General features: G+C 38.5%; 1 protein-coding gene and 1 non-coding gene across 5 annotated transcripts; one reads left to right on the forward strand and one right to left on the reverse strand.

Moving 5' to 3' along the window:
* Window positions 1-915: 915 nt before the first annotated feature.
* Window positions 916-219,823, reverse strand: GSK3B (glycogen synthase kinase 3 beta). Of its 4 annotated transcripts, XM_066241849.1 has the most exons (13): window positions 219,683-219,812; window positions 176,157-176,207; window positions 139,504-139,697; window positions 115,024-115,107; window positions 85,919-86,029; window positions 77,715-77,845; window positions 73,538-73,644; window positions 69,348-69,445; window positions 43,436-43,531; window positions 33,073-33,111; window positions 30,279-30,465; window positions 16,590-16,688; window positions 916-4,427 (listed from the first exon to the last, which is right to left on the reverse strand). In XM_066241849.1, the coding sequence occupies exons 1-13, from the start codon at window positions 219,768-219,770 to the stop codon at window positions 4,360-4,362; spliced, it is 1,353 nt and encodes a 450-aa protein (XP_066097946.1). In that variant the 5' UTR covers window positions 219,771-219,812; the 3' UTR covers window positions 916-4,359. The 4 variants fall into 4 exon arrangements, with proteins under 4 accessions (XP_066097946.1, XP_066097948.1, XP_066097947.1 ...); XM_066241851.1 differs by lacking the exon at window positions 176,157-176,207 and having other exon boundaries at window positions 219,683-219,823; XM_066241850.1 differs by lacking the exon at window positions 33,073-33,111.
* LOC136312353 (U6 spliceosomal RNA) lies at window positions 131,613-131,722 on the forward strand. Its single transcript, XR_010726950.1, has one exon. It is a non-coding gene; the product is annotated as a U6 spliceosomal RNA (small nuclear RNA).
* Window positions 219,824-288,358: the final 68,535 nt, after the last annotated feature.

A 288,358-nucleotide genomic window follows, 5' to 3' on the forward strand; every position in this document is an offset into this window, starting at 1 on the left:
TTTACAGGCAAGCACATTTCATACATCTGAATCTGCCTGTAGACAGATATATTAAGAAAAAAACAAAAATTAACACAAGGAAGTCTACTTTGTCAAGTTTACCCCTTATGTACTGGTTGTCATTTTGTTTTTATTGCAGAGGTGCAAAACGGAGCAAGAAACTTGAATAAAATGTTCTAACCCTTGTGGAAATAATCCAAACCCCAGGGATTACTTTCAAAGCCTCTCAAAAGTAGACCTTAGTCTGGGACTCCACTCTGCTTCTATTTGTCTCTTACTTTCAGTGGCTCAGGCTTCCATCATAAAAGACAGATTTTATTGTAAAGCATGCTTAGTTTATTTTTCTACATAGGGGAGAACGTGTTCGGCTCTGTGATTAGATGATCACTAACAAGAACAATAGGAATCAGATACAATTTTGGTTTAAAACAAAATGAAACAAAAAAACCCCCCAAACTCCTGGGGATCTGGCATTGGCCAAACTTCCTTTGGAAGATTCCAAAGTTAAAACCCTTAAAGAGAAAAGGGAAAAAGAAATAAAATGCCAGTGTCTTTATATCCACAGGGATAGAGAATACAACAGTCCTCGCAGAAACCTTTGCATTGGTGCAGACAAGATGACTGGTTAGGCAGGCTTTGTTAAAACACAAACCAAAGCTATGTATCTAAAAATTAGGAGGACTTTAAAAAAATGACACGTCACTGGAAAGAAGGTGCAGTCTTCTGCCTTGCTAGAATGAACACACGATGTTTCAAAAATAGGAACCTTTGGTTTGGTCAAGTTTTTTCTTCTACTCAAGACATCTTATATGGAGTACTTGGAGGCAAAATAAGTAATTTTGACTTTTTTTTTCTTTCAAAAGAGGCCTTTATGATGGGCACACAGTAAGAATTAAATTCATTTTTTAAGAAAAAAAATTAAAATGACATTTCACTGAAAGGGGTGGAGGCGACAGGGAGGTGGGACTAGGCTGAGCTCCCTTGTTCAAACAGTCCTCTCCTGGCAGGGCACCCGCACTGACTGCCAACTGCCGGTCATCGCACCGATTATCAAAACCTGACACCATGAGGAAACTCTGATTCATAAAAACCAATTCTCCTCTCTCATTTGTGAGGAAAGGCGATGAGGAGAGTGAGCATGGAGTCTGCTGTAAGACCCACGGTGAGGGTCTGGGGAACAGATGAGCCAATCTAACCGACAGATACCCTCCAGCCCTTGGGCTCCCCGGCACCCACCGAGTCCCTGGACGGCCGAACTATTAAATGAAATCGGTCACTGCTCCTGCGGAGGAAACATGTTTTAGAACCAAGACAAAGGCAGAGCTTGAGTCACATGAGATCATGGACAGTTTCCTCTTTCCACTCTTGAGCATGGTGTCACTGAAATTCACTATGAAGGGGCACAGACACTGTGCTATGAGATATTATTTCAAAGGGAAAAGGGTGGGGCAGGAAGACAATGGTAGATAGAGAAATCAATTAAAATTTTAAAAATGGAAAACAAAAAACAAACAAAAAAACCCCAGACACATGGAAGCGAAGGCACTCCAAACTATATAGATACACTATACATTGCTAGAGTTATTGTTACAATAATACAGGCCGGTACCTACTGTACAGAGTTAAAACTATATGGCTTTAAAAAGCTCGTCTACATTTTGTCTGATTATTAAACAGAATCACTGCCCTGAACAGTAACTTTTTGCTCATTAATAACAGTTCCTGGGTCCACATATTTACATACAAAACAATAAAACTTAAATTTAAAAACATTAAAAGAAAATATAATATACAAGCTTGAATTTGGTGAGGAGCTTTTTATTATTATTATTATTATTATTATTTACAAAAAGATATTCAGAGACCTGGATCTCACTTGTATAAAAGAGTTCTGTGATCCCGCCATGATCCTTGAGAAAGAAAAAAATCACACACTTCAGCCCTCACACACACACACAATAATGAGAGAAAAGCATCAGACTTTTCTCTTTTTTTCTCTCACCCCATTTATCGGGAGGGGGAGTATCTCATAAAACAAGCACAGATTTTTACAGATGCCAGCAAGTATATGAAACCAGAGTAGTGTCTGTGTCCAGATGTTCAGCCGGGCGGTTTGGTCTGAAAGCAAGTCAGTTTCTGTCACAGACCTGCTGTTCAGCCTCTTCATAAATCCTTTCTGAAAATGCTCTATCAAAGCCATTCCTTCAGGAATCATGTTGCCAAATACTTTGATTCAGATGTCTTTAAAATCTTAATTAGCTCTCAGAGGCTCATTATGAAAAGTAAAACTCAATTTGTTTGATTTGGTTTGACTGTTTTCTTTCTCATGAACTCTGCTATAACCAGAGGTTGAGAAACCTTTTCTTGTGGCCGAAGAGCTTAGCCAACAGTGAGTGAAAACTGAGATGGCTCACAGTTGCCTTTCTGCATATTTGTTCACTTCAGCAGGCAGTAGGCCTTTTGGAGAGTCACGCACACTCAGGTAAAAGAACCGTACAAGGTGTGGGGGTCTGCATGAGGGCTGTCAAGAGACTCTACTTCCAAATCACCTGGAGGGCGAGACCCTAACAGGACCAAGGGTGGCAAAGAGAAGGGGGAAGATGGGTTACACACGTTCTAAGGCTCGGCTGCCCTGCCGGTTCAGCTAACCTCGGATGGTGTGTGGGGAAGGAGGGAAGGAGGGACAGGCGGCCATCACTCAAGTGATCTTTAAATGTAAAGTACAACTGATTGTGCCTTAAAGATTCATAGGTCAAGTAATGGCCCATAAGCACCAAGGTGACTAAGGTTCATTTTAGAGTATATAAGGCCCACATAGATGTCAACCTTAAAAGTATAAAACAATCTAGTTGTGAAAATCTATTTTCTCACTGCAAACATAATCCTTCAATCCTCCTTGCTTTCCAAGGAATATTGCTTTTTCTTCAAAAACAGAGACTGGTTCTTACACTGTTCACTAATATACAAAGAAAATAAACAAAAACTCTTAACCAGGTGTGTGGGGGGAAACATTCTTCTTCTCACTCTTCAAGCAGTTAATTTTGATACTGTGGACAGAAAAAAAATACACACAAAAGGCAGTATTGAACCTATGTATATATAACACATATACACACATTTATATAATCTACTTTCCTATAAAGTCAGCAGGTACAAGTGACTGTTTATATCGTTTTGATGTGTAACTTTTAATATTCCTACCACCTAAAATCAAAATGGCCTATCTGACATGCATCAATAAATAAAATTTAAAAAGCATGAGGTTAAAAAAAGCTGAAATTAAATACAGATTCTAGATTTGGATTTAAAATTAGAACTATGTGCAGAATGTGATAATTTCTGCAAGCTCAATCTGTAATTAAAAAATAAGCCAGTAGACTGTTACAGTTCACATTATTTAACTATAATGTTCTCTCAAGTGTATCTTTCTAAGGGAAGCAACTTTAGAAAAAAGTATGGACTGAATCATTCACAGTGATGAGATCTGCCCCTGGCCTGTCCTCACCCTCCAGGTTCCTCAGCTTTGACCACTGCAGCCAGAGTGGCCGGCTCACACCCTGCCCATCCTTCTCCCTGGGTTACAGTTCAGAACCGTCCTTAGACTTGCAGAGAACCTTCGGCCAGGCAAAGATCCACATGTGGAGCATGTCCACTCCTCCTGACAGCTCCCTGCGTAAGTTTCTCCATCACTAGCATTGATTAAGAGCGGAACAAAACTTTTATCAATTAGGAATCTTTCCCTTACAGTTTCTAACTTTATTGACCTCCCTGGGTTATAAATGATACACATTTCCTTTTTTTGGTCTGCCACACCTGCCACCAACATGCCAAAGGCAAGTCTTCAAACACCCGAGGATATGGATTAATTTTACGAGTGACATTTAAGTCCCCATTGAGCTACACCTGCTAAGCTCCCAACCAATTTCAAGCTGTGCATTATACCAAAGTCTTACATTTGACTTTAAAAGAAAACAAAGTTCAAAAAAACTTCAGCACAGAACAAAGTTTTTTCTTTTCTGGAAGGGGCATGAAGCAGGAGTCCTGTTTTTAAAGTACACAACAGCAGACTTTGATAACAAGATTGTCCTGGGCGAGAAAGTGTGTGTTCTAGTGCTCCGCTTTCTCCTCCTCACAACCCCCACCCCCAATCTTCCTCAAAGTGAGAACACAATGAAACTGCTTTGTATTTATAGATATTTTACAAGGTTAAATAAGAACAACAATAATAAAAAAATTGAACACTAAAATGAACAAGTTTTTTTTCCTCTTTTTAATTTTCTTTCCAAACGTGACCAGTGTTGCTGAGTGACACTCAAGTAACTGGCGGTTTTTCCTGTGCATCCGGCTGCCCGGGAGTGTTCAGGTGGAGTTGGAAGCTGACGCAGAAGCGGCATTATTGGTCTGTCCGCGGTCTCCAGCATTAGCGTCTGCAAAGGAAAGTCCAAGAGAGAGCATGAGCAACATTGTGAGACTCAGAGAGAAAGGCATGCTGCCTCAGCTGCAGACTGTGGGCTATGTGGTCTCCACGCTGCATCTGAAATGTTGTTTTAAATATGGCCAATACTACGAAATCTGAAATTTTCTGCTTGGAGCTAAGTCCATGCTTTGGCCTGGTACAGTATGAGCCTGAGTGAGCAAGTTACAGATTCAGGTAGCCAGAGCCTGTTTTTATCAAAGCTCTTGTTCCAGCAGTTGGCATTAGCAATGTATGAATACTCCAGTTGGGAGTGTAGCTTACTTAAAAATGCACAGCGAGAAAAACCTGTGAAAAGTTCTGAACCGGCCTGACCTGTGGTGGCGCAGTGGATAAAGCGTCGACCTGGAATGCTGAGGTCGCCGGTTCAGAACCCTGGGCTTGCCTGGTCAAGGCACATATGGGAGTTGATGTGTCCTGCTCCTCCCCCTGTTCTCTCTCTATCTCTCCCTCCCCCCTCTCTCTAATAAAAATGAATAAATAAAATCTAAAAAAGTAAATAAAAAAAATTAAAAAAAAGTTCTGAACTGTGCCATCTGCCGAAGTGTGTAAAATGGGTGGAGGCAATAATACGGGTCAGCACTGACAGGCTGAAGTGCTACATGTACCGTATTTCCCCACGTGTAAGATGCTCCCATGTATAAGATGCACCTTAATTCTGGGGCCTAAAATTTGGAAAACAATGTATTACATAAAGTTATTGAACTCAAGTTTTGCTCATCATAAAATTTATACAACTCCTCATCACCGTCAAAACTCCCATCCATTAGCTTGTCCTCATCTGTCTCTGATGACGAATCACTGTCTTCATACATTGCCTCGTCCTCAGTTCCACCTATGGCATTTGAAATGCTACAACCACTGTATAAGATGCACCCAGTTTTTAGACCCCAAATTTTTTGGGGAAAGGTACGTCTTATACATGGGGAAATACAGTAACTCAAACTCAACCGCTTGCTTTCTTAGTCCATGTTCATTATTCATAGAAGTAGAAAATAGATAATCAGCAAAAAGAAATAGCCACTGTAGTACCAACTCGCTTAATTCAATAAAGCATCTTGTAGTCAAGTATCTTGGCACTGAGTTTAGTTTGATGCTTTGGAAATACGTTAACTTTATAACTAACTTTAACCCTCCTTCCCTCTTTTAAAGGTCCATTACTATTTCACAATATCCATTAACAGTTAAGTGGACCCTTGTGTCCAGATTAGCTCTACATTTCCGGCAGGCAATCTGCTATTTCAGTGTCCAGTGTTAGTTGCTTCCCTGTCATCTCATGCATGATTGGGAATATCCTGCTGTGCAAATTTTCTCCCAAATACCTCATGCTAGCTCTGAGCAACAGGAGAGGTAGCCTGACTGGGAGGAACATTTCCCTGGAAGTCACAGTCACCCCATCAGGCCATCAAGGCTGGTGACACCAAAAAAAGAGACCCAGAAGCTCTCTCTCTAGCAACTAGTTCTCCTATATCCTATGATGAAGAGAATAAACAATGTCATGGCTGAATGCAAAATTTGGTCTTTGATTTTTCTACTTTGAATTTCTAATTAGAGTGAGAGACTTCTAGAAGACCTCGAGGACACACAGGAACTCAAAGATTAGCTGCTCAGTTTATAACTTCAGTGGTCATTCTATAAAAAAACTACTTCTTTTCTAAATTCCTGATTTTCCTGCCCTCTAAACAATCTGCCCTTATATATATTTATATCCGACTTTGGGGAAGAAATGTTTATTTCTCTTAATGTGAATGGTTATGTTTAATTCATTTAATTTCCTCCAAAACAGCTATAGCTGCTTCTCATCCTGTTTTTATGCAAATAAATGCAGGCATTATGGCATTGGGGTCCATGCATTAGATTACTGTCACAGTGTAGATTCACAGTAACTCGCTGGTATGGCACATGAACAGGTATATGACAAAGAAGCTACTCTCCAAAGGCACGTAACAGCCTTTTCTCAAAGTCAGTAAGTAGCTATGTCTAATGCTTTATTCATGACTCCTGGTTTTTCTTGGATATGCCTTGCCTTACCACAAGTTTTACTCTCAATGATCTCACAAATTCCTGCATCAATCTGCAATGACCTAACATCAATTCCAACCAGGCCACAGGTTTCTGGAAGTCTTTTCAAGAAAAACACTCATTTTCAAAATTTAGGCATAAGCTGCAATTAAACAATCCAGAGAAAGCCTGAAAGGTCACTGAGCTATTTCAGAATTAATAATGTTTCTCACAAATCCAAGCTTATTGCAGCCTTTCTCATACTTTGGATGACATTCGGTATTTATGCATGATCATCATCAAACAGCATCTCTCTCTCATCTTCTGTGTGTGAACATGACAGGTCAAACTATCATATTCTGATTTGCCCCAGGATTTAAGAGATTCACTAATCATCAGGAATTTATCTGCTTGATCACAGTGTCAGCACACAGATGAGCACACTTAGCATCTCTGGAGCCACACCTCTAAGACTTAACACATGGTCATCCAGCCCATGCTAATATGCTCTTTGGTAAAATCTTATTTAGCTACTAGTAGGCAAATACCCTTTCACTAGCTACTACCTGTGAATTTATGACATTCCCAAAACTATTTCCACCATCTTTGGATGAATTCAAAGGCTGCTTGTATAATCATAATGAAAAGAACAAGCTCTTTAAGTGGGCATATAATCAAAAATGAATTCACCTTCTGAACAATAAAACTCGGAAAACACACTCACTTTGGAATTTAATGATACCATACTTTTTCTTTGAATTACTTCCAAATCATCTGATGAGTAAAATTTTAACAGCTAATTATTTTAGTTACAAATATCTTTGATACCTAAAGTCACAGCACTTTTCTCATTCATTAAAAAACAAACAAGCAAACAAAAATCACACCACCCTTTGCCTAGCACAATGAACTCCACTGAAAATCAAATAATTACTGTCTTTGCTGAGAAAAAGAACAAAATTCTCTTTTTTTTAAAGGGAGACAAAGTATAAGGAGCAGAAAAACAAAACAAAAATGTTAAATTCTACAAACTCAGTGATAGTTCCAATAGACCACTTGGCTTACTGACTGAACAAAACTACATTTCATAAATTTTTCTTAGTACATGCTTACTTTGTTCCCACTGACAATCCAGTAAACTTGTTTTACATAACTGAATTATTAAAATAATGCTCATTAATTTAAAATTCTGATAAATTGTCACTGGATTTGGTTGTCTATGATAATTTCTGTAACTTTTCTTCTCAAGCATTTAAACAGAAACTCTTGAACAGCAGCAAAGCTTATTTTGCTTCTCCAGCATTCCCTTCCCTTTACATTTGTACTGGTAAAGCGATACCACGTGGCATTACGGCTTAGGGTGGGCTAAGACCTTTTGACTGCAAAACATCCAATCCAACCATGAATCGCCGAACACTGAGTGTATGTTTTTGTGTTTTTAGTCTTGAGAGATGTTCACCTGATGAACTCACACTGACAATCTTAAACCTAATTCAATTTCACTAGGAAATCTAGTTGTACAATTTAGTAGCTATGTGATTTTGGAACAAGTTACTTAACCTCTCTACCCCCCAACATCATCATCTGTATTATGGTGACAATACTACCTATTAATGAAATAAGGCCTATGAAATGCGTAAGTACCTGGCTTACAGTAATTGTTTAATAAATGGAAAGGTAAAAGAGACATCTAAAAATAGTTTAGTGTGACTTCAATAACGGCCACCACTACCGCAACAAATATCAGTGGCAGTAGTTAACATCTGAGTGCTTACCAATGTGCCAGATATCATAAGTACATGTTGCAGGCAGGTCATTTAGCTCACACGGCAACCCCAAGAAATAGGCACAATTATTGCCCCTATTTTAAATGTAGCAAAATGGAAGCACAAAGAGATTAAGTAACATGCCTAATGCTGTTGGGCTAACAAGTGGGAGAGCTGAGCACAGAGGGAGCAGAGGAAGAGAATGATGACTTTTACGGGCAGCAGAAAGCAGCAAAAGAGATTTCCTAGCAAAGAGAGAAAATAACTTTATTCAGACCTAACCCCTACATAATCCACTATGATTTCTAGAAGCCTATTTTTATTATTTAAAAGGATTACACATTAAAACAGATCAGTGAATTTATGTTAAGAATTAAAGGTATAGTTACTTTATTTTCTAGATGGGGTATACAGAGATACAAGTGTTTTGGAAGAATTATAGAGCTGATAATTCACTGACATCCTAGCTTCTTAGATACCAATGCTCATTACCACCCTTTCTGATGTTGCAGTGGTCCCCAAACCCGGGCCGCGGACCGGTACTAGTGTGTGGGCCATTTGGTACCAGTCCACAGAGAAAGAATAAATAACTTACATTATTTCCATTTTATTTATATTTAAGTCTGAATGATGTTTTATTTTTAAAAAATGACCAGATTCCCTCTGTTACATTCGTCTAAGACTCACTCTTGACGCTTGTCTCGGTCACGTGATACATTTATCCGTCCCACCCTAAAGGCTGGTCCGTGAAAATATTTTCTGACATTAAATGGTCCATGGCCCAAAAAAGGTTGAGGACCACTGTGCTATAGTACAAACAAACAAACAAAACAAAACATAACAAAAAGACAAAGGATAGCCTTGAGAGGGAACAGACAGAACAATTAGCTTTGGGGGAGAAAAGTACAGTGTTCTTGTTCATTGTGGTAGTCCTTGGTGTTTATGCCCTAATGTAGTCTGCTCCCCCAGTGGCAAGTGTTGGCCTGTTAATAGAAGATTGCACAAATAATAATGTGTGATTTCCAAGGTTAGGGCATAAAAAACATTGTGGTTTCCACCTTGTCCTCCTCCTTGGATCACTTGAGTTAGAAGAAGCCAGCTGCCATAATGGGAGACACTCAAGTAGCACTGCAGAGACATCCACATGGTGAGGGACTGAGCCCCCTGCATACAGCCAGCACAGACTCACCAACCAAACAAACAAGCCATCCTGCAGGTACATCTTCCAGCCCCAAGCAAGCCTTCAGGTATCTGCAGCCTGGCTGACATTCTGACTACAACCGCATGAGAGACCCTGACCTAGAACCATACAGCTAGGCTGCTTCTGAATTCTGACCCTCAGAAACTATGGGAGATAATATGTTTCCTCTTGCTGTAAGCTGCTAAATTTTAACGTATCTTGATAGATAACAAGTACACACATATATACATATATGTCAAAGAACTTAAATGCCAGTTAGGGTTTATGCTCCAAGAGACTGATTTTATTTTAGAGTAAATTTTTATATGCAAAATTCATATATGATACACATACATTTTTCTAGGAGAGGATCCAGTTTCCCCCCCGATCCTCAGAGATTTGTAAGAGTCCCGAGATAATCAAGTCATGGATCTAATGTGCAGCACTTTCAACACTGAGGAAACTGCCCAGGTCATAAACCAAAAGTTCTCACTCTGATTCTCGACCACCCACCCCACCCCATCTAACACATCCCTTCAAAAGTGTCTGACCAAATGTGCAAATGGGGAAGGGAAGAGGAATAAATGAAAGGCCCATACTTATGAACTGTAGCCAAAGGGCTTAAGTAAAAAGAGTAGAAAGCAAGGAAACAGGTTGGGAAGAAAGGACAAAAAGATAAACATAGGAGCTGGGGTGCCAAAAGCTCTCTGCACCAGGCATGAGCATTCTAAAACCATGGGTCACAGCACTTACAGCCTCTGACACAACAGTTCATCGTCTGGCCCAGTAGTACCACTGAAGAGACTAAAAATTATACCCTAAGCTTACATTTAGGTTGAAATCATAATCTACACTAAAGAAATCAAACTATCTCCTATTAGGAGAACTCGATTTTTATTTTTCTCTTTATAATGTCTACTATGGTTTTGACAATTTTGCCTGTGAACAATGAAAAGGAGGAGAATTCTCAGCAAAGCATCATCATTTCCCTTTTCATATAATTCTGAGAAAAAGCTGTGTACGAGGACACCAAGTTGGCTTTAGTCATTTCAAAAATAGCACCAAAATTCAGACACCAGTGAATCAACCCATCCACCAACTAACCTGAGGGTTTGTGAATAAGACTTTAATTTGATCTGCCAGCAGCACAGGGGTCTTACTTTCTCTGAGCTCAGGGGCAGAGCACATTTTAGTTAAGAGGCTTAGTTGTTCAGGATAGGAAACTGCAGGCTATCAGAACACAGAAAACATTTTCAACTTTTATGTTGAAAAAACACCCAATTTAGGAATAAAGAATAAGAAAAGGCATATTAATATAAGCAGGTGACTTCAGGCAAGGAACCAAGAACACTTGCATCTGAAAGATCTGACAGGACTCTCAGCAACTTAAAAATATTTTAATTACTTTTGGAGGAGGGAAAAATCCATTTAAAATTGTTGACTTAATAGGAGAAAACATGTTTTGTATAAAAAGAAACAATTTCCTAGAAATGATACTTAGCACTGCACTGGTGAAAAAAATGACTGGCTTAACTTTAGATATCTATACCAGGAGTGGGGGTACAAAAGTAGGTCTAGTCTGACCAGGAGGTGGCGCAGTGGGTAAAGCATAGGACTGGGATGTGGGGGACTCAGGTTTGAAACCCTGAGGTCCCAGGCTTGAGCACAGGCTCATCGAGCTTGAGAGAGGGATCGCCGGCGTGAGTGTGGGATCATAGACATGAGCCCAAAGGTCGTTGGCTTGAGCAAGGGGTTACTTGCTCTGATGTGCCGTCAAGGCACATATGAGAAAGCTATCACTGAACAAATAAGGAGCTGCAGTGAAGAATTGATGCTTCCCATCTCTCTCCCTTCCTGTCTGTCCCTATCTGTTCCTGCCCCTATCCAAAAAAAAAAAAAAAAGGTAAGTCTATAGCTGTTCGTATGGAAAAATAATACAATAACAAGTAAAAATATAAAAAGAAAGCCTGTGTTTCATGTACTCACAACCATAAACCTACTTTTGCCCCACCCTGTATATTAACTCACCAAGGGAACTTGAAACCCTAACACAGGATAGACACAATCTCCTTGGTATCAGTTAAACAGGCATTATGTGGATGGAAATCTTATTTCAAACACAAAGCCAACCGAGGAAATGGGTTTTTAAAATACTGTATCTAGAAAAGACAATGGTGTTCTTCAGCTATCAGGTTGGTAACACCTAAAAATAAGCATGTGCATCCTGTACTTCCCACCCCCATTCTGAGCTGGCTAAGGTTAAGGCAATGAAGAAATGGGCAGTGTTAACTTACACAAGCTTTCTTGAAGGAAGTCTTATAATATGTATCAAATTCTTCATACCCTTTGACTTAACAATTCTACTTCTAAAAACAGGAACACAACCCAAATGTCTAAAAATAATAAGTTAGTTAAATAAATCATGATATATGTTTAGAACACCAGTTGAATATTATATAGTCATATACCCCCATAACCTAAATAACATAAGCTCATTTTAAAAGAGCATGTCTCTGTATCTATTCATATAGACTAAAATATAAAACAATGCTCCCTTTTGATCATCTATAGAAATGAGAATATGAGAGATTCCTCTGCCCTAAAATTAGTAGAGAAAAATCTGTGTGTGTATGTATGTGTTTTAAAGCTGTATACTTTTATGAAATCCATATACATTTAGGTTAAGGTAAACAGAAAGCAGAAAGGACTGGGTCAGAAAGAGAAACACCTGAGTGCATACACTATAGAGTCTACAACTAAACAGAATATGGATACAGTTTTCCCACTGCACACTGTAAAAGTGGCACAGAAAAAGAGTACCTGGGGAGTGGAAGAAGGGTGAAAATGGGGTAAGCTTTATAATAGAGTGATATAAAGATGGATTGCGCCCCTTCTTGCAGTAATGAGCTTCCAATTAGTTCTCAGCAGATAAGGAAAGGTGATCTAAAATCAGTTGTTTTCAAATTATTTTTAAACTTTTTATTGCTTTTTTAAGAGAGAGAGAGAGAGAGAGAGAGAGAGAGAAGCAGAAAGGGAGATGAGAAGCATTAACTCATAGTTGCGGTACTCATAGTTTGGTTCACTGTGTGCTCAAGCCAAACCAGTGACATGGGACATGTTGATGATCCTGCACTCAAGTTGGTGACCCCGCACTCCAGCCAGTGGCCTCAGGGTTTTGAACCAGAGACTTCAGCATCCCAGGTCAACACTCTATCCACTGTGCTACCACTGGTCAGGCCAAATTAGTTTTAATAACAGAACTACTGCACTGAAAAAAACCTTACCAGGAAGACTGATATACAAAACAAAGAGACAAATCTAGTTGAAATTCCTTACCACACCTCACATTTAACTATTCTGGAACTGGATCAGGCAATCTGTAAAGTAGTTCATATCTGATTAGTAAAACTACAGTTTCTCCAGATTTATTTCTGTAGATGGTCTAATCAGTGCTTGCCAACAGCTGGTCTGCAGACTGGTCAGCCAGAAATTGAATACTGGTTTGTTAACCACCCTGATGTATGAAGATTACACATCTTGGTTAAATTCATTTATGCTTAGCGTGATTTTTGCCTTAGTGGTCCCCGAAGTAATTCTCCTATTTTCACCGGTACCCAAGTGTAAAAAGGTTGGAAACCACTGGTCTCAATAATGAATGGTCTCACAAATGGAGTGAATGAGAGGATATGTGGAGGTATGGAGAAAATAGAACTTGTCATGTCAGAGCCAAGAGCAACTATAATGCTCCCAGAAACTGAGGTAGTTTGACTATATATTTTTTAAGTGGAAAACTTTTTGAGAAAAAAAATCAACACTCACATCCACTAATTTAAACATAACTTTTAATTTTCGTATATTTCTATCTAGTCTCTAGTCATATGCAAACACACATTTTGGGAGTTATCAATATGATACATAAGATTTTTTTAGATTTTCTCCACATAAATAAACATGACTGTTTCCACATGTCTATAACCTTCATAACAATTTTATGGTTATGTAAAAATTGAGACTCATATCTATTAAAACAATTTCCTGTTGACCATTCAAATCAGATTGGCTCTCATTTTTGTTATTATATAATTAGTCCTATTCCTATCTCTCTACATGATAGCTTTTTCCTTGATATTGATATTAGATGTATCCTGAGGATAAGATCCCTGAAGTGGTAGTAGTGAACTAAAAAGTATGAACTTTAATGGTTCTTGTTATACAGTCATGCTTCACCATGGGTCTTAATCAGTTCACCTGTAGTCACTATATAAACCTTGAACAAAATACTAGCTAAGCGCTCTGTATGTTATATACTGTGTCTTACTTCTCATAATATTATGCAGTGGGTAATTACTATTCCTGTCTTATGACCAAAGAAACTGAAGCTAAAGAAGGCAAAAGAGCATACATATATCAAAGTCTTATTAAAAATATAATCCACACTGCCAAATTATTTAAAAAATATATACATATACATATATATTTATTTAAATACAGGCAGCCATTAATATCACACAGTTAATCCATTCGTCTAGGTAGGCATCTCCTGAGGTTTGATAACATACTTGGCTCTCACTACCTTGGTCCCAGAGAAAACTGTTTTCCTTTGGTTTACACTGAGGGACCCTTAAAAAGTATCTATATGAAACTCACTATTACATTTATCATTAAAATGGTGATGAGAATTTCATTTACTGTATCTCTTACAATACTAAATCCAAGTCCCTTAGGGAGTACTTTTCAAACAGCAGGGCCAGAAACACTTTGCTTCTCCTAAGCCACCAGTGTAATTTTTATCTAATGAATAATGGAAGATTTTAACAGATAACATTTATTTACTTTAGCCACTAGGAATCTCAGAGCAATATCTGAAATCCTCTTCAGTAACTATTAAGATATTTAAAGCATGTATTTCTCTAAACTAATTTAGCTCTGTATTCTTCTATTAAACTAATTTAGCTTCTGTATTCCATATCTATATGGAAATCTGACTTTAAGAGCAGATTGAAGAGACAAACTCATAGACAGATAGCAAGCTGATAGCTGTGGAAGGGGGCAGAATATGTGTGTGTGTGTGGGGAGAATTGAGCAAAAAAGAAAATAAAAACACCCATGACCATGAACAACAGTATAGTGTTTGTGGGGCAGGGGGCAGGGAGAGATGAAGGGTGTATGGGGGAGATAATGGTGATGGAAGGAGACTTGATGTGGGGTGGGGTGAACACACAATACAGTGCACAGATGATGTGCTGTGGAATTGAGCACCTGAAACCTGTATAATGCTATTAATCAGTGTCACCCCAATAAATTCAATAAAAAGGAAAAAAATAGCTATAAGAATGTGTGTGTGTAATGTGTATATATAAAGCAATGAAATATCTTTTTGGTAAGTACTATAACCGAAATCAAAGCAACCTAAAAATCAGCTTACACTAGGCTCCTACTGGGCAGCCTAAAAACCTAGTTTACTTAGTTTAGTATCTCACATTTAAGAAAATCATTTAAAATTACTCAAAACTTATTAGTCATAATTCTTATTTTTATTCATAGTCTAAAGCAACTCCAATAAAACTCCTGGAAACTACCTCAACAAGCAAATGCATTTAGTTCAGGGTTAGGGTCTATTTCAAGTTTTGAACAATCAATGTAATCTTACCTGTGATTTAGTAAGTTTATTAATAGCTCATCTAAGCAATCTGTCTTCCTTCTAAATAAATAGGTCATATATATATATTTTAAATCTTATATTATACATTTAAAAAATTTAAAGCGCATTTCCGTATAATTTTGTTTTTACAAAATCATTGCCACTCATTTTACAGAAATGAGAAAACTAGTAAGACAATATTAAAACTAATAAAGGTCAAATGACTTTCTCAAGATACCATGTGTTGACAGAACTACACATAGAAAAGAGATTTTTCTTTCCAGACTTCTGGAACAAAGGTAGGGCATGGAAAAGTATGAAATGTTTTTAATCTTCACCAGCAATGTTCCAAAATATTCAGATTGGACAGAAACAAATCTGTGTCAGACAACAGATGGAGTTCGACTCTGCTGCTGAATGCAGGGAATTAATAATGAAAGTTTTTATTTCCTGTAGCCCTTAGGCAAAATGGGTCTGAGCCAACTTAGTCCCATGTAATAAATGATTTAATGAAAATAAAGTTAGCTCCTGTATTTTGTAAGGAAAAAGGGGATACAAAATTCTGAGCCTGATGGTGCTATCTAGTATATTTCTAACCTCATTTACCAGCCACTCTTCGAGGACCTTCAGTTCATTCAAGGGTTTGGTTATTTTCAGAGTATCTGTAATGATGAATGATAGGTACTAAATCAGGCCCCAACATTCACTGGCTAAGGGATCAACAGTATATATATTAAGCTGTACCCAGGGAAAGGGAAAGATAAAAAAGAAGAGGGAGAGAGAAAGGGAGAGAGAGAGAGAGAGAGAAAAGTACCAACTTGTTGCTCTAATTAGTTGTGTGCTGATTGTTTCTCATATATGCCTTGACCAGGGATCGAACCAGTGAACCATGCTCAAGCCAGTGACCTCAGGGTCGAGCCGGTGACCCTGGACTCAAGCCAGAGACATCAGGTTTTGAACCAGTGACCTTGGCGTTCTGGGTTGACACTCTATCCACTGCGCCACCATCAGTCAGGCAAAGAGAAATACAGCTATCAAAATCTTTTTTTTTTTTAATTTAAATCTTAGTTAAATGTATCTGCATTGCCGTTTTAGCCTGTTGAAAGATTAAACTCACCAATCTATACCTTATCCTTCTTAAATATTTGCCTCTCCAGTATACTAATATAATTTACATTCAGGTGTTGGAACAAAAGTGAATTATCTTCAATAACATTGTATTTGTACATATTGCTTTCTGCTTTCGGCATCTCATTTGATATATGTATTAAGAAATTATATGGAAAGCATAGCTTTAAAAAATTAACATTATAAAAAGATATTTATACCTATATAAAAAGTATTATGGAATCTCCTTTTGTGCTTTTTGAAAATATAGCATTTTTTATACACATTTATTCATTTGGCTTTGCTGTTATTGATACTTAGAAGGTATTAAATGTTTACATGAATAAAAAAAATAAAATGGAGGTAATCACATCTTTTAAAGGAAAACAGTATTTTTAGAAAAGACGTATGTGTTCTCACCTGAGGCTGCTGTGGCATTTGTAGGGGTTGAAGCAGCTGCTTGAATCCGAGCATGAGGAGGAATAAGGATGGTAGCTAGAGGTGGATTACTTGACAATTCTAGAGAAAAGGTAAGACATATGTTAGAGCTCAGTTTTAACTTTGTACATGAAACTACTTAATTGGTAACAATAAAGATACCACAATAAAACACTGGTAGAACAGCGAGGAAAAAAAGATGTCATAAACCTACATCTGAAACTAAGTCAATAAACTACTTGGAAAGTACACAGGAATGTTGTGAAACATACTCAAGGCACTATCTGCTAAAATTAGAGTATGTCTGAGAACTAAAGCTATCTGGCAGAAAGCTATTGGCCAAAAGTTTAAGAATTAAGCATATTAATAAGATCAATTTCCATCACTCATTAATTTAAATATACTAGGTTTTTCCAAACTACTCTGATAATATTTGACTACAGGAATTGAGGGTGATGGTGTCAAAGAAAAAGAATATGACTACAGTGTGTGTCTACATGTGTATACACACACACCTGCACACGCAGAACTATCTGCTCAGTTGCTTACGAGCCGATGGCTGATAACCCTTACGCAAATGCTGGTGGACACAGGATTTAACAAGCATCTTTTTAAAGTCTCACTGCTTTTACTAAAAATAATGTCTTCATTCAATTCTATTTTGCTTAAAACTCAGGAAGACTGTAACTTTTTATAAGTTTGAAATAGGTTTTATACCTGTGGAAAGTTTTCCTCTGTCAACTGTATATAGGCTGGCTTTTTAAAAAGAATCAAGTTCTGTATATGAACCTTAAAAAATAATTTTAAGATAACATTATATCTAAGGATGTAGACCAGGGGTCCCCAAACTGCGGCCCCCTGAGGCCATTTATCCAGCCCCCGCCGCACTTCCAGAAGGGGCACCTCTTTCATTGGTGGTCAGTAAGAGGAGCATAGTTCCCATTGAAATACTGGTCAGTTTGTTGATTTAAATTTACTTGTTCTTTATTTTAAATATTGTATTTGTTCCCGTTTTTTTTTTTTACTTTAAAATAAGATATGTGCAGTGTGCATAAGGATTTGTTCATAGTTTTTTTTACAGTCCGGCCCTCCAACGGTCTGAGGGACAGTGAACTGGCCCCCTGTGTAAAAAGTTTGGGGACCCCTGATGTAGACAGATAGCAAGGAATGGTGGTAAGCTTGTACATCTATCTAAGTACCTGGTGTTAGAGCTTTAGGTAATATGATTGTTCTCCTAGCATTTAATCAGTGAATGTTCACTTTTACTTTAATAAATGTAGCAATTTAATTACATGACTATACTAGCTACAGAAGGACATTATATTCTAAGCTACAGCATGCATTTTGACAATTCACAGATATGACACAGAATTTTAAAAGTTAGGTAACAGTTTTTTTTAATTAAAATAAAATTCACATAAAGTTGACATTTTAAAGTGTAAATTTAGTGGTATTTAGTACATTCACAATCTTGTACAACCATCACCTCTATCTAGTTTCAAAACACTTTCATCAACCCAAATTAAACCCCTCAGCAGTCACTTCCCACCTGTCACTTCCTCCAGCCAGGAAAATAATGCTTTAATGCATTAGTTTAAAACTGTTTTCTGGTGCAAAGACCCTGTTATATACTGACTTACTCAATTTAGTACCTAAATATCTAAATTTTGTGCTAAGTTAGAATACTAACTGGTATCTGCTTCAACAAGAAACAATAAACTGATTCCAATATTTATAAAAAATTAACAGGTGGAGGCCCTGGCCAGTTGGCTCAGTGGTAGAGCATCGGCCCGGTGTGTGGATGTCCCAGGTTCGATTCTTGGCCAGGGCACACAGAATAAGTACCCATCTGCTTCTCCACCCATCCCTCTCTTTCTCTCTACATCTCTCTTCCCCTCCCACAGCCAAGGCTTCATTGGAGTAAAGTTGATCCAGGCACTGAGGATGGCTCCATGGCCTCTGCCTCAGGCACTAGAATATCTCTGGTTGCAATGGAGCAACGCCCCAGATGGCAGAGCATCGCCCCCTAGTGGGCGTGCCGAGTGGAACCTGGTGTAGGGTGCATGTGGTAGTCTGTCTCTCTGCTTCCTCACTTCTCACTTCAGAAAAATACAAAATAATAACAACAGGTAGAAAAGCTTAAAACTGAGAGAAAATTCTTATTGTTTGCCTCTTCTATAAGAAGACTTAGATCAGCTCATCAAATTAACCATCTTCCCTGGGAAGACAGCTGGAAAACCACTGCTCTAATGATCAATTTTGAGAAGATGCTGTTTTCTCATAATCAGCTATAGCTGTTTTGGTTCTAAGGAACCAGAAAATCCTATGCTGTTTTATTTCAAGGCAGTTCAATTTTAATCACAATTTTATACCTATATGAAGCAAGAAAATTCCAGTTGCCATGGCTAATGACTTTATGATTCCAGGAATAAAAATTAATACAGGATGTGGTAGTTATTCTCAGTAACCTGAAATATTTACCATCCCAACTAAAATAAAAATCTGTTAAAATAGGCTTCTTCAAAATACCTCCATCTATTGAATAATACTGAACATGAAATGGTGTGATAGGTTGCAGGACAGAGAGAGAAAATGTTAATAACTGTCTTTGATCAATAGAAATAGAACATGGAAAGACAACTAGACAAATAAGCTGGCAAGTAAGGCATTCAACCCAACTGATTCAGGATACAGGCATTTTTCAATTAAAAGATCGCTATGACCAAGTGCCCAACATCTACAGGCGTCCCCAAACTACGGCCCGCGGGCCGCAATGCGGCCCCCTGAGGCCATTTATTCAGCCCCCACTGCACTTCTGGAAGGGGCACCTCTTTCATTGGTGGTCAGTGAGAGGACCACTGTATTTGGCAGCCCTCCAATGGTCTGAGGGACAGTGAACTGGCCCCCTGTGTAAAAAGTTTGGAGACCCCTGATAAAGAAAACCAAAGAGATGACCACAGATTTTAATATAAGACTTTTTTACAAAGCTATTTTTGTGTGCATGTGCGTGTGTGACAAAGACAGAGAGACAGAGAGAGAGCTACTTTTTAAGATAATCTTTAAAATAAATTGAACATCAGGGTTTGTGGTCACTTTACTTTACTTATGGCCCGTGCTTCATTTGCTTCCATTTGTTTACTCTTTTATCAGATCACCTATCTCTCTGAGTATGGCCTAGTTGAGGGGCCATGGTTTTGTGTATTGTTCTGGGTAACAGTATGTACATTTTGTAAGTACACATACACACACAGAATGAGAGAAAGAAAGGGAAGAGAGAGAGAGAGATAGAGAGAGAAAGAGAAATATGTGTGTATATGGGGCTTAAAAAGAGCAATCCTGCCTGACCTGTGGTGGCACAGCGGATAACGCATCAACCTGGAAATGCTGAGGTCGCCGGTTCGAAACCCTGGGCTTGCCTGGTCAAGGCACATATGGGAGTTGATGCTTCCAGCTCCTCCCCCTTCTCTCTCTCTCCCTCTCTCTCTCCTCTTTAAAAAATGAATAAAGAAAAAAAAAAAAAGAAAAAAAAAAAAGAGCAATCCTCTTTTCCTCTAGGGAGTAGACATTCATTTTGGTCTTTGGTAGGGAAAGAGTAGCAACTAATGAAGGCAAAGAAGGGGAAAAAATGAAGGAAGTAAGAGGCAAAAAAAGGAGAAGCTATGAAATCCTGGAGGCTTTGCCACACACAAAACCACAGGGGAACAGTTTAAGTCCACAAAACGATGAAAAAGACTAGGTTTTTAACCTAGAGTTGCCAGTAGATGGCCTTTGGGAGGAGCACACACTTCAGTGAACTTCTTTGAGTCAGACACCCTAAAAGTCAAGGAATTCTAAACTCAACAATCACTTATAGTTCTTCTATATCCCTCTAACCTCTACTCCACTATCCTCTTCTTTATCTTAATTATAGGCATTCCTTATATTCCATCACTTTCTATCTATTAGCTCTTCTCTACTTCAGAAAGCCTGTTAACTATCATAGCTTTGTCTCCTTGTACTCTTCTTACAGTCCTGTTCTTTATACTACGATGGTGTGCTCACTTCATTTGTATACTTTTTTGAGCAGTAACTCAAATGCACCACCTTTATCTCACACATTACTAAATTCTAATGTTGCTTATTTGTTGGGTTTTTTTTAAAGATAAAAAAGTAACCTCCTTATAACTGCTTCTCTCCTCTCCTAACAACTTCAAAACGCCTAAGAAATCCCTGACCAAGTTCCAGTCGCTTACTATATAGCCCATATTCATTTGGAAAATTAAATACTAATAAAATCAGACAAATAGTAAACAATTACAAGGCTTACTCCTGTTGCTTAGTGATACCGGTGATATTTCGTGTGAAAACAAAACGTTATCTGTAAAACCCATGACTACTTTGACTTGGAACTGCCCAAGAAGGAGCATCATAACTTATAACAGTTACCCAAAAATGTCTTAATATATTTAGTGTACTGTCTTAATATGTTTAGCGCACATCTACAGTGCTGATATGTTTTAGAAGTTATATCTGGCAAAATGTTAATACTTAAAAATTCTAATGATTAAGAAAATTAAGCTTTATATTCTAAAATTTTTATACTTAGAATTCCATTTTCTTAATTTTTTTTTTTTTTTTTTTTAACCAAGAGACAGAGAGAGAGGGACAGATAGGGACAGACAGATAGGAAGAGAGATGAGCAGCCATCAATTCTTTGTTGCAGCACCTTAGTTGTTCACTGATTTCTTTCTCACATATGCCTTGACGGGGCGGGGGGGGGGATGCCTACAGCTGAGCCAGTGACCCCTTGCTCAAGCCAGAGACCTTGGGCTTCAAGCAAGAGAACTTTGGGCTCAAGCTGGATGAGCCTACGCTCAAGCCGGCAACCTTAGGGTTTCAAGCCTGAGTCCTCTGTGTTCCAGGCTGATGCTCTATCCATTGAGCCACTACCTGGTCAGGCTACATTCAGAATCCATTTTTGATGCAGCTGAATAAATACAGCACTACTATGATTCTTTTATCCAACTAACAGTAACTTTGAGCACTTAAAAATAAAATTGCTAATATTTTGAATTCTGGGAAAATCTGTCTATGTTTTCACGTATCCATTCATAGCATGATTTTATGTACCTAGCCCTAGCATGGTTTATGTTTTTAGCTTTATTTCTTATTTTCCTTGTCCTGGAGTCAATTCTTTTTATAATCAGAATTTTGGAGCTGGCAGCACTGAATATTCTTTGCTCCTACTACCTTTAATTATTTAAATGTAAAAACTTAGAGATAATTCCTTGACCAAGATCTACAATTACATAGCAAGAGATGGGGAACTGACTTTAGGTTTGACTTCTTTTTGTATGCAGTAGTTGGCAGGGAAGGTCATCAAGAAGACATGACCACAGGTTGGACCTAAGCAACTGGAGGCCCCCCCCATGCTTTAGAATGTGCGCTGCATTTACTTTCCCTGCTCCCAGAAGCTGCTCCAAAGATCCATACAGCCTTGAGACAGAAATGTGGTGTGGCTATCAGGACTGACTATATGACTGACTTGAGGTAAGGCCTCCTCGGTACACGACTAAATCTAGTTAGGGCCTCTATAAAACGTTTTAAGGTTTGGAGGGTGGGTGAGGAGCTCTCTCTACCTGTCTTGCCACCTAAGACAAGCCTGGTAATTAACTCCCCTTGCTTATTTAACCTACCACCTACCAATCTAGAGTGGTCTACCTTTTCCTTTGGTCTTTTTCTGCCCTCTATGTATGGGAGCCGGTTTCAGATTATATTTGGAAAGAGGTTGCAACCCAATAAATACTGGGTATTTTTATTGCCTTGGTTATTTACCATATACCAGTAATGTTCTGGTCCTCCTGGAATTGTATGTCTAAACTACACACAGAACTTTAAGTCAAGATATTAGTTTTTAATAGTTTCTGTATCATTCTACATACTTCTTCTCAGTAGCATGGCCAGAGCAGCAGAGTAGATCAAATAATTTGATGAAAAATGACAATTTTCATAAAGAATAGTAATTTAGATCTTAAAATCTTGAGTAAGTCAACACTGTCATTAGTACTCAAGTTGCCTGAACTAACACTTACCTATACTCCTTTTAGTGCACTCATGAATTTCACAAGCTTTCCAATACCTAGAAAAATACAGCTTGCTTACCTAAAAAATTTACCCTTCTAGATTATTCATTAAATATTAAATAATTCTGAAAATTCCTTTAGGACAGGGATCAGGAACCTATGGCTCGCGAGCCAAATGTGGCTTTTAATGGCTGCATCTGGCTTGCAGACAAATCTTTAATAAAAAAAATAATGTTAAAAATATAAAACATTCTCATGTATTACAATCCATTTATTTCCTACCACTCACGTTCATGGTTGCGGGTGGCTGGAGCCAATCACAGCTGTCCTCTGGGACAACACCTAATTTTTATTGGATAATGCATAATGTACACAGGTCATTGTATGGCTCTCATGGAATTACATTTTAAAATATGTGGCGTTCATGGCTTTCTCAGCCAAAAAGGTTCCTGACCCCTGCTTTAAGAAGTATGAACAGCTCCACCCCTTACTTATTTACAAAATAATTCATTTATTTATATACAAATCTTCTCAAGTTCATTCTTATAAAAAGACCTTTTATAAAGATTTTTACTCAAAAGAACACAAACAGAAAACAGGCATAGTCACATAAAAGATTTACAGTTCAGTTTTTTAAAAAATGGAGGGGCACCTGACCTGTGGTGGTACAGTAGATAAAGCATCAAACTGGAACGCTGAGATTGCCAGTTCAAAACCCCAGGTTTGCCTGGTCAAGGCACACACAAGAAGAAACTGCCAAAAGTCGATGCTTACTGTTCTTCCCTACCCTTTATCTAAAGTCAATAAATACGTTTTTAAAGAATGGAGGGGCACTGAGCAGTTTACAAGTTTAATTTTATGATTTGATTCATGTTCTACATATAAATCAAGAGTTCTTATTTATACAAATATATCCTTGATATTTTAAATTATTATAGTCTAAAAACCAAAAAATCAAGGTTTATAGCAATGTGAGGATAATATTCGAAGATACTTCCTCACTTCATGTGGCTGAATTGCTGTGCCTGCTCTGTGTCTCGGAATAAAGCAGCCTAGAGGAAAGGCCCAGGACACAGAAAGGCAGGTAAGCAGATGACTGATCATATTTGTATGTATCACTATTTTATAACAAGAAAATGAGTTTAAAATTCACTGGTACAAAGATCATAGAACCTGCTGATCACTATAAATAATGATATACATATGTTTTATAAATAAGTAGTGTACAGCTTTCAAATAAAACAAATATAACAAACACTTTGATGAGCTGGGCTTCTAAAACACTTGCTTTTGTTGCCTATCCCCAACTTGTCCTCAGTATTGTCTGCATCCCTTTTTATTGTGACACATTCCTACATGCTGTTAAAAATCTTTCTCTAGCCCTGGCCGGTTGGCTCAGTGGTAGACCGTCGGCCTGGCGTGCAGGAGTCCCAGGTTCGATTCCCGGCCAGGGCACACAGGAGAAGCGCCCATCTGCTTCTCCGCCCCTCCCCCTCTCCTTCCCCTCCCGCAGCCGAGGCTCCATTGGAGCAAAGATGGCCCGGGCGCTGGGGATGGCTCTGTGGTCTCTGCCTCAGGCGCTAGAATGGCTCTGGATGCAACAGAGCGACGCCCCAGAGGGGCAGAACATCGCCCCCTGGTGGGCGTGCCGAATGGATCCCAGTCGGGCGCATGCGGGAGTCTGTCTGACTGCCTCCCCGTTTCCGGCTTTGGAAAAATGAAAAAAAAAAACACAAATCTTTCTCTGATCCTTTTGTGCTCCTTACTCTTCCTTTTACTGTCCTTTTTTTCACTTGTTTCTGAATCCCCTTTTCTATCTCACTGTCCACTTTCCTCACATCTAGATACTCTTGCCCCTGCACTCCAAGACACCCACATCTGCGTTAGTTTGCTTATTGCTCTCTGGCTGCCCTAAATATTCTATTTTTATTCTCATTTAAGCAGTTCTCCCTTCTCCTGGCCTAGCCAATAATCCACTACTGCTCTTTATCTCCCCACAAAACTACTTTTCTCTCAAATAACCCAGCTAAGTGGTAAAGCAGTAAATTCTTCAAACTAAATAATACGGATATAAATAGATGATAATTTTTACTCACCCATGCCCAATCCTTGTATTCTGCCCTATGCCCACAGTGCTTGTTAAAATAATTTCACTTGTTAAAATTTCATACCAATTGGGTAGAAAATTGGAATCAGAAATGTTTGTGGTGGGGTTAATTGGGAGACTCATCTTTAAAACACACAAAACAAACTATATCCCAATATATTTCAGCATTGGAATAGGCAAGGAACTGGTGAATAAAAAAAAATATCGATCCCTGTTGGGATTTCCTGATTCCACCTGCTTTCTAAAGCTTGCTTCAGTCATGTCCAAACTTTGAAATCCAATGACTGGAGTAAAGGAGGTGTGCCAAAGGCACGGCCTGGTTTCCAATGTCTGGATGCAGATAATATCGTCAATCAAGGGGTCCTAGAACACTGAAGCCCAGTGCCAGAAAAATGACAGGTCTGATAGTTTCCTGAGTTGTAAATCCAAGATGTCAGAGGTGCTCAAAGTTTTCTGTCTCTCATCTGTTCATCTTTCTTCTTACTCCAGCTGATCACAGAAATACTTCTTTTGATATATAAAAGTAATACTAATTACCATTTATGGCTAATTACTCGTGGCACAGTAACAAACATCAAATTGCAGTCAGTGCTATTCTAAGCTTTACTTTAATATAACATTATATTTTATTTAAGTGTTTACTCTTCATAGCTCTGTTCATGGTGGCAGGTTTATCTTACTAACTAAAAGAAGTCAGATATAAAAGGTAACATATATGACTCCACTTATATGAAAGTGACTAATAAATCAAATGTAATTAGAGTGGTCCTCTCTTATCCACAGAGTGAGACCCCCAAGTGGATGCCTAAAACTGAGGATAGTTCTGAACCCTATACATACTATCTTTTTTCCCTATACATACATACCTATGACAAAGTATAATTTAAAAATTAGGCACAGTAAGAGATTAACAACAATAGTTATTAGTTAATAATAATCTAGAACTATAACAATATATTGTAACAAAAGTTACTGTGAAGGTGGTCTCTTTCTCTTTCAAATAGCTTATTGTACTGTACCTACCCTCTTGTGATATAAGATGATACACTGCCTATATGATGAGAGGAAGTGACTGTGGTTGACCATGGGTGACTGAAACCGTGGAAAGCAAAACTGTGGAAAAGGGGGACCCAGTGTATTTCAAAAATGGTGTATGTGAACAGTGAAAATTAATCCAGAATTTTTTAATTTATTTTTTGTATTTTTTCGAAGTTGGAAGCGGGGAGGCAATCAGACAGACTTCTGCATGCGCCCAACTGGGATCCACCCGGCATGCCCACCAGGGGGCGATGCTCCGCCCATCTGGGGCATTGCTCTGCTGCAATCAGAGCCATTCTAGCGCCAGAGGCAGAGGCCACAGAGCCATCCTCAGCGCCCGGGCCAACTTTGCTCCAATGGAGCCCTAGCTGCGGGAGGGGAAGAGAGAGAGAGGAAGGAGAAGGGGAGGGGTGGAGAAGCAGATGGGTGCTTCTCCTGTGTGCCCTGGCCGGGAATCGAACCCGGGACTCCTGAACGCCAGGCCGACGCTCTACCACTGAGCCGACCGGCCAGGGCTTAATCCAGAATTTTAAAATTTGGTCAAACAGTTTAAGTAATATATTAGTTTTGATCAACACACAAAGTACACATACACACTGAAAAGTATGTACCATGTGTGTCTGACGATAAGGGGAATTATTCTCCAAAGGTACCCATCATTAATACTATGTTGTATTTGGTTTTCTACCAAGGTGCTCATTGACAGGGACTTTCTTTCTTTGGTGAGAGAGAAAGAGACAATCAGTAAGGAAGAGAGATGAGGAGCATCAACTGGTAGCTGCGGCACTTTAATTGTTGTTCATTGATTGCTTCTCATATGTGCCTTGATCGGTGGGCTCCAGGTAAACCAGCGACCTGACCTCTTGTGCAACTCAGCAACCTTGGGGTTTCGAACCTGAAACATCAGTGTCCCAGGTCAACGCTCCATTCACTGTGTCACCACCTGTCAGGCAACAGGGGCTTTCCTCAGTTGTGTATTATGAGAAACAAAGTATTCATTGGAGGAGACATTTAGTATGAAAAAAATCTCAATCAATGTTGGTCTTGGAAACTTCAAGGTCACCTGACAAAGGTAAAAAAAGGAGGCAAAGCAATTTAACACCAACTTAAGTTTCTGATGCCAAGACTCCACTGTAATAAGTATTGGATGTCATTACATGCAAAAGCCTTTTAGAGACCATATTAAAAGCAATCCAGCCTGACCAGGCGGTGGTGCAGTGGATAGAGCGTTGGATTGGGATGCGGAGGACCCAGGTTCGAGACCTCGAGGTCACCAGCTTGAGCGCGGGCTCATCTGGTTTGAGCAAAACTTGGACCCAAAATCTCTGGCTTGAGCAAGGGGTTACTCGGTCTGCTGAAGGCCAATGGTCAAGGCACATATGAGAAAGCAATCAATGAACAACTAAGGTGTCGCAACGAAAAACTAACGATTGATTCTTCTCATCTCTCTCCGCTGTCCCTGTCTATCCCTCTCTCTGACTCTCTGTCTCTGGGGGGAAAAAAAAGCAATCCAGTAAATAGTTATATAATACAGATAATAAACATATACCTACAGTACAAAAGAAAACAAAATTTGTGTAAACGGGTGCTGGTAGAATTTCCAATGCTGGCCTCACATAGATTCAAAAAGTATTTCCTATCAAAAAAATTTAGGTAATGTAAACTAAAGATCTATGATAGATGGTTCAAAAAGCAGCTCTGTTTGATTACAAAGACACATATGTCAAAGATGTATATAAAGAACTTTAAAAAACTGTTTCATTTGAGATATAAAAAAGTAAAATTCTTTTTTTTTTAAATTTTTATTTTTTATTTATTCATTTTAGAAAGGAGAGGGAGAGACAGAGAGAGAAAGAGAGAGAGAGAGAGAGAGAGGAGAGACAGAGAGAGAGAAGGGGGGGAGGAGCTGGAAGCATCAACTCCCATATGTGCCTTGACCAGGCAAGCCCAGGGTTTCGAACCGGCGACCTCAGCATTTCCAGGTCGATGCTTTATCCACTGCGCCACCACAGGTCAGGCGTTAAATTCTTAAATTAATATTAACTTTATATAATATATAAATTGAAATACATTTGTGTTAAAAAATTCTTTTGAAATCTTAATGGGAAAACTGATTATCACTTTAGAGTCAAGGATTTATCAGTATACACGTTAGAAAAAAGATAAAAAATAGATCCACCATGAAACCTATAGTGATTATTTTGAATGCTAAAGTGGTATTTTGGGAGTATTTTAATTTTCTCTATACTTTTTGTATTTTCAGCATTTTAATAAATCTACATGTATTATTTTCCTTTTTTTTTTTTAATGCTTACTTAATGATTTTAAAGAGAGAGGGAGAGCGAAAGAGAGAGACAGAAACATCAATCTCATCAATCTGTTCCTGTATGTGCCCTGACCGGGGACTGAACTGACCACCTCTGTGCTTTGGATGATGCTCTAACCAACTGAGCTATCTGGTCAGGGTTTAAATTTACACGTATTATTCTTTTTTTTTTTTTTAATTATTTTTATTTATTTATTCATTTTAGAGGGGAGAGAGAGAGAGAGAGAGAGAGAGAGAGAGAGAGAAGGGGGGAGGAGCAGGAAGCATCAACTCCCATATGTGCCTTGACCAGGCAAGCCCAGGGTTTTGAACCGGCAACCTCAGCATTCCAGGTCGACGCTTTTATCCACTGCGCCACCACAGGTCAGGCCATATTATTCTTGATTAAAACAAAAGCACTAAGAATTAAAAATAAAAATTACCTTCTTAATCATTCTAAAACTTATGACATGAAATCACAGAATCTTTACAAGAAACCAAGAAGAGTCTCCCAATCTATCCTCTCTAATCTAACCTCCATCCAAACTGAAGTAATCCTATCTACATTATTTGACACTATTCAACTTTTTCCCAAAGCCGAGATCAATATTTTGAAAACAACTTATTCTATTGTTAAACAACTGAAAACTTCATCATTCTTTAAAACTTTATTCAGTCTCTATTTGTGCCAGGAACTGAAGTTGTCTCTATAGTAAGCCCAAATATATACTGTAAATTTTTTGCTATTTTCAACTTTGCAATCTGGAGGGAAAAGTATGTTTACTCCCTTCATTAGAAAACAGTTGTTGAGGGATTTTTAGACAGCTTTCAAGAGTCCCTTAATTCTTCACTTTTCCAGGCTCTATATTCATTTCTGCCTATTTGTATCTCCTATCTGCTATACATTAATATTTTTTTTTAAATGGCATAGCCGGGACCTAAAATAACATTCCAAATGATTTCTGATCAGCCTTAAATCTAAATAGAGTTAACAGTCTCAGACTATCTGAACAGTTTTCTTTTATGAATATACTTTAAGACTATTTAGTAGCTATATCAGATTGACAGCTAAAGATTAGAGAAAACAGAATCATCCAAGTCTATTTTACTAGCAACTCATGTCTTCAAAATCTGTTGCTTAAGCAATGCATTTGTCCACATTCAACTTAAATAAGGGTTAAAAATTCACCTTAGAATAAAAAAAATATATCTGTTTCCTGGTCACAGAAAGCTCTCCATCTCCCCTGTACATTTTTTGCTTGACTAAGCTAACTAATCAGCCAATCAACTATTTACTGCACATTTTATCTATAAGAAATTGTACTCTTTTAATGTTCAGTTTTGAAAATAATCACATTGTTTGAGGCAGTGTGGCTAATTAAATAAATCACTTAATGTCTTTTTTTTCATTTTTTAAATTTAGAAATTAAGTTTAATGGGGTGACAATAAGAATAGTTAGGTTTCCGGTAAACATCTCTATAGCATCTGAACTGCTGACTGCATTGTGTGCCCATCACCAAAAGTCAAACGACAGTGTCCTATCAGAGAAAAAGAAAAGTGAGCACAGAAGTGGTGAGGAAATAATGACCACCCCTGCATCTTTCAGATACTAGCAATGCACAAACTCAGTTTTCCTTTTATTGTTTTCACAGCAGCAGCAATGACACCAAGCCCCAGAGAAGATGAGAATTTTGTTGTATCACTTATATAAGTTTTAAAAAAGAGAGCCTTCTAGTTCTCCATTTGTATGATATCTGAATTTATATAAATACAGCCATTAATTTATTTCTAGGTTTAAAAAACTTGACATAAATAAAGCCTTGGGAAACAAGAAATGTAGCATGTTCTAAATTTCAGATACAAACCTGAAGGTTAAACCGTACATTAGTCATATTAGTGAAATATCTGTAACTTCTCATATGCCAAAATTTATTATAATAAAATCTGCTAAAAATTAGAGAAGCTATACCTATTTGGAAATTTTTATCTGCCACTATTTTGTTCAAAACCATACAAGTAGTGGCCAAGTAAGCGGTCAGAAAGGATCTTTGCCATTTGCATGTTCATTCTTGTCCTACAGACTTTAATCCCCCGAGTGTCTCTTCATAGCCATATGCAGCTTTCTCAGACAGTAAAAGAGCTAAGTGTCTAAAATTACCTTGAGTGGTGAAGTTGAAGAGTGCAGGTGTATCTCGCCCATTTGGTAGTTTGACATTTGGGTCCCGTAACTCATCAAAAAATGAATGTGCACAAGCTTCCAGTGGTGTCAGTCGGGCAGTTGGCGTATACTCCAGCAGACGGCTACACAGTGCAATTGCCTCTGGTGGAGTTCGGGGTCGGAAGACCTGCAGTACAAAAGAAGGAAAATAACAATTAATGTTTTTTAATAGTATTAGCAATTTATCCTCTGAGAACTGAGTTAATTCCCACCACGTACAAAAACATGGTTGCATTTGTGAAAGAACCTTCTAGAATAAAAAGAGTTAACTGTATATGATTCACCACACTGGGGTGAACTGCTAATTAAAGACTACAGGAGAAAAGCTCAGAGAAAAAGCTAGGGGAAGTGATAGAAACTCTATATATGCTAGTCATAAAGCAGAACAATCAAACATGCACACAAAGTATGACAGGCACAAGAGAAAGGGTGGTTCTGGAATATTAAAAATATTTAAAGTTTATATGAGTATGGTAGCAGGTAAAAACTTTGCCTCTTTGTGATTTTTAAAAGCAGGACAATAGCTGATAATGGACAGCACTGTTTGAATTTGGCAATCACTGTCTTTTAAAAAAGAAAAACTATTTACTCTAAGTCTATAAATGTAAATGATTTGGTATTATCTCTTCAATAAACAGTACCTATCATTATTTGAAGAAATTCTTGAATACCCAGAATTTGACATGAACATGGCCAAATTATGCTCATTTGTTTGCATACTCTAGTGTTTTAATCAGGAAGAGAGAAATGTAGTGTTCATTAACAGCCATTAACTCATAGAAAAAGTCAACTGAAAGCTATACTGAAGCAAAATGCAAACAAATTATTCTGCTTAAAGGAATAAAAAGCTTTCTACTTATCTATGTTTTAAAACACCTAACAATATATAAAGCTATGAAAATATATACTTTGTTTCAAATTATGAATATTTAAAGAATAAAAGCAGAAGGAGAAAAGAAATAAACATAAGTGAGTAGACAGAAAGCCTGTGAAACAAACAAAAAATGAAACATATATCTTGATAGGAAGAACACAGAATCAAAGAGAAGGTGTGATAGTGGCAGTGGTAAAGGTAAACAGATATATTAAAAGAACACAAGTGTATAAATGAAAGGAAATAGACTCACAAGTGAGGAGAAGACATGTAGATTGTGACAAGGCATGGAGAAGCCTGGGAGGCTAAGGTTTCCTAATGGGAATGGCTCAGGTAAATCTGGGTATTCACTAAAGGTAGGAGAACTAGTTACTATTACAGGGTTCATTAAGAGACTATAAGAGTAGTTTCTATAGAGAAAACTTGTTTTCCCTTTTGTTTTTATACAAAGTTTGATATTAATAAAGATATTTTCCATGGAAACTGAGAAAATGATTTAAGTAGGATCTCAAATTTATTTAAGAATATTGAAGGTCTTGTCAATTTATTCGGCTATGATTAAAAACCCTCTGTAAGGTTAAAAACTATTCTTTTATTCTTTTGAGTGATCTGACTTGCCTCAGTCAAGAAAACCTAACTATTGTATTATTTGAAATGTTTAGATTTTCTACTGCTCTTGGCCATTTGTTCCTCTTGTGCTCCCTACTCAAGTCCATAATCAAATTCATATGTAAAAAGAAACAGTAGGAAACCTCAGAAAATATTCTATAAAAATATTAAGCACTACTCACATATTTTATCCCTGAGTACAGCTTGCATTTATTGGACAGCATATACATTTAGTTTGCTGGCTGGTATAATAAAAAAAAGTGCTTCTGCACTAATATGGGAGGCACATAAGTAGAATTAAAAGAAAAAATATCTCCTGTTAACATTCAAATATAGGATAGCTGAACAGTGAGTGTATTTCAAATTTTAAAATTTCATGTTATATTAATAAAGGTTTTGTGTTAAAGCTACTAATAAATCAGTATTATAATCTTATTTCTGATTATTAAAATAAAAGTCATCCACATCTTTTTTGTTATCTTACAGGTTACAAGTGATCACCCATGTTAGTAACTAAGACACATAGTAGTCTATTTTGCCAGGAAACCCTGCCTCATGGAATCAAAGAGTCAAAGACAATTTTAAAAAATTCATTTTAACAGCCTACATTAAAAACAAGACTTAACCTAACTTTTAAAAATGTATCTATTATTACTTTAAGCCCTTTGAAAGATTCCTGATGAGAAAAGCTTTGGTTCAGTACTTTAGATAAAGGTTTAAGCAGAAACTTATGTGAAGTCAAATATCTCCTAAAGTTCAGATTTCTGACCATGAAACAGGGTCTGGTAGCAGGCAACTTCCCAAAAGTATATGCCAAACTAGGAAATAGCTCTTCTGAATTATCTTTTTGTCTAAAGAAAAGAAAACCAATAACTACTGAAATCTGACTTTTAATAAAGAAGTTTCTGCTGCTGCATCTGTTCTTTACTCATTTTAATTGCTTAACTAACATTCAGAATCTTTGGTTCCATGGACCTCCATCAATATTTATTCTTGTAAAAACAATGTTCAAACCCGAGGATTCCTAAAACTGCAGCAGATGTCAATAAATCACTCAGAAAACTGACAATCTAAATATACCATAAGCAAAATCTGTATCATACAGTGAATGAAAACAGAAATCAGAGCTACCTACATTGTTTTTACTGTTACATTTCAAGAATGAATAACTGTTAGACCTTTTAAAAAAGTTTTCCCCCTAGTTTTATAGACCTGCCCTGAAATTTTGGGAAAAAAAAATTAAGTACATACCCGTACTCCTGAGGTGAAATGTCCTGTTCCTGATGAATCCTAAAGATGATAATGCAGTGAAATAATCCAAACAGGGGAAGTCAATCCAAAAGAGAATAGTCCAGCAAGGAAAAATATATCCAATGTTATAAGAAATCCATGGTGTGGGGGGGGGACATAGAAAATGTTTATACAGTTATAAACTTTAAACATCAGTCTCCACAGTAGCAAGTCCAAGTTTTAAAAATTATTTCACTACAGTGTATGCAAAAAATTTTTTGATTGCGCAATGGTGAGGCACAGTAAAGAAACATTTTAATTTTAGTTTATTATGTTCCAATGCCAGTGCATTTATTAAAAAAATACAAAACCAAAAAAAGTTAAAATTAAAATGAAATCTAGAAGTAAAGTTCCCAAAGTAAAGTGTTGGTCTTCTATGACCTGGATTCATCGTCCATTGACATGGCTGGGAGGGGGCATTTAAGACTTCTTTTAAAGATATGAGTTCCAGTATGCTAATTTTTCTCTAGCAACGTATTCCAGTTAGACAGTATAAACATTTTTTTTTTGCTAAATTATTAGTGATGAGAGGAAAGTAATAAATATATTTAATTTATATTACTATAAATTTCAAGCCAGATATTTTCAATTTGTGTGAGCTAAGAAGGATCAGGCCACCGCGGATTATTCTCCATTTTGGATTGACTTCCCTGCTAAAAGATATTTGCTGACGTTCTCATTATCTTAGGACTCTTCAGGAAATAAGACATATCTATCACCTCAGGAGTGCGGGTATAAACTTACATTTTCTATTGTGGGCTTTGCCCCCTCATACCCTTGCACCCATTATTTAGGAAAAATAAATATAAAACATTCTTTCTTTCTTGGAAAAAAATCACTGAAAAAAAAATCCTACATCTTTGAGCACTACAAATTCAACACAGTTCCATCTGCAAATATGCCCAATTCACCCACCAAAAGCTAAACAAAAATATATACAATAAACAATACAACTAAGGGACAGTCACAGTTATAGGTGACATGCAGAGTAATGTACACCAACACCTAGGCACAACGGAGCCAAATATGCAAGAGAGGTAGTAGGGTCTATTATGTCTAGGTATTGAGAACAAACAATGGCAGAATTCACCAGTAGCTGTGAATTCCCTTGGCTATTCTAAGAGAATTTAACATTCTTTTAGGATAGTTTCCAGTGGGGGAATTAAATATTTTGCAAAAATAAATAATCCGCGGATTACTTTTAGTCTGCAGACTAAAATTTAGTACACAGATTAAAATCCGGCCCATCAGAATAAAAATCTCTCATGAACTAAAACACAACCAGGTGACAAAAGTAGAAAACCAGACTAAAAAACAGAGCACAAAGTAAGACTCAACTGGGCCAACTAACAATTAGTGCACAGACTAAAGATGGCCAGCCAAGTACGTCAGCAAGGCCATGAAGAGCCCAAATCACCCCTGTAAGAACTAAAAACAGAAGTAAATAAATAAAACAAAACAGAACAAAGTAAATATATTAATAACTGAAAGAAAGAAAAGAAAAAGAAAAATATTGAAAAGAATCAAAACACTGACATGAACTTTCAAGTGATTCAAATACTACCTCACCTGTGCAGCAACACATTTTCTTAAATTGAGATAAACTCTCATCACAAATTCTAGTCCATAGAAGAAACTAACAGAAAAAATTAAGTGTTTCAAAAAGAAAGAATCTATGATATTGAACAAATGCAAAAAAAGTCCTTAAATAAAGAATTATTCAAAGTAAATTTGCATTTGAATAACTCAAAAATGGTCAAGGCAATATTCCCTTAGATGTCCTAGAATAGACTTTTGCCATCAAATAATATCAAATTTTGACCTGAAGCTAATTATTATGACTGAATCTTTAGTCGTTTAAAATTACTATTTATAAACAATCATGTATACCATGCAAAGGCCTATGGTTGATTCTCAGACAGCTCTCAATAATTCTACTGCATTAAACAACCAACCAGAGCAATGTAAAAATGCCTATGGACAATGATAGTTAATCTAAGTAGAATAGACAAGGGCCATGCCTATTACAAACAGCTATTCCTCCCTGGTTTTTATTGTAATAAATGTGTAACACAGACACTGTTCTCTGGTTATACACAAAATATACAAGTCCCCAATGTTAAAGACTGATCAACCTTAAACATTCCAAAGAGCCACCCCAGTACTGACTACGCTCAAGTAATCTATTAATCACTTAAATTTATTTGTAATTTGTAAACCTAAATCTAGAATTAAAAGAGGATGCCATGGATTTCTGATTATGATGATTAAGTTAATTAACCAAGAAAAAAACTTTAGTCTACTTAAGTGTTCACATATAGTACATAATTCATAAGAAACACAAGCCCCTTTTCCTTAGCCACAACAAAGCTAGCATTCAATAAATTTCATCTGCACTAATTAAAAGACTTATTGACTTTTCCTGCGTTTCACTACATGTAAGAAATTGTATGTATGTTTTTTTTTTTTCTTTCTTTTTTTTTTTTTTCCATTTTTCTGAAGCTGGAAACAGGGAGAGACAGTCAGACAGACTCCCGCATGCGCCCAACCGGGATCCACCCGGCACGCCCACCAGGGGCGATGCTCTGCCCATCCTGGGCGTCGCCATGTTGCGACCAGAGCCACTCTAGCGCCTGGGGCAGAGGCCAAGGAGCCATCCCCAGCGCCCGGGCCATCTTTGCTCCAATGGAGCCTTGGCTGCGGGAGGGGAAGAGAGAGACAGAGAGGAAAGCGCGGCGGAGGGGTGGAGAAGCAAATGGGCGCTTCTCCTGTGTGCCCTGGCCGGGAATCGAACCCGGGTCCTCCGCACGCTAGGCCGACGCTCTACCACTGAGCCAACCGGCCAGGGCGTGTATGTATGTTTTGATATCAGCATTTAACCTAACTATGCAATCTAATTTCTCCCTCTAACATCATTGCTAAAATAGTATTACACAGAATTGTGATTTACCAAATGTCCACACATCCAATTTAATCTTTCATCATTCATGAAATAGTTATTGTAGTCAGGCTGACCTTTCTAAGAATACAAGAATATTTCCTTTTCATTCCTACTTCCCCATCTTAAGGGACAGTCCCCTAGGCTACAACAATTCTCACACACATATACCTAAGGAAATCCAAATCCTCCTTCAGGATCCCCTCCAACCCAGGGCCCTTCTATCACTTTTTAAAGAGGCTTCCATTTTCCCTCCACCACCGTCACTGTAGATCTGTCTTATAATACTTATAGCATATTAAACACCTTTGAACACCTATAGCAATCACATAAATGCTTATATATTAGTATATATTATTCTATAACTGAGTCAGTTGTATCACCTGTAAGCTTTTCAAAGACAAGGACTGTATTTTACTTCTTTTGCATCCTTTGCAGCACTGGTTATTTGGGTTTTAAAGAAAAAATGATAAAAAGTATTCTTTATGTTTTATATTATTCTTCTCATATATGGATTATCCACCTTAGTAAGCCTAGTTTCTAGCAAAAAATGGGAGTCTAGTTAGTATAAACTGAAAGTCTAATCACATAGAAAACAATGTTAGAAAAGAAAAACTGATTATTCTAGCATTAATAAAGATGTTGTGAGGAAATGCAATAGAGAACACAATGTATTCATAAGAAAAGTTATAAAGGATAGTAGAATGTTCAGGGCAGAGGGGTTTAAATAATAATATAGAAACTGATTCACTTAAGCAATAAAACAAAACAGATTAAGTGCCAACCTTAGAAACCAACAGAAATCCCCAATACAGTTTTATCCTTTCTGCATACATGTGAGCAAAATGAATGAGACCAGGAAAGCTAAATAAATGCAAGAAAATGATTAAAGACAATTTTTGTATTGTGTTCTCCATGTCCCCCTGAAGGCATTTTTTTTTTTTTTTTGTATTTTTCTGAAGCTGGAAACGGGGAGAGACAGTCAGACAGACTCCCGCATGCGCCCGACTGGTATCTACCCAGCACGCCCACCAGGGGCGATGCTCTGCCCACCAGGGGGCGATGCTCTGCCCCTCCGGGGCGTCGCTCTGCCAGGACCAGAGCCACTCTAGCGCCTGGGGCAGAGGCCAAGGAGCCATCCCCAGTGCCCGGGCCATCTTTGCTCCAATGGAGCCTTGGCTGCGGGGGGTGGAGAAGCAAATGGGCGCTTCTCCTATGTGCCCTGGCCGGGAATCAAACCCAGGTCCCCCGCACGCCAGGCCGACGCTCTACCGCTGAGCCAACTGGCCAGGGCCTGAAGGCATTTTTTGATAACGTGTTAAACTACAGTTAAAATGGGTAAGCTAAGTGAAAAATCTTACACTGAAAGGCTCAAAAAATTGTAAGATGATCAAGTCTTTAAAAAATAATTGTTGGCCCTGGCCAGTTTGCTCAGTGCATAGAGCGTTGGCCCGGCGTGTGAATGTCCTGGGTTCGGTTTCTGGTCAGGGCACACATGAGAAATGACCATCTGCTTCTCTTCTCCTCCCTCTCCCCCTTCTCCTCTCACAGCCAGTGGCTCAATTGGTTCGAGTGTCAGCACCAGATGCTGAGAATGGCAAGGTTGGTCTGAGCATCGGTCCTAGATAGGGGTTGCCAGGTGGATCCCCGTCCAGGGGCATGCAGGAGTCTATCTCCCCTCCTCTAACTTAAAAATGATGATGATGATGATAGTAATAATTGTTTAGCTTTAAGCATAGGAAATACAATTTTTCAATCAAGTCTGATTCCATGGATAGCTGAAATGACAGAACTCAATTTTTTGCTTACTCTGTTTGAAACACATAGACAATGTTCTAAGAAATCAAGATTGTAAGAATTGATTTTGTGGATAATGCATTCTGGGATACTTAACAAAAATGATCTATGGTCCCACATATTCTATAAACACTTAACTATTAGGTAAGCTATCATGTTTGCCAAAAACCTAGCAGCAAACATTTTTAGGCAATAGGTATCTACTTATTCCAATTATGGAAAGACATTAGAAACTGCTATAATACATATAGTATGACTTGGTAGGTACTTACAGGAATTATGTGGTGGGAATAATCATGGAAACTTGGATAACCAGAAAATATTTCATGGGAGAAGTGAGCCTAAAGCCATCGGAAAATAAATATTTATTTTAAATAAAATATGTATTTCCGATGGCTTTAGGCGACCTCTGTGTTTTGGTCATTCGACCCCCGCTGGGGTCGCGACCCACAGGTTGAGAACCGCTGCTGACTAAACAATCATATTACTTATGAATTTCATTGATCTGAAAGAATATACAGATATCTGTGTTACCTAACTGACTCCATAGGATAATTTTCTACTGGAACAAAGGTGGAATACTTGTCTTAAATAACTTGAGACAAAAGGTTAGCAGAATTGGGAACTCAAAAAGGGGGGGCACATATCTATTACAATATAACCTTACTAGAAATCCCTAACTAAATAGTTTTTACGTGATTGACTTTAGAGAGTCAGAGAGAAGAAGGGGAAAAAGGAGAAGAGGGGGGAAGAGGGGAGGGAAGGAGGGAGAGGAAGGGAGGAAAGGAGGGAGGGAGAGGGGGAGGGGGAGGGAGAGGGAGAGGGAGAGGGAGAGGGAGAGGGAGAGGGAGAGGGAGAGGGATGGGGAAGGGGGAGGGGGAGGGGAAGAGGGAGAGGGAGAGGGAGAGGCAGGGAGAGGGGGAGGGGGAGAGGGAGAGGGAGAGGGAGAGGGAGAGGGAGAGGGAGAGGGAGAGGGAGGCATTCATTTATTGTTCCACTTAGTTGTGCATTCACCAGTGTCACTTCCCATTATGTGCCCTAACAGGGATCAAACCTGAAGCGCTGGTGTTTCAGGATGATGCTCTAACTGACTAAGTGAACTAGCCAGGGCCTAAACGTTAACTTTAAAATGAATTGCCTACCTCTATGCATTTAAGGGTGGAGGAGCTGGAGAATTGTGAAAGAGACTGTGTTCTGTCAACTTGATGCTTCAGGGAATGTTACAAGCAGGACAAGAACTAAATTATCTTATTTTTTGGAAAGGAAAGGTAGAAATGATGAGGAACAGAGTAAATGTATACAAGTCATCCAAACTGGAACATTTGAGAGTGAAGGGGCATGCAAAATAATTACATCAGACAAGCATAAATTGGGATATATAATCACTCTTGTCATTATATGCATGTCAAATTTTCCTAAAGGCAATGAAGAATCAGAGAAGAATTTTAAGATTTTTTTTTCTTTATTTTTATTTAGTGAGAGGAGGGGAGGCAGAGACAGACTCCCGCATGAACCGTGACCAAGATCCACCTGGCAAGTCCACTAGGGGGCGATGTTCTGACCATCTGGGGCCCTTGCTCGTTGCAACTGGGGCCATTTCAGAGAAGAATTTTAAATAGGAGTGACAGCATAGTACATTTGCTTTTAAGAAAGCTAACTCTGACAGCAAGGAAAATGTTAAATATGTGAAACTGAAGGAGGAAAATCAGTTAGTAGGAGGTAGGAGGTTGTTTTAATAGTTCTATGATGGCCTAAATTAAAGTTAGAGAAGTGGAGATAGAAAAAAAATCACAAAACTACACTGAAGGTAGAATATTTATTTAGAAATAAAATGAAATAATCCTTTATATGCATACTTTATGTTTTCAAAAGAATTCAGAGAAAAAATACAACAGCTAATTGTTATTTTAACAAAAGAATAAACTCAAGGCCCAAACAGTAGGAGCACTGCTTAAACTAGCTTCATAGCTGATAGACTACTGTTTAATCATACTTCCATATTCTAAATGCAGAATTTAAGCTTCCTCTCTGTTTCCAACTAATTTCCATTTCTACCGAATTCTCAATCTACTTTTGCATCTGGCTTTTATTCTTTGAAGTATACAGCATATATACCAACGCAGAGGGATTTATCTTGCTCATCCCCACTCAAAACATTAGCTAGCATTGATTTCTTTTCCTACTTCCTACTTAAACCACATGTGCTTTATCAATGACTTAGGCTGCTCTGGCTATTAGGTCATAGTCAAGGGCAACCTACTGGATTTCTAAATTCTCCAGATTCTTGCCCTGTACCACACTGGGATCATCTTCATGGTCTTGTGTTTCTGTTTGCTATCTTTCCTGCACAGTGAATCCCTCACCTCAATGTTTCCCTGGACCTCGGGTGCTATATAGCTGTCCTATACACAGCACAGGAAACCAGGATGCCCACAGCTTCAGGAAATGGGGTAAAATGCATTCTAACAGAAGGCTGAATAAAGGCACAGCAGCTTTTGTTTCCAGATTGTTTACCTGCCCTCTAAGGGCAAGGAGCTCTTCTCTTTAGAAAACAACATTTATGTATTAAAACAAACAAACAAAAAACCTGCCTGCCTGCCTAGCCTAAAAAAACACTTCTCAAGTTAGTGTCCATTATCATAATGGGAGGTAAAGGGAACTGACTTCACTCTAGAAAATTTCATATTGATAACCTATTTTTAAAAATCAATATAAGCACATCCTGGATCATCTAGATTCATGACAGAGCAGTGTCATAAAATTTGTTTCTGAATTTGATTTTGTATTTACAACCACTATAACACCAACCTAGTTGGGTACTAATGAGAAATTAACATAAGTGTCCTTATGACATAATAAAAGCATTTGTACCAAGTGAAACCAATAAAGACTTCACAGTAGTTTTAACATAGTAAGTAGGAGAATTGAACCATTATTCTACACATGATATAGGAATGGAAACCTACATAAAACAAAATAAAAGGGTTTTTATATAGATTATTCAAGTTTGAAAAACATTAGTGTGAAATACAGAAATATCAGGAACCCAAAAGAACAAAGGAAGGTGCAAAGAATACAAATTTACTATAAGTTTCCTGAAGGCTGCATTTTAATTATAATCTATCATTCCTCACATTCCATTCTGGCTAATACCTGAATTGGAAAGATACAATCCAGGGAAAAAAGTGTTGAAGATGACACACACCAATATTGGTGGAGGTCTTGATTTAAAAAAATAAGGATGGGACTGATAAATAAGGTTTCATAACCTCAATTTCAGCATATCACTAGAAACCCTATATTAAGAGTACTGTGTGGGCCCTGGCTGGTTGGCTCAGCAGTAGAGCAATGGCCTGGTGTGTGGGAGTCTTGGGTTCGATTCCCAGCGAGGGCACACAGGAAAAGTGCTCATCTGCTTCTCCACCCTTCCCCTTCTCCTTCCTCTCTCTCTCTCCCCCTCCCGTAGCCAAGTCTCCATTGGAGTAAAGTTGGCCCGGATGCTGAGGACAGTTCCATGGCCTCCACTTCAGGTGCTAGAATGGCTCCCACGGCAGCGGAGCAACGCCCCAGATGGGCAGAGCATCACCCCCTGGTGGGCATGCTGGGTGGTTCCCGGTCAGGTGCATGCAGGAGTCTGTCTGACTGTATCCCCACTTCTAACTTCAAAAAATACACACACAAAAAAAATGCTGTGTGAACTTTTCTTTCTTCTTAAAAATAACATATTAAAGAAAATACAAAAAAATAAAATAAAAATGCAGAACAAAGAAAAAATTACTCATACTCTTTTCATTTAAACTACTATTTCCATTCTGGAATATGCCCCTGTATTTACTCAATAGACAGAAAATTCTCTGAGTTTTTTTTTCTTTAACATGGTTGAAATGATAGTACACTACAATCCACTAACAAACACTTTAACTTGGAATAACTTTATTGGATTCAACTCAGCCTGTAACTTCAAATAGACCACCTGGGATTCTCTGAGTTTGGAGCCAGGTGAGAGACCCTAAATATTACTGAGATAAATTCATAATAAACTTTAAGTACAAAAACCAAAGAATGGTTTATCTTAGAATATTTAGTATTTGTTATAAATTTAATAACTGGGGAGTGGACATCTTGGTCAGTGGAAGTTGCAACCTATAATTCTGGCACTAAAATACTACTGAGGTATTTGATTCTAAGCACTATATAAATAATTAGTAACAAGAAGATTTTTTGAGTGAAGAGAGGTAATACAATTGTGAGAACTTGAAGGAAAGTAATTGGTGTTATAAAACAACTTAGAGAGAAAGACACATATTTTGAATCTGGGGATGTAAATTATTTCAACTGTAGCCCTAAATGCCTTCATCTCATTATAAAAGACCTAGAATCCATTAGATGAACTTACCAATGTTCAAAACAAATTGTTATATGTACATTTTTAAATATAGAACACTTACCTGAAATGATTTTGAGGTTTTTTTTTAGACCTCCATTTGACTTATGAGATTAAGTATGCAGAGGAAAAAATATATCTCATTAGGGTTTATAGTTAGAATAAATCTCTGCTTGAAATATACACATTAAAAAGTTGAACATTTCTAACTCACAAAAATATATAATAATATATAAGTAAATGGGGGGTACAAGGCACATAACTAGAAGTTTAAAAGAGCTGGCATTAAATACACATATGCACACAAATAGAAGTGCGTTGACTTTTTAACAGCCACCCATTTAATCTTGGATAAGTCACTTGGTATCTTTGGCCAGAGTTTCTGAATCTGTAAAATGAGCAAACTAGAGGTCCGCTCTAGCTATAAACCTTATTAAAATATATATGTAATTTTTTCTCTGCACACTTAATCTCATAAACTAACACAGTTTATCTAAACTGTTTAAAAAAACCCATTTTCAATAAAATCTCTCTTAAAATCATTTCAATTAAGTGTCAAAGCAAAAATATTAAAAGTTTTCTGGTATATTAGCACCTATGTTCTTAAGAATTGGCTCCATCTAATGTTGAGGTTAGATTTTCAATGACTAGTGACATCCTGTAACTGCTTTCAATGTACACCCCTAGCAAGATCAAATCTGCTTTTTATTCTTGCTCCCAAAACATCAATAGTAATGTAAACAAAAGAAAAACACTACTATTGTCCAAGTCTAGTTAGGTCTATATAGGTATAAATAGTTTAAACAAAGAATGAACATATAAAATGTATGTTTTCATTGGCTGCATGATACTGAATGAATACACACCTCTATGTCAAGAAGTTAACTCCTGAATTGTAAGTAGTCAAAACTTATATGTGAGTTTTGCTCCTAATAAAATTCTATATTTTAATAATATAGCTCTGCTATCCTTACCCCAAAAATAAAAAAACCAGGCTGAAACTGTTCACAAGAAATCAATGGGCACAAACTATACAGTCAGTGAAACACCGAAGTACAACTACCCAACTATCTTTACACGTACAACTTCTGTGTACTTTGTACTCAGGCAGCTATCTAGTTTCAAAATAGTTTAAGAACAATGAAACACTCAAGCTTTAGTTAACTATTGGTTATGAGCTTTTATAAAAACTCTATTTGACTCACCTTTGTCCAAGGATGTGCCTTAATTTGAGGAAATTTGAATTCTGTATAGTTTGGGTTCATTTCTCTAATTTGTTCCCTTGTTGGTGTCCCCAGGACCTAGACAGAGAAAGCAAGTTATTGCCATATATTTCTGTATACTTAACAAAAACAGTACTTATGTTTTGATGTACTTGGTTTCATTGAAAAATAATTGCAAAGTTATAAAATACACAACTTGTTAAACAGTAGACCTTTGTGAAAGACGTTTAATTTTTAATTGACTACAGACCCATGCTATAGTACCCTACACAAACTTTTACCATAATTATACTGTTATACCAGGGTTGTAAAAAAAAAGATCACTCAAAAATAATCAAGTAAAAACCAGACATCTTTATTCTACTAGAAAACAATCAATTGAAATGATGGCATCTGAAATGAGAATACTTCTTATTCATTTAGTAATGTATGGTCAAAAGTTTTCTTTTCTTTTTTTTTTGTATTTTTTCTGAAGCTGGAAACGGGGAGAGACAGTCAGACAGACTCCCGCATGCGCCCGATCGGGATCCACCCAGCACGCCCACCAGGGGCGACGCTCTGCCCACCAGGGGACGATGCTCTGCTCCTCCAGGGCGTCGCTCTGCCGTGACCAGAGCCACTCTAGCGCCTGGGGCAGAGGCCAAGGAGCCATCCCCAGCGCCGGGCCATCTTTGCTCCAATGGAGCCTTGGCTGTGGGAGGGGAAGAGACAGAGAAGAAGAAGGGGGTGGGGGTGGAGAAGCAAATGGGTGCTTCTCCTATGTGCCCTGGCCGGGAATCGAACCCGGGTGCCCCGCACGCCAGGCCGACGCTCTACCGCTGAGCCAACCGGCCAGGGCAAAAGTTTTCTAATCAATAAGTTAATCAGGAAAACCATACTCAAACATGGTCATCAATAATTCCATTTGGCCTTGGCTGGTTGGCTCAGTGGTAGAGTGTCGGCCTGGCGTGCAGGAGTCCTGGGTTCAATTCCCGGCCAGGGCACATAGGAGAAGCGCCCATCTGCTTCTCCACCCCTCCCCCTCTCCTTCCTCTCCATCTCTCTCTTCCCCTCCCGCAGCCGAGGCTCCACTGGAGCAGAGATGGCCCGGGCGCTGAGGATGGCTCTGTGGCCTCTGCCTCAGACGCTAGAATGGCTCTGGATGCGACAGGGCGACGCCCCGGAGGGGCAGAGCATTGCCCCCTGGTGGGCATGCCAGGTGGACCCCGGTTGGGCGCATGCGGGAGTCTGCCTGACTGCCTCCTCGTTTCCAGCTTTGGAAAACTGCAAAAAACAAAAAACAAAACAAAACAAAAAAATAATAATAATTCCATTCAATCACTGAATATTTAGTGATTGTTCCCTGTATACAAAGAACTATGCTATGATATATGGAAGATACAAAAAAATAGATTCCCTATTATGATACACTTACATATCTGTATGTAGAGAAAGCACAACTATAAGAAAAAAAATATACTGAGCACTTCACTGCCTCTAGAGCTGCAGTAGGCAGTGAACAAAGGAAAGTGTATGGATCTAGGTGTACAAGACAGATGCCAGGAAGAAACACTGAATATTAAAAATGAGCACTCTGAAAAAAAATGGCATCTAGTATTCACCTAGACTCTAGAGTACAAAACAAGTTTGTTGAAATAAAATATTCCATTTACAATTCAAGGACAGTTGCAAAGAATGAGTGGGCTGTAATGATACATACTTGATTTGTGGTGGCAACTAGTGAATAATAGGGCAAAGTAAGAAATTCAGTATTTTATTGTTGTTGCTAATTCTCTAGACCTCATTAAAACTTTCAGGCCTTAATCAAAATCTTAAAGAGTGTTGTTATTTTTTATTCTTTTTAAATTTTTAAAATTCATTTTTAGAGAGAGGAGAGAGAGAAAGAGGAAGAAAAGGGGGAGGAGCTGGAGCATCAACTCCCATATGCGCCTTGACCAGACAAGCCCAGGGTTTCCAACTGGAGACCTCAGCATTCCAGGAAGTATTGTTCTTCAAAAGACACTTTTAAGAAAACAAAAGTCAAGCTACAGACTGAAAGAAAAGATCTGAAAAACATATATTCTACAAAGACCTTGTATCTAGAATATACAAAGAACGTGTAATTTAAAAAAAAGAAGAGACCATCTAAAATGGCAAAAGTAGGAAGAAGCTACACTTACTTCCTCCCAGGACCAAGCTGAACTTACAACTAAATTATAGAACAATCAAACTGAGTAACAGGCTGAAGATGAGCTGAAAAGAAGTCTTATAACCAAGAATTTACTGAAAAAAACAACAACAAAAAAAACCGCATCGAGACTGGTAGGAAGGGCGGAGATGCAAAGGGGCTGGCTGAGCTCCCACTAGTGGCAGCTGAGACTCTAGAGGGCTACGAAGGTTCCCTGTGAGAAGCTTGTGGTCCAACACTCCAAGCTGGGCTCCCCAGGCCGGAGTGCCAGACTGGGAAGAGGGGTCCGCATAACATCTGGCTGTGAAAATCAGCAGGGTTTGGTCTACCAAGGAGAGGCAGGGTCTGCTAGAGACATAGGTTCCTTCTTAAAGGGCCAATGCACAAAATCTCATTCACAGACACTCAGCCTAGGCTCTGGTGGAGGGAGGGTGGAGCAGACTAGAGTCCTATGAGGACAGAATGGGGTTTGTGGCCACCGGGATCCCTGTGCTGGGTCATTCTCCCACACTGCAGATGCCATCTTTCTTAGGTGGAACACTCCCCTCCAAAGGCTATCAGCCTGGGAGAAAGCAACAGCCACACTCTCTGGACCCCCCTCTCCTCATCCTGTGGAGTTCATGTCCTGCTGAGGAGTTAGGTAGCTGGGCCAAGGGCACTCAAGGGGAATCAGAGATTAAGTTGTGTGGCTTCTGGGCAGGGGTCATGAACCCAACTTTTACTTCACTGGTACATCCCCCTCAACAAGAGATCTGCTAGCTGGTGGCCCCATCCTACTGAGATCTGGCTATAGAGAGAATCTGGGAAAGACTGAGTTGTGTGGCTCTAGAACCAGGGACATTTTCCCCTTACACACATGACCAGAGCAGAGCCCTCTCTTCACACAGCCAAATGTTGCCTGTTTGGGCCTCATAAACCCTGCTGGCCTCACCCTAATAACACGAGATCCTGCCCCACCACAAAGGTGTGCAAGCACGCAGGGAATGACAGCTGAACTTGGTACACCTGGGGACACTTGCTGAGTAGCCTCAGACCTAGCACTGACACAAGGATTTAATTTTCATTAATTTGGTGAATACAACTTGCTGCTACCTAATAACTCACTGAAAACCTACCTCATGCAACTAGAATACTGCCAGTGGCTCTTTCTGTGACTGAGCACAACAGGCAACCAGCAGGTAGACGCAGGCAGTGGAAGATGTCGAGGTGCCTTGGGACTTTTGCTGACCTGTCCCAGCGCTTGGTGCCAATAAAAGCCAGCCTTGGTGTATAGCCTGGTCCTTCCTGTGGGTAGGCCCAGCAGAGACAGCCACAAACTGTGGATCACTTTGTAGATAGCTCCAAATTGGTTGCCCAGGGCCAGTCACAGGCAGCATCTGACAGTGGCCTACACCAAGGTCCCTCCCAAGAGGCCCCAGAAACAACACATCCAGTGGCCAGCTTCAGGCAAAATTAGAGGAACTAATTAGTTTCACAAGCAGCATATAAAAAGGGAGATCCTGGTAGGCGTCACAACCAGCTGAAGCAAATTTCTTCTTTTGTGGTAAGCACCTGCACAACAGCTCATACACTGTGGTTGGGATCGATCTTTATAGTCAGCAAGGCTGAGGGTCAACACAATACACAAACAGGCCAATAGTAATCAAGACTCAATTACAACAGTAGGACCCACATAACCCACGTGAGGGTCACGTCTAGAGCACCCAGTGCAGGTGATCAAGGAGACTCCAGCACTGGGTCCCACAGGACACCTACTAACTAAGCTGGGAGTATTAGCAGATCTACCTAATACATAAAACACAAAGAGGCAGCCAAAATGGGGAAACAAAGAAACTTGCTCCAAATGAAAGGAGAAATCTCCCCCCCCAAAAGTTAAATGAAATGGAAGCAAGCAATTTATCATATAAAGAGTTCAGAAAAATGGTCATAAGGCTGCTTAAGTAACTTAGTGAAAACAACAGCAGCATGAAAATGGACATAGAAGCCCTGGACAGTTGGCGCAGTGGATAGAGCACTGGCTCGGTGTATGAAGGTCCCAGGTTCAATTCCTGGTCAGGGTATACAAGAGAAGCAACCATCTGCTTCTTTCCCCCATCTCCCCCATCCGCAGCCAGTGGCTTGATTGGTTAGAGCGTTGGACCTGAGTGCTGAGGACAGCTCGGTTGGTCTAATCATCAGTCTCAAGTGCTAAAAACAGCTCAGTTTACTCAGGAATCAGCCCCAGATGGGGGTTACTGGGTGGATCTTGGTCCTAGCACATGTGGGGCTCTGTCTCACTATCCCCCCTCCTCTCACTTAAAAAAATAAATAAAATAAATAAAAAATAAAATAAACATAGAAACCATAAAAAACAGTCAGAAATGAAAAGCACAGTATCAGAAATGAAGAATACACTAAAAGGAATAGTAGGCTGAACTAAGCAAAGAACTGAATAAGTGATTTGGAAGATAAGGTAGAAAAAACACCCAATCAAAGCAGCTGAAAGGAAAAAGAATTTTTAAAATGTAGGATAGTTTAAGGGACCTTTGTGACAACATGAAATGTTAACATCTGTATCATACTGGTACCAGAAAGACAAAGGAGAGAGAAAGAGATCAAGAAACTATTTGAAGAAATGACAGGAAACTCCCTAACCTGCCAAAAGAAAAAAACACACAAGTCCAGAAAAAGCCCCAAACCAAGACATATCATAATTAAAATGGCAAAGGCTAAAAAGAAAGACAGAATCTTAAAAGCTGTAAGAGAGGCCCTGGCCGGTTGGCTCAGTGGTAGAGCGTCGGCCTGGCGTTCGGGGTCCCGGGTTTGATTCCCGGCCAGGGCACACAGGAGAAGCGCCCATCTGCTTCTCCACCCCTCCCCCTCTCCTTCTTCTCTGTCTCTCTCTTCCCCTCCCGCAGCCAAGGCTCCATTGGAGCAAGGATGGCCCAGGCGCTGGGGATGGCTCCTTGGCCTCTGCCCCAGGCGCTAGAGTGGCTCTGGTCGTGACAGAGCGATGCCCTGGAGGGGCAGAGCATCTCCCCTGGTGGGCAGAGTGTCGCCCCTGGTGGGTGTGCCGGGTGGATCCCGGTCAGGCGCATGCAGGAGTCTGTCTGACTATCTCTCCCCGTTTCCAGCTTCAGAAAAATGCAAAAAAAAAAAAAAAAAAAAGGCTGTAAGAGAAAGGCAAGTAATTACCTATAAGGGAGCTCCAATTAGACTTAGCTGATTTTTCAACAGAAACATTACAGGTCAGAAGAGACTGGCATAAAATATTAAAAATGATGAGATCCTACTACCAACACTCCTTTACCCAGCAAGGCTATCATTTAAAATTCAAGGAGAAATAAAGAACTCTCTATACAAGAAAAAGCTGAAGGAGTCTGTTAACACCAAACGAATATTACAGAAATGTTAAAGGACAAAGAAGGAAAAGGGAGAAGAGAAAAAGGAGAAAAATGAAGGGAGAAGGGGAGAGAAGAGAGAAGAAAGAAACAGAGAAAATGAGGGAGAAGAAAGGAGGAGGGAGGGGGATTAGGGGGAAGGAAGAGAAAGAGGAGAAAAAAGGAACATTGTTATAAACAATAAAATGGCAATAAATATGTACCTAACAATAAACACTTTGAATGTAAATACCTTAAATCAGGGGTCTCAAACTCAACTCAGCATGTGGGCCGCAGAGCAAGATCACAGCCGTTCGGCAAATACAAGTAGGCCCCTAGGCTTACTTAATTTTATCCAAAATATTTTGAACTTCGTGGATTAGTCTGCGGGCTGCACAAAATTGTTCAGCGGGCCGCGAGTTTGAGACCCCTGCCTTAAATGCTCCAATCAAAAGAGAAAGGGTAGCTGAATGGATAAGAAAACAAAACCCATTTATACGTTGATAACAAAAGACCCTCCACAGAATAAAAAATACACACAGTCTAAAAGTAAAGGGATGGAAAAAGATAGTTCATGCAAATGGAAAGGAAAAGAAAATGCTGGGGTAGCAATCTGATAAAATCAGCTTTAAAACTGAGGCTACAGTAAGAGACAATAAAGGACACTACATAATGAAAAACGGAGTAACCCAACAAGAGGATTTAACCCTTGTAAACATGTATGCACCCAACATGGGGTACTAAATATGTAAAACAAATCTTGATGGACATAAAGGGAAAGACTGAGAGTAATACATAGGAGGGGATTTTTAACACCCCACTGACAACAATGGATAAATCTTCCAGACAGAAAATCAACAAGAAAATGGTGGCATTAAATGACACACTAGCTCAGATGAATTTAATAGATATCTTCATAGCATTTCACCACAAAGCAGCAAAATATATTCTTTTCAAGTGCACATGGAACATTTTCTAGGATAGATCACATATTAGGACACAAAACAAGTCCCAATAAATTTAAGAAGACTGAAATCATATCAAGCACCTTCTCAGACCACAATGGCATAAAACTAGAAATGAATAACAAGAAAAAAACCCAAATAACACACAAAGACAAGAAGGCTAAATAACATGTTACTAAACAATGAGATCACAGAAGAAATAGAAAGCTACCTTGAGACAAATAAAAATGAAAACACACAAAAAACAAAATCCATGGGACACAGCAAAAGCAGTCCTAAGATGAAAATTTATAGCATTACAGGCCTATTTCAAGAAACAAGAAAACTGTCAAATAATCTAATCTTACACTTAAAAGACTGAAAAAAAGAACAACAAAGCCCAAAGTGAGTAGAAAAAAACATTAAAGATTAGAGCAGAAATAAATAAAATACAATTTAAAAAAATACAAAAGATTAATGAAACCAAGCGCTGGTTCTTTGAAAGGACAAAAGATTGAAAAACTTTTAACCAGACTAATGAAGAAAAAGAGGGAAAGGACCCAAATAAATAAAATCAGAAATGAAAAAGAAGTAATAACTGATAACAAAGAAGTATAAAGGATTTTAAGAACGTATTACAAACAATTATATGCCAAAAGATTGGACAATTTAGATGAAATGAATAAATTCCTAGACACATACAATCTTAAACACTGAATCAGGAAAAAGAAAGAGAAACTGAATAAAGAGATTATAAATAATGAAACTGAAGCAGTAATCAAAAAAACAACAAACAAAAGTCCTGGACCAAATGGCTTCACAGGTAATTTTACCAAATACTCGCAAAGAACTAACTACCAACTCTCTTCAAACTATTTCAAAAAATTCAAGAGGAGGAAAAACTTTCAAGCTCATTTTATGAGACTAGCATTATCTTAATTCCAAAACCCCATAAAAACACTTCAAAGAAAGAAAATCACAGGCCAATATCCCTGATGAACATAGATGATAAAATCTTCAACAAAGTTTCAGCAAACCTGATCCAGCAATACATTAAAAAGATCATATATCATGATCAAGTGGGATTTATTCCAGGGATGCAAGGTTGGTACAATATCTGCAAATCAATAAATGTGATATACCATATAAACAAAATGAAGGATAAAAACCACATGATCATGTCAATAGATGTAGAAAAAGCATTTCATGAAATCCAGCACCCATTTATTTATGATAAAAACTCTCAGCAAAGTGGGAATACAGGAAACATACCTCACCATAACATAGGCCATATGTGAAAAAAATCATACTCAATGGACAAAAACTAAAAGGATTTCCCTTAAGATCGGGAACAAGATAAGGATGTCTGTATTCACCATTCTCATTTAACACAGCACTGGAAGTCCTAGCTACAGCAATCAAATAAGAAGAAATAAAAGGTATCCAAATTGGGCCGAAGTAAAATTGCCATGATTTGCAGATGACATGATACCCTAAAGATTACACCAAAAAACTACAAGAACTGATAAATAAATTCAGTAAAGTAGCCAGATACAAAATAAATATCCAGAAATAAGCTGCATTTTTATACACCAATAATGAACTACCAGAACAGTAAACTGAGAAAATAATCCTATTCACAACTGCTTCAAAAATAATAAAATACTTAGGAATAAATTTAATTAATATGTAAAAGACCTGTAGTTTAACTAGGCGCTATATATCAATTGGAATTGTCAGGTCATTTAAAACCCACTTAAAAAAATTTTTTATTGACTTTATTGGGGTGACAGTGGTTAGTAAAATTATATTGGTTTCAAGTGTCCAATTCTGTAATACATCATCTGTATATCAGTATACTGTATTGTGTGTTCACCACCCCAAGTCAAGTCTCCTTCCATGACCATTTATTTATCCCTTTTACTTTCTTCTACCTCTGCCCACACCCCTTTCTTACAATTTTCTGAATGCAGGTCTTTTACATCCTTGGTTAAATCTATTCCTAGGTATTGATTATTTTTGAATCAATTGTGAATGGGACTTTTTTTTAGTTTCTCTTTCTGCGAGTTCACTATATGGTGACCCGTGGTGGTACACTGGATAAGCACTGACCTGGAATGCTGGGGTTGCTGTTCTGAAACCCTGGGCTTGCCTGGTCAAGGCACATAGGGGAGTTGATGCTTCCCGCATCTCCCCCTTGACTGTCTTTCTTTCCTCTCTAAAAAATAATATATAAAATCATTTTTAAAAATGCAATTGATTTCTGAATGTTTATTTTGTATCTGGCTACTTTACTGAATCCCATTTATCAGTTCTAGTAGTATTTTGGTTAAATCTTTAGAGTTCTCTATATAGAGTATCATGTCATATGCCTATCATAACAGTTTTAGTTCTCTTTTTCCTAATTTGGATGCATTTTCTTTCTTCTTATCTAATTGTTGTGACTAGGACTTCTAATACTATGTTGAATAAGAATAGTGAACGCAGACATCCTTAGCTTGTTTCGATTTTCAAGAGAAATGCTTTTAGTTTTTGCCCACTGAGTATGATGTTGGCTGTGGGTTTGTCACATATGGCCTGTGTTACAGCAAGGTATATTCCCTCTATTGTCACTTTGCTTAGTTTTATGATTTTATCTAAGTATTTTTTACATACTTAGAATCCTCCTTCAATATACACCAGTGCATACATGTGGAAAATCTTTTATCACCATGGGAAATTATCTTCTTTTTATGAATAGTGATGATATAAAACAATTTTTTTTTGACAGAGACAGAGAGAGAGAGTCACAGAGAAGGAGAGCTAGGGACAGACAGACAGGAGTTAAGAAAGATAAACAGCAGCAATTCTTTGTTGTGGCTCTTTGCTATAACTCCTTAGTTGTTAATTGATTGCTTTTTCATATGTGCCTTGACCGGAGGCTACAGCAGAGCGAGTGGCCCCTTGCTCAAGCCAGTGACCTTTGGGCTCAAGCCAACGACCCTGAGTTCAAGCTGGTGAGGCCGCATTCGAGCCGTTGTGCGATCTCAGAGTTTCAAACCTGGGTCCTCTCCGTCCCAGTCCGACGCTCTATCCACTTTGTCACTGCCTGGTTAGGCTAAAAGGATTCTTTATACTTTTAATTTGTGGTCAGAGTTTAACTGTTCTTCACTTTCAAAGTATAAATACTTGTGGATTAATAAGCTCAATTACTAATATATTCACTAACAGTTATTTAAAAGCAATTTAACCAAATTAAATTAGTTTGTCACCACAAAGTGGCATTGGAGATTTTTATTCCTTTGTTCTGGAATTATTAAGGCTATTAGATGGAGAAAGAGAGATTCTAGCATTATAATTTGTTTTATGTTTAATGTCTCTTGCCAAATAGTCAACTACTGTGTAATCATTTTCTTCCATTCTTTTTCTTCTTATTTTTAAATCCTAAAACTAGGTTCTTTCCCCAGGCTTGGTAACAGAGATGAAAACCAGTGGGAACATCCTCTGTTCCAGGGATCAGCAAAAGTTTTTTGTAAAGCGCCAGAGAGTAATTAATTTAGGCTTTGTGGATCACAAAGCCTCTGTTACTACTCAACTCTGCCATTGTAGTAAAATGCAGTCATAAAGAAAATTTTATTTATAAAAATAGGCTGTAGACTGTATTTGGCTCCTGGGCCCTAGTTGCAAATATCTGACCTACTCCAATCCTCTTCAGAGATCAGAAAACCTGAGGCCCAGAAGGAGTAACTTTTCAGAGGTCAGTACTACAGGTAGAGGTAGCATATATTTAAATCTTATTAGTGACAAACCAATTTTAGGAGATACTGTACTATCAAAGAATCTGTTTATTGGATGTGGTTGAAGGACAAAAATATCAGTTTCTAATTTTGGTAGTTGTGAAAAATGTTGTTGCTATTAAGCAGGAAGGATAGACTTGGAAGAGAAAATAATACTAAGACACTCAATAAAACCTGGAGGAGTTCTCCACCAAGTGGTGGATGTAGGTATAACATCTAGAAGAGAGTTTTAAGCTAGAAAAGACAGGTTTGGTAGTTCCTTATATATGTACAGGTGCTAGGTGGCTGTGACACAGAGTATAAAAGGCAAAGTAGGCTGAAGGAGAAGAGGGTTAATGATGTGAACCAAGGGACACAGAAAAATAAAAATTTAAAGACAAGGCTAAGACAGTTGTCCAAGAAATTGGAAGAGTCCCTACAGATAATACTATGTTATAATGAGGGAAAGAGAGTATTTAAAGGACAGAGGTGGGTATCTTATGACAAAATGAGCCCACGTAAAATAAAGACAAAAAGGTATTCACTGTAACTAGCCATGTAGACTTTCTTTCTGACACCGATGAGACTAGTCATGAGAAGAACAAGTAGAACCATAATCACCTAAACTGAGTAAGTGAAGACAGTGTATGTAAGTTCTTCTTTCAAAAGGTACATCAGTGAGGGAAAGAAGAGGACAATAAGAAGACACATATATTGAGCACTCAGTATGCAAAAACTTTGTTATGTATAACAATTTTCTTTTCTCATTTAAACTTTATAGACACTCTATAACCCCATTTTACATTTAAAGAAAGCCAGATTTTGATGAAAGAAAATTGACTTCTCAAAGTTATAGTCTGTCAGTGGTAAAAATGGGAAAATGCAGGCATAGCTGACTCTCTAAAATGGTCTACCTAATATGAATGAAAGAAACAAAAATGTTTTTAAAAGTAGTTTTTAAAAAAATCACTTCCTTAAACTCCACTGATTATGCCATAAAATGAAACATGAATCCTTTTGAGTTGTGCAGATTATATATATATAAGATCATGAGGCTATAATTTTAAGTTAAAAAAGTAAATTCCATGCTTACTCATGCTTAAGTATATTTACAATACCAAACATACAAGTTTAGTACTTTTGTCTGTTAGTGATTATTTCACAGGTGTAGAATTCTGATTGGAATGTAAATGGTGGGCAAGTACTATAAATGTGCACATTACAAGTAATGCAAGAAATTTTAATACTGAGACCTAAATCATTGAAATTATTGTTACTGAATTGCTTTGAGTATAAACATTGTGCATATCTAACAGGGAGCCATATAACTGATTTCATGTGATCAAATGTAAACTATAAGCTTTATATAAAATAGTGTAATTTTGTGTAACTTTGCCTCAATAGTTCAAAAAATTTAGAATGCCATATAAGGCTTGAAATTAAAATAAAAGAGAAAGAAAGACTATAATGAACATCTGCTTCCTGTCACGAAATAACTGAAAGCAGAATTGCCCTCCAGGTGAACAACTAGAAAACTGACAAACAAAATGCTCTTTAAAAATAAAAAGTATGATTCAGAAGCAAAAGGGAAAATAAAATCAGTTGACACAGATCCCAAAATGAAAGAGTTGACAGAATTAGAAAATAAGGACTTTAAAACAGTGATAAAGAGATGAAAAAGAACCCAAATTGTAACTGTGCACTTGAAAAATACTATGTGAAATGGAAACTACTAGAAGTTGAACCACAGATAAAAGATAATTAGTGAACTTGTAAAAAAAAAATAGAGGGCAAGACAAACCTCAAAGCTGAAGCATAGAGTTAAAAAAAAAGACTAGAAAAAGCTAGAAGAACCTAAGTTCAGGGGGTCCTCAAGTTAGACAGTCTCAACATATGATGTTTCAAGTTTACGATGCTCATTCTCATAAAAACTTTAAAAAAATCGAGATCTGAGTGTTTTGGGTTATGCTGTTAGCGTCGTACCTATGTACTACATGGGCAAAGTAGTTTGGTTGCACATGGCGGAAAAAAACATAGTAATGCAGAACATGAGTGAGGGTTGGTGTCCCCAGTATGCTTACCTACACCATTTTGAACTGTTAAAAGCGCAAGTGCTCTGTTTGTGTTAGGCTAGGGTGTGTTTTGACTCACATCAAAATTTGGGTTATGCCACTGTCATAGGCACAAAACTGTGTCATGACCCAAGGACCCCCTGTACATGTGACTGAAGTCTGAAAGGGAAGAAAATTGGGGGAACAAATGCATAAAAACTATCTGATGAAAATTCAATAAAAGTTTCAATGAACCCCCAGCAGTATAACTTTAAAAATACCACATCAAATCACAATCAATTAATAAAAGCGACCAATAGATAGAAAATCTTTCTCTATACAAAGAGACAAATTATATACAGGTATATTGTAACAATAAAAATGACAGCTGAGCCTGACCAGGCGGTGGTGCAGTGGATAGAGCGTCAGACTGGGATGCGGAAGACCCAGGTTCGAGACCCCAAGGTTGCCAGCTTCAGCACGGGCTCATTTGGCTTGAGCAAAAGCTCACTTGCTTGAGCCCAAGGTTGCTGGCTCAAGCAAGGGATTACTTGGTCTGCTGAAGGCCCGCGGTCAAGGCATATATGACAAAGCAATTAATGAACAACTAAGGTGTTGCAACGCACAACAAAAAACGAATGACTGATACTTCTCATCTCTCCGTTCCTGTCTGTCCCCGTCTATCCCTCTCTCTGACTCTCTGTCTTTTGTGTAAAAAAAAAAGACAGCTGACTTCTCATCAGAAACAATGCAAACCAAGAAAAAAAAAACAAAAAACAAAACTAGACACCTTTCTAAAGAATAAAAGAAAAGCTGGAAACCAAGGAATCCTATATCCAGTGAAAAGCCCTTCAAAAGACATTAGACAAAGTAGAGCTAAGAGTTTGTCACCAGGAGCTTTGTACCACAAGAAAAGTACTTCAGGATGAAAGAAAAGGATTCCAAACGGACATTCATTTCTACACAAAGGTATAAAGAAAACCAAAAATGGTAAATATGTGGCTAAATATGTGACATTTCCCCTCACTTTAAAATTTCTTAGAAGAAATTATTTAAAGTATTGTAGAAGTAAAATATGACAATAGCACAAGGGACAGTAGGAGGAAAGAGAACTTTACTGTTGTAAGGTTCTTACTCTCTACATGGAGTATTATTATTTGAAGACTATGATAAAGTAATAATACCAATTTTCAATCCTAGGACAACCTCGAATAAATGCAAGGAGGTACAGCTTTAAAAGGCCAATAGGAAAATAAAAAAAATACTCATTATATCCATAAGATGGCAGTAAAAGAGGGGAAAAACGGAATGAAAAGAAAAATTTCAAGGTGGAATACTTAAACCCAACCATATCGATAATTATAATGAATGTAAATGGCCCAAGCGCTCCAATTAAAAGGCAGAAATTGTCAAAAAGAAAAAGACAAGTATACACTGCCATAAGAAATGAACTTTAAATATAAAGACTCAGGTAAGGATACAGAAAGATATACCATACAAACACTAATCATAAGAAAGATGGGAGTACCTACACTAGTATCAGAAAATGCAGACTTCAGGATAAGGGAATTAAACAAAAATAAAAAGAAATATTCTGTAATGATAAAAGTAATTTTAAGACTAAACTTAAAATTATTGTGGATACCATGTGTTGATGAGAACTTAGAACACTGGAACTTTCTATTTTGTTGGTGGGAGTGAAAAATAGTAAAACTGCTTTGGAGAACAGTTTGGTAATTTCTTATATAGCCAAAAACCAAAAACAAGTCAAATGTCCACCCATAGGTGAATGGGTAAACAGAATGGTATATTCATATAAAGAGTACAACTCAGCAAAAATTGGATAAACAGTGACAAAAGCAACAACGGAGATGAATATAAAAAACATAATCTTGAACCAGAAAAAAAAGCCAGATACAAAAACCTATTATGTTATTCCATTCATATGAAATTCTAGAAAAGGAAAAACTAATCTGTAGTGACAGCAGATCTATGGTCTTCTGAGACAGAAGATTAGGGACTGACAGTAAAGGGCGTAAAAAGGTTGATCAAATATTCTGATTTACCTGGGAGTATCTTTGTAAATCCCTCAGTTCTGGCACACTGGGATGTTTGGTCACCAAGGCTGAACACAAATATTTTGGGAGTAATGAAAATGTTTTAAATCTTGACCAGGATGGTGGTTATATATGTTATATATATGCAAAGCTCATTAAACTGTACACTTAAAGCGGCTACATTTTATTGCATTCAAATGATATCTCTGAAATTAATTTAAAAAGGAAAACATCATTATGTAATTTGTGATGCCTAAATACAACCAGATGTTTATCCTTCTTTTCTTTTTTTAAATTAAGTGAGAGGTGGGGAGGCAGAGAGACAAACTCCCCACATTAGCCCTGACAGGGAGCCACCTGGCAAGCCCCCTACCCAGCAATGCTCTGCCCACCTGGGGTCACTGCTGCTTTGCTCAGCAACTGAGCTATTTTTGAGCCTGAGGCGAGGCCATAGAGCCATCCTCAGTAGCCCAGGACAACTTGCTCGAACCATGTGAGCCATGGCTATAGGAGAGGAATAGAGAGGAATAGAGAGAGAGATAGAGAGAGAGAGAGAGAGAGAGAGAGAGAAAAGGGGGAGGAATGGAGAAGTAGATGGATGCTTCTCCTGTGTGACCTGACCAGGAATCGAACCAGGGACTTCTATGCACTAAACTGATGCTCTACCACTGAGCTAGCTGGCCATGGCCAATCCTTCTTATTTTAAGGCTAGCATTAAAAGTAGCAGTCTATCAAACCCTAAAATCAGAATTATTTTATATACTATAGTTTTTGGGCAAGCAAAGATATGATCTAAGGTGCAAAAGAATGTAAGAATGCAAAGGTAAGACATAATTGAGAGGTATTTAAACCACTTTTTTTCAGCTTCTTAACTAATTCACTCATTCAAAACATTTATTGAGTTCCTATCTTCAAGGAGTTCTAGGGCAGGAAGACTTGTACAACAATCAACGACAATCAACCAAAATGAATACAACAAAATTAGCACAGGTTATATGTGAGGTGAAAGTGCTATATTGCACTGGAGTAAGGAAATGATTCAGGAAAGGGTTCTAGAAGGAAAGACAAGAGCTGATTTTATTTAAGGAATCTAGGAAGCAAATGAGTTAGAAGCACATTCTGTACACTAGGAATGAAGTGAGAAATAGCATGATTTGAATAACTATACCAGCTGAGTAGTAACAGAATAAAAAACTGGATAATATGTAGATGGATGGCAAGCTTAGAAAAAGGATTATAAAAAGGATTATTCAAAGATTCTGAAAGCATTAATACCACATAGACATTTAAACAAATAGGCTACCCTATTTCTATTTTTGAGTACACTTTTAGGTTTTACATTGTTGTTGTTTTTTTATTAGGCTCAGGGTACATTCCTACATGATTTGCTCCAGCTGAATTGTATACTGTATTTGGAACCTTTAAAACAGTATAACTATACTTTTCATTTTACAGACAAAAAAGTATGTTTGACATGGACCTCATCATTTCAAACACAAAACAAGTTTTAGGGTTCCCTTGAATTTTAAGAGATGGGAAATTAATTTTTCCCCAAAAACTCTTAAACTAAGGATATAAAAGAAATCCACAAAGCTCCCCACAAAAGAACCCTTATTTTGAGATTTCCTAAAAACTGAGTTCCTCCATGATTTAAAAGAAATAAAATTATACAAATGTTTTATGCACTTTTCTGTTAAATATACTATTGCATAAAAGTGGAAAAATAAATGGTCAGGGAGTCATCATACCATAGGTAAGAGTATGTATTCTTAATCACATATTACAATAAGACCTTTCTACTTATTGCAAAAAAAAAAAAAAAAGTACCTATTCTTTGGTCCACCATCCTAGATCATGCGGGTGAGTGGTGGGCGTGTGTGGAAAAACGCAAAAAATCAGAGGTCAGCCTGCATGTCTTTTTGGAAATGTTCATACCTTATGATTAATCATTTCATTTGTACCTGGTCCTAATCATGCTTGTTTTAACATTTTTTCATTCATTTAGTTACAAATTTACCAAGACACTGAATAATAACAAACCAGGAATTAAACCCAAATATCTGACAAATGCTATGAAATAAATATAAATATTTCTTTTTATAGCCTTGCTTTTGAAGAGCTCAACACCAGAGGTCGCCAAACTTCAGCAATTCAGCAGCATGCAGTCTTTAAAGTTAACCCTTAACCTCGAGTTCCTGGGTGAGCTTCAGAAAGCCCAAGATCACCTCACATCATATGCAAAATTTTGGCAGGTATCATTCTGGAGAGGAGTCTATGCTATAAATAGAGTTTCAAGGTGGTCCATAATTCAAAAGCTATTAAAAATTGTTTCTCTAGTCAGTAATAAACCAGGAAAGTTTTAAATAAGAATGAATTAAGCAATCAAATATTTTGTTCATATATTACATACATATGATATATATCACAAGTAAAAATCAGTACCACAATGTGTAATGGAGTATATATATATATATACACACATTCCAGAAGTGAAAAAATAGAAGTTTAGTATGTTGTCCTTGAAGTCTTAATAATACAAGAGGCTCTATAATATGACCAAGAAATGTTACCAGGTAACATATGATTAAATTCCAAATGCAAGTTAGCAAAGACACATCACTGATCTATTAAAAAACTTAGGAAAAAGTATTCCATACTTCTTAAATTCTAATTTAATTAATATCTTAAATCTCTCTCTGAGACTATCTGATAGTGAAAATGTAAGATGTAAGTACACACAGTGCTGAAAAGCTTGTATTCCACACAGGAGGAGTATATAACTGAGACTCATGGACACAGATGAAAGTAAAATGGTTAGCCAGAAGGAGGGGAATAAAGAGGGCCAAATACATGGTAATGGAAAATGATTTGACTTTGGGTGATGGGCACACAACGTAATCAACAGTTCAAATGCTATAGAGATGTTCACCTGAAACCTATGTACTCTTACTGATCAATGTCACCCCACTAAATTTAAAAAATTTATGTGTATGTAATAATATTTTGATTAAATTTTTAAATAAGGTAAGACTGATAAAAGTTTAAAATAAAACAATATTCTCTAAAGAAATGTTTTTTTAAAAGGAAGTACTACTGAGCAGTAGATGCTGCACCAAAGTGATCGCAGGGCCTTTATAAGTAAAATAAGCCAAACAAAATCCAACTTGCGGCCCTGGCCTGTTGGCTCAGTGGTAGAGCGTCGGTCTGGCATGCAGAAGTCCCGGGTTCGATTCCCCGCCAGGGCACACAGGAGAGGCGCCCATCTGCCTCTCCACCCTCCCCCTCTCTTTCCTCTCTGTCTCTCTCTACCCCTCCCACAGCCGAGGCTCCACTGGAGCAAAGATGGCCCTGGCACTGGGGATGGCTCCTTGGCCTCTGCCCCAGGCGCTAGAGTGGCTCTGGTCGTGGCAGAGCGACGCCCCGGAGGGGCAGAGCATCGCCCCCTGGTGGGCGTGCCGGGTGGACCCCGGTCGGGCGTATGCGGGAGTCTGGCTGGCTGGCTCTCCCCATTTCCAGCTTCAGAAAAATACAAAAAAAAAAAAAAAAAAAAAAAAAAAATCCAACTTGCATTTTTGAGACCCTGACAATATGTTAGAAAAGGTAATGATGACTGAGCCAATAAAATTTAAGTTTTAATGCACTGTGCTTGGATGGCATGAGCTTATAATGGATTTAGAGAATGCATTAATGGTGATATATTTTGCATGAATTCTGATTTAACCTAGCATGACAGTAGGGGGCAAGGTTAAGTTATGCCTTTCTATGCAATTGTGGCTATTTAAAATTATTGTATTTGTGACAATATGAATGGATTTTGAGAATAGCATGCTAAGTGAAATAAATGAAGACCGAAAAAGTTAGGAACTGTATGATTTCATGCACATGTGGAATATAAAACTGAAAGCAACAAATGAACAAACAAGAAACACAAAAACTCATAGATACAGACAACAGTATGGTGGTTACCAGAGAGAAGGGGGATATTAAGAAGGAATATTAAGGGTAAAGGATTTAAATATATGGTGACAGAACATTTGACTTTGGGTGGTGGGCACACAGTACAGTATACAGATGATGTATCACAGAATTGTAATTTGAAACCTACATAATTTTATTAACCAATGTCATCCCCCAATATTTAATTTTAAAAATAAATAATTTTTAAAACCATATATGAAAATAACTAAACATCTAAAACGTTTGCTAAACAAATATCAAGACAAGGTTGAACTGTACTTGAAAGCAAAGAAATCTGCCATTACAACCTTGATTGCGTTAGATGAAGCACAATTAAACTTAGTCTAGAAACATGTCAAACTGATTGATACAGAGGTGGGCAAAAGGAGGTTTACAGTTATAAGTACATAAAACAGTTTACTCTTGTATCATTATTAATTACTCTATTATTTATTTGCATTACAACTGTAAACCTACTTTCCCCAACCCCTGTACATTCGTTACAATAAGATTTAGGGGCTGGTTCCTTCAGTTTGTGGTCACTGTTTTAAAACAGCAACATTTAATACATGACTTAATGGGTATTGGCTATCAAGCTGACATTAAGGATCATATTGTTTTCTCCAGATATACAAAATTCCATGAACAGAGGACACCAATTTAGCTAAAGATGAATCAGAAAGGACCTTTCTACCACCCAAGCCCTCCCAAATGTAGTGGTGGTGGTGATCACAAGCATCATCCTAGGATTACTGTAAGGATTAGATGTGGTAATGTATGTAAAGTGCTTAGCCCACTAACCGGTACAGAGTAAGGTCTCACTATATGGCTGCTTTGTGATTAGCAGTAGTTTCCCAATATTTGAAAATGTAGACTTCTAAGAAGCCACGTAATCTCTGAACCCTTGGGTCTAAATTATACTGCAAACAGCTATCAATCAAACTGAAGATTAAGAAAACATTATTTAGACAAACATTTGTAACAAAAAGTGGCTCTCTTAACTTTAATAACAAAAGATTCTGGCACAAAACATTGAAAGCATCTATTTTTTCAGTTATTGTAATTGCAAAAAAAAAAAAGAAAGTCCTTTCTCCTTCTCCTCTCCTCTTGATCCCACTCTCCACTATTAAATCTTTTTCCTTCTAATTTTTTCCCTACTTACAGGCTTCATTAAAAATGACGGTTATCTATCCAACTGTAATAACAATCAAAAGATTATTTCCATCTTTTTTTTTTTTAACTTCCAATATCTTCAAGTTTCTGCTAGAGGTAAGGTTTTAGGAGCTCTTAGATATATAAGAGCTATGTATAAAATATATAAATTGAGTAATTATTGCTGAAAAAATTAAACAGTTTAGTAAAGGTGTTTTGTGAAAAAAAATCAACTTTAATTTACTTATAACAATTTTATTATTGCAAATAATTTAAGTAGCTCTATGTTTAATCCTCATGTTTCTCTAAGAGATATATCCAAATTTAAAAAGGCAGCTCCTCTTCCATCATAAAGCAATGGTCAAATTATTATTACTAAGCATAAGGAAATGTTTATGGAATAAATAAAATCATATCTCTAGAAATATTAATGCATTTAAAACTTGAAATCATCTACAAAATGATTGGTTTCCCCTAACTTCTATTAGTTTTGTGATATTTTAATCCAGAAATTGAACTCTGGACTGAAGCTTACCTTTCCTTACTTGAAATTTGTATTATAAAATTTGGAGGGGCAAAAGAAACTACTAATAAAATCTCCAGAATTCCCAGGTCCATAACTTCCTAGATTGCTTTAACTTCAAACCATCTGTAGAATATGGTGGGCATTTGTCACAGAAAAAAATTCATGATCAAATCTTTGAGAAGCTAAACACTGCAAATAATTTCTTTTCAAAAACAGTATGTATCACTTTACCTTCAAGATATTTTATTCTCAGAATCAATTGTGCAGTTCGAATATAATCATACAATAAAATCTATGCAGTCATTAAAAATCACCTAAAATATATTTCATGTGAGAAACATAACTAATCTAGTTTAAAAAGTACAAAACAGCATTTTGTTTAAACTTATGCCTAGAGCCTGATGAGGTGGTGGCACAGTGGATCGAGTGTCGGACTGGGATGCGGAGGACCCAGGTTTGAGACCCCGAGGTCATCAGCTTGAGCACAGGTTTATCTGGTTTGAGCAAAGCTCACCAGCTTGGACCCAAGGTCGCTGGCTTGAGCAAGGGGTTACTCAGTCTGCTGTAGACCTACGGTCAAGGCACATATGAGAAAGCAATCATTGAACAACTAAAGTGCCACAACGGAAAATTGATGCTTCTCATCTCTCTCCTTTCCTGTCTGTCTGTCCCTATCTATCCCTCTCTCTGTCTCTGTCAAATACATACATACATACATATAAACATATTTACAGAGGTTGTTTTTCATGATGTGCAGAACAGTAATACTTTTATTCTTCGTATTTGTGTTTTCTCAGTTTTCTGCATTGAGCATATAAAATTGTAATATATATAATTATTAAAAAAGTAATCATCATTAAAAAAATACACTTCTCCAAGCATTCAGAAGATTCTCTCTTCTAAGTAACCCTACTGGTGTAAATGATGGCAAAGTGCCAAAGGACAATGCTAGGTCACTAAACCTGTATTTGTGAAATTCCTGATAGAGGTTCTACCAAAATGTTTTATTTTTTTTCTAACGCAGCCCTTCTCAACCTGTGGGTCGCAACCCCAGTGGGCGACCCCTGTGTTTTGGTCATTCGACCCCTGCCGGGGTCGCGACCCACAAGGTTGAGAACCGCTGTTCTAACGGGTATCTGAAATCACATCAGATAATTCTTGAGATTATCTTAACCAATATGTTAAGAAAAAATTTGAGAAAAAGAAATCTGATTTTCTGAGAAATCCCTAATAGAACTTCATTTTTTTACAAATGCTTTTAAAAATCCAAGCACTTTTTGCGATATTCATAGGTTTTCAGCATAATAAAATGCTGATCTAACAATCCTATGAAATAAACCTTAGAAAAATGAAGTGCTCTTTATGCTTAGAAATAATCTTTCATGACTTTCAATTCTGTTCTATTTATATTTTTATTCTAAGTATTTTGCAAAAGCTTTCTTAATAGAGAGAGGGAGGGAAGAGATTTAAAAAGTTGGCTAGAATGAGGTAAAGTTAATTTAGTTTATAAAACTGTGTTACTCATGCTGTCAATAATGGTATGGACATATAAGCCAAAATAAAATGTAATGAACAACATATACAACAATCACACTAACTTTTCTTTTTTCGTTTTTTTCAAACTGAGTGGAGATTGGGAGAAAGTTCTTGATATTCTTTTTTATTTTTTATATACATTTCTAGATTTTATTCATTTTAGCCCAGAGTTTCGAACAGGCAACCTCAGCGTTCTAGGTCTATGCTTTATCCACTGTGCCACCACAGGTCAAGCAAAATCTTAACTTTCTTTTCTTTCTTTCTTATTTTATTTATTCATTTTAGAGAGAGGAGAGAGAGAGACAGAGAGAGAAGAAAGGGAGGAGCGGAAAGCATCAACTCCCATACTGCCTTGACCAAGCAAGCCCAGGGTTTCAAACCAGTGACCTCTGTGTTCCAGGTCGGTGCTTTAGTTACTGCGCCACCCCAGTTCAGGCAACTTTTCTTATTAATTCCCAGGTAACTCCAAATTCATGAGTGAACAGTGGTCTAGTAGCTTAATTCAATTTAAATCTTTATCAAAAACTATTTTAGTACCCTTGGATATTAAATCATAACAATAAAAGAGAGATCCTTACTCAGAAAGCTCATAACATAATAAGGCAAGTCTACCACATATAAAATTCATTACGTTTACTATGATTGTTCATTTTTTGTATAAACTCAATTTAGAGAGATTATCTATTTTAGTGAGGTATGTGGGGGGTAGCTACCCCTAGATACTCCAGAGGAATCTCCATGAGATTTTTCAAAGGAGAAATGGAAAGAAAGCAGAAAAAAAGATTAACAGGGATTTCTTAGTTACCATAAAGACCATGACTATTATCTCAAAAAAAAATGAAGAATTAAATTGGGGCCTATGAGACCACCTTTCATGAAAAATTGAAATCAATTCTTAAAGCACTGATTAGAAGTAATGACAATATGTTTAAAAAACAAAATTTCTGGCCTGACCTGTGGTGGTGCAGTGGATAAAACATCGACTTGGAATGCTGAGGTTGCCAGCAGCTCGAAACCCTGGGCTTGCCCGATCAAGGCACATATGGGAGTTGATGCTTCCTGCTCCTCCCTGCACCTTGTTCTCCTCTCCAAAATGAATAAATTTTTTTTTAAAGGTTAAAAAAAATACCCCAGCCCTGGCCGGTTGGCTCAGTGGTAGAGCGTCGGTCAGCCTGGTGTGCAGGAGTCTCGGGTTCGATTCCCAGCCAGGGCACACAGGAGAAGTGCCCATCTGCTTCTCCACCCCTCCCCCTCTCCTTCCTCTCTCTCTCTCTCTCTCTCACCCCCTCCTGCAGCCAAGACTCCACTGGAGCAAAGTTGGCCCGGGTGCTGAGGATGGCTCTGTGGCCTCTGCCTCAGGTGCTAGAATGGCTCTGGTTGCAACAGAGCAATGCCCTAGATGGGCAGAGCATCGCCCCCTGGTGGGCATGCCGGGTGGATCCCAGTAGGGCGCATGTGGGAATCTGACTGCCTCCCCGTTTCCAACCTCAGAAAAATACAAAAACAAAAACAAAACAAAAAACCCCAAACTATCTAATATTTAACTTTGAAAGCTAACCTGCATAATTTCTCTTTTCTGATTTATGACTTAAATCAGGAAAACTGGAACAGTTAGACCATAATTGGTTATGAGTTTTATTTCCAAGAAACAACATAGTCAATATTTAAGACAAATATAGAGAATCAACAAGATTTCAAGCTACATTAAACACACACACACACAGAAACCCTACAATATTTACTGACCTCTACATAACATACACACACATCACAACACAATGTCTATTAACCTCTATGTAATGTATAACTTCAAGTCAGCAAATGGATGGTAAACTAGTTTTGACATTTCATCTGTCCTATAGACTCATGTTTAGGACTGTAAAAGGGAACCAGAAGCTGAATATTCCAGTGTTCAGGGGTGCTAATTCCATTAATTCTTATCATTTTCAAAATATTTATAGACATTGACTTGGAACTGCAGCACGGTGATGATTATATTCCTTAGGTATAAATGCAAAATGGCAAGAAAACACATAAATGAAAGAGTGTTTTGGCCCTAGCCGAGGGGGCTCAGTGGATAAAGCGTGAACCAGATGCACCAGAGACGGCAGGTTCGACGCCCCCATCAGGACACTTAGGGAGAAGCAATCAATGAATACACAACTGAATGCAATAACTAAGTGAAACAATGAGTTGATGCTTTTATTTCTGTTTCCTCTCCCCTCCCTCAAATCAATAGAAAAGTTAAAAAAGAAAGAGAGAGAGAGAAAAAAAAGGAAGGAAGGAGCAGAGAAAAGAGAGTGTTGTGTTTTTGAGTTGACCTACTGCTTCAAATTGATCATGGACCAACCTGCAACAAATAAGCCCTAAATGCAGATAAAGTCTTAAATCATCAATAACAAACTGACAGTTTCTACTAAAATCTATTAAATAAGCATAAACTGAATTACAAGGACTGGACAAAAAGTGGTAAAAATCTCTGGACATAAAGGTAAGACAGGATGGCAAGCATAAGATATGGACTTATCACAGATGTGCACTTGTCTTCCTGAGCAATTTCATTTATATCATGTATGAACTGATTAAAATTAATAACAATTCTTAACTATAATCAGTAGAGAAATCATACAATTCTAATAAGCTAAACATAGATGACAAATAGAATAGCAACAGGCCCAGAGATTTGTACATCAGTTCAATAAGTGAAAGCCTGGGAATACAAAAAATGCTAAATGGTTGCACTAAAGCATGGGTCAGCAAACTGTGGCCCAATCTCTGCTTTGTTAGGGCCCATGAACTAAAAAACTGACTTTACAGATAACCATTTGCAATCAATTTGATGATAGTGAACACTAACTTGAACACCAATTAAATGTTGTAGGCCCCCAAAGAAACTCTACTCTACTAATTAGTAGACTGTCTTACAAAAAAAATGGTATATTATTAACTTTGAATTTCATCAATAAAACATTTGTGCACATTTATTTTCTTTTGTTATATATCTCTCTGATTTGCATTTTAGTTCACAAAGCCCTAAATACTTTATTTAGCCCTTTACAGGAAAAGTTTGCCAACCCCTATATGAGTTCAATGATGGGAAATACATAGGCTTTTGGGAAACAAAACGATCGAAATATCTGAATTTAGATCTGAGCATAGTGTGGGAATCAGGAAAGAAATAACTCTGCTGAATAAAGGTTAAAGGTTCAACTTGAAACTCATTACAAAAAAAAAAAACTCTTACAAAAAAGAAAAAAACAAAACAGTGAAAATACCACAGTGGTCTCAGGTGCAAATGATAGGAATTATATGGCTAGCATGGAAGATTCTTCAATATACACTGATCTTTTCAACCACATTTGCATAACTGATATCTAACAAAATCACCTTATCATCAAAAGTGACAAATTTATACACAGAACGAAGTACAAGGATTTAAAAATAATCACAGTCCAGTGTATACGACTGGTAAAAGCTACCAATGAGTTATGGCTCAATACAATAAAACTGAATTCAAGATGTGCAGAGACAGAACAGGCTGCATCATCTCAAAGCAGTGATCTGAGGACTGGAACTAGCACTGGAAACTGTCTGTCAGTAAGGTGACTGAGAATATCCTTGCCTTGGATGGAGGATTGGACTATCCAACCTCTATAGAGATTTTAAATTTTTCACTTCTATGAAACATTTGGAAAATCAAAAATAAAGTCCAAAACACGGGAGTCATTGCTTTGGCCAAACTATAACCTCAGAATGAACTCATCTAGTGGTCTACATATATAGATTTTAGATTTTTTTAAAAGGGATGGGAAATTCCTTAAGAGCTTGAATATCAAAACCTTTTAAAAATTACATTTAGAAACCCAATTATAATCTTACCTCTACTATTCTAAGACAATATTAATTCCAAGATAATAGACCTAATAAATAAAATTGTATCAAACCTATGAGTCAAAATTCTGCTTCTATTAGTGGTCTACTCATACATGTAGATATTCACTCTTCCATTTTATAAATATTTACATACTGAATAAGTAGCATCTTCTATGTGTTCAGCAGAGAATACATGGTTAAAAAAAACACATAGCCTGTGCTTTTTCTCACTTTATATACAATTTAGTTATCCTATAGCTCTTAAGTATTTTAAGTAACAAATATATCCCATTTTTTGCATCAGATATCCAAAATGGCTTTTCCAGGATCATAGAACAGAATAATTCAGTTAGAATCTGAAAGGTTATGTCCGTATACTTCCTCTATACCTGAACTTGCTATATGACCTTGGATCACTTTCTCCATTTTTTAAGTTTTTCATGGACGTATATGATATGCATTCTTAGAATAGTAACAAAATTCCTACCAGTTCAAAATTGCAATTCAACCCTCTCACCTTGATTATTTCCACCAACTGATCCACACCACTGTCCCCTGGAAATATTGGTTGTCCTAGCAACAGCTCAGCCAGCACACAGCCTGCAGACCATACATCTGAAGCAAAAAGACAACAAAGTCTTATCAATACTGTAGCTTAAGATGAGTTGAAAAATATTTTTACACATTTTCTAATTTTACTTTGGTCACAGAAAAAATATGACAAGCAAAGATTACAAATCTAGAACAGAGAATAAAAATCATCAAACTATTCCTAATGCATTTTAAAATTAAGTATTAAAATTACTAAAGAGGAATCAAGGCCAATAATAATATTCCAATGAAAGATAGTCTATTATCAAATGTCATGTGTTCAAGTCTCTAAAATACAAAATAATTCATCTCAGAAGGTCAGAGAAATTGCAGTTTCATTATAAAGAATATGAAACACTTTCTTTAGCAAGATTCAAGCTACAAATAGGGGAGATAAAGAGTAAAAAACCATTAAGGAATAGTATTGTATAGTGGTTGTTGTCATAGAAGATTAAATCAAAAGATTCAAGTGGCAATTATACTAATGATCTTTAATACATGTTAACTCAAGCAAATTACTAAAGCCAAGATATTTTATCGTTCACTTTCTGGCAGACACCAAAATCTCTTCCATTCTTACTTCACATAACAAATGGATGATGTTCTCGGAACAGAATAGAACAGCACTAAACAGAAAGCACAAAAAAATAAGTGCTTTGGCACACTCAATTTTCTGGTTATTTGGAATTTAAGCCAAAATAGTATTGTTTCATACTTTAATTCATGGCAAAAGCAACCTTTCAAGACCATTTAGTTTAACAAACTTACTTCACAGATAAGGGAATTAAGGCACAATAAAATTCAATGACTTGTCCATGGTAAAGACTTTACTGAAGAGCAGAGGTAGGCCTGGATCCCAATTTCAATCCCCGATCAAGATACCACTGTCTTGAATAACTGCCTCGCTATCATCATAGAACAATTAACTGTTTCTTCAAGGGTCTGTAAGCTCAATTACTTATCTGAAAGAAACCATTTGTTCTCATTCTACCATTTCTTTGTAAGAAAATTATAATCAGAGCCAATGGTTATGTCCAAATATGACAACAGTCTAGCCAGAACCAGCTACTCTTTCACTTCAAATATCACTGTTTAAAATATTTCTAAAATGTCTCTGTATTCGTGCATTTCTAAATACCTTTTTGTTTTCTTCTGTTTACAAATCTTCCAGAGTGTTATAAGGCAAGTATCCTAAGTATAAAAAGGAAGGCCAAACCTAGGCTTGTTAGAATTTTAGAAGGCCCCAGAGTAAAATTGGTGGCATATGGTGAGTCCTAAGCCTAGAAAGTCAGAATGTGACGTTAGCCATGCAATAGAGGCTACAGAAAAACTGGTACTCTAAACGTCCAGATAATTAGTTGCTAATAGAGAAAACAGACTACACTGTCGTTTTCTGGAGGGGTGTAAGAAAATTCCAAAGAATTGCTAGGCACATGAACATTTATAGAAGTAATGCATGCTTAAGAGGATCAGACGTTTATAAAAACATGCTTCGAAGTGTCAGATGATGTGGTCTTAGTTTTTTTAAAGAAGCAAATTGCATTTACTGAGGCACAACTCATTCCAATTATCTGGTATGCAGATGATCAGTAACATATATATTTTTTATTTTTATTTTTATTTTTTTACAGAGACAGAGTGAGTCAGAGAGAGGGATAGACAGACAGGAACGAAGAGATGAGAAGCATCAATCATTAGTTTTTTGTTGCGCATTGCAACACCTTAGTTGTTCATTGACTGCTTTCTCATACATGCCTTGACTGCGGGCCTTCAGCAGACCAAGTAACCCTTTGCTCGAGCCAGCGACCTTGGGTCCAAGCTGGTGAGCTTTTGCTCAAACCAGATGAGCCCTGGCTCAAGCTGGCGACCTCAGGGTCTCGAATCTGGGTCTTCCTCATCCCAGTCCGACACTCTATCCACTGCGCCACCACCCGGTCAGGCAGTAACATATTTTATAGTACATAAAATATAAAGTGGCTACAAGGCCTGACTTGCAGTGGCGCAGTGGATAAAGCGTCAACCTGGAATGCTGAGGTTGCCGGTTCAAAACCCTGGGCTTGCCTGGTCAAGGCAAATATGGGAGTTGATGCTTCCTACTCCTCCCCCCATTCTCTCTCTATCTCTCTCTCTGTCTTCTCTCTAAAATGAATAAAGTCTTAAATAGAGAGAGAGAGAGAGAGAGAAAGAGAGAGAGAAGGAGATGGGGGGCTACAAAAATCCAATGACATCTCCAAAGATAAAGGCTGCAATTTACTCTTGGGGAGAGTCAAGTCAATAAATACCACAAAATGAATACTTCCTTACATTTCTATAGTCCTTTCACTTCGTTTCTATAGTCCTAACATTTTATTTAAAGTTAAGCAGAACTATTAGTAATCTCCACTTTACAGTTTAGCTAAATAGCAATAAACCTCAAATCTAGTTCTATTCCATCCAAAATATACTTTTCACTATTTCTCATATGCCCCTTAACATGTTATATAATGTAGCCATAAGAAACTCTGAGCAACAGACACACAGACACACACACACACACACACACACAGACACACACACACACACTCACTCCCTCTCTCTCTCCCTCTCTCCTCCTTATCCTTCACAGGTCTCAGGTAGGGTCTACAGAGTTCTATTCCCCTTGGTCCTTTTCCCAATTCCTGAAAGGCCAAGCTATTTTCTTAAGAATACTAAGATGTTATCTGCCTTTTTCACTATGTTTACATTTGCAATAGTGGTACAAAAGAAATGTGGGTAAAACTGCTGGCCCCTTGGCATTTTTCCCTTTGGCATTATAAAACTGGTAGTGCATTTCTGTTTAGTGGCCTTTGTTTATATCAGAGAACTACTTGCATCAAAAGAGAAAACTGAAGCCCTAGTGGGTTGGCTCAGTGGTAGAGCATCAGCCTGGCCTGTGGATGTCCCTGGTTCAATTCCTATCAGGGCACACAGGAGAAGTGACCATCTGCTTCTCCACCCTTCCTTTTCTCCCTCTCTCTCTTCCCCTCTCGCAGCCAAGGCTCCACTGGAGCAAGCTGGCCCGGGTGCTGAGGATGGCTCCATGGCCTCCACCTCAGGTGCTAAGAAGAGCTGGGTTGCTGAGCAATTGAGCAGCAGCCTCAGATGGGCAGACTCGTAGTGGGCTTGCAGGGTGAATCCTGGTTGGCTGCAAGCGGGAGCCTGTCTCTCTGCCTCCTCTCTTCTCACTTAAAAACAATACGAGAGAGAGAGAGAGAGAGAGAGAGAGAGAGAGAGAGAGAGAGAGAGAAAATTGTCCCAACTTCTGATTTTTCTTACTTTTTTGTTACCGAAACTTTGTGGTCTTTTGTTGGCTTGTTTGTCTGCTTGGAATTTGTATGCTTCTGTTTCTGGACTAAGGAATGCTCTTCAAAAACAATATATAATAAAATAATTTTGACCTCCACTTGACCTAACCTAAGGTTGAATCTCCTTTCTTAGCTTTCTATTCATTTCTAGTTAATCATACTGACTATGCTCACTCTGTGTTACTAGGCAAAAATGGGGCAGAAGAGAAGATAAATGAAGACTGAAACAAATTGTCTCTATTCAATTCCTTCTGCTACTAACGATCTTTCATGAAGACTTCTACAGAATTAATGCATTTAGCCAAACTACTAATAAAAATGTCAAAAGTGTTTTTATTAATCTGAATTAAATTAAGTAACTAATTGAGACAGCATAGTAGGCAAGTCAACAATATGGACATTCCATTACTTTCATCATAAACTTAATGGCTGCAAAATCTCTACCTGTTGATCAAGCTCAGAAATGAGTATTTCAGGGGAATTAAAAAAAAAAGCATACTTAGGATTAATTTGAAAGTTAAAGCTAAAAACAGATGTAATCATAAAGAAATCATGCAATCATAAAAAAACTTTATTTGAAAAATCTAAAAGTAGATTAGTAAATAATTTTAAATTCTAAAAATTAAATTTTAAATATTATACAAATTTTTGCCTATCAATCTTTAAGGAAAAAAACCCTACATTTTAGGACATATCCATCTTTGTATTTAAGTGATAGATTAGTAATACTAAATTACTAAAAACAAGATTCAATAAATAGTTACACGCCATTATATTCAGATTCAGTACTTACCTATACTAGAGGTATAATCAGTGGCTCCAAAGATCAACTCTGGTGCCCTATAGTACCGAGAACAGATATACGAAACATTGGGTTCTCCTCGGACCAGCTGCTTTGCACTAACAAAAATATAAAGCAGAAAAATTTTAAAATAAATCTAAATCTTTAAAGAACCTAAACTACTGTCATTCACAAAACTAAATATTTATCTAAGATTGTAATCCAAATCATGTAACATATAAAAATGGAAATATAAACCATAACTATCCCTGACAAAACAATTTAACATGGCACTAACATTTTTAAAAAATCACAGTAATTTTTAAAGACTACATTTGTCAGCTGTCACCTAGCAAAAAAAAGATGACAAGTCACAGAAACAAATTCTGAATTTCTTCTGATCCTCTGTTCCCTAGCAAAAAGCATGGTAATAGATTATAATGTAAGAATGCTTTTACCCAATGTTTTCTAAGGGTTAGAAATTGGCCACTCTTTTATAATTTGACTACTGATTCAGAGTGACTATTCAAAGACTTACAGACCCAATCTATTTTTCTACCATCTTAATCAATTTATTAACTGTCTAAACATCCAATACCCAATAAAAAGACAGGCTCACTCCTTTAGAGAAGAAAGGATTCACAGCCTATTAATTCTAATTGCTGTCCTGTGTTTAATTGCATGCTCTCTTAATCCAATTTGCCTTCCCAAAGTTTGTGGCATGTATTTTAAACATTAAAGGAAATTAAAATTAGATTCTTTTGAGATGTCTAAGGTAACTTGAAAATACAATGAAATAAAATGTAGAAGCGAACTATTTTGACATAATAATAAGGATAAATACAGGAAATGAATACAAACAAAATAAAAATTAATGAGCAACAAGGTAAGAAATTTTTGAGGTAAAGGTACAGAAAAGTCAGAATAGAGATAGATGAAAGCAGTCATAAGGGTTTCAAAGTTTGAGCTTTCTTTTCTTCCATTTATTTTTGGTCTATGATAACTTTGACCTTAACCCAGGGGTCCCCAAACTACGGCCCCCTGAGGCCATTTATCCGGCCCCCGCCGCACTTCTGGAAGGGCACCTCTTTCATTGGTGGTCAGTGAGAGGAGCATAGTTCCCATTGAAATACTGGTCAGTTTGTTGATTTAAATTTACTTGTTCTTTATTTTAAATATTGTATTTGTTCCCGTTTTGTTTTTTTACTTTAAAATAAGATATGTGCAGTGTGCACAGGGATTTGTTCATAGTTTTTTTTATAGTCCGGCCCTCTAACGGTCTGAGGGACAGTGAACTGGCCCCCTGTGTAAAAGTTTGGGGACCCCTGCCTTAACCTATTCATCCTTCGGCATACATTTTGGAGGTGGGTGGCAGCTTATTTTTTAACATTCTCCAAAAGTAACACACAGCAACCACTTTATAGATTAACAAATATTATAATCCCTGTTTTTAGGATGCATGAAACTATACTTTCAGCATTAACTGATAAAATCTTTCTACCTTCTGAAGAATTTTTTTATTAGAAAGACAGATTCTAGTTATATAGTCATAAGTTTAATGTAAGATAAAGAAGGAAATACTGAAAACTCCCCAGCCTGTAGTTTCTTCACTACTTGATGGAGTTACCTTCTTTCTCTTCAGGTAAGGCTAGCTGTAACTTCCTGCCATTTGAGGGTTGACAGCATCCAATATAGTAGTCACATAAAGTCTTAAGAAAGCCCAACTAGCCCTTCCCTTATTTCCAGGCCCTATTTTATCCAGTAAAAAATTATTAACAAGAGAGGCATACTGTTTTGTTCAAGTCACCACCAACCTGGCACTAAAGCTCTAAAGTATATCCTAAACTACTTGCCAAAACCAAATGTTAAAAACAAAAAAGCCAGGTCTGTTATCAGAGCTATTAAAAATGACCTATTACCATATAGGTGAAAACCCTATTCTAAATATATTGAAACAAAGCAGTTTCTATGCCCCAATGGAATGATCAATATCAAGTGTTGACACTACAGTAAGAAGAGAACCTCTACTAAATATGATGTCTTATAGTCTTTTTTAAGTGAGAGGAGGGCAGATAGACTCTCACAGGAGCCCCAACCGGGGTCCACCCAACAATCCCCCCATCTAGGGTTGATGCTGAATCAACCAAGCTATCCTCAACACTCGAGGCCGACACCTGGACCAAAACCAAGCTATCCTCAATGCCTGGGACTGATGTCCAGACCAAACGAGTTATCCTTAGCACCCAGGGCCAATGCTTGAACCAATTAAGCCACTGGCTGCAAGAGAAGGGGAAGGGGAAGAGAAGCAGATGGTCCTTTCTCATGTGTGCCCTGACCAGGGATTGAACCCAGGAAGTCCACACGCCAGGTCAATGCTCTATTACACTGAGCCAACAGGCTAGGGCCTCATAAGTCTTTTTACAGTCCATAACAATCAGTGACTCTCAGGGGAGATGACATCACATAAAAATAAAATGCATATGATTTGGGCAGCTTGTCCTATAGATAATAGCAGTGATTTGTTTCATGCATCAAATGAGTTCATTTGATATCCTTCACCCTTTCTGATAGTTGAAGGAACAGAGCTTGACCTACAAAATGAGTTGGATCCTGTAATAGGTGTCTGAAATTAGAAAACTATAAAAAAGGAAATGCTCTGAAAGAAGGACACCCTGTGAAACAAAGAAGAATTCACTCACAGCAAAGCAGATGTGTTTGTTAAGACTCTTGGAAGAGACAGCTTGAGGAAAATATATCCTATATTAAAACTAAACTTTAAACTGTGGGTTGACATAAAAGTATCACAAAGAGGTAGGAATACAGGTATTAACAGGTGTGGGTCAATGTCTATAAAGAGATGAGTTAAAAAGCAAATATTTGTGAGAATGAAAAGAAGTGTCGATTCCAGATTATATGGAGACATCTTAGGGACTAAGAATGTGATTAGGCAGAAGGATGATTGCCTACAGTTACATGGGGATACAGGCTTGACTTCATACTGAAAGGTTAGATCAGAGAGGAACAAGATGCTGAGTATTATGGAGATAGAAAGGATGAAGTCTTATCACACAGTATTATTACACCAAGGAATAAGTTTAAGAAAACAAAAAGTATACTGAAATTTGCAGAAAAGGGAGAGTAAGAGACTAAATTATAGATGGAAGGAAACAAAATGCAGCTACTAGACCTTTTACTTCATCTTTAATTTGAGGTTAACTCTGAAGTTAAAAAGACATATAATAATACATAATAATCTTTTTAAAAATTAATTCGTACTAAAAAAGACTATATAGCTTGACCAGGCAGTGGCGCAGCAGAGCGTCGGACTGGGATGCGGAGGACCCAGGTTTGAGACCCCGAAGTCGTCAGCTTGAGCGTGGGCTCATCTGGTTTGAGCAAGGCTCACCAGCTTGAGCCCAAGGTCGCTGGCTCGAGCAAGGGGTCACTCAGTCTGCTGTAGCCCCCTGGTCAAGGCACATATGAGAAATCAATCAATGAACAACAACTAAGGAGCCGCAATGAAGAATTGATGTTTGTCATCTCTCTCCCTTCCTGTCTGTCTGTCCCTATCTGTCCCTCTCTCTGACTCTATCTCTGCCACAAAAAAAGACTATATAGACTATATACAAATAATAAAAATTTAAACAATACAAAAGTACAATCAGTGAAAAAATTTCCTAATCAATGCCATAGGTTTATTATATATCATTCTAGAAGTAAACCATGTATGTATCTGTATGCATATGACTACACTGTGTTTTTAAAACAAAAAAGGAAGTATACTATATATATACAGTCTTGACCCTACTTTTTAAATTTAAATTTTCTTAGAGATCATTACTTTTCAATTCAGAGTCATCTCATGTCATAATTAATCTGGTCATTTTTCTACTAACAGACATTTATAAACAATGTTATGATAAAAATCTCTATATATAACACTATATTTTTAAAATGTGTATTTCTAAGGGAGTAATTCCTAGGAGTTAAATTGCTCGATAAAAGAACATTACAATTCTGACAAAATTTACCAAAACTCACACAGAGCTGAACTAGTTTATATTCCCTGAATTAGGATGACTGTATTTTTAGACTGATATTATAAAAGAAGTAAAATTTTAAAAAGCATATGGAGTAGAAGGGTGAGGCAGGAGAGGAGGAATGGGAGAAGGAAGGAAAGTTAGCTTACCTTCCAAAGTCACAGAGTTTTAAGACAGCTGTATCAGGGTCCAACAAGAGATTCTGTGGTTTAATATCCCGATGGCAGATTCCAAAGGAATGAATATAGGCTAAACTTCGGAACAACTGGTACATATACAACTGGAATAAATAGTAAAAATCAATTAAACACCTTCTATCCCAAACAATTAGAATCTTTAAGCAATAAATAAAGTAACAGATTTTCAGAACAGAAGAACAAGTAAAATGCCAGGGATTATTAGCACTCCATCTTCCTATAACAAGTTTTATGTCATTTCTACATTAGTTAGCTAATTAAAGTTTCATTAACCATATATTACATTTACACCATTCTTTAATAACTTAAAAAACAATATTTTACAACATGCCTTGTAAATTTTTATTTTACTACCAATGCAGAACAAACCTAAGATTTTTTCCCCCAAAGAGATAAAAAGCTCATAGAGGTAATTCCAAATCATGTGACTAATAAATAACAAAGTTTAGACCAAAAGCTAAGTTTTCAATTTAAAAAAAAAAATTTTTTTTTATAGGGACAGAGAGAGAGTCAGAGAGAGGGCTAGACAGGGACAGACAGACAGGAACGGAGAGAGAGAGATGAGACGCTTCAATCATCAATTTCTCATTGCAGCACCTTAGTTGTTCATTGATTGCTTTCTCATATGTGCCTTGACCACAGGCCTTCAGCAGACCAAGTAACTCCTTGCTCAAGCCAGCGACCTTGGGTCCAAGCTGGTGAGCTTTGCTCAAGCCAGATGAACTCGCACTCAAGCTGGCGACCTCGGGGTCTCAAACCTGGGTCCTCCTCATCCCAGTCTGACGCTCTATCCACTGCGCCACTGCCTGGTCAGGCAGTTTTCAATTTTTAAGTTCATCATTCTTTAAAAGTATTTGCAGTTTCATCTCTGGAATAATAGTTTTCTAAGATGTCAGCCCCAGGGGTTATTGACACAGAAGCCTGGCAAAATTCACATGTGAACTGAGAAAATCCATCAAGATATCAGTAAACCTGTTAATAGCATCACTATACTTCCTATTAATATCCTTCAGAATTAAGTAAACTTTAAAATGCCATTTAAAAACAGATCCTAGCTGACTACTGATATCAACTTAAAAGAACATTTATTTCAATTAGGAAAAAAGCACAAAGAAACTGGGTCTGCATGGAAGAAAGAATCAGACTCTTGATGGGAGAAAAGAGGAACTTTATGAAGAAATCTGAATACAGTTGACCCATGAATAACACAGGTTTGAACTGCATAGGTCCACTTATATGTGGATTTTTTTCAACAAATATACTGGACAAATTTTTTGAGGTTTCCTTACAACTATGAAGCAATCACATTGATTATACTAGGCTACCATAAAGCTATCATATTGCTCCTTTTTTGTCATCAGTACATAAATCATTACAACTCTAAATAGAGTTTGTTTTTCAAATTATTTTTTCAATATTTATGTCTAGTGTTCGTAATACATAAAATACAGTGTTTTGGATCATACAAGACAATAATGATTTAGGTACTGAAAGAATTTATCAGATGATTAATCTTACATAAACAGATAATGTAAACTTACAGTATCAATAATACAGTATAGTACTACAAATGTATTTTCCTTTTGATTTCCTTACTAACATTTTCTTCTCTCCAGCTTATTTATTGTAAGAATACTGCATGTAATACAGTGTGTCCGTAAAGTCATGGTGCACTTTTGACCGGCAACGGGAAAGCAACAAAAGACGATAGAAATGTGAAATCTGCACCAAATAAAAGGAAAACCTTCCCAGTTTCTGTAGGATGATGTGGCAGCATGTGTGCATGCGCAGATGATGATGTAACACCGTGTATACAGCGGAGCAGCCCACGGCCATGCCAGTCGAGATGTGGACGGTACAGAGGAAAGTTCAGTGTGTTCTGTGGCTCGCTAAATTCAAATCCGTGACCAAAGTGCAACGTGAATATAGGCGTGTTTATAACGAAGCGCCACCACATAGGAATAACATTACTCAGTGGGATAAGCAGTTGAAGGAAACCGGCAGTTTGGTGGAGAAATCCCGTTCTGGTAGGCCATCAGTCAGTGACGAGTCTGTAGAGGCTATACGGGATAGCTACTTAAGGAGCCCTAAAAAAACCTGTGCGTGAGCCAGCATTGAACTGCACTGAATAGGTATGAAACTGGGAGGGTTTTCCTTTTATTTGGTGCAGATTTCACATTTCCATCGTCTTTTTTTGCTTTCCTGTGACCGGTCAAAAGTGCACCATGACTTTACGGACACACTGTATATAACATAAAAAATATATATTAATTGACTGTTTATTTTATCAGTAGGGCTTCCAGTCAAACCAACTACGAATATGTTAAACCTTCTGTTTATCCCAAGGTCTATATCCTGGTTCACTTTAAATTTTTCTGTCTACTAACCTTCTGACCTCTATCGCCAAGTTATATACCATGGAAAGACTTTTTGAAATGAATCAAACCAAAAATACCAGTGACTTGGTAAAAAACAGCAAACAAATAACCAAAGGTCAGATAAAGTACTGTCAAAGGCACCGTATTTAGAGATTATTGTTAAGACTTAGTTAATTAAAGTTAACAGGAAATCTACTTTCCCTCAAACAGGCATGATAAAAACTGCAGACAGGTTAATTTAAGTGTATTCTTTTTTAAAATTTTTAAAATTCATTTTAGAGAGGAGAGGGAGAGAGAGGAGAGAGAGAGAGAGAGAAGGGGGGGAGGAGCTGGAAGCATCAACTCCCATATGTGCCTTGACCAGGCAAGCCCAGGGTTTCGAACCGGCGACCTCAGCATTTCCAGGTCGACGCTTTATCCACTGTGCCACCACAGGTCAGGCAATTTAAGTGTATTCTTAACATTTTATTGAACTAAAGCTGGAAAAGTTTAAGCCTTCTTTAAAATGAAGCATGATGTAAAATGTATAGATAATATCTTCAATTAGGTCAGCACTTTGCCACCCAAGATAGAATTAAGAAATTTAAGTATCCATATAACTTTTTAAAAACTTCATAATTCTAATATTGTATCACTGTTCACAGAATCAATATCTAAGTCCTAAAGCTTACTCTCAGAGTTCTAAGAGTTTAATTTACTGCCACTAAGAAATTAAGTTCACATAAGAAACTGTGTTCATAAACATTAATTTACTAAAGGAGAGACTTTATTAACTCTGTCAAGACACTGATGTCTAGGTCAGCAAGAATCAGTAGGGAAAAATTTTTCTTTGCTAAAAATGTTTAAGAGTTTAGATGAGATTAAGGTGTCTTTTTACATATATTCATTCATCTGAGAGATCTATGCTATTTCCATTCTCTTCACTTTATCTTTTGAAAAGCAAAGATAAAGAATGAGATACACAGTTTTACCTTTTTGTTTAACTGTAAAAGTGTATTTATAACTGAGAGGCTAACTACACTGGAAAGACAGTAATAACAATAACAAGAAAAACAACTGATCATGTGCCAAGTACTATTCTAAGTGTTCTGCATGTATTATTTAATTTAACCCTTATATAATAGGTGCTACTATTATTTCTCTATTACATATAAAGTAACTGAGGCACACAGATTAAGCAATTTGCCCAGTATCACATTCTTAATATTCTGTATTGCCTCTTTTAATTACTATTTCTTTACTTCACTATATTCCTACTCTGTTAACTAAAAGTGCAAAACTGTAATTATTAAATAGCTTGATCACTAAGTAAAAGAGGAGAATGAGACTCTTACAAACTGACATATTTAGCACATTTTGAAATTTGAGATTTATTTAATATGTACTATCAAACCAAGCATGTTTCACCATTTGTTTAATAATCACACTCTGTGAGATATACATTTATCCCAATTTCTTTTTTGTTGTTGTTTTTTTTTTTTTAGAGTTTTTTTTTTTTAATTTATTTATTCATTTTTGAGAGGAGAGGGAGAGACAGACAGAGAGAGAGAGAGACAGAGACAGAGAGGAGAGACAGAGAGAGAGAAGAGGGGGAGGAGCAGGAAGCATCAACTCCCATATGTGCCTTGACCAGGCAAGCCCAGGGTTTCGAACCGGCGACCTCAGCATTTCCAGGTCGACGCTTTATCCACTGCGCCACCACAGGTCAGGCCATTTATCCCAATTTCTAAAAGAGAGATAATTGAGGCCCAATTCAGTTTGAACACAATTTAACCCAGTTACAAAGTTATTAAATCTAACTCAAGTCCATTGTTCTCTCTGTCCTCTGTACTATGAAACCTGTTTAACACATAAAATGGAATAACAATTTTTTTTAAGCGAGAGGAGGGGAGATAGAGACAAATTCCCGCATGTACTCTGATTGGGATCCACCCTGCAAACCCTGTCTGGGGCCAATGCATGAATCAATCAAGCTATCCTCAGCACCTGAGGCTGACACTCCCACAAACAGAGTTATCCTCTGCACCTGGGGCAAACACTTTAATCAATGGGAGCCACTGGCTGAGAGCGGGGAAGAAAGAGAGAAGGGAGAGAGGGGAAGGGAAGCAGGTGTTGCTTCTCATGTGTGCCCTGACCAGGGATCGAACCTGGGACATCTGCACACTGGCTGATGCTCTATCCACTGAGCAACCAGCCAGAGCTAGAATAACAATTTTGTTCATGATTCACAAAAATGTATCCAGCTCTCTAGTGTCCCCAGACTCTGTCCTTAAACAGGTCTTTTCAATTAAAAAAAAAAAAAGTCAAGATTACAATGATTTTCCAGGCATCTGTTTTAGAACTGTATTTTAAAACTGAGCTAATTATGAAAGACGTTCATCAGAAAAGCAAAGGGGCACAAAAAACTTAACTTATATATAACTATCATCAACTACATAGTGACTAAAAGGGGTGAAGAAAGAAGTTTGTAGCAATAAACTCACAGAACATACTCAATTCCCCCAGAAAAACGTGAGTCAGAGTCACCAAAAGCTGCAGTTGCATTTTGGTAACATGTATGCCTTCTGAGTTTTTATTAGTTGGTGAGGTCCACGAAAGCAGAAGTTACATGTATTTATAATTTTATTTCCATTTCCCAATCTAAGATTTTTCACAAAAAATATTTTCATAAAACTATGTAGAATAAATGAATAAGTGAATGAGATCAACTTATTCTTTTCAGAGAAGATTATCCTTTTATATCCTTAAACATAAGAATAAGCTTGTGTCCTCAAAGAATAATGTCCAAGGCCAATACCTCTAACTCCAGAAGGACTGTGGTTATATAAAAAACCACTCTTTTATCCACAAGCAGGAAAAGGGAGTAGTAGGTCTTTCTTTGCATGTCAACTTCAATATGCACAATTTTTTTAATAAAAAATATACAGATGACAAAAGATCTCATCCAAATACTTGCTGTCAAAAATAGAGAAAGATGAACACAAGGCTCTTCACTACATTATTTGTAACAGCAATTAAAAAACCATGAAGGAAAAAATAATTCGTCCATTAATAGGTGACCAGCTGAATAAATTAGGATACAGCCATGCAAAGGACTAACATATAGCCATAAAGAGGCAAAATAGCTATATGTTCACCTACCTACCTACCTACTAGTTACCTACAAAGAGATCTCCAGAGTGTATTTTAATTAAAAAAGCAAAGTAGAGAAAATATATACATTATGTAAACATCTACATAAAAATGAGATGGGCAGATAAAATAATTATATACATTTGCTAATCTAAAACAATTTAAGCCTGACCGGTGGTGGCACAGGGGATAGAGTGTTGACCTGGGATGCTGAGGTACCAGGTTTGAAACCCGGAGGTTGCCAGCTTGAGCACCGGCTCACCAACTTGAGTGTGGGATCACAGACAAATATGAGAAGCAATCAATGAACAGCTAAAGTGATGCAACTACAAGTTGATGCTTCTCATCTCTCTCCCTTCCTTTCTCTCTCAATTTCTCTCTCTCTCTAAAAATAAATAAATAATAATTTTAAAAAATAAATATTTAACTCTGGGGAAGGGAAGGAATTGGGTAGAGGAACCTTATTTTGTAAGTTTTACTTTGAACTATGTAACTATTATGTAAAATTTAAAGTAAAATTAACTTTTAAAAAATTTTAAAACACTATAAAAGTAAAACTAAATAAACAAAGCTTAGTAAGGCATAATTACAGAAAGAAATTACTCAATGTTTCTTTAATATAGAGAAATCTGTTGCCCTGGCCAGTTAGCTCGTTGGTTAGCACACAGTCCGTATACAGAGCTTGTGGGTTTGCTCCCTGGTCAGGGCACATACAGAAACAGACTGATGTTTCTGTGTCTCTCTCCTTTCTTCTCAATCTAAAATAAAAAAATAAACTAAAATAGAGATATCTGACTATTCATCCAAATGGAATATATCATGGGAATATAAAGAGCTGCAAAAAGACCTTATTTTCAGCTGGTACTGGTAGTGCTGATATTGTTATCCTACGGATACTGTATGCATAGTATGGGCTAGAACAAGTAAATAATTATACTGTCATTGAAAAATGGACTTTTTAATGTAAGAAAAAGGAAATGCAGAAAGAACTAAGTTAAGACCCTACCATTTAATTAAAAATATCAATATGAACTCATAGTATGTTTATCTTTGGGATTTAAAAAAAATGCATTAATCTTTGAAAAAGGTATCCACATATTTCCTAGCTGTCTACTAAAAACATCCAAAAACAGTAAACAATCCTATGGCAAGCAGCAACCCTAACATTCAGTCTGTGGTCTCTAAATACCATTCCCCACTAAAAGAGTAAGTTCTCCTTGAAGAAAAGTTTCATTCCAAGTCTGGGGAAGAAACGTGTAAGATAAACCTAGAGCACTGTCATGTTAGAAAGCAAGGAAGGTATCAAAGATTATTAACACTTGTCTAAGAAGTTTTAAAACAAACACAACAAAAAATAACTTATCGGTCACCTCTGGAGATGCTATGGAACCAACAAATTATCAAGTTTTGTAAATAAAGTAAAAGAATCAAATATATATCCTTTTTTATATAAACTGTACCTCAGGGTAATGAAATAGTTGGCATGGGAAAGTATTTATGGAACTATTCTAGCTTATAAATTAAGAAGGAATAACATTAAAATATCATTTTATAACCATTAATGAATTAATGGATTTGGGCAATTATCATCAATGACTACAAAAATGACAAAAGACATGTTCTTTCTTAGGAAAGGACTCAACACTATGTATGACATGAAGTAGTCTTGATTCCTACAAAAATTTATCTAATCACCAATTCATACGAAGTACAGAGAGCAACACATCAATATCATACTGCAGTAATCCAATCAGCAAAATCCAGACCGAAATGCTGTAGGTCAAACGACCCACTTTCTTTAATGACAAAGTTGAGAAAGAGAGAGAGAGAGAACTTAGAAATGAAAAGAAACATTAAGAAGCACATCTACCAATTATAATATATAAACCTTACTTGGATCCCAATTTTAACAAAGAAATTTTTAAAATATGTATGACATATTGGAAATATAAACAGTAACTGGATACTTAATCAGAATTATGCTGGATAAATTCCTAGCAACTATGTCACGAGTTCTATCAAATAAACAAGATGACACTGGTATTAGCAAAAGCTGAAACTTTAGCTATAGATACAATGTATGTATAAACAGCAATAAAACATTAAATTTGATCATACTTATAACTATATTTTATTATTGTATATGATATGCTTGCTCCTATTTCAGTCTCTGGCACAGTAAGTGTATCCGAAATTAAAAAGATGCTACACCTAGCAAAATTAAAGTCCATAATTGTCTGTCAAAAAATTCACTTGTCAGAAATATTACAAGTATCTTTAATACCTGAGTCACAAAAGTTTAAAAGATAAAGATTTTACATTTTAATACTGTACAAGAATTACTCTTGGACAGTTAACTCAGTCCGTTCAAGTGTTGTCCAGAAACACCAAGGTTGCGAGTTCGATAGCTGGTCAAGGCACATATGGAAGCAACCAATGAATGCACAACTAAGTGGAACAACAAATGAATGCTTCTCTCTCTCTCTCTCTCTCAAATCAATCAACTAAAACAAAAAATCTGTACAAGAATGTAATGAAGCTCTAGCAATACCTACTTTGCAGTAATATAATTACAACATACCTAGCCTTCTCCCTGGCTCACAGTAAGTACTTTATAAAATGGGAAATTGCTCCATTTTTACATACCTTGACATAGATCACAGGAAGTGTCTGTTTGGCTCGACTATAGTGTCTGGCAACTCTGTATACTGTTTCCGGAACATAGTCCAGCACCAGATTAAGATAGACCTCATCTTTCTGAAAAAGTTTATTAAAAACAAACAAACAAACAAACAAAAAAACAAGATTAGAAACTAGTCTTTAAATATTCAAGTTAGAGTAAATGCTCTATACATTCACTTATTCAGATTAAAAATTAACACATTCAAGTGTTCAATTCAGAATATAACCATAATAATAAAAGCAATCTGCCACAACTTTTCAATACTGTTAAGATTCCTAATAATATTCCAACTATTATTTATGTAAGATGATTTTTTTTTTAGGTTAGATGATTTTAAAGTATATCACCTATCACACAATTTCCTATTTTCTACTTTGAGAATCAATGCTCTCAGTTTCTATCAGGAAAGGTGCCACAGCAGTGAGTACTGAATTGGGAGTTAAACAGTCCGTTTCTAGCCCTGGCTCCACTGCTAAATTATGTGTGCAAGACACTTAAATCTCTCTAGGCTTCAGTGTCTTCAACTATAATATGAAAATTTGAACTAGATGTTCTTCAAATTCTCTCTAACATCTACAAAAAAGATTTTATGGTTATTTGATAAGTCTATAATTAGTAGAACCACTTGGTCTTCTATAATTAACTGAAAGAAAAAGAATAACTTATAAGGCAGCAAGTTACCATACTCACAGGTTTATTGCAGGCCACATGTTTAAATATCCATTTTCAGCAGCATAAAGACACCAATCCAAGATCATTGGAGAGAAAGAAGGGAATTCCAACTAAGTACCAAGTAGGAAAGAGGAACAGAGTGCTACCCTTACCCTGAACATGTGAATAATATCATAAGTAAACTAAAGCAGAAAACAACTGAGAATCACTGAGTGGGAAAATATGCAGGTAAATAAACTTTCACAACTTTCCCAATCTGAAATCATCTTACCTACCAAACAAGTAAAGAATTTCAATTTTCAGCATTTACTATTTTTAGTAGCCATTGCAGAGAAAGTAAGCGTGCAGGTATAAAAGAGATGCTATCTAAGCTGAGTATGAAAAAAGCATATTCAAGATGTGGGGTCAAAGAGTACAAGAGAGCTCAGAAAACGGTTAAGTGAGACAGCATACCACTGGCCCTACCACCTTTTCACTATCCTTACTCTTTCATGTCCTCCTCTCTTCTCTTTCATATCCAGCTTAAATTCCATGGTCTACCGCTACCCTCACTCTCTAACACAGGGGTCAGTAAATAAGTAAAGGCATGCTGCCTGTTTTTATAAAGTCTTGTAGGAACACAGTGATGCTCATTCACTTAAGTATGGTCTATGACTACTTCTGAGCTACAATGGCAGGCTTGAGTAGTTGTGACAGAGACTGTATAAGCTGCAAAACCAAAAGTATTTACTATATGGCCCTTTATGAAAAGTTTTCCCAGTTCATTCTAGTACACCATACTTGTTTGATAAAGTACAACCCTGGTTAAATCCACCTTTCCACACATTCCCTACCTGTACCCAAGAGATAAACATGGCTACAAACCTAAAGTTGTGCTGACTGAATTTCTTGAAGATGAATTTAATGTAAGACCAATCAGCCCAGTAACAACATCACATTTGCCTAGTTTATTCACCTTTTCAAACTACTTAATTTCTCCCCTTCAATCTCCAAAACCTCATCTTCCATTCTCACCTTCAGCTGATAACCTGGCTTGTACCACTGCATGTGCCCACCTACCAGCATCTATCCTCATATGCTTCTCTGGGAGAGAAGCTGACCAAGACCCTTTCTAAGGCAAACCCTGATACTTGTTTAAAAAAGAAAAAAGAAGATACTATTCTGTTTTTCCTATTTAGTCATTACTTCAGTAATTTTCCTGTCTTTTTCCATCAATTATTGTCTCTCTGTGGGAACACTACAATCAGTATACAAAATTGCTGTTATTTCTCCCATCATTAAAAAAGCCCCTAACTGTGCTTCCAAGATATCAGCAGCGGAGCCTGCTCTGCTGTTGGGCTGGCGGTGACACAGGGAGCCGCAAGCCAGCAGGTCCCAGGAGCGCCACTGGAGTGCTGGATGGAGGCTTTCTCTGTCTTCTCTGACATTTCCAATTTTAGACAATGCCTCTCTGCTTCCCCAGGACCCCAGAGAGCCTTCATGATCTGGAAGAAGACAGCCTGAACCTAGACTTCACAGTTCAGGATGCTGCAGAAGCTGTTGGAGTAGCCCTGCATGCTGGCCCTGCTCGTGGGCTCCCAACTGGACATCATGATGTACTTGTCACTGGGGGGGGGGGGGTGCTTCCAAAGCCTCAGTGCCCTATTTGGCCAAGAGCAGTCTATAGTAACCACAGTCACCTGTCTGCAGCCTCTGCTGTTGCTCCAGGTGGCCCTCTAGCTCCTCAAGGCCTGCACTACTATCCAGAAATATCTCCTCTCTTAGTGAGTCCCGTGTCTGTGTCCTTCAGCCCAGTGCCATCGCTGGCAGCTAGACTGTGGAGAGGAATCCCTGGGTGGAAGCGGGGGGCCAGTACCACCCTTAAGGGTGTGAGCCCACTCCTGAATAGCTATCATGGTGCCGCACTGAGCCTGGGAATATCGCCTGTGCCTGCTGCTCCACCACCTGCACCCCTTCCTATAGCACCAGCAGCTTGCTTATGGTATCTATGTCATCTATTAGAATGGAAATGGAACATTTAACAAAGCAAAGCTGCTGAATGTTGGAGTCTGGGAGGCCATGTGATAAAGAGTGGACTGCCCTCTTTGCATGATATGGACCTCCTGTCATATGATCACAATCTGTATGTGTGTGACACCCAGGGACCCTGGCATGTTGCTGTCACCATGAACAAGTTTTTTTGGTTTTGTTCTTGTTTTTTACAGGGTCAGAGAGAGAGAGAGAGTCAGAGAGAGGGACAGAAGGGACAGACAGGAACGCAGAGAGATGAGAAGCATCAATCAAAAGTTTTTCATTGCGAGACCTTAGTTGTTTATTGATTGTTTTCTCATATGTGCCTTGACCGTGGGCCTTCAGCAGACCGAGTAACCCCTTGCTCAAGCCAGCGACCTTGGCTCCAAGCTGGTGAGCTTTTGCTCAAACCAGATGAGCCCACGCTCAAGCTGGCAACCTCAGGGTCTCGAACCTGGGTCCTCTGCATCCCAGTTCGACGCTCCATCCACTGCGCCACTGCCTGGTCAGGCACCATGAACAAGTTTGGATACAGCCTACCATACCTCCAGTACTTTGGAGGGGTCTCGGTGCTCACTCCTGACCAGTATCTAAAGACAAATGGCTTCCCCTATGAATACTAGAGCTGGGGTGGTAAGACTGACAACACTGCTACCAGGGTACGGTTGCTTGGCATGAAGATCTCTTGCCCCTCCTCTGTGAGACATGATAGATGGTGAAACATCGAGGAGACAAGGGCAGCAAGGAAAACTCCCACAGATTTGACCTCCTAGTCTGTACCCAGAATTCCTAGACATAAAATGGGATGAACTCACTAACATACTGACCGCTGGCTTGAGAGCTAGGCTCTCCTACAGCAACATCACAGCAGACATTGGAACTGACCCTAGGAGACCCTAGATTCCCTCTAGTCCCCATTCCCTACATGGCTCCTCTGAGGCCTTCTGTCAAGAGATGCTGCAGCACAGGCCCCCAGCCAGGCTTGGCCTTCAGCCTACTACCAGCCAGAGCCCTCCTCGGTTCACACTGAATCCTCCTTCCTGCCTATTTTAACCATGAAACTGACCAGAGGGGTTGTATTTGCCTACCCTCAGCCCCTCACTGCTCTTAGAGGGGTGTGGGGGAACCAGTTAGTGCTGTGCTGGGGGCACAGGACTCCTCATTGCTGGACTGGAGCTGAGCTCCTCCAGACCTGGGGGATCTCTCTTTCTAGGGGCACTTTCCCGAGCTTATGACTGTGAATCCCTGATGTCATGATTTTATGAGATGACTCTTGGGAGTCCCCTGTCCCCTGAGTAGGAGCAGGGCTGGACCCCAAGGCCCTTCCTCTTCCATGGAGAGAAGAGTGATCTGGCTTCTCCCGGGACCTCTGAATATTTATTCTATTTATGGTTTCCAGGATGCATATTGCTGAAGTGAGCCTCTCTCTGGGCACTTTCCGCCGGTACTGAGTAGTTTCCTCTCCTGGACCTGGCTCAGGGGGCTGGGATTAATTACCACCTTATTTTCAGGACCTCTTTAAGAGCAAGATGCCTCAAGAGAGGTATCTACACTTACTTTCTCCAATACCTGTTATCATCTCATTCTCTCTAAAACTTACTCCACTGAATTTTTACCACCTCTGCTCCACCAGAATTGTAAATCAAGATCAATAATATCTCGTTGCTGAACCCAATGTCAATATTTAATCATCACCTCCCTTCTACTTGGCTTAGCTCTACCATTTGACATAGTTCATCATGTTCCCTTCTTTGAAATACCCGCTTCACAAAGGTTCTAGAACACTATACTCTTCTGGTTTTCATCCTACCTTATAGACTATTCTTCTTATTCTTCATTTCTGGTTCCTTCTATTTCTCTTATTTCCTAAGAAATGGAGGATCCCAGGATTCAGTTATCAGATCTCTGTTTTTGTATAAGTTCCCTCCCTGATGATTTCATCCAGTCTAATGGCTCAATACTACTGGTGATTCCCAATATTAAGGTGACTAACATATTTACAATGAAAAGGAGGACAAAAATAAATTAAGAAAACAATATCATAAATAAAAGACATTTTATTCATTGCAACAATACACTATAACAGGGGTCCCCAAACTTTTTACTCAAGGGGCCAGTTCACTGTCCCTCAGACTGTTGGAGGACGGACTATAAAAAAAACTATGAACAAATCCCTATGCACACTGCACATATCTTATTTTAAAGTAAAAAAACAAAATGGGAACAAATACAATATTTAAAATAAAGAACAAGTAAATTTCAATCAACAAACTGACCAGTATTTCAATGGGAACTATGCTCCTCTCACTGACCACCAATGAAAGAGGTGCCCCTTCCGGAAGTGCGGCAGGGGCCGGATAAATGGCCTCAGGGGGCCACATGCGGCCCGCGGGTCGTAGTTTGGGGACCCCTGAACTATAATATGATAAATGCATAATAAAAACATTTGTAATATTTTATATTGGAATTATGCTTACATGCCTATTAATTTTTAATAGTAATTGTAAGAAAAAAGTATTCATTTAGATACAAATACATCACATGCAATGGATGGACTCTGCATCGATCAAATATGGACGTTTAAAGATTCGTCTTCCAATATCAAAAAGGAGGACATGTAGGAAGACACTTTTCAAGGGAAGTCGGAACTTACAAAAGAAGTACTGTCCTCCCTAAAGGAGGACGACTGGTCACCTTACCAATATACCAGTGGTTCCACCTTTAAAATTTATCCCGATCCAACTACTTCTTTTCACTTTCAAGGCTACAACCCTGGTCTTAGTGACCAGGGTGATAACCTCTCACCTAAATTATTGCAACATATTCCTAATTTCCCTGTTTCTACCTTTCCTAGTATCAGCAAAATATAAATTATATTGTCTCTCCCATGCCACCTCATTAAGATTTATTCTTAAATGGTCTACAAGGTCTTACAGTTGCATTTCCTTATTTACCTGTCTACTTCTTTACTCCACTGCTCCCTCATTTCTAGCAACAATAGCTTTCTGCTGTTTTGGTTTTTTTTCTCTCTTTTTTTTTTTTTTTTGGTATTTTTCTGAAGCTGGAAACGGGGAGAGACAGTCAGACAGACTCCCACATGCACCCGACCGGGATCCACCCAGCACGCCCACCAGGGGGCGATGCTCTGCCCCTCTGGGGCGACGCTCTGCCAGGACCAGAGCCACTCCAGCACCTGGGGCAGGAGCCAAGGAGCCATCCCCAGCGCCCGGGCCATCTTTGCTCCAATGGAGCCTTGGCTGCGGGAGGGGAAGAGAGAGACAGAGAGGAAGGAGAGGGGGAGGGGTGGAGAAGCAGATGGGCACCTCTCTTGTGTGCCCTGGCCGGGAATCGAACCCGGGACTTTTGCACGCCAGGCCGACGCTCTACCACTGAGCAAACCGGCCAGGGTGCTGTTTTTTTTTTTTTTTAATACATCTGGCAGGGTTTCACATTCAGGGTCCTTGTACTGATTAGTCCTTCAGCCTGGAACGTTCTACCCTCAAGATATACATACCGCTTATTTGTCTCAAGTCCTTCAAATCTTTGTTCAAGTGTTAATTTCCCTAATCACACCATTTAAAATTGTAACCCTTTTGTCCACCCCCACATTCCCATCCAGCATTCTCCACTTCATGTCTTTCCCATTCTACTCAGCATTTTATAACCACATAGTTTACTTTTTATTGTCTGAGTCCCCTTACTAGACTAAGCTCTGTGAGGAAAAATATTTTTGTCTATCTGTTCACTGCTCTATCCCTACCGAGAACTGTGCCTAGCATATAACAGATACTCAGCAAATATTTGCTGAATAAATTTAAGTTCAGGGGCAATGGATATTATTAAAAAATTAGGATGACAGTTGTACAGATATATTTTAACTCAAAAAGAACTGTTTAAAAATGGGTATGAAGAGTGGGAATACTGGGAAGATGAGAATGAAAACTGAACAGCTGGAAACCTATATGAATCCGAGGCCTAGACCAGAGCAGAGGCAGTAAGAACTTCAAAAAAACGGAGGTGGGAGGAAGTGGGTATATTGGCTGATTAAACATGAGAACAAATTGAACCTGAGAAACAATTAAGTTGGGATTAATTGAACAGTCTCTAAATTTGGACAATTAGGCCAGTAATGAACATAGGGAGAGCATGGAGAACAAAAAATATGAGAGGAAAAGTCTGTTGAACATTTATTTAATGAATCTCAAAACATTTTAGGCTGCTATGTTCCACAGGGTGGTTGGAACCACAGTTAAGCCAAAACTTGTAAAATAAGAGGAGAATATACTTAAGAGATTTAGGCTATTGCCAAAACTATGAGAACAGACTCACTCACCTAAGAAGAGAGTGTACAATAGAGATTGGGGAAAAGACTTGAGCATAGAATCCTAAAAACATAATAAACTTAAGCAATAGATGGCATCAAGAGTATAACTCAGAGAAGACTACGAAAGAACTAAGAGGCATAAAAAAGCAAGGAAAAACTAGCATCAAGACACCCAAAGCTGAAATTTCAATGGCAAGGTGAATACGGACTGAAAAGACTGTTGGATCTGGTACATCACTGTCTATCTGATGGCAGGTGAGAAACAGGAGGCAGATAAAATTTAGTTTGTTCTTACAAACCTCCTCCCCCCTTGTAGTGAAAGTAAGAAAAGAGCTGAGAGCTAATATCTGGAGGGGAAGCAAAGTTAAAGAAAAATTGTTGATGTACTTTCTGTTTGTATTTTTTGATGGCTAAAAAAGACCCAGATTTATTTGTACGCTGAATGGATAAGAATCAAGTTATAAAAAAAAAAAGGATAATTGAGAAAGATTCTAGAACATCACAGGAAGAGGGGAACAAGAACATACAGTGTAGCGATTAAGAGGCAAAGTTAGTAGGTGTCCCAATTCTTCTATAAGTTACGTGACCACAAGCAAGTTACTTAAACTCTCTAAGCCTCAGTTTCCTGTAAAATAATGCTAATAATGGTATCTACTTGTACTTTAAAAGACTTCTTAGGATTATAAGAATCTATATATGCTGTACAATGTTCTTTAAGCATGTTATCTGGCACAATTAAAAACTCAAATTTTAACTATTATCATTTTTAGAAAGAAACAATACCACTTGATTTTTTTTATCTTCATGTACATCTAAAATAAGTGATTAGGTGCTAAGGAGAATTTTAAGTAAAATGAGTGAATGTCCGATAACCTTATTTTTTCTAAAGAGATGAGGTCATATGTAAAACTAAAGGTAGCGAGCACCTGACCAGGCAGTGGTGCAGTGGATAGAGCGTCGGACTAGGATGTGGAAGACCCAGGTTCGAGACCCCGAGGTCGCCAGCTTGAGCGTGGGCTCATCTGGTTTGAAAAAAGCTCACCAGCTTGGACCCAACCAAGATCCCTGGCTTAAGCAAGGGGTTACTCAGTCTGCTGAAGGCCCACAGTCAAAGCACATATGAGAAAGCAATCAATGAACAACTAAGTTGTCACAACAAAAAACTGGTGATTGATGCTTCTCATCTCTCTCCACTGTCCCTGTCTATCCCTCTCTCTGACTCTGTCTCTGTAAAACATAAACAACAACAAAAAAACACTAAAGGTAGCAATATTAAAGTTGAAGATTTGTCCTATAATTTCAGAGATCAAGATTTAGACAAAAATCTGTTTCAAGTGGAGCTGCAGTCCAATAAAGAAAATAAATAGAATGTTAAACAGGTGTCAAAGGATTGCTATGTTAAGTAGACTGCAAAGGATTGAATCTTAGCCTTTAGAAAAGTAATTAACACAGATGTTGAAGCTATCCTTGTAACTACTACTTGATTATAAGGTTTCTTGATTTTAACAAATCATTTGACAAAATTAACCATGATATATTTATGAATAACCCAGAGATGTGTACAACTGTACCACAATTTAATTCATTTGCTAAACAATCATAACAAAAGTGAAGAATAGAAAGATTTAAATAATGAATGCCATAGTCAAGGAAGGGTTCTAGTTGTAGGAATACAAGCTCTGTCCTTCACTTGTCCTAATCTATATTTTCATAAATGATTTCATTTATTAGGGGTTGCAAAAGTAAAAGTCTTCAATGGCTAAGCAATAAACAAATGTGTGAAACCAAATGTGTAAGGCAGTAAGGGACAGTGGTTTGTAAAGCAGACAGTTTAAGACTTAACTAAAACCATTTTAATTCAAAAATATATATTAACAGAATGTGCTATTCAAATAACACGTATCAGAGAGGAAATCAGGCAGTCAGTTTACAATTTCTGAATTCAACACAACTACCTAAGATTGACACAAACCTAAGTAAAAATGGCTTAAAATGTAAAAACAAGTAATTTAAAGAACTTTAATAGTCTGGAATGCTAAGCCAAACTCATAATATTGATATATAATTTAACAAAAATAAATATAAAACCCTACAATTAAAATCAAAGTATCAATTTATTACGTAGGATGATAGATTAAGACTTAATAGTAATTCATCTAGAAAATGATAGGTGTCTGACAAGGTGGTGGCACAGTGGATAGAGTGCTGGACTGGCACACAGAGGACCCAGCTTCGAAACCCTGATGTTGTCAGCTTAAGCACGAGATCATTCGACTTGGGCGCAGGGTCACTGGCTTGAGCATGAGATCATAGACATGACCCCATGGTCACTGGCTTGAGCCCAAAGGTCGCTCGCTTGAAGCCCAAGGTCGCTGGCTTGAACAAGGCATCACTCTGCTGCAGCCCCCACCTCACTCCCATCAAGGCACATATGAGAAAGCAATCAATGAACAACTAAGGTGCAGCAACAAAGAACTAATGCTTATCTCTCTCCCTTCCTGTCTGTCTGCCCCTATCTGTCCCTCTGTTTCTCTCTCACATACACACACAAAAAAGACAGGTATAACTGAACAGACCTCAAAAGAAATCAACACTGAGGTGCAGTAAATGAAAAACTTAATGCAATATTAGGTTCTAGTAGAAATACTGTGTTCATGTCAATAAAGACAATTCCACTCTACTTCATAAAGTTCAGGCTTCATTTGACACACTGATGGTATTCATCTTTAGGCAGGACCATATATTTTATTCATGATATTAACAAAGTGTAACACATCAAAGAAAGGTTAATGAAACCATGCCTACTATAGGTCGAATGTTCTAACTGACCACACTATGAGAAATATGGGGGTTCAAATTATATTTGGACTAGTATTTTGCAGATTAACATCAGCCTGTCTTTTTGTTCAAATAAATTTTGGCTATTCAAACCATTACTCATCAAAAACTTGCAATTTCTTTAGAATCATAAAAAAGGTCTGTCCATTTTGTAGACAAGGTGCAAATATAAATATCCCTTTGTCACTTAAAAGCTGTCATTTGTCTTATTTTCTGAGACACTGGTGGTGTCTCATTATACTTAAAGGCACTGTGAACTATCCTTCACTTCATGGTTTTGTGTTTTTATTTAAATCAAATCCACTTTTTTAAAAAAAATCTATTTGGATGGCGCTGGAGTAGGCGGACATACCAACATCCACCTCCCAGAACCAAAGTGGATTACAAACTAATTTTAAGAACTATCATCTGGAAAAACCAACTTTGGACTAAACTAAGAGGACTCTTCAACCAAGGAACACTGAAGAAGCCACACCGAGACTGGCAGAGGAGAACAGAAGCTCCATTTCCACACATGCTGCAGATGGCTTTTCCAGTCTTCCTGAATCATTACCAGCTAGAAGCAGCGGTCATTGGGACTTGGACGTGAGCTGCAAAGTATAGAATGGTGACAACAATTCCAGTGCCATGCGGACTTTTCCTGGATGTGAACTTTTCCTGGACTCCTGCTCCTTGTGACAGCTCCTAACAGACTGAACTGGGGTTGGGTTGCATTTTTCAGGGATTTGGCATGGTGTTGGGGCCAACTTGGACTTGGTGAACATGTTAAGGACAGTACTCTTTTATGGATTCTTGCTGTATTGGCCAAGAGTTTGCTTAAAGGCTTTAATCACTGTAAAAAAAATTAGAAGACTAGATAAAGAAGATGTGGCACATATACACCATGGTATACTATTCCGCCATAAGAAATGATGAGATCGGATCACTTACAACAAAATGGTGGGATCTTAATAACATTATACGGAGTGAAATAAGTAAATCAGAAAAAACCAAGAACTGCATGATTCCATACATTGGTGGGACATAAAAATGAAACTAAGAGACATGGACAAGAGTGTGGTGGTTACGGGGGGCCAGGGGAGGGAAGAAGGGAGGGGGGTGGGAGAGGGGCACAAAGAAAACTAGATAGAAGGTGACGGAGGACAATCTGACTTTGGGTGATGGGTATGCAACAGAATTGAATGACAAGATAATCTAGACATGTTTTCTTTGAATATATGTACCCTGATTTATTGATGTCACCCCATTAAAATAAAAATTTATTTATAAAAAAATCTATTTGGGTTCTAAAACCAAAATATAAAACCAACCAGTAATACTATCACCATTCCTGATTTGAAATAAATGGACTCCAACAACATTATGCTCTTAAAATGTTTTTGTTAAACTTACAGATGTTCTGCTGAAAATTAAACAGTCACAGGAATAACTGTGAGTGAAGAGTAACCACCCATCATCACAGCAGAGGAAATACTAACATTTTTACTTTCCTAAAGTAATTTTGTTTGTGGAGATTTGTGCAAAAGAAATTCATGAGACTGGGAAAGCTAATATTTCGAGATTAAAAAAGGACCAGGATTCAGCATTTCTATCACTTATAATTATCTGAAATATCTCAGGTCTGCTGTTTTCTTAATGTAATCTCTCTTTGGGTTACCAACAGAATGACTCAATACTCACATATTAGCTGTAGATTTTAAAAGTCAAATACAAAATATATAAAAGTATCATTTAAATAGGCATGCTGACAACAGTCTACTAAAGTAATAAGAAAATAGTAATTTCAAAGAACATTATTAGGCTACTAATAAATTTGCTAAGGAGTCAACTGCTACAAACCCTTTAAAAAGAATCCTTAGTATATAGTGTATCTTATTCAGAAATCTTAAAAAAATTACATGTTGTACAATTTAAGGAAGGTTTCTCTTACTGGTTCGATTTTCCTAGCTATCACTTTTATTAATAAACCACTCTCTAACTGCTGATAACCACTCCTCTATGAACTCCACTCTAAACCTTATTCACCTAGAATGAAATTTAAACAAAATTCTGATCACACCTAGCAACAAACTCAATGGATACCTCCCATCCTACATTTGAAAAACAGATCCTACTGCAATTTTAAATAGAATCACGCTATAATTCTCAAGATTTGATGGGATACAAAGCAGCGTTATCTGAGAACAGTAATAAGACACAAAATACCATGGCACTCAGTACTCCTCAGAATTGGGTTAGGGAACTTGGACTAGGCAAAAATACTTTAAAAATAAATGCCTTCTCTGATGGATGTACCAGGTTGGCTAGAGCTAGGAATAATATTAATACTAATAGTAAAGTGGGTGTGAATTAGGAAAAAGAACTATTTTTTTGCTTGGGAGAGTGGAGGAGGTACTAGGGGGAAAAGATGAGTACCTAGAATACACCTGATTATAGCAATCTTCATCCTTATCTCACAATCTCACACCTCAAACAAAATAAGTATCAAAATTTCTATAGTTTAAAAAAAACCTGTAAATGTACCAGACAAAAACATGAGTGTTTGCAAATCTTGGAGGACAAAATATCTAAGTTATTAAGGAAAACAATGTCAATTTGATAACATAAAAATGTAAAACCTTTGTACTACTTAAAAAAGAAAACAACAATAACAAAAAAAAACAAAGTTAGCCTCACCAGTAGTGGGGTAGTGGAGAGAGCACCAAACTGGGATGCTAAGGTCCCAGGTTCAAACCTCAATGTGACCAGCTTCAGCATGGGATCATCAACATGGATCCCATGGTCACTGGTTAGAAGCCCAAGGTCACTGGCTTGGCTTGAGTGCCCTGGTCAAGTACATATGAGCAGCAATCAATGAACAACTAAAGTGGCATAACTTAGTAGATGATTCTCATCTCTCTCTCCCCCCCAAAAAATTTAAGAATAAGTTGGCTAAAAAAAAATTATTTTTGCTTATATGACAAAGGGCTAATTTGTTTTGTTTAAAATACAAATAGCTTTTAGAAGACAATAAAAAAAAAGACTAACATTCCAATTAAAAAAATGAAAAGAGGCATGAGCAGATAGATGGTTATACAAATGGCTAACAAAAATGTCAAAAGATGATCAACTTCATTCATAATTAAAGAAATGTAAAAAACAATAAACCACAAATTCTCACCTATCAAATGGAAAAATAAAATTCAATCTGAGAAAAACTAAGTATTGGAACAGGGTCATGGTGCAATACGCACCATAACACATTTTTGGTGAAAGCCCAGACTGCAACATTGTGGAAAGTCAAAGGGCTAATATAGTCATCCTAAAGTGAAGACATACAGACACCTAATTTGACTCAACAATACCAGTTCTAGGATTAAATCTATAACAACAATTATCTGTATGTAAATGTGTGTGCACATGCACAAAGATGGTTGAAGATTTGTGAAGAATAAAAAGCTAAAAATAATCTACATGCAAGAAAGTAAAGACATACTCAAAAACAAAACAAGCCTGACCAGGCAGTAGAGCAGTGGATAGAGCATCAGACTGAAACACGAAGGACCCAGGTTCAAAACCCAGAGGTCGCTGGCTTGACTGTGGGTTCATCTGGTTTGAGCAAGGCTCACCAGCTTGAGCTCAAGGTTGCAGGCTTGAGCAAGGGGTCACTCAGTCTGCTGTAGCTCCCCTCCCCGTCAAGGCACATATGAGAAGGCAATCAATGAGAACTAAGGTGCCGCAACAAAGAATTAATGCTTCTCATCTCCCTTCCTGTCTGTCTGTCCTATCTGTGTCTCTCTCTGTCTCTCATACACACATAAAAAAGGTAATATTAATGGGGGTATGTCAAAGGGACACAGAAGCTAACTGAAAAGACCTCTCAATGGCCAAAGCTAGAACAGTGTAATCAATAAAATAAGATAGTGTTAGATTATAAACCAAAGCATAAAATAAACACACACAAGTCCAAACTAACATAAATGATTAAATAGATTAACAAACAAGGGAAAAGAAACAATCTCTCATGCAAAAGAAAAACAATTGATGTAGCCACTCTGCCCTTAAGAAGGAACATAACTCCTTCCTTCTCCAGTGTGAACTGTGCATAGTGACTATCTTCAAATGCAGCATGGAAAGGGGGTAAAAAAAAAGTAACTTTAGAGTAGAGAACACCTATAAATAATAGGTCAGAAAGATGATCAAGATTAATATAATGGTCACAAATCATGTTGATAGTGTGTACTTTGATACGATGTGATGAAAACAGACTCTGCAGTCCTTTTTCAAATAACCTAAAGCCCCAGTTTATTACAAGATAAGTGTCAGACAAAATTCCAATAGTGAGGCATCTACCTGGCATTCTTCAAAAAACTATCAAGGTCACTGAAAACAAACAAAGTCTGTAAAATCGCTACAGCCAAGATGAGCCTAAGAGACACAATAACATAACAATTGATAGCGCAAATTGGATCGTGAAAGAGAAAGAAGACATTAGGTAAAAACTAAGAAAATCTATATCAACTATGGGTTTTAGTTAATAATAATGTATCACTATTGGTTCACTAATTGTAATGTACCATATTAATATATGATGTTAACAATATGGAAAACTAGGTGCAGCGTCTATGCATATAAACATAAAAAGCCATATTGTTATATTATTGGGACAGAGGATGAGCATGTTCCAAAATAGTATTTGTTATTATATTGACATATATGTGGCTCATATATGCACAAAGGAAATTTATCTTTATGAAGGGATGTGGGGATTTAGGGGATAGAGTAAAAAATATTTTACATTTATCTATTGCCCTTCTGTGTTATTTCCATTTTTTTTACAATATGCATGCAATAATATTTGTTTCACAAAATATTAAAATAACATAAAAACAAAGTTGTTAACTGACATTCAAAAGAAAACTCCTAAATTCACATTTCCAAGCAGATTATAGTTAACGTCTATCTTATCTGCTATAACACTGATAATTTATAAAGAAGTCTTGATAATTCATTCACCTCAAGAGTTTTGCATGACCTATCCATTCACACTCCACTGAATATGTCAGCATTTCATCAGTAAAAATTCTATACAGATAATGAATATGCCACTTTAATAGAAATCAACCTAAAATTTTAAGGAAGACACAAAAATTGGGGTTATTTAGGCAACCTCTTTATTTCAGTGAATACAGTTCCCTGCTATCAGTGATTCCCTGCTATCAATTCCCTATCAGTAAAAGAGTGAGAGAGAAAAGGAAAAGGAGGAATTGAACTGTATTTTCTAAGCTTGAACATGTGCTGTAGTTCCCCCTTATCCATGCTTTCACTTTCTGTAGTTTTAGTCACCCAGGGTCAACTGTGGTCCAAAATATTAAATGGCAAATTCCAGAAATAAACAACTACAAGTTTTAAACTGCCTGTCGTTCTGAGTAACATGATGAAATCTTGTGCTGTCCTACTCGATCCTATCCAGGATGTAAGTAATCCCTTCTTTCCAGAGTATCCATGCTATATATGCTACCTGCCTGTTAGTCACTTAGTAGATTTCTCAGTTATTTGATCATTTGATCTACTGTCACAGTAGCCCAGTGCTTGTGTTAAAGCAGGGGTCCTCAAACTGCGGCCCCCTGAGGCCATTTATCCGGCCCCCACCGCACTTCCGGAAGGGGCACCTCTTTCATTGGTGGTCAGTGAGAGGAGCATAGTTCCCATTGAAATACTGGTCAGTTTGTTGATTGAAATTTACTTGTTCTTTATTTTAAATATTGTATTTGTTTCCTTTTTTTTTTTACTTTAAAATAAGATATGTGCAGTGTGCATAGGGATTTGTTCATAGGTTTTTTTATAGTCCGGCCCTCCAACAGTCTGAGGGACAGTGAACTGGCCCCCTGTGTAAAAAGTTTGGGGACCCCTGTGTTAAAGTAACCCTTATTTTACTTAATAGCTCCAAAGCACAAGAGTGGTGATGCTGGCAATTTGAATATGCCAAAGAGAAGCAGTACAGTGCCTCATTTAAATGAAAAGTTATGTATGCAGAGGGGAAAACACAGGAGTATACAGAGGTTTTGGTGGTATCTGCAGTTTCACACATTCAGTGGGGGTCTTGAAACAAATGCCTGCAGATAATGGGAAACTACTATGTCTAGTTAGCTATAATTTTGCATAGCATTTACACACACGCACCACACTTCTATAGCTTGAAGTTTAATTTAATTAAAAACATAAAGTATGCCTGACCTGTGGTGGCACAGTGGATAAAGCGTCGACCTGGAACGCTGACGTCACTGGTTCAAAACCCTGGGCTTGCCTAGTCAAGGCACATATGGGAGTTGAGGCTCCTGCTCCTCCCCCCCCTTCCTTTCTCTCTCTCTCTCTCTCTTTCTTTCCTATCTCTCTAAAAATGAATAAAATCTAAAAAAAAATTTTTTTAAACATAAAGTCCTTTTTATATAGGGAGGTTGACCTTCACCCAAATAATCACTTATGAACCCACTTCTAATTGCTCACCCTCAACTCCTACTACTGTCCCCACATTCTTACTTTATATATGAGAAATTCCAAAATACCTGTAACTCTTCCCAACAGACTATGCTGCTCAACTCCGCCAAGCCTTTCAAGCACCCTTTACTTTGAACTTGATACACACCTACGCTGTGCTATTTATCTAAATAATCTCTATTTAGCCTTTAAACCCCTAGATAAGCATCACCTTTATGTATTTCTCTATTGACCCACTGGGTAATTTATTACTCTTCTCTATACTACATCTGTTCATAGCACATAAAACTGTGACTCCATGTATCAATCTGTAATATATTTCTTTTCTTGTCCCTCTCAAACTCAAGTAGACTGACCTTACATTTTGTTTTTACTTAAAACACTACACAGTGCCTGTACACTGAAATTAACCTTAAGAATGAAGAAAAAACGATTGGAAAGAACCCAAACTTTATAGTTGAAGAATCTACATTTGAAAGTGGCTTCTGTGGTTACTAGTAAGACAACATTGAGCAAATTCTTTAATCATACCAGACTTCAATTTTCTCAATGGTAAAACTTACAAAATAATATTGCTTATGTTGTAGCACTGATGATTAAATGAGAAGAACACATAAAATACACAAAAAAAGCACTTTATAAATCACAAGATTTTAAAAGAAAATTAAATATTTTTATTCATAAGATATAATGTCTAGTTAATTAAAAGAATATCTAAGAATTTGAATATACAATTATTATATATAGCATATATTTTATGTTTTTAAATTATTTGTTTTAAAATATGTTAGGACAATGGTACTAATTTATTATGTGCATAACATTTTTAACTAATAAGGTATACAATCAAAAGACAGAAGACAATCAGCATATGCTCAATCATTACTATTTAGTCTATTCTTTTACAGCTCAGTATGCAGCCACTATAGTTAGAAGCCTCTGTTTTTACTCATCTTTTCTTTTCTACCTAGCAAAACAATTTTGATAAGCAGTCCATGAACAAAGTGTAGAAAATAGTAAGGGAGGAACAGGACTGGAATGACAGAGTAAGGAGCTCAGGAGATCTCCTCAGAAAAGCACAAGTTTAACTGGTGAATGATTTAACCGGTAAAAGTAACTGGAAACTGTTCCAAGGACATATACCAAATAAAGGAATTCATCTCAGTAAGTCTGTGGCATTTTAGCTAAGAACCACTTCCTTACCCTCCTACTCTACCTCCATGTTTGGGAAGCTCTACCCAACACCGTACTCCACACAGGTAAGGCCAAAGAGAGGGGTACAGCTCCTTCTCCCCTCTGTTCCCAGTCGGGGCCTATGGTTTCACCCCAGAAGGGGCAAACTGTGTCCCATATTGCAAAGATGTATTCCAGTTGGACAAAGCCAAGAGGACGGTGTCTCCCTTTCCCTACTCTGACCCTCTAGTAATCCACTCCAGGTACAGCAGCAGGCTGGGGCTTTGTGAGCCTTGTCCTCAACTTAGTCACAGGGCTGAGCTCCAACAATGGGAGGAGTGAGATGTGGAAACCAAAGAGTGCTACTGCCTCTTCTCTGGTGCTCACTCATAAATTGGGGGTGTTTCTCTGCAAAAATTCAGTCCTCACTCTCAGTTCTAATGAGGGGACACAGGGAGTCTGTCCAGAGGAAAAGGAAGGCTATGCGCTCTGCCAAAAGAGAATGACTACGGTCAGGAGAACTCCATGTCTATGGGCATTGTCTAAAAACAGGGGAGTACTTTGTGGAGAGCAAGTAAGAGAAGACTGTGCACCAGATGTTTAATTCAGAGAACCAAGGAAAAAGAAATAGCCAGAAAGAGCCTACTCTCATTCCCTAAATTGGCACATCAACACACAGCAGAAGCATCCCCAGAACAAAAGGTTTATAGCAAACTCTGACCACAGACCGAACAATAAACTAATCTGATTCATGAGTAGGTCCCAGGAAGTAAAGTCACATCCATCCGTGACAGACAGAAAGATTGTGAATGCCCAAAGCTGCAGCCCCTCAGAAGCAGTAAAATAGAAAACTCCAAGCTACTCGAGTCCCTGGTTCAGCATGCAGTAAATAAATATGAAACTCCCTAAACTTTGATAGCAGTATCAAAGCCACTGAGGACATCCAGTAGTAAAGGATAAAAATACAACTGGCTAAGAGAACTTGACACACAAGCTTTAACCAATAAGTGACATTAAAAAGAAGATCTCAAATCATAACCTCTACCTTAATATATTAGAGGGGGAAAAAGAGCAAAATAAACCCATAGCAAGCTGCAGAAAGGAAACAATAAAGACTAGAACAGAAATAAATAATAAAAAAGCAACTGGAGAAAAAATTGTCATTAAAACCAAAAGCTGGTTTATGAGGGTGGGGGGAGACAACTAACAAATCTTTAGGTAGACTGACCAAGAAAAGAAAAAAAAGACTCAAATTATTAAAACCAGGAATGAAAGAGGGATACATCACAACTGACCTTACAAGAATAAAAAGGATATGAAGGGAAAATGTATGATTAATTTTATGCCAGTAAATAAAATAACTTGGATAAAATTAACAAATTACCAAAATAGACAAAAGAAATAGAACATCTAAATACACCTATTACATACAAGTAAAGAAATTAAATTAGTAATTTTAAAACTTCCTAAAATAAGTGCCCACTGGAGAAATCTACCATACTTTTTCTTTTTTTTAATTATTATTTAATAAGAGGCGGAGAGGAAGAGACAGACTCCCGCATGCACCCCGACGGGGATCCACCCAGCAAGGTCCCTATGGGGTGATGCTCTGCCCAATTGAGTCACTGCTCCGTTGCTTAGCAACTGAGCCATTTCAGCACTTGAGGCGAGGCAATGGAATCATCCTCAGTGCCCAGGGTCAACTTGTACAACTAGTTTGAGGTATGGCAGCAGGAGGGGGAGAGGGAGAGGGAGAAAGAGAGGGAGAGGGGGAGAGAGGGAGAGGGGGAGAGAGGGAGAGAGGGAGAGGGGGAGAGAGAGGGAGAGGGGAGAGAGAGAGAGAGAGAGAGAGAGAGAGAGAGAGAGAGAGAGAGAGAGGAGACAGAGAGAGAAAGGGGGAGGGGTGGGGAAGCAAATGGTTGTTTCTCCTGTGTGTTCTGACCGGGAATAGAACCCAGGACTTCCACATGCTGGGGAGACACTCTATCACTGAGCTAACCAGCCAGGGCCCAAATTTTCAAAGAAATATTAACATCAGTTCTTAACATGACTTTAAAATCATGTAAGAGAAAACCATTACCCACCTCATTCTATGAGACCAGTATTACCCGGATATTAAAACCATACAAAGTCATTGGGGGTGGGCTGGGATGGGGAACACTACCAATTAATATCCCTTAAAAATACAGAAACAAAAATCCTCTAAAAGATACAGTCCAGCAACATATTAAAATTATTACAAACTATAACCAAAAGGGATTAATTTTAGAAATGCAAGCTAGGTACAGTATTAAAAAAAATTAATGTAAAATACTTTATTAACAAAAATCTTTAAAAAATCACGTGATCATTTCAACATATGGGCAAGAAAAGCAACGACAAAAATCCAACAACCTTTCATAATAAAAATGCTCAACAAACTAGAAATACGAGGAAACTTCCTTTCTATTGATAGGTAACACTGACAGATGATACTCCACAGCTAACATAATACTTAAAAATGAAAAACTAAATTATATCCCCTCCCTAAAATAAGAACAAGAAAAGGATGCCTGATTTAATCTCTTCTCAACATTGTGCTGAAGGTTCTAGCCAGGGTAGTAGAAATAAAAATAAAAGGCATCTAAGACATATTTTAATATAAGGATCGAGTCATCAGAAGGTATAACTGTTATGTATATACATATACTGTATGCACTAAACAAGAATCCCAGATATATGAAGAAAAATGGTAGGACTGAAGGATGAAACAGACATTACAATAATAGCTGGAGACTTTAGTACATCATTTTCAATAATGGACAGAATATTTAGATACTAGAGCAATAAAGAAACAGAGGACTTGAACAACATTATAAAGCAGTTAGACCTAGCAGAGAGAGAGGGAGGGAGGCCGGGAGGGAGGGAGGGAGGGAGGGAGGGAGGGAGAGAGAGAGATGTATAAAAAAAACACTCCACACCCAAACTAAAGAATACACATTCTTCTCAAGTGCACATGGGATATTATCCAAGATAGTCCATATTTAGGCCACAAAACAAATTTCAATAAATTTTAAAAGACTAAAATTATACAAAGTGTCTTCTCCAACCACAACAGAATGAAACCAGAAATAAGTAACAAAAAGAAAATAAAAAAATTTAGTAATAATCACAAATGTTTGGAATTAACACACTCTAAATAAACAGGTCAAAGAGGAAATTAAGCAATATACTTTTGAACAAAATAAAATTTAGAAAATACTTGAGAAAAATGAAAACAAAAATACAACATACCAAAACTTATAAGAGGCAGTACTCAAGAGGACAATCAACTGCTGTAAATACCTACATTAAGAAAGATCTCGGCCCTGGCCAGTTGGCTCAGTGGTAGAGCGTCGGTCTGGCGTGCAGGAGTCCCGGGTTCGATTCCCGGCCAGGGTACACAGGAGAAGCACCCATCTGCTTCTCCACCCCTCTCCCTCTCCTTCCTCTCTGTCTCTCTCTTCCCCTCCCACAGCCAAGGCTCCACTGGAGCAAGGTTGGCCCGGGCACTGAGGATGGCTCTGTGGTCTCTGCCTCAGGCGCTGGAATGGCTCTGGTTGCAACAGAGTGACGCCCCAGATGGGCAGAGCATTGCCCCCTGGTGGGCGTGCCGGGTGGATCGCAGTTGGGTGCATGCGGGAGTCTGTCTGACTGCCTCCCCATTTCCAACTTCAGAAAAATACAAAAAAAAAAAAAAAAAAAAAAGAAAGATCTCAGACCTTGGCTGGTTGGTTCAGTCGACAGAGCGTCGGCCTGGTGTATAGACATCCTGGGTTCAATTCCTGGTCAGGGCACACAAGAGAAGTAGACATATGATTCTCCCCCTTTACTCTTCCCGCAGCCAAGTGGTGGCTGCTCGATAGCATCGGCCCCTGGCATGGAGGATAACTGGGTTGGCCCCTGTGAATCAGTCTCAAATGCTTAAAATAGCTTGGTTGATTCAAGTGAGCATCTGCCCCAGATGGGGGTTGCTGAGGATCCTGGTTGGGGCACTTGCGGGAGTCCGTCCTACTATCTCTCATCCTCTCACTTAAAAAAAAAAAAGATAGCAAATCAATATCCTGACTTTACACCCTGAAGAACTAGAAAGAGAGGAATTGAAACCTAAAGTTAGCAGAGGAAGGAAATAATAACAATTAGACCAAAGATAAATAAAAGAACAGGAAAAAAAAAACAGATTTAAGAAAATAAAAAGTTGGTTCTTTGAAAAGATCAATGTATTCACAAACCTTTTACTAGACTAGCAAAGAAAAAAAAGAGAGAAGACACAAGTAACTAAAATCACAAATGAGTTAGGCTATTACTACTGAATATTCTGATATTACAGAAATAAAAAGAACAATAGCAGAATACTATAAACTACTGTGTGCCAACCAATTAGATAACCTAAAAGAAACTAATATATTCCTAAGAACTAACTTAAGGTGAAATGCAAAATCTCAGCAAACCTATAGAATAAGTAGAGATTGAATCAGTAATCAAAAATTTCACAGAAAGTAATATCCAGGACTAGATAGTTTCACTGGTAAATTCTAACATTTAAGATTGTTTTAACAACAATCCTCTTCAAGCTCTTCCAAAAAATAAAAATAATTCTAACAGGTATTTAGATTAATGCCTGACAATACAGGAAGTACCATGTAAGTGTTGGCTAGTATTATTACTGCTACTACTATACAGCACAAGGCTTAAAAGTTCAAGAAAGAACTGTACAATCTCCCCCTTGTTCAGCAGTCATTACTATGATATATATATATATATATATTTTTATTTTTCTAAAGCTGGAAATGGGGAGAGACAGTCAGACAGACTCCTGCATGCGCCCGACCGGGATCCACCCGGCACGCCCACCAGGGGCGAGGCTCTGCCCACCAGGGGGCGATGCTCTGCCCCTCGGGGCCTCACTCTGCCACAACCAGAGCCACTCTAGCGCCTGGGGCAGAGGCCAAGGAGCCATCCCCAGCGCCTGGGCCATCTTTGCTCCAATGGAGCCTTGGCTGCGGGAGGGGGAGAGAAAGACAAAGAGGAAGGAGGGGGTGGGGGTAGAGAAGCAAATGGGTGCTTCTCCTATGTGCCCTGGCCAGGAATCGAACCCGGGTCCCCCGCACGCCAGGCCAACGCTCTACCGCTGAGCAAACCGGCCAGGGCCTACTATGATATTTTTTAACACTTCATTTCTAACACACTGCTGCTGGAGAAATCTGCATTCTAGGCTAAAGAGTATTGCGTACTATACAGACTCTGGAGACAGTTTGCCTAGAGTTGACTCCTAACTTTGCCACTCAGTAGCTGTATGACTTAAAGTAACTTATTTAACTGTGATTGCCTCAGTTTCTTCTATAAAATAGGGATAACAGTACCTATTCTTCACTGAGTTGCTGTGAAATTTAAGTGAGTTATAAAGTACACATAAAGGGCTTAGAGTAATGTCTAACATACAGCAAGTACAATATATATTTCCTATTATTATACAATAATTTGTAAAATATGTAATAATTAATGTTTATAAGCATTAATTATATGCCAGGTGCTATGACAATAAACATTATTAATTTCTTCCTTACAAAATCTCTACGGCACAGATGAGAAAGGGTAAAAGATTTACAAAGGTATCTTGCCTAGTTATACTGCTATCAAGTGACAGAACTGGGATACAAACCCAAATATTTCTAGCTACAAAGTCAGCGTGCTTTACTTTTCAGAATATATTCACCCCAATCCTTTCCTTCCAGGAATGGTGGCAAATAGATATAATCAAGCACTGCACTCTTATCCCTGATCCCAGAGCAGTGATATAATCTTCCCCTTCTGCATATAGTCCTCCACACAGCTACCATCAATAAAACAAATTTGGCCCTGGCCGGTAGGCTCAGTGGTAGAGCGTCGGCCTGGCGTGCAGAGGTCCCGGGTTCGATTCCCGGCCATGGCACACAGGAGAGGCGCCCATCTGCCTCTCCATCCCTCCCCCTCTCCTTCCTCTCTGTCTGTCTCTTCCCCTCCCGCAGCCAAGGCTCCATGGAGCAAAGATGGCCCGGGCGCTGGGGATGGCTCCTTAGCCTCTGCCCCAGGCGCTAGAGTGGCTCTGGTTGCAACAGAGCGACGCCCCGGAGGGGCAGAGCATCGCCCCCTGGTGGGCGTGCCGGGTGGATCCCAGTCAGGCGCATGTGGGAGTCTGTCTGACTGTCTCTCCCGGTTTCCAGCTTCAGAAAAAACAAAAAACAAAACAAATTTGTATGAAAAATAAGCCATCCTTGCTATTTAAACTGCCTCATATAAGTAGAGGGAGAGTTTCATTTAAGGAAGGCTACCTCATTAATCAATTTATGATAAACGATAGGTAAAATATTACTATGTAAGGTACTTATAGAAGATTCTTAAATTTATTTATAGAAGTTTCTTAAAGAAGGCTATTAATTGATTTAAGTAAAATTTAAGGCTCCTATAAAGGCACAATGTGGTTTACATACTATGAGCAGCTTTCAGAGGCCTGGGGTTCTACAGAGGTGAGCAATTCAAGGAAAGCAAAGTCAGCTGGTCCCACACTCCAGTTTCACCAGAGCAACTTTGTTTTTAATCTGTTTTATTTATAAACATGTTTCTTTATATAATTTCATTAAGGGGGAAAGAGGTTTCTACTGCTACATATCAATATTAAAAAATATATACAATATTTAGAATTCATAAAAGTATTATAAACCCAGTCTTTCAAACATTCAAATATCCCATTTTTCTCTGATCAAGGTGAAAGTGTGCTACTAAATTAGAGTTAATAAGACCTATTGGGTAACTCAGAGTATACTAATTGACTACATGATGCTCTAGTTACTATAGCAAACATTAATGATTTCAATCAGAAGACTGGCTAAGACTAATTAGGTCACAGCTCTGTCTCTGTCCTGACTTAACTCCTCTTCTAGTTTTACTGGCTACTCCTTCCCCAAGTATAGGCTAAAAGCTGGTTATTCATAATCCCTAAGAAAAACAGTCTGTAAAATGGCAGGGTGGAGCACAATAAAGAAAAGATCACCAAAATAGACATAACCATTCAGTCAAACTGTGGTCAGTGGAAATATCTGCCAAATACTAGAGCAATCCTACTTTAACTTCACCCAGAGCTAAAAAGTATTTATGGACAGAAATTATGATAAGGTCCTGGAATAGTTTAGCTACAACTATAAATATTTAACAATGAGAGAGTAGTTAAGAGTATTAGGTACTTCATCAACTTAATGGCATATTGCAAAACCAATAAACTACAAAAATTAGGCAACAAGGGGAGGATTTTGAGATCTTGAATATTGAGTAAGATTATAAATAATTATTCCCACAACTATGTAGAACATGTATATATGCAATAAAATGTATGGAACTAAAGAAAAAAATCAGGAGAGTAAAATTTTTTCTTCTTTAAAAATTTCAAGCCCTGGCCAGTTGGCTCAGCGGTAGAGCGTCGGCCTAGCGTGCGGAGGACCCGGGTTCGATTGACGGCCAGGGCACACAGGAGAAGCGCCCATTTGCTTCTCCACCCCTCCGCTGCGCTTTCCTCTCTGTCTCTCTCTTCCCCTCCCGCAGCCAAGGCTCCATTGGAGCAAAGATGGCCCGGGCGCTAGGGATGGCTCTGTGGCCTCTGCCTCAGGCGCTAGAGTGGCTCTGGTCGCAACATGGCGATGCCCAGGATGGGCAGAGCGTTGCCCCATGGTGGGCGTGCTGGGTGGATCCCGGTCGGGCGCATGCGGGAGTCTGTCTGACTGTCTCTCCCTGTTTCCAGCTTCAGAAAAATGAAAAAAAAAAAAAAAAAAATCAAAACCGGCCTGACCTGTGGTGCCACAGTGGATAAAGCGTCAACCTGGAAACACTGAGGTTGCCGGTTCAAAACCCTGGGCTTGCCTGGTCAAGGCACATATGGGAGTTGATGCTTCCTGCTCCCCCCCCCTTCTCTCTCTCTCCTCTCTATAATGAATAAATAAAATCTTTAAAAAAAAATAAAGAGGCACTATTTAAAAAAATTTTTTTCAAAACCAAAAAAGTAGTAGAAGCTCAGAGAAAAAGACACTGAGAAAGAGCATAAGGCAGGCTCAGGACAAATGAGAACCCATATAAAGATTTAGAAAGGATTAGATATTCAGAGAAAGAGTAAGATGAGTAGAAACCTAATGGAAGAGAGGTACAGAAACTCAAAAAAGAGGTTGAGAGATACATATAGGACACAGCCAACAGAGAGCGAAGTGGAAGTGGGAGAGAGAGGGAGAGAAAGAGATAGAGCCAGGCAGCCATTACAACAGTGTTAAGGGGGGAGGGGAGATGTGTGAGGGGTGACACAGACCAAAAGGGAAGAATAGAAACCCAGAGACAGACACAGAGACCCAGAGTTGAAGGGACAAAACCCCAGAAAGTAGAGATATAAGAGAAAGGAGAGAAAAGGCTTAGAAAAAGAGGTAGAAAATGACAAAGTCAGATGATGATGTCTCTTCAAGTCTATCATCACTCTAATCCTGAAACACTGAGTTCTTCTTTTTCTCATCCTCACAATGCCCTCAGCTCAATCCCCTACATGCCTCCTCGAGACTTCTTTAGGCTCATATTCTTACCATTCATCTCCTACCCAGAGCTTCCCTTGAGCTTTCTGAAACCCCAAAAAGAAATTCTTCACGGAGTTTCTAACCCTGATCCCTTCATGGAGGATTTTTACTGCCTTGCCACTGATAAAACATGGATCCCACCCAAAGGTAGTGGCTTCCTTGCAGCTCTCCCAAATGAAGGCTGCCCTTACCCTTCAACATATTCTAGGACCAAAAGGCAATACTAGCAAACTGCTGGCTCTTCACCATCATGGCCTTAAACAACATCCTGTCTTCTTCCTCCTCAAACTCCTAAGAGTTCACACCCTATACAGCCAACCTTGTCAATGTCATCCCTTCATTTTGTGTCTCTATCATGGGTGAAGTCAAACATGTACCTGTCTACTACTGGGCATCAATCTCTATTTGCATGGTTCTGAGACATCTCAATTTATTATCCCCCCCCCAAAAAAAAAACTCTTCTAATATATAGTCACAGGACATAATGCTTCTGTTAGTAAAATGCCTACCTAATATAGGGTTGCCACATTCAGAAAGAAATCACCTTTAAGGATTTGTAAGAATTTCTTAAGACATCATATCCTTTTCTAAATAGCAGTTCTGAGTTCATTCTCAGTAACCTACTCTTGGAGAGTTAGAATAACAACAAACCTGAACTTTCAATCCTAGAGCAGAACCCATCTCATATAGCATGTATTAGTTTACTACCTGGTCTCTTGAGTGAGATGTTGGTCCTAACAAACCAAATCAGAAGAAAGGAAGTGGAGATCATGAGTGGGCCAAGAAGCTATCCTTTTTAATATAAGGAAGGATCATTATTTTCAGCAATAATCACAACTTTTCTTTCTGGTTTTTTTGTTTGTTTTTAATTGAGCTATCCAAAATTAAGAAATGTCTTTTTTTTTCACTTCGGAAACTTTATAATCATAATACTCAGAATAAGTTCTAAGATAAATAAAATATTAGAAAGTATATTTCTTTTTTATAATAATAGAGAGAGGTTCTGTGTCCTCTGGTTAATCTCCCTTAATGACTTCTCAATTGCTCTTTATCTGTAAAACTGCTTAAGATAAATAAGCAGCTCTGCACAGCAGCAGGGAGGAAAACCATCCTCTGGGATACACAGATAACAGTCCATTGTCACTCCCAAGGCAGGATTAAGTGACAGCTAGAACTGACGGAGGCTTCTACCAAACCAGAACCAGACAGGTAAACCTTTAGGTGCCATCACAAATAGAGCCTTCAAAAGTTCTGATATTCTCCCCTTTCTCTTTATCTTCACAAGAATTAAATGAGTTAATATTTGTAAAGCAGTCAAATAGTACCTGGCAAATAGGGAAAGCAATATAAATTAAGTAGTCAGGTGAAAATGTTTAGGGGCTTTGTAAGGAGAACTTGGCAAATTAATTTGCAAGCACTCCGGTGGTTCATGGAACAAATAATTCTGACCTTTACTTTCCTCCCTATGATATTATTATGTCTAGCATCTAATAGCAAAAAGTCATGGGGATGCAAAATTCCATTATTAAGAGTGCAGTGAACATAACAGATGCTCCATAATTTTATTTGGGAAGGGACAGGATAAAGTAAAGACATGCCAAAATTAAAGACAAGATAAAATTAGAGACATAATAGGCAGTTTGCTGGGTTAAAAAAAGAAAAAGAGAAAAAGCATGAATCAAGTCACTGGCTCTAGAAACAAAAGAGCTCAAATACTTATGAGGATTTATAGTCTCTAATATAAGCAGAGACAATCATTTCAACTTAAAGGCAGAGGTGCACCTGAAAAATAAGAATCGCTAAAGAACCAACTTGGTTGTTAAAATATTAGTATGCATTCTATCTCTTCCTCTTTCCCCCACCTTCCTCTCTACTTCTCCCCACCCCACACACCCACACATCAATTATATATCTGTAGGCAAGTATTAGCACAATGCTGGCTTAATATATAAGTACTCTCCCGTACTACAGGCTCTGTCATGATATAGAGAATTTCTGAGGAAATAATCTAAATAAAATTTAATAAAAAAATACTTTAACATGGAAAATAGGTATGTGAAATAAAGATACTACTATGCTAGAAATCAAGAGGCATTATGGATCTAAGGACTTTAGATAGTATATGCATGATATTTGAGGTCCAAAATATCAAATGACTTATCCAAAGTCATTTATTTAGCCAAAAAGATTAAGTGGTTACTTGTCCCGCCCCCTTACCTAAACCAGTGAAGAAAAAAATGTAAAACAACTGAATCTGGGAAGACACAGGACAGTAAAAAGACAGAAAGAAAAGCAGAAGAAAATGATTTTCTATGCTGCCAATTCCAGTGAGTGCAATACATTACTTATTATATCTTCTGAAGAGAAAGACCAAGGGAAAGTGGGAGGGGGAGAAAGATTTATAGTACAAAGTCTTCCTTAATTATCCTTTGCTTTCATGGAATTAAATGTGAGCATACAGAATTAAACATGATCATAAACAGTGACCACTTGCAACAAGCTCTGAAATATTATACATTTTCCAACTTTTCCCCCTACAAGGACAGATTAAACTTCCCTCTCAATGTTTAAGTCTTATTCTGGTCCTACCAAAGTCCCCTTCCTTCCCCTACAATTCTTCAACTTAACATGATGGCATAATTTTCCTCCTTCCAATAAACAGGTGAATTAACATGGGGCTCCAGAAGCACGTAAGGAACATAAAAGATTCAAAATATATACAAATTTGCTTCAGAACTGATGGCAGAAGGTTAAAAAAGGAAGAAAATTCTTAAAAAAATCATTTATTTCATTAACTTTTTCCTGATATAACTAATGATGATTAATGATCATATCTTGAACTCAGAATCACTAGGTCCTGTTTTGGAATTCTACCATTCAATTAGCAAAACGTTCATTTGGGAAAGGGGGGATTATTTCTATAAGAATAACAAGTCTATCAATATATTCAATCCACACTTTCTGCATGACCTACCTTCTCACCACTTGAGTAGAAGAAATATCGCAATCGGACTATGTTACAGTGATCTAGCTTTCTCATGATTTGGAGCTCTCGGTTCTGAAAAGAAAACACATAAAAAATATTTTTGAAAGGATAACTGCTATTCATCATATTGACTAATGTTTCTAAAATAATATCAAACATTACAAAAACCAGGCTGTATTACTAAAAAGAATGGTCTACAGAACAGTGTTCACCTATAAACTATTTGTTAGTTCATGAACTATTTACTACTGCTCTGCAAGTCAGATTGAAAATACATGTTTTGAATCTTTTATAGATAATTGACAGAATAATTTTATATTAATATCTTACATTATAAACTAGGGTCTACATTTTGTACTTCTTTAAATTTCACTTTTATAGTAATTCATTTGTATTTTACTAAAATATCAGTCCTCAATGAATTGGGAATTTTTAAAACTATACTTTACAAAAGAAAAAGAAACAATTTGAGAAGCGCAGGTCTCCAGTACATCTGAAATGAACATTACTTCTGTCATTTTTACAACTATAATAAAAATCAACACCACACCAAACAATTGAAAACTCTTACAAACCCTACTGTTTTCCAAGAAAGTGAAAATCTGAGAATTAACCCCATTAGAAGGGATTTGCTGCTAAATTTTTGAGAATTAAAATATGATATACTAGAAATTATACAGTCCTCATAAATTTATAGATAATACAAATAATTTTGCCTTTGGGAAGTTTCCAAGTTGTGCTCATTCTTCATGGAGAGAAAACATTAAATAATATGATGACCTAATACCATAAATTTTGCTAATAAATTTGAGGAGTATGTATTATAAGAGAAAATAAATAGCAACAGCATATTTGGGCTGTCAGAAATCAGTTAATAAAGTCATAAAATACAGTAAGGATGCCAAAGTACCAGCTATACAGACAAAAAACATAAAATTTCAGCTAAAAGAATGATTTAGAAGAGCTACAAAACAAAATATACAACTGGGAATATGGAAATATTTAGAAGAGAAAAAAAAAGAGTGAGGAATGCATGAAACAATAAGTCAAATAAGCAGAAGTATCCTAGAGCAGAATGAGCTCCAGTTCTTAGAAGATAGTAGCAGAAAGATTTGAATGTTCCTCTTCCTCTAGAAACATATAATATGTTCTAGTTTATTGTTTTTCAACTGCTGGTCTGCAGACAAGGTCCACCAGAAATTTCGTGCCAGCTTGCAAGAGTTAACCACCCTGATGTTGTATGAAAATTACAGACGCAATGATCTTAGTTGACTTCGCTTATGCTCAGGGTGGTTGCTGCCTTAGCAGCCCCTGAAAAAACTCTTCTTTTCACCTGTCCTCAAGTGTAAAAAAGTTGAAAACCACTGCTTTACTCTATGGTTGTTCTCTCAGGGAAATAGGAAATTCAAGAGGACTCTTCTTCTGTCCCTTTAAACTGACCATGAGAGCTGAGCTTATGTAGACAGTAATATTTTAAATTCTCTTATAAATCATCAATCATTCATTCTATTACTTGTCATAAAATGTTTATAGCTGAAGCAATAAACAAATGTTACAGTATAATTGCTTTAACAAATATAATGACTAAAGTCAGACTCTAAGTTTTAACTGTTACTGAGAACACAAAACTTGACCAATTTCAAAATTGTGTCAGTTTCCATTCCAAATTGAAGCTATTTCTGAAAGCATATCTATATTCTGCCAATTCACATCTAGGTAACTAGTTTTATGGGAGAACTGCTAGCAAGCTAAGACTCGCTCTTCTCTTGATACACAGATACTAAGATTGACTTTTTAAAAACACAGCCAAATATGTTAAACTATTTTTCCACAGTCATTAACCAAGGTAACAGAGGACTTTTAAATTTCGAGAAGTTGTGTATAAAAAATACGTAAGTGAAGCAAGTACGTGGACCTAAATATTCATCTACCCTTACTCTTCTTTTTAAAAGGGGGCTTAAATTTTCTCATTTTAAAATTCTCTAAAAGGTCCAAAACATAAATTTCATAGAACAATATTTTGTAACTATTAGGCAATATTAAGCAAAGTCCATGCCTGAAATGTATGTAAATAGATAATTATCTCAAGCCTTGCCATTTTTACTAAGTCATTCTTAATAGTTCACTAAGAACATACTAATTCTATAGAAAACACTAGTATGGCCCTGGCCAGTTGGCTCAGCAGTAGAGCATCAGCCTGGCATATGGAAGTCCTGGGTTTGATTCCTGGTCAGGGCACAAAGGAGAGGTGACCAGATCACCTGCTTCTCCCTTCTCCCCCTCCTCTCTCTCTTCCCCTCCTGCAGGCATGGTTTGTTTGGTTCTGGTTCAAGTGCATCATGACCCTGGGTGCTGAGGATGGTTCCACGGAGCCTCCACCTCAAATGCTAAAAATAGCTCAGTTTCAAGCATGGTCCCAAATGGGCAGAGCATCGGCCTGAGACACAGGATGTCACGTGGATCCCAATTTGGGTGCATGTGGGAGTTTGTCTATCTCCCCTCCTCTCACTTAAAAAAAATTACTGTTATTCTACAAATATAGTGAACCTATTCTATGCCAGGCATCATTCAAAATATTAAGGATGTGAACAAGACTAACAAAGTTCCTGCCCTCATCAAACCTGCAGTCTATGGATGACAGGGAGAAATGAACAATGTATTTTCACATAAAGAGGACAGAGCATGCCAAAAAGAAGGAAGTCAGAGCAGACCTCACAAAAGAGGTAAAATCTGTACACAAACCTAAAGATGAAAACCATGTGACGATATGGGGGAGAGTACTATGCTGCAATGATAGAAAACGTCAAATTTAAATGCCTAGAGATGGGCTTCGCATATGCAAGAAACAGCTTGAAGAATAATGTAGCATGCTAAGCGGAAAGAGAACGCTGGGAGGTAAGTTCAAAGAGATAGGCAGGGGGTATGTCATATAAACTCATAAATCATGGTAAGAAACTATAAATTTCACACTAAATGTAAAGAAAATTCAATGAGGTTCTGACCAGGAAAATGACACATCTGATCTACCTTTTTAAAAGATCATTCTAAAAATGGAAGAGAGTAAATTTGAGGAAAAGAGTGGATCAAGAGTTCTATTTTCTATCTCTTAACTTTGAAATCCGCCTGACCTGTAGTGGTACAGAGGGTAAGGCATTGACCTGAAATGCTGAGGTCGTCGGTTTGAGACCCAGGGCCTGCACAGTCAAGGCACATACAAAAAGCAACTAAGAATTGATGCTTCCCATTCCTCCCTCACCCCTGCCTTTCTCTCTCTGTCTCCACTCTCTAAAATCAATAAATAAAACCTTTAAAAGAAAAAATTTGAAATCCTTGTTAGACAGGCTAGATATATGCATCTGTTGTTCACCTGTACTTGAGACTTAAAGAGAACCCAACAGTGTATCTATCACCTAGGAAAGACGTTTAGACAGAAAAGAAAATCATAGGTATAAAAAGGAGTATATTACATGGTGTCAATGAAGTAAAATGAAAAACTGGAAAGAATGCTATCTCAGAAGCCAAGTAAAAACTTTTCAGAAAAAGGGAGCAACTATTTATGTCAAAAGCTGCTGATAGATTAAGATGAAAGCAGAAAACTGGTAAACAGAGATGGCAAATATAAGGTGATAATGACTCTTTACAGGAGTGATTTCACTAGAATGGTTGTGACAAAAGCCTGACTAGTATGAATTAAAGGGGGCTTGGGAGACAGGAGCGAAGGACTCAGAAGTTAGAAAGTTCAAAAACAGGTGAAAGTTCCATCTACAGAGGAATGAAGAGATCTCCCCCAAGCACCTATAAAATGGACTACATTGTACAAAACAACCGTTTTAGAGCTCTGGAAATCATCCAAATGCAACAAGTTGAGAAACATTTATTCATGAAATGAATAAGCTTTCATTTATTCAGAAATGAAAAGCTGCTAGATAGGAGTAAGGAAAGGGGTGGCCAGAGGCCTTCTAGTTAGGGAATGCTACCATTCCCACTGTCATCACCCAACTCAGTCAGGTGGTTTAACCAAGGCAGGGTTGGCCATGAAAACCAGAAATTCTGCTGCCAGAAGAGGCTACCATCACTTATAGCAGAGAACAGAACCCACGTCCATTGGCACTGGCAGAAAATAGAAAATATCCCAGGAAACAAAGAGCCCACAGCTCTGCTACCTTGAGGACTCAGTAGTTTTCAGTAAAATCAGAAGAACACATAGGGAGTAAGCCTTTTGACAACAGTCTAGGCCAGTGGTTCTCAAAGTGTGTGCCAGGGCACACTGGTGCACCCTAGAAGATTTCTAGGTGTGCCCTATGGTATTCCAGAGAAATATGTGCTTGATGAGGACCAAAAACCCAACAGAGTTGTGGGGAATTGGCTGACAGTCTGCCCAACCCCCCACATCACTTGCCTGATTAGGTTGCAAAAGGCTGTTAAGCTGTGGTGCTAGATTGTTTACACTACCCCCCATGTTCCCTGAAAAGACTGGAGGCAAGTTTCTTCTATACTTTGTTTGGTGTAAAGTTAAGATGATATGTATGGTGGGGGTTTTCTACACTTGGTAAAATTCTTGGGTTGCCTTGGAAACATGATCAAAGATATCATTGATTTGCTAATGGCCCACTTTGCCCTATAAATAAAGCAAGATGCAGTTTTTCGGCACACTTTGTTCTTGCCAGTAGCAATTACAGGGCCCTCCCGATCCCATATTTTCTTAATTCTGCATATTTTCTTAATTCTGCACCATTCCCACTTGAGACTTAGAATTACTAGCTGTGCTGGTTCGTGGCATGTGCCCAGATATAAACATAAATATAGTTATTCTATTATACCATTTCATTACAAAAATACCTCTCTTTTTGTCAACACATCATTATTATATTTATTATTAACATGTCATTATATTATTTTTAGGTAAATACACCCAAATAAAATGAATAGATTTCTCAAAAAGAAGCGTGATATTGAAGAATCCGATTCTGGAAGTGAACAAAATTTAAGTGTAAATAAAACAGGACTTGAAGGCTGACGGGCAGAATTTAATTTATAGCATTTTCCATCACAACACTGAACAATATGACTGGATTAGAAACCCATTCATGGAAGCTTCAAGTGATTTTGGTTTAACATTAACAGAAGAAGAACTGGCAGCTATATCTACTGATTGTGAATTGATGATTAAATATAAGGAATTGTCTCTTGAAGCCTTTTGGATTTCTGTAAAAGAAGACTAGGTGGTAGTATCTTAAAAAGCTTTGAACAATTTTACTACAATTTTCAACATTCTATTTATGTGAATTAGGATTTTCTACCCTCAACACAATTAAAAGTAAGAAGAGAGTAATTCTTCAATGTATTGATGAGGAAGTGAGAGTTTGCCTTTCAAATATATGCCCAAACATCGAAGAAATCGCTAGGACACATTAGGCTCGTGTTTCTAATAAACACAAAAATGAAAAAACTTAACACACTCGTGCCGGGACCTGCCGAATTTACTAAATCTTACTAAGAATGTATCTATATATATAAAAAGATAACTTTTTTGTCATTTTTTTATTTTTTAACTCCTCTTTTTTACTAATTATAAAAAGCATAACAAAAAATGTAACATAAAAATGTTTTTTAATGTCAGAATAAATTTAATTGTATTTATTTTGCTTAATTATCATAAAAGCATGCTTGGACTTTACATTTTTTCTTTAATATTTGACTTAATTATTATAACATATTTCTCAGAAATTGTATATAGTGCGCCTACAATTATTTGTAGGATTTTAAATGTGCCCCGACTTCAAAAAGTTTGAGAACCACTGGTCTAGGCAATGATTTTTTAGATGCCACACCAAAAACAAAGGTGTCAAAAATAATAAAGTGAGACAACGCAAATTAAAAAGCTTTTGCGGAGTGACGTCACGGAAATGGCGCCATGAGCAGCGCGTCTGACAGCTCTCCCCCAAATCACAACAAATTTATCAACTAGAAACAGAAAAATTTATCCTCGGAGCATTCCAGAGTTCCACACAAACTGATAGCGAAAGGACTGTTATCACTTGAATCTGAGAGAAGAGGGTGTGGAGGAATCTACCACAGGGACATTCTTTCAAACCGCAAGGAAGTGCGCCTGTGTGCTATCAACAAGACCACCCTCAGATGCCGATAAGAAAGAGGAAATCGAATATTATGGATACAAAAGAAAGAGAGGTAACACAAATAGATGTGGAAAAATCTATAGAGAAAAGACTTAACATATTGGAAGCCTTGGAGCTAAATGACAGAGAATTTAAAATAGAAATCTTAAAAATACTCAGAGATATACAAGAAAACACAGAAAGGCAATATAGGGAGATCAGAAAACAACTCAATGAACACAAAGAATATATTACCAAGGAAATTGAAACTATAAAAACAAATCAAACAGAAATGAAAAACTCAATTCACGAGCTAAAAAACGAGGTAACAAGCTTAGCTAACAGAACAGCCCGGATTGAAGATAGGATTAGTGAAATAGAAGACAAACAACTTGAGTCACAACAGAGAGAAGAAGAAAGAGACTCAAAAATAATAAAAAACGAGAAAGCCCTACAGGAATTGTCTGACTCCATCAGAAAGAATAACATAAGAATAATAGGTATATCAGAGGGAGAAGAGAAAGAAAATGGAATGGAGAATATACTCAAACAAATAATAGACGAGAACTTCCCAAGCCTGTGGAAGGAACTAAAGCCTCAAATTCAAGAAGCAAACAGAACACCAAGTTTTCTTAACCCCAACAAACCCACTCCAAGGCACATCATAATAAAGATGACACAAACCAATGACAAAGAAAAAATTCTCAAGGCAGCCAGGGAAAAGAAGAGTACAACATATAAAGGAAGGCCTATTAGATTATCATCAGATTTCTCAGCAGAAACTCTACAAGCTAGAAGAGAGTGGACCCCAATATTTAAAGCCCTGAAAGAGAGGAACTTTCAGCCAAGAATACTATACCCATCAAAGCTATCCTTCAAGTATGAAGGAGATATAAAAACATTCACAAATACAGAAAAGATGAGAGAATTTATCAACAGAAAGCCCCCACTCCAGGAAATACTAAAGGGGGTTTTCCAACCAGGTTCAAAGAACAAAAGAAAACAACACCACAAGTAACAGCTCCACCAAGAACACAATAAAACCAAACTTAAACTGTGACAACAAAGAAAAAAAAGGGGGGAGAGGATGGAGATTAACAGTAGCAAAGGACGATGAAGTGCAGAAATACTTATAAGATAGGGTACTACAATGAATATGGTAGGTACCCTTTTCATTACTTAATGGTAACCACCCTTGAAAAAACCACCACAAAAACACTTGACTTAAAAAAGGTAGCAACAGAGGAAAGAAGTATGGAACACAAACAAACAAAAACAAATGATAGAAAAACAAAAGAGAAGAATCAAACTAGATAAAAAACTAACAGAAAGCAATTTATAAAATGGCAGTAGGGAACCCACAAGTGTCAATAATTACACTAAATGTAAATGGATTAAACTTACCAATAAAAAGACACAGAGTAGCAGAATGGATTAAAAAAGAAAATCCAACTATATGCTGCCTACAAGAAACACATCTAAGCAACAAGGATAAAAACAAATTCAAAGTGAAAGGCTGGAAAACAATACTCCAAGCAAACAACACCCCAAAAAAAGCAGGCGTAGCAATACTCATATCTAATAATGCTGACTACAAGACAGAAAAAGTACTCAGAGACAAAAATGGTCATTTCATAATGATTAAGGGGAAGTTGAATCAAGAAGACATAACAATCCTTAATATATATGCACCAAACCAAGGAGCACCAAAATATATAAGACAGCTACTTATTGACCTTAAAACAAAAACTAACAAAAATACAATCATACTTGGAGACCTCAATACACCGCTGACAGCTCTAGATCGGTCATCCAAACAGAGAATCAATAAAGATATAGTGGTCTTAAACGAAATACTAGAACACCTGGATATGATAGACATCTACAGGACACTTCATCCCAAAGCGACAGAGTATACATTTTTCTCTAGTGTACATGGAACATTCTCAAGAATTGACCATATGTTGGGCCACAAAGACAATATCAGCAAATTTAGAAAAATTGAAATTGTACCAAGCATATTTTCTGATCATAAAGCCTTGAAACTAGAATTCAACTGCAAAAAAGAGGGGGAAAAACCCACAAAAATGTGGAAACTAAACAACATACTTCTAAAAAATGAATGGGTCAAAGAAGAAATAAGCGCAGAAATCAAAAGATATATACAGACAAATGAAAATGAAAATACGACATATCAGAATCTCTGGGATGCAGCAAAAGCAGTAATAAGAGGAAAGTTCATATCACTTCAGGCCTATATGAACAAACAAGAGAGAGCCGAAGTAAACCACTTAACTTCACACCTTAAGGAACTAGAAAAAGAAGAACAAAGACAACCCAAAACCAGCCGAAGAAAGGAGATAATAAAAATCAGAGCAGAAATAAATGAAATAGAGAACAGAAAAACTATAGAAAAAATCAATAAAACAAGGAGCTGGTTCTTTGAAAAGATCAACAAAATTGACAAACCCTTGGCAAGACTCACCAAGGAAAAAAGACACAGGACTCAAATAAATAAAATCCAAAATGAAAGAGGAGAGATCACCACAGACATCATAGATATACAAAGAATTATTGTAGAATACTATGAAAAATTATATGCCACCAAATACAACAATCTAGAAGAAATGGATAAATTCCTAGAACAATACAACCTTCCTAGACTGAGTCATGAAGAAGCAGAAAGCCTAAACAGACCAATCAGCAGGGAGGAAATAGAAAAAACTATTAAAAATCTCCCCAAAAATAAAAGTCCAGGCCCAGACGGTTATACTAGTGAATTCTATCAAACATTCAAAGAAGACTTGGTTCCTATTCTACTCAAAGTCTTCCAAAAAATTGAAGAAGAAGCAATACTTCCAAACACATTTTATGAGGCCAACATAACCCTCATACCAAAACCTGGCAAGGATGGCACAAAGAAAGAAAACTACAGACCAATATCTCTAATGAATACAGATGCTAAAATACTAAACAAAATACTGGCAAACCGAATACAACAACATATTAAAAAAATAATACATCATGATCAAGTGGGATTCATCCCAGAATCTCAAGGATGGTTCAACATACGCAAAACGGTTAACGTAATACACCATATCAACAAAACAAACAACAAAAACCACATGATCTTATCAATAGATGCAGAACTTTTGATAAAATACAACACAATTTTATGTTTAAGACTCTCAACAAAATGGGTATAGAAGGAAAATATCTCAACATGATAAAGGCCATATATGATAAACCATCAGCCAACATCCTATTAAACGGCATAAAACTGAGGACTTTCTACCTTAAATCAGGAACAAGACAGGGTTGTCCACTCTCTCCACTCTTATTCAACGTGGTGCTAGAAGTTCTGGCCAGAGCAATCAGACAAGACAAAGAAATAAAAGGCATCCATATCGGAAAAGAAGAAGTAAAGCTATCACTTTTTGCTGATGATATGACCCTATACATCGAAAACCCGAAGGACTCCACAAAAAGATTATTAGAAACAATAAACCAATACAGTAAGGTCGCAGGATACAAAATTAACATACAAAAGTCCATAGCCTTTCTATATGCCAACAATGAAATATTAGAAAACGAACTCAAAAAAATAATCCCCTTCACGATTGCAACAAAAAAAATAAAATACCTAGGAATAAACATAACAAAGAACGTAAAGGACCTATATAATGAAAATTACAAAGCATTGTTAAGGGAAATCGAAAAAGATACAATGAGATGGAAAAATATTCCTTGTTCTTGGATAGGAAGAATAAATATAATCAAAATGGCCATATTACCCAAAGCAATATACAAATTTAATGCAATTCCCATCAAAATCCCTATGAGATTTTTTAAAGAAATGGAACAAAAAATCATCAGATTTATATGGAACTATAAAAAACCCCGAATAGCCAAAACAATCCTAAGGAAAAAGAATGAAGCTGGGGGCATTACAATACCTGACTTTAAACTATATTATAGGGCCACGATAATCTAAACAGCATGGTATTGGCAGAAAAATAGACACTCAGACCAATGGAACAGAATAGAAAGCCCAGAAATAAAACCACATATATATGGTCAAATAATCTTTGATAAAGGGGCCAACAACACACAATGGAGAAAAGAAAGCCTCTTCAACAAATGGTGTTGGGAAAACTGGAAAGCCACATGCAAAAGAATGAAACTCGACTACAGCCTGTCCCCGTGTACTAAAATTAATTCAAAATGGATCAAAGACCTAAATATAAGACCTGAAACAATAAAGTACATAGAAGAAGACATAGGTACTAAAATCATGGACCTGGGTTTTAAAGAACATTTTATGAACTTGACTCCAATGGCAAGAGAAGTGAAGGCAAAGATAAATGAATGGGACTACATCAGAATTAAAAGTTTTTGCTCAGCAAGAGAAACTGATATCAAAATAAACAGACAGCCAACTATATGGGAACTGATATTTTCAAACGATAGCTCAGATAAGGGCCTAATATCCAAAATTTACAAAGAACTCATAAAACTCAACAACAAACAAACAAACAATCCAATAAATAAATGGGAAGAGGACATGAACAGACACTTCTCCCAGGAAGAGATACAAATGGCCAACAGATATATGAAAAGATGCTCAGCTTCATTAGTTATTAGAGAAATGCAAATCAAAACTACAATGAGATACCACCTCACTCCTGTTAGATTAGCTATTATCAACAAGACGGGTAATAGCAAATGTTGGAGAGGCTGTGGAGAAAAAGGAACCGGCATTCACTGTTGGTGGGACTGTAAAGTAGTACAACCATTATGGAGGAAAGTATGGTGGTTCCTCAAAAAACTGCAAATAGAACTACCTTATGACCCAGCAATCCCTCTACTGGGTATATACCCCAAAACCTCAGAAACATTGATACGTGAAGACACATGTAGCCCCATGTTCATTGCAGCACTGTTCACAGTGGCCAAGACATGGAAACAACCAAAAAGCCCTTCAATAGAAGACTGGATAAAGAAGATGTGGCACATATACACTATGGAATACTACTCAGCCATAAGAAATGATGACATCAGATCATTTACAGCAAAATGGTGGGATCTTGATAACATTATAAGGAGTAAAATAAGTAAATCAGAAAAAAACAAGAACTACATGATTCCATACATTGGTGGAACATAAAAATGAGACTAAGAGACATGGACAAGAGTGTGGTGGTTACCAAGGGTGGGGGGGGAGGGAGGACATGGGAGGGAGGGAGGGAGAGAGTTAGGGGGAGGGGGAGGGGCACAGAGAACTATATAGAGGGTGACGGAGTACAATCTGACTTTGGGCGAGGGGTTTGCAAAATAATTTGATGACAAAATAACCTAGACATGTTTTCTTTGAATATATGTACCCTGATTTATTAATGTCATCCCATTACCATTAATAAAAATTTATTAAAAAAAAAAAAAAAAAAAAGAAAAAGCTTTTGCACAGCAAAAAACATCATTAACAAAATGAAAAAGCAACCTACTGAATGGGAGAAAATATTTGCAAGTCATGTCTGATAAGGGGTTAATATGCAAAATATATAAAGAATTCATAAAACTCAATAGGAGAAAAAACACAAACAAGCCAATTAAAAAAATGGGCAAAAGATCTGAATAGACATTTTCCCAATGAACACACACACAAATGGCCAACAGGTACATGAAAAAGTACTCAACATCACTAATGATCAAAACCACAAAGAGATAGCACATCACACCTGTTAGAATGGCTATCATCAAAAAGACAAGAGATTACTATATTGATTGGCAAGAATGTAAAGAAAAGAGAACCTCTGTGTACTGTTAGTGGGAATGTAAACTGTTGCAGTTATTATAAAAAACAGTATAAAGATTCCTCAAAATATTAAAACTAGAACTACCATATGCTCTAGCAATGATACTTTTGGATGTATATATTAAAAAAATGAAATTACTTTCTTGAAGAGATACTTGTACTTCCATAATCACTGTAGCATTATTCACAATAGCCAAGACATGGAAACAACCTAAGTGTCCACTGACAAATAAATGGATAAAGAACCTGTGATGTGATGTTACGTACTGGTTAATGACAGCAATACGTTCTGAGAAATGTAGTGTTAGGCGATTCTGTTTACTTACACAAATCTAGATGGTATAGCCTACTACGTAATTGTATGTACTACACTTTTATATAACTGGCAGCACAGTAAGCTTGTTTACACCAGCTTTACCACAAACACTTGAGTAATGCACTGGGCTACAATGTCACTAGAAAATTTTCAGCTCCATATAATTTCATAGGCTGGTACAACCATCATATATATGGTCCCTCATTGATCAAAAGGTCATTATGTGGCACATGACTCTGTGCATGTATTTGCATGTGAGAGAGAGGGAGAGAGAGAGATTCAGCTATGAGAATCAAGTACATCTTGCCATTTGCAACAATGTGGATAGATTTTGAAGGTATTACACTAAGTGAAGTGTAAGTCAGACAGAGAAAAACAAATACTGTATGATATGATACCACTTCTCTGTTGAATCTAAAAATGGTGAACTCATACAAACTAGAAGGATAGTTACCAGGAGCTAGCTGACAGTGTAGGAAAAGAGATAAGATGTTGGTCAGTGTACACACTTTCAGCTATAACACGAATAAGTTCTGAGGATCTCATAAATAGTACAGTGACTATTATATATTTGAAAATTCTCACAAAAAAGAAAGAGTGATTATGAGATGTGACACACTGCCCTGGCCAGATAGCTGAGTTGGCTAGAGAATCGTCCCAATATGTCAAGGTTGAGAGTTGATGCCTGGTCAGAGCACATACAAAAATCAAACAATAATAAAAAAAATTTTTGCAATATAAAAGTATATCAAATCAATATGTTGTACACCTTAAACTTACACATTATATGCCAGTTGTATTACTAAAATTTTAAAATATAGAATAAATATAATTATGTTCAAAGGCTTAAAGAAAAATAGGATGACAATTATAAGTAAGAAAATTCATAAAGAAATATTAACTTTTAAAACCTGGAAATATTTAAGTTGAGAAGTATAACAGAAGTAAAAGATTCACTATAAACTTAAAATTTGAGATGGCATTTTAAATAAAATCTGTAAACTTGAAAATAGAGAAATATAAGAACTGAAAGAACAGAGAGAAAAAAGACTATAGAAAAATAAACGGCCTCTCAGACTCGCTGAAGGACAGGATCACATCTAACCAACGTATGTGTAAAGGTAGTGTCGGATAAAAAGAGGAAAAAGGAGAAAAAAATATTTGAAAAAATACTTGCTGATGACTTCTAAAATTTGATCAAAAACACTAATTTACCAAACCATACAGCTTAATGAATCTCAAAAAAGATAAACACAAAAAGAGTTATATTTAGGCATATCACATTTGAATTGAAGCCACAAGGAAAAAATCATGAAAGCAACAGCAAAAAAATGATTTGTCAGCCTGGCCTATGGGTGGCACAGTGGATAGAGCATGGACCTAAAATACTGAGGTCACCAGTTCAAAACCCTGGGCTTGCCTGGTCAAGACACAAGCAAGAAGCAAGCAATGAATAACTCAAGTGAAGCAATTATGAGCTGATACTTCTCACTTCACCCCTCTCCTCTCCTCTCCTCTCTTTGTAAAATCAATAAAATCTTTAAAAATAATAAAATTTTAAAAATGATGTATCACATACATGAGAAAAACAATACAATTAACAGCTGACTAATTATCAGATTGAGGCCAAAAGGCAATTAAGAATTATTCAAAATGCTAAAAGAAAGAAACTGTCAACCAAGAATGCTACATACAGAAAAATTATTTCTTCAAACACAAAAGAAAATATAAATACATTCCCAGATTTTTAAAAGAAGATAAAGAGTATTCATTCTATAGTAGAGGCCCTTCTTTTATGGGGGGACACACACAGAGAGAGGGACAGATAGGGACGGACGGACAGACAGACAGGAAGGGAGAGAGATGAGAAGTATCATTTCTTCCTTGTGAATCTTTAGTTGTTCATTGATTGCGTTCTCACATGTGCCTTGACTGGGGAGCTACAGCAGAGCCAGTGAGCCCTTGCTCAAGCCAGTGACATTGGGCTCAAGCCAGCGACATTGGGCTTCAGGCCAACAACCATTGGATTCAAGCTGGCAAGCTTTGGGGTCATGTGGATGATCCCCTGTTCAAGGCAGAGACCCCATGCTGACAAGCCAACGCTTAGAGCCAGTAACTTTGGTGTTTCAAACTGGCGACCTCAGCATTCAGGTTCAATCAATGCTTTATATACTGTGCCACCACTTGTCAGGCTGTACCCACAAATTTGACAACATAGATTAAATGGACACATTCCTTGAAAGACACAATCTACCAGAATACATACAAGAAATAAATAATCTGAATAGGCCTATATCTACTAAAATTTTGAATGAGTAATAATCATCTTCCCAAAGCACCACAGCCAATTGGCTTCAGTGATGAATTCCACTAAACATTTAAGGAGGAAATGGTATCAATTCTTTAGTCTTTTCCAGAAGACAGAAGCAGAGGGAATATTTCCTAACTCATTTTATGATGCCAGCACTACCCTAACACCAAAACTAGACCACATTACAAGTAAGAAAACCTAAAGACCAATATTTCTCATGAACATAGATGCAAAAACCCATAATGAAATATTTAAAAAATTGAATCCAGAAATGTATAAAAAGAATTATATACCATAACCAAGTGGGATGTATTTCAGGTATGCAAGGCTGCTTCAATATTCAAAAAGAATTACTATAACCCATCAAATCAACGGACTAAACAAAAAATTATCTAATCGTATCAATAGATATAGAAAAAGTATGACAAAATTCAACATCCTCTCATAATAAAAACACTCAGCAAACTAGACATAGAGCAATACATCCTCAAATTGATTAAATCTACAGCTAACATTAGGCTTTATGGGCAGAAACTAGATGTTTTCCTGCTGAGATCAGGAACAAAGCAAAAAAAACCCAACTCTTTACATCACTTCTGTTCAACACTGTATTGGATGTAATATGACAAAAAAACATAAAAAAGATGTAAAAGGTATACAGATTTGGAAAGAAGGAGAAATAAAACTACTTTTGTTCACAGATGATATAAATTGTAAAAAAAAAATCTCAAGGAATCAACAACAACAAAAATAACCTTCTGAAACAAGTGATTAGAACAAGGTTGCAGGATACAAGATTAAGGTACAAATGTCAAGTGTTTTCTTATAAACCAGCAATTAACAATTGGAATTTGAAATGAAAAACAATACAATTTACATTAGCACCTTCCCCAAGTAAAATACTTAGGTGTAAATCAAAATACACACAAGATTTACTTGAAGAAAACTATGAATCTGAAGAAATCAAAGATCTAAATAAATAAAAACATATTTCACGTACATAGACAGGAGGACTCAATACTGTCGAGAAGCTAGTCCTTCCTAACTTGACCTACAGATTCAATGCAATCAAAATCCCAGCAATTTATTTTATGGATATAAAATAGTCAATACAATATTGAAGAGTGATCAAAGGACTGACACCAACTTTAAAACTTACTATAAGGTCCTGGCCAGTTGGCTCAGCGGTCGAGCATTGACCTGGTGTGTGGAAGTCCTGGGTTCAATTCCCAGTCAGGGTACACAGGAGAAGTGACCATCTGCTTCTCCACCCCTCCCATAGCCATGGCTCAAATGAGCAAGTTGGCCCCAGGCACCAAGGATGGCTCCATGGCCTTGCATCAGATGCTAAAATAGCTCGATTGCTGGAGCAGTGGCCCCAGATAGGCAGAACATCAGCCCCTGATGGAGGTTGCCAAGTGGATCCTAGTTGGGGTGCATGTGGGAGTCTGTCTCTCCGCCACCCTGCCTCTCACATGATTTTAAAAAAATAAAATAAAAAGGCCCTGGCCAGTTGGCTCGGCGTGTGGAAGTCCCGGGTTCAATTCCCAGGCAAGGCACACAGGAGAAGCACCCATCTGCTTCTCCACCCTTCTCCCTCTCCTTCCTCTCTCTTTCTTCCCCTCCCTCAGCCAAAGGCTCCATTGGAGCAGAGTGGCCACAGTGCTGAGGATGGCTTCATGGTCTCTGCCTCAGGCTCTAGAATGGCTCAGGCCACAGCAAAGCAAAGACCTAGATGGGAAGAGCATCGCCGCCTGGTGGACATGCTGGGTGGATCCCAGTTGGCGCATGCAGGAGTCTGTCTGACTGCCTCCCCGCTTCTAATTTCGAAAAAATACCAAAAAGAAGACTTATTATAAAGCCACAATAAAAGAAGACAATATATCAGAGAGAAACACAAAAAACAAAAAAAAATACATCACTGGGACAGAAAAGAGTGCCTAGAGATAGACAACTGAACTTTAAAGGAACAAAGGTACTGCGATGGAAAAAGGACAATCTTTTCAACAAACCGTGCTGGTGCTTGCTTCGGCAGCACATAGTATACTAAACTTGGAACAATACAGGGAAGATTAGCAAGGCCCCTGTATAAGAATTGCCTGCAAATTTGTGAAGTGTTCCATATTTTACCAAAAAAAAAAAAAAAATAGTGCTGAAACAACTAGAGAGCCACAAGGAAAGAAATCAATCTAGACACATTCTAGGCACACATGAGAAAGCAATCAATGAACAACTAAGGTGTTGCAGCAAAGAATTGATGCTTCTCATCTCTCTCCCTTCCTGTCTGTCTGTCCCTATCTGTCCCTCCTTCCATCTCTGTCACTGTCACAAAAAAATAAAAAAGGAAAAATATTTTGCCTGACCAAGCAGTGGCGCAGTGGATAGAGCATTGGACTGGGATGCGAGGATCCAGGTTCAAAATTCTGTGGAAGCTGTCTTGAGTGCAGGCTCACCAGCATGTGTGCGGTGTTGCTGGCTTGAGTGTGGGATCCTAGACATGGCCTCATGGTCGCTACCTTAAGCCCAAAGGTCACTGGCTTGAGCAAGGGGTCACTTGCTCTGCTGTAGCCCCCCTACACTCTCCCCTCCCCTCCAAGGCACATAAGAGAACACAATCAATGAATAACTAAGGTGCCGCAACAAAGAACTGATACTTTTCATCTCTCTCCCTTTCTGTCTGTCTGTCCTTATCTGTCCCTCTCTCTGACTCTTTCTCTGTCAAAAAAAATTAAAAATTAATTCACAAATATTTTAGTGGACAAAGGAATTCAACAGACATTTCTCCAAAGAACACATGCAAATTGAAAATAAACATATAAAAAGATGCTCAACCTCATTAGTCATCAAGAAATGCAAATCAAAACAAGATACCACTTCACTCTAAGACAGGTATAATAAAAAAACAGATAATATCTAGTATTGGCAATGTTGTGATAATGCTGATTCGTTGCTTATGGGTTTATACAATGGCACACAGTTGCTTTGGAAAACAAGTTAACACTTCTTCAAAATGTAAATCACGAAGTCACCATATAACCTACCACACTTACAGGTATATAGAGAACTGGGGGAGTAAAAGTCCTCACAAAAATTTGTATGCAAATGTTCAGAGCAACATAATTCAAAATAGCCAAAGATCTCAAATATTCATCAATTGATAAACACATAAACAAAATTTGCATATCCAAACAATGAAAGGACTCAAGTACTGAGACACAGTACAATGGATGAACCTTAAAAACATTATTCTAAGTGAAAGAAGTCAAACATAAAAAATTCAAATATTATGATTTCATTTATATGAATTGTCCAGAATGGGCAAATCCACAGAGATAGAATGTAGATTAGCAGTTGCCAAGGCCTGGGGGGAGGGAGGAAAGGGACTATTAATAAGTAGAGTTTCTTTTAAGGTGATGAAAATATTCTGGAAAGAAATAGTAGTGATACTCTGTGTACAACTAAAACTCTGTGACTATAGTAAAACGAATGAACTGTAAAGTATAAAAAGGTATATTTTAAAAAAAAAGCTCTATTCACTCTCCATCCACAACTAAACAGTGACACTTAACATCTCCACCCCCATATTCCAATCACACAAATGAAAACAAGGAGACCTGAAACTTACGACTTAGTTCAAAGGAGAAGTGAAATTAATAGTTAATGAAGCTAAGATCACTAATTAATTAAAAATGTGACTTGTTGATTTTCAAATTGGAAAAGCCAGTCTCAGCAACCATCAATCAGTAGGTAGCTTTTGGGATTGATTCACCTTCCCCCTGTTCTAATATCAAAGGTCTCCCACATAAGGTACCTAACTGGACTTCACCCCTACCAACATCATACTAGCATTTCCTATCACAGGGACTTTCAAATTGACCAAGTGAGGTAGTTTAATCTGAAGTAATTTGCCACAGTATGATGAGTGACAGAGGGAAAAAAAGGCATTCAAGTTGTAAGTAAAGCACTAATGAAATTAAGCTTATCAGAGAAATTTCATAAAAACATACACATATCTCAGTGTCTTAGATATATAGTTTACAAGATTACTGATGTACAGATAATCCCTCTTGAGTTTTTTGTGGGTTTTTTTTTATCTCTGATCATTCTCTCTCTTCTTATTTTTTATTTTTTCACCAAAACAAATTAACTCTCACTGACACTAGCAGATTCAGCAAGTTAGTTTATTTAATTGGGCAAGGAGAAGAATCTATTCCAACCTTTTTCTGGAAATATATAATTATTTAATGCAATCCTAAACTTACAGAATTTTAAGTAGTCAAAAAATGTTTACTATTTTATAATAATCAAAAGAAATTAATTGGTCACTCTATCAAAACATTTTTTTGGAAACAGTTAACATTTAGCAAGGAAAACAAAGAATACTTAAAAGATGGATGATACAGTGGAAAGAACTAGGTTTGGCTATAAGGCAGCTTGCCACTTTTCAGCAGGTAGAAGAAAAACAAAAACAAAACTATACAATAGCAATAAAATACTCAGAAATAAACAACACACCATATCAAAAGCAGATATAATACTCGTGAAAGATACAAAAGTTAACATGAACAAATGGAAAGATACCACTTATTCCTGAATAACATAATTAAGTATCACAAATAGGTTTGTTCTCACTAATTTATAAAGTTAATGAAATTTCAATTTAAAATATCAACAAGTAGCTGACCAGGCAGTAGAACAGTGGATAGAGCGTTAGCCTGGGATGCTGAGGACCCAGGTTCAAAGCCCTGAGGTCGCCGGCTTGAGTGCGGGCTCATCCAGCTTGAGAGCAGGGTCTCAGGCTTGAGGCGTGCAATCATGGACATGACCCCATGGTCACTGGCTTGAGCCCAAAGGTCGCTGGCTTGAAGCCCAAGGTCGCTGGCTTGGCTGGAGCTCCCAGTCAAGGCTCATATGAGAAAGCAATCAATGAAGAAGAAAGGTGCTGCAACAAATAGATGCTTCTCATCTCTCCCCCTTCCTATCTGCCTGTCCCAGTTTGCCCCCCTTCTTGCAAAAAAAAAAAAAAAAAAAAAGGGAAAGAAAATCAACAAGTTTTTTTAAGAAGTTAGCCATAATGATACCAAAGTTCATATGGAAAAATAAGCATCAAAAAAAACAGGTAAGGCCCTGGCCAATTGGCTCAGCAGTAGAGCGTCGGCCTGGCGTGCGGGGGACCCAGGTTCGACTCCCGGCCAGGGCACATAGGAGAAGTGCCCATTTGCTTCTCCACCCCCCCCTCCTTCCTCTCTGTCTCTCTCTTCCCCTCCTGCAGCCAAGGCTCCATTGGAGCAAAGATGGCCCGGGCGCTGGGGATGGCTCCTTGGCCTCTGCCCCAGGCGCTAGAGTGGCTCTGGTCGCGGCAGAGCGACGCCCGTGAGGGGCAGAGCATCGCCCCCTGGTGGGCAGAGCGTCGCCCCTGGTGGGCGTGCCGGGTGGATCCCAGTTGGGCGCATGCGGGAGTCTGTCTGACTGTCTCTCCCCGTTTCCAGCTTCGGTAAAATACAAAAAAAAAAACAAACAGCTAAAAAAAAGATTAAAAAAAAGTTACTAGGGTGGATTAAGCCCTGCCAAACAAAAAAACATACTATAAAATTCTACAATTTAAACAGTGTGGTACCCTCATAGGAATATACAAACAACCTATTGAAACAGAATGGGGAGTCCTGAAATGGACCAAGCACATGTAGAAATTTAGCATATAATAAAAACAGCATCTTAAATCAATGCTAAAAAAAAAAGACCTTTAAAAAATTGTGCTGAAACAATGATTTAGAAAGGATAAAAATTAGATCAATAATTCACACCATACATAGAAGTAGACCTCATAAATAGGAATAAATTTCAAATAAATCAGGGATCTAAATATAAAGAGTGAAATCTTACAACTACTATAAGAAAATAAGGATGAATTTCTCTCTGAGTAAAGCCTTTCTATAATGTAAAGCTTTATAGGGAAAAGACTTTCTAACCATAAATCAAAATCCAGATATGATAAGAGAACAATAACTTTGACTACGTTAGGGGAAAGGACTTTTTTTTTTTAATTCATTTTAGAGAGGAGAGGGGGAGAGAGAGAGAGAGAGAGAGAGAGAGAGAGAGAGAGAGAGGAGAGGAGAGGAGAGACAGAGAGAGAGAAGGGGGGAGGAGCTGGAAGCATCAACTCCCATATGTGCCTTGACCAGGCAAGCCCAGGGTTTTGAACCGGCGACCTCAGCATTTCCAGGTCGACACTTTATCCACTGCGCCACCACAGGTCAGGCCAGGGGGAAAGGACTTTTATGTAGCATAGAAATAGAATACATAAAGTAAAAATACTATATAAATCAAAGATAAAGACTAACTCCATAATAAACTCTTCAGAGTTAAGAGGAAAAAAGGCCAAGTATCCATTTTAAAAATGGGCTCAAAAAAAGGACAATTCACATACATCATAACAAATGAAATGGACATTGAACCGATGAAAAGATGTTAAACTACATTCACAATAAGAATGTAAATTAAAACAATGAGATATCATTTATTACCTATCATATTGGCAAAAAATTGAAAAGTAAAGCAATGCATGTTGTCAGAGATGTGGGGAAATAGGCACTCACTCCTATTACAGGAGAGAATGCAAACTGGTATAATCCTTATGGGGAGGAATCTAGCAATATCAAACAAAACTACAAGTGTTTACTTTTTGATTCAGCTGTACTACTTCTCTTAATCTACACTGAAAATATACATCTAACTTAAAAGTACATATGTAAAAGGATGAGGAAAACCTTTGAATTGATATGCAATGATTCCCAAGAAGTATAGTTAAGAGAAAAAGCAAAGAACAAAAGAGTATCTCTAATTTATTACCTATCTGTCGTATAGGAAAGAAACCAAGAAATTACACTTAACTGTTCATTTGCGCAAAAGAAACCTAGAAAGAAATAGACTAAAACAAAATGAATTTGGCCATCTATAGGGAGTGAGTAGAAACAAGAAAAAAGGAATAAAAGGGAAATACATATGTGTATTCCTGACTTTTGGAACTAGGTTACTATTTCACAGATTTTTTTTAAAAATAAAAAAGGTAGGGGTAAAGTTCTAAGAATGGATAGATACATACAGAAACAGATGAACCAACTGTATTTCAAATGAATAACTAACTATGTTAGAGGAAAAAATTAAAACTGAAGAAAAGCAGCAAGACAAAGAACAATTACCTCAAATCCTCTGAACAGAATATATGAGATTGGTATAACAATGATAAAATGTAATAAAGCACTCTGGAGTCAGATTGCTTGGATTCAAATACTTGCCCCTTTATCCACATTCTAACTGTGTGACCCTGGACAAGTTCATTCATAATCTCTTTGTGTATAGTTTGCCTAATCCAAATAATAACAGTACCAATCTCACAGTGCTAATATTAGAGTAAGTCTCAAATAAAACTACTCATATAAAAACCTTAGTAGGTCATTACCATAAGTATTGGGTGGTATTTGCTATCATCAATTACTAACCCTTAAAAGCATTGAGCATGTGGGTATTTAAGAAACACACATAATAAAAACAGAGTCCTTGTCATGAAAAAAATTTGAAATTTTCTAGTGTTCAAGGACTTTGAAATAGCAAAATCCATATGACTGGCTAAAATTCTCTGGGGAATTTCATAAAGATTCTGACATAGGTCTTTACATACCAGCAGGATTTAGACTGAAGAAGAATGGGAGTTATAGGAGAAGATAATGGGAATCTCAATTAAAGCCACAACACAGAAAAGTTGGAAAGCTGAGTATTTGGAGATTAGGCAAGGCTATATAGAAGCTCCTGAATACACACTTGAACTGGGCAGGCTTTATTTTCTAGACTATGAGCAACCACATTAGATTTTTATGTAGGAGGAACAACATGACTAAATTGAACTGTGGGATTATTCTAGTGTTGGTATATAGAAGGGATTAGAAGTGAGAATATCAGAGGTAGAGTCTTATGAAAGGTTAAACCAAATAACGACAAAGGCCTGAACAGAATAGTAGTGATGAGAAAAGAAAAGAAGGGATAGATCAACAAGGCAGTGAGAGAAAAAAAAAAAATTCAGCCAAGTTTGATAATGATTAGATATAATGTATGAGAGAATGGGAGGTTTTAGGGAACAGAAGATTCTAAATGACAAAGTGAATGATATAGCCATTAGAAGGAAAAAGGAAAAAGGAAAAAGGAATGGGAACCAATAGAAATGATTTCTATTGTACCTTAAAAGTTAAGTTCTGGTTGTAAAAGAAGCCTTACCAATTTGAGATAATAATGCAACATTCAGATACCAAGACCCCTCGGGCATTTTGCAACATGGGGCTAGTTATTGGGACAGTGAGAACTGATGACAAAAACTGTAGATGTTTTTCTAAAAAAATAAAAACCACTTTAGAATGTTTTAGACATTTTAAAGCATACATACACTAGACCAGGGGTCCCCAAACTTCTTACACAGGGGGCCAGTTCACTGTCCCTCAGACCATTGGAGGGCCGGACTATAAAAAAAAAACTATGAACAAATCTCTATGCACACTGCAAATATCTTATTTTAAAGTAAAAAAACAAAACGGGAACAAATACAATATTTAAAATAAAGAACAAGTAAATATAAATCAACAAACTGACCAGTATTTCAATGGGAACTATGGACCTGCTTTTGGCTCATGAGATGGCAATGTCCGGTTCCATATTTGTCACTGCTAGCTGTAACAAGTGATATGACGCACTTCCAGAGCCATGACACGTGTGTTCCACGTCACCAGAAGTAGTACTGTACGTGAGCAGCTCCGTGCTTTGCAGCGCTGCCACATACAGTGCTCCTCTCACTGACCACCAATGAAAGAGGTGCCCCTTCCGGAAGTGCAGTGGGGGCTGGATAAATGGCCTCAGGGGGCTGCATGCGGCCTGCGGGCCCGTAGTTTGGGGACCCCTGCACTAGCCTGTGTGCCATTTCAGAGTAGTGATCACCTCTTACTTATTTTTTGTAAGTGCCTTGACTTGGTGAGCCCAGGGGTTTGAACCAGCGACCTCAGCATTCCAGGTCGACGCTTCATCCACTGCGCCACCACAGGTCACCTTACTTATTTTTATATCCCTTAATATTGACATAGTTCCTAGCCCAGAGGAAACTCTCAGTCTGCAGTGGTGGGAAAAGTAGAGAAAGGAGAAAGGAACAGAACTGTATGGCTCATTAATGGCAGAACCTTGACTATATAAGCCCAGGTCTCCTGACTTTTCTCCACTGTACTCTAACACAGAGATGACCTCCAAACAACCATGCATAGGATCCCCTAAAGAAATTGTGTAAGAAACAAAAATAAATGAAGTGTGGCAATTGGTGGTTTCTAGGGGCAGATGAAAGAGAGACATTAGGAGACATAAGAAAGGTCACTTATGTCGTATTGGTCGTGGTGGGGTAGTGACAGTAGTGTTGAATCACAGATTCAAAGAAAATTGTTTAAGAAAGGAAGAAGCATAGTCAAAAATACCAAATGATCCTTTTCTACAGGCAGTGTTTCTCTAGTCTCTTATACCAGTGAGAGCCAAGGCACGGAAAGGTAACTTTTTAAAACTATAAATTAGGATATTTTAATTTACATTTCACAGTATTTTAAATAATCAGTCATAGCAGTGGCTCAAAAATATACTGTTCACAAAAATTAGAGGATATTTCAAAATGAATATGAAGCGATAAAATATCTCCTAATTTTTGTGAGCAGTGTAATATTGCAATGTTCAGTAAACTTTACAATACAAAACAAAGTCACTATAGTAAGTAGTTGAGCTGAACAAAAATATGCACAATAAACGAAATCTGAACCAAAAAGCGACAACTGGAAAACACAATCACTTATATGTACTGATAGCAACAAAATACATGAAATACTGAAGGTCTTACCTTAAATCTCTTGTCCTGCAATACTTTCTTGATGGCAACCAGTTCTCCTGAATCACAAAGTTTGGCTTGATATACCACACCAAATGAGCCATTTCCAATCACTTTAGTGTCTGTATAGCTGACTTCTTGTGGCCTGTCTGGACCCTGCCCAGGAGTTGCTACCACTGTGGTCACCTTACTGCCATCCTTGTCTCCTAAAAGAAAAAAGGTATATATAAAACAAATGAGAACTGTAAAGAATTAAATAGAGAAAATTGCCAAAGTACACAAATTAAACTGTACACTTGGCCACAAGCTACATTTAAATGTGTATTTTAAGTTTATCACATAGAATTACTTCAACTATTTGTTTCAATTTAAGTATTTTTTTTTCAATTTAAGTATTTTTTAACCAATATTTATTTAGTCATTCCAAAGATCAGGCACCATGCTTTATACATGTGACTCCATTGGAAACAATACCACCATGAAGTTTGTAGAACTGTTCCCATATTAAACATAATGGGAAGAAAGGTGGATCCTACCAGTGTTTGAATCTTATCTGTCCAACTTTAAAGGCTCTAGTTATTTCCTCAAAGATTCCTTACTTTACTTGAAAATAAAATATGTGAAGCTGACAATGTCTAAATATGCTAACTATATTCAATAATTTTGCTTCTAGAAAGGTAAGGCTTTTGAAGTTTTTTGGTTCTCTATGTCTTATTTCTTTTTAAGAACAACAGAATGCCTCTCAGAGAAAGATCAGGTGAAGAAAAGGAAAGGGGAAAGAATGTTAATTGGGGGGTAAAAATAGAAAATCTTAAAAGCAAATCAAACTTACTCTGAACTTAGCCTCAGTCATAAGTAGCTCACTGGCCCTGGGGTCTCTGCCTACTCATGGCCCTCTCCATACCGTTTGCCTTCCTTTCTCCTGATTCAAAAACAATTCAAGGACTCCAATTCAAGCTCAAGAACCACTTCCTACCTGACCAGGCGTACTTCACTATTATCTTTTTCTCTGAATTCTTAACTATTCTAAACCATTCTATGCTACCTAGCACTGGATTTTAGAACTTTAAACTGTTCTTTTATTGATTTAAGAATACACACAGACTTTAGTGACTTGTGCTTCTTTCTATCTTCCCTGACATTCTAAAACCAATTCTCAGTACTGTACTAATATCAGTCCATACACAATGATTAAGCTACACATTTTTCCTTTTATCTTCTACTACTTTATCAATTTCATTTTTGAGATGCTATCTGAACTCATACTAACCTAAAAGAGAAACTAATGTAATATTTAACTATAAATAGCAAATCAAGATTATGAAGTATTCATTTATACCTCATATATACAAAGATCAAAAATATAATCTAACTTTTCAATGGTTTGAGTGTTTTTCCCCTACCAGATATAAAACTTCAAGATAAATGAATAATATTTGTGGCATATTACAACCAATATTTAAAGCCATTTAAGTTCACAGAGCTATTAATATAATCAAAAGTCAATAGCCACACTATATTACATTTGGCCAGCTATATAACATATTGTATATGTCTTTAGTTCCAAAGTAATATACCCTAATAGGTATGATTTAGTTAGCACAAATCCAGCATACCATATAGAAAAAATAACTCAAATCTTGTCAATACCATCATAACTTAAAACAGTATCACACATATGCTTTAAATGTACACAAACCCAAGCACAAGCCAACACATAAAAAGCTCTCAAATGCTCCGTTCACATCTCACTTGTGAGTAAAATAAACCTTAAATATCCTTGCTAAAAAACTAATTTAATCCAAGCTGACTTCTAAATCATCATAAAGATTAAAATCCAAAGTACTGAATACATTTTCTTATAATCCAATTGTCCCCCCAAAAATAAAAAGCAGAAGTAATTTCAAACAGTCTGACTCTTCCCTACATCACCCAAGTTAAACCAGATGGCAAAAAAAAAAAAGAAAAAATAATCAAGAAATATGAATTAACAATTCTACTGAACAAATTGCTTGTAAAACTTCACAGGCCTAATTCACAAAAACAAAGCTTAATTAAGATAGATTAATAGCTTTTTAAAACGACTGTTGTACTCCACAATTTTAATTGAAAACAAAAGCTGTCTGGGATATAATAAAAACTTATGCTTTTCTACAATATAACCATATTTCGGTAACAAAAACAGTAATCACAGCTTTGTACTTACTCCGATAAGAGAAGTTAAACAATCTAAGATTACCTATGTAATGACTTTCCCCTATTGTCTCCTCTGAGGCTGCATTTCTAAAAGAAAGTTAAATCTCAGAGAAATAGATTCACAGCCTCAATAATCAGCTATGAGCCTGACCAGGCAGTGGCACAGTGAATAGAGCATCAAACTGGGATGCGGAGGACCCAGGTTTGAGTGCGGGCTCATCTGGTTGAGAATAGCTCACCACTTGAGCCCAAGGTCGCTGGCTCGAGCAAGGGGTCACTCAGTCTGCTGTAGCAACACCCCCCCCCCCCCCGTCAAGGCACATATGAGAAAGCAATCAATGAACAACTAAGGTGCTGCAACAAAGAATTGATGCTTCTCATCTCTCTCCCTTCCTGTCTGTCTGTTCCTATCTGTCCCTCTCTGACTCTGTCACCAAAAAAAAAAAAAAAAAAAAAAAAAGAGAGAGAGAGAGAAGCAGCTATGAAAGCTATCCACCCCAACTCTGGGATTTATCTCTTTAACCTCAACTGCTATATACTTTGGAATAGCTATCTTAGAATCATGCTTTGCACATAAGAAAATGTGCAAATGAGACAATTCTGCAAAAATACTAAAAGTAGAGAGATAGACAGGTCTTATAGATGCTATCAACTGAAAAGAGACTCTTGAGGAGTCTTAATTTGAAACTGATTGGATACGGACAAAGACCAATCCTCTCACCTTCAAGTACATCTAGTAAAAAAACTACTTAACCATCTTAGCAGAAATTAAAAGATTACTATACTTCACCCGACCAGGTGGCAGAGTGGATAGAGAGTCAACCTGGGACACAGAAGAACCAGGTTCAAAATCCCAAGGTCACTGGCTTGAGCACAAGCTCTCCACCTTGAGAGCAGGCTCACCAGCTTGAGCGTGGTGGGATCACAGACATGATCCCATGGTTACTGGCTTGAGCCCAAAGGTTGCTTGCTGGCTTGAGCAAGGGGTCACTGGTTCAGCTAGACACCTCGCCCCCGCCCCGCCCCATCAAGGCATATATAAGAAGTAGTAATCCGTTAACAACTAAAGTGCCACAACTATGAGTTGATTCTTCTCATCTCTCTCCCTCCCTGTCTGTTTCTGTTTCATCAGATATCTGAAAGAGCAGAGTGATAAAGAACAGCAAGATATTACTGGGGATGACTTGGCATGAGCATTTGTAGCACATGAGACAGTCAGCAGCTAGTGTGCCAAGGAAAAGCATGTCATCATTTGGCATTGTAATTTGCTGAGTTAGCAGGAAAATAACAGATGTATAAAATTTCATTGTACAGTCAACTTTCCAATTCATTGTTTCATCTATTCTAACACTTATAATAAATGTAGAGATATATTATGTTTACTATGCAAATGAAAAAAGTAATACTAAGAGAGAATATGTTGTCCAATACCATAAAGCTTTAGCACAGTGGTTCTCAACCTGTGGGTCGCGACCCCGGCGGGGTATTTTCCGATGGCTTTAGGCGACCCCTGTGTTTTGGTCGTTCGACCCCCGCTGGGGTCGCGACCCACAGGTTGAGAACCGCTGCTTTAGCAGAACTCTTCACCTGGCTCATACTGTCTAAGCTATATTTTTACAACCTTCCTACTACAGCTGAAAGACTAATTTCAATATACTATATATTAGTCCCTCAAAGTAGCAGATGTTACTGAAAATGTTAAAAGAGTAATAAGTAGTAAGAGAATAAAGGAATGACCTTTTACAGTTTTCAGGTCTCAATTATTCATTTATTAATAGCTAAAAAGTACCTGACCTGTGGTGGCCCAGTGAATAAAGCATTGACCTAGAATTCTGAGGTTGCCAGTTCGAACTCCTGAGCTTGCTGGGTTACAGCACATGTGAGAAGCAACGACCTAAGAGTTGATGCTTCCTGTTCCTCTCCCCACTGCTTCTCTCTCTCTCTTTCTCAAATCAATAAAATATTTTAATAAATAAATGGCTAAAAAGCTCTTTCTAAAGATACGCTGGCAGCATTAGGTTTTAAAACATCACCCCTAAAAGCATATGGAAAGCAAAAATGTGAAACAATTGATTCTGTGATATTCAAACATTTAATATTTGGTACTAGAAGTGGGATAATTTTGGATCTTGGCAATAGAGCAGCATTTTAAACTCTGCTACCAAAAGAGACCAAAATACACATGAAAAACTAGTAATCATAACAAATCTGTCCAGTCTTTTGAAAGAATTTATCGCTCTACCCAATGCTAAACTTCCCAGAATACATGGTATAGTGAGTCTCAAACCAATTACAATAAAATTGGTCTCCCCAAAATGCCGCCGTCTCCCAGGAGCAACAGCAGCAGAACAGCGGGAACAGTGAGGGTTCCCAGCCCTCTCTCAGGAGAACTCCTGGGATACTCTATCTCAATTAAAATTTCATCAGGTGGTATTAATTTCTTATTATAAGTAGAACGCAGAATTAAATCCCCTACTCTTTACCACAACAAATAAATCTTAAATATATAAATCACAATAGGCTCCCCATGAAACAATGAAAAGATGACTACAACAGAGCAACCACTTTTTTTTTTTTAAGTGAGAGGAGGGCAGATAGATCTCCACAACTGCCCCAACCTGGATCCTCCCAGCAACCCTGCCTGGGGCCAATGCTGGAATAATTGAGCTATCCTCAGTGCCTGGGAGTGATACTCAAAGCAAATGAGTGAGCCTCTGACTGCAGGAGGGGAAAAGAGAGAGAAGGGGAAGAGGGAGGGGAGAGAAGGGGAAGAGGGAAGGGAGAGAAGCAGATGGTCGCTTTCTTATTTGTCCTGACCGGGGATCAAACTCACTGAGCCAATGGACCAGGGCCACAAACACTTTCTATTGAAGGCTGTTAAATATAGAATCCAATTTTTACAAAAGTCTTATGCTTATCCCAAAACAGTGTGTACAACACAGGTGTGTGCCTGTAATCAACACTTTATGGTTACACTTTCAGGTCTTCTGAAGTTACTCCTCAAACCAATCTGCCCAGAGATGAACATGTATGACATGCACAGTCCAAATCCAAAGTGTGGACTGACCACCCAAAAAAACCAAAGGCCACTTCAAGCATGTTCAATTATTTAGGAAGTACCTGACACTGACATTCTCATTTTATATGAATGATAAATCTCAAAATTGAACATACTGTAGCCATTTAATTTAATATTTCTTAAGATTTATGAGCCATGAAAAAACAACAGTTAACACTTTTTAACTGAGAGGCTTTTAGAGATGTTAATAAGCCAAACTACTAATACAAACTGAATGAACCAGTAATGACTCTCTATTAAATCTTCCTTTAACTCAAGTTTAAGTCTCCAGGTAGAAGAGAGAGTATAAACTCTGTCAAAAAAAAAAAAAGCCCAGAGAAACCACATACCACCATCTATGACTACAAGGAAGACACAAAGGATTTCTATGAGGTTTCTGACTAACAATAGTATTGGTAGAGAAAATTGCATTGCCTATTGCTTCTCTAGCAGGAAGAGAAATACCAGATAGCTACTTTTATAGATGTTTAACAATATAACAAACGTTCTTTTTTTTTTTTTTTTTTTTTTTTTTTGACATGGAGAATCAGAGAGAAGGACAGAAAGGGACAGAGACAGGAAGGGAGATGAGAAGCAGTAATTCTTCATTGCGGCATCTTAGTTGTTCACTGATTGCTTTCTCATATGTGCCTTGACCAGGAGGCTACAGCAGAGCAACTGACCCCTTGCTCAAACCAGTGACCTTTGGGCTCAAACAACCATGAGGTCATGTCTGATCCCATGCTCAAGTCAGTAACCCCGTGCTCAAGCTGGTGAGCCTGTGCTCAAGCTGGCAACCTCAGGGTTTTGAACTTGGGTCCTCTGCTCTATCCACTGCGCCACTGCCTGGTCAGGCAGCAAACATTCTATTGAAAAGTATTATGGCCCTGGCCGGTTGCTCAGTGGATAGAGCACTGGCCCAGCAAGTGGACATCCCAGGTTTGATCTGTGGTCAGGGTACAAATGAGAGGTGACCATCTGCTTCTCTTCCCCTCCCCCCCCCCTTCTCTCTCTTCCCCTCTCACAGGCAGTGGCTCAATTAGTCCGAACATCAGCCCCAGATAGGGGTTGCCAGGTGGATCCTGGTTGGGAAGAATCTGGGAGTCTCTCTCTCTTTCTTCCCTGCCCTCACTTTAGCTTAGAAACACAAAAACAACATAAAAATTAATAAACAAAAGAAATAAAAATTGAGGTCCACAAAATCAGTTACACAGATTTTAAAATAAACTTACTCTTGTCATGAAATAGGGGCTCTACTCTATGATGTGGAAGCTCTAACTAGAGTGTAACAGTTCAATACATTGGAGCAAAACTATGAGGAAAGAAAGGGAATGCCAACCAAGCAGCTCAACCAGTCATGTCAACCCTAATTGACCAACAACATTAAAAAAAAAAAATTAAAGCAATTTCCGTGTAACCTTAATGTGATAAAAAAATATCTCTAGCAGACCCTTTTCCCTTTAGACAACATTCATTCCCATATGAGTCTATCTAAAAGATTGGAAGAGACAAAACAAAAGAATTACTAATTTTTCTTTGGAAAAAGAAAGAATAAACAAAAGGAGAGGCAGAGAAAACAAGGAGTGGAGATGTTGTGATGATTAAGTAACAGGTTAGGCAGGTTTTTTTAAGTGTATGCCATTCAGTTGGAGCTCAATAAAGTATAGTTTTTCTGAACTTTAAATTATTGGCAGTGGAAACAGAAAAAAAATTCCTCTGCTCTGCTATGTTCTTTTAACGTGCCCTACTACAATGCTATCATGTTTTCAAATTATTAAGAGTTTAAGCTCTCACTTGACTAAGAGTTCTCAAGAAAGCCAGACATTATCCAAATCATTTACATTTCCCTAGCGCTTATTATTATTAGCACAGGGCTTAGAGCACAATGGAAGCTCAGCAAATGTTTATTGTTGAATTTATGTATAATCACCCAAGCAGAATTGTTAGGATTTGAGAACTGACTACTTCATGCTAAACATTAAGCAATGCTTCTGCTTCTTCTAATGCTTGCATTGATCAGATATGAATCTCTAGGGATAAGGTATGTAAAAAGGCCTTGCAAGTAGTAAAACAGAATAGAAGGCTTACTGAAAAAATGGCAACAAGCAGCCAAAGCCAACTTGCCATGTGTGCATTTACTTATAGGTAGGAGAATTACTCTGTTTTATAACCCTGTTTCAAATAATTTCGGTTTCTTTAGAGCATCAATATACAGCAGTGAATAAGAACTGGGCAAGGACATCTCTGAGTTTTGAGGTTCAATTTGTATCAATATATATGTGAATATATTCCTTAAGTACTGTTTATAGTTTGTAAGCACTGCTCAAAGCAGACAAGAATAACCTGGAATAGTTTACTAGAAATAAAAGATTCTAAAAATTTATCCCTAGAGACTCAGTATGTCTGCAGTGGGGCTCAGAATAACTGTACCTTTAATAAGGACACCGCAGCCTGACCTGTGGTGGCGCAGTGGATAAAGTGTCGACCTGGAATGCTGAGGTCGCCGGTTCAAAACCCTGGGCTTGCCTGGTCAAGGCACATATGGGAGTTGATGCTTCCTGCTCCTCCCCCTGTTCTCTCTCTAACTATCCCTCTCTCTCTCTCTCTCTCTCTCTCTCTCCCCTCTCTCTAATAAAAATGAATAAATAAAATCTAAAAAAAAAAAAAAAATAAGGACACCGCAAATGATCTTTAATGCAGTTCCAGCTATTGTACTTAAAAAAACCCAGAGGCCCTGGCCGGTTGGCTCAGTGGTAGAGCATCGGCCTGGCAGGCAGGAGTCTCGGGTTCAATTCCCGGCCAGGGCACAGAGGAGAAGCGCCCATCTGCTTCTTCACCCCTCCCCCTCTTCTTCCTCTCTGTCTCTCTCTTCCCCTCCCGCAGCCGATGCTCCATTGGAGCAAGGATGGCCCAGGCACTGGGGATGGCTCCTTTGGCCTCTGCCCCAGGCGCTAGAGTGGCTCTGGTCGCGACAGAGTGACGCCCTGGATGGGCAGAGCATCACCCCCTGGTGGGCGTGCCGGGTGGATCCCGGTCGGGCGCCTGCGGGAGTCTGTCTGGCTGCCTCCCCGTTTCCAGCTTCAGAAAAATACAAAAACAAAAACAAAAAAAACCCCAGAACACCATTTAATTCCTTTAACAACTCTGTGATGTACTCAGGTTAATCCTTTAACAAATGGAAGAAACTGAGGTGTTCAAAAAGGTGACCCTTTCAATAAAGCATACCCACAAGATTCAGACCTATTAACTCTAAAACCTGTACCCTACTACATTACTTTGCTTAAGATCATGCCAATAAAAATAACACACAACTGTATTTTCTGCAAAATTGAATATTTCAAGTATTTTAAAGGTCCTGATGCAAGTATCTATATATTAGAAACCCCAATTTTTTTACATCAAAATATACATACTCCTTTTGAACTAATTTTAATTGACTCACTTTTTATCTCTTAAAACCCAAATTTTACTTTTAATGAAACAAACCAAAAAAACAACAAAACTTACTTATTTTCAACAACCCAAACTTAAATATTATTTTACTTATAAACCATGAACTGGAAATAAAGCATATTTTTCTTTTTTCTAGATCCAGTGAACTAGAATAAAATCAAATCAAGACCAAAATGAATAAATACTTCAGTTGGTCTTAAGCCCTCACCTGAAATAACAAAAAGATATATTTTATCTTTTCTTAATCAAGATGTATTATAAAAACAGGCTTATTTCTTATGAAAGTATGCGTTTATAAAGAACATCATTTAGAAATTTACATTATAATCTTTAAGTCTTAAATACCATTTATTTGCTTGACTTACAAATTTGGACAAAAAGAGTTAATACATTTAAATTTTTGTTAATGAGAAAGTTTGCCATATTACCAAAGAAACAGTACACTATACAAGAATGGAAACAGTAAATGGTAAACTTAGACTAAAGCAACAAATAATCCCTTTAAAAATACGATGATTCGCCTGACCTGTGGTGGCGCAGTGGATAAAGCGTCGACCTGGAAATGCTGAGGTCGCCGGTTCGAAACCCTGGACTTGCCTGGTCAAGGTATATATGGGAGTTGATGCTTCCAGCTCCTCTCCCCTGTCTCTCTCCCCTGTCTCTCTCTCTCCTCTCTCTCTCTCTCTCCCTCCCTCTCTCTCTCCTCTCTAAAATGAATAAAAAATAAATAATTTAAAAAATACGATGATTCACTGATCCAAATGTCACACTTCTAAAAGTTTCAATCTTGAGCAGCCACAAGTCCAGAAGAAAGGCAGAAAATAGAACTTACAAAGCTGATATATATATATATAACTATAACTATAACTATATATATATATATATATTAGTTCCAGTCTTTAGCGAACACAGTATTAAAATTAAAGTTCTACAAATTATTTTTAATGGGTTAGGTCTGTGTTTGCTCTGCCTTCTGACAACTCAAAACCATGCAATGTAACATCTCCCTCAGTCTTTCCCCTAACCTGTGCACCAAAGTTTTCCCTACCCCTAAATACAAACTGCTGTTCCTATAGCACAGCATACTAACTTACATACACTTTTACATGCACTCCATCTATTTATTATTTTATTTTTTATTTGGAGCGTTAAGTTTAACTGGGTGACAATGATAAATAAGAGTGCATAGGTTTCAGGTAAATGTTTCTATAGCATTTGAACTGTTGATTATGTTGTACACTCATCACCCAAAGTCAAGTCGTTTTCCGTCACCTTATATTTGTCCCTCCTAATGCTATTCTGCCCACCCCTTCCCCCACTCCTCTCCCCAATGACCCCCTCCCCCTGGTAACTTGTTCATTTTAATCGATGTCCATGAGTCTCAGTTTTATATCTCACCTATGTGTAAAATCATACAGTTCTTAGCTTTTTCTAATTTACTTATTTCACTCAGTATAATATTCTCAAGGTCCATCCTTGTCATAAACATGACTATGTCATTGCTCATGGCTGAGTAGTATTCCATTGTATATATGTACCACATCTCCTTTATCCAGTCCTCTATTGAAGGACACTTTGGTTGTTCCCATGTCTTAGCCACTGTGAATAATGCTGTGATGAACATGAGGGTGCATTTGTCTTTATGTACCAATGTTTTCGAGTTTTAGAGGGATGGCCAGTTGAGGGATTGCTGGGTCATATGGTAGTTCTATCCTTAATTTTTGAGGAACCCTCATATTTTATTCCATAATGGTTGTACTAATTTGCATTTTCACCAGCAGTGAATAAGGTTTCCTTTTCCCTACAGCCACTCCAATGCTGTTATTACCTGTCTTGTTGATAATAGCCAATCTAACAGGTATGAGGTGGTATCTCATTGTAGTTTCAATTCGCATTTCTCGAACACCTAGTGAAGATGAGCATCTTAACATATATCTGTTGGCCATTTGTATGTCCCTCTTGGGAGAAGTGTCTTTTCAGGTCTTCTCTCCATTTTTTAATTGGATTGTTTTGCCTGTTTGTTGCTGAGCTTTGTGAGTTCTTTATATATTTTTGGATATTAACCCCTTATTGGAGCTGTTGTTTGCAAATATCATCTCCCATTTGGTTGGCTGCCTATTTGTTTTGTTGTTGGTTTCCTTTGCTGTGCAGAAACTTTTTAGTTTGATAAAGTTCCATTTATTTATTTTTGCCTTTACTTCCCTTGCCTTTGGGGTCAAATTCATAAATTGTTCTCTACAGCCAAGGTCCATGAGTTTAATAACTACATTTTCTTCTATACAATTTATTATTTCAGATATTATATTTAAGTCTTTGATTCATTTTGAATTAATTTTTGTGCAGGGGAACAAACGGTAAACAAGTTTCATTCTTTTCCATGTGGCTTTCCAATTTTCCCAGCACCATTTTCAATAAAGGTTTCTTTTCTCCATTTTGTGTTTTTGGCTCCTTTGTCCAACGGTATCTATCTATCTATCTATATGGTTTTATTTCTGGGCTCTAGATTCTATTACATTGGTCAGTCTGTCTTTCTGCCAATATCATGCTGTTTTGATTATGGTGGCTCTATAGCATAATTTGAAGTCAGGCAGTGTGATACCTCCGGCTTCATTCTTTTTTCCCAAGTGTTTTTTATGGTTCACTACAAACCTGATGATTTTTTGTTCTATATCTTTAAAAAATGACATTGGGGTTTTGATGAGGATTGCATTAAATTTGTCTATTGCTTTGGGTAATATGGCCATTTTAACTATGTTGATTCTCCCAATCCATGAACATGAAATGTTTTTCAATTTCACTGTCTTTTTCAACTTCTTTCAATAACGTTTTGTAGTTTTCAATATATAGGTCCTTCATATTCTTTGTTAAGTTTATTCCAAGGTATTTTTGTTGTTGTTGTTGCAATTGTAAAAGGAATTGTTTTTTTTTTTAAAGTTAATTTTCCAAAGTTTTATCATTGGCATATAGGAAAGTATAATTTTTTTTTAATTCATTTTAGAGAGGGAAGAGAAAGAGAGAGAGAGAGAAGGACAGGAGGAGTAGGAAGCATCAACTCCCATATGTGCCTTGACCAGGCAAGTCCAGGGTCTTGAACTGGCGACCTCAGCATTCCAGGCCAATACTTTATCCACTGCACCACCACAGGTCAACCGAAAGTATAAATTTTTGTATACTGTGACTTTACTGTATTGGTTTATTGTTTATAATAGTTTTTTGGTGGAGTCGTTGGGATTTTCTATGTACAGGATCATGTCGTCTGCAAAAAGTGATAACTTTACTTCTTTCCCAATATGGATGCCTTTTATTTCCTGATCACTCTGGCTAAAACTTCCAGAACTATGTTGAATAAGAGTGGAGAGAGTTGCCAGCCTTCCCTTGTTCCTGATTTTGGAGGAAAAGCCTTCATTCTTACATCATTTATTATGATATTTGCTAATGGTTTGTCATATATAGATTTTTTGTTTCTATTCCGATTTTATTGAGTGCTTTGAACACAAAAGGATGCTGTATCTTATTAAATGCCTTTTCTGCATCTATTTATAGAATCATATGATTTATTTTCTGTTTTGTTGATGTGGTGTATTACATCAATTTATTTCCATATGTTGAACAATCCTTGTGCTACTGGAATGAATCCCACTTGGTCATGATGTATTCTTTCTTAGTATGTTGTTGTATTTCCTCATATTTTGTTTAGAATTTTTGCATCTGTATTCATTAGAGAAACTGGTCTATAGTTGGTTTTTTAGTGTGTATTGTTCTTGCCAGGTTAGTATGAGGGTTATGCTGGCCTCATAAACTGTGGTAGAGATTATTCCTTCTTCTTCTATTTTTTGGAAGACTTTGAGAAGGATAGGTACTAAATATTTTTTGAATGTTTGGCAGAATTCACTAGTGTACCACCTGGTCCTGGTCTTTTGATTTTGGGGATATTTTTGATAGTTGTTTCTATTTCCTCCCTGCTTATAGGTCTATTAAGGTTTTCTGCTTCTTCATGACTCAGTCTAGGAAGATTGTCTAGTTCTAGGAATTTATCCATTTCTTCTAGTTGTTCTTGTGCATCTAGACTAACACACCTTTGAAATGCCGGAAGTAATACCTCTAGATGGCATTACCACTGTCAGAGAGCAAATCAATCTTTTTTTTTTTTAATAATTTTATTTTTTTAATGGAGCAACATCAATAAATCAGGATACATATATTCAAAGATAACATGTCCAGGTTATCTTGTCATTCAATTATGTTGCATACCCATCACCCAAAGTCAGATTGTCCTCTGTCACCGTCTATCAAGGTTTCTTTGTGCCCCTCCCCCTCCCCCCCATAACCACCACACTCTTATCAATGTCTCTTAGTCTCACTTTTATGTCCCACCTACGTATGGAATAATGCAGTTCCTGTTTTTTTCTGATTTACTTATTTCACTTCGTATAATGTTATCAAGATCCCACCATTTTGCTGTAAATGATCCAATGTCATCATTTCTTATGGCTGAGTAGTATTCCATAGTGTATATGTGCCACATCTTCTTTATCCAGTCATCTATTGACGGGCTTTTTGGTTGTTTCCATGTCCTGGCCACTGTGAACAATGCTGCAATGAACATGGGGCTGCATGTGTCTTTACGTATCAATGTTTCTGAGTTTTTGGGGTATATACCCAGTAGAGGGATTGCTGGGTCATAAGGTAGTTCTATTTGCAGTTTTTTGAGGAACCACCATACTTTCTTCCATAATGGTTGTACTACTTTACATTCCCACCAACAGTGGATGAGGGTTCCTTTTTCTCCACAGCCTCTCCAACATTTGCTATTACCTGTCTTGTTAATAATAGCTAATCTAACAGGTGTGAGGTGGTATCTCATTGCAGTTTTGATTTGCATTTCTCTAATAACTAAAGAAGATGAGCATCTTTTCATATATCTGTTGGCCATTTGTATTTCTTCCTGGGAGAAGTGTCTGTTCATGTCCTCTTCCCATTTATTTATTGGATTGTTTGTTTGTTTGTTGTTGAGTTTTATGAGTTCTTTGTATATTTTGGATATTAGGCCCTTATCTGAGCTGTTGTTTGAAAATATCATTTCCCATTTAGTTGGCTGTCTGTTTATTTTGTTATCAGTTTCTCTTGCTGAGCAAAAACTTCTTAGTCTGATGTAGTCCCATTCATTAATTTTTGTCTTCACTTCTCTTGCCTTTGGAGTCAAATTCATAAAATGCTCTTTAAAACCCAGGTCCATGAGTTTAGTACCTATGTCTTCTTCTATGTACGTTACTGTTTCAGGTCTTATGTTTAGATCTTTGATCCATTTTGAGTTCATTTTAGTATAAGGGGACAAACTGTAGTCCAGTTTCATTCTTCTGCATGTGGCTTTCCAGTTTTCCCAGCACCATTTATTGAAGAGGCTTTCTTTTCTCCATTGTGTGTTGTTGGCCCCTTTATCAAAAATTATTTGACTATATATGTGGTTTTATTTCTGGGTTTTCTATTCTGTTTCATTGATCTGAGTGTCTATTTTTCTGCCAATACCATGCTGTTTTGATTGTCGTGGCCCTATAATATAGTTTGAAGTCAGGTATTGTAATGCCCCCAGCTTCATTCTTTTTCCTTAGGATTGCTTTGGCTATTTGGCGTTTTATATAGTTCCATATAAATCTGATGATTTTTTGCTCCATTTCTTTAAAAAATGTCATTGGAATTTTGATGGGAATTGCATTAAATTTATATATTGCTTTGGGTAATATGGCCATCTTGATTATATTTATTCTTCCTACCAAGAACAAGGAATATTCTTCTACCTCATTATATCTTTTTCGATTTCCCTTAACAATGGTTTATAGTTTTCATTATATAAGTCCTTTACATTCTTTGTTATGTTTATTCCTAGGTATTTTATTTCTTTTGTTGCAATTGTGAAGGGGATTATTCTTTTGAGTTCGTTCTCAAATGTTTCATTGTTGGCATATAGAAAGGCTATTGACTTCTGTATGTTAATTTTGTATCCTGCGACCTTACTGTATTGGCTTATTGTTTCTAGTAGTCTTTTTGTGGATTCTTTGGGGTTTTCGATGTATAGGATTATATCACCTGCAAAAAATGATACCTTTACTTCTTCTTTTCCAATATGGATGCCTTTTATTTCTTTGTCTTGTCTGATTGACAGAGCAAATCAATCTTAACTATTCCATATTCCAATCCCTGCTTTGCTTTCTCCCACCTTCATGTAATCTTCCTTACTTCCTTAATTCAAATGCATAAAAGAAACTGAAAAAGTGTTATTCTCTGGAGCATTTGTTTCCTGGTAACTATCATCAGTTTGGGCTCAAATAAACTCTTATAAAAATTCTTTACAGGTTTGAACCTTACAGGTTGTTTATGTCAACAACTAATAGCCAATCTATGAGGATAGCAATCACGTTTATCACATGTTTACTGCTGTAGGCCCATTTTTATGCCTGTGCACACAGCTGGCTGTTCGTATAGAGAATAATACATTAATAAATAAATAATAATGCGGAATAAACTGTCTTTTGCGTACTCACAATTGTAAACCTACTTTTGTCCCACCCTGTATTTGTTCATTTATTTTTTAATTTTTTTAATTTAGAGAATGATATTTAATGGGGTGACACTGACCAATAAGAGTACATAGGTTTCAGGTAAAGGTCCCTATACCATTTGAATTGTTCATTGTGTTGTGTACCCATCAACCAAGTCAAATCACTCTCTATCACCTCATACTTGTCCCTCTATATTCTCCTCCCCCATACTTCTTCCTCATTTATAAGTGAACAAATTCCTATAGGATTCCACTATACTATGAAATTAAGGGTCTGTAAGTCACTAAAATAAGTACCTCTAACTCTTCCTTTAAGATGACAAAGAACCTGGTAATCATCTCTCAAAAGGGTTGAGTCACAGAATAGACTGAGAAGGAAATGCAAAGATAAAATGCACACTTTCACAATTGTACCTGGGACCAACCTTGATCATCACACACCATCATCAACCATAATCACAAATAGCATATTTGTGGAACACTTAATAGTTTACAAACATGTTTAGACGTAGACAAAAGTCTTGTGAAGGAGGTAGAGCCAATACTAAACCAAAGGGAGAACTGAAGCTCAAGAGATAAGTAAAACTGCTCAAGGTCAGTAACATTGAAAACTACACCCCAGATCATCCAATTCCTAAGTTTAATATACTTACCAGTGCTCATAAATATGGAAGTAAATCAATCCATTTATTTCTATTCCAAAATAAATCCATAAAATAAGTCAATCCAATATAACCACACATTTTAAATGCCCTCAAACATTTTAATATCAAGGCAAAAAGACCTTTTAATATAAACTACTTCATTCTGCCTGATAGATAAGGCTACCAGAGCAACAAATTATCTAAAATGAGTAAAAGGAGAAGCAGAATTCCCCTGATGAAAATCAAATCAGTGATGAAAATCAAATTAGTAAACTGATAGCAAACATTTAAATACTTGAACAGATTTATCAGAAACAAAGTAGTAATCCAATGGTTAATCACAGCTGCTACTCTTTCAGAAACAGAAGAAACATTGCTTATTTTGGGGGTCCACTGGTTTAGTCTAAATAAGAAACTTATTGGGACTGAGAAAGCAGGGAAGCATGACTTTTCAAATCAATAAACAAAAAAATATGAAAACTAATCTCTACATCACAGTTTTAGGAATCTGTTGTTGATCTGGCTAAACTACAATACTTTACTTTTTGTAAGTTTAAAGGTAACAGAACACATTTGCTTATAATAATAGTAAAAATTTATTTTTAAGAAGTATCCCTAATGTATATAGTAATTGGGTGGCAATTGCATCCCACATCACAAATAAACTAACTCTACAATTTGTGCACACAGCCCTGGCCAGTTGGCTCAGTGGTAGAGCGCCAGCCCGGCGTGTGGAAGTCCCAGGTTTGATTCCTGGTCAGGGCACACAGGAGAAGCGCTCATCTGCCTCTCCACCCTTCCTCATACCCCTTCCTCTCTATCTCTCTCTTCCGGTCCTGCAGCCAAGGCTCCATTGTAGCAAAGTTAGCCTGGGCGTTGAGGACAGTTCCATGGCCTCAGCCTCAGGCACTAGAATGGCTCCAGTCACAATGGAGCAATGCCCCATATGGGCAGAGCATTGCCCACTGGTGGGCATGCCGGGTGGATCCTGGTCTAGCGCATGTAGGAGTCTGTCTGACTGCCTCCCCACTTCTAACTTTGGAAAAATACAAAAAAAAAATTGTGCATATATACACAGACACACGCATGCACGCACGCACACACAAAGGTACAAAGGTAGACACTGTTTTTCATTCCCAGTACTAAACAGCTTCAAAAGATATCCAGCACCAGTTACTGACCAACACAGGGTTGTCTTTCTCATCATTCCCTTCTGTCTTCCCCAAAAGGGATCACATTTTTATACTCGCCCCTCACACTCTTCAACTTCCATTATTCTTATACCAATTACATTTATCCCAGGCAACATCCTAGGTTACTTCCACTTTTTTCTTCCAAATCTTAGTTACCAGAGAAAACTTGTCCCCCTCTTTCTTCCCTACTCTCTTCATTCCACTTGAATTTTTTAAAAAAGAAAGAAAAAAATTGTAACCATAGCTGGTAAGCAAAAGAATGGCATAAGTTGGAAAAGCCAATGCAATCAATCTATAAAGCTCGTGAAGTAATGAAAAAGTCAGCCTCCCAAGATCTACTCCTTATTTCCCTCAGATTAAATCCTTTTATCAATCAACTACCAGCATTCAGGAGAATTTTCAAAATTAATTAATAGAAAATTCTAGTTCTGTTTACTTACTATTCCTCCAATATGTATTATTATTTTCTATTACTTTTCCTTGTAAATATGTAGATATCTGAGTTAACCTGGCTGAGTTAGGCTTTTGTAAAAAAGCCTGGGAACCTAACCATTTTTATTTTACATATTGAAAAAACTTTGACTGAAAAATATGTTCTAAGTTCTATGAACTTTTGAACACAATCCATTACAAATTAAGACATTTTTTGCAAATCTGGAAGGAAAATTCACATAAAACATTACAGATTTACTTGTTGAACTGTTAATGTGGGAATGAGATAAGGTCCCTCTAAAGCCAGTGGCTGTCGACGTGGCCAAGCAGGTTCTCATTGGATTCAGGAAGACTGGTAAAGGAACTGTGGAGCCAGAAAACGGTGGGGCATTCCCTTTATTAGTCTTGTAACGCTGGACTAGCCAACAGGCAGGGAAGACCGCTTACCTCTCACTCAGGGCTCCCAAAGCCCCGACTCATTCTTTGGACTCTCCCAGACTCACTCTCAGGACTCCTAGGCCCCCCTAAGCCGCAGAAGGGCTTCCGAACCCCTCAGTTCTCTCCCTCCCTCTCTCTCTCTCTCTCTCTCTCTCACTTTCTCTCCCCCACTCTCTGCACTCCCTGAAAAAGCAGACTGGGGTGTAATCTGTAATCTGCCACCCTGAGGGCAAGCACCCACAGTCTTTTATACACATATAGCACTGCCCCAATACAAACGAGCAACCCAAAAAAAAACTTTTTACCCAACAGTACTTCGTTTAAAACTTTTACAAGAATCTCTTTAACTGTGAAAAATAAGAGAGTCACGTAATAAGCAAGAGTTCTGTCATTAACTCAATTTCTGCAAGGGACACCACAAATTTTCAAACAGTAAGTAATTTTTAGTTTACATTTACAACTACATGAGTAATAAATAATGCTATGTTTATGATGCCTAAGAGTAAAATATATAAAATAACATTGTTCCAACTGATTTTAATTACTCAGAATCAAATCCATACTGGTTTGTCTATCTGCCCATCTCTTCTTCCCACTAAAAACTGTCTTAATAGTCCCCAACATTCTCCCCACAAAAACACACATTAGAGATCCTAGCAATGCCATTCAAATAAGGCAAATTCCAGGCCCATCTCGCCACAGATCTACAGTACTGACAGACCAACGGGGTCAATTCACAGAGTCCACTTAGTATTTCTCCCCACAAAGCTCTGGTTGAAGAGATGCTAACTGGGCTCTGTTAAATAAAGGCCACTGGAATGACACAGTCCTAAACTCACAGTAGGGCTATAATAAGACTTGGCCTTAAATTGCTGATGCTTAAGAGGTATGGCTGATCCTCTTGCTAGTGGGTCATAGATGAACATTCTGGGACACATGATGCCAGGGCAGAGTACTTTCCACACTGCTGACTCATTACTTACAGTGTCAGAAGCCTAGTATCACTAACTTGAAACCAATTTAGAGGCCCAATAATAAGAAATTCATTAACAAAATGACATGCTCACACTAAACAGAATATTAAACAGCCATTAAAATTACATCTTCAGAAAGTATTTAAGATTATAAGAAAATATTCATGTTATAAGATTACATGAAAAAGCAGGTTACAAACTGTTATATAGATTGTGTGATCACAATTTTGAAAACAAATGCTACACAAACATACCATAATGCAAACAGGAATTTTCTCTGGACAGTGAGAATAGAGGTACATTTTTATATTCTTCATTGTTCCTGTAATTTCCAAATTCTCTACAATTTCCAGAATCTCTACAATTGAGCATGTAAATTTTTTAAAAGATTAATTTGCTTAAATTTCTAAAAAAATATTTTTGTCACATAAGTATTATTGTTATAATCTAACATTTCTTCACTGTATTCTAAAAAATTCAACTATGATTAAGGAACTGTTTAAAGTAAAAATGAACAAATGTCTACTTCTGAAATGATGCATCCTTGTTTCTAAAAATGAGTTACCATCAGCATTACGAAGAGCTGGATTGAGTACCTCATTCAGAGTCGATGTTTATAATTCAACTAAGCATTGATTCTTATATTCAACACAGAAAAAACTGACAAGAAAATAAGATGGATAAATCATAACTTTGCTATCATGTATGCTTAAAAGGTTTCCTAAAAGGCTGTAGGCATTCAGGTCAACTTTTATAAACTACTGACTGGATATTTAAATCAAACAATCAATGAGGTATTATTACTATCTAACAGATGAAAGAACTGAAGAGGTCAGCAAGAGCCTCACCATATCACAACCAGAACCCTCTGAGGCAGATTAACCTTGCCATACATAAGCTTGTTACCCACCCCAACAAACTATATGAAACCATCCAGACCATACCATTAAAAGATAAGATTCCCCCATCCCAGCAATTTTCAACCTTTTTCATCTTATAGCGTACATAAACTGATTATCAAAATTCTGTGGCACACCAAAAAATATATATTTTTGTCAACCTGACCCCCCAAAAATTTAATTTTGATTTACAAAAAATACAATAGTAATCACCTACTTTTTTTGCTCCAAAGTTACTTTTTAAAAACCCAGGTACCTCTATACTTGTATATAAGAATTAACCATCAGACACAACATTATGCGATGTGAATAAGATTCAACTCTCTTATATGACCTTTTTATTTATTTATTTATGGTTCAAGACAGGGCATTCACACCAGATGTCTATTGTTGTGTTGGCTGTCCTGTTTTTATTTGACAGTCTAAGGGAGAAAAGGTCAGTGCCCCTGACTAAATAGTCAAGTACTGCATATTTTAAAAATTATTGAGGCACGCTGATTAAAAATCGCTGCTCCAACCTACAAGACACTTTAAGGATGACTAAATCTATTACATCTCATATCCTTGTTTCCCTAAGGCTTTATTAGAAATGCAAGTCTCTCCCTGTTAACTCCCTCCCCATCTACTCTATATTTCTCTTATCTGAAGGAACTCCTCAACCCTGCCCCTTCTAGAATGTCTACTGAATTCCTATTTTGTGATCAGCAAATTCTATCACCCTGCCTTAAGGAAAGCAACTCCCCCCAAGGATACTACTTTCACAAATTACACAGAGGCTGAAGTTATTCAATTCATCCAGCATATCTCAAAAAAAAAAAAAAAAAAAGAAATGTCCTCCTTGCTCTTTACTGTCATTTCAGGACCTTTGGTCATCAAAAAAACCCCTGCTTAGCCCTGGCCGGTTGGCTCAGCGGTAGAGCGTCGGCCTAGCGTGTGGAGGACCCGGGTTCGATTCCCGGCCAGGGCACATAGGAAAAGCGCCCATTTGCTTCTCCACCCCTCCGCCGCGCTTTCCTCTCTGTCTCTCTCTTCCCCTCCCGCAGCCAAGGCTCCATTGGAGCAAAGATGGCCCGGGCACTGGGCATGGCTCTGTGGCCTCTGCCTCAGGCGCTAGAGTGGCTCTGGTCGCAATATGGCGACGCCCAGGATGGGCAGAGCATCGCCCCCTGGGGGGCAGAGCACCGCCCCTGGTGGGCGTGCCGGGTGGATCCCGGTCGGGCGCATGCGGGAGTCTGTCTGACTGTCTCTCCCTGTTTCCAGCTTCAGAAAAATGAAAAAAAAAACAAAAAACAAAAAACAAAAAAACCCCTGCTTACCCGAGGCCCTCCTGTGCTGATTGATTGGTCTTCTACCAACCTCTCAATGTTTGAGTTCTTCAAGGCTTGTTCCTAGATCCCCTTTCTCTTCTGTCATTATACTCTCCCCAAATTATCTAATGCATTCCAAACACTTTAAATACATTGTATTTAAATTATTATCATTTGAGAAGTGTTGGTTCTAAATTTACTTCTGTACCCTGGACCACTCTTACAACTTTAGCAAACCCTATATTCCACTTCCCACTTCAGAGTTACACTTGTCTGTCTCGATTCCCTGATTAAAACACTTGAAAGACTTCATAATGTTCTATAAGACACAGCAAGATTTGGTTTGAGTCTCATCTCATGCCATTTCCCCCCTTGGTCACTATCATTCACTCATACTAGGCCTCTTTAAATTTATTGAATACACAAAGCTCTTTGACTCCCCAGAACTTTCATATATTTCCCTTCACCTAGAACATTCTTTATCTAGTTCACTAGCACACTCCTTTTTATCCTTTAGGCCTCAGCTTAAATGTCACTTTCTCAGAGATGCCTGTTCTATGACATCCATCTAAGGTAACTGTCATGTTATTATCCTCTCAAAATAGCCAGTTACTTTCCTTTAAAGGGCTTATCACAATTTTTAAATAAGTAAATATACAATCACATCCTGACCATATTCAAATTGCATCTTTTGAGTGACTAAAAATCAGTGAATGTATGGAATTAGCCACAACCATACAACTAACACACAGAAAATCAAGATCTGCCCAATCTAAATTGAGTGTTAAATACACATTAACGTAAAAAAAAAATACACATTAATGTCCCTACAACCCATCTCAAACATACTGTAACTACATTTAATATCTAACTTGATTAAATAATCTTACTGTATAAAGGATATGGTAAAGTTTCAAGATCTTTTTCAATGTAAAAATCACAAGGACCAGAGTGCTCAAAAATGTAATGGGAGGTCTGGCTTTTCAAAAAAGCTATAAAATAATTATAGTCAACACTTTTCAAAATATTTCTAAAACACTTTCTTATTTAACAAACAAGAGACAGGTAAAACTAATTTAGCAGTTTCAAATTTTCACTACAAGAACAACTGTTTAAAATGAAATAGATTAAAATTTCCAGAAAAGGCAACAATTTATATTCTTAAACCAGGCCACAAAAATCTATTAGCACTGGTTACACAGGCTTTGGTACTAACAGTAGAAACCTGAATTCTGAGTCCAGGAAGCAGGACCTTGTAGCAAAATTAGGTTGAGGATTAAAAAAGAAGAAGGAAAAAGAAAAAAAAAGAAAAGAAAGTAAAAGTTCAGCCTGGCCTGTGGTGGTGCAGTGGATGAAATGTGGACCTGGAACACTGAGGTCGCCTATTTGAAACCCTAGGTTTGCCCAGTCACGGTACATGCAACACTAACTCCTTTCTCTCTTCCTCTTTCTGTAAAATCAATAAATAAAATCTTAAATTAAAAAAAAGAAAGAAAGAAAAAGAAAAGAAAAAAAGTAAGAGTTCATTTGACTCCCTGGGAAGCCAGTTTGTGTTTGGACTCTGCCACATCCTATGCCTCTTTTCCCTATACCCAGACTCATGCATTACAGGAGCTGAACGGAGAGAAGAGAAGGAAAAGTATGATAGTATGTACTAAGCATTTGACAACAAATACAGAGTTAGATATATCATATTTAACTTACTCTTACAAGCCCACAATGCAGTTATCATCAATCTTTGTTTCACTGATAATATTCAACTCTAAGTCTATACTTTTCCCCTAACTATTTAAGCAACCTACTCTAATTAAATAATTGTATAACCATTAAATGCACTGTCCAAAAAAAGATAAAATATATTTACATTTTTCACAAGTTTTCTCAAAGTAAGAGCTCAAAATTTCTTGAGTCAATCAATGAATGAATCAATGAACAAGCAAAATAAACTGAAGTAATGTTTCTGTGGCTTTTCATAGCCATTCTAAACTACAATGATTATTCCTCCTTCTGGAGTCATATTGACTGCCAGTCTCTACCTGGCTGCCCAATAGAATAGTCACTAACTACATGAGACCACTGACCACTCGAAAATGTTTAGTTTGGATTGAGATATGCTGTAATACATATTTTGAAGACTTAGTATGTAAAATTTAGGTGAACTGAACTTGGTGATAACTTTTTAAATACAACACCAAATCACATTCTATGATTGGATTTGTTAAATTTTAAAACTTCTGCTCTGCATAACACACTGTTAAAAGAATGAAAAGACAAGCAATCTAACTGGGAGAAAATATTTGCAAAACACTGATCTCATAAATGACTTGTATCCAAAATATAAAAAGAACACTTAAAACAACAATAAGGTCATGGCCAGGTAGCTCAGTTGATTAGAGCGTTGTCCTGATACTGCCAAGGTTAAGAGTTTAGTCCCCGGTCAGGGCACATAAAAGGAATTAACCAATGAATGGATGAATCAGTTTAACAACAAATCAATGTTTCTCTCTCTCTAAAATTAAAAAAAAAAGTCTCAACAATAAGAAAACAAATAATCCCATTTAAAATAGGCAAAAAACTTGGAAACTCACTAAAGAATATGTAAAGATGAAAAGTAAGCATATGAAAAAATGGTCCATATCGTATGTTCTTGGGGAACTGTAAATTAAAACAATGAGATGCCACTACATACTTAATAGGATGGCTAAAATCCAAAACAATGACAACAAAGGGTGGTAAAGATGTGAAATAACAGGAACTCTGATTGTAGTGGGAATGCAAAATTATACAGCCACTTTGAAAGACAATTTGTCAGTTTCCTACAAAACTAAACATAACATATTCTTACCATACAAATCCAGCAATTGCACTCATGGATATTTACCTAAATGAGTTGAAAACATATTCACTCAAAAACCTGCACACAAATGGTTATAGTAGCTTCAATAATACTTGCCAAAATGTGGATGCAACCCAGATGTCCTTCAACAGGTGAAAGGCTAAAACAAGCCTTGGTATAGTCATACAATGGAATAACATTCAGCAATATTATTAAAGAAATTATTAAAGAAATGAACTATCAAGCCACAAAAAGACACAGAGGAACCTTATATGCATATTTGCAAGTCACAGAAGGAAGCCTAAAAAAGGCTTTACAGCCTGACCTGTGGTGGTGGAGTGAGTAAAGCGTCGACCTGGAACACTGAGGTCGCGGGTTCAAAGCCCTGGGCTTGCCAGTCAAGGCACATATGGGAGTGGATGCTTCCTGCTCCTCCCCCCTTTCTCTCTCTCTCTTGCTCTCTAAAAATGAATAAAATCTAAAATTTAAATTTAAAAAAGGCTTTATAAACTATATGATTCCACTTATACAACACTCTAGAAAAGACAAAACTAGAGATATGTAATAAAAATTTCAGTGGTTGCCAGGGATAGGAGAGGAATAGGAAAGAATAGGTGGAGCACAGAGAATTTTTAGGGCAGTGAAACTATTCTGTATGATATTATAATGACAGATATATAACATTATGTATTTGTCAAAAGTCATAGAACTATCCAATACAAACAGCAGGCCTTAATAACAATTATGAATAAAAAACAAGGGAATTAATAACAATGTATCAGTATTGATTTATCAATTTTAACAGTACCACACAATGCAAGGAGTATGTGAAAATTCTCTGTACATTTTGTTCAATTTTTCTGTAACCCTGAAAACTGGTCTAAGAAATAAATTCATTACATAAATTAAAAAGAAAGGCATTACAGCACAATGATTCTAAGCCAACGGAGTGTGATTACTCTAAAAATTTAATCATTATTAAAAATATGAAGGAACAGAATGGTTTAAATTTTTATTTTGCTTTGCTTTTGTTATCTCATTATACATGCCTGGTCTCTATCCCAAATCTAATAAAAATAAAAAACCTTTCGAAGTAGAACCCTGAAATCTGTATGTTTACAAAAGTTCCCAAGTAATTCTACTGTCTACAAAGAGCCAGGAACCTGTGAGTTAAACAGACTGGTCTGACTGTTGCTTTGTACTAAACTAGCACACAGCATAATTTCTTTGTGCCCCAGTTTCCTCAAGTGCAAAATGAAAGGTTTAAACTTGACAGATAAAAGCATGAACCAAATACTACGGTCATTTTAATCTCAAATTTTCTTTCTCATCTATGTAAATTTGAACTAAAATAATTTCTAAACCACAAACTCCTTATCTTAAACCTAATCACTACAAACAGAATTTTCATTGTTTTAACTATAGTGATACAAACAACAGCTAAACTGTCTTACCTGATAAACCAATGTTTTTCCTAGCACAATTCTATTCCCACAAGAACAAGAGCATTTAGTCTTTTGCAACTATTTGAGGTATTCAAAAAGATCAAGTTTGAGTTAAGAATCTGAGATAATGATAAGAAATCAGGAACACTCAAGAAGGTGATCCAATAGATAGGCTGCCATTATCTCTTACTGGTAGCAAATTTCCCATATTTCCTAACATTCACATGAGCCAAGACCAGTGCACAGTAAATCCAATGCCAGAAAGGTTCTATTTCCATGTCTTATAATTGGTCTAAGCATCATCCTGAATGTCAAAAGTCTCATCCTAAGAAAACTAGAATTTAACATCTATCCTTAGCACCTAGTACATAAAATAGAACTTGTGTACCATATAACATTATATGTAACAAATAATCAAGTGTTTTTCAACTTAAAGTTATCAAATAGTTGTTAAGCATTTACTGTAATGAACAGTATATGTAGTATACTGAACAATGGAATAGAATAGTGAGCAAAGCTAAGTCTCTGTCCTCATGAAGCTGACACTCTGGTAGGAAGACAAACTAATACATGCCACATGGTAATAACTGCAATTTAAAAAAATAAAGCAAAGCTAAGAGTAGAGTATTTATTGATTGGAAGGAGCCATAATAGAGTCTTCCGGAATGAACAGAATGCTCTATACTTAGCTTGATCTGAGTGGTAGTACATTCATTGAGTTTTATACTTAAGGCTTTATGCAATCTGCTGTAGATAATACTTCTAAGTGTTATTTTAAGCTTGCTAAAGGACCAACTCCTCTACCCCTATGTTCACTGAAGCCTTATATATAATAGCCAACATATGGAAGTAACCCAAATGCCCATCAATAGACAAGTGCATAAAAAAGCTGATACATATACATGGTAGAATATTACTCGGCCATGTGACAGCACAGATGGACCTATAGGGTAGTATGCTATGTGAAATAACCCAGTCAGAGAAAGACAAATACCATGTAATTTCACTCATATGTGGAATCTAAAGAACAAAATAAATGAATAAACAAAATTGAAACTGCTTCATAGACACAAAGAACAGACTGGAGGCTGCCAGAGGGGAGGGGAATTAAGGTCAAGGGACTCAGTGAAAGAGATGAGAAGATTAAGAAGTACAAACTGGCCGTTACAAAGCAGTCACAAGGATGTAGATAGAGTACAGCACAGGGGAACATAGTCAATCGTATTGTGATAACTCTGAGTGGTGTCAGGTGGGTACCAGAAATATAGGAGGAAAGTGTATGATTATCTAACCACTCTGCTGTACACCTGAAACCAATATAAAATAATACTGAAAGTAAACTGTGATTGAAAAACTAAAAAATAAAAGCAAAAGGAATTTTTAAAAAGTTAAAAAACAGACCTCACCTACTAGCTCCAATGATGACAATTGTCTTGATTACCACAATTATTAATATACTTCCAGATTTAGGGGCTAAATTCTCATAGCTAAATAAAATTACACATTCTATAACCACATACATGACTTTATGTTTCATTACATATATTTAACTTTGCAATTGTAATACATTTACCTCTATTATCCCACAATTTTACTCTTAAAGCCAATCATTTAATAAGCACATACTGTATACACACGTTAAGACAAAAAAACCCAAACTCTTGACTCAACTTCCAGTAAACGGTAGAAACAGAATGTTTCTAAAAATAAGTTGTATAATGATGTTAATCATGCACACTAAACATATAATGAAATATATATGCCTTTAAAAAAGAAGAAACCTCTATTTAATCATTTTGTGTTTCCTTTTCCAAATCCCAAATCCCAGAGTGTTTTAGAGAGGAATGTAATGAATCCAAGAACTGTGCACTTAAACCAATCCATGATTCATTAAGAGAAAGTCCAGCATGGTAACCAAAAGCCCATCATCCCACCATATCCCTCTCCTTGCAAGGAAAAAACACCGGCCAGTAGGAAAGAATCAGAGGAAATAATCTGAGCTCCAGTAGAACAGTTCCAGTGGAGTGGAGTGCTAAGGGTTACTGTAGCTAAATTAAACTATAGGATACAATCCTTTTAAGAAGGAAGAAATTAGTAGGCCAGACACTGAAGAGGTCTATCTAATAGGATTTAGGATACTTTAGGCAGGAAAAACATAAACAAATGCAGGTGGTTAGAAACAAATAGGAGCCCAGAATAGGTAAATCCATAGGGACAGCAAGCCGATGGTGATTGCCAGGGGCTTGTAGGACAAAATGGGGAGTGACAGTTGATGTTTCTTTTAGGTGATGAAAATGTTCCAGAACTTCATAAAGGTGGTACCTGCACTCTGTGAATGTAAATAGGCCACTGAACTTCACAGTTTAAAGTGGTTACATCAATTTCATCTCAATTTTTTTTAAAGGGAGAAAATGAGTGGGCAAGCCAGAGAAAAGAACAATGGGAAATAAACCTGTATAGAATGTGAGAATATAGACTATGAGTATAGACTGCCTTCAAAAGGCAGAAATATTTTATCAAATTTAAATAAATAACAGAGGACAATTTTAGGTATCTCTTCCAGTTTTCTTAATTAGAATGGGACAAAGCTCAACTGTTTAATTAGGGAGCCCAATTTGTGTTATGTGAGGAAGCTGTTAACTGTGAAGAAAGTAAAATAAAAGCTGTTGTAGGTACAAGCACAGCTACTCAATGGGTTGCATATGGGCTTTATCACTAATAAAGGTTTTTAAAAGTATATAAAAGGCTAATTTTAAAAAAAAACACAATCTAATCTAAATGTGGGAGATTACAAAAGCTCCCCAAATTTTTTCTGGTATGCCTCCTATGGTTACACCCTTCACAATGTCACTTGGTAGTCTTTTCACACCTCTTGAATATGAATTGGACATCACTGACATGATTTGGCCAAAGAAAGCATTAAAAATGACAGTATGTCAGTTTTGAGCCTAGGCCTCAAGAACTTCTGCATTCTTTCATACCAATGCTCTGCCACCATAGAACAAGCTCAAACCAAACTGCTGTCTATCTAGAGACACATGGTCCAGTCACCTGGACCTGGTGTTATCCCGCTGACACCCAGCCAACCACCAGATATGTGTAAGACCACCCCTAAGACAAACTAGTCTTAGACTATCTACTAACTAAGGAGTAAGAAGTATGAGCAAGCCCATATAAGATCACTTAAGTCTGGCCCTGATGGCCAAACTACCTGACTGATCCAAAGACTCAAGAGCAGGGGTCCCCAAACTACAGCCAGCAGGCCGCATGCGGCCCTGAGGCCATTTATCCAGCCCCCGCCGCACTTCCAGAAGGGGCACCTCTTTCATTGGTGGTCAGTGAGAGGAACATAGTTCCCATAGAAATACTGGTCAGTTTGTTGATTTAAATTTACTTGTTCTTTATTTTAAATATTGTATTTGTTCCTGTTTTGTTTTTTTACTTTAAAATATGTGCAGTGTGCATAAGGATTTGTTCATAGTTTTTTTTATAGTCCGGCCCTCCAACGGTCTGAGGGACAGTGAACTGGTCCCCAGGGGACCCCTGCTCAAGAGCAATAACAAATGAAGTTTTTGGAGTACTTTGTTACATATCAACAGCCAACATACATTAATGACAGAGATAACAGAAAAGGGCCATTAATCTGGTGTGAAAACTAGAGTTATAGCTTCTAATGCTAATTTGTCCAGTGTGGTTTAGGTTTTCCAGATATACGACTATAACTTTAAAAGAAAACCTAACTGCCTGACTGGTGGTGGCACAGTGGATAGAGCTTTGACCCCAGACACTGAGGTCCCCAGTTCAAAACCCTGAGGTTGCTAGCTTCAGTGCAGAATCATTGACATGATCCAAAGGTCGCTGGCTTGGAGCCCAAAGTTGCTGGCTTGAGCACAGGGTCACTGGCTTGGTCTGAGCTTCCCCCTCTCCCCAGTCAAGGCACCTATGAGAAGCAATCAATGAACTAAAGTGAAGCAACTATGAGTTGAAGTTTCTCATCTCTTCCCTCTCTCTAAAAAACGAAGGGAGGGAGGGAGGGAGGGAGAAGGAAACCTAACTATCAAATTCCTATAGTTTCTTTGTGATTGGGAATCAGAAAACTGATTTATTAAGCCACCACCATCCTTTCTAGTAAAATTGCAGCAAATTAAAACCATTACAAACATAAATACAATTTTTGATAACATGTGTCTCTGGAAAACAACTATCACATAACAGCAACTGACTATACATAGAGGAAAGGTAATTTTATGACTGAAATTAGAATTATTAGGATTTTTTTTTCCTTTTACATAAGGAAATTCTCCAGGGGTTTCTAAATTTTCCAGGTGTTACTATTGTGACTTCATTTTCAGAAACACTTGACCATCAGAGCAACTTTTTAATACAAGGCAATCAAACTTTACTTCCAAAAGTCTAAAATATAAGGACTTAGCTGTGTAGCACAGTTAGTTAGAGCATCATCCTGATACACCAAGGTTTCGGGTTCAATCCCTGGTCAGGGCTCATATAAGAATCAACCAATTAATGCATAAATAAGTAGAACACCAAATTAATATCTCTCTCTCTCAAATCAGTAAAAAAAAACAAAACCTAAAAAACTAAACCATACTAATTCAATACCTCCCACAAATAGTATAATAGTTTTCTCAACCTTCCACAAATAGTACACTAGTTTTCTCAACAAAAAGGCATCTAACATATTTCAACAGACAACAAAGATCTCATTTTTTCCCTTCAATGAAAAACTATCACTACTTTAATGATCAAGTCACTGACCTATCATCACTACCAACGTCAATTAAATTCTACCTATTACTGAGAGGATAATTTTGTATTCCAAGCAAGAACCAAGGCACTCTGACTACAGACATGAATAGGAGGTACTTTTTTTAAAAAAGGCATTGAAACCTTTAATAATTATTAAAGTAAATTCTGAAATTTCATATATCTTTCGACTAGTTATCAATAAAAGTAAAATCCATTTCTGAGGCATTCAAAACAAGTGAAAATTCCTGAATAGGTTTAACAGCATTAGACTTTAAACACAATTAACATATCCTGAGAAATTCTCAGAAGGAAATAATTTAGTTGATTTTTTTTTTTTTTTGTATTTTTCTGAAGCTGGAAATGGGGAGAGACAGTCAGACAGACTCCCGCATGCGCCCAACCGGGATCCACCGGCACGCCCACCAGGGGGTGAGGCTCTGCCCCTCCGGGGCGTCACTCTGTTGCGACCAGAGCCACTCTAGCGCCTGTGGCAGAGGCCAAGGAGCCATCCCCAGCGCCCGGGCCATCTTTGCTCCAATGGAGCCTCGCTGCAGGAGGGGAAGAGAGACACAGAGGAAGGAGAGGGGGAGGGGTGGAGAAGCAGATGGGCGCTTCTCCTGTGTGCCCTGGCCGGGAATCGAACCCGGGACTTCTGCACGCCAGGCCGACGCTCTACCACTGAGCCAACCGGCCAGGGCCTAGTTGATTATTTTTAAACATAATAAATGCTCTTCTTTAAAAAGCAGGTCTGTGGGTGTTAGAAGTTTAACATTCAGGACTACCTTACAAATGTACTGGTACATTCACAAAAGCTACCAAAAAAAAGGATTTTCCATCCATTAACATTTCACTTTATCAAGAAGGTATAAATTCTCAATAGGACTTCAAAATGTTTAAAAGAAGAGTATAATTTATTTGATAGAAGGAATAAAAAATAACTAAATTGATGGTTATCAAATATCCTAGATAATTTCATTCTTTCTTTTAAGAGCACTAGTCTCATATAAAAAAAGTGAATATAGGCTTTCTCAGACCAAGGCACAAACTCTAACTTCCTGCTCTCCAAGTACAGTCTTGGGTTAAATTACAGGTTACCCACTAGTTTTGATACCAAGACTGCAATATTCATGAGCCTCACCAGGTTACATTAATTTCCTGCCCTAAAATAGCTAGTCTGTAACTTCTACCCTCCTATACACACACACTCTCTCTCTCCCTCCTCTCCTTCCCAAGTAAAATATTCCATACCATAATTTCAACTCATCTTTCACCCCTCTCTTATTTTTAAATATTTGTTAGCATTCAATTCAAAAACAAATAGATTACAGAACCACCTCAAGACAGTGTTTTCAAAAACCTCTAAGAAAAACCGTCCCTAAACAGCTACACCAACCAATCAACCTACCTCAGGAAATAAATTTCCTGATTTAAACAGGAAATTTTATTAGTATAGAAAATACAATAATTAATAAATATACATGAATAAACTGTGTTTTACGTACCCCCAACTGTAAACCTACTTTTGCCTCACCCAGTATATGCTGCAAATTTGCACTGCCTTCCCAGACACATAAAATCTACATTATGACTATTTTAACCTATTTCCTTTCCAAATATAGTCTCTAATCAAGAAGACTTTTAGAAACATCAAACTTAGGAAATCAAAACTCTTGAGGACAGAAAATAATTATTAACAGCTAGCATGTACTGTATTGAATCTATCTACTCTGTGCCAAGCTGTGTTTTTCATGCATAATATCCTTTAATCTCCACAACAGTCCAGTAAGGTGAATGCTATTAACATTTTAAAGATGAATAGTCAGGTTCTGAAAGTAAATCCTTTATTCAGGTTCAGTTAGTAATTGTTGGAATTGGGATTCTAAAGCAATCTAACTATATTATGTAGAGGTCTGCATTCTTTAAGTGAAACCATATACAGTGGTACCTTAAGATACGAGCAGACCAACATATGAATTTTTTTAAAAGACAAGCTGCGACTCGGTCTGTATTTTTGTTCGAGATCCAAGCAAAATTCCAAGATATGAGTTGTGATTTGGGAAGCTGCCGCTAGTTGGTGCACTGGTACACGGGACTTGGCAGCACAACACCAGCATCTTGTTCGTTCTCACTTGTTACCTGCAGAATCAAGTTGAATCTCGTGCACTGTACTCGTTCTTGCATTGTTTTTGCATTTTTTACTAACTTTTTTTATGTTATCATAGGGCCAAAGAAAGTGAGTGTAAAGGACAGTGGTGAGAAGAAGAAGAGAATGATGTCAACAGAAGTATAGCAAGAAATAATAGAAAAACATGAGCATGGTATACGAGTGATTGAACTGGCAAGGCTATACAAACACAATACAGCTACAATTTGTACCATCCTTAAACAAAAGGATGCCATCAAAAGCATAAGTCCAGCAAAAGGAACTACAATTCTGTCCCAATTAAGGACAAATATCCATGAAGAAATGGAGAAGCTTCTGCTAGTGTGGGTGAAAGAGAAAGAGCTGGCAGGAGATACAGTGACAGAAACTGTAATATGCGAAAAGGCATGTATTATTTACAGCGACTTGAAGAAGAAAGAACCATCAACCTCAAAAGAGGCAGCAGAAGATACGTTTAAGGCAAGTCACGGCTGACTTGAAAATTTCAAGAGGTCTGCATCCACTCGGCGGTGAGGCATGGTGAAGCTGTGAGTGCTGACGTTAAGGCAGCTGAGGAGTACATCGCTCATTTTGCTGCGCTTATCGCAAAGGAAGGCTACATCCCCCAACAAGTGTTCAACTGTGATGAAACAGGCTTGTTTCAGAAAAAAATGCCCCGGTGGCCCTGGCCAGTTGGGTCAGCGGTAGAGCGTCGGCCTAGCGTGCGGAGGTCCCGGGTTCGATTCCCAGCCAGGGCACACAGGAGAAGCGCCCATTTGCTTCTCCACCCCTCCGCCACGCCTTCCTCTCTGTCTCTCTCTTCCCCTCCCGCAGCCAAGGCTCCATTGGAGCAAAGATGGCCCGGGCGCTGGGGATGGCTCTGTGGCCTCTGCTTCAGGCGCTAGAGTGGCTCTGGTCGCAACATGGCGACGCCCAGGATGGGCAGAGCATCGCCCCCTGGTGGGCAGAGCATCGCCCCATGGTGGGTGTGCCGGGTGGATCCCGGTCGGGTGCATGCGGGAGTCTGTCTGACTGTCTCTCCCCGTTTCCAGCTTCAGAAAAATGCAAAAAAAAAAAAAAAAAAATGCCCTGGAGGACTTTCATCACCGCAGAGGAGAAGAAGCTGCCAGGCCATAAACCTATGAAGAATTGTCTGACCCTTGCATTATGTGCAAATGCTAGTGGTGACTATAAAGTAAAGCCACTGCTAGTGTATCCTTTCGAAAATCATCATGCCTTTAAGACTTGCAAGATTCTTAAAGAAAAATTGCAGGTTATGTGGCATGCCAATGCTACGGCATGGGTTATGCGGCAGTTTTTTATTGAATGGGTAAATCTCATCTTTAGTCCTGCAGTGAAGAAATATCTTCAAGAAAATAAACTCACGATGAAAGCATTACTAATCCTTGATAATGCTCCAGCCCACCCACCTGGTCTTGAAGATGACATTATCTATGAGTTCAAATTTGTGAAAGTCCTCTACCTCCCACCCAATACGACTTCAATCTTGCAACCTATGGATTAGCAGGTCATTTCCAACTTTAAAAAGCTTTACACAAAGCACTTGTTCCGCCGCTGCTTTGAGGTGACTGAGAATTCAAATCTAACCTTTCGAGAGTTTTGGAAAGATCACTACATCATGATATGTTTACACATTATCGACTTGGCATGGCAAGAGGTTACAAGAATCTTGAACTCAGCATGGAAAAAGTAATGGCCTGATGTTGTTGCAGACAAGGACTTCAAAGGATTCGAACCAGAGACTGAGACCGAGGTAGAAGCGTTGGAGGACATTGTGACCCTCGGAAAGTTGATGGGTCTACAGGTAGATGAGGGTGACGTAAACGAGCTCATCAAGGAACATGAGGAGGAACTCTCAACTGAGGAGTTGAAGGAGCTACAGATGATGCAACATATGGAGCTTCTGAAGAGAGTAGTACTGAGGAGGAGGTCAAGTCAGAGGAAGTGATTTCTACAAGTGAAATTAAAGACATACTGGCAATGTGGGAGAAACTTTCAAGTTTCACTGGAAAGAAACATCAAAAAAAAGTTTCAACTGGTCGTGCTTCAGCACTTTTTAATGATATTTGTTTGTCACAGTTCCATAACATTTTAAAAGGCAGGCAAAAGCAAACCTCTTTGGATAGATTTTTATTCAAAAGTCCTGCAAGTGAAAGTGCCAAAAGTGCAGCCAAAAAGGCAAAAACAGGTGATGATTAAATGAAAAATATGTAATGTTAAGCTTAGGTTAAGTTTAAAGTTAAGAAAGTGCATTTTTTTACAATTAAATTTTTGTGGTTTCATTTAAGTAAAGAAAGTGGTTTTAGTTTTGTTTAAAGTAAAGAAAATGCATTTTTAGTTTACACTTAGTGTTAAGAAAGTGCAGTTTTAGTTTACGTGTCTATAGTGCCTGCATCCCTTTCTCCCTCCCTCCTCCTCCGCCATTCACCTCTGTTAGCTGCACTTGCCTGTCTCCAAGGTAAGAATACAGTACTAAATAACATTTTTTTTCTTTTATTTCATATATTTTGTTATGCATTGGTAAAGTATACATGTGTGTTTCTTAATTAAAAACATGTCTTTTTTTGTAATTTAGGATGGTTTGGGGATGTTGCACAGGGCTGGAACAGATTAAATCTATTTCAGTTATTTTAAATGGGAGAAATTTATTTGATATATGAGTTGACTGACTTACAAGCTCATACAGACGAATTAAACTCGTATCTCAAGGTACCACTGTATATCACAGACTAAGCTTTATGAAAGCAACTCCCAGATCTTCTTTACAATCTACAGTACCAATTAAAATCAGTAATCTCATTCAGAGCACAAGTGCAACAATTGTGGATATGTATTTCCCCATTCAGTGACTTGGATGAGGCACATTTGTAGAAAGGAAGAGGTGGCATTAATGCTAGGACCAACCACACTAATGAGTCGGGGGGATGAGAAGAGAGACACGCACACACAAGGAAAAGACAAAACTATTAAAAAGCTACTACATGATTATATTAAATAGCCGTAAGTTGTTATATTTTAGAACGTGGCTGTTTCTATATACTTCAGTACGATAGTAAAGTAATATCCATCACCTGAGGTACAGCAGGTCCTCCAATAACATCATTTAGTTATAATATTAATGAGATGCCATAGGAACAATTGCTGTTTTTATCAACTGTCTTAAGGTAAAATAGGCTTTCTGATATATAGTTTTGCTTAAAGTTGTAGAACCTATCAACATTAAGTGACAACCTTCTGTATTATAAAATAGTATAAAATCATATTCAACATTATCTAAAACATAGATTTTAAACAATTCCTACAAAAAGTTTGAAATCATTTTTCTAGAAAGTTCAAGATGATGATATTTTCCCATCTCTCAGTTCAATCTCTTCTTCCTTCGAACATAAACATTCGGAAATCCCTAAGTTTTTGTCCACTTCTAACTTGCACTCCTCTGTTTAACAAGCAAGCTCCTCAAAGAGTAGCCAACATTCACTATCTTCCACTTTCTCACCTCCATCTGCTTTGCTAAAGCTTCTGTGCTCAGCTTTCCAGTTAAGTTGTTTTTGCTTAAATCATCAATACCTCCTTATTCCTAAATATAACAGACAATTTTCAGGTCTTATTTGTCCTTTTAAGCAGGATTTGACATCTCAGATCCCTTTCTCCTCTCTCCTCATCTTTTAAATTCGGGTCAGTTGGCTTCTTTACTGCCACTCTTGTGGGTTTTCCTCTCCTTACTACTTTTTGCTGGACTCATTTTCCTCTGCCTGTCTCTCAAATGTGGGAGGATCCCTGGCCTTCTCCTCTTCTGTCAAGAATTCTCAAAAGATGATCTTAACCTCTATTCAACCATGCTATATACTACAACCTCTAATTCTTTAGCCTATGTAAGTCCCCTGCAGCTTTCCAATGCCTCCCACACACCTCCACCAGAATATTTCCAGACCCCTCAAACTCAACATAACCACAACTGAACTTCTTGGAAAGCCAAAGAATAGAGCCTTGAAAAGTGTAGATGTACAGGGAGTTTTATTTTGTTAGGAGTAGAGGGTATTCCTTATTTTAGTAAAAACCATTATCCACCCAGTCTTCCAAGCCAAAAGCTAGGGGTCATTCTGACTCCTTCCTTCTCTTGACCCAAACAGCCAAATAAATCATCAAATACTAAAGAAAGATTATTAAAACTTTAATCTTTTCAAATCTCCTCCTCTTTATTCCCCCATAATTTCCCAAAAAATAGCTTGTTTAGATTTAATAATATTCTTAATTGCTTGTAGCTATAATACTTATCACATAACATGTATATTTCTTCATTAACCTGCAAACTTAGTGACAGGAAACCGTGTCTTGTTCTTTTTATCCAATGTACCTAGGAACACATAAAGAGTAAATAACATAAGTCTTGTGAGTGAGTGAGTGCTTCCAAGAAGCTAAGTAACACCTCAAAAGACGTACAATTTGTTATTAGTAGAGTAGGAATTTGTGTAGTTCAACTTGCCGGCATTTTTCAATACTGAAGTGCCATCACAGTACAGCAACAATAGCACTTCAGCAGCATTCTGCATTTTCAAACTGACAAAATATTCTTTTCTTACCTATGATTCTATGTACACAATTTTCTACAATGATAAACATGACTTTCATAATTGGTGCGGAACAGTATTTTTAGAACAAAATTTCAAAATCAACATTAATAAAAAATCTTTTGTCTTTAGGACGATATGTTGTGAAACTGGGAATGGGGTGGCGGTGGGGGTGGGGGTGCAGTGGATGCATCAGTAATCCAAAATAATATACAAAAAAGTGTTTTCAGCTCACTCGGTAACTGTAAATAGGCATACAGCTTTCATCCTAGTCATCAATGAGTTACATGAAAATGGATCTTTCAACAAAAGATGCTGGTTAATGATGTGGGGATACTTAAAAATTTATACTCAAATTCATTTTCTAGATTTAAATTCAGTCATAAAAATACAAGAGGAAAAGCCCTGGCCAGATAGCTCAGCTGGCTCGAGCATCATCCTGATACACATAGTTGTGGATCCGATCCCCAGTCAGGGTAGAAACTGATTGATGTTTCTGTATCTCTCTCCCTTCTTCCCTCTCTAAAATAAATAAAAATTTTTTAAAAGTACAAGAGATAAATATAAGTGTATATTTTAAACAACAGTTCTCAAAGTGTAGTCTGAATCCTTTCAGGGAGCCCATGAGGCCTAAACTGTTTTCATAATAATAATAAGATGACATTTGCTTTCTCATTCTCATTCTCTGACAGTGGTCGGCAAACTCATTAATCAACAGAGCCAAATATCAACGGTACAACGATTGAAATTTCTTTAGAGAGCCAAATTTTTAAAACTTAAACTATATAGGTCAGTACAATGTTATTAACTTAATTAGGGTACTCCTAAGCTGGCCAAAGAGCCACATGTGGCTCGTGAGCCACAGTTTGCCAACCAGGGCTGGCTAGACAATAGTTTTCCAGAGGTAACATGTCCTGAGATAAATAACACAAAGAGTTTAAATGCAGGGGCAGATGAGAGAATCCAGCTATCTTCTATTTCATCAAAGAGATCTGCAAAAATGTAAAAATTCTCAATAATTGTTTTATCTGGAAAAATATAATGATTTTTTCATTAAAAATGTTGGTTATGGTAACATGTAAGGGACATTGTTTTTTAACAAATTAATGTTTATAAACTTCTCAGTGTTAATATCTAATGTGACTAATGCCTATAGATTTAACTCACATGAAAAAAAGCTCTTCAGAGTCTGTAACAGTTTTTTTAAGAGTATAAAGAGTTTCTAAGACCAAAAGTCAAGGACTGCCAATTCATATAGTTTGAGGAGGAGCAACCTTCTCTCTAAGCAGGACCCCAAAGCAAAAACACCAACCAACAAATTATGCTGACATAAATATTTTAAACTTCTATACATTCAAAAATAAACATATGCAAAACTACAAGAAAAACTGACAGGTTGGAAGGAAATAAATACAACATACAACAATGGGTTCATAGTATTTACATATAAATAGCTCTTTTATTTCACTACTGAAAAGACAAACACCCTCCAAAGTAGGTATGAAGACTTGAACTCTCATTGGAAAAAAGTATAACATAAAGATCAGCATACATGGAGAAAAATAATCCTCAAACTTATTAGTAATCAAAGTAAATTAAAACTGATCAAATAAGCTATGACGTTTTAGAATTATGCCAAATTCAGTAAGAATTCAGAGAAACAAGTGTCCATATAAATTAATGTTAGGAACATAAATAGTTACCCGTCTAGAAGGCAATCCACAAAAACTGGATCAGAAATCTTAAAAGTGTACTTACTCCTCTATCTCCAATTCTACCCTAATGGGATAAAAACATATGCAAAAGTTGGCTGCAATATTCAATGAAGCATAATTTATAATTGCAAAACAGAAGCCTAGAAACAAATGTCTATCAGAGAGATGGATGAATATATACTGCTCACAAAAATTAGGGGATATTTCAAAATGAATATGAAGTGTTGAAATATCCCCTAATTTTTGTTAGCAGTATATTAAAGAATCACATTGTGTGAATTAGTTATTATCTGATTATTTAAAATGTCGTATGTGGAAAGATATCTTTGATATATTAGGTTTAAAAAAGGCACTTAAAATTTTTGGTGATTCATTCTGTAAAAGATAACATCTATGTGCAATGTGGACAAAAAAGGGGCCACATACTAAACCTGACAAGCTCAAGGGAGGCCTGCATGGCAGCCTTACGAACTCAAAGAGACTTGAAGTAACCACACAGGATGCCCTGTAATTAAAACTTTCTAACTAAAAGCAAGCCATGGTGAGTAGCCAAGTCCTAAGCCACTATCTTCCCTAACCAAGATCAATCTATGCTGTAACTCAGTGTTTTTTTGTGGGGTTTTGGGTTTTTTTGCATCTACGAAAACATTTTTAGAATGTCAGGTTAATGTTTTTTTTTTTCTGGAATGCTAACTGCATTAGAGCAGAGACCACAAAACTCCACGTTGTTATTGTCATCACGTTGTTAACTGCTAACTATCCTATACCCACAAATACACAAGATGTGTCTATTCGTTTTACTTCTTTTCTAGTCCCAGAGATTTCCCCGCTTTACCTTCTCCCACCTCCCCTAATATATCACACCAATAGATTTCATATAACCCCTTACGCCTCCTCCTTTGATTGTACTGTATAAAATAAGGTGCAAAACTTATTTTACCATACTCTGGAGAATTTTCTGAATACTGTTGAGACTTTGCTTCCTGTAATTGTCATCAGTTTGGTTCAAATAAACCCACAAAAATTTTCTACAGGTTTAAATGTTTCAGATGTTGCCAGAAAAGAACTAAGAGATGTGGGAAATTTAACAAGCATTTTATAGGTCTTATCACATTTAATCTTCAAAACTCTTATGATGTTGGCTGCCCTCTCTAAACCTCTGTTCTCACCTGCAAAACTGAAATTAGTAATCTGACCTGTAACCATGAAAACCTCAACTACATACATAACCATTAGATATTACAGGCCAGATTTGACTCTAGATCTTACAATTATACTATCATTTGTTAAATACCACCTGTACACCAAAAGGTTTACAGTGAATCGATACAACTATCTCCCAGCCCAAGCTACCTTTCTTTCTCTTTCCCTTAATCTAATATTTCTTTTTATAATAACTACATTTTACTTCTTTAATTTAAAAGAATAGTTTTCTTCTGAAATTCTCTAGCTCAAAAGCCAAAAATCAATCTGGGGTGGGGAGAACTCTGCAGAACAACTTTCAAATTCAGTACATCTTGTTATTCACATTATCTATAAACAAATTAAAAACAAACAAATAGTATCAGCTCCCCTTGGGAAGTTTCACAAAAAGTTTATGGACTTTAACATCAATAGACCTGGTTTAATATCCACAATAAATATGAGCCTTAAGAATATTATTTAAACTCTCTAAAACTCAACTATCTTATTTGTAAAATACTGATAATAATTCCTATCTCCCGGGACTGTTAAAAGGACTAGGATAAAAAGAATAAACTATGTAAACAGTTTAAAATATAACAAAAAATACTAATTCCTTCAAAAAAAGACCATACAAACTCTAGATCAATAGCAAATTCATATTAAAATTATGCTGTGATTATAATCTCAATAGTTAATAAATCATTCTTACTTTCAATTTAAATTAAATGAATCCCAAAAATATCCAAGAAAATAAACTCTCCTGCCTTTTGGGCATCTCAATCCTTGGAGAAGCACTGTGAAACCGTGCTTCACTACATTTTTACCGTCTCTTCACTACTGAAGCTGTCCTACTTAACTTTTCTATCCTCAGGAGTCCAGCAGAGTGCAGAGCACATAGCTGGCCTTAAGTTGGATGAATAAATGTGGAGTCCTTGGAACACCTAACACACTTTCTAATAATGAGTCCTATTATCACTCAAATATAAAAGCCTTCACACAAAGCTGTGGTGCTAATTAATATTCAACAACAGTTTTGATTTCAGCACAGCAATCATGCTGCAAGTTTCATCCGACCCATTTCCTCACAACTTATTTCCAAAGAAAAACACCTAAAAACACAAAGTCCCCGGGATGAATCTTAAGTCAGAGAAAAAGAGAGCTCTTAAACTCCTACAAGGTTCAAAAAAGCCAGAATCTCAGAGCAGTTAAGAGGTTTTTCCCCTATTAGCAGTGGTGAGACTCAACCGGTTCTTACCAGCTCAGCAGAACTGATACCCAGCAGTGAGAGTCAAATAATTTAACAACCAGTTCTCTGCACTAATGACTGTTTTAAGTACAAAGAAATGACATACCAAAAGGTAGTTTATTATTTCATGCATTTAATACTTAAATAAGAACAGTAAAAGAAGTATACAAAACTAGATTATAAGAGTTTTAAAATATTAATGAAAAAAATATTAAATAATACCTGACAAGAAACAGTAAAACTGTTACTTAAGATATTTCCATACTGCTTCTTGATTGGCGTCCTTGCTTGCAATTTTTTTCACCTATGGACGGAATGAACATTGCTATGGGCACTTAGAATATGCTATTGTGCAGATGAACATTAAAAAAGAATAAGGAATATAAATTTGTGATATCCACATTAGGTATTGGTTCTGCTGAACCAGTGTGAACCAGTTGAATCCCACCACTACCAATATCTAATCTTTTGTTGAGTTTGGCAAACCCATTGTTAAAATGGCACTTGTAATCAGGGTTCTCTCTAAGATGGGCACTTGGGTAGCCCCCCAATGTGGAAATCACAAATTTACATTCCTTACTTTTTTTCTATACTGGGGGAATAAAAAGCTAATTATTTTAATACCATGAAAATAAAGCAAATCCTTTTACCCCTCCCTCCCACCTTCCCTTCTTTCCTTTCCTTCTTTCATGATAAAACTTCATTGCCAGCAATCACAAATTTAACATTTAAAATATTTTGGCCTGACCAAGTGGTGATGCAGTGGATAGAGCATCGGCCTGGGACACAGAAGACACAGGTTCAAATCCCTGAGGTTGCCGGCTTGAGCATGGGCTCACCAGCTTGAGCGAGGGGTCTCTGGCTTGAACTTGCAATCATAGACATGACCTCATGGTTGCCGGTTTGAACCCAAAGGTCACTGGCTTGAAGCCCAAGGTCACTGGCTTGGGCCCAAGGTTGCTGGCTTGGCTGGAGCCCCCCAGTCAAGGCACATATAAGAAAGCAATCAATGAACAACTAGGGTGCCACAATGCAGAATTGATGCTTCTCATCTCTCCTTCCTGCCTGTCTGTCCCTATAGTTGCTTCCTGTAATTGGAAGCAACTATACAATTGCTATCTGTATAGTTACCTGTCCCTCTCTCTGTCTTTCACTCACAAAAACAATAAGTAAAATATTTTGTTATTTTAACACTGCCAGCCTTCCAACTTTAGATACTTAAGTTTAACTTTCTACTTTTTCCACTTCTAACACCCAGAAATGCCATCAAATTAGCAGAAATGAAATACTATGTTTCATTTTAATCCTGACTTCACGTGTTCACATAAATTACTTTCAGATTTGTTACTAATGAAATTCTATTTTAAAGATGCTTAGGCGACTGACCAGGCAGTGGCGCAGTGGATAGAGCGTCGGACAGGGATGCAGAGGACCTGGGTTCGAGACCCTGAGGTCGCCAGCTTGAGTGCGGGCTCATCTGGTTTGAGCAAAAGTCCACCAGGTTGGACCCAAGGTCGCTGACTCCAGCAAGAGGTTACTCGGTCTGCTGAAGGCCCGCGGTCAAGGCACATATGAGAAAGCAATCAATGAACAACTAAAGGTGTTGCAACGCAATGGAAAACTAATGATTGATGCTTCTCATCTCTCTCCGTTCCTGACTGTCCCTGTCTATCCCTCTCTCTGACTCACTCTCTGTCTCTGTAAAAAAATAAATAAATAAATAAAAATAAAAAATGTTAAAGGTGCTTAGGGGGATATACTGTTCAGGAATCCAGAAATAAATCCTTCACAAAACCAGAGAACATTAAAAAAATAATACCTCAGGTTTTGTGATAGACAATACATGTTTAGTAAAAAGAATAAAATATTTGAGTAACAGGATTATAAATATCACTGGATTGTAAGTATAAATATACATTTTTTTTTTTTGTATTTTTCTGAAGTTGGAAATGGGGAGGCAGTCAGACAGACTCCCGCATGTGCCCGACCGGGATCCACCCGGCACGCTCACCAGGGGGCGATGCTCTGCCCATCTGGGGCGTCACTCTGTTGCAACCAGAGCCATTCTAGCACCTGAGGCAGAGGCCACAGAGCCATCCTCAGCACCCAGGCCAACTTTGCTCCAATGGAGCCTTGGCTGCGGGAGGGGAAGAGAGAGACAGAGAGGAAGGAGAGGGGGAGGGTTGGAGAAGCAGATGGGTGCTTCTCCTGTGTGCCCTGGCCGGGAATCGAACCCGGGACTCCTGCACACCAGGCCAACGCTCTACCACTGAGCCAACCAGCCAGGGCTTAAATATACATATTTTTAAGAAATTATCTATATGGTTGCAGTCAATACATTTATGCTGTACATACTTGTCACAAATATTAGAAAAGATTAAGTAAATGTATGTACTGTACGGCATGGTGGAAGCACCATTTAAGTATTATTATTACTAGTCCCAGGATTAAAATTTTCATAAACATTCATGTATATATATATCTAAATTTGTGAGCATAGCCTAAATTTTCTTAAAGTCCCACAAGTAGAACTTAAGCATAGCCAAACTCTCCTACAGAAGAAATATACAAATTGTTACAGCAACAATCTCCCAAAACCCTGTCACCAACTATTATATTTCTAATCTTTGCCAATGTGATTGGGGAGCAAGGGTGTTTATGCCTCATTTTATTTTTGTGTTTCGTCATTTATACTAAATTGAACACTTTCACATATTGACTTTTATTTCTCCTTATGTGAATTGTTTTTCAAAATATTTTAGGCCCTGGCCGGTTGGCTCAGTGGTAGAGCGTCAGCCTGGCATGCGGAAGTCCTGGATTCGATTCTCGGCCAGGGCACACAGGAGAAGCACCCATCTGCTTCTCCACCCCTCCCCCTCTTCTTCCTCTCTGTCTCTCTCTTCCCCTCCCGCAGCCAAGGCTCCATTGGAGCAGAAATGGCCCGGGTGCTGAGGATGGCTCCATGGCCTCTGCTTCAGGCACTAGAATGGATCTGGTTGCAACAGAGCGACGCCCCGGATGGGCAGAGCATCGCCCCCTGGTGGGCATGCCAGGTGGATCCCGGTAGGGCACATGCAGGAGTCTGTCTAGACTGCCTCCCTGTTTCCAGCTTCAGAAAATTACAAAAAAAAAATATTTTAAAGTAAATTATTTCAATATTCATGGTCAGAAGAGTCATATATTAAATTTGATTACAGCACATGCACTACCATTCTATTGATACATAAACATATTTGCTTGTGTAATTCACTTTTAAAAAGAAAGTTATATGCATTCATTCCATCATAACCTTCAAGTTAATATATTACAGTAACATTTTTAAAAACAAAGCACTAGTGCCAAAGCCTAAGTGGGATGGAGAGTGTTTCAAATTAAAACATTTAAAACTATCTACGCAAAACACAGTATCTCCGTTAACATATTCATTTAAAAGAATATAGAATTGACATGTAAAATGTTCACAATTTATTAACTAGTGAAAAAAGGACAGAGAACAGTTTGTATAACACTATCCATTTATAATTTATATGACAAAAATAACAGAGTAGGAAGAGGAGGGAACCAACCAGTCGCTGTCCGAGGTGCTAGGAACCCAGTGGAGAAGATACGCAGACAGGCAAGGCTGTAAACTGTTTTCATACAGCTAACACTGAACTCTGATTATTAATAGGTATCCTGATTTTATTTGGATTTACTTTCAGTAGGAAGCCACAGTGCATTATAACAACAAAATTTTTCCCAATTATTTTCCAAATATACTGCTCACAAAAATTAGGGGATATTTAAAAATGCATTTTCAAGATCAGGGAACGTGCAGATACTCCAGTACTTTCAGCCTTTTGTATAGTACATTTTCACCAATGAAATAAAAGTTGGCTTTGCATTTCATTTGCATAATCAAACAACTTTCTTTGACTTGTTTGCTTTTCTTGATGTTCTTGTTTAATAAAAAAATCAAATGCTATTTTTTATCACTTCATATTCATTTTGAAATATCCACTAATTTTTGTGAGCAGTGTATAAGTTTGAATCTAAGAGAAGAGTAAAGAGGAATATAGCTAATACACACTACTTTCTGGATTTTACATGATTATGATACAGAAAGTTTAGGAAATTTATACACATACACAAAATACATTACCTCGTATTACTGAAAGAAAAGGAAAAAGATAAATCATTTTTGTCTTATTTATACTCAGGGTCTTTTTTCATTATTCAAATCTAAAGTTCATTTGGTAATATTTCATTAAAATATTAAGTTGCAGAATATTAATGAGGCCATCCTAGAAAAATGGCCTGAACTAATTTACCAGTAGTAATTTCTGAGATAGGCATAAGCGGAAAGTAGCAAATGGGAATCAGGGAAAACTTGACACTTTTTATTGTATATGCTACTATACTGTTTGAGTATTTGTGATAAAAGAATATCTTTATGATAAAAATGAGAAATAAAATACTTTAAGGTTTTAGTGCCAGAAGTAGTATGAGGCATTTGGGCCCATCAAACTTTACCTATATAACACAGTAATATCCATCAATTTATCGCTTGAATAAAAAGAAAAATCAGTGCTATGCAGGTATAAGAAGCGATAAAGAAGAGTTCCATATACTTGTTAAGTAAAAACTGCAAGGTGAACAACAGAGTTTAAGTGTTCTCTAAGGAGACAGAAATATGAATAAGTATACATACTTATCTTTTTAAATAACAAAAAGTAATAAAATTGATTATCTATGAAGGAAAGGATAAGAGCTAAACTTTTCTTATTATACCTTATATTATAGTTTTAGTTTTGGAACCATGTAAATATTTTACATAGTTATAAAAGAAATTTAAGTATAAATGAAAATAGATTATTGCTAAAAACTGACAGCAAAATGAATATACAAACCTAACCATCTATCAAAAGAATGACTTAACCTTAGAGAAATCATTTCATACACTTTTAAGACAGTAATTTGACTATAAGTCCCTAAAACTTTGTTATTGCAAGAATTCTTGCCTGACCTGTGGTGACGCAGTGGATAAAATGGTCGACCTGGAATGCTGAGGTCACCAGTTCGAAAGCCTGGGCTTGCTTAGCCAAGATATATATAAAAGCTGATGCTTCCTGCTCCCCCCCTCAAAAAAATAAATAAAATTATTAAACTGTTTTCAGCAAGCGTTTTCTACAATAATTTCAAAATAACAATACTAATATGAACATGGATATACATGTAAATAAAAAAGCAAGTAATTCACTACTCTAAAGATATTCAGCATAGAAGAACTATAAATACAAAGCTTAAAAAGTTAAAGGGAAAATCCTAAATCCCTAATGTTAAAATTAGATTTGATATAAACTCATGGTATTTTTTTCTCATTTAAATACTCATATAATACATTCAGCAAAGTTACAGAATATTAGACAAAAACGAACTGTATATTTCAGATATATTCAACCTATTTCATCTCATGGTACATATAAACTAATAAAATTCTACAGCACACCAAAAAATATATTTACCAATCTGCAAAAAAAAAAGTATAATTTCAATGCATTCACACTGTACAGCTGTTGCATTAGAAGTTGTCATTTTTTTATTTAATAATCTAAGGAAAAAGAGGTCAGTGTCTAATAGGTATTTCATGTTTTAAAAATTGTTGCAGCACACTGACTGAAAATTGCTGGTATATTTTTATACACTAATAAAAAAATCTGAAAAGGATAATCACTTTAGAGTAGCATTAAAAATTTTCACCTTACAATAGTATAAAGTATCAAGTCGGAATAAATTTAAACAAGGATGTACTATACTTGAAAACTACAAAATATTACTTAAAAATATTAAAGACTTAATAATATTAAGATGTGAATACTATGCAAAACAATATTTAGACGTTCAACACAATACCTATCAAAACCCCAGAGTCCGCCTGACCAGGCGGTGGCGCAGTGCATAGAGCATCGGACTGGGATGCAGAGGACCCAGGTTCAAGACACTGAGGTCGCCAGCTTGAGCACAGGCCCATCTGGCTTGAGCAAAAAGCTCACCAGCTTGGACCCAAGGTCGCCGGCTCGAGCAAGGGGTTACTCGGTCTGCTGGAGGCCCGCAGTCAAGGCACATATGAGAAGCAATCATTTAAAAAAAAAAAAAAAAAAAAGGCCCTGGCCGGTTGGCTCAGTGGTAGAGCGTCAGCCTGGCGTGCAGAGGTCCCGGGTTTGATTCCTGGCCAGGGCACACAGGAGAGGTGCCCATCTGCTTCTCCACCCCTCCCCATCTCCTTCCTCTCTGTCTCTCTCTTTCCCTCCCGCAGCCGAGGCTCCATTGGAGCAAAGATGGCCCGAGCGCTGCGGATGGCTCCTTGGCCTCTGCCCCAGGCACTATAGTGGTTCTGGTCGCAACAGAGCGACGCCCGGGATGGGCAGAGCGTTGCCCCTGGTGGGCGTGCCGGGTGGATCTTGGTCGGGCACATGCGGGAGTCTGTCTTACTGTCTCTCCCTGTTTCCAGCTTCAGAAAAATACAAAAAAATAAAAAATAAATAAATAAAAATAAAAAAACAAAAACAAAAACAAAAAAAACCCCCAGAGTCCTTTTTTGCATTAATGGAAAACATAAAATTTGTTTGGCATTTTGCAAAGAATTCTGAATAATAATAATAATAATAATAATAAATATATCATTAAAAAGAGCTAAGCAGGACTACTTACACTTCCCAATTTATAATGCACTACACAATGCTACAGTAATAGACTACTACTGGCATAAAGATAAAATATAGATCAGCGGAACAGACTTGTGTGTACACAAATAAGCCCATGCATCTATGGTAAACTGATTATCAAAAAGAAAACATACTGGTAAATCTTCATGACTTTGTATTTGGGAATGCTTTTTTCATATATGACATCAAAAACATAGGATGGCAAAAAGAAATAAGTGTATTTAACTTCATCAAATTTTAAAACTTCTATGAATCAAAGACCATTAGCAATAGAATAAAAAGACAACCCATAGAATGAGAGAATGTATTTTCCTATCATGTATCTGATAAGAGTCTAGTATCCAGAATATATAAAGAATATTTACTGCCCTGGCCGGTTGGCTCAGCGGTAGAGCGTCAGCCTAGCGTGTGGAGGACCCGGGTTCGATTCCCGGCCAGGGCACATAGGAGAAGCGCCCATTTGCTTCTCCACCCCTCCGCCGTGCCTTCCTCTCTGTCTCTCTCTTCCCCTCCCGCAGCCAAGGCTCCATTGGAGCAAAGATGGCCCAGGCGCTGGGGATGGCTCTGTGGCCTCTGCCCCAGGCGCTAGAGTGGCTCTGGTCGCAACATGGCGACGCCCAGGATGGGAAGAGCATCGCTCCCTGGTGGGCAGAGCATCGCCCCCTGGTGGGCGTGCCGGGTGGATCCCGGTCGGGCGCATGCGGGAGTCTGTCTGACTGTCTCTCCCTGTTTCCAGCTTCAGAAAAATGCAAAAAAAAAAAAAAAAAAAAAAAGAATATTTACTACTTAACCAAAATACACCCCAATTTTAAAATGAGCAAAGGACTTGAAAGTGCTTTCTCCAAAAAAGATATAAAAATAGCCAACAAGCTCATGAAAAGATATTCAACATCTTTAGTCATTAAGGAAATGCAAATCAAAGTCAAATCAAATGCAAATCAGAATACAATGGAATATTATTCAGTCACATAAAGCAATGAAATACTAATGTGTGCTACAGCATAAATGCACCTTGAAAATATGCTAAGTGAAAGAAGCTAGATACAAAGGCTACATATTCCATGATTCTATTTATATGAAAACTGTCTAGAACAAGCAGATCCGTACAAGTCAGAAAGCAGATTACTACCAGGGTCTGGGGCAAGGGAGGAATACAGAGAGGCTGCTTAATGAATGCAGTTTCCTTTTAGGGTATGGAGAATTCTGGAACTCGATAGTGGTGACAGATACACATCACTGTGAATATTCTTAATACCACTGAATTGTACACTTTTAAATGATTCAAATAGTCAAGTTATGTTATGTATATTTTACCACAGTAAGAAAAATATTTCTCTCTCTCCTCTCCTTCTCTCTTATACACACACAATCAGCAAAATTCAGAATAGCAAAATTTTCAAAGGGCAAATGATTTGATTTCTTCAATAAATAACTGTCCAGGAAAAGAGAAAGAAAAAATTGTCCATTTTAAGGAGATTTTAAAAAAGGAACCAAGAGTGCCCTGACCAGAAAGCTCAGCTGGTTCGAGTTTCATCCCAAAGCGCAGACGTTGCTGGTTCAATTTCAGGTCCAGGCACATACAGGAATCGATTGATGTTCCCTCTCTCTCTCCTCCCCTGCCTCCTTCCTCTCTAAAATTAATTTTGAAAATATATCTATATCTATATATCTATATAAAAATAGCAACCAGTTCAGTTGAAGCAGCCTTTAAAATTAAAACAGGCAAAAAATAATAATAATAATAGCAACCAAAGGCAATATATGGAGTTTCTTTTGGATCCTAATTAAAACAAACCAATTTTTAAGGCCAAAAAAGATATAATCAGGAAATACGAACACTGGATATCTGATGATGTTAAGAAAATTCTTAATATTTGAAAGGTAGAACCATGGTACTGCTGTTATATTTGTTTGTTCTAAGCATCCTTATAGAAATAGAATATTTCCCAAGAAAATCATATGAAGTCTGGAGTTGGCTTTAGAAATATCTGGGTAGTATTGATGGTACAGATAAAACAAAATTGTTTATATAGATAAGATAGTTATAGAAATTAGAGATGGATATATGGTGGCTAATAACAAAACTCTACCCATTTTTATATAATTGAAAGTTTCTTAATAATGTATATATAATTAAAAAACATCTCAAAATGGAGAAAATATTCACCACCTGTTTGGAAATATGAGGTTCCCTAAAATAATAATATAAATTATCCTATTATACTAGAAGCCAAGTCAGTATGCAAAATAAGCAAAGGAAAGGGAGAAGCAGAAAATGAGAAAGAGAAAGAAAGAAAGAAAGAAAGAAAGAAAGAAAGAAAGAAAGAAAGAAAGAGAAAGAAAGAAAAAGAGAGAGAGGGAGAGGAAGGAAGGAAGGAAGGAAGGAAGGAAGGAAGGAAGGAAGGAAGGAAGGAAGGAAGGAAGGAAGGAAGGAAGGAAGGAAGGAAAGGAGGGAGGGAGGGAGGGAGGGAGGGAGGGAGGGAGGGAGAGAGGGAGGAAAGGAGGAAGGAGAAAGGAAAAAGAAAAAGAAAAAAAGAAAAAGAAAAAGAACCTGTTTGTCAATTATTCCCTTCTCTCACCCTACGTTAAACGCCCCAAGGATCTTGGCTATTTCAAAATAGGAAATTAAAAGTTAAAAAGCGAGAAGATCATTTCAGGAGAGGATGGATAAAAGCTCTTCTCCCCTACTTCCTCAAAATTAAGGAAGAGGAATAACAACTAATGGGGGGAAATATAGTGTTCTGCTAAGCTCAATTCAGTTAATAGCCATAGTGGTTTTAAATGGTTCTCAATAGTTCTCCAAATATTCAGAGAGCACCTCATACCATTTAACTCTACAGAACAAAACTGTAGAGATTCCAAGTTGGGGGGAAAAGATCTTCACATTCTATAGCAATCTCCTGTGTCCACTACAATTAAGCACTTAATACCTAGTGACCAATGTAAAACCAAACTGCTACAGTAAAAAAAACTAGCCTGAAAATAGTTTTCAGAAGAAAAATTGCAGTCCAAAATATTGACAACACAGACAATAGATCTACTTAAACACCGCACATTAAAAAAAACACATTATGGTACTAGTCCAACATCTACTGATCCTTAATGAAACATTTTAATGTCCTATAAAATACTATATTGAAGATAAATTTCCATTCCTAAAAAAAAAAAAAAAAAAATCTAGGAAATGTAAGACCTGAAACCACAAAACTCCTAGAAGAAAACTTAGGTTGTAAGCTCCTTGACACTAATCTTGGTGATGAATTTTTGGATCTGACTCCAAAAGCAAAGGCAATAATAAAAGCAAAAATAAACAAGTCAAACTACATCAAACTAAAAAGATTCTGCCCAGCTAAAGAAATCATCAACAAAATAAAAGGGCAAACTACTGAGTGGGAGAAAATGTTTGCAAATCATATATTCAATAAAGGGTTAATTTCAAAAATATAAAGAACTCAAACAACTCAGTTTAAAAAAAATTGATTAAAAAACGGAGAGAGCCTGACCAGGGAGTGGTGCAGTGGATGGAGCATTGACCTGGGATGCTGAGGACCCAGGTTCGAAACCACAAGGTCTCCACCGGCTTGAGTGCAGGCTCACCAGCTTGAGCATGGAACATAGACAGGACCTCATGATCACTGGCTTGAGCCCAAAGGTTGTTGGCTTGAGCAAGGGGTCACTCAAAGGGCCCCCCAGTCAAGGCACATAGGAGAAAGCAATCAATGAACAACTACGGTGCCACACTATGAGCTGATGCTTCTCATTCCTGTCTATCTCTTGTTTAAAAAAATATAGACAGAGAGAGAGGCCCTGGCCAGTTGGCTCAGTGGTAGAGCGTCGGCCTGGCGTGCAGAGGTCCTGGGTTCGATTCCTGGCCAGGGCACACAGGAGAGGCGCCCATCTGCTTCTCCACCCCTCCCCCTCTCCTTCCTCTCTGTCTCTCTCTTCCCCTCCCGCAGCCAAGGCTCCATTGGAGCAAAGATGGCCCGGGCGCTGGGGATGGCTCCTTGGCCTCTGCCCCAGGCGCTAGAGTGGCTCTGGTCTCGGCAGAGCGACACCTCGGAGGGGCAGAGCATCGCCCCCTGGTGGACATGCCAGGTGGATCCCGGTCGGGCGCATGCGGGAGTCTGTCTGACTGTCTCTCCCCGTTTCTAGCTTCAGAAAAATACAAACAAACAAAAACACACACACAAAAAAAAAATGGAGAGAGACTGTAAACAGACATTTTTTCATAGACATATAGATGGCCAATAAACACACGAAATGATGCTTAACATCACTAATAACAGGGAAATACAAATCAAAACCACAATAGATATCGCCTTACACTTGTCAGAATGAATATTACAAAAAAAAATTAACACGTATTAGAGCAGTTGTAGAGAAAGGAAACCCTCATGAAGTGTTGGTAGGAATATAAACTGGTACAGCTGCTATGGAAAGTAGTACAAAAGTTCCTCAAAAAATTAAAAATAGATCTACCCTATGATCTAGCAATTCCACTACTGGGGAAAGAAAACACTAATTCAAAAAGATTTGTGTACCCCTATGTTCATTACAGCATTATTTATAATAGCCAAGATACAGAAACCACCAAAGTGTCCATGAACAGATGAAGGGATAATTATGGTATATGTATACAATGGAATATTATTCAACCTTAAAAAAAAGAATAAAATCTTGTCATTTATGACAATATGGATGGACCTTGAGAGCATTATGTTAAGTGGAATAAGTCAGAGAAAGATAAACAGCATATGATTTCACTTATATGCGGAATCTAAAGAAACATAACAAACTCACAAGTAAAACAAAACTTAGATACACAAAACAAACTGGTGGTTGCCAGGAGAAAGAATTAGCAAAATGAGTGAAAGGGGTCAGGAAGTACAAACTTCAAGATATAAAATAAGGCCTTATCTGGCTGGCTCAATGGTAGAGTGTTGGCCTGGCGTGCAGGAGTCCCAGGTTCAATTCCTGGCCAGGGCACACAGGAGAGGCACTCATCTGCTTCTCTACCCTTCCTCCTCTCCTTTCTCTCTCTCTTCCCCTCCCACAACCAAAGCTCCACTGGAGCAAAGTTGGCCTGGGTGCTGAGGACGGCTCCATGACCTCCACACCTCAGGCACTAGAATGGCTCTGGTTGCAATGGAGCAACGACCCAGGTGGGCAGAGCATCGGCCCCTGGTGGGCATGCCGGATGGATCCAGTCGGGCACATGCAGGAGTCTGTCTCTCTGCCTCCCCACTTCTCACTTTGGAAAAATACACACACACACACACACAAATTGAGAGAGAGAGAGAGTCAGTCATGTGGATGCACTAAACATCATGGCAATTATTGTCAATAATATTGTATTGCATATCTGAAAATTGGCAAGAGAAAATCTTAAATTTTTCATCACAAGAAAAAAAAATGTGTAACTTTGTATGGTGACAGATATATAACTTTGCAGCATAATACAAATTATTGTGTTGTGTGGCTGAAATTAATATACTATTATATGTAAATTGTACCTCAATTTTTAAAAAAATGGAGTCTGGGTAATCCAAGATAGTGGCAGATTAGGTGAATTTTACCTACACTCAACTACTCACAGGATCAATAGGGAATTACAATATTTTTCTGAAAATTAAATTTAACGGGATGGCATTGATCAGTAAGAAGAGTACATAGGTTTCAGGTAAACATCTCTACAGGTTTGAATTGTTGATTGTGTTGTGTACCCATCACCAAAAGTCAAATCACTCTCCGTCACCACATACCTGTTCCTCTTTGGAATTATAATTACTTCTAGAACCTGAGTGAAGAGAAGTCTTATAAGAAAAGACTTACAGAAGTCACATCAAAACTGGTAGAAAGGGCAGAGACAAGAAAAGGGCTCACTCCATTCCCAATGGCAGTGACTGAGGTTCCAGAGGGATATCTCAGCTGCAGGGGGGATACCCTGAGAGGGTAAGGTCTAACCCCCAAGCTGAGCTCCCCAGCCAAGAGCACAAGAGCCAGAAGAGGGATGCACATAATGTCTGGCTGTGAAAAGCAGCAAGGTTTCTCTCAGGAAGAGATGGGAGTCTGCTAGATACACAGGCCTCTTAAAGGGCCAACACAAAATTTCATTTGCAGTCACTCACTCTGGGTCAGAGCAGAAAGAGGGCAGAATAGATAAGAGTCGCATGAGGACTGTCTGGGGTTTGTGACTATAGGAAGAGAGCTGAAGGCACAGTTGCCAGTATCCCTGTGCTAAGTAATTCTCCCATACCTCAGATGCCATGTTTCTTTGATGGAACACTCCCCTTTGTGGGGCATCAGCCTGAGGGAAAGCAAGAACCCCACCCACCCTTTGGAATCCTACGTGTACCACTCTGCAAAGCTCATGCCCTACTGCAGAGTCAGGCGCCTTGACCAGGGTGCAGAGATCTGGACAGTTTCGGGGTATCAGTGACTGCCTTATGTGGCTTTGGGGCACAGTCCATTCTCCCCACTTCCCTGTGAACCTGACTGGCACTTCCTACTCACAGTAGATCCACCAGCCCAGAGAAGCACCCTCTGGGCTACAGACACCCCATCCATCTGACTCCTTAGTGGCTCCAACCAGCCAAGGTCAGGGCAAAATCCAAAACAGACTGAGTTGTGTGGCTCAGAAGCAGGGGCCACATACCCTTTACCTTCCCCTCTGAAGGCTTACCAGCTCTTCTCCCTCACAGACGATTCCATTAGCCTATCTTTCGAATCCCAGCAGCCCCACCCTGCTGAGCTTCTTGTGGTCCCAGCAGAACCTGAAAAAGACGGAGTTGTGTGGCTCTAGGCAATTTTTTCCTCCCATGCATGACCAGAGGAGAGTCCTCCCTTCTCAGGGCCAAATCGTAATCTGTTTGGGCCTGATAAGACTGTTGGCCTCACTCTGATGACTCCCTGAGATGCTATCCTAACACAAAGGTATTTGAGCACCCAGCAAGTGACAGCTAGAGTGGCCTCAGACCTAGCACTGATAATGAGTTTGCACCTGTAGCAATATGGTAAACACCACTCACACCAACCTGGTGACTGTAAAACTACCTCATGCAACTGGAGTACCACCAGAGCCTCTTTCAGTGGCTGAGCCTAATAGGCAGCAGCAGGGGGAGGCAGGCATAGACAAATCTCAGGGTTCCTTGGGACTTTTTCTGACCTACCCCAGAGGCCGATACTGGTAAAAGCCTGCCTTGGTGCACAGCTTGGTCATTCCCACACACACCCAGGCTCAGCGAGACAGCCACAAACTGCGGATCACTTGTAGCTCCAAACAGGTTGCCTAGGGCCAGTTACAGCCAGTATCTGCAACTAGCCTGCACTAGAGTTCCTCCCAAGAGGCTAGCATCAACAACACACCCAGTGGCCAGCTCAGACAACAATAGAGAAGATTCCAATAAGCTTCACAAACAGCATATCCAAAAAGACCAGTCTGAAATTAAGAATACAATTATCTGAAATGAAGAACACACTGGGAGGAATTAACAATAGAAGCACAGGATCAAATCAGTAATTTGAAAGACAAGGCAGAAAAAAAACACCCAATCAGAGCAGCAAAAAGAAATTTTTTCTTATTTAGGGTAGTTTAAGGAATCTTTAGGACAATATGAAGTGCAATAACATCTGCATGATATGGGTAACTGATACACAAGAAGGGAAGCAAGGAATCGAAACTGTTTCAAGAAATAATGACCAAAAACGTACCTAACCAGGTGAAGGAAAAAGACACAAAATCCAGGAAGTACAGAGAGTCATAAACAACATGGACCCAAAGAGGCTCACACCAAGACATATCATAATTAAAACGGCAAAGGTAAAAGACAAAAAGAAAATCTAAAGAGAAGCGAGAGAAAGGGAGCTCCCATAAGATTGTCAGCTGATTATTCAACAGAAACATTTAAGGACAGAAAAGACACAAAATATTCAGAGTGAAGAAAGCAAGGACCAACAACCAAGTTATGACTTTACCCAGTAACACGATCATTTAAAATTGAAGGAGAAACAATACATACCTATCAATAGGTACCTATCAACAATAATCTTTTTTTTTTTTTTGCATTTTTCTGAAGCTGGAAACAGGGAGAGACAGTCAGACAGACTCCCGCATGCGCCCGACCGGGATCCACCCGGCACGCCCACCAGGGGGCGATGCTCTGCCCATACTGGGTGTCGCCATGTTGCGACCAGAGCCACTCCAGCGCCTGGGGCAGAGGCCACAGAGCCATCCCCAGCGCCCGGGCCATCCCTGCTCCAATGGAGCCCTGGTTGTGGGAGGGGAAGAGAGAGACAGAGAGGAAGGCGTGGCGGAGGGGTGGAGAAACAAATGGGCGCTTCTCCTGTGTGCCCTGGCCGGGAATCGAACCCGGGTCCTCCGCACGCTAGGCCGATGCTCTACCGCTGAGCCAACCAGCCAGGGCCAATAATCATTTTCTTAAATTTTTTATTAAACTTACAAGAGTGATACTCATTAATAAAATAACATAGTTTTCAAGTGTACAGTTCTGTAATACATCATCTGTATATTGTATTGTGTGTTCACCACTGCAAGTCAAAAGTCACTATAAATGCAAATGGCTTAAATGCTCCAAGCAAAAAACATGGGGTAAGTGAATGAGTAAGTAAACAAGACCCATATATATGCTGTCTACAGGAGGCCCTCTGAGAACTAAAGATACACACATACTAAAAGAAATAAAAACAGATATTTCATCCGAAAAAATATAACTTAAAACAAAAGCTTAATAAGAGATAAAAAAGAACATTACACAATGAGAAAAAGGGGCAATCTAAAAAGAGGACATAATCTTTGTAAACATTTATGTACCCAACAAAGGAGCACCTAAATTTGTAAAGCAAACCATGATGAATATAAAGAGAAAGGCTGACATTAATAAAGTCACATATTACACCCCACTGACATCAATGACAAGATCTTCCAGATAGAAAATCAACAAGAGAACAGTGGCCTTAAATGACATATCAGATCAGGTGGATTTACTAGGTATATTCAGAGCATTTCACCATAGAGCAGTAGTATACATATTCTTTTCAAGTGTATAGGAAACATTTTCTTGGATAGACCACAGGCTAGTACACAAAACAAGTCTCAATAAATAAACTTAAATCATACCAAGCCATCTTCTCTGACCTAGCACTGGCACTGAGTTGGCACCTATAGCAATCTGGTAAAAAATGGTATGAGCCTGACCAGGCGGTGGCGCAGTGGATAGAGCGTCCGATTGGGATGCGGAAGACCCAGGTTCAAGACCCCGAGGTCGCCAGCTTGAGTGTGGGCTCATCTGGTTTGAGCAAAAATTCACCAGCTTGGACCCAAGGTCGCTGGCTCAAGCAAGGGGTTACTCGGTCTGCTGAAAGCCCGCGGTCAAGGCACACATGAGAAAGCAATCAATGAAAAACTAAGGTGTCACAATGCGCAACGAAAAACTAATGATTGATGCTTCTCATCTCTCCGTTCCTGTCTGTCTGTCCCTGTCTATCCCTCACTCTGACTCTCTCTGTGTCTCTGTAAAAAATTAAAAAATTAAAATTAAAAAAGAATGGTATGAAATTAGAAATCAATCACAAGAAAAAAAAACTGGAAAACACACAAACATACGGAGACAAAATAACATGTTACCAAACAATGAATGAGTTAATAATGAGATTAAAAAAAATCAAAAGATACCTTGACAAAAATGAAAATGAGAACATAACAATCCAAAATCAATGGGACACAGCAAAGGCAGTCCCAAGCCGGAAATTCATAGCATTACAGGCCTATCTCAATATAAAAGAATGCTCTCCAATTCAAATAAACACTCTAACTTTACACTGAAAGGAACTAGAAAACAAAGCTCAAAGTGAGTAGAAGGAAGAAAATAGTCAAGATCAAAGTAAAAATATACAAAAAATAGTCTAAAAATTATAAAAGATCAATAACACCAAAAGCTGGTTCTTTGTAAAGATAAACAAGATTTACAAACCCTTAACCAGGTTCACCAAGAAAAACAGAAAGAGGACACAAATAAATAAAATCATATATGAAAGGAGGAAAAGTAACAACTGACACCAAACAAATACAAAGGATTTTAAGAAAATATTACAAACAACTATATACTAACAAGTTGGACAACCCAGACAAAATGGAAACAATTCCTAGAAACAGACAATCTTCCAAAACTGATTTGGAAAACTCAGAAAATATGAATAGACAGATTATAACCAGTGAAATTGAAGCAGTAATTAGAAAAAGAAAAATCCCAGGAGCAAAAGTCCTGAACCAAATGGCTTCACAGATGAATTTTAACAAGAACACACACTTATTCTCAAACTATGTATATATTCAAAAAAATTCAAACAAAGACTTCACTTCCAAGCTCATTTTACAAGGCCAGCATTATCATAATAACAAAACCAGATAAAGACATTACTAAAAGGAAAATTATAGGTCAATATCCCTGACAAACATAGATCCTAAACAAAACATTAACAAAATGGATCCAGCAATATATTAAAATGATCATATGATCAAGTTAGATTTGAATTGGGGATAAAGATTGGTACAATATCCGCAAATCAATAAACATGGTACACCACATAAATAAAATAAAAAATAACAGCCAAATGGTCATATCAATTGATGCAGAAAAAGCATTTGATGAAATCCAGCACCCATTTATGATAATTAAAAAAAAAAAAGAACAGCTCTCAACAAAGGGAATATACTTCAACATAAAGGCCATATATGGGCCCTGGCCGGTTGGCTCAGTGGTGAGCGTCAGCCTGGCGTGCAGGAGTCCCAGGTTCGATTCCCGGCCAGGGCACACAAGGAGAAGCGCCCATCTGCTGCTCCACCGCTCCCCCTCTCCTTCCTCTCTGTCTCTCTCTTCCCCTCCCGCAGCCAAGGCTCCACTGGAGCAAAGTTTGCCCGGGCGCTGAGGATGGCTCTGTGGCCTCTGCCTCAAGCGCTAAAATGGCTCTGATTACGGCAGAGCGACACCCCAAGATGGGCAGAGCATCGCCCCCTGGTGGGCATGCCGGGTGGATCCCGGTCGGGCGCATGCAGGAGTCTGACTGCCTCCCCGTTTCCAGCTTCAGAAAAATACAAGAAAGAAAGAAAAAAAAAAGGCCATATATGACAAACCCACAGCCAACATCATACTACAGGCATTTTTTCTCCCCTTATGATCTGGAACAAGAAAAGGATGTCCACTTTCATCACTCTTCTTCAACATAGTATGGGGAGTACTAATCACAGCAAACACACAAGAAGAAAAAATAAAAGACAGCCAAATTAGGAAGAAAGAAGTGAAACTGTCATGATTTACTGATGACATTATACTGTATATAGAGAACCCTAAAGAATCCACCAAAAAACTACTAGAAAAATAAATAAATTCAGTAAAGTAGCAGGATACAAAATAAATATACAGAAATCAATTGCATTTTTATACACTGAAAATGAACTACGAGAAAGTGAAACGTAAAGAAGAAAAACAAAAAAAATTCACGATTGCTTCAAAAAGAATAAAATACCTAGGAATAAATTTAACGAAGGAAGTAAAAGACTTGTACTCAAAAAATTGTAAGACACTAAAGAAACAGAAGGAGATACAAATAAGTGGAAGCATATATTGTGTTCACGAATAGAAAGAATTAACAGACTAAAATGTCCATGTTACCGAAAGCAATCTCTAGATTCAATGCAATTCCTATCAAGATACCAATGGCGTACTTCACAGAACTAGAATAAATCTTCCAAAAATTTGTATGAAACCACAAAAGATCTTGATTAGGCACAGCAATCTTGAGAAAGAAAAAACGTTGCAAGAATCACACTACCTAATATCAAACTATACTACAAAGCCATCGTAATCAAAACAGCATGTACTGGAATAAAAACAGATATAGCTCAATGGAACGGAATAAAACTTTATAGTCAATTAATATTTGCCAACAGAGGTAAAAACATAATGAGGTAAAGAGAGGCTATTCAATAAATGGTCTTGCGAAAACTAGACAGAAAACGGAAAATAATAATAAAAATGAAACTAGATCCCCTTATACCACACACAAGAATACACTCTAAATAAAGACTTCAGTGTTAGACAATAAAATCATAAAAGAAAACATATGCAGTAAAATCTTGGACATTTCTGATAGCAATATTTCTTCTGATATATCTCCTGGGGCTAAGGAAACTAAAGAAGAAACACGCAAGGGGGACTACATCAAACTATAATGTTTTTGCACAGCAAAGGAAACCATCAACAAAATGAAAAGACAACCCACTGAATGGGAGAACATATTCACCAATGACACATCTGATAATATGCAAAATTTATAAAGAACTTACACATATCAACACCAAAAAAAAAAAAAAAAATCAAACAATCCTATTAAAAAATGGACAAAGGACCTGAATAGACACTTCTCCATAAAGAACATACAGATGGCTAACAGACATATGAAAAGATGCTCAATGTCACTAATCAGAGAAATTCAAATTAAAACCACAGTTATCACCACACACCTGTCAGAATGGCTATCATCAATAACAAGTGACAGCAAGGATGTGGAGAAACAGGAACTCTCATGCACTGCTGGTAGGAAAGCAGATTAGTATAGCCACTGTGAAAAGCAGTATGCATTTACCTCAAAATATTAAAAATGCAACTGCCATATGGCCCAGCAATTCCACTTCTAAGAATATATCTAGAGAAACCCAAAACACTAATTTGAAAGTACAATATATATAGTATGTCCGTAAAGTCACAGTGCACTTTTGACCGGTCACAGGAAAGCAACAAAAGACAATAGAAATGTGAAATCTGCACCAAATAAAAGGAAAACTCTCCCAGTTTCATACCTATTCAGTGCAGTTCGATGTGGGCTCATGCACAGATTTTTTAGGGCTCCTTAGGTAGCTATCCCGTATAGCCTCTACAGACTTGTCACTGATTAATGGCTTACCAGAATGGGGTGTCTCCACCAAACTGCCGATTTCCTTCAACTGCTTATCCCACCGAGTAATGTTATTCCTATGTGGTGGTGCTTCGTTATAAACGTGCCAATATTCACGTTGCACTTTGGTCAAGGATTCGAATTTAGCGAGCCACAGAACACACTGAACTTTCCTCTGTACCGTCCACATCTTGACTGGCATGGCCGTGGGCTGCTCCGCTGTATACACGGTGTTACATCATCATCTGCGCATGCGCACATGCTGCCACATCATCCTACAGAAACTGGGAGGGTTTTCCTTTTATTTGGTGCAGATTTCACATTTCTATCGTCTTTTGTTGCTTTCCTGTGACTGGTCAAAAGTGCACCATGACTTTACGGACACACTGTATATATGCACCCCTATATATTTAGTGCAGCATTATTTACTATAGCCAGGATTTGGAAGCAGCCAACTGCTTATCAGTATATGAGTTGATAAAAAGGCTGTGGTAGATTTACACAACAGAATACTACTTGGCCATAAAAAAAGAAGGAAATCTTACCCTTTGCAACAGCATGGATGGACATGGAAAGCATTATGTTAAGTGAATAGCTGGTCAGAGAACAACAAGTACCATGATTTCACTCTTATGTGGAATCTAATGAATAAAATAAACCGCAACAACAGAAACAGACTCATAGAGAATATAACTGACAGCTGTTAGAGAGGAGAGGGGTTGCAGGGCTGGGTGGAAAAGGTGAAGTGGTTAAAAAATAAATAAAATTCAGACACAAAGTATGGTGATTACAAGAGGGAAAGGGAGGTAGGAGGAGGCAGAAAAGGGCATAGGGGCGATAAGTGGTGATGAAAGAACAGACATTGCATAGTGAACATACAATTTGCATATGATGTATTACAGAATTGTACAACTGAAAACTACAATTTTATTTACCAGTACCACTCCAATAAATTCAATAAAAAAGAAAATAATAAAATAAAAACAGCAACTGGTGATAATTTTTTCTCAAATAAAAATTTTTAAAAGATTGAGACTCTTCTTAAGACAATCTTACACATACCCATTAAAAACACACATGCATACGGGTGTGTGCACGCGCGCGCGCGCACACACACACACACACACCAGAACACAGAGATAACAATCTAAACTGAAGCCTTTATTATTTTTATAATAATAGCAGGTAAAATTATGTGCCAGACATTGTGACAATTACTTTATATGCACAATTTAATCTTGAAACTTTACAATCACCCAGATAGGTTAAGTATTGTTAACACCACTTCCAGATAATAAAACGGAAATGATAAAATGGTAGTAACACGTCCTAAGTTCAGTGTACCTTATCAAAGAGGAGGCTCTGGTTCTGGCCTTATGAGTTCAAAAATAGATATAAAGCTATAAATATCAAAATATATATCTAATCTCACTGGAAAAAAAAGCACTTTTATTTATTGTATGAAAAAGAGGACTTATTATTGCAAAGTTAACAAAAAACAGTGTTTTTTTCAAATCATAGAGTAGAGGATTGCTTCTCAGCCTCTTGGTTAAGACCAAATACAGTTACAGAGTATATCAGACTATGAAGGATAAGCTCATGTTTCAGTTTCATTTTACTAGAATTGCATAAAACAAACCAATTATTTAAAAAAATAAAAAGAGCCTGACCAGGCAGTGGCGCAGTGGATAGAGCGTCGGACTGGGATGCAGAAGACCCAGGTTTGAGACCCTGAGGTTGCCAGCTTGAGCATGGGCTCATCTGGTTTGAGCAAAAATTCACCAGCTTGGACCCAAGGTCGCTGGCTCAAGCAAGGGGTTACTCGGGTCTGCTAAGGCCCATGGCCAAGGCACATATGAGAAAGCAATCAATGAACAACTAAGGTGTTGCAACAAAAAACTGATGATTGATGCTTCTCATCTCTCTCTGTTCCTGTCTGTTCCTATCTATCCCTCTCTCTGACTCTCTGTCTCTGTAAAAAATAAATAAAATAAAAAAAATAAAAAGATGTGTACCTTCAAACCTTAAGTCAGGACATAGGCAGGAGCCAATTATACTGTATGATAAAATTTTGTATCATCACAGCATTGTATTGTAACCTGACACTTAAAGCATTCACAAACTAAGAAAGTTCCTCAGTAGAACAGAAACTTTTCTCCAAATCATGAGGACTATAAATCAACTATTCAAATTAATGTTTAACTACTCTCAAAAATTACAAAAATACTTCTTAAAAAGGAAAACATGATTATGAATTAATGTATTAAAACTAGGTCTCTCTATTTACAATTTTAAATCTGATTTTTCAACATTTATTAAGTGTCAACTAAATAAAGAGGATCTTCAAGTGCAATATAAAGCAACAACAAAAAATATCGAGACAATAGAGTTTATTGTCTCAGGCATGGCCAACATATGGCCCGTGGGCCGAATCTAGCCTGCGTAATGAGTTTATGCGGCCCGCGATTAAATTTTTAATATTCTCCGCATGACGCACTGTGGAAATGAAATAAGTGGTACTTTTAAATCGTTATACATAAACTACAATATCTAACCACTGTACAACAATGAAAGTTAAAATCTCAGCTACTCAGAAGCGGAAGCGTCTTTGGACGAGATATTTAAGATAGTGATAAGCGGAAAAGAATTCCGCGTGTGATTAACCTAGGGTTAACTTCCAATAACTGGTCGAATGGATTCATGATACTTCTTTATTTTTTAGAGAATTTCCATTATAAAGATTTACAACTTTTGTACTCGTCTGTGCAATTTTTATAAGCAACTGAATGGAAAATATGGAAATTTTAAAAAACTTGCAAAGGAATATTTAGTAATCTTCAGCTCAACTTATATTTGTGAACAAACTTTTTCTACAACAAAATCAAGATTGAATGAATTTACATTTGGAGATTGTGTTAAGAATAGCTACTACAAGTATAGAGCCAGATATTAAAAAAATAGTAAGTGATGCAAAGCACCTCAACAGGTCACATTAGTTTTTTTGTTAATTTGTTGTACTAAATTACTTACATTTATTCATAAACAAATTATATAATAAAATTTTGTTTACTTAAACGAATCGTTTTTGTATTTAACATTAACTTTAATCTTTCGTCCGCCCATGAAAAAAATTTTCTTTCTAATCTGGCCCGGGGGCAAAAACTGTTGGCCACACCTGCAATAGACCGCAATTAACAGTAAGGATGAAAGCTGCCTGACCAGGTGGTGGCGCAGTGGATAAAGCACTGGACTGGGAAGTGGAGGACCCAGGTTTGAAACCCCAAGGTCGCTGGCTTGAGCGCAGGCTCACCAGCTTGAGCGCGGGGGCTGCTGGCTTGAGCGTGAGATTCTAGACAGGACCTTATGGTCTCAGGCTTGAGCTCAAGGTCGGAGGATTGAGCAAGGGGTTACTCCCTCTGCTGTAGCCCCTCAGTCAAGGCACATATGAGAAAGCAATAAATGAACAGCTAAGGAGATGCAACCAAGAATTGATGCTTCTCATCTCCCTTCCTCTCTGTCTGTCCCTATCCGTCCCTCTCTTTGACTCTGACTGTCAAAAAAGAAAAAAAAAAAGAAAGAAAGCTGATGAAGTCTACACTTGCCTTGAGTCAAACTATAATGTGTTAACTGGGCTCAAAATTGGTACCTTAAAGTTACCAGAGGTAGCAAGGCTTCATTTTTATACAATCACTCCATTCTCTTAGGACAGTAAAGAAGTTACCTGGGTATACCATCAAAACCACAACGTTTTTCTAATTAACTTCTTCCCCAACCCTTACTCCTATGGTCTACAAGCAGCATTTTTCATCTCTTCCCTAAATCTGACAAAGTACCCAGGATTTCTCAGGTATATGTGAGAAACAAAAAGATGTTTTTTGGTTGGCTGACCAGTGGTGGCACAGTGGATACAGCGTCAACCTGGGACCCTGAAGTTGCTGGCTTGAGCAGGGGTCACTGGCTTGAGCGTGTGCTCATAAATATGACCCCATAGTGGCTGGTTTGAGCCCAAGGGTCGCTGGCTCCAGTCCAAAGGTTGCTGGCTCAGCTGGAGCCCTTTGATCAGGGCATATGTGAGAAAGCAATCAATGAACTAAACTGCGGCAACAACAAACGTGATGCTTCTCACCTCTTTCCTTTCCTGTCTATCTCTCTCTCTCACTTAAAAAAAAAAAAACAACAAAAAACAGAACTATGCTATGTATGTTCTTCAGTAATTCTCGGATTTCAAGGAAGGCAGAGCAAGCATTTACTACTTACAGAAAAAATAATAAATCTTTTCTAAGGAGTATGCCCTAGACCAGCCAAACATCTTGCAATGTGCACAATTACCTAGTCACAGAGGCAGATACTGTGTTTATCATTGAAAACTAAATTATCTTTGCAACATGATTTCTCAAAACCAAATACAAACAGCAAAATTTTATAGCTATTTAAGAGGTTGGATTATTTAGCAAGAGAACCCATACTGTTTGTTAATATTTTTTACTCTCTGGAAAAGCTCTTAAATTGATATATGCATTTATACATCAAATAAATATCTTAGAAACACAAAACGCAGTGCTATAAAAATTAAAGTTTTCATGAAGTGCCATAATACAATACAAGTATACCCATATCTATGATGATGGGACTGGGCTTGTTCATATTTAACTATTGTCTGTTTACTTTATGTCTTGCAGGATAAGCTTCTTGGTGAAAATAAAGATATTGATTAGTAATGTTTCATTGTTTTAAATCTCCCTTCTATAATCTCCAAATAAAATCCTGGAAGGCTTGAGAGTATTGCAATAGCTGGACAGGTTTAATGTTTCAAAGGCACTTGGCTTAGCAACCACTGCAACCTAGCATGCAAGTTCATTCATTCAGCTACACATCCAAAAGTTTAGAACTAGTAGGCACTAAACACACAGTATAATAAGTGTCTATATTTCTGTCTCTTTCCTTTTCTACTATTGTTCATCATCTTTAAACAAAAACCCAGGTTAAACTTTATAATTTCTTTTATCAAAACTCAAATATTCCTGGAAGCATCAGTGATAGTTTGGTGACCTAACAGCTCTATACATATAACCACTATGTACAGTATTTGTGTAACCACCATGACAGATTGCTTCAACTCAATATGTACATGACCCAATATAGAAAGCACTGTGCCCTACATTGGAAAAAATTCAAAGCTGACTAATTTCAAAAATACAAAGCCAAGTAAAATACAGCTCTGCCATACTGGAATTTACAATCCCCTGGGAGAAACAAAACAAGGTAACTAGAATGCACAGAAGGAGGGTAGAGGGCGCTACAGGAGTTGCATGCCAGTGAAATTTCATGCCTTGGGGTAAGGCATGAAAGACTAAGTGGCTAAGGTCACATTTGGGACTCAGAAAACTGGGTATGTTTTTGAAATAGCCAAGAGGAGAAAATCTATAACAAAGAACGGACTGATACAATTCCATCAGGACCAAGACAATCACAATGACACTATCTAATAAACACACAATAAGAATTTCAATATACAGTTACACAGTTTTGCTAAAGTATGGGAGAAAAATCATTACTCCCTACAGCAAGCACCCTTCTAAAGAAAATAAATGTCTCAACCTCCTTTAATGTGGTATAAAAACTAAAAATAAACTGAGGACATGACTCAAAACAAAGCAATGAAACAAATCAATGAACTGTTTTTAAACTACATACACTTAAAAACTAATACACTATATGAGTAAACAGACTGACAAGTTTACTTCATACACTTGAAAATTAATAGATATATTAGACAGACTGACAAATTTACACAATAACATAATTCCTTGAAGCTTGCACTATCCAATACAATAACCACTAGCAACATGTGGCTACTAAGTACTTGATATGTGGCTATTCCAAATTAGGATGGACCGTAAATGTAAAATGGCCACTAGGTTGTAAAGATTTAGTACCAAAAAAAAAAAAAAAAAAAAAAAAGGAAAATATCTCAGTAAATTTCAAATTACATGTTGAAATATTTTGAATACACTGTATTAAATAAAGTCTGTATTAAATAAAGTCTCTATCATTAAAATTAAGTTCACCTGTGTCTTTTTATTCTTTTTAATGTGGCTCCTGGAAAATTTTACATTACATATGTGACTCACATTTCTGGCTTGCATTATATTTCTATTGAACAGCTCAGTTTTAAACAAATACTTTATATTAATACTGTTCAGATTTTTGTGCCTGCTTCATATTATTGCTTCATGTTGGCACAGTAAACACTTGATCATAGTGATACAAATTAACACCTCAAACAGCTATGCCTCCATGTGTGTAGATACTGAAAAGGTGAGACACCCACCAAAAATATTTGTCAGCTTCTCAACTACCCCTCTGGAGCAAATGTAGAAAAACAAGAAACAACTTATCTGGATACATACTAAGCAGTTAAGTCTCTGGGCACTACTGCAGCTGGCTGATGTCATGAGATTATGTTAGATAAGAACTACTCAGTGATAGAAAGACATGGGATCTAGGAAATATGAGTGGGCACTAAAGAGCAATGAAAGAAATCGGAAGATGACAGCTGTACAATGAAACCTGGAGACCAACCAGGCGCTCCAGGAAAAGAACAAAGGGTAAGGCAGAATCTAGAGAATGCTTGATAAAATGTGAGGGAAAAAAACAAGATTATGATAATTGCTAAAGTGTAAAAAAAGATAAATGGCAACAATAAAGTATTTTTTAAAAATTAAAAGCAAAGATAAAGAAGATATCATTGTCACTTTGGAAACAGTTTGAGCATTCCTTAAAATAGTAGACAAAATTACCAGACAACCTGGCAATTCCACTACTAGGTATATATCCAAAAGATCTGAAAAGGTGCCCACTCAAAAATTTGTTCACAAATGTTCATTATTACCCGCCAAATAAAGACAATAATCTAAATGTCGCCTGACCAGGCGGTGGCGCAGTGGATGGAGCGTTGGACTGGGATGCAGAGGACCCAGGTTCGAGACCCCGAGGTCGCCAGCTTGAGCTCAGGCTCATCTAGTTTGAGCAAAGCTCACCAGCTTGGAACCAAGGTTACTCGAGCAAGGGGTTACTCGGTCTGCTGAAGGCCCACGGTCAAGGCATATATGAGAAAGCAATCAATGAACAACTATGGTGTCGCAACAAAAAACTGATGCTTCTCATCTCTCTCCATTCCTGTCTATCACTATCTATCTCTCTCTCTGACTCTCCTTCTGTCTCTGTAAAATAAATAAATAAATAAATAAATAATAATCTAAACGTCAATTAACTAATAAAAGAAACAAATGGTAGCATTTCCATACATTAAAATATTATTCAGCAATAAATATGAATAATATACTGATAAATGCCATTCCATGAATGACCTAAAAGACACTATGGGAAGTAAGAGAAGCAGCCACAAAAGGTCACAAGTTAGATGAAGATATTGATATGAAATGTGGAGACCAGGAAAATCGATAGAGACTGAGGACAGGGGCTGCCTAGAGCTGGGGGAAGGGGAATACAGGGAATAACTGCTAGTGGGCACGGGGACTTTTTTAGGGGTAATAGAAAAATGTTCTAAAATTAAATTGTGCAATGGTTGCACGACTCTGAAAATACTAAAACCACTCAACTCCACAACTTTAAATGGATGAATTTTACAGTATATGAATTATTTCTTAATAAAGCTGTTTTTAAAAGGAGGTGTGATCACTATACACTACTTGCTTCTGGTAAGAACACTGCTTATTATTTAACCGAGTAGACATTACCTAAATTCTAATTTACATAAAATAATTTAACTAAAAATAGTGGTATAATTATATTAGCATGACAGCAAAAGGGAAATGGGGGTGACAATAATATCTACCATAATGAGAATACAATAAATACCTTCAAATAATTTTAGGAAAGACAAAGAGCATACAAATTAAAATTATGGCAAAAACTACTAGAGGAAATAGTCTCTGAGAAATAGAAATGGGGGATAGAAAACTAGCTTTCATAATAAGACTTTTTACACTATTTGATTTATTTAAATAATATGAATGAATTACTTTAAAAAATAAAAAATTAGCCTGACCTCTGGTGGCGCAGTGGATAAAGCGTCAATCAACCTGGGAACACTGAGGTTGCCGGTTCAAAACCCTGCACTTGTCTGGTCAAGGCATATATGGGAGTTGATGCTTTCTGCTCCTCCCCCTTTCTTTCTCTCTCTCTCTCTCTCTCTCTCTCTCTCCCCCTCTCCCTCTCTCCCTCCCTCTCTCCTCTCTAAAATGAATAAATTAAAAAAATTAAAAATAAATTTAAAAAAATAAAAAAAATAGAAAATTATTTTTTTTAAAAATGACTAAGGGGTGCTTGGTTTATGAGCTGAATGAAACCGTGCGCTCTTAAAGAGGTAAAAGGCACAGGCTTCATTGACATTGACGCACTCTGCGCCTCTGATCTCTCAAGAGAACAGGTTTTTTCCATCTAAGATGTTAGAAAATGGAAAGTTAGTGGAAAAAATAAATTACACTGTCTTTTTCTTTATCATAAAATAAACAACCATTTCCAGCAAAAACAAAAGTAGTATCTACTTAATACAATAGATCATTTTTCAAATACACTGTGAAGTATTTTAAACATGCTACTTAGTAAGTGTCCATTGGTTGTAACTATTAGCATTTTACCTCTTATTGCCATGCATCCTCTCAATTTTGCTTACTCCTCATCTAATGCATATTCAGAATAAGGATTTAATGATCTAAAACATTTAGATTTAGTTATGGAAAAAAACCAGAATTTTCTAGAGTAATTGATTTAAATATTGTTTTAATTCTAACACTCTAATGCTAAAGCAATTGTCGACTGAGGTGTGTATGCACAAAGTATAATTCCATGTTAGGAGAAATCTGTAAACATTCAGATTATCTATAGACGGATACGTAAGAAATTAAGAGTGCTGGCTGTTTCCAGGAAAAGGAACTAGTAACTACAGAGCAGGAGGAGGAGAAAGATGTCACTGAATACCTTTTAAATTTTGAATTGTATGAGTAAATTCTATTTCTTAAAACAAAATATGTAAATAAGCATGTAACTAATCATCATATAGCACCCAATTAATAATATTGTGGTGATTACTATACATTATGTAAATATATGTACATACAATTACAATATATATTAATATTGAAACCCTATTAACTCAAAGCATTCCTTTTCCTTTCAGAGTCGAAACAATGTGTACAGTGTCAAAGCTCTAAAATTCCAACAGAACAGCAAATGAAATGCAGTACTATTAGTCTGATGATGGGCATATCTTAGTACCTCCAAATATTCAGGTGCTGCCTCTACAAACTCGGAAGTCTAATGGTAGTCATTTGACTCAGCTCAATAACTTCAACACAAGTCACTAAGAAAGTGAAGAATCAATTTAAATAAATTAACTAATTTTAAGGATTAAGGGAAGTAGGGGAAGTTGCATTTTTGAAAGATAGGTTAGCCTTCTTAGAAAAAAATTAAAAACACAATCTTTTTAATTAAATTAGCCAGTTAAGCCCCTAAGAATTTCTTAAGACTTCCAAAAGAGAAAAAAGTACTTTGCCATGACTGTCCTTTTTCCTCAGGTCCACGATTAAGATATCCACCTTTTCAATTCTCCTTACACAGGCCACATATATAACTGCTCATACAAATTAGAAGATATTTCAAAATGAATATGAAGCGATAAAAAACATTTATTTTTATTAAACAAGAACATCAGAAAAGCAAACAAGTCAAAGAAAGTTGTTCTATTATGCAAATAAGATGCAAAAACCAACTTTTATTTCATTGGTGAAAATGCACTATACAAAAGGCTGAAAGTTCTGGAGTATCTGAACGTTTCCTGATCCTCTAATTTTTGTGAGCAGTGTGTATTTGGTAAAGTTGTTCTCTAACAGTTAATCATAATTCATAAGAAAGCATAAATGACTCCACGCAGTGCCTTCAAGCATTCTAAACAGAATATATAGGCAGTTCTAAATCCAAACAGCAACTCCATATAAGCCATATAAGAAAAAAATAAAGACAGCTTGAAACATGGTGTCACAATGGATAGAGCATCAACATGGGACGCTGCAGGTTCAAAATCCCAAGGCTGGCTTGAGTGCAGGATTGCCAGCTTGAGCGTGGGATCATCAACATGATCCCATGGTTGCTGATTTGAGCCCAAGGTTGTGGGCTTGAGCAAGGGGTCGATGGCTCAGCTTGAGCACCTCGGTCAAAGCACATATAAGCAGCAATCAATGAACAACTAAAAGTGGTGCAGCTATGAGTTCTCATCTCTCTCTTCCTCTCTCACTCTCTTGCTTAAAAATAATAAAAAAGATAATAAACCTTAAATCAGATAAAATATTGTCTGAGTAATAAATGTAGATGGACAAATGGAAGTAAGAATTGGAAAAAATATTCTGGGATAACAGACTGAAGACTTTAGAGCCTTTATCCATATCACTGAACTTCAGCTGGAGTTGGTCAACCAGATAGCATGAGATGATCCAGTTCTCTTCCTATTCATCATGTCAGTAACCAACAAATTAGAACATGTTTGATGTAATGAGAAGTTATTACAGAACCACAGCTACCCAGAAGAAACTTTCCTGACTTCTGCCCTTTTAAAAGAGAATGTAGTTAGTATAAATTAACCTTCTCTAGGTCAACATTTTGAACAATCAACAGGAGCTGTGTGAGCCTACACTAAGTAAACCCAATATGCTTGTTTTCCTGAACTGTTTATCTATTCTTTTTAGATGTGATACTTAATATCAATATCTATTCATTCCCTTCTAATTTGCAATTTTAGAAAACCAGACACCTGAATTAGAGCTATATTAAAGAATAACAAAGAAGGTTAAATAAAAGTCTAAAAACCAACCTATGAGCAAAATGCATGCACCATTTGTCTGGGAATTTCAGCATCTCAGAAGCTTTTTTGGTTTACTTCCTGATTCCCAAAAGGTGATATTCCAAATAACCCAATTCTAATTCTACATTGATGCAGAGCTATTATTCTTTAGGGGAAAAAAAAAATCCTGAAGGCTCATAGTTCTAGATCTAAATAATGTTCAAAAAAGATAATTTGACTAATTTACTTGTGCATATATAAACAAAACAACAGGAAAAAAACCTTTTATGAAATTGGCTATCAAATAGTAAAAGGAGAAAGAGAAAGAACACTTAGAACATTATACAACCTACAAGAATCGATGAAGAGAAATAATAATCCTTAATTATGGCTAATTTGGTAAATCACATTCTAGTATGCCTGGAAGTATCAATACATAAATACACCAGATTCGCTTACAAACAATCAGTACTTTTCAGTAAAAACCAGTGCTCTGAATGAACATTAAATGAAAAATAGCATATATTTTCTATTTTTCATTTTGCACTGCCAGAAGCCCAAATATTTTCAATTTCAATGTTTGTTTTAAGAAGTTTTCCCTGAAATCTTAAAATAATTGAGGATTTTTTCCAAGCCAACTATAAGTATTTAAGTGCTGTTACCCGCTAACAGGCTTGCCTGAATCCAATTACAAAAACAGTACTAATAATGAAAGTCTTATACAGTTACTGCTAAATTATCAATGAAAGACTAGTCTACATAAAAAGCAAAAGGCATTTTAGCTTATCTCTGGAATCTAAGTGCTATAGTGATAGCAATCCATTCTCTATAACATACAAATAAAGAGCAAGGGCTCTAGAATCAGAATGCCTGGGTTTTAAATTAACAGAGCCAAGCTCTTGACCAGGTAATCATGGACAAGTTGCTTCACCTCTCTGAATCTCACCTCATCTATAAAGTAGGAATAATATGTAGTATTAGCTACTCTGTAGAGCTGTTGTAATGACTGCAAGGAGATACTGAAAATGAAGAATGTAGCAGAGTACTTAGTACACAGCAAACATTCAATAGGCATATCATATGTCAATGACATTATTATTAATGTACTCTAATTAATACTTTCTATTAAAGTAACCTATTTTATTTTCTAAGCCAAGGATTTCAACATGGGACAATTAACGGTAAAAGAAAAAAAATGCAATACTAATGTTAATGCTATGCACCAATGCTACTAATATTTTTGCCTGCCCATCTACCTTTCTGGCTTTGGGGCATGCCTAGCCAATCCTAAACCTGGAAATTCATCTAAATTATACCATTATCTAAAATACAAGTTTCCAGAAAAAGTTACTCCTTTGTCAGAAATGTTCTTTTTATTATTATATTGGTTTGAAAGGACAATCAAGAATTTAACAACTCTAGATTATGTTAATAAGGGAACATGTTAAGGATCGTATCTGTGCCCTTGTTGGGCATGGTACCCTGAAGACAAAAAGAAAAGCTGGTTTGACAGTACTAGTTTCAAAAAAAACAATTCATCATTTTGCTTCAATTTGATCAAACCAAGATACTTCTAAGAATACTACTCAATAAAAAAAATATATGACTCAACCATTTACAAATTTTTAACTTCCATACCCTTTGAAGGTAACCCTTTCTCCTTGAAACATAAGCAAAGTGGAAAAGGGACCAGTAAACTAGACTCCAGAGTTGTATCTTTGTATCTTGTACCAGACCAAGGATGATACAGACACAAGTATATACTGACATAATTTACTGAATGTCCATTATTTGCTGGGTATTAACTCATTTTTAAAAAAAGGATAAGCCTGACCAGGCGGTGGATCAGTGCATAGAGCGTCGGACTGGGACTCAGAGGAGCCAGGTCGCCAGCTTGAGCGCAAGGTCTCTGGCTTGAGAAAGGGGTCACTTGGTCTGCTGTAGCCCCACCCCCAGGTCAAAGCACGTATGAGAAAGCAATGAACAACTAAGGTGCTGCAACAAAGAATTGATGTTTCCCATCTCTCTCCCTTCCTGTCTGTCTGTCCCTATCTGTACCTCTCTCTGTCTCTGTGGGGAAATAATTAAATTTCTATTTAACTCTACTGTCAGTTTTTCTTTGCTTTTCTGTTCATACAGGTCTTTATATAAACATACATTTCTACATCACATTCAACCAATTTCAAAGATATAAATGTCAATCAAGGAAGATTTATACCAGGGGTCCCCAAACTTTTTACACAGGGGGCCAGTTCACTGTCCCCTCAGACCATTGGAGGGCCGGACTATAAAAAAAATACTATGAACAAATCCCTATCAAAACGGGAACAAATACAGTATTTAAAATAAAGAACAAGTAAATTTAAATCAACAAACTGACCAGTATTTCAATGGGAACTATGCTCCTCTCACTGACCACCAATGAAAGAGGTGTCTCTCCGGAAGTGCGGTGGGGACCGGATAAATGGCCTTAGGGGGCCGCATGCGGCCCGTGGGCCGTAGTTTGGGGACCCCTGATTTATACCATCCAAGATAGTAACAAAGATTGCAACCTCTACTTTAAAACCAATGAGCCATGAATACTTCTACATTTGAAATCATGAAAGACTCCCTTTTCACAAAACCTATCAAAAAAATGCTAGAAAATAATGCTAAACAGTGCAACAAATTCATTTACTCATGATGATTACGTTCTTAGTAATATAATATCTGGGAAGTCAGGTTGGTCCTGTTAGTACTAGCATCTACTCCTGTCACACCCACGTGCTCTGCCCACCATTCTCCATTATAGGGTGGAGCATCATACAAGATACCACAATCTCACAGCCTGTCCATCCCCATCTCTATCTCACAATCTTGAGTCTTATTTAAAAATAAGCACTCTAACACATGCTTATTAGAAAGTACTGAACTGTGGCACCAGTGTCAGCACACGTATGTTTCACAGCCTCCTCTATACTTGAAGCACACACAAATACAGAACTGCCCCAGTCTTGGAATCTGCTGACACTTGTAAAAACTGCAAATTTCTCCAAAACAGTATCCTACACCTAAAACTCAAGTCTAAAACAAGGGGCAGACAGCCCATAGCACAAGTATGACCTTTCAGCTGAACCACACCAGTGAAATGAGATGTCACCGGTCATCTCATTTTCTAAATGTAATTCCCACTCAGCCATAAATTGATCTGAAAATCTCTGGGTTCCCTTGAAGTTTTTTCCCAGTACCTATTCCTCATTTCACAATTAGCCTTCTACAGGTGCATGCAACAAGAGAACATGCAATTCTCATATGAAGGTCATAGTGTTTTAACAACTCTGGAAAGGTTCAATTGGGGAAAAAATAAAAATAAAGTTTTCATGAAATGAGATCTCTTTCATATCAACATGGATAATCTAGAAATTAGCTATATTCTAATAAGCTAATTTTTAAATGTCACAAAATGATCACTTCCTTGAGAATAGAGGAATTCTTAAATTGCCACCTAGTTTTTGGTTCTAATCACCATACAAGGAAATACACAATATGCAAATACTATTAATCATCCTCTCATCACAAAAAAAAGAAAAATTTTGATCTAAAAAAAGCTTTATATGCAAAAATAAGTAATACTCAACTTATTTTCCTTTTTCCAAATCTTATATTTAAGCCTAGACAATTAGCTAAATTTTCATCAAAAAGCACACCAAAGAAATTTACTACTATTATTTTAACCTAACCACCATAGAAAGTCCCATACTTTCTCTATTTTGATTACAGTATCAAGTGATTCCACAGAAGAAACTGTATAGCTATTCACATTTACAATAATTAATAACATTTGAATTGATGTAAACTAAAATGTTGGCTTCACCATAGTAAATAAAAAGAAATATTTCAAACATACTGATTTAAACTTGCAATGAGTGCTTAACTCAACAAACAGTTAAATACTACTTCTTATAAAAACTTTTAATTTCCGCTGGACCCTTCACAAACCAAGTGAAAGCTGCTATTATTATTACCACTATTATTTGTGTGTGTGTGTGTGTGTGTGTGTGTGTGTGTGTGTGTGTGACAGAGACAGAGAGAGAGACAGAGAGAGGGACAGATAGGGACAGACAGGCAGGAAAGGAGAAAGATGAGAAGCATCAATTCTTCACTGTGGCTCCCTAGTCTCCTTAGTTGTTCTTATTACCACTATTTTAAATGCAAGGTTGACCTGAGAGTAATATTTTTTGAAAAACAAGTTTTAAATTGTACCAAGATTAAAAGCTATAAAAAATTCTGAAATTTTTAAGTCATAATTTAGTGCAAAAAATATTTTTGTTGTTTTCAAATAAGCGACCATGGCACTATTACTACTAGATTTCAAGTGTAAAGCTTTTGAATCTACCTTAAAAAATATTTTATTTTTTAGAACTTTAATAAAAAGTGTTTAAATGAAAACCCTTAGTTTGCTACTTCCAAAAATAAATCTGACATTTTTAAGTATAGAAAAATTAGAAACAGTGCAATTAATAGGCTGGAAAGTTAAACATCATTGCCAGTAACCAACTACTGTCTGCTGAATTTCAAGGGAATCTATTGTATATTAAATTTTTAAAAAGTGAACACAGCCCTGGCCGGTTGGCTCAGCGGTAGAGCGTCGGCCTAGCGTGCGGAGGACCCGGGTTCGATTCCCGGCCAGGGCACATAGGAGAAGCGCCCATTTGCTTCTCCACCCCTCCGCTGCGCTTTCCTCTCTGTCTCTCTCTTCCCCTCCCGCAGCCAAGGCTCCATTGGAGCAAAGATGGCCCGGGCGCTGGAGATGGCTCTGTGGCCTCTGCCTCAGGCGCTAGAGTGGCTCTGGTCGCAACATGGCGACGCCCAGGATGGGCAGAGCATCGCCCCCTGGTGGGCAGAGCGTTGCCCCATGGTGGGCGTGCCGGGTGGATCCCGGTCGGGCGCATGCAGGAGTCTGTCTGACTATCTCTCCCTGTTTCCAGCTTCAGAAAAATGCAAAAAAAAATAATAATAATAATAAAAATAAATAAATAAATAAATAAAAGTGAACTCATCCACCCTCTCATCTCAGCACTTTTCTCAACTTCCCCATTAAAATCAACAATATAACTCGCAGTCAAGTCTTCCAGACCAATAACATCAGAATTTATTTTTAACTCCTGACTCCTTCCCAAATATTCCCCTTCAACCCAATCCAAAGTCCTGCCAGTTCTTCACTCACACTGTTCTCTCAAATGTGTTCTTTTTAATCCATTTTCACATTTTACTTCATATTCCCTCATGGTTCAAAACACACTATACTATCTCCCTAAAAGGTCTCTAATGGCTCAACTCTAATCCATCAATGCAGCTGCCGAAATCATCCTAAAGTACCTTGGTCCAGCCATCTACAGTAAATTCCAATCTCTCCTCAATCTTAACCAAATTTACAGGTCCCTCTACCCTCCTTCAGCAGAGATTGACATATTTCTTAAATTCTACCTCTCATTTTCCTATTTAAGCCCCTTTAATTCAGATGTACCAACTTGTTCGATAAATACAAAAATCATTTACCTATCATACAAAATCACCATCTCTATGCTTCTGTCCATTCTTTCGAACTAGAATCCTTTGTGCTTCTCTAGCAACTGAAGTTACTGCCTCTTTTAACACCTGTCTTAAAACACACCTCTGCAGGAAGTCTTCCCTTTCCAACCCATCTGCCTCACCACTTTATTCTTTGTCCCTATGAAAAAAGCATTCTATTTATAGTATTTATAATCTTAGACTCATCTTGATATTGTCTTCATATTTTGTCCGATAACCTGCCTCTACTACTAAAAAACTTTTGCGGCCAAGAACTATTAATATAATACAATCTGATACGTATCTCTCTTTTGAACAGATGTCCCTTAGAACACTAGCACTCAAATATTTAACGATTCCCCTTTCTTCCAAAATGTCCTTAAAGTCAAGACTGTCAAAAACAATTAGCAATGAACACCAACTTTTTAAATGTTAAAGTGACCCATAGGGTAATACAAAACTAAACACTTGAACCTACACACTTTACAAGAGTTACCCCATCAGTCAAGCATCCATACTATCAAGAATTAAGGTGTCATTTTCAAAGAAAATCCTGGAAAAAAATGAAAAGTCCAAAAATATAACATCGTAAGCTATTCTGTTTTGTTCTCTGAAACAGATCTAATAAATTAATCACCTAAAATTGATTCGAAGTGGTTTTTAAACCATATTACCAAGATGAAAAAACAAACCAGTACCACAAGAGGCTGTTAAATAGCCATTATAAGATTTGCTTGATCATAGCTGAAAATTACCCCAGAATTTTAGAATTTTCCTTTCAAATGACCCCATGAAGTGCTTAGAAAGCTTGCCCCTTCTCTGAAATATTACCATCAGCCTCCCTCTTCTCTTACCCTGCATTCTGTACTAGCTAGTCACTCTACAACACAAAAAATTAACTTTCAAAAATAATCTCCCATTCAGCTATTACCTTAGACTACTGTTTCGGGCAAATTCCAAAAGCCAACATGAATTGAAATCCTGAATTCGGTTAAAATCATTTTATGTTGTTTAAGAATATAATCAATTTCATGTAACAGCATATACTTTATTATTGATTTTAAAGAGAAAGGAAGGGAGGAAGAGATGGGGGTAGGGGAAGAGGGGAGAGGAAGACAGAAAGGGAGGAGAGAGAAAGGAAAGGGAGAGGGGGGGAAAAGGAGAGGGGGGAAAGGAAGAGAGGGGGAAAGGGAGAGAGAAGGAGAAGGTGGGAGAGGGGGGAGGGAGAGAGGGGAAGGAGAAAGGGGGAAGGTGGGAGAGGGGGAAGGTGGGAGAGGGGGGAAGGAGAGAGGGGGAAGGTGGGAGAGGGGGGAAGGTGGGAGAGGGGGGAAGGTGGGAGAGGGGGGAAGGTAGGAGAGAGGGGGCAGGTGGGAGAGGGGGGAAGGTGGGAGAGGGGGGAAGGTAGGAGAGAGGGGGCAGGTGGGAGAGGGGGGAAGGTGGGAGGGGGGAAGGTGGGAGAGGGGGAGGAGAAGGGGGAAAGGGAGAGATAGGGGGAGAAAGGGAGAGAGGTAAAGGGACAGGAGGAAAGAGAGAGGGGAGAAGGGGAGACAGGGGGGAGGAGAGAGGGTTCAAGGGACATGGATTTGTTGTTTCACTTATTTGTGCATTCATTGGTTGATTCTTGTATGTGCCCTGACCAGGGATTGAACCCGCAATCTTTGTGTATTCTAAGGACACTCTAACCAACTGAGACACCTGGCCAGGGCATAGCATATACTTTTTTTTTTTTTTAATCTCAGTTCTTCAGTTCTCTCCTTCTTCTAGGCAACAAAATAGCTTTTCTTTGCCTTCATCATGCCCCTTTCTCACGGAATAAGAAAAAATTTTTATCAAATTCTAGAAGTATGTTTAATTAAGCTGTCATTAAACAGCATATAAACAAACCCACCAATAGGGGCACACTGAACCACTGGATACTTAGTATACTAAACACCTCAAGAACAGACTTTTCAGCACAAATCTGGGACAAGGGTACACTCTAACAACAACACTGAACACAGCCCAAATAACCCCTATTATATCCAGAACTACAGCCTTCTGCTAAACCTTTAAGGAAAAGGTCTAAATCCATGTTCTCACAAATACATAGTTTACAGGAAAACAATGCAAGAATATTTATAATATCCTAAGAAGAGAACCTCTAACCTCTAGATCATTTAACAAGCATGGAATGCAAGAGCACCCCAAAACTGAACTTAAATGATAAGTCAGTAACAATTAATATTCAACTTAGTTTTTGGCAATATGACAATACAAACCTCAGTCAAAAATTGAACCTACTGCCAAGTCACCTTTTGACTAGACATAAATTATAGAGGTAGATTGGTGATGTCAAAACGGTGTAGTTCAAAGATAACATGTTAAACCACTCACCCAGTTTAAAACAACACATGTAGAGATACTACTGCTACAGTTCCCACCAGTCCCTTGTAAAGGAAGGAATCAATACTCGCCTCCCAACCTGAATGCTGGTTCCTGAGCAAGTACATCTCAGAATTCAGAATACTTTGTATAGTCACACAAGCAAGTAAGAAATGTTACAAGACTGTAACACTTAGTATCTCTACTAAGTATACAAAACTATGATAACCCCGAGACCTGAGCTAACTAAATTATCCCTCATTCCAAAAGATATACAATGAGCAAAAACATACATAATGGTATACGAATCAAGTCTTGTCCTCTCCATCCAAACGGATGCGCAAGTAAAACACTTCCACCACTATTTTAACTTGGATACACTCAAGCACTTAACGAAGCTGACTACCAACAGCATAAGAAAATAAAAGTTTCAAAATCAAATCATCCAAACACAAATCACATCCTCTCAACTCAAGGTTAATGAGACCGGGAAGGGGCATGGGAGGAGAAAAGAGGGAACTGCCTCCAGCTTGACTGAAGACAGATTTTCGCCTGTTCCCATTACCTCTGATTGTTATATTAGGAGGTCTAAGATTTAAAGAACCCGATATGCCAAGGTTTCTCATTTTAAGGATGAGGTGGAGAAGAGGTGTAAAATAAAATCAATACTCACTGCTAACTTTCATGCTGCCAAAAGCTGAAGGCTGCTGCACTGGCTTGCAGCTCTCCGCAAAGGAGGTGGTTCTCGGCCGCCCTGACATGATTCCTGTCTTCCTGAATCACCTTCTTTTCCTTCCTTCCTCCTTTTCTTCCTTTTGTTTTATGTTGGAGTGTTAGGTTAATGACAAATGAGGCATTAAGTTCTCCCACAAGAAAAAGAAAGACTTCGTCCTCTTGGCTTTTCACTCCTTTTGTATAGCTATAAAAAAAAAACGAGCGATGTACTTCTCCTTTAAGACAGATCAGTAGGGATATTTAACATATAGATGATTTGGGGCTGGGGGAAAAAATACAATTCTGTCCTCTCCCTTTCCTTGGGAGAAAAGGGGGGGGGGGAAATCCTAAAAAATATATGTATATATCACGCGAAACGGGGGTAAATACTTGATTGAAAATAAGCACTTTGAATATTATATTTTCCTCGGGGATTTTTTTTCCGAGTCAATGAAGAAGGGAAGCGGCGGAAGGATCACGAGTCTCACGCTTGAAAAGAAGGGGGGATGGGAGGAAGGGAGGGAGAGGGAGGGGGTGGCTTGGAGATGCGACGGGAAACGCTGCGGCTCCGGCGGCGGCGGGATCCGGCGGACTGACGACGGGGGCCCGGCGACCTGGAGGGCGGCGGAGTCGCGAGTCAGTCAGAGGCGGGCGGTGTCGGCGGCTCCTCTCCTCATTGCGTCAGGAGCAGCTGCAGGCGGCGGCTGGATCCAGCGGCCATGGCGGTGGCGGAGGCAGCTCCCTTCAGACCCCACGCAGCGGCTCCTCGACTGCTCCCCATACGCCAGGGACATGGGAACCCGGCAACCGCTTCCGTCTCTCGGGCCCCCCCCACCCCGGTCCACGGCACCAGCGCGGCCACCCTCCTGCCCCTCGCCTCTGCTCGGTGCCTGCTCAGGAAGTGTCCGCACTTTGCCCCCAGCCCGGAGCCCTGTCAGCGGCTGTGGGACCGGCTCCTCCTTGCTTCCTTCCTTCCTTCCTTTGTCACTCGGCCCGGACGGCGGCGGCGGCAGAAGCCCGCATTCGCCCAGGTCAGGGGCTGCTCTGTGTAAGGAGCGCTCTCTGCGCAGCCGCCTAGCTCTTCTCCACTCCCCCTCCCCCTCCTACTCGTCCTCCGCCTCCTTCCTCCCCCACCCAGTCTTACACCGCCCAGCGCCCCGCCGCCCGCGTAACAGGCGTCTGGGAATCGCCGGCGGAGCCCCACGCCCGCCCGCTTCGGTTGAAGCCCGAGCGGAGCCAATCACGGACGTCGTTTGTTAGCTGCTTCTCCGGAAAAAGCCGATCGACCTAAGGAACCAATTAGAATGTGTCACTAGAAGTCCACGCCCAAAGAGCGAGAAATATCGAAGATATCCGAACGAGAAGAAGGTAGGTTCGCCTGGTTCTGTAGCTGGCTAAAGCAGAAATTCGACGGCAATAGCAGCCAATCAGAGTCGCCGGCTCTCAAGAAAAACCGCTTGGAGAGTTAAGGGCGGTGAAACCCGGGGTCGCTGCTGGAACAGCACGGCTGTGCTCCCTCGCGGCTTTGTAATTGGCTGAAAACTCCACTGGAGGTGGGGAGAAAAAGAAAGCAAAGGGAGGGCGTCTATAAAACGCCTTCTCATTGGCCTGGAGCTTTGGAGCTGGAGTTGGGGCAAAAGGGAAAAGCAGGGAGGCCAAAACTCCTAGCGGTAGCCAATCGCCACTCAGTGCTGTCCAATCGCAAGACCTAGCTGCAGTGTGATTGGCTTTCGGCCTCCGGCGGAGCCGGGAGAAGCTCAAGTAGGGTCGTGGCGGGTAGTGTGACAGGCTCACCTGCGGCTGCTCCCACACCTTGTGAAAACCGCAGATAGGCGCGGGCTTTCCACACAGCCGGGACGAAACTGCTGTGGCCGGAGCGCTCAGAGGAGCAGAGGGTTTAAGGGGCTTTTCCTAACCACTGGAGGCTCCCGGCGGGGCTCGGCTGATTCCGCGCTCCCAGGACTCCCCTCTGGCCGGGATGGCGCGTCCCCTAGTGCCAGCGTCTTCCCTGAAAGGGGCAGACGGACGCAGGCGCCTTCCCGGTCGGAAGCGAGTTCTCAGATGCCAAAGTGGGAACAAAGCTTTCAGAGAGACGGCAGCGCCCCTAGGCGGCCGCGCCCCGGCCGGCTTTGGGGATCGCTGGTTAGAATGCCGACTGTGCCTGGCGCGCGCGGCCAGGCCGGCCTGGAAACGCCCCTGAGAAATGAGCTCATGCGGGATGCGCGCGCTCCTTGGGCGCGACTGCCCAACGCAAAACGAGCCCCGAAATCAGGTGAGGGGAAATTTCGTCAGGCCGGATATCCTGAAGTCTCCAATGAAACGGGGAGTCAATATTCCTTAGTAGGTCTTGGTCCTTTGGAAGTAGGGTAATCTATAAAAATATTATTTAAGTAGGTTTCACGTATAGGCCGGTGCTCATTGTTCTCCAGAAAACCAGCTCCTAGTTTGCCTGAGGACATGGAGGTACGGCTACGTCAGGATAGCAGAAAAAGTAGAATGGGCAGTTGCCATCCTGATTGTAATCGCGTGGTGCCTGTAATTTCCACCTGCAAAGTCATCTCTTTCTGTTAGGATACTATCTCCGGAAAGCACGTGTAAAAATACCTGTAGCTGGTCAGATCACCTAGCTATTGGTTGGTGAGGGACAGATGAGGGGCAGAACAAAATAAGCTTTGGTCGGAGGCAGGAAAGGTCTACAGGGGCCAAGACAGTAAAGCAAATGAGTGAAACCGTCCGGGTGGAAGACAATGGAGAGTGACATGGAATGTTGCAAATCAGAGTGTCCATGCTGTAAGTGAAGGGAGCAGCTGTTCAGCTCTAGCAGATTGTTGCCCTCAGGAATGTGGGTCCGGTGTTGTTAGATACTATGGGGGTTTTTGTCTCCCAAGAGAAACCCTAAACCCATTTTTTGTGTAAACTCTCAATTTTTAAGTATTGGCAACCATCATTTCAAAAACCTAAAGGCCAAGCTAAAAAAAAAAAAAAAAAAAAAAAATCCTGGGGTAAATGTGGCAGCATGCAATCAATTTGTAATCTCAAATCTAAACCTGGGTTTTATATAACCCAAGAGCAGTAGAGGCTCTTGTTATCTGCAATTAAGAGAGACCGTGAGGGCTCTGGATGTCATGGGGGAGAGTAAAGCATGGTAAAAACAAATAGTGCGTGGCAACTTTTATCAGATGAGTGTTACCTCTCCATGCAAACTTATTATGAAAGACCTTGGTCACTAGTCTTTAAAATGCAGTGAGGCAAAGCTTTAACTCTTACCTTCCTCTTTATTCCCTATCATTACTGTCAGTTTTACCAGCAGGAAAGTGAATAACCAATGTTTAGGTTATACAAATTGGAAACATGGCTATTTTTTATATAATAAAGTACAAAAAGAGGCTACCTTAAGGCTATGATTAATAAATAGCTTTACTGTTGCTGTCTTCAAATATTTCAAACTAATACTATTTTTTTAAATCTCACCAAGACAGGGAAGTTATATAGGAAGAAACAAAGTATTTCAGTCTAGAATTAGGACTTATTGAGGGAGAAGTTTATGAGAAAATACAGAAGTTATGATATTAACATTTAATGATGGTTTCTATGAACTTTAAAATTCTTACTCTAACTTCCTACCTGCTGTCAACCACTTATCAGTTTATAATAATTTTAATAGATATTTACTGAGTGTTTACAGTGTGCCCGACCCTTCTTAAATGGTTCACAAATGCTATCTCTAATTTATAATTATCTTATGACACAAATGCTGTTATCACCTCTGCTTTTCTAGTAAAGTAACAAGGCCATGAACTTACTAGGTCCACAAAGCTAAAGGAGCAGAACTAGGATTCAGATTCTCTGTTCTTAGCCTCTATTGCATACTTCTCACACAAACACAGTGCCCACCTCTCCTGATATACCTTACTTCAGAGGTCCCCAAACTTTTTACACAGGGGGCCAGTTCACTGTCCCTCAGACCGGTGGATGGCTGGACTATAAAAAAAAAAACTATGAACAAATCCCTATGCACACTGCACATATTTTAAAGTAAAAAACAAAACGGGAACAAATACAATATTTAAAATAAAGAACAAGTAAATTTAAATCAACAAACTGACCAATATTTCAATGGGAACTATGGGCCTGCTTTTGGCTAGTGAGAATGTCAATGTCCAGTTCCATATTTGTCACTGCTAGCCATAACAAGTGATATGACACGCTTCTGGAGCCCTGACGCCTGCATCCAGCGTCACTGGAAGTAGTACTGTACGTGAGCGACTCCGTGCTTTGCTGCACTGCCACATACAGTACTCTCACTGACCACCAATGAAAGAGGTGCCCCTTCGGAAGTGCGGCGGGGGCTGGATAAATGGCCTCAGGGGACCGCAGTTTGGGGACCCCTGCCTTTATCTTAAAGTCTGAGCCTTATGTCTTTTTTTTTTATTGACTTAAATTTATTGTGTTTACATAGATTCAAGTGTCCCACCGAATACATCCCCCCAACACCGTGTTCCCCTCAACACTGAATACATCCCCCCACCCCCGTGACCCCCTCCGCCAACATCCTTCCTCCTTCCCTCCAGGATTTGCTCTCTATAACGCTATGTTATGTATATATATAATTTCACCAATCTCTTCCCCTTCTCTGATCCCATCCTCTCATCCCCGTTCACTCTGTGAGCCTTATGTCTTGAACTGGGTGAACATATCCCCTAGTTTGGTTTCTTCCAGGGCTCGTCTGATGGTCCTTTGCAGAGATCAGTGATTCTGAGCCACAATAACAATAAACCAAAGGATTAGGAAAAAACAAATGTGGGAAACATTTGTAATGAGGTAAGCGTGTCCACCAGTTAGTAGTTATAAATTAAAATGAACAATGAACTGGCTTATGTAGTAATAACAAGTACAGGCATATTCTGGAAATATTGCAGGTTTGGTTCCAGACCATCACAATAGAATAAATCCTAATCTTTTTGTTGTTGGGGGTGGGGGGGTTCTGCCTTCAATTTATAAAACACAGCATCTGTGAAGCACAATAAAATGAGATATGCCTGTATTTGTATAGCACTTTGCACTTAGAAAGTACTATTATGTATATGAAGTTTAGAAATACTATTATTAAATTATTACTCAGTTTTTACAAATGAGGAAACTACATACTAAGTGACTTGCTCACAGACACTTAGCTGCATTTTTAATTGAAACTAGAAGAAAATATAGTCAGGTTTGATAATGAAGATAGCAAATTAAAAAATAGACTATAAGATGCAGTTTATTTAGATTAACCCATAATCAACCATTTCAAACAAAAGTCCATGAGCAAAGTTCCTAGAACCTCACTTATGTAGCCCATATATATGTAAAACACCTAAATGCTGTTGGGTGCTGTCTTCAAAATTTAATAAGATACTGTCTTTGCTCCAGATACTTGTGTCAGATACTATGAGATGGTCAAGTTATTTACTGATGAACCCTAGGAAAGCCGTCCAATATCAAGGTCAAAGTGAAGATTAAGAAATAGGGAAAATTACCATTTATTGAATACCTATTCAATCCTTCCCAAAACCCCAAGAGAGAAGTATTATTAGTACATTGTTTAATAGATGGTGGGGTAGGGAGGAATGAGCAATAAGTGCATTGTTCTAGGTCACACAATTAGTAAATGGCAGAGCTGGGATGGGATTTACAGCTAACTCTATTTTCTTTTTTTTTTTTTTTTTAATGCCATGAGAGGAGGGGAGGCAGAAACAGACTCCAGTATTCACCCAGACCAGGATCCACCTGGCATGCCCACTAGGGGGCGATGCTCTGCCCATCTGGGGCATTGTTCCATTGCTCAGCAGCCAAGCTCCTCTTCACTTTGAGGTGGAGGCCATGGTGCCATCCTCAGTGCTCTGGGCCAACTTGCTCCAATTGAGCCAGGGCTGCAGGAGGGGGGGAGAGAAAAAGAAAGAAAAGTGAGAGGGGGTGGGGTGGAGAAGCAGATGAGTGCTGACTGGAAATTGAACCTGAGACATCCATACACTGGGCCAACCCTCTACCACTGAGTCAACTGGCCAGAGCACCTAAATCTTTTTAAATTTAGCTTCTTTCTACTAGATAACTCGGCCCTCCATCAAAAGGTAACATTATTTAAGCCCTGGCCAGGCAGCTCAGTTAGTTAGAGTGTCACCTCAGTGCACCATGGTGGAGGATTCACTCCCCTATCGGCACATACAGAAATCAAGCAGTGAATGCGTGGATGGGTTGAACAATAAATCAATGTTTCTTCCTCCCCATTCCTCTCTCTCTAAAATAATTTTTAATTAATTTTTAAATAGTAACATTGCTTATCATATTTATATAAAATTACATATGTGTGTGCTTGTACACTCTCATACGTATGTGTCTGGAAATTTTAATTTTGATGGCATTTTGATGATCTTTATTGTCTTCATGTACTGTCTTCATTTTCTACCTTTACATAAGAAAAAAACTTTAAAAAGTAAGGCTGCAGGAAAAAAACCCAGTAACATTGTAAAATTGCTTAATTTGACTAGGAGTTAACATAACTGAAACTTACAGAGGCACTCTTTGTTAATAACTTGAAGCTAGGTAGGCATTTTTAGAGGGACTCAAGGAGACAAATTTCAGACCTGAGCAGAAGGGAAAACTAGAAAAACAGGGTATCTTTAAAAGCTCTGAAGCAGTGGCAGAAATTTCCTTCTCCCTCCATAGGGATTAATGCCAAAAAGAGATTGGCTGTTACTGATACTCAGTATACCATATAAAGGGGTCAAATTACATCAGTGTAAGGGAGATAAAGTGACCCATTGACTGTACTAGAAATCATCAGCAGGATTTTTTTTTTTTTTTTTTTCTGTAAATGAGAGGAGGGGTGCTAGACAGACTCCCGCTTGCAACCTGGCTGGTATCTGCCCGGCTCCTCTGTCTGGGGCTCGAATCAACCAAGTAATCCTCAGTGCCCAGGGCTGACACTCAAACCAATCAAGCCACTGGCTGAAAGGGGAAGAGAGAGATGGAGGAAAGAGAGGGGAAGAGAAACAGATGGTCACTTCTCATGTGTGCTCTGACCAGGGATCCAACTCAGGACATCCACACAGGGCCAATGCTCTATCTACTAGGCAACTGGCCTGGGGCCAGCAGGAGCTTAATTTTTAATTTGACAGTAGTATAAAGAGCCACTTAAAATTATACCCACTGATTAATAATAAAAGAACCCACTCAGCACTGTGCTATGTGTTTGAGGCATATAACCCCTTTATATGGTAGGTATAATTTTTCTCTATTTTAGTAATGAGTAAACTGAGGAACAAGAGAAGTAAGTTGTACAAGTTTATACAACTAGGATGTGGTCTTCAGACCTGTAACTTAACTCTTATGCCCTAACCCTTGAAATTTCTCCTTGAAAAGTCATCCAAAAGAAACTACTGAAATTTATTTAGTGGAATTTATTCATCTGCTGATCTCTTTGTAGGACAGTGTGCCAGGCTGTAGTAATAGAGGGCACAAAGACAAATAAAAACTATTCAGAGATAAAACTATCTTGCTCTAATCTTAGAGGAGCTCTCCTAGAGTGGAGAATGTAAGGGACAACACCATAATGTCATCTGGGTAGCTATGGAGAAGCCTGGAGAAGAGAAGTGTCCCAGAGATCATTTTCTGAGTTGTAGTTGAACGACTAGTCTCCAAGTTGACTGTATATACCAAGAGATTGTCCAGGATGATCTTCTGGAGTGCTAGAACTATTAGATTTATTTTTATCTTAAAAAATAAGAAATTGGCCTTGGCAGGTTGGCTCAGTGGTAGAGCAGTGGCCTGGCATGTGGAAGTCCTGGGTTAGATTCCTGGTTAGGGCACACAGGAGAAGCGCCCATCTGCTTCTCCACCTCTCCCCCTCTCCTTCCTCTCTGTCTCTCTCTTCTCCTCCCGCAGCCAAGGCTCCACTGGAGCAAAGTTGGCCCGAGCGCTGAGGATGGCTCCATGGCCTCTGCCTCAGGCACTAGAATGGCTCCAGCTGAAATGGAGCAATGCCCCAGAAGAGCAGAGCATCACCCCCTGGTGGACATGCTGGGTGGATCCCAGTCGGGCACATGCGGGAGTCTGTCTGCCTCCCCACTTCTAACTTTGGAAAAATACAAAAAAAAAAGTAAGAAATTACTTTTCCGAAGGCTAATTACTGGTAGACTCTGGCACTCTTCCTCAGTCCTTACATCAAAGGAAGCGGGGTCCACAATATAGCTATTCTAATAGGCGGGGACAAATCTCTACAGAGGGTTTGTTAATACAAGGTGCCCCCTTGCTTTTATAAATTTTCAGCAACATGTGGCAGTTGTGCTTAAGTGGATTTCCAATCATATTATTTGATTTTGATTCCTGCAAATAAAGTATAGATTATAGGTTTTACTAACAGTACAAGAATAAGTGAACAAACAGAAAACGGCAAAGCTGACATTCTCCTGCTCTTGGTAGGAACTCATCAGTCATATCACTAGATAAAAACAATAATGAGTTTGTCAAATTTGACAAGTGGGTCTGAAAATTTTTAAATTCTCAAGCAGAATTTTTGAAATATAAAGTATCATTCACTTCAATATTGTTAAATTCAAAGCTTACCTTAACTATGATTGAGATATAGCTAATGCCAATTGTGAAGTCTTCACAATTACCAAAACATTCAAAGACTATGCATCAGTGACTATTAATAATGGGGTAGGGTTGGCAAGAAAAAAATATTTGAGGCCTTAAATAACAAAAAATTAATTTTTAAAGAGTTTATTTATTGATTTTAGAAGAGAGAGAGAAAGGGGGATGAACGGGAAACATCAATTCTTAGTTGCCTCTCGTATGTGCCCTGACCAGGCAAGGGGTTTCAAAACAGCCGTCTCAGCATTCTGGGTCGAAGCCCCATCCACTGCACCACCACAAGTCAGGCAAAAAATTAATTTTAAAATATTATACCTCTTATTCATTTTTATTTCTGTGTATGTTTCAGGTATGCATAGTTTTTTTTATATTAACAAATTTTTTAAATTATTTTTATTTATTCATTTTAGAGAAGAGAGTGAGAGAGAGAGAAGAAGGGAAGGAGCAGAAAGCATCAACTCCCATATGTGCTTGACCGGGCAAGCCCAGGGTTTTCAAGAGTAGATGTTTTATAAATAAATATGCAGGGTAATTGGAGCTGTATATTGAAAAATTTTTTACCAGTAGGGTATGAAATTTAAAAATTTCATAGACCATTATTTTAAACAAGGATTAATTTTCCAGATGGGTGAAGAGAAGAACATTCTAGGCAAAGAGAAGAGGTTATACAATGGCAGAAATATATGTGTCAAGGTAATCAGAGAGCTGGAGGTAGTTTGAAATTTTTTCGCATATAAGATCTGGACCTAGAGTAAATAAAAATAGTTTTAGATAACAGGTGTAGTAAATTATGTTTAGTAAGTCTATATTATACAGCCAGTAAAAATAATATATACAAAGACTAACAGCATCTCAAAAGTAATACTATCAATAATTTAATAATAGAGAAATTTAGATTGTATATTTCCAAATCTGTAAAATATATGTACATTTGTATCAAGATTGCAAAGGAAATCAAATTATAATAATTTTGTTAATATATTCTCATATTTAATTATAGATTAAAATATCCACTTTAAATGTTTTTAATATTTCTACAATAAATTTCTGTTTGTTAGGTTTTAAAAAAAATTGACCCCCAAAATAATTTATTTTTATACTGTGGCTCACAAATTCCTCAGAAAGCCTCTAATTACATGGATTTCTTAACAAAAACTTCACATTTTTCAGCAAAGCTTTTCAACACTAACATTTTTATTGATAATCCTTTGCGATATAAATTAAATTAATAAAACTAACCAGTATTTATTGAGTACATACTATATGCAAGCCAGCTATCTGAAATAAAGAAGTACATGAGCACATGAGGGCTCTGTGCCCTTGGGAAGCTTATCCTTTGGGGAAATAACCACATGAAAAGTTAAATAATTATTAAAATCACATTTTATTCCCTGGCCAGATGGCTCAGAAAACAAAGCATCGTCCTGGCACATCGAGGTCACTGGTTTCATATCCCATCAGGGCACATACGAGAAGCAGTCAGTGAGTACACAACCAAATAGAACTAAGTGGAACAAGTTGATGCTCCTTTCTCTCTCTTTCTCTCTCTCTCTCCTTTCTTCCCTCCCTCCCTAAATCCTCCTTTTTCTCTCCCTTCCTCTCATTCTCAGTCAAGGGGGGAAATTATAAATAAATAAAGTCAATTTTAAAAAATCACATTTTGAATCCATAAACAAGTTGTAAGACAGAAGAACATAATTTGTTAATATGCTGTCCTCATGCTCAAATGAATTGCTCATGCTGTCCAATTTATAATAGGTGGGTGGAGGACATTTCAATCTAAAGTGGATCTTAAAGAATAAGTAGTAGAATTTGAAGATGAAAGGAGAGAGGAGGTAAATAATTTTCCATCACATTATTTCTAATCCATCAAACAAAACCCCCACTTTTCTTAAACTCTTAGTGGGTAGAGCTGTCAGAGCAATTAGTAACAGTGTGTCTGTACATCTAACCTCCAGAAAACCAGTTTGGCTAGAACAAAAGCTGATAGAGGAGACTAATGGAAGATAAGACTTAAAAGTAGTTTGACAGAGCTCTGAATGTTTCACCAAGAAATCTGGGTTTTGTCTTATAGACAGTGGAGAATTTTGGGAGGTATTTTAGTAAATGTAAGACATTGTCACTGTAGGAAACTTGTAGGGAGGAACAAACTTCCCTCTCTGCCCTCAAGGTTTTTCTGGCTGGTCTAATAATCAAATAGACATAAGACAGATTAGCAAGAGGAAATAACCAAATTTAATACATACATATGTATGGAACCTCTTTCCCCACCACATGCATGGGAAAGAGACTCCACATGCAGGAAAGCTTCAAATACAGAAGAGGGGAGTCTGGTTATATAAGACATTCTGAGCTAGGGATGAGGTAATAAATTTGGGGGGCTTCCAGGAGTCATTGCAGTTTGATAAGAAGAGCAGATGTTTAGTAAATAAAAGTTTGCCCTGCCATATAGGTAGGTTAAAAAGGTTATCACTGATAGTCTCTTATTATGGGCAAAGCCCCTGATTCAAGTCCTTCTAGGTAGTAGTTAAACAGAAGAGCAGAAGTTTCTCTTGAGCCTAAAGATAAAATTGCCTTTAGCTCAAAACCACAGAAACACATCTTGGGGTGACTCATTCTGAAGCCCCAGAAAAGTCTCTGAGGTAACATACACTGTCTATTTTTTCCTATTGCTGAAAATGTGCCCAGGGTAATAAGACAGAACATACATGGTCATGCTTCTTACAGCCAGGGAGTTGTGCCCAAATTGGAAAGTAATGGATGACTACCCAAAAAGAAGAGAGACAGTGTTAGAAACATTGCCACTATAAAGTGGACTTTGGTTGTATTAAAAATTTCATATCAAACCTTCTACAGATCATCCAGTTACTCTAATTTTAACATCTAAAGGTGAGCCTGTCCAGGCAGTGGTGCAGAGGACCCAGGTTCGAAATCTTGAGCTTGCCAGCTTGAGTACGGGCTTATCCAACTTGAGCGTGGGCTCACCAGCTTGAGCACGGGGTTGCTGGCTTGAGAATTGGATCATAGACATGATCCCATGGTCTCTGACTTGAGCCCCAAGGTCCCTCACTTGAACAAGGCGTCACTCACTCTGATGGAGCCCGCTGGTCAAGGCACATATGAGAAAGCAATCAATGAACAACTAAGGTGCCACAACAAAGAATTGATGCTTCTGATCTCTCTCCCTTCCTATCTGTCTATCCCTCTCTCTGTCTCTGTCTCTCACGGAAAAAAAAAAATCTAAAAGAGCATACTAAGCTAAAAGGAAAACAAACACTTGATGAATCTTGTTTTTTACGTTTATCATATTTTTGCTAAGAGGGTATAAAGATGAGGTTAATACAGTATTATTACTGATTAGATCAAACTTTTTCAATTTCATTTCTTTTTCTATTCATGTTTTTGAAAAGAGTTTTTTAGACAGGAGTGTAAATATGTGCACGTTGAATTGAATAAATGAATTTACATGAATTGAAAACTATATTAAAAACAGTAAGTCAGTACACTTTGATTTAAGCATGCTTTGTAACTACAAATTTTATGTCGTTTGGCATTGTTTTATGTGCATTAAAATGTAATTAAAATAGGCCTGAGAAATTCTCAATTGGAACAAATACTTTAGGAACTCATTAGCCAGCAGTAAATCAAAAATAGCCATATTTTCGTTTTCACATGGAAGTAGAACTCACATGTCTCAGAATAGAACATAAGTCTTTAGGTCGTTAAGCTATATCATGTTGGTGAATGTGAATAGGAAAGTAAACTGGCATTCTGTTTCTTGGCTCTTAAGTTGGAAGAGGAAAAAACTTGAAAAAAATTCAAATCTCTCGTGGATTATCCAAGATGGAACTCCAGAATGCAGAGAGGGCCTGTCTCCCTCCAGCAGGTCACAGTTTCATTTGGATTGTGGCCACCAAGATACATAATGGCTGTGACTTCATTTCTCTGCTCTGTACATGGACTTCTGAAAAGGAATGGGAAAGAATGCACAAAGCCCCAATGAAAGTGTGTTCTTGTGTGGCATCCAGATCAGACAGTAGTAGAAAGTACCAGATATCAGACCAGAAAGGATTCTTGTGGGAGAGGGTTTATAGTTATATATCAATTTTAAAACCCATTAATATTTCACACCTTTCCCTCGCTGGATAGCTCAGTTGGTTAGAGCATCATACCAAAGCACAGAGGCTGCTGGTTTGATCCCCGGTCAGGGCACATACAGGAACAGCTTGATGTTCCTGTCTCTCTCTTTCCCTTCCTCTCTTGCTGAAATCAATTAATAAAAAATATTTTTTAATTATGTAAAAACAAATTTCACATCTTTTCATTATTTTTATAATTTGTATTGCATACATGTTAGTAATGTCCAATACTTGAAGATAATAATTTAGGAAAAACATTTCTCTAAATAACTGTTACTATTTTAGGAGCATTTAGAGAGTCAGGAAGATACTAACTCAGATTTTTCTTTTCAAGGAATCAACATATCTGAGAAAATTGAGCACATACTCCTGTCTGTATATACTCTTCTACTTTGTTTAGCATTTCTTGACAATTAGAATACAGTTTTCACATTTAGTCTTCTTATCAAAAGTGATTGAGTTATTCTGGTTTTTTTTAATCCTTAAGTGCTTTGGCTGCAATTCTATAAATTTCATAAATTTTATTGGTCTGTGTTGGAAAACACATGAAAAGACATAATCCTGATTCCACTAGGAAGTGTTTACTGTGTATCTACTGTGTGCCCAGATCTGTGCCATTTATGGTGGGAAACATGTTTGCTTTTAGCAAATTGAGAAAACTGCAGTATATGTTTAAAACATAGCTGTACTCTATTCAACTGCATTTTAAAATACTTTCAAGGTCAAAGGGTTATGGCCCTTTTAGAATTAAAAACAAATCTCTACAGAGCCTCCTCAACTGGAACTTGAAGTAAGTAAAATACTCTATGGAGGTTAAGCTTTTAATCTAGCATGAGAGGACTTAAAGTGAAGGACTTCTAAGCACGATTGTGTGGGGAGGGGAAAAACATCAACAGGAGTCACCAAAAGAGGACACACACAGGGTTTGCCTTTATATCTCATTTTCTTTGTGCTTAAATGGAATTACATGGAGATGTAAAGTGTTTTCTCTTGATCTCAGTTGATGCTGGGCACATAATGAGAACTCAGTAAATGTTGGCAAAATAAGCAATATGATCACAACTGAAAAAGTAAAAACCTAATTATAACCATTATAATTACAGCTTTATGAAATATTTGCATATGGACAAGAACTCAGAGGAAATGTCAAAATAAAAACAGTTGTTTTATTCATTTATTGGTCTTCTGTTTATTTATTTTTATTTTTATTTATTGATTTTAGCAAGAGAAGGAGAGAGAAAGACAGGAACATGGACCCATTCCTGTATGTGCCCTGGCCAGGGATCAAACCAGCAATCTCTGTGCTTCAGGACATAACTAACAGAACCATCTAGCCAGGGCATCAAAATTTTAAATTAGATGTATTCAAATATAACACAATCATAGCTTGGGATGAAGCTCTTCCCACCACAGGGGTTCAAACGTGGCTTGGCATATCTGGAAAATTGGTGCTTTTGGACTGCCTAGGTACTTACATAAGAGTTTTGGCAGAAAGACTGCCAAGAAGTGTGGGCACCATTGAGAAAGGGGTTTGGCCAGACTACTTTTCAGATAGTTTGCACTGCTACAATGCACCAGCCAGTGTTCCGATTGATCAGTGCCTATGCCATGCCATCTAATCATAACCTATTTTTGATTTCACTCTTGGATTCAGGGGACATTGCCGCAATTGTCTTGAGGATTCATACTCTAATGTAGCCTCATGAACTCCTCTTGAAAAGCACCATCAGAAATAAGAGTGCCCTCAAATCTTTATTACATCACAAAATATAGTCCAGAGTGAGTGATTGGGGCTTGTTTCTACTTCTGCAGAAAATACGACCTAACTTTGCAGAATTGGAAATTCCAGAAAACACAGAAGCGTTTTGATTCCTTGAAGACCATGGGATATCATGAAAATTTATAGTAGGAGGTGGTGGTGATCTGGCTTACTGGGGCTGGCACAGTGATGAGTACCAGAAGTATTCAAAGACAACAGAAACCTCAGCAGCTGACATCCATGTGGCCACAGATAATAAGGCTTGTTCCTGAGCTCATGTAAAACACTTTAAGGACTCTTACAAATTATGGGACTTTGCGAAGAGCTAGAGGTACTGCATCAGCAGGCAAAGGAAGGAGCCATTGAAATGTGGATTATAAAACCATTAGTAATAAATTCATAATTATGGCATGTAGTTCATATAGACTAAGATGTGAGAAGTGAATCTGCCGCTTCCTCACTTCCTTTGTCCCCATTTCCATATCTTTCTTATTTGTGTGAGCATTTCACAGAACTAAGGGTACTAACAGTTTTTTAAATATGGGGCATATTTTTTATAAACTGACCCATTAACATGAGTTAAATACAGTTCTTCATCTGGTATTCAATGAAAGAAACAGTGATATGTTCCAATGCTAGGAGAAAAACTGGCTGAACTGGATTTATTAATATTTCAGGTCCTTTAACAGGTAATTTTGGATATATGTGATTTGAACCTAAAATGCTGTTTTTAGAACCTAATCCTTGTCCAGGAGGCAACTCTAGAGTTTAACTTTAATGTAATGTATAATAGTTTATAACAAACATTACAGCATTAGACATGTACTGAAACCTGTGAGATGGACAAGACATGTATCATTCCCATTTTATAGGTTTTTAAATGGAGGCAAAAAGAACTATAATTAGCTTTTCTGGCTCAATTTTACCACATTGATCAATTATATTCACTGAGCAGCCAGCCACAGTGTATGGCATTTCACTATGTTCTTAAAATAATATTTTTTAAAAAGCATGGCCCTGGTCAATGATTCAATGGATAGAGCATTGTATGGACGGTCCAGGTTCCATTCCCAGTCAGGGCATGCAGGAGAAGCAGATGGTTGCTTCTCCCAGACAGTGCGCACAGGAGAAGCCACCATCTGCTTCTCTCCCCTCCCTCTTACCCCTTTGTCCCTCTTCCCCTCCCGTAGCCAGTGGCTTGATTGGTTAGAGTGTGGCCCCAGGCACTGAGGATAGCTCCATTGGAGCGTGACAGGCTCAGGCACTAAAAATAGCTTGGTACCCGAGCTCTGGCCCCAGATGGGGTTGCCAGGTGGATCCTGGTCGGGGTGCATGTTGCAGTCTCCCTCACTATCTTCCCTCCTCTCACCTTAAAAAAAAAGGAAAAAGACATGAAGGTATGCTCTGAGCAGGTAAGAAAAGTCTCAGAAAAAAAGAGCTGTTTATAATGTGACATGCTTTTTTAAAAAATTTTTTTCATGGGGCTTCTTTTTCTCATTGGTCTATTTACTCCCGTAATGTGTTGTATGATTGGTGTTCAATAATTGTATAAAAATAAACAGATGTCTTGGAAAACAATACTTGGAGTACAGAAAAATGTTGTGGCATCTGATACATGTAACAGATTTTTTTAAAGGAATGATGTAGTATAGAGTCCCACCAGATATGAAGCATGGTCACAATAACAAGCACTGAATCCCTATTATGTACAAAGTATTGCTCTTAATAAAAGTAGATCAAAAAGAGTGTAAGACTTGATCTCTTCCCTTAATAATTTGTAACCTGGCTAGGAAGGGATAAAATATAATATAAACTAGATATATTGAAGGTCCTCAACAAATATTTGTCAATGGATGAATGGATGGGTGACTATAAAAGATTTTATTGGTCCATGGTAGCATATGATAATTACAAAGAAAATAAGGATATACATACATACACATGTATATAAATTCAGGGATAGCTAAATTTGAGAATGGAATGCTCTACTGGCCATACCTATCTTGCACATCCACTCCTATGGATAGAGTAATGTCCCCACAAGAAAGAGGAATTCCACGGCAAAAAATTTTTAAAGGTGAAGTGCTAGGACAGCACACTGGGAAGACCAAAACTACAGTTACCCTGGGTGACTATAGGTCTATTTCATTTATAAATTTCAGTGAGATATGTGCCACACCCAGAAAGCAGCAGGAGATGCGAGGCTGGGGCCTAAAAAAAAAATCTGGCCCTGGCTGGTTTGTTCAATGGTAGAGCATCAGCCCAGCATGTGGATGTCCCAGGTTCGATGCTCAGTCAGGGCATACAGGAGAAATGACCATGTGCTTCTCCACCCTTCCCCCTCTCTCTTCCCTCTGTCTCTTCCCCTCCTGCAGCCAAGGTTCCACTGGAGCAAGTGGCCCATGAGCTGAGGATGGCACCATGGCCTCTGCCTCAAGTGCTAAGAACTCAGTTGCTGAGCAATGAAGCAATGTCCCAGATGAGCAAAGCATCCCCCCCTAGTGGCTTGCCAGGTGGATCCTGGTCAGGCACATTTGAGAGTCTGTCTCTGCCTCCCCACTTCTCACTTAAGAAAAATACGAAACTAAAACAAAAAAAATCTGGAGCTGTATCAAGAGAACAAGGAGTATTTACAAGAGATTGATCACTAACTGTAAGAATGAATGAAGCATCTGAGAAACAGTGGGATCACAGAACAAAGAGTTGAGATTCTGACTCCCTCTCACTTTTATGGATTATGCAGATGTGGAAATAGTAGAAAGAACAGTTCAAGAGAATAAGCAGTAGACCATTATACCAATTTTTTTTAAAAAGACTGCAAAATAATTTAGTTTTGAGAAATTAGTAGAGTCCCATAACTATGTAGAGTCAGAATTATGAAGGTGAATTCAGGTTGCAGAGCAATTTTGAATAAATAAAAGAACACTAAAAGAAGATAAGGAAATCAAGAATTAGAAGTAGGGAAGAGTACACTAAAAGATAATGAGGATACTAATAATGTTATTTGGGGGAGACAAAACAGAAATTGTCCTGACCTCAATAATATCCTAGGAACAACTTGAGGTTGTTATGATGAGAACATATGGAGGTCAGTATGGTGGAAGCCAAGAGCTGACATGAAGACAGGTATTCTTCTAAATTAAGATTTGCATTACTTGCCCTGGCCAAGTAGCTCAGTTGGTTGGATTGTCATCCCAATATGCTAAGGTTATGGGTTCAGTTCTCGGCCAGGGCACATACAATAGTCAACCAATAAATGCATAAGTGAGTGAAACAACAAATTAATATTTTTCTCATTCTCTCTTTCCCTCTCTCTATAAAAAAAAAATTTTTTTTAAGAATCTCTAAGAATGTTAAAAAAAAAAAAAAGATTTGCATTACTTGCTAATACAATGGAAAACAAGCCATAGTTTGGAATATCCTTCATGGAAAAGTCCAAATTAAATTGAAAAAATTTATTTGATATTTTGTACCTTTGCAGGGACATTGGTAATCTATAGGATTTTGGCAGACACACTAAAATTTATCTCCAAGGTGAATGAGTCAAAAATTGCAAATTTTAGAGACTGGCTGAAACCTCATCAAACAATCTAATAGATTTTCCCCCTTTGGAAGTTGGCCCAGGGCCCAGTGAATCTGGGAACAAACTTCCGTGCTTTTGCCAGGTACTCATTTAGAAGACTGGTCCCTTGCCTTGAACTTTAATGTTGAGGCCATAACTTATTGGCATCCAAATAACAACTTACAAAAGTGGCCTCATGATGCTCTGCAAAGAAACAACTTGTTCCCTGCCACAATTAGGATTACTTTGCTTTAGGAAAAAGATGTATACCATTCTGACAAACAAATGATGATTTGCCAAACATATCAAACTTCATCATGGATAGCAAAGGAGCCTCCTATAATCCAGAAGGGAGATAGATAGCCTTCCAGACAGTTGGTGCCTTAGGGACATGCTGAAGGCAGAAGAGTAGTAACTGCTCACTGTGCTAACTTAATGACCTGGCAAATCAGAAGCCATCTTGGTAAAGATCAATCCTTGAGTGAAAGGCTTTTAAGTCCTAAGTATTAAGACCTAGGACAGGCGTAGCAAAAATCTGGAACTGTGACACCATTCCATTTCTGTATCCATGGAAAACATGGATAATAGATAACTCAGTCTAGGATCCTTCTCAGTCAACAGAACTTTGAGAAGGAATGACCTATCAATAGGAATTGTCAGGTCACTTAAAACATATTTTTTAAAAATTTGTATTGAATTTATTGGAGTGACATTGGTTAATAAATGTTTCAAGTGTACAATTCTATAATACATCATCTGTATATTGTATGTTTACCACCTAAAGTTAAGTTTCCTGGCACCATTTATCCCCCTTTACCTTCTTCTACCTCCCCATACTCCACCCCTTTTCCTGTAGTAATCACCATACTGTTGTCTGTGTCTATAAGGGTTTTTTTTTTTTTTCTTAATCCTTTCATCCTTTTCACCCAGTTCCCTATCCCTCCTCCCCTCTGACAGCTGTCAGTCTGTTCTCCATGTCTATGAGTCTTGTTTCTGTTGTTTGGTAGTTTATTTTGTTCATTGGATTCCATATAAGAGTGAAACCATATGGTACTACTTTTTCTCTGACTGGTTTATTTCACTTAATCTAATACTCTCCAGGTCCATCCATGCCATCTCAGAAAACCTATTTTCTTGCCTTTGGATTGCTCCCATGACAGATACCTAGGGAGAGGACAGTGATCCTAAAAAGCGGTTGGCTGTGAGAGGGTCTCCTCTCCCAAAAGGTTGGTTGGGGAGCAAAACTGAGTCAATGTACCCTTATGAGGATTGTCCAGGAGGTCAGGAACCCACTTGCCATTCAGCTGACCTCAGGAGGTGAACTTCCATGTTTCATTCATTACTCACGGCCCACTGCCAAGAGTACCTTCTCTCAGTAGACATCAGTTGAGCACATCTTTCCATAATGAGATACTAATGTGGCCAGATTGTCCAAAGAATCTGTGATCAGTTGCTTATTGGTCTTGGTTTAGGACTTTTTCTGCTGTTGGAAAACATATACTTGGTGTTTGAGGGGATAAAATGAGGCAGCACCTTAAAATTGTTTTAAAACTTTAATTTAAAGGCCTGTAGGGGATATAGGTATGGATAATGAATGGGAAATAAAAAGTTAAGCCCTGAACTGTATCTTAGAATTTCTTGATTAATTGGTTGTTTTTAATATGATGTAAGTGAAATCCTTTGCCTTCTGGAAGGCAAAAATAATGAGGAGCTGTTTGCCTTGATTGTGCTATTTATTATTGTGTATGTGTGACATCCCTAAATCCACTCCAGAGCATCCTACACGCTTGTCAGATTGATCTACCACTGTCACACTTCACCCAGCTGCTCAGTAACCTAAATTGATTCTCCTGTCTGTTGTAGTCTTTCATTCAAAGTTCTCCTTCAGCTACTCAGCCCTTCCACCCACTCACCAGCCCACACCGCCTTTCCAATCTCATCTCTTCGTGCTTCACAATTTAGAAGCAGCTACTGTTGGAGCTGGTAGTCATTAATAAGATGGTGCTCATCCGATCCTTCCATTTCATGCTGGGAAACCTAAAGCCCAGAGAGGTGAGATGACAGTTCCAAGGCCACACATAGTCCTTCCACTGTGGCCAGGACAACATGCTTTTCATTCCCCACACAACTTGTTCCTCAGGTCTTAAGCATTGGGATAGGATGAATAGAACTGGTACCGAGGGAACAGCATGGCATGGGATAAATGATGCATGAAGCAATACTGGGAATCTAAAACTCAATGTGCTTGCAACATACTGTGTTTGTAACAGATGACCTTTATGTAGAATTTGCCACCCTCTTAAAAGGGAATTTTCTAAAGCTGGGAATTAATCTACAAATTTTTGTTCTACTGGCTTTGGAAGGGAATTTTGTGACAATTGTCTTCTATCTATCTAAATAGAATGAGTGGTTTAGGACAAAAAATTATTAACAGGCATGTCCGGGTTTCCCTGGGGAGTGGCCCATGAAGTTATTACTATTGGCCAAGTTTTTTCTCTCAATTGAAGCTAATAAGGTCATTCCAAGGGTAACTGTATTGGGGAATCTCAATACAACGACCCTGTTATAACTTGCCCAACTAGAAGCTAGGAAACCACACCTTCTTTAGAAGGTGTATGTGGTAGAAATGGGAGTTGGTTAGTGATTTAAACCTTACTGATTATCACAAATGGCAGGAAAAGGGAAAAAGTGAAGGAAAAGCCTTGATTACAAGAATATTGTTAAAGAAAATTAAAGGAAGTTTTGTAAATATTTAAATACATAATGTGATTCAAAATAGAACTGATCAACTTTCCACATCTGCTTTAATTAGTAGATAAGAATATTTTTAATTTGTGAATTAAGTATTTGAAGATAAATTATTCTGTATAGAATATTTGAGAGTGTTTTTATATTTTCTTTAGTATTTAAATCACCATGGAACTTAGAAAATATCACTCATTTTCATTTTTACATATACTTAGACTATAGTACTTATTCAGATTATTAAAAATTCCAAATAAGGGGAGCCTGAATTAATGAAGTTTTAATGTCAACAAGTAAGTACATTAGTCTAAGTGTACAGGTTCAGTACTTTTTTTAGACTTTACCAATAAAATAAATATTCCCTTTTGCACTAGGAGCTGCCCATAAATACTGTCAACATATTTTGTCCTCTGCTCCACAAAAATGGAAAAGAGTTGTTTGTTTTAATACAAACTTGCACTCCCCACCCCCCACCCCCCACCCCCACACACATGTTCACACACACAAATCCTGAAGTAACTGAATTTTCAAGAAGGTGCTTCACTTCATCCATGGTTTCCTTTTCTCCTGGCACATGGCAGAAATGTACCAAGAGCCCTCCGAAACCCTGGGTGAGAAGCAGGGATGCTTGTTCTATATTATTTAGGAAAGTCTGAGAGGTCCGTCTTCCCATTCAAATGAAGAAAAGTGGTTGCACTTTGCATAAGCAAGAGCCAAATAAATGTTTGTTAAATTTGTTGACTACTGAAATGAGAACTCTGTGTAACTGAAAAGTTCTATGTAAATATAATGTACTGACAATGTAAAGATTAATATTAGGCGATTGGTACCTTGGTATATAGTTCATTTAAGTCCAAGACTCTAGAAAAACAACAGCAAGATGTCCTTTTATGAGCTCCTTCTCTCAGATGGGTTTCAGTTTCTTCTCTTTGTTTATTCTAGTCTTGGCAGTGAACACTATCCTCTTGCTTGAGACCAAAGTAACTCTGCTTCCTTTCAGTTCTTTATTGACAATATACCACTTCTCAAAAAGAAAGGGGGGGCGGGGTGAGGGCTATCCTTTCCTGATTTTTGCTTCTTGCTCCAAACATAGACTGAAAATTATTTTTGCTTGTCTTGGTATTTGGGGTGAGTCTTGAAGATCCTTTTTGCTTGGCTTGGCATTTTGGGTGAGTCTTAATCCATGCCAGTGTTTATCTTTCTGATTCACCAGATGCAGAACTATGTAGTATCTTCTTACTTCTCCTGAGTTAAATGCACATCAGACAGGCCTCATATTCTGTGTTTGTCATGTCCCCAGCCTCTCACAGAGGGGGCCCCACATAATCTCCACCTGTAAGCCCCAGTCTGCCTGAGGCGATGGGTCAGTTCTCCCTAAGGCCAAAGGAGTATCAGCAGTCTCAGCCCCAACAGTCTAAAATTAGGCTTGCTATCTATGGAGTGCTAGCAATAAGAAATTGGGGGCTGTGAAACTTTGGAGTAACAGCATCTTTAATCAGCCCTATAACTGGAAGGCAGCAGGGTACAGTGGAAAGAGAAGTGGCTAAGGAACCAGACAGACCTGGAAGGTTAAGGTTAGTGTCTTCATCCTGACCCTTAGCTGTGTGACCTTGGGCAAGTCACTGAACCTTTCTGAACCATTTGTGTGTTTATCCATAAAGGAGAGGTTGAGTATCATGTATATCCCCTACAGGGGCTCTTCTGGTAACTATAGTCTTCTATTACACTATTTTCCAATTCAAGAAAGTGAAGACTTTCTTTTCAATTTTATATCTCAAATTATCTTTGCCTGATAGGATGATGAAAACGTTACCTAATAGAAAATCAGTCATCTGCCTTCTTTTGTAATTTCTGCTAAAAAAAATTCTTGCCTTTTAAACCATAAAGCTATTCGAGAGCAGGAATGACTAATTGATAATAATAATGGTTAATATTTAGTAAGGGTTAATTATGGGTAGGTAGTGACCTAGGTATTTGACATGGATTCTTGTACTTAACCTTGAAACAATCTTATGAAGTAGGTACTGTTTTTGTTGCCATTGTGTAGATGAAGAAACTGAGGCGTGGAGATGTTGGGCAACATGCACAGGGCTACATAACTAGTAAGTGAAGAGGGATACAGCAGAGATTTGGGAAAATTCTTAGTTAAACCAATGTTATTCTTTTTCCTATTTCAAACAGTGGTTCTGTCTAATTCACTACAGATAATCATGAGTAAATTTATTGCCTGGTGTCACACTGCTTTATTTGTTGAATATCTTCTGGGTAAAAAGCAATAACAAGGAGACTTGTACCAATGAAGCATTATAAAAGAAAGAATATGTGGTCCTTGTCTTGAAGAAAATCAGAAGCTAGTAGGGAAGAAGACAGAGAAATAGTGAACTCCAATACATGTAAAATAAAGTGCCACCAGCTAAGTGCCACTGGGCCCAGATTGGGGAAAAATATACTTCATTGGTATCTAAAAACCTTGACGAAAAAGTTTATCTTTGAGTTGACTCTTAATGAACAGAGGATTCTGAGAGGCAGAGAAGTGAGAGAAAGACATACCAGGCACAGGAACCACATGAGCAAATACACTGAGTCACTGTTGACTCACTAACCTCAGTGCAGGGCTTGTTCCTGGAATAGCAAGAAGTTTGGGATTTCTAAGACTGTATCTGCGAGGAAGTCCTAATTTGGTAGATGAGAGGAGAAATGCAGAATCATAAAATTTTAGAATTGAAGGGTCCCCTAAGGTCATCTCATCCAATAACCCATCTAATGCCTATATCTGCCAAGTGGTCATCAAAGCTAGGCTCCCATACTCCTAGTAATAGATACATTATTATCTCCTAAGCAGGTAAACTCATCACTTTCTGAAATTATATTATTTATTTATTTGTTTATGTATTTATTATCTGTCTGTCAGACTAGAACTCAAGTTCCATGAGGATAAGGATTGTCTTCCCTATCATGTATCCTCAGTGACTAGCACAGAATATATATATACAATAAATATTTGTTGAAATGAATGCATTCTATCTCAGGACAACTTTGACATTTATTTATTTATATTATTTATTTTTTTTTTTTCTGAAGTTGGAAACAGGGAGGCACTCAGACAGATTCCTGCATGCGCCCAACCGAGATCCACCCGGCATGCCCACCAGGAGGCGATGCTCTGCCCATCTGGGGTGTTGCTCTGTTGCATCCAGAGCCATTCTAGCACCTGAGGCAGAGGCCACAGAGCCATCCTCAGTGCCCGGGCCAACTTTGCTCCAATGGAGCCCTGGCTGTTGGAGGGGAAGAGAGAGACAGAGAGGAAGGAGAGGGGGAGGGGTGGAGAAGCAGATGGGCACTTCTGTGTGCCCTGGCCGGGAATCGAACCCGGGACTCCTGCACGCCAGGCCGACGCTCTACCACTGAGCAAACCAGCCAGGGCCCACCTTTGACAGTTTTAAAAGCCTTAAGTGATTTCCACAAGATGGTCTTTCACATATATGAAAACAATTATACTATCCCCCTTTTGTTTTCTCCAAGTTAAATATCTCCTGCTGGTCAACAGTTTCTCATGCGATATAACTTTGGGGCCCTTCAGTGCTCAGACTACTCTCTCATATAAACTCCATTTTGTCTTTATTTCTTTGTTATTGCAAGAATGGAAAGCAGTACCCCCAACTTTGTGACACCTTCCAACTAAAGAGCTCAGATCACCGCTCTCATTCTAGGTCTTAAGTGTGGCCCAAGATGACATTTTGTTGAGATTCACGTCACACTATTGCCTCAGGTTTCTCTAATTTTCAGCTAACTACCCCTTCTTCCCACTGCCTCTACCACCTGCTAATTTCTACTGCCAGCTCACATCTCTCCTGCCTTGACTTGTACAGATAGATTTTGAAAACCTAGCCAAAGGCTTTACATTTAGAATGCTGTTACAATAATCCAGGTCAAAGACACAAAGTACTAAACTTGTGTGTGGCCAGAAAGGAAGAGACAAAAGGAGAAACTCACCTTGTACATGATCAGTGGGACTTGCAAGCTACTGATTTAGTGACTGCCATTATACTTTCTCAATGGTCCATCTGCCTCCAGACCCCTTATCAATTAAGAGTTAATTCTCAGCTTTTCCCTACCTCTCTGTCTCCAATATAAGCAAGTAACTCTTTTTTTTTATTTTTTTAAGTGAGAGGAGGGGAGATACAGAAACAGACTCCTGCATGCGCCCTGACCAGGATCCACCCAACAACCCCCACCTGGGACTGGTGCTTGAATCAAATGAGCTATCCTTAGTGCCTGAGGCCAACGGAACAACTGAGCCACTGGCTGCAAGAGAAGGGGGAGAAGCAGATGGTCGCTTCTCATGTGTGCCCTGACGCTCTATTCACTGGACCAACCGGTCAGGGCCAGCATATAACTCTTTTAAAGTTTTTGTATATATTTTTCCTAGTTACAGTATAGCAGCATATTGGAAAAAGTTAAAGGCAGCAAGATGTCTAGCCCAGATAACCAAGAGAATGGTGGGTCTCTTGACAGAGTTAGGAAATTCAGAGGCAGACTTTAAGGCAGGGATCCCCAAACTACAGCCCACCGGCCACATGCGGCGGCCCCCTGAGGCCACTTATCTGACTCCCGCCGCACTTACAGAAGGGGCACCTCTTTCATTGGTGGTCAGTGAGAGGATGCATCCTGTGCTCCTGGAGTACTGTATGTGACGGCGCCACAAAGCGCGGCACGCGTCACGGCTCCAAAAGCGCGTCATATCACTTGTTACGGCTAGCAGTGACAAATATGGAACCAGACATTGCCCATCTCATTAGCCAAAAGCAGGTCCATAGTTCCCATTGAAATACTGGTCAGTTTGTTGATTTAAATTTACTTGTTCTTTATTTTAAATATTGTATTTGTTCCCGTTTTGTTTTTTTACTTTAAAATAAGATATGTGCAGTGTGCATAGGGATTTGTTCATAGTTTTTTTTATAGTCCGGCCCTCCAACGGTCTGAGGGACAGTGAACTGACCTCCTGTGTAAAAAGTTTGGGGACCCGTGCTTTAAGGTGTTAATGAAACATCTGGTTTGGAACATGCTGACTTTGAAGATCTGAGGATATCTAGAAGCAGTCTGACATTTTTTAGTGCTTTGGATTTGGAGTGCAAAAGTGAAAATGAATATTTGTTACTCATCAACAGAGATACTTGAAGTTTTCCCCAGAGAATGAAAATGTTGAAAATCATCTAAACCAAAAAAAGACATAAGACCAAAACCTTTAACAATGGCCTCATATAATGGGTACAGGCAGTCCTGGGGTTATGAATGAGATAGATTCTGTAGGGGTTTTTTGTTTTTGTTTTTGTTTTGTATTTTTCTGAAGTGAGAAGTAGGGAGGCAGAGAAAAAGACTCCCGTATGTGCCCGACCGGGATTCACCTGGCAAGCCCACCAGGGGGCAATGCTCTGCCCATCTGGGGCGTTGTTCTGTTGCAAGCGGAGCCATTCCAGCGCCTGAGGCAGAAGCTATGGAGCCATCCTCAGCGCCCGGGACAACTTTGCTCCCATGGAGCCTTGGCTGCTGGAGGGGAAGAGAGAGACAGAGAGAAAGGAGAGAGGGAAGGGTCGAAAAGCAGATGGGCGTGTCTCCTGTGTGCCCTGGCTGGGAATCGAACCTGGGACATCCACACACTGAGCCAATGCTCTACCACTGAGCCAACTGACATAAGGTTTTGGTCTTAAGTCTTTTTTTGGTTTAGATGATTTTCAACATTTTCATGTTGAAAGGCCTGTAGGTTTGTTTTTAAGTTGAATTTGTATAGCCTGACCTGTGGTGGTGCAGTAGATAAAATGTCGACCTAGGACACTGAGGTTGCCGGTTCGAAACCCCGGGTTTGCCTGGTCAAGGCATATATGGGAGTTGATGCTTCCTGCTCCTCCCCACCCTCTCTCTCTCTAAAATGAATAAATTTTTTAAAAAGAAAGAAAGAAAAGTTAAGATTTTGCTTGACCTGTGGTGGCACAGTAGATAAACCATAGACCTAGAACAATGAGGTTCGCCGGTTTGAAACCCTAGGCTTGCCTGGTCAAAGTACATATGGGAGTGGATGCACCCTGCTCCTCCCACTATCCTCTCTCTCTCTCTCTCTCTCCCCACCCCCAACTCTCTAAAGTGAATATATAAAATAAATAAAAAAAAAGAATTAGTATGTAAGTTGGAAGGGGTACATTTACCTATTTAAAGCAACTTAAGACAGATATTTTTCTTAACATAGTACAGTGCGTCCATAAAGTCATGGTACACTTTTGACCGGTGACAGGAAAGCAACAAAAGATGATAGAAATGTGAAATCTGCACCAAATAAAAGGAAAACCTTCCCAGTTTCTGTAGGATGATGTGGCAGCATGTGCGCATGCGCAGATGATGATGTAACACCGTGTATACAGCGGAGCAGCCCACGGCCATGCCAGTCGAGATGTGGACGGTACAGAGGAAAGTTCAGTGTGTTCTGTGGCTCGCTAAATTTGAATCTGTGACCAAAGTGCGATGTGAATATCGGTGCGTTTATAACGAAGCGCCACCACATAGGAATAACATTACTCGGTGGGAAAAGCAATTGAAGGAAACTGGCAGTTTGGTGGAGAAACCCCGTTCTGGTAGGCCATCAGTCAGTGACGAGTCTGTAGAGGCTATACGGGATAGCTACCTAAGGAGCCCTAAAAACTCTGTGCGTGAGCCACATCGAACTGCACTGAATAGGTATGAAACTGGGAGAGTTTTCCTTTTTGGTGCAGATTTCACATTTCTATCGTCTTTTGTTGCTTTCCTGTGACCAGTCAAAAGTGCACCATGACTTTACAAACACACTGTATTTATTTTTACCTTTCTGTGCATATAAATACTTAAACATTTCAAACCTCAGAACCTGTCTTGTTTATAACCTGGGGACTGCCTGTATTTACAGGAAGAATCTTCCTGAAAGAGTCCTTAGAGGGTGTGAGGAAAACTTGATGTGGTTAATGTTAGGTCTGCAAAGCTGGACATCATTGCAGAAAGGAAAAGATAACATCAGTCACATTAAATGTAGCAGAAAGCTCCTGGAGAAAAAAAAATTCTTGAGGTTATTGAGTTTATCAGTGAGGAGGTAGTCTAGAAATCTCAAATAAAATAGTTCCATGTGAATTTGGAGCCAGATTGCAAGCTGTTAAGAAATAAAGAGTAAACTGTAGCAGTGGAGTCAAAGCAATAAATGTAGACTACTATCTTGAGAAGCTGTTACAATACATGTAAAGTATAAAGAAACAAATCCATATGAGATTCGTATGACCCACATATTTTAAAATATAATATGAGGTTAATTACCGCTTCACCGTAAGTTCTAACTGACTTAAGAATGAGGCACTTTATATGCTTTATGACGGCATTAGCAATGCAACAAATCTCACTACATAAAAGAGAAAAATGGAAATAGATTTTTATGGATAAATTTTATTGAATTTAAATAAAGTTACGTGTATTTTCTGGGTTATTTTTTTTTTTTTTTTGTCCTGGTTTCCTTTTAGGTGTTTAATTATTAGGTGTCCAATTTTCTTTGAGATCACTTCTCACCTAATTCTGCCTAGCCTGGGGAAGCCCCTTAGATTTTTTTTTTCCTTAAGTGAGAAGCTGGGAGTCAGAGAGACAGATCCCACATGTGCCCCAACTGGGATTTTAACTGGCAAGCACCCTTAGGGGCGATGATCTGCCCATCTGGGGCTGTTGCTCCATTGCTCAGCAACCAAGCTATTTTAGTACATGAGGTGAGGCCATGGAGTCATCCTCAGCACCTGGGGCCAACTTGCTCCAATCAAGCCATGGCTGCAGGAGGGGAAGAGAAAGAGAGAGAAGGGAGAGGGGGAGGTGTGGAAAAGCAGATGGTCACTTCTCCTGTGTGCCTTAACTGGGAATCAAACTCAAAATGTCCATACTCTGGGCCGACACTCTACCACTGAGCCAACCAGCCAGGGCCTAGCCCTTTAGACTTTAACACAAAAATAGATTCTGCTGGAATTACCGCTAGGTCTGGTGAATTTCTGGATCTCTTCTATATTGTCTTCTAAGCCCCTGGGGTGTGAACTTCTTGGAAGACCTTTGACATCTAGCCCTGGCTTCCACCACACATATACTCATAAAGATGGCAGCTTTGGAAATGGCTTTATGTTTCTTCTATTTTGTCTCCTTCAGTTTCATAGGTGACTGAATTGAGGCCCACAGGAGGAAAATAACTTGTTCAGAGAAGTGTGGTTACAGAGTGATTGCAGTATGGTCTTTAGGGTCGGATCTGGGATTGAATCCTGGATACATTATTCCCTAGTTGTATGACATTAGGATAGGCTCTTCACCTCCTGCCCCTCAGTTTTTCTATTCGAAAATGTGGCTAATGATCATCACAGCTGCCTCATACAGTTACTGTGTATATTGATTGAATAACATGTGGAGCATCTAGTCCATGCCTAGCCTGGCACATGCTAGAAACTCAAAAAAGTGTTGATATCCCTCCCCTTTGTATAAGGTTCCATAGCTAATGTGACAGAAACAAAACTCAAAGCAAATCCACGTCTTCTGATTTCCAGGCCAAACCTTTTTTATACACAGGGGCTCTTAAAATGGAAAAAAAGTGAAGAATTTTCGAGGGGTACAGGGGCATAGACAATTTTAAGGGAACTGGTTTCTAGATCCTTAAATTCCATACAAACTTTTCCCTAAAATCATTTGAGTTTGCACCTGCAGTTGAGTTTCCTTTTCCTCCTATTTCACAAAGATTCTCCTATTTTGTAAAAGAAAAACATTTCAAATCTTACAATTGCCCCATCACCCTGAAATGTTAAGCCTCCCAAACAACACACAAAGGGACACTGGGACAATTCATTTATCAGAATATTATAAACTGCATCTCAATCAATCTCATTAAGAGAAGCAATTCCAATAAAATTTTACTTTTTAGGTTTAATTAATATTATTAAAATTTGTAGTAATTTGGGCTGTTTTGCTCAGTTGTGCACTCCTAATCATTGTTTCAGTGGTCAAGTGGTCAATACAAAAGAAACTTTTCAACACTTAGAGTTTTATAGTCACACGAATATTTTAAAACTTTCAGTTTAAATACGTATACAATTTTGTTGAAGAGTGATAGGGTGATCAACAAAAGACTTCCAAACATAGAAATATGTTTCTTTAGGTTAAAATCTGGGGAGGAAGTAGGATGGTGATACAAGTTCAAGGAGCAGAAATAAACCATACAAAAATTTCAACTGTGAAAGAACTTGTTATAAACTCTTAAAATGGTTGAGATATCAAGATACCCTGGCATTTAGATATCATTGGTAAAAATTAAAAGAGTAGTGAAATTGATTTATTTATAACATATCCTTCTCAACTTAAAACGTATTGAAAAATTTGAATGTGAACTTTAAAAAGGTATTAGAAAGAATATATTTTTTCAAAATTCTTTTAGGGGGTATTGCCTATACTACCCAAAGAAGTCCACAGCCACCTCAGAGCCTGACCCTTATTCTGGTCCCTGGGTAAGAGCTTTTCTTTTTCTTCTTTCAAAAAGTAGGCACACATGCATGCACACACACATCACATCTGTAGGCTTTCAGTCCTCTTCTTCTGACCTTACGTCCTCTCCTTTGCCCTTTAGGAGAAGTCTTTGGCTCTAAAACCTGTAAATATACACTTTACTCCTTTCAGCCCAGCTCCCACCCATCCTGGCCCATTTTCTTCTGAACTTTCCAGTTTCCTGCAATGTTGCTAAAGTTGCTCCAGCCATTAGGAGCTATTCCAGTTGGCTTCTTCTTTCATCTGTTACTCTATTGTTAATTCTCAAACTTCAGTGAGCATCAGAATCATTGGTAGAAACTTGTTCAAATATCAATTGCTGATCCCACACCTAGAGTTTCTGATCCAATACGTTTGGAGTAGAACTTGAAATTTTGTATTGCTAACAAATTCCTAGATGTTGCCGATGCTACTGGTCTGGGGATCTCACTTTGAGAACCACTTTAGACATCTGCTCCCCAGAGATCATATGACCTAAATGTCAGGTACAATATCTAAAGTTAAAAATGGCACCGAACATGATAGGCCAGACAGAAGCATAAGAATGTTCTCAAGTAGATTTCTCATACAATCTAAAAATTCTTCAGGATTGGATTGATTTAGAATAGAATTCAGAGCAAAAGGGCCACAAATAGGAAAACACCAAAAAAGCTGCACAGCTTCCACCCAGAAAAATAGAGGAACTCACATTCATGGTGGATCTTCTATAATATATGCTAGGCATTCTGCTAGGCAGGTTGTCATGTACTCTCTCATTTAATCCTCACAGCATTCTTATGATCTAAGTTTTATTGTTAATTAATTATAATCTATTTTACATTGTATATTATCTATAAATAATAGTGATATTGATTTATTCTCTTTACCCAAAACTGAAGATCAGAAAGTATAAACCCATTAGAAATTGTTTTTTAAACTCTTCATTAATTTCAGGGGACTATACAGGATTAAAACATCATCAGTTTTTCAACCTGCTGCAAACAAGTATTTACTACAGGCAAGTAAATACTTAAAGAAAACCATTTAATATCATTTACAGTATCAATAAAGAGAACATGCAGATTTCATTAAAGGATAAACAGAGCATCCCATTCAAGTCATTCATCAGTCAACAGTGAATCCATCCACCATAACTCAGTTCTTTCAGCATTATTTGAAAAGAGAAATCACCAATAATAATGCATGATTTAAAAACTCAACATATATAAACTGTTAAAGAACCCTAGATAATGAATATTCTAGTGTCCTAAAAATGGGCTGATGAAAGCTAATAATTAGGGAATATTTCTCATTATATAGAAAAATTACATAGGTGTGTGTGTGTCTAGTGTAATATCTTCTGTTATTATTATTCTTAATGTTTGAAATCCAATAAAAAAAGCAAGTATGCAAAAAAGCAGGATATTTTAACTCATTGAGAAAAGATATAAATCAATTCAAGGAATCCCAGACTGGCATAGATTTTAGAATTATTGGATAAAGTTATTAAAATTGTTAAATAAAGGTTAAAAAAATTAAGTAGAGAAATTACAGTAATATAAAAAAGGATGAAATCAAACTTCTAAAGAAGTAAAAATGTAAAAATACAATGTATGATATAAAATTACAACAGATGTAATTAAACAATTGATTAGTCAGAAGGAAAGATTAGTGAACTTCAAGACACAGCAGAAGAAACTATCCAAAAGTGAACAAAGAGAAAAAAGAATTAAATAAAATATGATGAAGCAGGCCCTGGCCGGTTGGCTCAGCGGTAGAGCATCAGCCTGGCGTGCGGGGGACCCGGGTTCAATTCCCAGCCAGGGCACATAGGAGAAGCGCCCATTTGCTTCTCTACCCCCCTCCCCTCCTTCCTCTCTGTCTCTCTCTTCCCCTCCCGCAGCCAAGGCTCCATTGGAGCAGAGATGACCCGGGCGCTGGGGATGGCTCCTTGGCCTCTGCCCCGGGCGCTGGAGTGGCTCTGGTCTCGGCAGAGCGACGCCCTGGAGGGGCAGAGCATCGCCCCCTGGTGGGCCGAGCGTCGCCCCTGGTGGGCGTGCCAGGTGGATCCCGGTCGGGCGCATGCGGGAGTCTGTTTGTCTCTCCCCGTTTCCAGCTTCAGAAAAATATATATATATATATATGATGAAGCATCAGTGCATTATGGGACAATTTAAGCAATAGTTAGACTTCCTGAAGGAGTAGAAAGGGATAGAAAATATTTGACAAAATAATAGCCAACATTTTCCAAATTTTAATGAAAACTACAAACCCACTGGTCCAAGAGGCTCTGCAAACCCTAAACACAAGACACATAAAAAAACTGCATGAAGACACATAGTAAATTGTTCAAAACAAGTGATAAACAGAAAAACTTAGAAATCAGACATGTTATATATAGTGAAACAGATAGCCAGAAATTTCTTGTTGGAAACAATACAAATGAAAGGACAGTGTAACAGCATCTTCAAGGTACTAAAAAGGAAAAAAATAACTGACAATCTAGAATTTTATATTAAGGAAAATATCTTTCAAAAACAAAGGTGGAATAAATAATTTTTCAGGTATACAAAAGCTGAAAGTTGAAAGAATTCAATATCAGCACTCTCACTACAATAAATAATAACAGGCCTATTTTTAGTTTTCCAATCTTGGTGTCTTTTTTTGCTTTTTCTTGTCATATAAGCTCCAGTATAATGTAGAATACAAAACAGACATCCTTGTCTTTTTCCTGATCTTAAATGGAAAAAGCATCTTTGTAAGAAGTTCTTTTATCAAATTCTCTTTAGTCATCCATTTTGAACGTACTATCTGTTTTCTATCAAAATCATACCAGTATTTTCCCCTAGGCAGAAGGCAAATAAGAATTAGAGGGCAGACAGAACATGACTTGACATTGAAACAAAACAAAACAAAAAAACACTTTATAACATTGAGAACAATTAAGAAGTAGAAATGGTTGCCTAGGGATAAAGTACCTTTTAGAACTTCCAGAAGACCATACGAATAGTGTGGCAGTGATTTTCATCCTCAAGGGGAAAAGAAACCAGAAGAAACTGAAGAAAAACCGTCTTCAGTTTTCTTATGACTGTGATGATTTTGTGATATCTGAGGCTGTGAGATATTGCATCAGAGAAGGGAAATTATAAGCAAACAATGTTTTTTAATGCTTCCGTACAGTGTTACAGATAGGCAATTCAATATACCACTATTGTTCAAGCTTTTCTATAATTTATTAAAACAAAAATTTTTGTAGTTTTGTTCTTCAATGTATTAACTAGATTGTCTTTTTAAAAAATCCTTTTTTAAGAGCAATTTTAGGTTCACAGCAAAATTTAAAGGAAGGAATTGAGATTTCCCATATACTCCCTACCTCTGTACATGCATAACCTCTTCATTATCAACATCCCTCTCCAGAGTGTTATGTTTGTTACCCATATTGACACGTGATTATCACCCAAAGTTCATACTTTACATGGGTTCACTCCTGATGTTGTACATTCTCTGCACTTGGTTATACCACTATATTTTTACAGAAATATTTTATGTCAAAATTGTGTTTAAGAAGACCTCTTGAAATCTTCTTCAGGTAATCTTTAGCAGCCATTCATTGCCAATCCTGAGTACTTTATTGCTCAATAAGAAATTCTATTGCACAGAAGTGTTTGTATCTGTTAGAATCTGCGAAGCCTGCTACAAGAAATTCTGGTTGTTAATAAAATCCCTGACTGGATGAGATCGTAAGAAAAAATGGTGCTGATTCTTCTGAGGATACTGGACTCTGGGTGCGTTTGTTTATTTGCTTTGATGGGTGTCTCTCTGACCTACAGATCAGTGGGAAGAGAATAAAGGCCTCTTCTCTTCCTGATTTCACCACCAGGAAGCCCCAGGTAGCTGAAATGAGAATGCTTCAAGATACAAGAACAGATACATTCCTAGAGAGAAAATAGGACAAACAACTAATTAAGAGCTGAACACTGGAAGACAGCAACATAACAGCCCTGGAAAACAAAATGGTGAAGTGTATAAGGGCTGCAAAAGATTTGTACTGAGTGTAAAACTTAGATCTCAGTTGGCATTCCACACAATTTAACAATGATTATGAAACTGAGGTAGAGTGGTACTCCATTTGTACCTACGTAATTGCTTATATTTTATTATTTAAGAATTAATACATTCAAAGGCATATAATGAAAAGTCAATCTATCCTTTTGACTAATCACTTTAACTTCAATAAACCAAGTCCAGAGACAACTACTTTTACTAGTTCCTGATATTACCATCTTGAGATAGTCTATGAATATACAAGGTGAGGGGTAGGGTCATAATTGTAACATAATTGACACACTGTTCAGTATTGAAGATTTATTTTTGAACAATATATCTTTGAGGCATTTCCTATTTGTACATAAAGTTGTTTCTTTTTTTAAACAACAGCATAGTTTTCCATCGTGTGGAAGTACAATTATTTATTTTACCAGTCTGAAAATTATGGATATTCAGTTTGTTTCTAATCTTTTGCTAGCCGTTTCCTACTGCTTTTTTGAAAAGTATGCCTCTTACTGAACTATTTTAATTAGTATGCACAATAAATGTATCAGCTAGGAAATAACACTTCATAGCTACCAAATTAGCTAAAATAAAAGGTTTAAATCCTTTTTTAAAAGGGCTATGGAAAAAATAAGCACACTGAATGGTTCTAAGAATATACTGTATACATAAATTTGTCCAAGTATCGTTGGAATTATTCTCAAACATAACTGCTTATCAAAATTTCCTTAGAGGTTTTTCCCCTCAAAATACAGATGTTTGAGTCACTGTCCTGGAGATTCTGATTTAAAGAGACTGAATTAAGTCCTTTACACCCAGGGGCAGGGCTGAACGAATGCTTGACTACCCTAACCCCAAACTTGGATGTGCACATATTGACTGCTACCACCACTTCAGAGTTAGTACTTAGAGGAAATGGCTTTACGGAACTCGCCTTATGAACTTAACCTTATTAAGGTATGACATACCTCACTGTCCCTGTTGTTACACATTTTAACAGTTTTTATGAAAAAGAAGCCAAAGAGTGTATTGTATTAGAGAGCTAACTAGATAACCCTCTTGATTCTTACTTATCATTGCAAAAATATATAGTTTTAATGTCTGTGTACATACTAATTTGGTTCTTTTTCCACTTGACTTTATTTCATATGCACATTTAGGTATACAAATAGATATCACAAAATTATCATTTTAATAGCTATATGCTAACATTGAGAAAGCAGTCAATGAACAACTAAGGAGCTGCAGTGAAGAATTGATGCTTCTCATCTCTCTCTCTTCCTGTCTGTCTGTCCCTATCTGTCCCTCTCTCTTTCTCTCTGTCTCCGTCACACACACACACACACACACACACACACACACACACACACACACACACACACGTTATATGCTAACATTGTTTTACCTTATATCTTGCAAAACCCAGTTCTCAAATCAGGGCATTTGGATTATACCTGCTTTTTCCCTATTATAAATGATGCAGATATAAATATCACTATTCAAACAATTTTTATTTAAAAATTTTCTCATGCATTAATGAAAGAAGTTGTATCAAAGAGACAGATTTAATACATTTGCTTGAACGTTCTGACTGCTCTACAGGAAGATTCTAAGTCATGGTGTTCTGTGAAATAGAGAGGTTCTAAGTCATGGTGTTCTGTGAAATAGAGAGGTTCTAAGTCATGGTGTTCTGTGAAATAGAGAGGTTCTAAGTCATGGTGTTCTGTGAAATAGAGAGGTTCTAAGTCATGGTATTCTAAGGAATGGACCAGTGTGCCTGTTTTCCCTAGCCTCTCCAGCAAGGGGTTTTATTCCTTTTATTTTAATTAATCTGATATAGATGAAGTTTTATCTCATACCTCATGAATTTATTGAGCATATTTATTAAAAGGTACTATAGTGGTTTAAGTCAAGGACTCGCACCAGCCTCCCTGGGTTAAATTCTTGCTGACATGACTTTCAGTAGGTTACTTCCTATCTTTGTGCCTCAGCACTCTATGTTTAAAAGGGCAATAAGAATGGTACCTACTTTAAAGGCATACTGTGAAAATTAGATGAGTTAAGTGCTTAAAACTGCTCCTGGCATTGGTAAGCACAATAGATCAGCAAGCCGTTATGAGCGCCCATGAGTCCCAGGAACAGTGCTAGACTCCAGAGATAAAACTGGAAGCACAACAGACACAGAAACATTTCCTACACTAGCAAGCTTATAGACTAGTTGGGGACACTGGCACTTTCAATCCTGTGTGACAAGAGAACATGCTGGGAGGAATCCCTGACATGAATATTTGATTTTTGCATTCGAGAAGCTACATAAATATTCTAAGTGTTGGTTTTAGGTTGTATTTTTCTCATGTGGACTATTTAGTCATAGCCATTGTCCACTTACCCATGGAGTTTAAATATTTATTACATATATATATATGCATATTTTTTAGTTTATCAAAGCAATGCTCATTCAAGGAGCTCTTGAACAACCCAGGCATGCTCCTTTCTCAGAGCCATTGAGTTGCTGTTCCCTCTGCCTGGAAAGCGCTCCTCCCTGTATCCAAACAGCTTGTTCCCCCTCCTCTTTTAAGTCTGCTTAAATGTCACCTTCTGGGGAAGATCTTTGGTATCACCCTATTTAAAATTGTGAGCTTCATTGTCTAGTATCTTCTACTCTCCTTCCCTGATTTCTTTTTCTTCATTGTACATTTCACCTCTATATTATTTTTAAATTTACTTTGTCTATTTTATTTTGTTAAAAAGTTTATTTTCAGTCTCTGTCATTAAAACATAAGCCTCACAGGGTCAGGAGTATTGTCTGTTTTATAGTTTGTTAGATCTCCAATAGTTAAAATGGTGTCCAGCAATTAGTAGGAGCTCTATAAACATTTATTGAATAAGTATATTGTCATTTATACTAAATTTATATAATGACATACCTATTATTCTGGAACTTACTTTCTAATTGAAGGATACATCTTAGATATCTTTTCATGTAGGTACATATAAATCTTCCCCATTCTTTTTAAAAACTGTGTAGTTGTTCAAAGTAGTAAAAACCATTTCATTTTTCATTAATAGACTTTGTTTTTCATTTTCTGGCTATCACAAACAATGCTGTAACAAACAAAATATACTGCTCACAAAAATTAGGGGATATTTTATTGCTTTATATTCATTTTGAAATATCCCCTGATTTTTGTGAGCAGTATATATGCCTTTGTGCAATTGTGGTTTTCTTATAATATATATTTATTTTGAGTATTGAGCTTTAGTTCATATATTTATTGCAAATACTTTTCTATTGCTTATGCTTTCATCTTCTGTATGTGGTAAAGACTTAAAACTGAAACTAAAAATAACTCTCCCTCTTCACCCCTTAGTTCCCTTTGTTTCTCACATATCATCTCAGAGATAATTAATGCCTATGAAACCTCATGTAACTGAAAAGTTTCATGAAACATCTCTTTACTACAGTCAATGTCCTTTCATACTTTCAGTTCTTTTCTATTCTATCAATTTTATTTGATGCTTACAGGCCCTGGCCGGTTGGCTCAGTGGTAGAGCGTCAGCCTGGCGTGCGGGGGACCCGGGTTCGATTCCCGGCCAGGGCACATAGGAGAAGCGCCCATTTGCTTCTCCACCCCCTCCCTTCCTTCCTCTCTGTCTCTCTCTTCCCCTCCCGCAGCCAATGCTCCATTGGAGCAAAGATGGCCCGGGCACTGGGGATGGCTCCTTGGCCTCTGTCCCAGGCGCTAGAGTGGCTCTAGTCACGGCAGAGCAACGCCCCGGAGGGGCAGAGCATCTCCCCCTGGTGGGCAGAGCATTGCCCCTGGTGGGCGTGCCAGGTGGATCCCGGTCGGGCGCATGCAGGAGTCTGTCTGACTGTCTCTCCCCGTTTCCAGCTTCAGAAAAATACAAACAAAAAAAAATGCTTACAGGCCTTAGCAGGTTTGCTCAGTGGTAGAGCATTGGCCCAATGTGTGGACATCCCAGGTTCGATTCCCTGTCAGGACATACAGGATAAATGACCATCTGCTTCTCCACCCCTCCCCTTCTCCTCTCTCTCTATCTCTTGCCCTCCTGCAACCATGGCTCTATTGATTCCAGCGCACTGGCCTGGAGCACTGTGGATGGCTCTGTCAAACCTCTGCCTGAGGCACTAAAAATAGCTTGGTTGCAAGCAAGGTCCCAGATGGGCAGAGCTTCGGCCCCAGACAGGGGTCACCAGGTGGGGCCCGGTTGGGGCACATGTGGTAGTCTGTCTCTCTGTCTCCCCTCCTCTCACTTGGAAAAGAATAAGAAAAAAAATGCTTGCAGAAGCCCTCTAAATTGATTTCAAAATCACTAGTTCATGGATACCAGAAGTTTGAAAAGCTCTGTCCTCTTCTACCCTGCCCTGTGTTGAACTAATGCATAGAAGCACACACCCATTTGAGTTTTCCTGTCTGGCAAGCTGTTAGCCTGTTAGAACTGGAGGTTTCCCTGGAACCCAGCCCAATTAAGTAAGGTCTGGTTCTTACCCATTTTCCCTCAAGAGTTGAAACCCTGCCATCATACCTGCCAAGGATGAACAGATGGTCTCAAACTAAGCTTCTGCTACAGATGGCAATGACTTGACTTAGAATGCTACTGTCTGCTGCCTGGCTTTGCCCACCAGATTGAGATTAGCCCCATTTACACCCTATCTGCCTAGATAAATAGGGATGTCATTTTAAGACTGTTGGCTCACTTCCATGTTGGTACTTAAGGGAGGTCACTAGAATGGAAACTGTTTCTAGGCAATGCTAGCACTTAACATAGCTCTCAACATCAGGAGGGGACAGGATCATAAGTTTCAAAGTTTTCTTTATCCAAATCCCTGTCCAGCCTAAGTTTAGATGTGCAGGAGGAAATGGAAAAAAATGCTGCTGGGGTCCAGGTAAAGAGTTGGGGCTATGGCCCAATGAGTCATAATTCAGGGCAGAACTCTGGGCAGGCAGGAGGAGGTCAAGTACCTATGGATAAACATGGTACACTGGGGCATGCAGCAGCATCGTGACACTTGGGTTGCTAAGGCCCACAGATACAACGAATGACAAGTTTGTGTCTATGCCCCACCTGGTGGGGCTAAGGGTCTATATTGGTCAAGATCAGCTCAGGACAGAGTCACCCTAAGCATATAGATTAGAGCTATTCAGGCCTACAGCTGAGAGTACCAGAGCAGGTCGGGACACGTACAAAATAAGCAGCAAGAAAGGTTCCATGCCTCCTACATGATTAAATCTAGCTGAAAGCATAACCCCTCTCCTCGGCATTTGACTCAGAACCAGTGAGGAAATAATATTTTTTAAAATTATTTATTGAGCCTGACCAGGCAGTGGCGCAGTGGATAGAGCGTCGGACTGGGATGCAGAGGACCTAGGTTCGAGACCCTGAGGTCTCCAGCTTAAGCATGGGTTCATCTGGTTTGAGCAAAAGCTCACCAGCTTGGACCCAAGGTCGCTGGCTCAAGCAAGGGGTTACTCGGTCTGCTGAAGGCCCACGGTCAAGGCACATATGAGAAAGCAATCAATGAACAACTAAGGTGTTGCGACGCGCAACGAAAAACTAATGATTGATGCTTCTCATCTCTCTGTTCCTGTCTGTCCCTGTCTATCCCTCTCTCTGACTCTCTCTCTGTCTCTGTAAAGAAAAAAAAAATTTATTGATTTTAGAGAGGAAGAGAGAGAGACAGAAACATCTGTCTTGTTCGGTATGTGTCCTGACCAGAGATCAAACCCACAACCTTAGTGTATTGGAATAATGCTCTAACCAACCGTGCTATCTGGCGAGGTTAGTTAGATCAGCTCAGATCAGCCGACTTTTCTCAGGAAAAGAAGGAAACACTTTTTAAAAGAAACATATAATTTTAGAAAGAATTTCAGAAGAGTGAGTTTATTCATTCACCCACTCACCCAGCCATTCATTCATATATTATGTAGGACACACTTGCTAATGGATGCTGCTTTCTCATTCATTCCTGTGTTGTCATATGTGTATACTTTTCCCTATTTTCTCCCTCTTTGGATGTCACAGGCAGGTGGACATGCTTAAGGAAATTGAACAAGTAAATATGCAGACTTCTGCCTGACCTGTGGTAGCGCAGTGAGATAAAGTGTCAACCTGAAACACTGAGGTTACTGGTTCAAAACTCTGGGCTTGCCTGGTCAAGGCACATATGGGAGTTGATGCTTCCTGCTCCTCCCCCTTCTCTCTCTCTCTCTCTCTCTCCCCTCTCTAAAAAAAAAAAAAAAAAAAGAATAAATAAAGTCTTAAAAAAACCCACACATATGCAGACTTCTTAGGTAACATTGTTTGACATTAGTGTCAGTGGGCCTCTGATGACCACCAATGAAAAATGCTCAAGATGTCAGTTCTATAGGAGAATTTGTAAATTGTATTTTTCTCTGTTGGGTAGGTGACTCCCTATAGCAGGAGTCAGGAACCTTTTTGGCTGAGAGAGCCATAAACGCCACATATTTTAAAATGTAATTCCGTGAGAGCCATACAACGACCCGTGTACGTTAGGCATTATCCAATAAAAATTTGGGGTTGTCCCGGAGGACAGCTGTGATTGGCTCCAGCCACCTGCAACCATGAACATGAGCAGGAGGAAATGAATGGATTGTAATACATGAGAATGTTTTATATTTTAGCATTTTTTTTATTAAAGCTTTGTCTGCGAGCCAGATGCAGCCATCAAAAGAGCCACATCTGGCTCGTGACCTGTAGGTTCCCGACCCCTGCCCTATAGAGTAGCAAAATAGAGGTAATGACAAGTTCCTGAAAAAGTAAAGTACATTATAGGGAGTAAAATATTTGATACCTGAACCCAGATGTCAGCCAGCAAAGGTGATTTTTTCCTTCAAGACTTAAGAAGTGCCTAGCACCTCACCCACTTTCCCCTGCATTCTGAGGAGGAGCACTGCCTTCTGCCACCTGCAAAAGCAGGGGCGAAAGCTCAGATAGTCCTATAGTCACTTGGCTCCCGTTCTGGTTTCCAACATCTCATTTGCATCTCACCCTGGGCAGCTCTTTCTTCCCCGTGTTCTGTCGGACCCAGTATGAACCTTAGCTCTTTGTGTGTGTGACATCTTCCTCTTATTTCCCATCTCCCCAAATCTCAGATGAGACATTTAGGTATGCAGTAGAGAGCAGAGAGCACTGCAGACTTGGGGTGAAATGGAGGTTTAGATGGACATCAGGTGGTGCTTATCCTACATCCCTTTTTCCTCTCCCTTTGGCTCCCCAACCCAAGCTCAAGGACTCTCAGTCTGGAACTAGGGGAAATGTTGGTGCTTGCTTAGATTTATTAAAGCCCTTAAAGCTAAAACAAAGGGGCCCTTTCTGCAATTAGTAGCACCCAATAACTGGTAGATGTTTCAACTATTCAACTTCTTTTATCCTTCCTATACCAATTGCAACAATTTATGCCAACTCTTAAAAGGAAAGAAAATGGTCTGTTGGATTTAAAATATACTTTAAAAAAATCATTATACTCATATAGATTTGTTAATATAGATAAATTCTATTTAGTCACCAATGGATTACATTTAGTCAGTTATTACACTGTTTAACAAATATAAATTTTCAATGTAGACAACTGCAAGGGGAAAACAAAAATTGGCCCATCATTTTTCCGGATTGCCTCAGTTGATACAGGCTTTGATGATTTTTCTGCTACTTTCCTTTTTCAGGCTTACAAGGATTATAGAGTACCCATTGGTACAAGGAGAGACGGCACTGTGACTCAGTGGTTGGCACTAGGCTCAGGGTCCAAAGATCCTGACCTGGATCCAGCAGTAGGACCCACAACACCAAATCACAAATCAGGAACTGGCTGACATAAGGCAGTGGAAAAATTGAAGTAGGAAAATCCATGAGAAAAGGGTGGAATTAAAGATGGTTCAGGGCCAGAATTCAAGACAACCATAGAATATGTCTGGCCCAAGAAAGGACAGGCATGGGAAAAATCCAAGGGAAACTTAGAGCTAAGCAGTAAGGGTTGCAAAGAGAACAGGGAAGAGAATCAGAGTGGGTGTCATGAATCCAGATGTTGTGGTCCAGGAAGTGTTTGCCATGGCGAGCTCTTCTGTGGGTGGGACTTTGTTGGTCCACAAAGCCTGGAACTCCGTAGGCAGCTGTTGGTGCCGCATTCAGTCGGGAGGCAGTCTCTGTGGTCAGTAGAGTCCAGGACCTCCTGGCTCTATGAAGTAATATTGGTAGACTCATTAAGGGTGGCTAGGAGGTCAGGTAAGGTTAAAGAACAGGATGCCCAAAACAGCCAAGGTGTTATATAAAATTTGAGTTTTTTCTGTTACTTGCATCCAAAATCCTCTTAAATAATCATTTGTGTGTGTGTGCTATATTTTGATGTAGAGCAAGTCCTCACATACTCTTAGAGATAGGTTCATGGAACTGCAGGAAATGATGTATAACAAAACCAATTTTACCATAGGCTAACTGTTAAGTTTCTACGGCAACTCATTAACATTGTAACAAAATGTTATTGAACAAAGTTACTTTTCTTAAGGACCTGCTGTAAGACAAATTCTGAAAGGCTACATAAACAAAATGTTAAAGGATATTCTCATAAAGGGTGTTTCCCCTCTTGTCTCTATATATTTTTAAATTTAAACAGTGAGTTTGTCGTATCAGCCAAGGTTCTTGCAAGCAATAGAAGCTGACCAAGGCCAATTTAAGTGGAAGAGGAACTTATTGAAAGGATCCTGGGAACTCATAAAAACACCTGGCAGTCTGCTAAACCAGGCTGGAAGGAAGGCAGCAACCAGTGAGCTGGGAAAGACTATAGCTGGAACCGCCTGGTGAGGCCACCACTGTCACTGCCACTAACCCTGGTCACCACGGCTCACCCAGCCTTAATTGCTGGATAACACTGTTGCTGACCCGGAAGCTCTTCTGCCTTCACCTGTTCCCAAAATGGGTACTTGCTGCTTTGTGACCATACCTCCTGCTTCAAAGCCCGGAGAGTGCACATCTGTTGGCCAGGCTTAGGACATTTCCCCATGCCCAAGGACAAAGGAACTGGGAAAGTGAGAATCTGAACTTCTAGCTTCTATAGTGGAAGGCAAGATATGTTTCCATCAAAAGTCACAGATGAGTTCTGCAAATATAAAAAGTCAAAATAAAAAAATAAATTCCTGCCTTTGCTGGATAGTTCAGTTGGCTGAAGTATCATCCTGAAGTGCAAAGGTTTCTGGTTCAATTCTGGGTCAGGGCACATATGGGAGCAGATCTGTGTTCCTGTCTCTCTCTCTCTCTCTCTCTCTCCCTTCCTCTCTCTCTAAAACAATAAATAAATTTAAATTTTTAGGCCTGACCTGTGGTGGCGCAGTGGATAAAGCGTAGACCTGGAAATGCTGAGGTCGCCGGTTCGAAACCCTGGGCTTGCTTGGTCAAGGCACATATGGGAGTTGATGCTTCCAGCTCCTCCCCCCTTCTCTCTCTCTCTCTCTCTCTCTCTCTCTCTCATCTCTAAAAAATGAATAAATAAAATTAAAAAAAAAAAAAGAATTGCTAAAAAAAAAAAAATTTAAATTTTTAAAAATTTTTTTTAAAATAATTAAAATTTTCCTTTATCCTTACACAGTGGTACCTTGAGATATGAATTTAATTCGTTCTGTAACCAAGCTCGTAAGTCAGTCAACTCGTATATCAAACTGCCAATACTGGACCCGTGTGCCAACACGCCAACTATCGGCAGCTTCCCGAATTCATGACTCGTGTCTCAGAATTTCACTCGGATCTCAAATAAAAATATGACCAAGTCGCAGCTCGTATCTTAAAAAAAAAAAATCGTATGTTGGTCTGTTCGTATCTCAAGGTACCACTGTAATATTTTTTGAAAAGTAATAAGGCAAAACAAAACAAAAAAAAACCCAACCCGCCTGACCAGGTGGTGGCGCAGTGGATAGAGCATCAGACTGGGATGCAGAAGGACCCAGGTTCGAGACCCCGAGGTCGCCAGCTTGAGTGCGGGCTCACCTGGCTTGAGCAAAGAGCTCACCAGCTTGGACCCAAGGCCCCTGGCTCCAGCAGGGGGTTACTCGGTCTGCTGAAGGCCCACGGTCAAGGCACATGTGAGAAAGCAATCAATGAACAACTAAGAAGTCGCAATGCGCAACGAGAAACTGATGATTGATGCTTCTCATCTCTCTCCGTTCCTGTCTGTCTGTCCCTGTCTATCTCTGCCTCTGTAAAAAAAAAACAAAAAAAAAAAAAACCCAACCCATTCCAAACCAAATTAAAACAAAAAGCCTAACATGAATGTAAGTACTTTAAGGAAAATCATTATTTGGTTAAATAAAAAAAATTTAATGTGCAATTATTAGACACATCTGAGGCAAAAACAATTTTTAGGAAGTTACCTAAATTTATGGACCTTTCATATTTGAAACACACATCTCACAATTTTTGGCTTTCTAACAAAAAGTTTGGTTCAGAATACTTGGCATTTTTTCAATCTGATGAATTTATTGTCACTGAAAGCTATTTCTTCTGATGTGACAACAGGTAAGTTAGACATTGTAAATTAAATATAGTCTGAAGTTTTAAGGAGCTTCTTACAAGCTACACAGAGTGCTTACAAGTAACACAGAGTGCTTCTCCACTCCGTTATATTTCTTTGCCATCAAAAATAGAATTCTTTAAATTGTCAAAAATAATATGTACTTTAATGATACATTTTACTAGAATTAGCAGTAATTATATTTACACTAAATATATATAGTAACTATATTTACACTAGCAATTTAGAGTAAGATCCAAAAAAACCCCAAAGACCTGGTACAATTAAATATATTTATCTTTAACTTTCACATTTTCTTTCTTATATTTCCTGAATACAAGCACCAGAACAATTTTCCCTAAAATGCCAATTTCATCAGGTTGTTCATGTGCACAAAATCTTTCAATATCTCTCTGTGACTTTAAGGAAAATTCAGCCTTCTGTGCTGGTGTCAGGATCTCTCCTCAGTGCGGCAGCCCCAAGTCTGTCTTTCCAGCTGCCTCTCCCTGTTACCACCGTGGGTCTGTTGTTAAGGCCAAATGGGTCACTGAACAAGTCTTGTGCTTTTCTGCCTTTGTGCCTATGTTCATATCATCTTCTCCACCTAAAAAGCTTTCGCCAGCAATGCCTACCCATATCAATTTTACTTCTCTCTAAAAACTGGGCTAATATCTCCTGTTCTGTAGGAAGACTTCTCTTTTGGCCCAGTTAAGTCAATTCATTGAATTCCTATAACAAGCATCCCACTTTCCAGTTCTTACCAGTGATACCAGGTTGTGAGGCATGTCACCATTTCTTACCACTGATCATTCGAGCTAGATATAGTAAACCTTAAACAAATTAATTAATTGAAGCAATTTTTAAGATTCTCTCCCACATTCCATCACCGGAGTCCTGATGGGCTTTCTGGAGAGGGTGCTGCTGCCTCTACAGATAGCACTGGTGGTTACCCATAGCCGTGGGTCTTTTTGGAGGTGCACCCGCTCTAGGACTCCAAGTGCAGCCCCTCATCATGAACTCAGTCTGTCCACTAGCCCAGGCCACAGGGCTCATGTTGAAGAACCAGGGGCTTGTAAGTCATTGCGAAGGGCAGGAACTTCAAAATGACTCTAAATCTATAATGGACCTAATAGCTTCAGCAGTTACCTATGGGGTAGAGATATTGGGGAAGGAGTTCTGGTTCTGGTGTAGAGACCTGCAGGAAATAACAAACAGGGAGGAATGGAGGGATGGCAGAGGTCACTTTGTACTAAACAGTCCTTGTTTGGGAAAACACAAAAGACCACTCCCATCCCCACCTCTACTTAGGGACTCCCACAAATCATTGGGTGGAATTTGAAAGTGGTCAGAGTTCCCAAAATTGAAGATGAGAGCAGAGATGTGCCCTTTTTACCATTACTGTGACTTTATTTTATTTTAGACAGGTGTGGCTGGAGACAACATGAGTTATATTCGGATGTGTTTGTCCTTTTAAGACACACAGGAATGACAGAGATATAAAAATAGTAGTATTTAGGTGAAGGAATTAGAGGTAATTTTATGGTAACAGTTTAATAACAAATGTATGTAGTTAATGAACTGTTACCACAAAATTAAGAAATATTAAAATATAAAAATGTTATTAAACTATTACCATAAAATTATATATATATATATATATATATTATAATATAGTTAAAGGCATACATTGTTCACACTGTTCTGGGGTCAATGTCTGACTGAACTCTTCATTGGTCACTGAGGACTTCCACAGTAGGGACTGTTGGCACCTTCAGATTCTGTTAACAAAACCCAATGTGGTTGGAGACAAAGGAAGAATAGAGTTCTGTTAGGACCTGAGTATGGAGAAGAGAGGCCAAGAAGTCACTTCCTGCACACCAAGGAAAAGATAAAAGAAACTAAACGATACAAGTTCTCTAGACACAAGGTCAGCTTGGGGTAGAATTGGGTTATAAATAGAATAGGTCTTCAGTTCTCATCCCATCTCATTTTTATCTCCTTGGACCTCATTTTCTTCCACTTCTATTTCATACTTTTATTCAAGTTTATGAAAGTATGTTTCATTTCTTTGCCTTACTTAGTTCTGTTTCTTAGAACTTTCCTTAGCACCAGAGCTCATTCCTTGCCTGTTTCTTGAACACCAGTTCTGGCTGTATTGTCAAGCCCTAACTGGGGGCTCCTGGACCCCACACAGCACCTGGTGTAGGCCCTCAGGAGATTCTTCCGCGTTAAGCTGGTCATGAACACACTGGTTGCCACCTGCTATCTTGCCCTACAGATGGTCACCCACCGGGGTGAGCTTTGCTACAAACCCTGGCAATCTGTACAGTTTCATGAATGGCATGGTCTCCTTTCTTAGGTGAACTCAATTACTGTCATCCCTGAGAACAGGCTTGACTCTGACACATAGCTCATCTGACCTCAGGAAGGCCTGGGAACAGTGTCCTGCCCCAGTTACAGAAAGCAGAGTGTGGTAGAGGTCAGCCTCAGGCCATCTTTGCTGGACCTACCGCTCTGTGGAGAATTTCTGGGGTTTACCATGGTTTAGTCAGCAGTCTTTTCAGACTTTAAAGTAAGCAAGTGGTTTGCTAATTCTCAGACTTCCCTGATGCAGTTACTAAGAAAACCTTACCTGGACTTCAGAGCCTATGAGAAAGTCTTCATTTTGTCTTTACCATTTTTATCCACTACCCCAGATGACCACAGGTATCGCAGTCTGGTTAATGTTGAGGGATCTTTTGAGAGCCTGATAGAGATTTTGGTCTGGGGTCCAGGTTTCCACCAGTTGGGGCTTTATAGTTAACTCCCAACATCTTGAAGATATGTCAGGGCTGTTTAATACCCTAACATAGCAAATAAAGGTCTTTATTTTAAACACCTAAAGCATGCAGGATTTGATTAATCCCACTGTGACCCTGACCTTTTGGGAATAGAGCATCCCAGAGTCTACAGAGACACCACACCCACTATGAAATACTGTGGCCTCAAGGTGTGCCATGGATGAGTCTTCTAGCACTTTACTGTGCATGTGAATCACCTGGAGATTTTGTAAAAATGTCGAATCTGATTGAGCAGATCTGGGAAGGGTGTGAGGTTCTGCATTTCTAGCAAGTTCCCAGGTAATGTTAATACAGCTGGTCTGAGGGCCACATTTTGAATGACAAGACTCTGAAGGAAGCAGAGCAGATGGAAAACATTCCAGGATATAATTCAAAAGTCCTTCTAGGGACATTTCTTGCAGCTGGAAAGGAACTCACCTGTAAGACAAATGGGAATGGCCTTTATCCACTTGGCCTTTGTAATGATATTTCTTTGTGAGCAAGCAGAGATAAGGGAACTGGTTAGTGTCCTAGAAGAACCCAGACATATGTCAGCATTTCTATCCAATTCCACATATATCCCACAAAAACTCAACTAAAACACGCTATTTCTTACCCACTCACCTGGTGATACTGACTATAATTCAGCTCTTTAGACCCTATGATAGGGCAGAGGAGAGAATAGGAAATTATTCAGTGACTAGATAATGGTTAATTCTGGACAACTGAGGTTTTCAGAAAAAGTAACAGGGTTTTTTTCTATCTCTACCTGTTGTCCAGGTGGTAGTTGGTAGCTTGCTGGGCTGGGCACTGTGGGAATCAGAAATAAAGAAAGAAAACCCGATCCTGCTTCTCTAGACACTTTTTGTCTAGTAAGGAAGCCACATGTAAGCAAATAACAATTAAACGATGTATTCACTTTTCAGTAGTCTGATGACAAGTATCTGTTTTGAACTTAACCTGGAGAGAGGGTCGGGCTACCGTTTGGGTAAGGACTTAGAAAAAACTTCATCGGACAGTGGCATGGGAGATAGGACTTTTCTAGGTGGAGAAGAAGGCATGAGAGGGAGTCTAAACCAGAGTGTCCTGGCAGGCTTCCTGGAGGGAAAGGCTGGTAGAAGAGAGTAGCTCCAAAGAGGAGTTCCCAGGACCAAGTGTAACACCAGTGGCCGAGGCCAGGCAGGTCCACATTGATTTTAGGAGCTTCGTCTTTTACATAGCCTCGTTGTGGTTTTGTTCCCACTAGATGGGAACCCTGCCTTCTAGAAGAGGGGCATCTCCAAGCAAAACAGGAGACTGATGCACCTCTCCCAACAGGAAGTGGAGAGGCACGGTGGAGGAAATGGGATCATTAGAAAGGAGATTGGAGGGTAGGCACTGAAAGGAAATGGCTGAGCACCTACTAGGGGCCTGTCTCTGCTTTACGTGCTTTATCTCCTTTAAATCTTCACAATACGCTAGCTGTTTTTATTTTATAGAAGAGGAAACTGAGTCCAGAGAGATGAGCTAACTTGTCTAAATTTCACATAGCTCATAAGAAGCCAGGATGAAAACTGGGTCTATCTACTGTAAAATCCTTGATCCCTGCTCCTCACCTCCCTGTCATATCCACTCTTACCTCATTCCAATCTTCCCTTGCTCTGTAATGGCTCGACCTCGCTACATGTCAGCCTCCTCATCCGCAAATACCTGTTTCACAGTCTAAAAGGAGTCCTTAGGCCCTATGTAATGTAAACATTTGGCAAATTGTCAGGGACCCTAGAGAAGTGGAGCATAGCAGGGAAACAGTAAAACAAACCACCCCAGCTGGCACCAGAAGACAGCCATGCCGGGGCCCCTCATGGTGCCTAAAACAAACCACCCAGCTGGCACCAGAAGACGGCCATGCCGGGGCCCTCATGGTGCCTAAAACAAACCACCCAGCTGGCACCAGAAGACGGCCATGCCGGATCCCTCATGGTGCCTAAAACAAACCACCCCAGCTGGCACCAGAAGATGGCCATGCCGGATCCCTCATGGTGCCTAAAACAAACCACCCAGCTGGCACCAGAAGACGGCTATGCCGGATCCCTCATGGTGCCTAAAACAAAGCACCCAGCCGGCACTAGAAGACGGCCATGCCGGGGCCCCTCATGGTGCCTAAAACAAACCACCCTCGACCTGGAAATGCTGAGGTCGCCAGTTTGAAACCCTGGGCTTGCCTGGTCAAGGCACATATGGGAGTTGATGCTTCCAGCTCCTCCTCACCTTCTCTCTCTCTCCCTCTCTGTCTTTCTCTCTCCTCTCTAAAATGAATAATAATAATAATAATAAAAAAAAAAAAAAAAAAAAAAAACAAACCACCCAGCTGGCACCAGAAGACGGCCATGCCGGGGCCCCTCATGGTGCCTAAAACAAAGCACCCAGCTGGCACCAGAAGACGGCCATGCCGGGGCCCCTCATGGTGCCTAAAACAAACCATCCAGCTGGCACCAGAAGACGGCCATGCCGGGGCCCCTCATGGTGCCTAAAACAAACCACCCAGCTGGCACCAGAAGACGGCCATGCCGGGGCCCCTCATGGTGCCTGCAGAGCCACCCCACATCATTCAGGAGGCACCGATATGGGATTTCTGTCTTTGGAGTCTTGAATTTAGCCTGCTGGAGCACCTAGGAAGAAAGCCCTCTATAAGAAAGCTAAACATGTAAAACAGTCTTCATAGCCAAACAGCACCACAGCCCTGTCTAGCCACACTGTTTGAAAATAGCTCTAAAAATAATATCATGAGCAGCTTCTATTTGCCGCTTCCCCAGAAAAGGTAAACAAGTAAAATCAAAGGCAGCTGCTGCTCCAGACGCCTCTTCCTGTATTTGTTTCTCCTCACAGGGACAACCCACTCCTCACCCCACCCCTGCTCTTCCTGCTCCCAAGGTTCCTCCATCAATTCCTCTCCTCTATTAAATTACACACAGGGGCAGCTCAGTCACTGGCATTTTTTGAGTAATTATTTATACTTTAGCACGAATTAGTATTTTGTGTAATACTGCCCGTTCGACATTTTCATAATTGGATCAATACTCTCCAGTAGCCAAACCAAGGGGCTGGGACCTGGAAGAGGTTAGAGGGGTTATACTAAATGACTTGGATAGGCCAGGGAGATCCCATTCCTGAAGCGACCCCATACCTGAAGATGCCTGAAATGGAGCTCACATTTGTGGGTTTGGGCCACTAGATGGCAATTATGCCCCTTCCGATTTTGCAGCTGACCCTAGACAATGGGCCAGTCCCTGGAGCACTGTGGTCTGTCTGACTTTGATGTCTTTTGGTTACAAAGATCTTTGAGAAGCTCATAAATACCTCCTTTCATTATAGCAACCAACTCTTTCTTATCTACCTTTAATTTTTCTAGAAACACTCATAAAATCACTCATGGAAATATTAAAAGTGAGATGAAAAAACACTCATACCTCGATGGGAGCTCCATTTGACCAAATGTTTATCTAATTTTAAGCAAGAGCCTTTACTACACTTTCAATCACCTTCCCTACATCATGTGCTTTGGAAAACCCTGGTGTTGGGAAAACAGCTGTGTTAGGCTTGCTTGCTAATTTACTGGCTGCAAGCACTTTGCCTTCTTAGTGCATGAGTACGTGGCAGTGCGACATCTGGATAGTCTAGGTAAGGCTGACATGTAGCGAGGCAGAGCCGTTACAGCACAAGGGAAGATTGGAACAAGGTAAGAGTGGATATGACAGGGAGGTGAGGAGCAGGGATCAAGGATTTTACGGATTTTACAGGAGATAGACCCAGTTTTCATCCTGGCTTCTTATGAGCTATGTGAAATTTAGACAAGTTAGCTCATCTCTCTGGACTCAGTTTCCTCTTCTATAAAATAAAAACAGCTAGCGTATTGTGAAGATTTAAAGGAGATAAAGCACGTAAAGCAGAGACAGGCCCCTAGTAGGTGCTCAGCTATTTCCTTTCAGTGCCTACTCTCCAATCTCCTTTCTAACGATCCCATTTCCTCCACTTCCTGTTGGGAGAGGTACATCAGTCTCCTGTTTTGCTTGGAGATGCCCCTCTTCTAGAAGGCGGGGTTCCCATTTAGTGGGAACAAAACCACAACAAGGCTATGTAAAAGACGAAGCTCCTGATTCCCTCCAGGTTGGGAGCCTTCTCTTTTCATGAGGCCCAGGCTCCTTTCTGCAATGCTTGTGGGCTGTAAAGGGCCCTTCACCAAAAGTCCAGGGATGCCTGATTGGTGGTGGAACAGTGGATAGAGTGTCAACCTGGGATGATGAGGCCCCAAGTTTGAAACCCCGAGGTCACTGGCTTGAGCATGGGCTCACCACCTTGAGCACTGGGTCACTGGCTTGAGCGTGGGATCATAGACATGACTCCATGGTTGCTGGCTTGAGCCCAAGGTCACTGGCTTGGCTTGAGCCCCCCAGTCAAGGCACATATGAAAAGCAATCAATGAACAACTAAAAGTGACACAACAATGAGTTGATGCTTCTCATCTCTCTTTCTTCCTCTCTCTCTCTCTCTCTCTCTCTCTCTCTCTCTCTCTCACACACACACACACACACACACACACACACACAAGTCCAGGGGTGGTGGCTCAGGCTGGTGCTGCTCTAAGTCTGAGCAAGAGACAATCTTTCCCTAGGCACTAATTTTTTGGTGCCCCCTTCCAAAGGAGCTCATTTCACCTTCTCGTTGTCAAAATTCTCAAAGGTCTAGGTTAAGCATCTAGGCTTGAGGGGAAAGGTTCTCGAAAGACCCTCAGCTGCTTTTGGCTTGGGCTGTGATTTTTCATATTTGGGTAAGATAGAGTTTTCTGGGGTTTTTTTTATTTGGTAAAGTATAAGTGTCATAAAATCTACCATTTTAACCATTTTTAAGTACAAAATTAAGTGGCAGTAAGTGCATTCATACTATTGTCCAACCATCACCATAATTAATCTCCAAAAATTTTTTTTATCAAACTATACTGAAACTCTACCCATTAAACAGCAACTCTTCCAAACCTTGGTAACACTATTCTATTTTCTGTCTCTATGTATTTGACTTTTTTTTTGTATTTTTCTTAAGTGAGAAGTGGGGAAGCAGAGAAAGAGACTCCCACATGTGCCCAACTGGGATCCACCTGGCATGCCCACTAGGGGGTGATGCTCTGCCCATCTGGGGCATATACTCCCTTGCAACGGGAGCCATTCTAGTGCCTGAGGGGGAGGCCATGGAGCCATCCTCAGCACCTGGGCCAACTTAGCTCCAATGGAGCCTTGGCTGTGGGAGGAGAAGAGAGAGATAGAGAGAAAGGATAGGGGTGAAGGGTGGAGAAGCAGATGGGCGCTTCTCCTATGTGCCCTGGCTGGGGATCAAACCTGAGACTTCCACATGCCGGGCCGACACTCTACCACTGAGCCAACCAGCCAGGGCCTTGACTTTTTTTTTTAAGTGAGAGGAGGGGTGATAGTGAGACAGATTCCCATATGCACCCCAACCGGGATTCACCCGGCAACCCCACCCCGTCTTGGGCTGATGCTGAATCAACTGAGCTATTCTGAGTGCCCAGGGCTGAAACTCGAACCAATCAAGCCACTGGCTGCAGGAGGAAAAGAGAGTGGGGAGAGGGAGAGACAGAGAAGCAGATGGTTGCTTCTCCTGTGTGCCCTGACTGGGGATGGAACCTGGACCATCTGCACACCAGGCTGATGCTCTATTCACTGAACCAACTGGCTAGGGCCCCTTTTGTGTCTTTTAAAGGAAAATAATGATATATTACAGATTTACTCTACTGACTATTCATATGTTTCACACACACACGTGTATAAGAAGGTATAGAATCTATGCCCAAAGTTCAATTTATATCTTAAACATTAGAAAAATAAATGATCAAACTAAACCTAAAAATCCACAGAATTCTATATAATTAAATTTAATGTGAGAGATGATATTTTGCTAAAACAAATCCCCAAAGTTGTTTAAGAGTTTTGGCTCTACTTTTATATTTAATTTTTGTCTGCATTTTGACTTGAATCATTTTAATGCAGAGAGAATAACTGTTTGCATGAGTATGTTATAGAAAATGTCACCAATAACATCAAATCTTGGTTTGATAGTACAGGATAATCAGACCACACACTTCACCATAATGATGCCATAAAAGAATTCTTGAAGACAAATATTAATGAGGTGTTACTAGAAAATAATGCAAATTATTTTTTCTTGAAGATTAATATTGTGATGTTATTAAAATCTGAATTAAAGAATGCATCTAATCTAATTTTTATTAGAGTTGGGAATGGAAAAATGCTTTATTGTAATTACCTACTATACTTGCTGTTAATGAGCTGTTACAGGTTGGTACATACAAAGATAAGCTCTGATTAGTAGAATTTGGATATGCAATCACTTCTTGGGGCCAGGTCCTCCTGAATCCAGCATGCTTATAAAACTGCTCCATTTTATCTTAGTAGCTATCTATTGCAATGAAACAAGCCATCCACAATTAGAGGATTAGAACATTAACATTTACTTTGCTGACAGATCTATGACGTGGGCAGGGTTTGGGGGAGACAGCTTGTCTCTGCTCTCCTAGGACTGAACCAGGTAGCTTGAAGACTGGGGACTGAAATCATCTAATGCAGAGGTCAGTAAAACTTTTTTCTGTAAAAAATCAGTTAGTAAATTATTTGTGCCTTGTAGACCACATGATTTCTGTTGAAACTAAAACTCACTGTTGTAGTACAAAAGGAATCACAGACAAATAAATGGGCATGGTCATATTTCAATAAAACTTTATTTATAAAAACAGGTGATAGGCCATATTTGTTACTCAGGTCAAAATCTGCCCACCCCTTATTTAAAAGCTTGCTCACTGACATGTCTGGTGATTGACACTGGCTGCTGACTGGGACCATATCTAGGTCTTGCAGCTAGAATACCTTTATATGTGGCCTTCCCACAGGGCTTCAGCCTTCTCACAACATAGAGCTATGTTCCAAGGGCAAGTGTTCAAAGAGAAATGACCTAGCCTGAGAAGTCATGTGGCATCACTTCTACCACATTCTGTTTGTAGAAGCAGTTACAAAGGCCCACCATGGTTGAAAGGGGAGGAAATACAGACTCTACCTGTTGATGAGATAGTGACAGGGTTCTAGAAAAGCATGAAGAACCAGGAATACTGCTGAACCCATTTTGGACAATATAACCGTCCATATTTCCATCTGCCATCTGATGATTCAATTCTCTCACTACGTTTTACATTTGAACCATTTCAAAATCTTCACTAATACAGCAGGCTTAAACATCATTTGCTTCCTTTGTTGTGATAACATTCACAAACACAATCCTAGAGACTGAAATTTCAGGGATTATTCTAAAACAGTCATCCAGATGATTCAGAACTAGCTAAGAATTATTTTTAGGCCCTGGCCGGTTGGCTCAGAGGTAGAGTGTCGGCCTGGCGTGCGGGGGACCCGGGTTCAATTCCCGGCCAGGGCACATAGGAGAAGCGCCCATTTGCTTCCCCACCCCACCCCTCCTTCCTCTCTGTCTCTCTCTTCCCCTCCCGCAGCCAAGGCTCCATTGGAGCAAAGATGGCCCGGGCACTGGGGATGGCTCCTTGGCCACTGCATCAGGTGCTAGAGTGGCTCTGGTCACGGCAGAGCGATGCCCCGGAGGGGCAGAGCATCGCCCCCTGGTGGGCAGAGCGTCGCCCCTGGTGGGCGTGCCAGGTGGATCCCGGTCGGGCGCATGCAGGAGTCTGTCTGACTGTCTCTCCACATTTCCAGCTTCAAAAAAAAAAAAAGAATTATTTTTATATTATCATAAAAAATAAAAAGCCATATTTTAAAAAAATCTCAGTGAGAACTTGTAGTTCTCTGAAAAATATCTTATGCATTTGAAAAATACTATCTAAGCCATAGGCCAAAGGGGCAAACAAATTCTTCTTAGCCTTTACATGGTCCAGTCCAACTTCCTAGAGTGAAAGTCAAAGTCTTATCATCATAAGCTATGTGCATTTGCTGCAAGAGTCCTTTCTCCAGAGTTCCCTTAGGAAGCTACAGTTCAAGGATTCAGTCTTGGCCATTTCTTAGTCTTTCCCTCCGAGACACTGCTAACAGACCGTAATTGTTTTTAGCATTTTCAGCTATGTTGTATGTGACTCTTCAGCAACTTCTTCACAACAATGTGAAAAACATGGTCTCTTCTTTCTTATATTGTCTGGAGTTCTGGTTGACATGCTTAGCTTTGTGGATCCTCTTCCAGGATTCTTTCTTAGGATTTTTCTTGGTGTCCAACCTGGAGGATGAGATACCTAATGCAGCTGCCAGTAGGTAGAAGAGAAAGCATGAAAACCTTCCTGCTTAACCGTCTGACTTCTCTTTCTTGATTATCTGAACAAATAGATGTTAAGAATGCTGCCCACTGTGATGAAGCCTTGATGAGACCTTCATCCAATGCTTTTAGTGATGAAAAAGATAAGGGAAGTATGTCTTCCTGAATGGAATGCCTCCATTCTGAACATGTGTGGTGGCTAAATTGAGATGCCATAGCTGAAGTTTCTAGGGGACAATGCAAGCACACAGTAGACCTCAGTGAGTCAGCAAATGTCAGGCAGGGTGGTGGCAGTAGCTCATACTTCCATATCCATGGTGTCTTCTTTTGGTGTTGTGTGTTGAGCTGCTTACAGTTGATAGGGACAGAGGGCGAGGGGCCCAGATGGGGTGCAGACCTTTACTGCGAGCTGGAAGAGAAGTTCCAGTATATCCTGAAGGTGGGGAGGCACTTGGTTAAAATATCTATTTTGTTGTTTCTATTGTATTTAGTAACTGAGAGGCTGAGATATGGGCCTTCTTTTTCACCTTTATGTTCTGGTAAGGGATCTCTTTCTTATGATGCTTTTCCTCTTTCCTGCTGTTCAGTCTCATACTGAGAGCCAAACCTCTCTATGACTCATGTAGTTGCTGAAGAGCTAATTCTGATGTCAGAAGAAGAAGCCATTGATTTGACAGGGGGAGAGCAATGACTATTCAGAAACAAGTCTCCTCTCATCATGCAAATATTCCTAATTGAGAAATCCAGAGACAGATTCTGTGTCATGGGAACATAATTTCCTTTGACTCAGAGAGTTCCAGGAATTGCTATAGACTATCAAAGCTTTCTTGACTTCCAGGGTTAAACAACTTTACTCTTTACCCTGAGTTTTCTTGAACAAAATAAATTTAATCTTTTCCATGAGCCAGGCTGTGAACAAGGAAAGAGTTCCTGCCCTCAAGGAGTTTACTATTGAGTAAAATAATCGTTAGGTGGTTCACCCTGAATAGTATTGTGGTAGGCAGTTAGACAGATGTAAGCAGAACAAGAACAATGGGCCAGGTACAGAAAGTCACCAAAGCAAGGACAATAGGCCAGGCCTCTGTTTATCTCAGCTCCAGGCCCAGAAGAGCAGAAACACCAGACAAGTGACTGCACAGCTGACATCAGGACCAACTGCGTGATTAAGCACCCTTTGCCCTGGTGCCGACCAATTAGTGGAGACCATGACCCTGAAAGGACACACCTGAGGAGCTGATGAATGTTTTTACTGAGATCCTCCCCTGGGACTTTCCCTAAAGTCTCCACTCTTAGCAGCCCTTACAGGGGTCTCCAAACTTTTTACACAGGGGGCCAGTTCACTGTCCCTCAGACCATTGGAGGGCTGCCAAATACAGTGCTCCTCTCACTGACCACCAATGAAAGAGGTGCCCCTTCCAGAAGTGCAGTAGGGGCTGCATAAATGGCCTCAGGGGGCCGCATTGCGGCCCACGGGCCGTAGTTTGGGGACGCCTGCAAGACCCAGTGTGCCTTCCCTCCCGGATCACACTCTTGCCTTTCTTCCAACCCCCGCCAGGAGTATTTCTCTCTCTCTCTCTCTCTCTCTCTCTCTCTCTCTCAGCTACCCTTCTTTTCTTCTTTTGCCTCTGTAACTTGTTTCTTGAGTCCATTTCTTCTATCTCAAAGACTTTCTAAATAAACTCTCTTATATTTTGAGTCTTGGCTCTGAATTCTTTCCTAGCCAGAACTCAAGTACTGAGGTTACTACACACCTGGTGCCGTTTTTATTCTCACCACTACCAACAATATGTTGATCCTGATTTAAAAAAAGAAAAATTTGTTTGGACACTGTTATGGTTTGAGCCGCATTCTTCCAAAATTTAGATGTTGAACACGTAACCCCCAGTACCTCAAATGGGACCTTATTATGAGATAAGACCTTTACAGAGGGAATTAGGGAGGTCATTAGGGTGCACACCAGTGAGAGAGGCCTGGAACAGATCCTTCCCTCACCGCCCTCGGGAGGTATCAATCCTCCAGATACCTTGATATTAGACTTCTAGTCTCCAGAACTGTGAGACAATAGGTTTCTGTTGTTAAGCTATCCAGTCTGTGGTACTTTGTTACAACAGTCCTAGCAAACTGATATAGACACTCAGTAACCTTCTTCCGCTCTAATACAGTGTGGTGGGAAAAAATTGGGTGGATGTAATTAAATATTTGTGTAGTTTGGACGTCTGACCAAGATGGTAGAGTAGGTTAACACTGTACTCAACTTTTCCAATGACCACATCAAAATTACAGCTAAATTACCGAACAACCATTATTTAGGACTGCATGAATCTAGCTGAATAGAAGTCCTATAACAAGGATACACAGAAGAAACCATATGGAAACTGGTAAGAGAGGTGGAGACTCAGAACCAGCTGATTCCACACCCATGTGTGGCAGTCAAAAATCAGGAGGAATATCTCAATTGTAGAAGTTCACTCTAAGGAGCAAAGGATCACAGCCCCACATAGGGTTCCCCAGCTCAGGGTTTTAGTGCCAGGAAGAGAAGTCCCATAACTTCTGGCTTTGAAAACCAGCGGAGATTATGGCTGAGTGAGACCAAGTGGCTGAAGCCCTGGCATTCCTCTTACAGGGCCCGTGTACAGACTTACTTGCTGAAGACTCACTTGCTCTGAGCTCCAGTGCTGGAGCAGCAGCTTAAAGAGTATGAGGGATATACAGGGAAGAAGTGAATCGTCTGACTTCAGGGCAAGAACTGGAGAAGCAGCTTTCTCCCAGACAGAAGTGCTGGAAGAAGCCATTATTCCTTTGCTGAGCTCTCCCCCTGCTAACACAAGCAGATGCCATTTCTGAGTCTTCATCAACCTGGTTGACACTGTTCACCTCTTCTTGGTGATTTCCTGAGACTCTGCCTTAGCCAACTTGTGGGCCCAGCCAAGGTAATTCCAGTGGCCTTTTAACAAACGTTCTGTCTTGGCTGGTGCTACAGACTTTCCTAAAACCCCTCAAAGATTCACAAATCCCAAACAAGCAGCATCTGGCCTTGGTGGGCCCCATACTTCTTGTTAAGTGGCCCAAGACTGGCACTATGGCAGCTAGCCTTGGTTTGCAGCTTAACCTCTTTCAGGCAACTCCAAGCCCAGCACAAGCAGCAACCATCTGCAGATTACTTTGTAGGTCATATCAGCCAGGGTACAGGCAGCAGCTAAACTTGGTCAACTAACCCCGTGACCAGATTCAGGCTATACCAGAGCACCACCCAACCACCTCCATAAACAACATACCCAAGAGGCAAACTTGGAGGCACCAGAGCCCCAATCTAATCTTGATTATCGGGGTCAGCCCCTGCAAACAGCTCCTTTGTTATAGTCATAGACAGTCCTCACAGCCAGTCAACCTAAGGGTCAGTCCCTTCCATTGATGTGCCAACAGTAATCCAACCTCAACTACAACAGGAGGGCACACACTACCCACGCAAGGGACATATCTGGGGCACTCAGATCAGGTTACCAAGGAAAATGTGTTACTGAGTCCCACAGAACACTCATTACATAAGACCACTCTACCAAGACTGAGAGATGTAGCAGCTTCACCATTACATGAAAATAAACACAGGGAGAGTGCAAAAGTGAGGAGACAAAGAAACATGTCCCAAATGAAAGAATAGGACAAAACTCTGGAAAAACAACTCAACAAAATAGAGACATATTATCAACCAGATGCAGAGTTCAAAACACTGGTTACAAGAATCTCAGTGAACTCAGAACTTTTAACAAAGAGGTAGGAAACATAAAAATGGAGATGCAAAATACAAAGAAGAACCAGTCAGATGTAAAGAATACAATAAATGGCCTGACCTGTGGTGGCGCAGTGGATAAAGCGTCAACCTGGAAATGCTGAGGTTGCTGGTTCAAAACCCTGGCTTCCCGGGTCAAGGCACATATGGGAGTTGATGCTTCCTGCTCCTCCCCTTCTCTCTCTCTCTCTCTCTTCCCTCTCTATAATAAATAAATAAAATCTTAAAAAAAAAGAATACAATAAATGACCAGACATATTAAAGGAAATTGATAGTAAATTAGATAAAGCAGAGGATCAAATCAGCAGAGCACACACAATCAGAACAGCAAAAAGAAAAAAGAATCCAAAATGTGAGAATATTTAAGGAGGCCTCTGGGACAACATTAAGTGTACCAACATTCACACGATAGGGGTACTAGAAGAAGAGAGAGTACAAAGAAAACTTATTTGAATAAATAATGACTAAAAAATTTCTTAACCTGGTAAAGGAAATAGACATACAAATCTAGGGAGGACGGAGAGTCCCAAACAAGTTGAACCCAGAAGCCCACAACAGGACACATCATAATTAAAATGCAAAAGGTTAAAAACAAATGGAGAATCTTAAAAGTAGCAAGAGAAAAAAATTCATTACATACAAAGGAGCTCCCATAAGACTGTCAGTTGATTTCTCAACAGAAATTTTGCAGACCAAAAGGGATTAACACAAACTATTCAAGCAAGAAACTGCAACCAAGATTACTCTACTTAGCAAACCAAGATTACTCTACTTATCATTTAGAATTGAAGGACACTGAAAGACCTTCCCAGACAAGAAAAATACTAAAGGAGTTCATCACTACCAAACCAGTATTACAAGAAATGTTAAAGGAACTTCTTTAAGAAGAAGGGAAAAAAGATAAAAATATAAATAATAAAATGGCAATAACTCTGTACTTACTAATAATTATTTTAAATGCAAATGGATTAAATGCTCCAATCACAAGACATAGGGTGGCTGAATGGATAAGAAAACAATATCCATACATATGCTGCCTGCAAGAGACCCATTTTAGATCTGAAAGTAAAGGGATATAAAAAGATATTTAATGCAGGCCCTGGCCGGTTAGCTCAGTGGTAGAGCGTCAGCCTGGCATGCGGGAGTCCCGGGTTCGATTCCCGGCCAGGGCACACAGGAGAAGCACCCATCTGCTTCTCCACCCCTCCCCCTCTCCTTCCTCTCTGTCTCTCTCTTCCCCTCCTGCAGCCAAAGCTCCATTGGAGCAAAATTGGCCAGGGCGCTGAGGATGGCTCTGTGGCCTCTGCCTCAGGCGCTAGAATGGCTCTGATTGCAGCAGAGTGACTCCCCAGATGGGCAGAGCATCGCCCCCTGGTGGGCATGCCGGGTGGATCCCAGTCGGGTGCATGCGGGAGTCTGTCTGACTGCCTCCCCGTTTCCAACTTCAGAAAAATACAAAAAGAAAAAGAAAAAAAGATATTTAATGCAAATGGAAATAAAAAATGCTGGGGTGACAATACTTATATTAGATAAAACAGACCTTTAAACAAAAGCTATAACAAGAGACAAGAAGGGCCCAACAATTCCATTCTGGGTATTTACCCAAAGAAACCTAAAACACAGATTTAAAAAGACATATGCATCCCTATGGTCATTGCAGCATTATTTATAAGAACCAAGATATGAAAGCAACCTAAGTATCCATTGATAGATAAATGGATAAAGAGATGGTACCATGAAATAAATGTAGCTATAAAAAAGGATAAAATCTAGCTATCTGTAACAACATGGATGGACCTAGAGAATATTATGCTAAGTGAAACAAGTCAGACAGAGAAGGAAAAATACCATATGATTTCACTTATATTTATATGCAGAATCTAAAAAACAAAACATAAACAAACTCATAGATACAGAGAGCATTTTGATAGTTGCCACATGGGCGGGTATTTAGGGGATGGGTTAAAATAAAAAGGGGTTAAGATGTGTAAATTGCCAGCTACAAGAACAGTCATGTGGATGTGAGGTACAGTATATGTATGGTGTCAGCTGAGTACGAGACTTATTAAGGTGATCACTTCTTAAGTTACATAAGTGTCTAATCACTGTTATACGCCTGAAACAAATACAATATTATATGTCAACTGTAATTGAGAAATAAAAAATTATTTTAAAAATGTTTGTATAGTTTGCATTTACTGGAAAATTGACAAATTTATTTACTTATACATACATTCTCCATCTTCTTACCCTGGTTTATTTATTTTTAATTATAGTTACCACAGTCTGGGGAATTATTTTATCTTTTGTTTACTATTTCACTATTTCTCCACTAACTTCATGTTAGATGCACAGTAAACACTTGTTGAATAAAAATTTTCCCTCCTTTGTTCCCGTCCCTCTCTCCTTCCATTCAATATTTAAGCACATCTGAAGTCTATTTGTGCACAACATTCCATGTTCATCCTTGTCAGAACATAAAAAGGTTCAAGGAATGGCTCTTTGGAGTCTGTGATTTCAGGAGAGATAAAGCATGCCCATGTGAGGGCTGTATTCCACTAAGGTAGTAGGTGAGTGTGTGCTGGACAGGGGTTAGTTCTTAATTGCTGCAGGGGGAAGGTGCAGGGGGCTGAGGGGTGCAGGAAAGACTCATGGAGGAGGAGATACCTGCACCTGAGATGAAAGAAGGGAACAGTAGAGAGAAATCCATTTACCTTCCTTAATTCCTGGGGGCCTATGTTTAGGAAGGACTGGGATTGTTCCAGGTCAGGGTTTGGGCAAAGCATGGGAATGGAGGTGATGGTCAAAAGCCAGAAGATTCATTCTGGCATCCCAGGGGGTCAGAGCCAAAGCCCAAGGGCTCTCAACTCTGGCTGCACATTAAAATCACCTTGGAAATTGTAAGCTAAATTGCAACACCATGGCTACCTTAACCTGGGATGCCCTGGAAATTGCAGGCAGAGCTTTCAAAGGAAGAAATCCTTTAAGATGTGGCTTGCAGCAGTTTCTGGCTGCAGACTCAGGCCACTCTGACCCAGTCATGAGACTCTTGTATCCAGAATGATGGGGAAAACTACTGGGAATGAGACACCTGGCCTCTTTCCACTGAGATGGCCTCCTTTTCCTGAGTGTAGAAGTGCCTACTTGTGATATCAGAAGAGTGTGTTGACAGATGGTACCCTGTTTCCAACTCTTGACTATATTTCATGGTGGGAGCAGTAGTGAAAGCAGCAGCACTAACCTGGTTTCCATCTTTTCAGGACCTTTCAGCTTCCTATTGGGATTTGTAGACAGGAATCATCCAAAAAAGCAGTTTTGTCATTGCTGGTTTCTGTTCGTTTGTTTGTTTGTTCTGAAGATGTTGGGACAATTGGGTCCAGAGTTTTAGGGATCTTTCTACTTGGGTCCTGTTAGCTTAATTTCTTCTAGCATTATCTGCAGGACCTTATCGTAATACTTGGCACAGAGTGGCCTCTCCACTGGTGAAACAGCCGAGATCCTTTGAAATGCTAAACTTCAAGGACAGTCTAAAAGAAAAATTCTGCCAAATTCCTCTTTATTTGCTCATGATACTCTTGGTATAAACAGAAAGATCGGAGGAAAAAGAGAATTGGCCAGTCTTCACAATAAACCTAGAAATGCTGATTAAGATCTACGAGGCATTAAGCACTGTGTAAGGTATTGTGAAAATGCAGTGAGACACTAAAAATGCAGTGATAAACATGACTCTTGCCTTCCAGTCTCTGATAATCTAGTTGGAGAGGCAAACAATGAACATGTGAATAGTAAAAAATAAAGGGTTTAGGCCCTGGCCAGTTGGCTCAGTGGTAGAGCGTCGGCCTGATGTGCAGGAATCCCAGGTTCGATTCCCGGCCAGGGCACACAGGAAAAGCGCCCATCTGCTTCTCCACCCCTCCCCCTCTCCTTCCTCTCTGTCTCTCTCTTCCCCTCCCGAAACCAAGGCTCCATTGGAGCAAAATTGGCCCGGGCGCTGAGGATGGCTCCATGGCCTCTGCCCAGGTGCTAGAATGGCTCTGGTTGCAACAGAGCAACGCCCCAGATAGGCAGAGCATCGTCCCCTGGTGGGCATGCCGGGTGGATCCCGGCTGGGCGCATGCGGGAGTCTGTCTGACTGCCTCCCCGTTTCCAACTTTGGAAAAATACCAAAAATAAATAAATAAATAAATAAATAAATAAATAAATAAATGGTATATATAGCAACCCAAGACAACAATAAAATTATTGTCAGGGGGCATTTCAGTAGTATATGATGTATTGCTAATAAAGTCTGAGGCCAGTTGGAAATGGTCAGAATAAAGAGAGGTCACTTTAGGCTGGGGTAGTTAGAATGAGGGAGAGAGGGGCTGGTGTGAGAAAAGTGTAGAGCCTGTGGGGGGAGGGTCAGAACAAGCCACCCCAAGATCTGCCTCAGTGGTATATAGATTTCTTTGAACTGAAGGCAACTTCAGCTGCAGGTGCAAGAGAAACTTCTGGCCTTTCCTTTAACTTCCTAGAACTTGAATCAGAGGCCTTGCCCATAAGGAAATTATCAGAGAGAACTTCTTTTGACTTATCTCTAGGGCAAAGAAAATGTCTATTTACTAAAGGTCTGTTCTTCTTATCACCCTGCAACGACCCTTTGAAGCCCCCAATGTATATCACCTAATCCCTAGCTCAGGATGTCTTCTATACCTCCATCCCCCTTTCTATTGCTGAACGTCTCATGCATGTGGGGTCTCTGACTCATGTATGTGGCATTCCCATACATATGCATGTATTAAATTTGGTTATTTCCTCTTGCTAAACTGTCTCATGTCTATTTGATTATTAGGCCAGCCAGAAGAACCTTGAGGGTAGAGGAAATTTTGTTGCTCTCCAAACCTGAGGAGGAATCAGGTATACTGTGGTAACAGACAGTAATAAACCTATTTGGCAGGAGCAAGGTGAAGAGGGTTAGGTAAGCTGAGAGTGGGGGACAGTAGAGTTCTATAATGGAGGGCCTGGAACCCCAAACCAAGGTGAGATTTCATCCTACAGGAAGTGGAAGCAATGGAGGGTTTCCAGCAAAGTAGAGACTTGAAGAGTTTCTATGGTCTTCCCCTGATCTCAGCAGATCTGTGGTCTGTTTTTAGTGCACACGGGGTCTTCTGGGACACTTTGCCCAGCATCATGCTTTTGTGCCATTTAAAGGGCACAATGCTTGAGAAAAAACTTTCAGCGTAGGGTACTGACCATGCATGGTCTTTTTTAAACAAGGGACTTGCTTGTTTTCAGTATCACATGTATTCGGCCTGAATTTCCTGAAGTGGGTGGGAGTGACCAGGTAGCTTTAGAAAATTTCCTTCCAGCCTCTAGGAAGCTGTTCCATGACTCAGCAGTGGAGGGTTTTGCAATAGGCTTACAGAACCAGACCAGCTTGCTTTTCCTAAGGAAACCTTGGTGTCCTAAGAAAACCTTAGCCTGGGTCCCTGCCCTGCTAGGCTGAAATTCCTTCTGTCTTCTAGTAGCACGCCTGTAGCACATGCTCTGCAACTAACATTGAGATGTCCAAAAAGGGCTTTGGAATCAAGTCAGATTTCAGTCCCAACTCTGGCTCTATCTCTAACCAGTTGTGTGATCTCGGGCAAGTTACCTAACCTCTGTCTGTTACAGTTTCCTCATCTGTAACACCTAAATAATCACCACTTTTGTGGGGTGGTTGTAAGAAATAGACAAGTATTAAGAGGCACGTAGTAGTTATCGCCTGCATTTTTTCTATTACAAAGTGTATAATGGTTCTGCATAGGAAATTAGTGTGTTTTTTGGCTCCACCCTAAAAAACTCAGATTTCCTAACTTTCCAACCACACCTTTCCTTCTAGGCTAGCCCAATATTTAAGTCCTGCAGGTGGGTGTGCTCCCTACAGTAAGTGGACCTGACCTTAGGAGTTCAGGGAGAAAATTCTGTTGCCCAAGAAGTGGGTTGAACCAATCCTCATTTTGTCAAATCTATTTAGAAGACCCTTCTCTCAGAAATAAATTAAAGACACAGAAAGGGGATTTTGGTATAAAGCAAGAAAACATAAAGAGGATTTCTAAATATAAATCTGTGATTCCCGAACAGCTTCTTAAAGACAAACACATCCTGTTTACTATGTGCCAGGCATAGTTTAGACCACAAATATTAACTCATTTAACCCTCATAACAACCTTATGAAGTAGGTGTTACTGTCCCAGTTTACAGCTGGAGAAACTAAGCCACAACAAGGTTATGCAACTTGCTGAAAGCCACCCAGACACATGGTGAGTTTAAGCCTAGGCATTTCAGTAGGGGTAAATATTGTAGTACAAAAATGAGTAGAGAAGAGAGCTCATCTAAAATGCCTGATTTTTTAATTTTTAATTTTTATTTATTTTTTTCTGAAGTTGGAAACAGGGAGGCAGTCAGACAGACTCCCGCATGCGCCCGACCGGGATCCACCTGGCATGCCCACCAGGGGGCGATGTTCTGCCCATCTGGGGCGTTGCTCTGTTGCAACCAGGGCCATTCTAGCGCCTGAGGCAGAGGCCATAGAGCCATCCTCAGCGCCTGGGCCATCTTTGCTCCAATGGAGCCTTGGCTGCAGGAGGGGAAGAGAGAGACAGAGAGGAAGGAGAGGGGGAGGGGTGGAGAAGCAGATGGGTGCTTCTCCTGTGTGCCCTGGCTGGGAATTGAACCCAGTACTCCTGCACGCCAGACCGATGCTCTACCACTGAGCCAACCGGCCAGGGCCTAAAATGACTGATTTTTTAAGTGAGAAGAGGAGCATGCAGAGAAACAGACTCCCTTGTATGCCTGGGAGTCTGGGATCTGCCTGGCCACCACTGTCTGGGACCAATGCTTGAATCAACAGCTATTTTTAGCAACTGAGGCTGATACTGGAACCAACCGAGCTATCCTTAGCACCCAGGGCCGATGCTGACCCAATCGAGCCACTGGCTGCAGGAGGGGAAGAAGAAGAGAAAGGGGAGAAGGAGGGGGAGAGAAGCAGATGGTCACTTCTCTTGTGTGCCCTGACAAGGGATCAAACCCAGGATGTGTGATACTGGGCTGATGCTCTGTCCACTGAGCCAACCAGTCAGAGCCTAAAATGCCTTCTTTTGACAAAGGGTTCAGGTACCATCACAAAGGATTTGTTTGTTTATTTATTTATAATAAATATAGAGGTGCAGCCTTTCCAACTCTTGTTATCACTTATCTTGTTGATAATATCATCAAAAAAGGTTTAAACTTAGGTATATCAACAACACTGCTGTACATGAGATACTTAAGCCCTGCTTCCCAGGTGACTTTTATTAGAAGTTACCTCACTAAGGTTCCTCTTGAAACAATTCTGGCTAGACCAACTTTCCTTTCTTTTTCTTTTTTTTTTTTTAGTTTATTTCTTTTGATAAACATCAGCTGAACATGAACCATGGGCCACCAAGATGATTATAACAAGTTGTGGACCCAAGAAGCTCACAGTCCAGTGGGAAAAGTCAAGAATGACATTAACCAACAGTCACATACACACACTGAAGAAAGAGCTTGGCAGGGATGTCCCTGCCTGTCTTCACAGAAGCAGGCCTTGCTTTCTCTCCACTCAAAACCAGAGCCAGCACATTCAAAAGAGGTAACTGCCACAATCTCCCTGACAGAGCTCAGTAGGCTGCCTCTCTGTGGCTCCTCCTTCACATCTCCCATGACTCTCTTCATTCTTTGGACCTCTTGTCTTCCTTACCTTCTTTTTTCCTGCCCTTTTACTTCTCTTTCAGTCACCTGAAGACCTTTCCAGGCCTCTTCCAAGCGCTTATTCTCTGAGCTTCTGTGCCTTGCTAGAGTATGTAAACATTCAAAGGTAAGTCAAAGAATGAAAAGGCTTGGGAGACATTGACACAGATCTTGCCAAGCTCATAGCAGGTTATTTCTCCCTGTGACCCTGTTATTTCCTGTCTCTTGTGACTTCAATAGTGAACTGAACACCCCAAGAGGTTCCCTCATTCAAACGCAGTTTGGCTGGGGATGCTAAGATCAAGACCATTTTGTGAGAGAGATCAGAGTAGGAACCAGAGGTGACGAAGAACAAAGACTGAAAATAAAGAGTGGCCTCTCTTCTGCCTCAAGCCCCATAAATGCCATCTCTGCATTAGACCTCTCATAACAAAGCCCAGATGGTGCTAATGGGGAATGTGCAGCAGCCAGAGGGAACAGAGAAACTGCTTTGTCTGGAGTTTCAAGGAAAGGGACTCAGGGAGGTGATGGAGATAAAGATGAATAGACTGTCCTCCAGCTAATAGTGGGTGTTAGGTACGTGCCTGTGAGGAAAGCATCTCTAAGAGAAACCTTTATCTCAATCACTTTCTTGCTTCTCTTCCATTAATTTCATCATTCTTCCTCATTTCTCCCTAAGAGACTTAAAGTACTGTCATTTTCTGAATTCAGTTACTTCTGGGTGATCTTGTTTCTTGCTCTGGTTTCACTGGAAGGCAGTGAAACCAGGCGGCTCTGCCTCCCTTTCTGCTGCTCGCCTCCCTTTCTGCTGCTCGCCTCCCTTTCTGCTGCCTGGCCTCCGTTTCTGCTGCTCGCCTCCCTTTCTGCTGCTCGCCTCCCTTCCTGCTGCCCGGCCTCCCTTTCTGCTGCTCGCCTCCCTTTCTGCTGCCCGGCCTCCCTTTCTGCTGCTCGCCTCCCTTTCTGCTGCCTGGCCTCCCTTTCTGCTGCTCGCCTCCCTTTCTGCT

The sequence above is a fragment of the Saccopteryx bilineata genome, chromosome 8, assembly GCF_036850765.1.
Source record: "Saccopteryx bilineata isolate mSacBil1 chromosome 8, mSacBil1_pri_phased_curated, whole genome shotgun sequence".
Taxonomy (NCBI): domain Eukaryota; kingdom Metazoa; phylum Chordata; class Mammalia; order Chiroptera; family Emballonuridae; genus Saccopteryx; species Saccopteryx bilineata.

What these genes read in the sequence shown, in the direction of transcription:
- GSK3B (XM_066241849.1), bottom strand. Translation starts at nt 219,770, where the DNA reads ATGTCAGGGCGGCCGAGAACCACCTCCTTTGCGGAGAGCTGCAAGCCA. An exon ending in TGGCAGCATGAAAGTTAGCA is followed by an intron (nt 176,208 to 219,682) that starts GTGAGTATTGAT and finishes ATGTGTTCCTAG; the next exon opens with GTACATTGGATAAAAAGAAC. An exon ending in TTCCTGTGATCTATGTCAAG is followed by an intron (nt 77,846 to 85,918) that starts GTATGTAAAAAT and finishes TATTTATTCCAG; the next exon opens with TTGTATATGTACCAGTTGTT.